Below are 246,085 nucleotides of genomic sequence, written 5' to 3' on the forward strand. Positions count from 1 at the left end.
CTTATTTCCAAATAAGGTCACAGTCTGAGGTACTAGGGGTTATGATGTTAACATATAAACTGGAGGGTTGGAGGGGAGAGGAGACACAATTCAATCCATAACATCCATTATGATATCATGAGGAGAAAGAAGAAAGTCTGATGATCTTGATAAGGAATGGGGAGTAGACTAGGCCTAGAAGCTTCCTGTGAAATTTGGTTTAACTAAAGCACTTCAGTGAGAGAATCCAGCTCCCTAGGCCATAGAAGGTAGAAGCTTCATCAGGAATAAGGAGGTGAATAACCAAGAAATGGGAAAGGCTGATGTCTATTTCTGAATATGATTGGCTTTTATATGGGTGGACCTGCTGTTATATATAATTTGCCTCTTATTTCTGATGCGGCTGTTTTATTATTTCTTTTTTCCACAATTGGCTAAATCACATTGTCCTCTCCCCCAAAAGAAGCAGTAGAATTCTATTTCTCACTGAGTGAAGAAAAAAAAAAAGACTCAAATGTTACTTAGTCCCTTCAACTACCTCCCGACTCCAGGGATAATAAGCAGTGTTCTTCAGCAAAGGAGCTGTCGCACCTACTAAATTCCTAGTCCTAGACCTGTATCAGAGTAGAAGCATCGATTTCACCTTACAATTGTCATCCTATTCTTCCCTAAAGCAATCATTAGACTTAACAATTACCTTCCTTGGATGGACATGTAATAGTTTGTTATCATCCTGGTCCCAGTACAGAATCTATATTAACAGTAATAACCTACCTAGAACATTAGATTCTTTGTCACATCCAACTCTTAACTTCTTCCCTGTGTATTAAAGGGGCTCCATTATCTCTAACCTATATTTGAAATTTCCTTTCATAAGAATTCTGGTATTCATCCAAATGGTTCAACACTATATGCCTTTATAAGTGTGGTAGATTAATAGTACATATGGGCAAACAAAAAAATGCAAATAGTAATGGCAATAGTTTAAGATCATAGTTAAGTTAGTACTTTGAGATTAAATAAGTGAATTTTCAGGGAAGTAGTGAAGATGATTACCTGTGACTACTGATAAGGAATAAACTGAGTAAAAAAAGTAGCTGCACTTAATAGTAAGAGCTGAGAATTCCTTTAAGCCACATTATTCAAATTCATTTTATTTATGTTATGCCTTTCACTCCCACTCTAGATATCTTTTTTCCCTTTTTCAAACTCACAAATTTTAATCTATGAATCAACCATCTACTCCCCTGAGAAAAATAAAGCTATCCAACATGTCTTCTCTTTTCCCATTCCTTTGACCCTGAAACAGAAGTGGCATAGTGTGGTGATCTGGCTAGCTGGGAGGACTAAGGTCCAAGTCTTGAAACTTCATTTGCTAACAAGCACATTGGTTTTAATTATATCATATTGTTTTGGATTGATAAACACAAAATATCCTAAAGGTCATTAATTCACATTTTAAGTAATATTAAGGCAAGTAAGTCCTCATTTTAAGATGATGATGATGATTGTGGTAAGTTCTGGAGGTATGTGAACAGGGCTAAAATGACTCTAATCCACCACTAACATTATCCTAATATTTCTGTAGTTTCCTCCTTTTTCATATTTATTTCTCTCTGCCAAAGAACTATGTCCTGTCTCTTTTTCAAAGTTGTGCTCTTAACATCCTAACCTATTTCTACCAACACTTTAACTCATGATTAACTCCTCTTTCATAGTTTAAATATATATACCTTTATATACATTCTACCACTTCCTCTGGGAAATCTACAAATAATAGTCCTTTTTTTGGGGATATAACCAACATATTAGTTTCAGGTGTACCTAATGACTTGGTATTAGAATAAATTGCCAAATTATCACCACAATAAATCTAGTTAATATTCATCACCATAGTTACAGGTTTTTTTTCTTGTGAGAACTTTTAAGACCTACTCTCTTAACAACTTTCAAATATACAAGACAGTATTATTAACTATAGCCACCAGGCTGTTTCTTACCTTTCTACGTTTCTATAAGGTCAAGGGCAGTTAGTGGAGTTGTCAGAGGAAGACTGAGAGACCAGGGTTCCATCTAATCTCCACCCATCACCACTATCCACAACGGAAGGGCTTTGACACATCTTGTATTTGAGATTTCTAGTACAATTTTTCTGGAGAGAAATGCTCATTGCCAGAAAGAGTATTTAAGAAATCCCTAGCTTACAAATATGCTTATATTTTCCATATACCATACATTCTTCCCTATTTAACAAGATTTCCCCCATTAAGAACCAACCTTTAGGGGCGCCTGGGTGGCGCAGTCGGTTAAGCGTCCGACTTCAGCCAGCTCACGATCTCACGGTCCGGGAGTTCGAGCCCCGCGTCAGGCTCTGGGCTGATGTCTCAGAGCCTGGAGCCTGTTTCCGATTCTGTGTCTCCCTCTCTCTCTGCCCCTCCCCCATTCATGCTCTGTCTCTCTCTGTCCCAAAAATAAATAAATGTTGAAAAAGAAAAAAAAAAAATAAAAAAAAAAGAACAAACCTTTAGCTTGCTTTCACCTCCAAATGATCTATAGCCATTATTGATCACTCCCTATTTATTACTCTTCTTACTACCTTTTATTTTTCTTCTCTCTTCATCCTTTGCCTTCCTCTTGTTTTCCCTCCTCCTCTTCCTTTCTTTTTTTTTTTTTAACATTTTTTTGTCTATTTCCTCCCACAAGAATATAAGTTCCATGAGTACAAGGATTTTGCTGTTTTTCTCACTACATATTACCTCATACCTAGAACAATAATTGGCAAAAAGTCAATACATACTTGCTGAAAATGACAAAATATTAGAAAAAAACAGAAAATGTAAATAAACAAAAACAAAATAAATTTGTTTTATAAGATCACAAATATTTTCACTATCCAAAGCTGATAGTTACTAACATTTTAGTGGGATCCCTTTCTTTGCAGATATATACCATATATTCTTCCAGAATCTCTACATCCTTTTGAGAAGACAGAAATATAAATTGTAATACAAAACGCTAAGTACTATGACTGAACCAAATGCTATGAAGCAGAAAAGGTAATTCGTTCTGCCTGGGAGTTAAGGAGCACAACAAAAGCTGAACTTAAAATATGAGTAGAACTTGCCAAATTTCCATGGGAAATTTTAAAGAAAACCCCAAACTCCTATTACCACACTATATAATTATTTTATTCTTATTACAATAGATAATATTAATTAGTTTATGGCCATTGATCCAAAACAGGGCACATCAAAGATTACTGTACCCTTTTCTCTTTTCCTGTGAGATGTTTGCATGTTTGCACTAGGAAGGAAGACTAGTACATTCAAATTTTCCTAAGTTTCCATATTCCAGGTTCTTGAGGGCTAATCTCCCTCTATTGATTAGTTAAGGCATTTTTTAAAAATTTTACTTTCTGGGGGTGCCTGGGTGGCTCAACCAGTTAAGTGTCTGACTGCGGCTCAGGTCATGATCTCACAGTTCATGAGTTCAAGCCCCGCATCGGGCTCTGTGCTGACAGCTTAGAGCCTGGAGCCTGCTTCAAATTCTGTGTCTCCCTTTCTCTCTGCTCCTCTCCCACTCATGCTTTGTCTCTCTCTCTCCTTCAAAAATAAATAAAAACATTAAAAAATAAATAAATAAAAATAAAAATTTTACTTTCTGGTAAGAATTATCCCTCCAGGAGGATGTAAATAATTCCATCAGCCGCCAAAACTTCTGCCTTTTTAGCCCCTAAAAATAGAAAAGTAGGATACTTCTCCAGTTCCTGGAATTGAGAATTTGTAATTCTCTGCTACACTATATACACTGTATCCCATAACCCAAACATAAGCAAAACCAGATCTAGACCTAGGATTGTTCAGTTTCTTCCCCTCAGGGGAAGACCAAGAACATAGGAGTAATAGCAAAGTAATGTTTGGGAAACTATTTAATGAGAAATAAATGAACATTACAACTTTTTGACCAATTTCTGATCTTGAAGACATGAAATTATCATGCTGTGGAAATGAATCAAGATGATGTAAGATCTGGACCACAGAGTAATGTCATCTCAAATTTTGAGTAGATTCAAAGACAAGTAATAATGTTGAGCAAGAAAGTCCAGGTAGAGCAAACGGATGGTCACTCAAGACATACCCTGGGTTTTGCACAAATAAAGATGGAAATAGGGATAATGGGCTTGCTTTAATACTGTGAAGACAGGCTGAAAATAATTTTACACGCAAATATATGTAAATTAATGATTTTGGGAAAAACTTCTAGCTGAACTTCTAGAGAATGTGTTGGCAGTCGATAAAATACATTGATTTTTGTTAATTAAGATGTATATATTATAATAAAAAATTATTATTGTGATTGAAGGGTCAAATTTCTTTGAAAAGGGCCAGATAGTAAATATTTAAGACTTTGAGAGCCATATGGTCTCTTTTGCAACTATTGAATTGGGCAGTTGTAAGATGAAAGCAGCCATAGACTACACAGAAATCTAATAAAACTTTATGGAATTTGAATTTTATATAATTTTACATGTCACAAAATATTTTTCCCCCAAACATTTAAAATGTTGGGGCACCTGGGTGGCTCAGTCGGTTGAGCGTCCAACTTCAGCTCAGGTCATGATCTCAGTCTGTGAGTTCAAGCCCCGCATCAGGCTCTGTGCTGACAGCTCAGAGCCTGGAGCCTGCTTCAGATTCTGTGTCTCCCTCTCTCTCTCTGTCCCTCCCCTGCTCATGCTCTGTCTCTCTGGGTCTCAAAAATAAGTTGAAAAAAAAAACATTTTAAAAATGTAAAAAATATTCTTGATGGAAAATTTGTCATTTGGCTGTTTGGGGAATCCTGATGTGGGTGACAAGAGGTAAGGCTACTTTGACAATATCCTTTCTGCTTTATTCTCAACTCCTTTCCTTTGGCCTTAAAAACTTTTTTTTCCTACCTATGGAACAAATATAAATGGAAAGCTTAGAAAATACAGGAAAATATAACTTATATGATACATCTGGCTGCTTAGCACTGTATGATTCAAAGGAGCTCTTTTGTAAAAACTAAGAGGGAAGGTTTTTTTTAAACTATAATAAAAGGTAAATCCTCAATCATGATGTCTTTTAGACAACTGTGACGTATCATCAGTTATCTCTTTAAAGGAATTCCGTCAATATATATTTTTTCAAATTCTGGTGATTGTTTAGATTTTATTCCCTGTCAGTATGTAGTCCTTACCACAATATCACTCAAACAGCAGACTACAAATGGGGTCAGATGAATATATTCTATTTTAGGGCAGCATGAAGAGGCAGAGATGTCCCAGTTTAGTCAATCCCATTTTGGGTTTTGCAGGTCACACACCAGCCCTTCAGTTCATGAAGTTTCTCTCTATTTCTGGAATAAAAGCATCCCTTGCCTTTACAGCACTTCAACCATGTCAACTCAGAGAGGAGAGAGCTGATGGGACTGAGTTCTCAGCTGGATGTTGTGAGCAGGATGGCAAGAAACTGACAAGCTTAAGGATTCAAATGAAATAGCCCAATTAAGTAAGGTACAGCTGAAATGTGAAGACCAGTACCACTAGCAATATAGATGCAAAAAAAAAAAAAAAAAGCATAACTGTGACCAATGTTACACAAGAAAGTGCATGGGGAAGGTATTTCAAATAAGGGGATTTCTAACTCTAATAGGAGGTTATAGACAACAGGATAGAGATGAGAGATAATAGAACCCTGCAATAGACATAATGCACTTCACTAATGAGATAGAGCACTGCAGTATTTAGGCCCACAGAACCTCTAAAGGGAAAAGGAGGGAAGGAACAGCTTCTTTTTAAGATTTTCTGATCATCTCAGAACAATATGATCATACTCTTTCAGTGTACTTCAACTACCCACAGTGTCTCTTTCTGTCTCTGTGTCTCTCCCTCTGTCTCTTCCTCTCTCTCCTTTTCAGAAGCAACTGTTTGTCCTTTTAAATTAGAAAAAGTGAGTGAACAAGCCCAACTTAATAATACAGAGACCAGAGTGTGATAAATGACCCACAGAAAAATCCAGAAAGGCAGCAGTATTGAGCAAAGCCAGGAGTACCTGAAATATATAAATGAGTAAGAAATCCTATAAATCTGAACTCACAAAACTATAGCCAAGGGCTGCATTCAGTGTGCAGATATTTTGTCTATGGCCTGCATTTTGTTGACTTACACAATATTTAAAATTTACTTAAGTTAGTTACCAATATTAACAAATGGAGATTTTTCATAAAAATACAATGTTCTGATTCACTTGGGGCTCTTCAGATCTAATCCTAGCTCTTCTAGCTGAATGATCTTAGGCAAGCTACCCTCTGTCTGAATACTCTTGTCTACAAAATGGAGGTGGAACCACAAATCACTTTACTGAGTTTTGATGAGTATTAAGTGATAATGCCCTGAAAGTACTTGGAACACACCTGGCACTGTGTAACTATATAATACCTATTAGATATTAGTAGTAATAGTACTTGCTACTGTATTTGACAAACTGACCCTTGAAACCTTGAGGCAGCATCAAAAAGAACACAAGAAAATGACTTAAAATTGGTCATCAAGGCATATTTTTGTGAAACATAAACAATTGAGTTATACAGACTTCTAACATGATTATTTAAGAGAGCACTGAATGTGCTCAATGACATGAAAAATCCACATCAAAGTATCTTCCAGTTACAAAATTCTATATAAATTGAAGTAATTGAACACAAGGCAGCAGAAATTTCCTCTTGTAAGTAATTTAAGATGCATACTTCAAAATATGGCTGTCTTATTTAGGTGAGGATTTTTTGTGTGGTTTGGTTTTGTTTTTGAGAAAGCAGTAGCAAAGGAGTGTCAGTGAGGGAGGGAGAAAGAGAATCTCAAGCAGGCTCCACACCCAGCACAAAGCCCAAGACAGGGCTCAATCTTGATCTCACCACCATGAGATCATGACCTCAGCTGAAATCAAGAGTCAGAGGCTTAACCGACTGAGCCACCCAGGTGCCCCATAAGTGAGTTCTTAAAGTAAATCATCTAAAGCAACATTACAGAGGCAAAAAGTCTTGTTCCCTCAAAACGAGTTTAGAAGGATAACTTCCAAACCTTACATAAAACTTCTAACAGACTTTTCAAAAATAAATTTCAAGGGGCGCCTGGGTGGCTCAGTCAGTTAAGTGTTCAAGCCCCGCATCGGGCTCTGTGCTCACAGCTCAGAGCCTGGAGTCTGCTTTGGATTCTGTGTCTCCCTCTCTCTCTGCCCCTCCACCACTCATGTTCTGTCTCTGTCTGTCTGTCTGTCTGTCTCGCACGTGCGCTCAAAAATAAACATTAAAAATTTTTTTAAATAAATTTCAAAACAATATGCCACCATAAATTAATATTCTTTTTAGTCATATTTTTATCTCAAATCTAAAGGGAAATAATATATATTTATATAGGCATTTATTTACATTTATGTACACATTTATATTTATATAGGCATTTAAATGTAAGAAAGTAAAATAGAAAAATGATATGTAAAAACCAAGTATAAGTAGGTTATGTACATATATTTTAACATCTAGGAGAACTTTTAGATTGTTGAATATTCATTATTCTAGATAACAGTTAAAGGATTAATAACCTTAATACAGTTGACTTCTGAAAATGCAAGGCTTAGGACACTGACCCTCCACACAGTCAAAAATCCACATATAACTTTTAACTCCCCCAAAATTTATCTACTAATAGCCTATTGTTGACTGAAAACCCTACTGGTAATATAGTTGTTTTAACACAAATTTTGTATGTTATCATGTGTATTATATAATGTATTTTTATAACAAACAAGTTACAGAAAAGAAAATGTTAAGAAAATTATAAGGAAGAGAAAATACATTTACAGTACTGTACTGTATTTATTGAAAGAAATCCATGTGTAGGTGGACCCATGCAGCTCCATCCAGTTGTTCAAGGGCCAACTGTATGTAATGAGCATTTATAAATCCATAACAAAAGTCAAACATCATAAAATAAATAATTTAAGTACATACTAATTTTCTAAAAAAAAATACAATAAGCAAAAATATTTTTGTCTCACTAGCAACTAAATAAATTATACCACTAATGAGATTATTCCACTGCAAATTAGGAGATTTTTGTGTTTTTTTTTAATTCAACAAGGGGTCTAGGAAAGGGACTGTCATCTATTATTCCCAATTTCTACAAATTATGGATGATACTATATGAATAGGTGTCAAAGGCCTTAAAAATTTGTCTATTCCTTGATCCAAAATTCTGCTTCTAGTAATTTGCCCAAAGAAAAGAAGTTATCAAGTGGGACAAAATGGAAATTTTATCTCATGGCCATATCTTGGACAGTATAACAGCAAGCAGCCTCATGTACACAGGACACTAAACTTATTCTCATGACAGATATAAGCAATAATGATTACCTTCCTCTGACTCCATTACTTTAACCTTCTGGTGGTATGCTTTCAAACCTTTTAAATTGGGTTGGATCACTATCACAGCTTGAACATATTATTCCTAACACTTCATTTTCTTGAGTTCATTCCTAAATAGCACACAGAACATCCAGAAAACAACAGATGTGACCTACTACCAAGCTCATGATTCAAAAGAAAAGTCAAAAGACAATAACAAAATCCAGAGGTCACAGAAAAAAAAATATTAACCACATAGCAACTTTAAATGTCTGCATCACACAAAAAATGAATAAACTACTGAAGAGACAAATGAAAGATCGGGAAAATATATTTGTCACATATATGTCTAAGACCAAATATTCTTAATATTCAGAAAGATCTTACAGATCCATATAAAAGATCAAATCTCCAATAAAAAATAGGCAAAAGACATTCACTGACTAGATACCACTCTCTAGATACTGATGTGTATCTCTATAAGATATACAATACAGTCAGAGTATGTCACTATCAAAAGCAAAACTGAAGAAAACACTGTTTGATACATGTAATTGATCAATTGGTAATTGATCATGTAATTGATGAATTGGTAGTTTCTCCAAGTTGTTTCAAAATATGGTCATTATACCTAGTCAATTCAAGGACATATCCTTACCACTATTCAATTAAAAATAAATATAAATTTTAAATCTTTTCTGAAGAAATCAACCTTAACCATAGGTAAGCAAATGCAAATTAAAATTGTGAGACACTGCTGTCCACACTAGCAAAGACCAAGCTTCATAGACTTTTGTGTTAACAATAGTGCATTGACACAGCACTGATGCTGTACAAATTAATACCTTATCTGGGGAGGTCAAGTCAAAAGATTTATTACTAGTTATTATGAACACATGCTTTTATTCAGCAATTCCACCTCTGGGAATTGATCAACAAATATATGTATACATGTACATGAAGATGCAATAATTCATTGCAACGTTATACTAGCAAAAGACTAGAAACAATATAAATATTCATTAGCACAGACTGTTTCAATAAATAATACATCTATACAACAGTAGATTATGAATTATTTAAAAAGAAAAGGTAAGTGTATGCTCATATAGAATGATCTCAATTGTCACCGTGACAGCAGGCGACATGATTAGAACCTGAGGTGATCAGAAGAAAAGCTGACCCTACTAAGGCAATGTGACTAGAAGCCGACCTGGCTAAGAAGACCACCTAACTCAAGGACTGCAGAACGCGGCATTAGAGCTAGAGGTCTAAGAACGAAAATAGTGCTCCGTGACTACAAATTCTCCTGATGAGGTAAGAGAAAAGTGAAACTATATTAGGATTCGCTGCCACCGAACTTTTGAGAGAATCATTATGGGTGACTCTCTATTTCTAGAACAGAAACAGTACATTCATATAGAAATCCTTAAATTATTAATTATTATCCAGCAATACTGCCCTTGATTTCCAGAGCAAGGAACCTTTGACCTGGACATTTGGGAATGAATAGGTAAAACACTAAAGGCACGCCATACAGAAGGCACCAATGTTCTGCCTGAGGTTATACTTACACAGTCTATTGTCCGTTAGGCCATTCCCCTTCCCCCACCCCCCAGCCCCCAATGCAGATGATGTTTATAAAGATATAGACCCAGCCAAAGTAATCAAAAAACTTTCCAAGGAACCTATGCCTCTTTATTGTCAGCCAGCCCCTTCGGCACCCCTACATCCAGAGAACAGACTGGCCCCTTTGTGACTGGGAAAAATCTAATATTTTAAAGGAACAAAAGATTCCCTCCAAAGACATCCTTACCCCATGCAACAACCTATTAAGAATGCCCTGCGGTGTTTACAGACACCTCAGGGAAAACTCACAATGCTTCTTGCCTTTGGAAAATTGGGAACATATATTGTATAATGGACTGGCTCTACCCAACATTTAGAAATGCAAGCCATATTATTAGCTATAGAAACCTTTTCCCAACCCTTAAACATGGCCTCCTAGATGCCAAGGAGCAAAGATCACCCACTTTAGAATTCCCCACCAGGTAAAAATTAACCATGGGGAACAAATGGTCTTAGGTGGTCCCAAACATAAGTTTGTTGGCTTAAAATAGACCCGTTTATCAAAGGTCAAATAAGCTCATGTTATGACTTAAAGTAATGGTTAACTTTGTCTCATAGTTTACATGAGTAATTGTTAAGATAGCTTTCAAAGGCTTTAGCAACCTAAAAAGCTTTGCTTGCATGATAAATTGAGATTGAATTCATCGGACATCTAGCCTTTTCTAAATGGGATGGGATGCTAATACATTGATTACTAAACAAGGCTTATCTGCTTTTGGCTTCTTATTGCAGAGAAACTAAGAATATTTGGGTCTGATGGTTTTTGTTTTTGTTTTTTTTTTTAACAAATTTCCCGTGATTTAAATTGTAAATGAAGTCTTTTTGACCAATTAGGCTTCTTTGGTATGTTATGTAACTCTGGAAGCACTGTCAAATATATAATAAGCCTTAGGTTACATCTGAGTAAATGCTTTAACTATTCTAGGGATTATATGCAAATCCTAGTTTTAATATTTTTTGGTATAAGGTCATCTATCACCTGAAATTCTGATTATTGGAGTGTTATATGCCACAGAAATAAGTGAATTTCCTTGTCAATTAGATCTTTTAATCATGAGTCATTTTGTGATAGTTTTGTGACTCTTCTTGGGCTGCTATGACTTCCAGTACACAGATGATTTTCTACTCATGGAGGCTCCGTTTCCCCTGAATTGTATTTCCCTTTTGTAACTCCCCTATACCTTCCCCATATACTGAGCACTGTTGACCCATAGGTAGGGACATCTTTATGCCCCTATTGAGCAGAAAGAAGTTCCAGAAGAGAAGATGCTCCATCCTCAACAACCTTAAAGATTTTAGGGGCCAAAATTGTTCAGGGGGAATGATATGGGAAATAAAGACAGAAGGAAATGGCAGATAAAATTAAATTTCCTTATAAACCACAAGGCCAAGCAATTGTAGAATGAGGACATAATACACTTAAAAATATGTTTTAAAAAGGGAGGGGGGATTACCCACGGTTGTGTACACTCTCAACTTCTCCTTGATTGTGCTATGATCACTTTTAAATTTTTAAATCTTGACCCTCAAGGACTAATAACAGCTGAGCTACATTCTTCTAAATGTAGAAGATTCAAACTTCTCACCTGGGATCGAGGATATGTTGTGTTCTTTCAGATTCCCGACCTCTGTGGATTCCCTCTTGGTTGGTGAATCTGTGTCATGGCATGGTGGAGACCCCCTGAAACTCTTCCAATCAACCAGGACTTCCAGAGAATGACTCTGAATGAGTGACCACCACTCCCATTTTTCAGGATGGTAGAAGCCTCTTCATTGACTCCTTATCCTGAAGCCACTCCACAAACAATCCCCCTCCAAACTACCTGACAGCAAAAGAAGAATCAGGAGCTCATCATGATGGTCCTCACATGTAAACTTTAAGAAGACGAAGAAAAACAAAACGGGGGAACTGTAGAGAAATAGGTTCTACTATCTAAATGGATTAGAAAAAAAGCTTAGGGTGGAAAGCTGCCACCACAGGGCAAAAACCCCCAAGGTTAGCTGGGAGATGTTGTAATGGGATCATGAGTAACTTGTTATATCACCTGCAGGAAATTACTTTCCATCTGGCACCAATGTACCTTGATCACAAACTCCACTTGCCCCCCAGACCCTTTGCTTCTTACACACCCATTGATTACTGTCTGATTGTTTTCTCCACATTCATGTTCACGTGTGTAAGATCTTGTTTTCTTCATGTTCACCACGTGGGTAATATCTTGTGAGCTCAATAAATACAGAGATGAAATGCCTGTTTTGGGGCTCTTGTCTCCTCCCAGATGTCACCCTCTTTCATATTCAATTCTGTGTTCACTCTTGCTGGACAAGACGGAACTCCAGACTCCTAGTCTGTGACACTCAATGATCTACTATTATTTTTTTTTAAAGAAGTACAGAAACATGTACACAGTTTGCTTCCATTTGTTGTGTAAAGCATATGTGCTTTGCTTTTATCTGCGTAAACTGTCTCTAGAAGGATTTATAAGAAACTTGTGCCTCTGACAGCAATAGCTAAGTTTTACAGATCACTTATAATGGTGCAGGCGTTGTTCTAAATGGTTTCCTTCTATTATTTGATCATCAAAACAATTCTATATGTTAGATAAAATTTTTATCCCCATTTTCAAGATGAGGAAACTGAGGTACAGAGAGGCTAAGTAATGTGCGTAAGGTCACATAGCTAACAGCTGCAAGCTGTGATTTGAACCCATATAGTCTGTCTCCAGCACAGGATTTTTAACTACTAAGTAATTTGCCCCTGGGGAAGAAAACATAGGGGTGAAGGTTAAGAGGAATGCTTTCTACTCTATTTATTGTCCATTGTTTTACCATGTGTATGTACTATTTTTCAAAACATAAAAATAAAAATTATTCAAAATATTACACAAATTCTAAAGCATATCTGAAAACAACTGCAAAATTTTAATAATGTGTAATGAAGGAGAGCTGGCCCCACCAGATGGTAATGCCTGCTATAAGCATAGAAAAAGTTAGACAGTGAAGAACTGACAGGAGAATTAACAGAAAGATCATTGTAACAGAGAATCATTATAACAGAGTCTAGACGTCAATCCTAAAAAAATTAGGATGTAATATTTTTAAAAACAGGAAAAAGTGGAAGGATTATTCAATTAATATCACTGGATAAATTGACTAATTATTTGGAGGAATGTTCATGTATGATGTCATCTGACATAATATACTAAATATATTACAAATGAATTGAAGAAATAAATGTAAAACTGAAGCATAAAAATCAAGAAATATATATATTTATACATATGTATATATACCTGCTCCCTGGATAAGGAAGGACTTTCTTAACATGATGTATAATGGAGGAAATAATCTGGAGAGGATAATGCAATTTTGTCAACACCAAATTCTAAAACTGAACATTTAAAATGTCATCAACAGAATACAAGTCTATGAATTAGGAATCATTGTTCACAACAAATAAAACAAATTATTAGCATTATATACAAAACACAGTTACAAGTCAATAAGTAAAACATGAAGACATTTGAACCAAAAAAATAAACCAGTAAAATAAATGAACTGACCACAGAAGAAAAATACAAATTATGCATAACTCATTTAATTCTATTGTTGTGTATATAATTATTTTCCCCATTTCATAGATAAAAAACTGACCCTCAGAGATTAAGTACTTGCCCAAAGTCACGCAGACAATAAATCTTGAGCTGAGATCTGAACTTATTTTGCTCCAAAGCCCATGCTTTTAATCCTGAGGCTACACTCTCTAGATACTGATGTGTGTGTATCTCTATATAGATATACAATACAGCAGTAAGAGTATGTCACTATCAAAAGCAAAACTGAAGAAGAAAACACTCTTTCATCCATGTAACTGATTAACTGGTAGTTTCTCTAAGTTGTTTCAAAATACAATCATTATATCTAGTCAACTCAAGGACATATTCTTACCACTTTTCCTAATGAAATAGTCCAGTGGTATCCATGTGAGAGTTCGTGTTTGGGGAGTACAAATGGAAAAACAAGTGTAGATGTCTCAATGGGAAAGGACTAACTGAGCTTCTGGTTGAATATTGCTCTGTCTATATAGAAGTTTTTCAGGAGGGCCAATAATTTGAGTACCAATAATTACCTTAAGAATTTTGAACCTGCAGAAGCATCACCAGACATGTATTATCACCAAAAAGAAACTGAAATTTTAATAATCTTTGCAATATCTAATTTGAATTGTTCACTTATTTGCATTATTTAAAATAATTTTATGGCTAGATAAAACCTGAGGGTGTTTCTGTATAAAAGTTAATATCTATATTCTGAGTTAAATCAGCTTTGTCAAATTTTGGCCCGAAGTGCTAGTATTGCTGAAGTCAACCAACTGCTAGATAAAAAAAGATAATGTCAGCTTTAGTAGCTGAGGTTATCATTGAAGCTTCTATAAACCCTTGCCAAATCCAAGATCTATTTAAGTTTAAGATATCTATGACTCAGCAAATGGCCTCTCTCATGTATTCTGCTTCATCTTTTTCAGAGTCACCAGTTTCCTTCAGCCTGGAATTCTCATCTGCTCTATGCCTCCTATTGCTTTCTTCTATAGCTTCACTCCATGGTGGTATATATTTATATATCTATATTCTCTCTCTCTCTCTCTCTCTCTCCCCCTCTCTCTAAATATATATATATGACTATAATGTCTGTCAAAATTGATAGGCAGTGTTGGGAGGGTTAATCATATTTACTCCAGAATCTATCATGATCACTATCTATTTGAAAGAGAGAGAGAGAGAGAGAGAGAGAGAGAGAGAGAGAGAGAGAGAAACCGTGAGGGGCTGAACTGTTTAACTCAATCCACTATAACTCAGGTACGTTTATTGGTCGATGAATGCATAAGTGGTAAGGATAGAGAAGAGGAGGGTAGTAAGTGCCAAATTTCATCTTCAACAGTAACTATTGCTGCCAACTGGCATGACTTCAAATATACCCTCACCCAACAGATGGCATGAAAGTTGTATCAGTGGAAAATATGACACCTTTTAAAATGCACACAATGAATTAGATGAACTTAGAAGTTTAAGCAGGTTTTATCTCACAATTATACCTCCAATAATAAAACTCTGCAGAACATAGAGCATTATTAAAGCGCCCACTTAGCTGGTATGTTTCAAGAGCTTTAGATCAAGTTGTTGAAATATGCTATGAATATGACAGTATATATTTTTGCAGATCAAACATACTAATATCATCGAAGCAATAACTTAAACAGAAAATGCAGAGCCATGTTGGATTTATTTTATCCTGGTTCTAGAAAAATTCAAAGAAAATGGAAAAATAAAAATTATGGAGAGCATAGACATTTTAATTCTTAAACCAATGCACTGATATGAATCCTATTAAAAGTTATCTAATTATATTATTTTGTCCTGGGTTCTCTAAATGATTATGGTCCAAGTGCTGTTCTTGTTGTTACAGGTTACATTGCCTTTTAAAAAATCAGTTTATTGTATCAGACCTCTTTATCCATTTCATAAATATAAAACACATTTTTTATTCATCATATGTTCATAGCAATGCCTTGATAAGAAGTGGACATTAGCAAGGGTTTAATCTTACCAAATGACATCCTGGGTGGCACGAAATGGTCAATTTCAGAAGTGCCAATGAGTTATGACAGCACTTGAGTCCTCGTCACTGGGGAATTTTTATTTGCGCACATTTGGTGTTATGTTTTAAATGCCTACCATTTGTAGAAACACTTACAAGTGGTCATACTCTATGCAAAATAATAACACAGATGTTGCTGTTCACTTACAATATGCCAAAACACACTTGGTCCAAGGAACAAGGGCCAAATTTCACCCTGGAAAGTCACAAGCTGCAAGGTCCCTAGTATTTCAGGATTCATCAAGGCTAATTACTTACCTCAATTCTGCATTCTACCAAATGGAAAGTTTTAGGGGTCTATAATTTTCATTATATTAAGGCTTGGATAAAAAGAGCAAAATGAGTTTAAAACCAAAAAGGCAGGATAAAAATCAGCATGTAAAAAGGTGTTTTTCATTTTAAATATACTGATTTTTTAAAATACAAAATTCAAAATGTCCTAAAGGTAATAGGAAAAAAAAACGCCCCTGTTCCCCTTTTGCTTTTGCCATTAGTTTCTTGTGGCTTTTCCACAGTTATTTCTATGCCTAAGAAAATGAATATGTAATTTTCTCTTTTTTTAACCTAATAGAGCTTACTATATGGATTTTTCTACGCTTTGCTTTTTTCACTAAACTTTTTTCACAAATTGTTTTGTGTCAGTACTTGAAGAAAATTTTCTTTTATCACTGCATAATAGTCAATTGTATAGACATCCAGTTAATTATTAAAATTCCCTGATGATGAATATTTAGATAGCTTACTATATTGTATCATTACAAAGAAAGTGATATATACAATACTTCTAGCTTAAGACTCTGCTTAGACCCCACTCCTTATAAGTGTTTAACATATGGATTGAAATATTAGCACATACTGTCATACTTGAAACCATTTCATCTGGTAGCTATATCCTTTATACCCTTTCAAACTTCAACTATCAAATATAACAGTAGTCTTCAATGAACATTAATTAAGAATGATGTGACATATTAAATGTTATTAAAATTTGAAATGGCAACACCAATAATCAGAACATTGTTTATTGGAGGATCTGTTTGACCCTAACTGGTGAAACTAACTTGGCTTTCTTTGTATTTCCTTGGGGGGAGGGGGCAGGTGGAGAGGAAAGGGAGTAAACTACATTGATTTTGAATTTGTAACACCAAGTTATGATTGACTTTCCCCCATTTCAGAACTCTCTAGCATCAATATTAGCTGGATTAAGATTTAACTCTTCTATCTGATTCTACAGAGACTTTTTGCAAGCTACTACGGTTCAACTTTGGTTCACTTAGGTGGTGAAATAATTCATAATATTGAGAGGTTATTAAACTATCTAAGGGACAAGACCTGGAAAACAGAAACTAGTGCAACTCCAAGAGGGTGAGAAAGCAAAAGAATATCAACAAAGGGGCGCCTGGCTCAGTTGGTTAAGTATCAGATACTCATGTCATGATCTCATGGATTGTGAGTTCGAGCCCTGGATCAGGTGAGCACAAGACCCACTTTGGGTGAGCTCGAGCCTCGCTTCCCTCTCTGCACCTTGCTCACTCACACTCCCTCTCTAATAAATTAAGTAAGTAAGTAATAAATTCTGGTTAAAAAAATCAGTGAAACACTGTTGCCACTGCTCCTGAAGACTCCCACACTCCCACAGCAACCACCAGTGAATCCTCATCATCCCTCAGCAGCATTTTCCAGTCTTTCTTATCTGAGTCCCACACTTAAGGTATATATTTGTATTTTATTCCAGTATACCCATACACATATAACTTTAGAGAGATCAATTTAGACAAGTGTTACTATTGATAAGTGAAGTGAACAAATTGTGGAGGAGGTGAAGAGTAAAGAAAATAGAAGACCATTCTGTGTTTGGAAGGGGACAGGGTAGAAAGAATGGTAAATGAAGCTTGCACACAATCCTTTACCAGCAGGATGAAACAAGCATGACCCTAATTTAATACTATACCAAAGATCAACCCACACACATTACCTCTTATTAGCACCAAAGCAGTACAAATCATGGCTTTTTTCTGACAGGAAGGAAGGAAGGAAGGAAGGAAGGAAGCAATGAACGAAGGAAGGAAGTGTGGGCAATGCTTTACATGCTATTTTTTCATAGAATCTAGCAGCTCAGATTCAATATATCTTCTCTGAAAAAACCTTCAGTTACTTCAGAGGTAATACTTGCCTTCCTTATGCCCTTTTCAGCTTCGCTTTACAAGCCTCTTTCCCCCACCATTGCTTAGGTTGGAGTCTGGTTGTCTGACATGAGCTGTCAACGTATGAAGAGTCATAAAATTAAAAAGAGTAATCTTGTAGGATCCAGATGCTTCCATACACATTGATCTGAATCCTAGACTAAATTCTTGTCATACTGCCTGCCATGACATAAATCTAAACTCAACATTGAAGTTATGTGTTGAGGCCCATGATGTACCCAACCTTGGGCTCAATTTGGTGATCTGTCTGTGGATAGATGACATTTTCCTCAGTCTCTCCTCTTAATCTCATCAAGTGGTAACTACCTCTTTTCTGGGAACATTCAGCTTTCCTGAAAGGTTTTAGCCTTGGCATTTATTCCACTACAGTTCTAAAGTTAGTAGAGAAATAGAAATATTTCATTTCCTTGATTATGCCTCTACTCTTTCAAATTACTCCCAGGAAATGTCATTGCCAGAAGAAATATCTTGGAGACTGTGACTGAATTAAAATTGTTCAGAAGAGTGGCCTGTCTTAATGAAATTATCCAGGACACCCACATTGGCTGGTGAGTCCTCTCAGCTAAAGGAAAGCATTTCCTCACTGGCTTTCCTGCTCAGAGGATAACGGAACCCTTCCTGGCTGTCTGGGTGCCCTCAATAGTCCAGGGGAGGCCAGCTGGAATATCTAAGCTAATTACCATGCTCTATATGGCAGGTGTTGCTCACTATGATTTCTTCAGCTTTTTAGCAAAGTCCCCATGTTCTACATCTAATTTTAGTCACATTTGTAATAATGGAATGAAAAATAAGTGACTTCTTGAACTTCTGTTACATGTCAGTCAGGGAGAACAAATATAGTTCACTCTGACAGTTACTAAGTTGGAGCTAAAGAATTTCTCAGCAGTTCAGGGGTGTGAATTTGCACATTCTTTAAGCTGGTTGTTTCCTGGGTGCTCTGCCTCTGCAGACAAAATGTGAAACACAGTTTGGAAGCATATTTGGCATTCATAGGTGACAATCAGATTCTTGTAAGCCTAATTATAGCATAAAGGATTATCAGCAAAAGGCTGGATTCCTAAATGTAATGGGTGTTGAGGCTGTGTCATCACCATGAAACTTCCCTCTCACTTTACCTCAGTCTCAACCCAATACACCTGGACCTCACGATGATGGCTGGAGGGACAGTATGTTACAAAACACAAAAATGATCAGACTTTGGGATCAAAGAGAAAACATGGTACATACAAAAAGTGTATGTTCCTGAAAAACCCAAAGTAAATAGATGCAAATTGCTTCTAAATGTTACCTCTGATTCTTCTTTAAATCCATAATAAAATATGAAACCTATTGTCTCTTGATTTAATCTTGTTTGCCTAACATTCTTTTATGTCTGTCATCACAGTCTGATTTCACTAAATATCTGTTCTTCTATTTTACTTTGCCAAATTATTTTGAATGAAATAATTTAATAGGCATTTAAAAAACTAATATCTCATAATAAATGTTTCCACTTCACGTCTGGGAATATCTATTTTATAAAGATGATTTCAAGTTATTTCTATTGCACTGGTTTAATGATCAATGTTCACGTGTGAGATATGATACTTGCATGGCCACAAAAATGTAGAGTCAACATTTGTCTCATGTAATCAAAATTCAGTTTAATTTTTATGTTGTCACCTCTATTTATCACTCTCTCTCTTTATGCCTAGTAAGTTAAATGCATGATTTTCTATGTTTAAAGACTTTGAGATGCAAAATAAGCTCCATCTAGTTTTTGTCCCCAAAACGCATTGGAACTAACCCTATTCTTTATACCTTTATTTATCTCAGTCCAAGACTTCTAGGTTACCTTTAATAACCTGTAATAATCCTACACATGTCTGTAGGCCCCCAATAATACCCAATCTCCTACCCCTCCAAGACCTTCTAAGCAATGGCACTTGGACCTCTGTAGCATGCAGCTTAGCGTCAGCAAAATACCTTTTATCCTCCAACTCATAACTGAGCATTTACTTCACTCTTTGCTGAAACTGAAATCTGGCTCCACCCTGAGAACTACACATGTAGTCTGCTTAAGTGGTGGATTTTTTTCACCAATGCTGCACATTCTTCATAATCTGGAAGGACAGTCAGTGTTCTCTTTGTTTTAGCTATTAGGGTATTGGGTATTAATGCTTTAACATATGAATTTGGAGAGGGATACAAGTCAGTTCATAACAGTGGTCAGATTTAACATCACCAGTAACGGAACCAATTGACAGCTTATGCTCTTTGATGTGTGCACTAGAAAGGCATAATAGCACTTATGTAGCATTTTTACCCAAAGTGCTAAGCAAATTAATCATGTAGAATCAATCAGATAAATGAAAATGAGGAAGATTCTAAAACAACTGGCTGGCACCACTCAAAAGTGTCCAGATCACAAAATACAAAGAAAGGCTGAAAATTCTTTTGAAATGAAGGGAACACTTCCATTTTAAAGGACACTAAACCAACATAACAACTAGTTGCAATGTAAGAATCTCAGTAGCTAAAGGGACATTGCTGGAACCATTAGCAAAGTTTAAACACAGACTGCCTTACATAATAGCATCATATTGGGATGCCTAGGTGGCTCAGTCAGTTAAGCATCCAACTCTTGATTTTTGGTTTGGGTCATGATCTCATGGTTCGTGAGTTTGAGCCCCAAATCAGGATCTGCACTTACACTGTGGGAACCCGCTTGGGATTCTCTCTCTCTCCCTCTCTCTCTGCCCCTCCCCCACTTGCTATCTCTCTCTCTCATTCTCTCTCTCTCTCTCTCTCTGTGTCTCTCTCTCAAAATAAATAAACTTTAAAAAAAAAATAACATCACACATGGGGTGCCTGGGTGGCTCAATTGGTTAAGCATCCGACTTTGGCTCAGGTCATGATCTCACAGCTTGTGAGTTTGAGTTCCACATCGGGCTCTGTGCTGACAGCTCAGAGCCTGAAGCCTGCTTCAGATTCTCTCTCTCTCTGTCTCTCTGCCCCTCCCCAGCTCGTGCTCTATCTCTCTCTCTCTCAAAAATAAATAAACATAAAAAAGTAACATCATACAATGCTGTGACAATGTCACATTTCTTGAATTTTATAATTATATCATGGTTATTTAAGACAATGCCCTGTATTTATAAACAGATGCTGAAGCTGTTGGGAATGAAGGATCATGACATCTGCAATTTACTGTCTAGTTATTCATCAAAGAATAATAATATACAGAAAGATAAGGCAAATCTGATAAAAATGTTAACAATTAATAAATCTAAGTGTACTGTTCTTGCAACTTTCCTGTCAATTGAAAGGAAAAGTTTTAAAAAAGAAGACACCCCAAAATATGGAAGTACATAATGCAGAGAGGTTCACTGCCTCACAAAATCTCATTAGAAGTGATTTTCAAACAGTAGAAATCCCTAGGACAGAGATCAGCAGAAGTAACAAGACTTGGGAAATAGAGAAGCAGATGGATGCCTAGTAATCGACTTAACAGATCCAAAAAACTGAATCTTGAGCCAGTGGTGGGTATAGCCAGCTAGTTTACACTACAGAATCCCCCAAAAGGCTCAGCCATTGGCAGTAGCAGCTACCTCTGAATATGAGACTGAACAAAAGTAGTGGCTGTGAGACTATTTAAGAAGAAAATCTGCAGTTCTCTTCCCCAATTATAGCCCCCTAACAGCTTCTCTCCCACCCAGCACAAGACTAAACTTTTTTCCCCTGGAGAGTATAAAGCAGAAGGTGTCTGAAATGGAAGATTCCAGGCGCTTTGAGAGCAGGAAGATATTACAAAAACAAGAAAGAGATTAAGAAAAAGTTTACATGCACACAAGTCCTTTCTTCTTCAAGCCGTGTACCCAGGACAGTTCATCACATTCTGGCTCAGCAAACTTTTTGAATTCACTCAAAACTTTAAAAAAAATTTGAAAGAAATCACTAACCAGAGAAAAACAATTTAAAATAATAACTGGCAACCCTAAAAGTTACTAGATCCACATAATTTATTAGTAAGTTTTGTTAAACTTTAAAGTGACTGTCATGCTACATAAACTGTTCTAGAATGTTTAAAAAAGGAAGAAAGGCCTTGAATAGAAATTTGTCCAAAGAAAATACGCAAATGGCCAAGAGGTAGGTAAAAAATGCTCAACTTTAACAAGCATCAGGGAAATGCAAATCAAAACCACAATATTACCTCACAGCTGTTAGGATGACTATTATTTTTAAAGATAACACATGTTTGGGAGAACGTGGAGGACCCTTATACACTGTTGGTAGGAAAGTAAACTGTTGGTGGGGAAAAAAAACAGTATGGCATTTCCTCAAAAGTTAAAAAAAAATAGAACTACCATATGATATGGCAATCCCTCTTCTGAGTATTTATCGAAAAGAATTGAAATCAGGATCTTGAATAGATATTTGTACCCTATGCTTATTTCAGCATTATACATAATGGCTAACATATGGATATAACCTAAATATCATGTCTATTGGCAAATGAATGGATGAAAAAGTGGGATATATATACACACAATGGAATATTATTTAACCTTAAAAGAGAAGGAAATCCTGCCATATGCTAAAAGATGGATGAAACTTGGCATTAATGCTAAATGAAATGATCCAATCACAGAGGGACAAATGCTACACAATTCCACTTATATGAGGTAACTAAAATAATCAAACTCATAGAAGCAGAGAGTCCAATGGCAGTTGCCAAGCACCGGAAGGAGGAAGAAATTGGGGTTGCTTTTCAACAAGTATAAAGTTTCAGTTATGCAAAATGAATATGTTCTAGAGATCCACTCTACAACATCATACCTATAGTTACTAACATTGTATTGTACACTAACTTAAAAGTTTGTTAAGAGGTAGGGGCACCTGGGTGGCTCAGTTGGTTGAGCGTCCGATTTCGGCTGAGGTCAGGTCTCAGTTCACGAGTTTGAGCCCAGCATCAGGCTCTGTGCTGACAGATAAAGGCCTGGAGCCTGCTTCAGATTCTGTGTCTCCCTCTCTCTCTGCCCCTGCCCCACTCGTGCTCTGTCTCTCTCTCTCAAGAATAAATAATAAACATTAAAAATTTTTTTTTAAGTTTGTTAAGAGGTTAGATCTAGTGTTAAATGCTCTTACTACCACAACCACAAAACTCATGAAGTCACCTGAATTTATTTTACCACACTGGTATAAACTAAATAACAACCCTTTAAAAAGGTAAAAATAAAGGGGTGCCTGGGTAGCTCAGCTGGTTGAGCGCCTGACTCTTGATTTCGGCTCAGGTCATGATCTCACAGTTTGTGGGATCGAGCCCCATGTCCAGTTCTCCACTGACAGTGCTGAGCCTCCTTGAGATTCTATCTCTCCCTCTCTCTCTGCCCCTCTCCCCCTCAAAATAAATACACTTAAAAAATAAAAGTAGGGAGCCTGGGTGGCGCAGTCGGTTAAGCGTCCGACTTCAGCCAGGTCGCGATCTCGCGGTCCGTGAGTTCGAGCCCCCCCCGTGGGGCTCTGGGCTGATGGCTCAGAGCCTGGAGCCTGTTTCCGATTCTGTGTCTCCCTCTCTCTGCCCCTCCCCCGTTCATGCTCTGTCTCTCTCTGTCCCAAAAATAAATAAACGTTGAAAAAAAATTTTTTTTTTTAAAATAAAAGTAAAACCATAGTCCATTATCACCATCAATATAGTTGTGAAAGTAAATAAGTTCTATTAAATAAAATATAGTGGGGCGCCTGGGTGGCGCAGTCGGTTAAGCGTCCGACTTCAGCCAGGTCACGATCTCGCGGTCTGGGAGTTCGAGCCCCGCGTCAGGCTCTGGGCTGATGGCTCGGAGCCTGGAGCCTGTTTCCGATTCTGTGTCTCCCTCTCTCTCTGCCCCTCTGCCATTCATGCTCTCTCTCTCTCTGTCCCAAAAATAAATAAACGTTGAAAAAAAATTTTTTTTAATAAATAAATAAATAAAATATAGCACAATATCAAAATGATACCCTATAGCAAGCAGGGCTTATATCACGAAAGCAAAGATGGTTTAAGAGTAGAGACTTAAAATAAACCCTGTTAACAGGTCAAAAAGAAAAGCTCAAACTAACAAATTGGGTTGACATGTCTAAAGTCATTTGTTAATCTTCAACAAATACTTATGATTTTCAAGCAACTGATTCCCCTAATAAAATAGTAACAGCAGAATACCTCCTTAACATGATAGAGAAAACATATTTTACCTCAGAAGCAATCCTCATATATAACTAAGAAACATATGCAGAATTACTTTAAAGTGAGGAACAATAACAGATAAGATATATAGAGCTACTGCTATTGCTTGACACTGTCTGGAACTTCTGACTGACTCAATAAAAAAAATAGGTCAGAAATTTAATAAATTGAAAGATTGTCCACTTAGAAAACCCAAGTGAATTAACTGAGGAATAAAATACATGAATGTGGGCTGTTAAAAAAAATAACAGTCTTTTTAAATGCCAAGAATATTCATTTAGAAAATATAATAGATGAAACTTTATTAGCACAAGAAAATTTGGTATATGTAGGAATAAATGAAAATATAGGATCTATATTGTATAAACAACTAAATATTTCTCAGAAATATAAAAAGAACCTGACTAAATGGAGAAACTTAATATGGTAAATATTACAATCTCTCCCAAATTAACGTGTTGTTCTCATGAATTTCAACTTAACCTCTGGTAATTAAAAAAAATAACAACTGAAAAAGTGATTCTAAAGTTCATTAAGCTAAAAGAATAAACTGAAGAGGAAAAAACTTATATGAAAGTAATGAGGACATTTTTTTCATCCATTAAAACTGAGTATAAATATACTAGATAACATGAGGACAGACAGAATGAGTGAACTATCGCAGAAGTCAGAAGCAGACAATAATGTAACTCAGAATTTAGCATAAGATAATGGTGGGATTGTGAATCAGTAACAAAAGAACATTGTCTCAAGAAGGGTGCTGGAACTATCAACAATAGCCAAAGTATGGAAAGAGCCCAAATGTCCATCAATGGATGAATGGATAAAGAAGATGGGGTATATATATATATATATATATATATATACACAATGGAGTATATATATATATATATATATACACACATATATACATACACAATGGAGTATTACTCAGCAATCAAAAAGAATGAAATCTTGCCATTTGCAACTACGTGGATGGAACTAAAGGGTATTATGCTAAACAAAATTAGTCAGAGAAAGACAAATATCATATGACTTCACTCATATGAGGACTTTAAGACACAGAACAGATGAACACAAGGGAAGGGAAGCAAAAATAATATAAAAACAGGAAGGGGGACAAAACATAAGAGACTCTTAAATATGGAGAACAAACAGAGGGTTACTGGAGGGATTGTGGGAGGGAGGATAGGCTAAATGGGTAAGAGGCATTAAGGAATCTACTCCTGAAATCATTGTTGCACTATATGCTAACTAAGTTGGATGTAGATTAAAAAAATAAAATATAATAATAATAATAATAAAGAAGGATGCTGGAATAATTGCCTGATATCTAGATATTTATTTTTTTTTAATTTTTTTTTTACGTTTATTTATTTTTGGGACAGAGAGAGACAGAGCATGAATGGGGGAGGGGCAGAGAGAGGGAGACACAGAATCGGAAACAGGCTCCAGGCTCTGAGCCATCAGCCCAGAGCCTGACGCGGGGCTCGAACTCACGGACCGCGAGATCGTGACCTGGCTGAAGTCGGACACTTAACCGACTGCGCCACCCAAGCGCCCCGATATCTAGATATTTAAAACTAGTTCCTCGCTTTACAGCCTCACTGAAAATATAGTCTAGGTAAGTTAAAGAATTAACAGTAATAAGTGAATAAAAATAAAGAAATAAACTTAAAAAAGAAGTAGATGGAAATAAGTATGGATATGCACAAAGCACAAAGGAAAACAGTTTCCTAGTAGAACTTCACTGAAGGAAGGAATGCTAAACGAAAAATTGGCATATTTCATTAAAAAATAATTAAAACCTTTTATATATCAAGACCCATTATAAATAACATAAAAGATACATGACCCAAAGGTAAATACATTTATCAAGAAATATAGAAATGTCATTAATCTATGGAGAACTCACAAAGCAAAATGGCACTTGAATAAATAAGGAGTAGCATGTTAGAAAAGAGAAAATACACACAAAAGAAGAAGGCAAATGTCAATAAACATAAGAAATTTTCTATTCTACATTGAAATACTAATTTAGTCTACCAAGTTTATGAATATCTGTATATATACACCCATCCACCTATTTATAGCCAAGAATGGCAGGAACGCAAGGAAACTTCTACTTTTATAGTCTACTGTTTAGAGTGGGGATTGTAAATCTTTTTTTGTAAAAGGCAGGATGGTAATTATTTCCAGCTTTGTGAGTCATAGGGTCTCTATCATAACTACTCAACTCTACTACTATAGCACAAATGCAACCATAGACAAATGCACATGGATGTGTTCCAATAAAACTTTATTTGAAAATACAGGAAATGGGCCTGATCCCTATTGAAAACCTTAAAAAATATGTGTATCATTTCGTCAAGCAATTTGATTCTAGAAATTTATTTTATACAAGCCATTGTGCTTATGAGTATTGATACTCATCATATAATTTATTTAATGTCTAACCATAAGGTTTTAAATAAACAAATTATGCTTTACAATGGATGACTATGTCATATCCCAAAATTATGTCCTAGAAAAATACTAATGATATCACAAAGTATCTACAACCAATTTTTTTAAAAGCTGGTTTCCATAGAGTATATACAATATAATTCTATGTCTTCATACACACATACATACACACACACACAGACACACACACACACACATTGTAGAGATTAAAGAACAGAATTGCAAATCACACTACCTGAATTAAAATGCAGTGCCACTCTGGAAAACAGTATGAAGATTCTTCAAAAAGTTAAAAATAGAATTGCTCTATGATCCAGCAATTACACTACTAAGTTTACCCAAAGAATACAAAAACGCTAATTCAAAGGGATACATGCACCCTGATGTGTATAGCACCATTATTTACAATAGCCAAATTATGGTAACAGCCCATGTCTGTCAGTTGATGAATGGATAAGGAAAATGGAATATTACTCAGCCACAACAAAGAATTAAATCTTGCCATTTGCCACAACATGGATGGAGCTAGAAAGTATTATGTTAAGTGAAGTCAGTCAGAGAAAGAAATACCATACGATCTCACTCATACATGAAATTCAAGAAACAAACCAAATGAGCAAAGGGGAAAGAAAAGACAGGCAAGCCAACATAGAGAACAAACTGATGGAGTAACAAATAAGGCGTAACATGTTAGTTAGGGGCAGGGGATGGGTTAAATAGGTGATGAAGATTAAAGAGGGCACTTGTGATGAGCACAAGGTGTTGTATGGAAGTGTTGAATCACTATATTGTACACCTGAAACTAATATTACACTGCATGTTAATTAACTGGAATTTAAATAAAAACTTTTTAAAAATTCAGGTAGCACAACCTCCTGCATGAATTTTATCAAATAATTTAACTTCTCTAAGCCTCAATTTCCTCATCCATGATATGGAAAGAGGAATTATACTTAATTCATGAGGTGTCATAAGAATTAGAGATAATACACTGAATACTTTGAATAACTCAAAAAATTTTATATATATCTGACTTTCATACAATGTGTGTATTATTTTGTAATTATATGAAAATGTTAGAATTTTTCATTTGAGAATTTCATAAGGCACTTTCAATATAGTAAAGTAATATTGTCTATTAAATAAATATCATTTTCAAGAATTCATTCAATTCTAAGGAGCATTGAGCAGGTCCAAAAAGCAAAATTTATATCTGATTTTAAAGAAGCAATTTCACAGACTACTGATACCCTTTTCCTTTAGAGGAAGAAATTTAGAGATGTTTTTATCTCAGGTGAGACAGATGTAGATCTTAGGCTAGTAGCATATTGTCTCATTTGTAACTAGCAGTCAGAGTAACCTGGCCTAAGGCAGGGACATGAAATGTTCACCCAGCTTCAAGAGCTTGTGCCCTGGCAAGAAACGCATCTGAAAGCAAATCCGTGTGACCCTTGCTTCTTCTTTGAATAAACCAGTATACAGAAGCAGTTTCTCTAGGATTCAAGTCCAGAAATGTTCTCCCTGCACGACAGACTCTTTGTTTGTCTCTGACTATACTTTTATTTAAAACCAAGCAATCTATCTCCTCTTTCTGGGATATCTGAGCAATTAATAAAATCCAAAGGAGTTACCTAAAGTTACAGTAAATAGTTCCCAAATCCCCTTCACTGGATAGCCTTTCTTATCTTCTCTTCCTTCTCTCTTGTTCTCTATCTATCTCTCATTTTTTTTAATTTTTTTTAACTCTGTGCTGTCAGTGCACAGCCTAATGTGGGACTTGATCTCATGAACTGTGAGATCATGACCTGACCCAAAATCAAGAGGCAGATGCTCAACTGACTGAGCCACCCAGGTATCCTTCAACTGTTCTTTAATCTTTGAAAGATTAAATGTTGATACTGATATGTTTCATTCAGACAGCAGAAGTCTTGCCATGGAAATCCATGTCTTCCTCCCTTTACTCCCTCTACTCCAGAACACTGGCTTTCTTTCAACTCTATAAACACTCCAAACTTCCTTTCAATCATTCCTTCCCATCATGGAATCCCAAAACCTGAATTTGCTGCAAAAACAGTGCATGCATGTGACATATTCTGCAGTCAACACATCTGCATGAAACTTTGATTTCTATATTAGTTTAAAAAGGAAGATAAGAGAATGTGGGGCCTGGGCTTAGCTGGGGTGGGTGGAGGGAAAACGGGCATGGTGTGGGGGCAGTCACAGCAATTGTTCCATGGTTCTACAGTCAGTAGCAATGACAGGTTTTTGACCCAGCAGTAGCAACAGCTTTCTCTCCAAGCCAGTTCTGTGGGATTGTTTTGGAGGTGTCTCTAGGAACCCCAGCTTCTAGTCTGTTTTTCCAGCTCTTCCTGTGATTCTTCTAGCCATCTAAGCCTTCCTACTTACAATAATTGGAGTGGATGCTTGATGGTCTTCAACAAAGATTCCTTCTAGGATTCACTTTACAAGGCTTTGTTGGCATTTCTTGAACACTATTCACCAGAGATTTGGAAAACATTGAGATGTTTTAAAAGACTATATCAAGTCATGCAGAAGGAATATGAATGGGCAGAAAAGGCCATTACAAAATTCTAGTGACCCATCGTATTATGATGTGTCAATGTACTTTTATCAACTGTAACAAATGTACAATTCTGGTAACAGATGTTGATAATGGGGGAAGCTATATATTTTGGGGAGTAGGGAACATGTAAGAGTCCTCTGTACTTTCAGTTTTGCTGTGAACCTAAAACTGCACTAAAAAGGTCTTTTAAAAAATTCCAGTGACATGCCATGATCCTGTCATTTTTCCAATATTGGTGCTCACTGCCAAATCAGAGTATATTGGACTCATTTCTAAAGATATAAACATGAATAAAAATGACCTCTGTAATTATAGGTCATAAACACAAAAAGACAATACAAAAATCTTAAGGATAATTATACATCACATGGATTATTCCATTTCGTGTTCAACTAACCTTATAAGGTGAATACTGTTACTTGCATGTTACAGATGAAGCTTACAGAGATTGAGGGACTTGCCGGCAATCACTGTGTTAACAAGTGGCCACAATGGTGTTTAAATACAAATTTGACCATCACCTAAGCTCCTAGACACTACACAGTAGCAAATCATGTAGAAGTTCACTTATTCAATAAATAGTTACTGACTCTGTCAGGCCTTATGCTAGGAATCTCAATAATAGTTTAACTCACAAAAAAATAGGAAGTCAGAGAAATAAAGGCATGACCAGTGACTAGAGGCAGAAGTGAGACCTTGATGTGAAGACAGGCACAAGTCAATGTTCCGTACATACACAAGGGATTAAATGGAGTCAAATATGCTCATCAAGTGACTCTAAGCTCCAAACATTCTCTTTGGAGTTGAGGAGAGATAAAAGATCCAATCCCGCCAGTGCCTGTATGTCAGTCACTAGTTGCAGCCTCAGTACCAAACCTCCAATGTATTTGTGTGAGGAAGGGAGAAAGCAATTTCTGAGCTAATCCCATGTGATAAATTTATAGTAGTGGAATGAATAAATTCTGATGCAGGGGGCATCAGAAAGGGGTAGTGAGAAGTCAGAAACATTTCAAAGAAAAAAATAACAGAGACTTAAAGAATGAGTAAGATTTTATGTGTTTTTTAAGATCAATCTGCCCTAGTTGTCCTACTTGAATTGCTCATAAAACACTGTATTTTAGGAGTTTCTTGAGGCTCTGAATCTATGGATACAATGTGAGGGTGAATATTGCTAGATAAATCTTTTTTAAAATTTTTTTAATGTTTATTTATTTTTGAGAGAGAGAAACAGAGTGTAAGCTGGGGAAGGGGCAGAGAGAGGGAGACACAGAATCCAGAGCAAGCTCCAGGCTCTGAGCTGTCAGCACAGAGCCTGACATGGGGCTCAAACTCCCGAGCTGTAAGATCATGACCTGAGAGAAGTCGGAAGCTTAACCAACTGAGCCACCTAGGTGCCCCACTAGATAAATCTTTGAAAACTGGAAATTGTCATGTATATCTTTCCCAGTTTGCTTTGGTCTTTACATAAAGTACTTGTTACATATGTCCTCCTTCTATGGAATTTCAAAGTATTTTTGTGTGTGTACATATATATATGTATAAGCATACACATGAGTATATATATACAAACATTTTAGTATACATATAAGCATGTGTATGCACTTACATACATATTTACATATTTACGTATATACACACACACACACATACATACATACAATTATCCCTACGTCTGCATTTTTGCAAAATGTCATATAGCATTGATAATACCATACTAGTATTAAATGTAGAAGCCCATAATAGTGAAATTGCCCTGCCTAAGTCGGCTTCCAGGCTTAGTCCCTTTGATGCAGGCATTGCCCTTGCTATTCCTATACTTTCTAGCTTCCATGCCCTGCTCACTTTCCTCTCTTTTCAACAAAATCTTGATAGAAAGTGATTCCAATAAGTTGGGACTTGGAAGGCACAGTAACAGATGAGTTTTCACACACACATACAGAAATAATCTTCAGATCTCCTTGGGAAAATCCATATTGGACATATTTTTCAAAGAACTTAAAGAACTTCCACAACTACTATTGCAACCTAGGGAAGAATATAGTGACAGCCCATCCACTCCAAGTTCATAGATGAAGAACCAGGCAGAGGAGAGTACCAACAATGGCTCAAAATCATGTACAATGTGAAGAAACTGAAAGTAGGACCCATGGTTCCCAAATTTGAGATATCCCCTTTTCTATCTGTTATCAAACAGTAACTCTTAGAGTTGCTAAATACATAGATAAGAAAATCATTCTGTTGCTAAATTCATGCTTTACTTGACAGTCAACTGTTAAAAATGCTTGACCTTTTTTTGATGTTGATACAAGAAGTTATTATAACTAGTAAAAGCTTAGCCCCAGCTACATTATTTGTTCTAAACTTTTATATTGATATAAAGGACCAGTGAGTTGGTTTTGTTAATATCAGAAAACCCATTGTCTTGCTTGCTCTTGAAAATATGGTAATTTTTTGGAAATATTTTTTGCAGCCTTATGTAATGTTTTTTTTATGACAAGCAATAAAATATTCCTTAGACATTTGGCCCATCTCACATTAATGAGTCATATGCTTATCCTATGTTCTGTCACTTGATGTTCTTCCATGTGAAGCTTCAGGTTATCTAATGAATATATGATTGCATAGACAGACTTGATCGGGAAAAGGTGCAAAGATGATATCAGAATATCAGGCTGCAGAAAACCTTGGTAGTGTCGGAAAAAGTTTGCCAAAAAGGTAAAATTGTAGCGAGGTTGACACAAGCATGTATGACAGGTGACCCTTGCCACTCTTAAGCTACAATGAGGGCTGATTTGGGAATGGTTCCCATATCTTCTAGTATATTAGTTTGCAAAACAAAACAAAATACCACATAATTAAACACCACAAACTGGGCAGCTTACACAACAGAAATTTATAGTCTCACGGTCCTAGAGGCTTGAAGTCTAAGATCAATGCATTGGCAGCACTGGTTCCTTCTAAGGGCAGTAAGGAAAGGACGTGTTCCAGGCCTCTCTTTTGTCAATGCTTGGCATTCCTTGGCTTCTGCTGCATCATTCTGAAATCTGCCTTCATTTCCACATGTATTTTTCCCATGTGTGTGTGTATCAGTCTCTAAATTTTCCCTTGTTATAAGGATACCAGTAACATTGGGCCAGGAGGTCCACTCCTACCCATTTTAATTAACTAGATTCACAATGACCCTATTTCAAATAAGGTCACATTCTGAGGTAATAGGGATTAGGGATTTAACATTAATTTTTGAGGAACGCATTTCAGCCTATAATAGCTAGGAATAGAACCCATGCTTCAAATAAAATGCCCAATAGACAGGACTTAGCTGCTGGCTGAGTTTTTTCCCAAACCTACAAAGGACGCAGGGACCTTTGATCTAGTGCCAGGGGATCAATTAGAGTCATACAAATAAAAAAAATGCTCTGAGGCCACAATAAATGTGTGCCCCTGGTCGTTTTAGGTAGATGAAGTAGCATGTAGACAGTTGGGCAGATAATATCACCACCATTGGAAGTATACAAACACATGACCTCTTAAACTGGTTCAGACGTCTTTTATTTATAAGACAGAGCAATGTTATTGTTACTTAGGAAGTAGTAAAATCTCTTGATAAGATGTGAAGAAACTATTTAGAATCCCCTAGAGCCATGTGCCCTTTGACAATTACGAATGGGGATTGTGTCACTGTCTCATCTTGGTGTCAGGAAAAGGGCCACGTGAATAGGGGCAAGCATGTGGTAAATAAAAATAACATAAATTCTCCTTTGAATTTCATAGGCTTTAAATGTACAAATATGTGTTTTCTGTTGCTGTATAACAACTTATCATATATTTAGCAGTTTAAAATAATACTCATTTATCATCTTAGAGGTCTGTAGGTCAAAAGCCCAACACAGTGTGGCTGGATTCTCTGCCCAGGATCTCGCCAGGCTAAAACCAAGGCATCAGTCAGGGTTGTAGTTTTCATCTGAGGCTCAGGGTTCTATTCCAAGCTCACTGGTTGTTGGCAGAATTCCTCACAGGCTTCCCACATGGCTTCCTCCATCTTGAGGCAGCAACAGTATATTGAGTCACCAATGCTTTGAATCCCTCTCTCTCTCTCTCTCTTTTTAATATTTTAAGAGAAAGTGAAAGCATGAGCAGGGGAGAGGGACAGAGGGGTGAAGAGAGGAAGAGAGGGAGAGAAAATTGGAAGCAGGCTCCACACTCAGGCTGATACAGGGCTCGATCCAAGGACCCTGGGATCATGACCTGACCCGAAATCAAGACTAGGTTGCTCAAATGACTGAGTCACCCAGATGCCTCTGGGAAGCTGTTATTCTTTCTCCACTCCCCAAAACATAGTCTTACTGTACAAAACAATATTCTTTGATGTTTTCTTAATAAGTACTGAGATCTCTATGGCATGTCTCTTAGCTAAAAACATTGAACACTTTGCTGGTATTATTACCACTTATAACTGTTATGTATGTTTCTACTGCTTAAAAATATTTAAGGGCACTTCTGAATCATAAGTTTACAATGTATCAGATTTTAAATGTGTATATAAAATCATCAATTGTATATAGGAGACCATGTGCATTGCAGGCAAATTACCGTTAATATTCTTAACTCAGAATTAAGCCAAAAATCACGATTTTCTTTGGCATGATTCTTTTTTTAAAACCACCTGAATTAGGTATGACTGACATTTAAAAAGCTGTACATTTGGGGCGCCTGGGTGGCGCAGTCGGTTAAGCGTCCGACTTCAGCCAGGTCACGATCTCACGGTCCGTGAGTTCGAGCCCCGCGTCGGGCTCTGGGCTGATGGCTCTGGGCTGATGGCTCAGAGCCTGGAGCCTGTTTCCGATTCTGCATCTCCCTCTCCCTCTGCCCCTCCCCCGTTCATGCTCTGTCTCTCTCTGTCCCAAAAATAAACAAAAACGTTGAAAAAAAATTAAAAAAATAAATAAAAAGCTGTACATTTAATGTATATAATTTGATGAGTTTGATTCATTTAAAATGTTTTGTGTACTTCCTGAATTTATAGTCCTGTGACTCTTAGAAAAAATGCATTTTTCACTTGTGTTTTCATGGCAGTTTCCAACATTGTTTTATTGTTATGAATTTTTGGATTATGAGATTTTTTCCCCCTCCAAAATGTACTGGAAAGAGTATTAGAGTTGGAAAGTTTGTAACCATCATGATATGGACATATTTGGGTGAGAATCCTCAATACATGTTAAAAACTAAAATAAATAAATAAAAGATTCTCTCTCCCTCCTCTCCCCCTTACCTACTTTCCTCCTCCCTGCTCCTGTAGTGCACTCACACTCTGCACTCTGTGTCTCTCTCAAAAAAAAAAAGTGAAGTAAGTCCCTTCACAGCAATACTAATACTAATACTAATAATACTAATACTAATACTAATACTAATACTAATACTAATACTAATACTAATACTACCTTCATTAGTGCTTGACCAGCTAGGGAATGGAAATGATGGGAACATGTTTGGAATTCTGTCTCCCACAACATCAAAAAGTCTCAAACCAAAGGCATTAATATGTAGTGAAGTGGTACTCAAATTTGTCTTAAGCAACTACGGAGAGGGGATGAAGCCTATTTGTCAAAAAATTTTTTAAAGGAATGAAACAACTGCTAAGAATCTTGAATTTTTTTTGCCTTAATTCTGGTTTTAAAAATAAAACCTTGAGTGTTGGACTGAAGGTTAGCCGAGAAGAGAGTCTAGGTATGGAAATTCTTCACACATAGTGATGATGTTGGAGTAGGTAATTCAATCTCTGAGCTCATTTCCCTCATCAGATAAAAAGTGAATAACATTAATACTTTATTAATATTATACTATATTATATAGTATAATATTATTACTGCTGTGAGAATCAAATTAAATAATTTCTAGAAAGTTTTTTTAAACTGTAAAGTCTAAAGTAAATGCGAATTAAGAATATCACAGAAAGTTTTTGCTTACTTCAGAAAGAACCAGAATTTCCAACCATTCCTTCCCTTAAATTAAATACTCATCCTAAAGAGTAAGTGAAATCTGACAACCAAGAAATCCAAACTTCAGTAGAAACTTGCCTAACATTCATGCTAGGCGATATTTTGGTGAATGCTTAAATGTGTGTGTGTGTGTGTGTGTGTGTGTGTGTGTTTTGAGAAGATACACCATGCTAAAATAGCACGATACTAATTCAGTGGACAACACTATAAGGTTAGGAAACATTCTGATGAAAGAAATTCAACATTAAGTCCTTAAAGAAAAATCTAAAAGTCTCTTCTAGAACCAAGCAACTAGAGGTAAAGCCCTAGCAAAGGAAAGAAGAAGAAAGCATTTTCAATATTCAAGAAAACCATTCAGTGTCACGTTGTGCCTAGAAAACCTGTACAGTCCTGTCTGAATGGTTTAGGTGAACTTCATTTGATAAGAAACAGATGTATAAGTCACCATACAAAAAAAAGTGTTCAGAAACTAGCTGCTACATTCCTACTACACCTCTGGTCACCTGTCTCATGGCACATTATCACTAACATTTATTTCTGCCCGAGATGATTGAATCCTAAGAATTTTTTTATTTATGCACTTAACCAGCTCTTATATAACGTATTATAGGCAAGACACTGTTCTAAATTTCTTATTAACTCATAATGATAACTCATCTTGATTACCACCCTATAAAGTTGAAACTATTGTTATTATACTCATAAAAAAGCCAAAATATAGTAATTTGTTCAAAATATTCTTATTCTTACAAAAAAAGGAGTATTTTTTCCCAAATGACTACCTCTCTTCTATCACTTCTACAATTTATAAGAAAAGATTTTAAATACAATTGCTGAAGACTTTACCCTAGTAAAAATGACAAAACATAGAGTAATCTCAGTAAAATTTTTGAAGTCAACAGGTTAGCCACATACAAAAGCATCATGATTAGAGATGACATTGAGATTTTCTAAACAGTGTCAGTTTTAATGAAGGAATGTTCCCTCCCCACACACAAAGGCACCAACTTGTCTTTTTTTGATTTATTATGTGTCTTGAGCAGTGTAGCACTTTTCTAGACCTTAAAGGTGCATCCGGTTCAAAAATGTTTTGATTTTATTCTTACTACTTTCTAATAAACTGATGAAAATCTGCCATTTCCTATTCAAAGCAGGAAAGATATGCTCTTGGTTAATTTCTTATCATCTTATTTTTCCAGCAAAATTTTCTAAAATTTCTCCCCATTTATTATGTTGTTTCCAGGTTTAATAATCAGAAAAAAATATTCCAAAGTCAGAGATTATTCTGCCTTACTCTCACCTTGGTAAGTACACAATTAACCCAACTGTGACACAGTCTGGAAAGAGTATGTCTTAGCTCAGACTGAATAACAAAATGTCATAAAATAGGTGGCATATCAACAACAAAAATATCTTTCTCACTGCTCTGGAGGCTGGAAATCTGAGATCATGGCAGTGCCAGCACAGTTTGCTTCTGGTGAGGACCCTCTTGCAGGTTGCAGACTGCTGACTTCTTGTATCCTCACATCACAGAGAGTAAAGCAGAAGATACAAACTGTCTCTCTAATGCTAATCCCATCCTAATGTAATCCCATTCATGAGGGCTCCATGTTTAAGACCTCATTGTTTTTATTTTTTTTTAATGTTTATTTATTTTTGAGACAGAGACAGAGCGTGAACGGGGGAGGGGCAGAGAGAGAGGGAGACACAGAATCGGAAGCAGGCTCCAGGCTCTGAGCCATCAGCCCAGAGCCCGACGCGGGGCTCGAACTCACGGACCGCGAGATCGTGACCTGAGCTGAAGTCAGACGCTTAACCGACTGAGCCACCCAGGCGCCCCAAGACCTCATTTAATACTAATCACCTCCCAAAGGCCCCACCTCCTAACACCATCACATTAGGGTTTGGTTTTCAACATATAAAATTTGAGGAAACACACATGTTCAGTGCATAACACTGAGTTTATTCTGAAAACTCATAGGTATAAGTAACAGAGAAAGCAGACAGCCCAGAGCAGGTTGGATACCTCTTACTTAAACAGAATGGTAGTTTTGAGAAGAGGCTTTGTAAATTTGAATTTCGTTTTGCAATTCTGTATTTCAAGTTCCAGATTTGTACCAGATGCTTGAAATTCACATTACATTGTCATCAACGTCAATCAGTAGGTAAAAGTTTATTGTAGGCAAGAGCGTAAGACGTTTGAGATCAAATCTCCTTCTTTGAGAAGTTAACCTACCTGGTACTAAACTAGATAAATTTTCTTTATGAGTTCAGGGAAAAGACCATTCACTGACAGCTAAGCTGTGAAAAAAACTATGAACATTTTATGAATTTGCCTCTCACACAATTTGAGATATGAGGTTTGTGTTTGAGGTTGTTCTTAATGACAATATTTGACAAGCAACTGCCATTATGGTCCTAAGACGATTGGCTTTAAGTTCTGCCACTTCAGGACCAGCCTCAGAACTGTGCATGACAAGGGCCCACATGAAGAGAGAGAATTCATTCATTGGTCCCATGCCAACCCACCTCCAAGGTTTCTGATAATGCATGCAGAGCATCTTATAAACATAAATCACCATCTGAGTATAAGGTTATAGACCTCTAGAAATAATATTGACAGCTAATGTTTATTTCATGCTTACTATGTTCCAGACATGCTAATAAGCATTTTACAACTATTATTTATTATCTTTGTTTTTTAAATGAGGAGATTGAACCCTGAGAAGTTCATCTGTTCAGGGTCACAATGCTAGTAAGTCAGCGATGGAAACCTGGCAGTCTAATTCAGGAGTCCATATTCTTAATAACACAATTGTGAATCAAAATTCTCTTATTTAGATAATGAGACACCTTCCTCTTAAAATGTACACCCAAACTTCCTGCATGCTATTTATAACAGTCCTTAAAAAACAACACATTCCTGAATATTTACATTTGTTATATATTACTGCTTAATGCATTATCTCAAATTTGTCAGCTTAAAGCAATAAGCACACATTACCACACAGTTTCTGGGGATCAGGAATTCAAGATGAGGGGTCTGGCTCATGGACTCTCATGTTGCTCTCCAACAGTCATCTGACCATTTGATAGAGGCCAAGGACCTGCTTTAAGATGCTTCACTCACATGACTGTGGGCCTCCATTTGTTGTCACACATACCTCTTCATAAAACTACTTGAGTGTTCTCATGATATGATAGCCGGCTTCACCCAGAACAAGTGATCCAAAAAAGGAGAGCAAGGCAGAAACCATGTGTGTTTTGTAACCTAGCCTTAGAGGTCACATAACATGCTTTTGCTGTAGCCAGTCATTACAAATAAGTCACTAAGTCCAACACAAACCCAAAGGGAAGAGAATTAGGTTCCACCCTTTGAAGGGAATGTCAAAGAATTTTGGACATATTTTAAGCCACCACTTACATCTATCTCACTGTAAATTAAATAACTCTGGCTCTTTGTCATCTTTTCTTCCTTCTATCTTGACTCCATTGTAATACGCCAAAAATACTGAGCTAACCACTCATCTGAACACTCCTTCAACCTGTCCCATTCATACCTACTGGGAGGGCTTCTATCAGAAGAAACACAAAAGCAGTCATGTACCTAAGCCCTTCCCTGCAACCATATGATACCCTGAATATCCTGTTTCTATCACATTTACAAAATTGACAAATTAGCAAAGTTTATTTCAAATTGTGATCATCTGCAATTTTTCCTGGGTCACAGAATCCTCCTTCTACCTGCCCTGGGCTGGGATTCCTGAACTCAGTTATCCTGGTAAATCACATATCCTCTAGTGCCATCTCCTCAGAACCTCACTTTCAGCTGACACTGAGTAGACTTATGCAATCTAAGCCTGAGTTTCTCAGCTTTGGCACTGTTGACATTTGGGGATAGATAATTCTTTGTTGTGAAAGCTATCTTGTGCATTATAGGATGTTTAGCAGCCTTCTTGGTCTCTATCTGTGAGATGCCAGTAGCACATCCCATTTGCAGAAAACAAAAATGTCTCCAGACATTGTCAAACACATGTTGTGGGCAGGGGGGTGGGGGTGGGGGTACAAAATTGCCCCTGATTGAGAGCCACTAATATAAGCTATTAGTGGCTGAGAAAAATATGTGATAATATAACCATCACATAAAACATATGCAGAGATGCCCCATGCTTCATCTATAGAAAATAATCCAAGATATTTGGAGTAAAATAAAGCAAGGATTTCAGTACAACACAATTATTTAAATTAGGTAGTGTCTCTCTAGTTGTCACTTGGCTTTCATTCTACCAGCTGATTTCTGGAAGAGAGAAGAAGCTCTATATAACAGGTATGACGTGTTATCTCAAAGTTACAAACACTAGAAGAATCTGGAACAAGATGGAGGGAAACAAAAATGAGAGGAAGTAGTATGAGAATAAGGGTGGTAGTAAAAATAAACTCATTATTTCCACGTTAAGATCATTTTAGGATATCTATTAGATGTTAGTCTTATTTTTTAAGTTAACCTTTACTGAGTGGCAACCACGAACAAGTCACTTCACTAAACATTTTGCTCAAAATATTAACTAATTTAATTTTTTAACAACTCTATGCAGTAGATAATATTATTTTCTTTTGACACATGAAAAAGCTGAGGCAGAGATATTATCTTGCTTAATAGCTAGTTTTAAAAATGCTTCCAAATCTTTCTCCCACTCCATGCTCCCTTAGGGTTCTGTTTTTGTTCTAACAGCACTTTTCACTTTTCTCTACAGTGAATCACACTAAGCACTGAAAACTTAGAAAAAAGAATTACTGAAATTCACAAGTACACCTAGCTCTTCATTATCTGGAGGGAAATAGTAAACCTAGAATTGGTAGGAAGAGAAAAGTAACCTGACTAGAGATGCCAGTGTTAGTGTGAATAGGAAAGTGGACTTGTCCTCAAGGAGGCTGGAGAGAAATAGGCTGAGCCAAAGCTGACAGGAGATCAAGACTGAAAGGTGATACAGGGGAAGGCAAAGTAAAAGAATGTATTTTTGCAAGGCAGAGGACAGATACACTTAAAACACAACTTAGATTTTAGTGGAAAATTGACACATGACCTTGAATTTATCCAAGGAAACTGATATCAGCATTAGAATGCAGCTTTAAAAATGTAATCCATTGGATGAGACCATGAATAATTGTTGAGTACCCACTTTGTGTGTCCAGTCATTCCCTGTGTATTACCTCCCTCACTTCCCCTTCTCAGAAACCATCAATAGCTTTCCACTGCCTTCTTTGGCTGGTGATAAAAATCGTCTATAATCTGACCCTATTCTACCTCCTCAGCCCATTTTCCCTGAAATGCCTTTCTTAACTCTAGTTTCTTCTACTTACACATCAGTTTCTTCTACTTAAAATGCCCTTTCCCCAGGGCTCAAATCAAATGTCTCCTCCTACATGACTCATCTTTTTTTTTAATTTTTTAACTGTTTTTATTTATTTTTGAGACAGAGCGGGGGAGGGGTAGAGAGAGAGGGAGACACAGAAGCAGGCTTCAGGCTCTGAGCTGTCAGCACAGAGACCAACACGGGGCTTGAACTCACGGACTGTGAGATCATGACCTGAGCCGAAGTTGGACAGTTAACCGACCAAGCCACCCAGGCACCCCAGTACATGACTCATATCTAATTAACTCCAGTTGGAAGTACCCCCTCACCTTGATATCTACAGCATCCCATCTCTACAACTTTGAGGAAAGTTTTGAATTTGCCCTGTATTATAATAAGCTATGTATCTGTCTATCCAGTCACCAAACAGATAACCTCTTTATTTACTTTTGAGAGAGAGAGAAGGGGGCAGAGAGGTAGGGAGAAAGCCAAGCAGGTTCCACATCATCAGCTCAGAGCCCCATGTGGGCTCAATCTCATAAACCATGAGATCGTGACCTGAGCCAATACCAAGAGTTGGATGCTTGAGCTGACTGAGCCACCCAGGTGTCCCTAAACAGAACCTCTTAAGGGGAAGGAACAAATGTGATTCCTTTTTGTCTACAAACTTTGAAAATTGTAGTGCTCAATAAATATTTGATGAGTTAAATTGAAATTTGAGTGTTTGACATCTTCATTTTTAAAGATTAAGTAAAACCTAAGCCAGCAGAAAATTTTCCACGTTCTGATATATGCTGCCAATGTCTTAATAACCTTGGAATTTGCAGAACATTTTTTTTCATTTCTGAAGTGCTTTATAAATAACCACTAGTTAACCTTCCAGTAGCCCTGGCATTGTTTTATCAAGTAATAGGGTGATGATGCCATACCCCTTAGGATAACACTAGGGAAACTTTCCATGAAGGGGTGAAGTTGGATGCTTTTCAGAGCACAGGGAAGCAAGAAACCAACAAATTCCAAATACAGTAGCTTGCCAATCACCACAGAGGGGCTAAGCAAAGATTTTCTTTCTGTTTCTTTTGTTTCTTTCTTACTGTAGATCACACTACAGTCCTACATCCAGGTGCTTATTTATATAAACTGTATAAAATAACCCAAGTTCTATCTAGTCTAAAAATCTATTTTTACATGAATTAAGTCCCAAATCCCAAAGAATAAATTATGTGTATGGTTGTGTTGGAGAGAGAGACAAACAGAGTAAATAACTTTGTTAAATTCATTCAAGGGTGTAATATCATAGACATAGCCAATTTGATTTTTTTATTAATGCTTATTTATTTATTTTGAGAGAGAGTGTGCATGCATGCCTGCAAGCAAGGGAGGGGCAGAGAGAGAGAGAGAGAGAGGGAGAATCCCAAGCAGGATTCACTCTGTCAGGTGCAGGGCCCAACTCTGGGCTTGATCTCACAAGCCATGAGAACATGACCTGAGCTGAAATCAAGAGTCAGATGCTTAACTGACTGAGCCACCCAGGCACCACAGATATAGCCAATTTGAAGCCAAACCATTATGTAAACATCTAGATAAAAATCAGACATTTAAAAAAAAGATTCTTCTTTTTAATACAAGGAGAAATTCTTGTTCTCTCTATAATAACCATTAATTCACAAAACAATTAGATTCCACATAATTTTTAAGAAGCACATCTACTAAGTAAACTAGAATACATGTGTACACAGATTTTCAGAGTTTGCCTACCTGAACAGAATCCTTCATATATTCACAGTGTGTTCCAGTATCTGTGTTTTGGCATCATCCACAGCTCCAGCTGAACTTTTTCCTAGGGAGCCTCCACTCCCATGCCTCTGGTCATGTGTTAATAAGAGTGGTCCTCTTTTGGCAGAAGGGTTTAAAGACTACCTGTTGCATGAAGCCTTCTCCAGTCTTCTCTCCATCAGAATTACTTGCTCACTCCCCTAGGGTATCATAAAATCATGTTTAATAGAATTTATTTTAATATATTAGCCAAACATTTGCTATATGTTAAGCACCATACTTCAATTAAACCTCTGCAATACTCTGCATTCTATTATAGTTGAATGTGTACAATAGTGTTTCTAAGAAATTGTAGGCATTTTCACCTGATAGAACTGATATTATCAACAACACATTGTTTGAGGAACTTCGTGTATACTAAAGCATTTATTATTTATATTGGATAATACTTGAATGCATTTCCAGTAGAAACAATGTTAAACCCAGTAGATATTCCCAGGTCAGGACATAAAGGTATATTAAGTTGGTCAAGGTGGGGGCAATCAAGCTTTACCTTCAAAATTTCTTGTGAGTGTCTAAAATTATTTTTAAAGAATGTCTGAATTTGGTGATAAATAGATCAGTCTTATAAGAAAATTATGCAAATAAGTTTGTATAGTGATATCTAAATCCATGCATAGCTTAAAAAATTAGAAGCAACTTAAGATTTCCAACAATAGAAAGTTATTTATTAAATGTAACAATAAATTATGTTTTGTTCATATACTAGAACACTCAAAAGCCATTAAAAATTGTAAAAATTAGCATATTGTGAAAAAATATCTATAACATATTATTAAGTGAAAAAATATGAGAGCTTTATAAATTTGTCTCTCACCCTAATATATCTGAGGTCATTTTATGACAATATTTTACAGGAAATCCTCACTATAATCTTAATTTGTTCTACATACTGAGATCTCAAGACCAACCTCAGGGTATATGTGTATGTGTGTGTGTGTGTGTGTGTGTGTGTGTGTGTGTATTTATTTGTGTGTGTGAAGAGCCCAGATGAAAATAGCTTTTTAATGCTTGATAGGAGAATTGATTCATTAAACCATTACAAACCAGGCTTAATATAAAAAGTGGTTTTTAAACTTAAATCAAGAAGTTAAATTGAGAAGGAAAAGGAGAAGAAAGAAAAGAAGGAAAAGAATGGGAAGAAGGGGAAGAGGAGGAAGAGAAGAAAGAGGAAGAAGGGGAAGAAGAAGGGGAAGAAGAAGAAGAAGAAGAAGAAGAAGAAGAAGAAGAAGAAGAAGAAAAAGGAAAGTAAAGAAAAAAAGAAAGAAGAAAGAAAAAAAGAAAGATCCAAGAAAGTAGAAGGGAGAACTTCAAAAAGAAGAAAGCAGAAATAAGTAAAAGATAAAACAAAAAACTGAGGACTTTTAAAAACCAAAAACTGATTTTTTGAAAAGCTAATCAAATCAATAAATCCCTGGCAAAAAGTGATCAAGACAAAAAAGAAAGAAGAAATAAATTGCCAATTTTAGGAATTAAAAGAAGGACTTCACTAGAGATATTGCAGATACTAAAAAGATAGATTAAATACACAGATTTCTTTAAGAATCCAATTAACCAAAACTGACACAATAGAAAAACATAAAACTTAAATGCATCTATTTCTATTTTTTTTAATTGTTTTTAACGTTTATTCATTTTTGAGACAGAGAGAGACAGAGCATGAATGGGGGAAGGACAGAGAGAGAGGGAGACACAGAATCTGAAACAGGCTCCAGGCTCTGAGCTGTCAGCACAGAGCGTGACGTGGGGCTCGAACTCATGGACCGCGAGATCATGACCTGAGCCAAAGTCGGACGCCCAACCGACTGAGCCACCCAGGCGCCCCCATCTATTTCTATTAAAGGACTGTATTCTATAATTTAAAACATTTCACAAAGAAAACTCCTGGACCAAATGACTTCATTAGTGAATTCCCTCAAATATATAAAGCTTATGCAAATTCTTCCAGGATTTTAAAAAGCAAATGCACTTCCTATGATGCCAGCATAACTTTGATATCAATACTTGGCAAAAATATTACAAGAAGAGAAAGTTCATTAAATTTTCTCTCACAACAGGAGTACCTGGGTGGCTCACTCAGTTAAGCATCTGACTTCAGCTCAGGTCATGATCTCACAGTCTGTGAGTTTGAGCTCTGTGCTGACTGTCAGAGCCTGGAGCCTGCTTCAGATTCTGTGTCTCTATCTGCCCCACCCTTGCTCACACTCTCTCTCTGTCTTTCTCTCTCTAAAAAATAAATAAACATTAAAAAATTTAAAAACATTTATCTCAAAACATAGATATGAAACACCTACAAAACACTGATAAATCAAATCTAATAATATATACAAATATCATGATCAAGTTGTATTTATTCTATGAATGTGAATTTTTTAAATATGTAAATTAACTAGTGTAATTAACCACATTAACAAAGTAAGGAGAAAAACATATGGATCATATTGACAGGAAAAAAATGATAGAAATTTATAACTCATTCTTCATATATATTTTATATATTTATATATAATTTTATTAAGTTAGGAATAAAAAGGAATTTCTTAGTATGATATGGTTAATTTTTTAATCTTAAAAAAGACTATCCAGTAAATGTCCTACTTAAAGTTAAAAGACTGTAAACTTTATCCTCTGATGTTGGGAATAAAATAAAGATGTCTACTACTATGACTTTATTCAACAATTTAATAGAAGTCCTTATCATTGCTCTAAGGCAAGAATAACAAAGAAAAGTTATAAAGACTAGAAAGGAAGAACTATAACTGTCATTAGTCACAGATGATATAATAGTAAACATAGAAAATTTTAAAAGATATATGATAAATGAGACTTAATAAGTTAAATGAATAAGATAAAAATTGTTATTCTATGCAATAGACAAAACACAATTAGAAAATGAACTTTCAAAAACTAATTTATAATTACTTCAAAAACATAAACTACCTAGGATTTAATTTGAGAGATACATAAAAGCATTAGAGGAAAAAACAACTAAAAACAAATTTTAAAAGAACAAAATAAATGGAGTGATATACCACTAAAGGACTGGAACATTCAATATTTTTTAAGACAGCAATTTTCTTCAAATTGCTCTATAGATTCAATGCAATCTCATTCAAATTTCAGCAGGAATTTTTGTGAAAAGTGACAACTGATTCTAAATTTTTATGGAAATTCAAAGTGGCAAAGATAAGAGAAAACAATCTTGAGGAAAAATAAAATTAAAGAACTTGTACTACTAAATATTTAGACATTACACTACCAAATATTAAGACATAAGGCTACATCAATTAAACAATGTGATTGATATAATGATAAATAAATAGACTGTTGGAACAAAATACAGAGTCCTGAAACAATGTAAAAAGTCATTAGCTAAAGTTCAGTGAAAATGAACTGCAATAGAGTAGGAAAAAGAAGACCATTATTTTCAATAAATGGTACTGAAACAATTGAAAATCCACATGGGAAAAATAAATAAATCCTAACTCCACCTCCACTGCACACAAATGGATCATAGATCATAGAAAGATAAAACAATAAAGCTGTTAGGTAAAAATATAGAAAAAGGCTTTACAACCTTGGAAGGCAAAGCCTGCTTAAGTAAGAAGAAAAATGCAATAACCAAAAAAGGTAAAAGACAGTAATTCAGATTTCATTAAAAAACACATCGATTCATCAAAAGACATTTTTTAAGAGTATTAAAAACCACGCCAAAGCTCCAACAAGTAAAGAACTTGGAAGTCATCATGTCCATCCTTAGACCAATAAACAAATGTGAACAAACTTGCTTAAACCCTTTGGAGAAATGGGATTGCAGGGCAAACTACCACTCCAAAATCTGGGGAAACAGGCACATGCAGAGTAATATAGCAATTGAGATGAGTTTACCTAGAGCAGACGTCACCAAGGTCACAAAATTGTAGGAGCACTTAAATGGTAATTTGGACAAACTGATGTAGAGTATGACAAAACAATCATTACATTAAAACCTGCCCAGCGGACCAACAGCGCTTTTGACAAACACAAGTCTCTCCACCTGCTTAGTTTATGGACTATAAAGTGCTTCATAGCTTGACTTCTACAGGAAACCAGATGTGATTTCAATCGTACTTCACTCTGTTCGCTAGTCCTTTTATTCAATTTTTTTCTTTTTCTTTTCTTTTCTTATTCTTGAATAAAGAGAAAAAAATCAACCTCTATTTTCCATTTTTATTAAAAATATTTTTCTTTAATTTTTTGTCTACTATATGTTTTACTTTATTGTAAATTTTTTAAATTCTATTTTACTTTCATCATTTAATTTTATTCTATTTTATTGTATTCTTTTTTCAAATTTGCAAACATTTTCCTTTTTTTCCTTTTTTGTTTTTTTCTTTTCTTTTTTCTTTTGTTTCTTTTCTTATCCTTCCCTTTTTTTCTCTAATCTGTCAAGCTTCTTTCAACAACCAGACCAAAACACACCTAATATGTAGCATCCTTTATTTGATTTCTTTGTGTTGTTTTTAATTTTTTATTTTTTTCACTTTATTAATTCATTTCTTCCTCCAAAATGACAAAATGAAGGAATTCACCCAAAAGGAAAGAACAGGAAGAAATGACAGCTAGGGACTTAATCAACACAGTTACAAGCAAGATGTCTGGACCAGAATTTAGATCACGGCAATAAGAATACTAGCTGGGGTTGATAAAAGCATAGAATCCCCTTCTGTGGAAATAAAAGAAAATCTAGTCAGGACGAAATTTAAAAAGTGCTATAACTAAGATACAATCTCAAATGGATTCCATGACTGCAAGGATGGATGAAGCAGAGCAGTGAATCAGCGATATAGATGACAAACTTATGGAGAGTAAGGAAGCGGGAAAAAAGAGGGAAACTAAGGCAAAAGAACACAATATAAGTATTAAAAATCTCAGTGACTCATTAAAAAGGAATAACACCGAATTATAGGGGTCCCAGAAGATGACAAAAGAGAAATAGGGATAGAAGGGTTATGTGAGCAAATCATAGCAGAAAATTTTCCTAACCTGGGGAAAGACACAGACATCAAAATCCAGGAAGCACAGAGGACTCCCATTAGATTCAACAAAACATGACCATCAACAAGGCATATCATAGCCAAATTCACAAAATACTCAGGCAAGGAAAGAATCATGAAAGTAGCAAGGGGGTAAAAAGTCTTTAACCTACAATGGAAGACAGATTATGTTTACAGCAGACCTATCAACAGAAACTTGGCAGCCAGGAAGGAGTGGCAGGATATATTCTATGTGTTGAATCAGAAAAATATGCAGCCAAGAATTCTTTATCAACAAGGTTTCATTAAAAATAGGAGAGAAAAATTTTCCCAGACAAACAAAAACTAAAGGAGTTTGTGACCACTAAACCAGCCCTGCAATAAATTTTAAAGGGGACTCTGAAGGGAGAAAAGACCAAAAAAAAAAAAAAAAGCAACAAAGACTAGAAAGGACAAGAGAACACCACTAGAAACTCCAACTCTGCAAGCAGCATAATGACAATAAATTCGTATCTTTCAGTACTCATTCTAAATGGCAAGGGACTCAATGCTCCAATCAAAAGACATAGAGTAACAGAATGGATAAGAAAACAAGATCCATCTATATGCTCTTTACAAGAGACCCATTTTAGACCCAAAGACACCTTCAGATTGATAGATGATTCTCCATCCCCTTACTATCATGCTAAAGGTCGCCAAAAGAAAGCTGGAGTAGCCATACTCATATGAGACAATCTAGACTTTAAAATAAGGACTGTAACAAGAGATGAAGAAGGGCATTATGCCATAACTAAGGGGTCTATCCACCAAGAAGATCTAACAATTGTAAACATTTATGCTTCAAAGGTGGAAGCACCCAAATATATAAATCAATTAATCACAAACATAAAGAAATTCATTGATAATAATACCATAATAGTAGGGGACTTCAACACCCCACTTACAACAATGGACAGATCATATAATCAGAAAATCAATGAGGAAACAATGGCTTTGTATGACACACTGGACTAGATGGACTTAACTGATATATTCAGAACATTTCATCCTAAAGCAGCAGAATACATATTCATCTCAACTGTACATGGAACATTCTGCAGAATAGATCACATACTGGGACAAAAATCAGCCCTCCACAAGTATAAAAAGATCGAGATCATACTGTGCATATTTTCAGACCACAACCCTATGAAACTCAAAATCAACCACAAGAAAAAATTTGTAAAGGCAGCAAATACTTGGAGACTAAAGAACATCCTACCAAAGAATGAATGAGCTAACCAAGAAGTTAAGGAGGAAATTAAAAAGTACATAGTGCCAATGAAAATGATAACACCACAGCCCAAAACCTCTGGGATGCAGCAAAGGCGGTCATAAGAGGGAAGTATACAGCAATCCAGGCCTTCCTAAAGAAGGAAGAAAGGCCTCAAAAACACAACCTGACCTTACTCCTTAAAGAACTGGAAAAAGAACAGCAAATAAAACCAAAAACTAGAGGAGAAAGATTAGAGCAGAAATCAATGCTGTCGAAACAAAAAATAAATAAATAAATAAAACAAAGCAAAACAAAAACAGTAGAACAGATCAATGAAACCAAGAGTTGGTTCTTTGAAAGAATTAAGAAAATTGATAAACTTCTAGCCAGTTTGACCAAAAAGAAAAAGGAAAGAACCCAAACAAATGAAACCAAGAATGAAAGAGGAGAGATCACAAACAACACTACAGAAATACAAACAATAATAAGAGAATATTATGAGCAATTATATGCCAATAAATGCGCAATCTGGAAAATTTTGACAAATTCCTAGAAACATAAACTACCAAAACTGAAACAAGAAAAAATAGAAAATTTGAACAGACCCATAACTAGTAAAGAAATAGAATTAGTAATCAAAAATCTCCCAAAAAACAGAAGTCTAGGGCCGATGGCCTTACAGGGGAATTCTACCAAACATTTAAAGAAGGGTTAACACCTATACTCTTGAAACTGTTCCAAAAAATAGAAATGGAAGGAAAACTTCCAAACTCATTCTATGAAGCCAGCACTACCTTGATTCCAAAACCAGACAAGGACCCCACTAAAAAGGAGAGCTACAGACCAATTTCCCTGATGAACATGGATGAAAAAATCCTCAACAAGATACTAGCCAATGACATCCAACAATATATTAAAAGAATTATTCACCATGACCAAGTGGGATTTATACATGGGATGCAGGGCTGGTTCAATAAGTGCAAAATAATCAATGTGATACATCATATCAATAAAAGAAAGGACGAGAACCACACAATCCCCTCAATAGATGCAAGAAAGCATTTAACAAAATACAGTATCCTTTCTTGATCAAAACCCTCAGGAATGGAGGAATAGAAGGATCATGCCTCAACATCATAAAAGCCATATATGAAAGACCCACTACTAACATCATCCTCAGTGGGAAAAAAACAGAGCATTCCCCGTAAGGTCAGGAACATGACAGGGATATCCACTCTTACCACTAATATTCAACATAATACTGGAAGTCCTAGCCTCGGCAATCAGACATCACAAAGGAATAAAAGGCACTTCAATCTGCAAAGATTAAGTCAAACTTGAACTCTTCACAGATGACATGATACTCTATATGGAAAACCCAAAAGATTCCACCAAAAAACTGCTAGAACTGATCCATGAATTCAGCAAAGTCATAGGATATAAAACCAATGCACAGAAATCAGTTGCATTCCTATACACCAATAATGAAGGAACAGAAAGAGAAATTAAGGATTTGAACCCATTTACAACAGCACCAAAACCCCAAAAGTACCTAGGAATAAATCTAACCAAAGAGGTGAAAAATCTGTACACTGAAAACCATACAAAGCCAATGAAAGAAATTGAAGAGGACACATGAAAAAAATGGAAAAATATTCCATGACCATGGATTGGAAGAACAAATATTGTTAAGACGTTGAGACCCAAAGCAATCTACATATTCAATGCAATCTCTATCAAAATAACACCAGCAATCTTCAGAGCTAAAATAAATAATCCTAAGATTTGTATGGAACCAGAAAAGACTCCAAAAAGCCAAAGCAATCCTGAAAAAGAAAACCAAAGCTGGAAGCATCACAATTCCAGACTTCAAGTTGTATTACAAAGCTGTATTCATCAAGGCAGTATGGTACTGGCACAGAAACAGACACTCAGATCAATGGAACAGAATAGAGGACCCAGAAATGGACCCACAGACTTTGGGCAACTAATCTTTAACAAAGCAGGAAATAATATCCATGGAATACAGGCAGTCTCTTCAGCAAATGGTGCTGGGAAAACTGGACAGTGACATGCAGAAAAATTAACCTGGACCACTTTCTTACACCATACACAAAAATAAACTCAAAATGGATGAAAGACCTACATGTAAGCCAGGAAGCCATCAAAATCCTAGAGTTGAAAGCAGGCAAAAATCTCTTTGACCTCAGCTGCAGCAATTTTTTACTCAACATGTCTCTGGAGGCAAGGGAAACAAAAGCAAAAATGAACTATTGGGACCTCATCAAAATAAAAATCTTCTGCAGTGCAAAGGAAACAATTGGCAAAACTAAAAGGCAACCTACAGAATGGGAGAAGATATTTACAAATGACATATCAGATAAAGGATTAGTATCCAAAATCTTTAAAAGACTGATCAAACTCAACACCTCCAAAAAACAAATAATCCAGTGACAAAATGGGCAAAAGACATGAGTAGACACTTCTCCAAAGACATCCAGATAACTAACAGACCCATGAAAAAATGCTCAACATCACTCATCATCAGGGAAATATAAATTAAAACCACAATGAGATACCACTTCATATCAGTCAGAATGGCTAGAATTAACAACTCAGGCAGGTCCAGAAAACGCCAAACCACGCCCCTTGTACTGGATAACTGCATATCCACTGGAGCAGCACAAACGCTGCAGATAGCTACTACCTACAAGCAATGCAGCATTGCCTGGATTAGCTCTAGGTCTATTCTGGATATATAGATATATTTTCCCTCCACCCATTTCTCCTCCTTATCTCTTCCCTCCTCTAGGCTGGTTACTCTGGTTATTGGTCGGTCTAAACAGGCATATTTAATCCATTGTCTTGATACATGTTCTACACCTCCTTCTTCACACTCCTTTCTCCCCCTGTGGAATAATCAAGCCATATAGTTTCTCTGTCTGGGTAACTTAATCTTTGTTTTGTTTTCCCCATCTCCTTCTTTATTTTCCTTTCTCTCTCTCTGGATTAAGCCTCTTAGTCTCTCTGCCTAATCAACATTTATCCATCCCCCTGCCCTCACTCCTGTCATTTCTCTCTTTGTATATGCTCTTCCATCAGCACTGCCTCTATCTTCTTCTTTACTTATAATCAGTGTTTTGGGGTTTTTTGTTTTTAGTCTTTAGGTTTTGTTTTTGTTTGTATTATTTACTTGTGTGTTTGCATGATTTTATCTCCTGTTTGTCTATCTGTTTTCCTTTACAAGGCTACTCCAAGGAACAAATCGAAGCACAACTGGTGCAGGGTACAAAATATTACTACAAGTAAGGTAATAAAATAACCAAAGTCACAACAACAGAGAGCAAGTAACAACCCCTGAAAAAACACCTCCTGAAAGGCCAGGCCCTGGACAGTGTATGACCCTCCTTTAATATAGCAGTGCTCACAGGTGCAGAGCACACAACAAGCTTTTAAAATGCATAAGGGTCAGAAAGCTAGCCAAAATGACAAAATTGAAGAATTCTCCTTAAAAAAAAACTCCAGGAAGTAGTGACAACTAAAGAATTGATCACAACTGATTTAAGCAATATAATGGAACAAGAATTTAGAATAATAGTCATAAAATTAATCACTGGGTTTGAAAAAAGCATAGAGGACAGCAGAGAATCTATTGCTACAGAGATCAAGGGACTAAAAAATAGTCATGAGGAAATAAAAATGCTACAAATGAGGTGCAAGATAAAATGTAGGCGGCCATAGCACAGATTGAAGACACAGAGGAGAGAATACATGAATTAGAAGATAAAATTATGGAAAAATAGGAAGCTGAGAAAAAGAGAGATAAAAATATCCAGGAGTAAGAGGGGAGAATTAGAGAACTAAGTGATGCAATCAAACGGAACAATATCTGTATCATAGGAATTCCAGAAAAAGAACAGAGAGAGAAAGGGGCTGAAGGGGTACTTGAACAAATCATAGCTGAGAACTTCCTTGATCTAGGGAAGGAAATAGGCATTTAAATACAAGAGGCATAGAGAACTCCCTTCAGATGTAATTTGAATCAATCTTCCACATGACATATCATAGTGAAACTGGCAAAATACAAGGATAAAGAGAAATTCTGAAAGTAGCTAGGGATAAATGGGCCCTAACATAAAACAGTAGACACATAATGGTAGTAGCAGACGTATCTACTGAAACTTGGCAGGCCAGAAAGGAGTGGCAGGAAATCTTCAATGTGATGAACAGAAAAAATATGCAGCCGAGAACCCTTTATTCAGCAAGTCTGTCATTCAGAATAGAAGGAGAGATAAAGGTTTTCCCAAACAATCAAAAACTGAAGGAATTCATCACCACTAAACAACCCCTACAAGAGATCCTCAGGGGGATTCTGTGAGTGAAATGTTGCAAGGACCACAAAGTACCAGAGACATCACTACAAGCATGAAACCTACAGACATCACAATGACTCTAAACCCGTATCTTTCTATAATAACACTGAATGTAAATGGACTAAATGCTTCAACCAAAAGACACAAGGTATCAGAATGGATTAAAAAACAAGACCCATCTATTGGCTGTCTAGAAGAGACTCATTTTAGGCCTGAGGACACCTTCAGATTGAAAGTGAGGGGAAGGAGAACTGTCTATCATCCTACTGGAAGTCAAAAGAAAGCTGGAGTAGCCATACTTATATCAAGACAAACTAGACTTTAAATTAAAGGCTGTAACAAGAGATGAAGAAGGGCATTATATCATAATTACAGGGTCTATCCATCAGGAAGAGCTAACAATTATAAATATCTATGTGCCAAATATGGGAGCCCCCAAATATATAAAACAATCACAAACATAATAAACCTTATTGATAATAATGTGGTAATTGCAGGGGACTTTAATACTCCACTTATAACAATAGATAGAAAATCTAGACAGGGAATAAATAAAGAAACAAGGGCCCTGAATGATATATTAAATCAGATGGATTTGACAGATATATTTAGAACTCTGCATCCCAAAGCAACAGCATATATATTTTCTTCTTGAGTGCACATGGAACATTCTCCAAGATAGATCACATACTGGGTCACAAAACAGCCCTTCATAAGTATAAAAGAATTGAGGTCATACCATGCACACTTTCAGACCACAATGCTATGAAACTTGAAATCAACCACAGAAAAAGTCTGGAAAACATCCAAAACCATGGAGGTTAAAGAACACCCTACTGAAGAGTGAATGGGTCAACCAGGCAAGTAGAGAAGAAATTTAAAAATAATGGAAACAAATGAAAATGAAAATTCAACAATCCAAATGCTTTCAGATGCAGTGAAGACAGTCCTGAGAGGAAAACACATTGCCATCAAAGCCTATCTCCAGAAACAAGAAAAATCCCAAATACAAAATCTAACAGCACACCTAACGGAAATAGAAGCAGAACAGCAAAGACACCACAAACCCAGCAGAAGAAGAGAAATAATAAAGATCAGAGCAGAAATAAACAATATAGAATCTAAGAAAACTGTAGAGCAGATCAATGAAACCAAGAGTTGGCTTTTTGAAAAAATAAACAAAATTGATAAACTTCTAGCCAGGCATCTCAAAAAGAAAAGGAAGATGACCCAAATAGATAAAACAAAAAATGAAAATGGAATTATTACAACCAATCCCTCAGAGATACAACCAATTACCAGGGAATACTATGAAAGATTATATGCCAACAAACTGGACAACCTGGAAGAAATGGGCAAATTCCTAAGCACCCACACACTTCCAAAACCCAAACAGGAAGAAATAGAAAATTTGAACAAACTTATAACCAGTGAAAAAATTGAATCAGTTATCAAAAATCTCCCAACAAAGAAGAGTCCAGGACCAGATGGCTTCCCAGGGGAATTCTACCAGACATTTAGCAGAGATAATACCTATCCTTCTCAAGCTGTTCCAAAAAGTAGAAAGGGAAGAAGAACTCTCAGACTCATTCTATGAAGCCAGCATTACTTTGATTCCTAAACCAGACAGAGACCCAGCAAAAAAAGAGAACCACAGGCCAGTATCCCTGATGAATATGGATGCAAAAATTCTCAACAAGATACTAGCAAATCGAACTCAACAGCATGTAAAAAGAATTACTCACCATGATCAAGTGGGATTCATTCCTGGGCTGCAGGGCTGGTTCAGTATTTGCAAATCAAGAAATGTGATACATCACATTAATAAAAGAAAAGATAAGAACCATATGATCCTGTCAATTGATGCAGAAAAGGCATTTGACAAAATTCAGCATCTTTCTTAATAAAAACCCTCGAGAAAGTTGGGACAGAAGGAACATACTTAAACATCATAAAAGCCATTTATGAAAAGCCCACAGCTAATATCATCCTCAATGGGGAAAAACTGAGGGCTTTCCCCCTGAGATCAGGAACACGACAGGGATGTCCACTCTCACAGCTGTTGTTTAACATAGTGTTGGAAGTGTTTGCATCAGCAATCAGACAACAAAAGGAAATCAAAGGCATCTAAAATGGCAATGATGAAGCCAAGCTTTCACTTTTTGCACAAGACATGATATTATACATGGAAAACCTGAAAGACTCCACCAAAAGTCTGGTAGTACTGATACATGAATTCAGCAAAGTCGCAGGATACAAACTTAGTGTACAGAATTCAGTTGCATTCTTATACACTAACAATGAAGCAACAGAAAGACAAATAAAAAAACTGATCCATTCTCAATTGCACCAAAAATCATAAAATACGCAGGAATAAACTGAACCAAAGATGTAAAAGATGTATGCTGAAAACTATAGAAAGCTTATGAAGGAAATTGAAGAAGATACAAAGAAATGTAAAAACATTCAATGCTCATGGATTGGAAGAATAAATATTGTTAAAATGTCAATACTACCGAAAGCTATCTACACATTCAATGCAATCCCAATCAAAATTGCACCAGCATTCTTCTCGAAACTAGAACAAGCAATCCTAAAATTCATATGGAACCACAAAAGGCCCTGAATAGCCAAAGTAATTTTGAAGAAGACCAAAGCAGGATGCATCACAATCCCAGGCTTTAGCCTCTACTACAAAGCTGCAATCATCAAAACAGCATGGTTTTGGCACAAAAACAGACACATAGACCAATGGAATAGAACAGAGACTCCAGAATTGGACCCACAAAAGTATGGCCAACTTTGACAAAGCAGGAAAGAATATCCAATGGAAAAAGACAGTCTGTTTAACAAATGGTGCTGGGAGAACTGGACAGCAACATGCAGAAGAATGAAACTAGGCCACTTTCTTACACCATTCACAAAAATAAACTCAAAATGGATAAAGGACCTGAATGTGAGACAGGAAACCATCAAAACCCTAGAGGAGAAAGCAGGAAAAGACCTCTCTGACCTCAGCCACAGCAATTTCTTACGTGACACATCTCCAAAGGTGAGGGAATTAAAAGCAAAAATGAACTATTGGGAACTCATGAAGATAAAAACTTCTGCACTGCAAAGGAAACAATCAACAAAACTAAAAGGCAACCGACAGAATGGGAAAAGATATTTGCAAATGACATATCAGACAAAGGGCTAGTATCCAAAATCTATAAAGAACTCACCAAACTCCACACCCAAAAAACAAATAATCCAGTGAAGAAATGGGCAGAAGACATGCATAGACACTTCTCTAAAGAAGACCTCCAGATGGCCAACAGGCACATGAAAAGATGTTCAACGTCACTCCTCATCAGGGAAATACAAGTCAAAACCACACTGAGATATCACCTCATGACACCAGAGTGGCTAAAATGAACAAATCAGGGGACATTAGATGCTGGAGAGGATGTGGAGAAATGGGAACCCTCTTGCACTGTTGGTGGGAATGCAAACTGGTGCAGCTGCTCTGGACAACAGTGTGGATGTTCCTCAAAAAATTAAAAATAGATGTACCCTATGACCCAGCAATAGTACTGCTAGGAATTTACCCAAGGGATACAGGAGTACTGATGCATAGGGGCACTTGTACCCCAATGTTTATAGTAGCACTCTCAACAATAGCTAAATTATGGAAAGAGCTTAAATGCCCATCAACTGATGAATGGATAAAGAATTTGTGGTTTATATATACAATGGAATACTACTTGGCAATGAGAAAGAATGAAATATGTCCTGTTGTAGCAACGTGGATGGAACCGGGGAGTTATGCTAAGTGGAATAAGTCATACAGAAAAATACAGATACCATATGTTTTCACTCTTATGTGGATTCTGAGAAACTTAACAGAAGACCATGGGGGAGGGGAAGAGGGAAAAAAAGTTACAGAGAGGGAAGGAAGCAAACCATAAGAAACTCTTAAAAACTGAGAATAAACTGAGGGTTGATGGGGGGTGGAAGGGAGGGGAAAGTGGGTGATGGGCATTGAGGAGGGCACCTGTTGGGATGAGCACTGGGTGTTGTATGGAAACCAATTTGACAATAAATTTCATATTTAAAAAAAAGAAGGAACTACACGGAGATTTCATTTTTTACCATCAGTTTGTCAAAAATTCAAAAGTTTGACAAGGTACTCTGTTGGTGAGACTGTGAAGAAAGGGGCCCTCATCATTGTGTTTATGGGAATGCTACATGTCACAACCCCTACAGAAATTTGACACTGTTATGAGCTGAATTGTGTCCTCTCAAAATGTATATATTGAAGCCCTAACCCCTAGTACCTTAGAATGTGATTATATTTGAAGATAAAAGAGCTTTAAATGGGTGGTTAAGTTAAATGAGGCCATTAGGGTGGGGCCAGATCCAAAGTGGACACAAATATGCAGGTACACAAAGAAGATACCAGGTCTGGACACAGCTTGAAGGTGGCCATTTGCAAGCCAGGGGAAACGTCTCATGAGAAACAAACCTGTTGATACCTTGATGTTGGACTTCCGGCCTCCAGAACTGTGAGAAAGTAAATTTCTATTGTTCAAGCAACCCAATCTGTGGTATATTTTAAGCCCCGGCAAACTAATACACTATTAAAATTGTAAGTGTGTTCTAAAAGTCTTGGAGCAGCTTTAAGCTTTATTAACTTCAGAACTATAAATGCTGTAGGCTTACATAAAATAATTTGATCATATGGTATTTTTATCTTTAAATTTTTTTAATGTTTATTTTGTGTGTGAGAGAGAGAGAGAGAGAAAGAGAGAGAGAGTGAACAAGCAGGGAAGGGGCAGAAAGAGGGAGACACAGAATCCAAAACAGGCTCCAGGCTCTGAGCTGTCAGCACAGAGCCCGATGCAGGGCTCAAACACACGAACCATGAGATCATGACCTGAGCCGAAGTCGGACACTTAACCGACTGAGCCACCCAGGCGCCCCTATCTTTAAATTTTTGAGGAACATCCAAGCTATTTTCCAGGGGCTGCATCAGTTTACACTTACACCAATAGTGCACGAACATTCCTTTGACTCCACATCCTCTCCAACACTTTTTCTCGTCCTTTTGATTCTAGCCATTCTGACAGGTGTAAGGTGACATTGTGGTTTTGATTTGCATTTCCCTGATGATGAGTGATGATGAGCATCTTTTCATGTGTCTGTTGGCCATCTGTATGTCTTCTGTGGAAAAATGTGTATTCAGGTCTTCTGTCCATTTTTAATTGGGTTATTTTTGCATGTGTTCAGTTATATATGTTCTTTATATAGTTTGGATATTGATCCTTTATCAGATATATCATTTGTAAATACTTTATCCTACTCAGTAGTTCACCTTTACATTTCTTTTTCTAAAAAAGATTTTATTTTTGTGTTGTCCCAATAATTTATTTTCCTTTTGTTTCCCTTGTCTTAGGAGACATACTTAGAAAAAACTAAAAAATTTCCTTGCAAGGCTAAGGAAATTACTGCTTATGTTCTCTTCTAGAAGTTTTATGGTTTTAGGTCTCACATTCAGATCTTTAATAAATACATTTTGAGTTTATTTTTGTGTATGGTATAAGTGGTCTAGTTTCATTCTTAATTTAAAAATAGAATGATCCGATAATTTCACTACTGGGTATCTACCCAAAGAAAACAAAAACACTAATTCAAAAAGATATATGCACTCTTATGTTCATTGTAGCATTACTTACAATAGCCAAAATATGGAAGCTACCCAAGTGTCCATCAATAGATAAACGGCTAAAGAAGATGTGTATATACATATAATATATATATATATATTATGAGATCTGGTCATTTGTGACATGCATGGGCCTAGAGGGTATAAATCTAAGTGAAATCAGACAAAGACAAATACCATATGATTTCACTCATGTGAAATCTAAAACACAAAACAAATGCATAAACAAACAAAATGCAGCATCAGATCTATAAATACAGAAAACTGATGGTTGCCAAAGGGAAGGAGGATGGGGGTGGGGGGAAATGAGCACAATGGATGAAAGGAAGTTGAAGATACTGACTTCCAGTTATGGAGTTATAAGTCACAGGAATAAGTGGTACAGCATAAGAAATACAGTCAATGGTATTGTAATAGGGTTTTATGGTGATAGATAGTAACTACACTTGTGAGCATAGCATAACATATAAAGATGTTGAGTCACAACACTGTAGACCTGAAACTAATGTAACATTGTCTGTCAACTATACTCAAATTTTTAAGAAAGAATAAATAATTTGTTTATTTACATTTCTTGTGTACCTCTTTACTGTTCTGAATTTTAAATAGTAATTATTGTTTACTTTTTAGGCTCTCTGAAAAATCAAACACTAATTAAAAATTAAAATTAAGTGTGCCTGGGTGGCTCAGTTGGTTAAGTGTCCAACATAGGCTCAGGTCATGATCTCACAGTTTGTGGGTTTGAGCCCTGCATCAGGCTCTCTGCTGTCAGCACAGAGTGGCTTTAGATCTTCTGTTCCCCTCTTGCTGCACCTCCCCTGCTCCTGCTTGCTCTCTCTCAAAAACAAACATTAAAAAATTTTTTTAATTAAAATTAAAACTATTTTTCCAAACTCACAGAATATGTACCTAAAACTTAAACAATTGAATTGTCAAGTGATATGTTTTTATGTGTTTAATATCTATATTTCTGACATTGTTTGTACATGTCAGATCCAGCAATCCCACCTCCCTCTATTCTAAATTTAGACTGGCAAAATATGAAAAGGTAAATCCAAGGAGCTTTGTATTTCAGTACTATTTGTATGGAGGAAATAGGAGTAGAACCTGGACATTTAAAAATTTATCTTGTTGTGTATATTTTATTTGAAGCTATGTAAATATTTTATGTATTTAAAAGTTAATGGGGCACCTAGGTGGCTCAGTTGGTTAAGTGCCCGACTAAGACCCTGACTCTTGACTTCAGCTCGGGTCATGATCTTACAGTTGGTGAGATCCAGCTCCACGTCAGGCTCTGCACTAACAGCATGGAGACTGCTTGGGATTCTCTCTCTCTGCCCCTCCCGCCCCCCTCTCAAAATAAATACACTTGAAATAAAAAAATTAATATTAAACTTTAAAAGAGTAATCCCTAAAAATTGAAAGTAACATAAAAAATATACTGTGTATCCAGCTAATGTAGTAATCATACAAAGTGGTGCTAATCCCAATAACTTCAAAGCATAATAACATGACTGTATATCCTTGTATACCCTTGAGGAAAAAATGCAAACAAAAGTGTAAATGTTATAATAATCATATTAATAATTTTCAGTGGTAATACTGGTATTTTTATTCTGCATGTTATTTTCTTGTGTTGGATAAGGAAATGAAATGGATGATTATGTTGGTGTCAGCGAGAACTGGGATATGATGCATGAGATAAAGGAAATAATGTAACATCAACAAAGTTAAGTAAAAACCCTGCTGTTCTGAATTTTATTTAGAAATATCTAAATCGGGCTCCTGGGTGGCTCAGTCGGTTGAGCATCCGACTTCAGCTCAGGTCACGATCATGCGGTCCGTGAGTTCCAGCCCCGCGTCAGGCTCTGGGCTAATGGCTCAGAGCCTGGAGCCTGTTTCCGATTCTGTGTCTCCCTCTCTCTCTGCCCCTCCCCTGTTCATGCTCTGTCTCTCTCTGTCCCAAAAATAAATAAATATTAAAAAAGAAATTAAAAAAAAAGAAATATCTAAATCATTTTATTGTTAAATTTTACATGTCCACTGAAAACACCTGCTGAGATACAATAATCCATGGGTGTCTCACAGTTCTGCATATCTTGTGCAGAGGCTTTCACTTCCCTTTGTTCCCAGCTATTATCTTAAGTATGTTTGTATAGAAAGCAACCTTGGTAGACACAGTTTCTTCCTCCAGAGCAAAGGGCAGACACGCTTATTGCCTATTAGAAAATATTCAGGTTCTTTAAAATCAGTGTTCTCCTCCAGTAATACACCCACCTCATGTACAAGTATCATCTGGCCCTCCTTGTGGAAAATGGAGTTTGAGATACTGATGCAAAAATGCTTATACTTTGGCTATTTTCGCTGAGTTAAATAAAAAATATTTAAATCTTTGATCCAGGAGGGGCACCTGGGTGGCTCAGTTGGTTAGGCGACTGACTTCAGCTCAGGTCACGATCTCACAGTTAGTGAGTTTGAGACCCAAGTCAGGCTATGTGCTGACAGCTTAGAGCCTGGAGCCTACTTCAGATTCTGTGTCTCCCCTCTCTCTACCCCTCCCCTGCTCACACTCTGTCTCTCCATCTCTCAATAATAAATAAATGTTAAAAAAATTTTTTTTAATCTTTGATCCAGGAGTCTGTGGCCTTCTACCAATATTGATGAAATATGGAAGGGGGAATTTATTAGCTTACAAGAGGATAAAATCAAATTCTTCATAGTTCTTAAAAATTTCCTGAAGCAGGATCCTGTCTAGAATGAATAGAATAACTAACTCTATCACCCAGATTATTGTCTCTAAACACCTTTTCCCATTGAAAGAAACCAGGGCTCCTGGGAGAAATGATTTATTTCAGTTCTGGGACAAAAAATGTATTATAATAATTCTGGAACATCTTGGTATCCCAGAAAACAAAGAAAATGAAGCCACCATGATTAGAACCATGTCAAAAGGACTCAGGAATCAATATAAATAAGCTCCCACAATTTGAGCATCAGAAAGGATACTGACTGAAATATATTAAAACATGTAAAGCATGTTTAAGTCCATAACAATAATTTTTTTTAAATCTCATTGATCACCTTTGAAGTATTCTAAGAAACCAAAACATAATTTTGGAAACTGGTAGATAAAGTAAAATAATCCAGCATTTTTCTGCTTTCCCTACATGCACTATACTTGAGTGGAAGCAAACAGTTAATGAGGGGAAGTTTCTCTTTATGTAGCTAATCCAACTATTAAATGGATTTTCATGTCATCATTTTACAGTGATCATGACAAAACACATAAATAGTCAAATTTTATGTACCTCCTGATGGAAGTACCTAGCACCACCTATGAAGTAATTTTACCATAATAACTAAGCATAACTCTGATGAAGCCTCTAGCTCTAACTACCAATTTACAGGAAATAAGTGCAGAAGTACATGTAAATGATGATACAGGAACACAATTCACAAATTTTACAGGTCAAATATCCAAATTAATAGCAACAAAAAATCAACTTGGAAAAAAATAAGGATAAAACACCTACCGATGAAATGAGACTGTCTTGATGCCAATTCAAACAAACTGCAAAAACAAAATTAATGTTTACAAAATAATAGGGAAATAGTACCACTGGATATTTGATATTAAAGAATTATTATTTATTTGGGGGAAAGTATGAAGATAACAGAGTATCTATATTTTAAAAGGAAAGTAAGTCCTTGCCTTTCAAATATAATCTGAAATTATGTACAGGTGAAAGATGATATCTGGGGTTTATTTTAAAATAATCCCACAGGGAGAGATGAAATAGATCAAACATGGTGATGATGTGCTGTGAGTGCCTGAGAATTTATTATAATAACAAATTCTACTTTTGTGATTGTTTGGTATTTTTTATACTCGAGTTTTAAAAACAGAGTAAGCTTTTCATCATCACTATGATGAGGAAATAACCAACAGAAAAGAATTCCTAAGGGAAAATCCATGCTGAAGCATGGATTTCTCAATTGAGTGTTCAACTCTGCCATCTACCACAAACAAAACTTGCCCATCTTTAGGTGATGGTACACTGAAATGAATCAGTCTCTTTAAGAGCTTGCTTGCAGCATTTAAACTGCTTATGGGAAATATTGCTCTGGCATAATTCACTTTACAATTACCCAGGAGCATTTCATAGCCCAAACTAGTCTAAAGTCATTGGAATAAGTTACCCAAGGAATTAATTGCCATCCAATTTATTATGTCTTCATATCATCTAAGCTGCTGAAGAAACTGGTTACCTGGAAAATTATGTATTTTTGGAATGCTTGTCAAATTTAATTTAGGTTGAGTTGTAAAGCAGAATTAACAAGCATTTTCCTATTCCTTGTGCCTAAAGAGCCACAGGTGTGTTTTCTACAAGGACAGCTGATTGTAATAAGTTGGAGTAATCCTACTCTGTTGCTGTGCAGTCACGGCTACCAGAATTTAACATCTCAAAGGACATAACTGCAGAGATCTCCACTGAATTTAGAAGCTGTCAACAGCTAATTGCCTGGTAGCAGCCCTGGTTTTCTCATATCATGGCGATTGATTTGAGATCTGGACTGGTGCTTGATGTGTTACATCAAAGGTATATGCATTCTTAAAAGCAAGGCCTGTATTAATACAAAATCAAAGTCCCTTCCATTTGCTTTCTTTACCAATTTACAAGGAATAAGTTTGGCTGTCCTGACACTAAGACAGTGATCTCAGGAGGCTCAAAGGGTGCCTTTATGTTTTATTTCAAAATATAAACATTGATATTCAAATACCACCTTCTGATTTTCCATTAATTTGTCTCATTTAAGTTTCGCCCTCCCTATAGTTGCCAGACTTAACAAATAAAAATATAAGACACTAAGTTAAATTTGAACTTCAGATAAACAGTGAATTTTTAGTATAACTATGTCCCATGAATATTTAATATTTAAGGATGTTTCATGCAATATTTGGAACACACTTATACTAAAAAAGAATTTCTTGTTCATCTGATATTCAAGTTTTTGTGGGTGTTTTGTATTTTACCTGGCAATCCTACACCTCCCCATCATCAGCATTAGAGATAAAGCTTCTGAAATTTACAAAGGAGATGAGCCTTTTTACATCTATTCTGGCTGAATGGATAACTGCATAGTCTGGTGTGATGTCTTAAGGGGACCATTGTTCAGAGACAGCCAGCTACATACATCCTTTCAAACTCAATCTCAGGAACAAATTCTCACCTGAGAAACAAAATCATTAGAGTAGTTTAGTTAGTTTTACAGATAGATTCACTTGGAAAGAGAGTTAAAATTCCATTCACTGTTGACTAACTTGGCATCCTATGCAAAGTATGTTCTGACTTCTCTGTAACTTGGGGGCAACCACCATCTTGCTGAAGAAATCAATTCTTTACTAAAGAATTGCTTCTCAAACTTTAAGAGTATGCAAACCACTTGGGGATCTTGTTAAAACCCTGATTCTTATTCAATAGGAATGAATTCTACATTTCTTTTTTTTTAATTAAAAAAAAGTTTTTTAATGTTTATATATTTTTGAGAGAGACAGAGACAGAATGCAAGTGGGTTGGGGCAGAGAGAGAGGGAGGCACAGAACCCGAAGCAGGCTCCAGGCTCCAAACTGTCAGCACAGAGCCTGACATGGGGCTTGAACTCACGAGCTGTGAGATCATGACCTGAGCCAAAGTCGGGTGCTCAACCAATTGAGCCACCCAGGCACCCCTGAATTCTGTATTTCTAACAAGATTCCAATGCTGTGGATCCACATACTACAATTTGCAAAGCAAGGGACTAGAGTAAAGAAGTCTACATAAGAGCTACTGTGGAAAGTTTTTTTTTTTTACCAAGAGAAGCTGCTAAATGTCAAGGACTCAAGTCTCAAGAAGGCCTTGAGAATCAAGGTAAGTGAATTATGCTTAAACCTGGGATTATAGCCAAAATTTGATTAAATAATTATTGATAATGTACTGAAGCCATCTCTAACTGTATATAACCCTTACCTGAGATAAGTAATAGAAATTAGTAATTGAAACCTGAACCAGAGAACCAATATTTATGAAAAATATTTTGAAAGATAAGCAGTCCATAAATATCTAGATCAGGAGTTCTTACCTTAAGATGCATGGAATTTAACTGATCCAGAAATATATTTGGGAGGAGCTCAGGAACCTCCTGACATTTAATACAAAATTGGGTGTCAATGCTGCAGGGTTAATATTTAAAATATTTAATCACCAGTATAGCTCAGGCATCATCAATAGGAATGTATGCTTGACCAGTCCAAACAGCTGCCAGCCAGTATACAATCATCCCAAGTGAATAACAACTCTGTTTATATATTTTTCTATAAACAGTTCTATAACTTTCATCGGGCTTTCAAAGTAGTTAGTGATCCAGAAAAGATCCTAAACCATAGCTGTCAGTGGATTGTATCAGATGACAGAAATCAATACATATCAGCTAACTGGATATATTAAGTGACTGATGAATGTTAACGTGTGGTTATTAGTATAATTCCTAAAATTTGCTTTCACAGAGTTAGATTTTAGAGTTGAATTATCAGCTTTTACTGAGAATTGACATACAAGTTTCATGAAGTCAGTTACTGAATTTTCCTAAAACCTATATCTACTACACCTCATTGTCTGGCTTACATGAAACTGTTGTAAATCAATTCACTCAAAGTCAATTCAGAGAATGTCTAATTTGCAAGTTTACTGTTTTTAAAACTGTTTAGTTTCCATTGATCAGTATTTATTTTGTTTTTATAACATCATTATGAAGAATATTCATCCTAACTCCCATTGTTGTAGAAGGTTTGAGGGCCAGAGGAATGACCCTCAAGTTCAAGGTACTTATCCAGAGCATGCCTCAAATGAATGTGTATCACTGGTCTTTCACTCAGTTTTTCTTACTCCCATATTTTCTGTCCCTTATCCTCACGATTCAGCTCTGAGTCTTGTTAGATCTGTACCAGGGCTTCAGCGGGTTCCAGACCCAGACTGCTCCTTCTTCTTTTGTTAAATTTTTATTCAAATTCCAGTTAGTTAACATACAGTGTAATATTAGATTCAGGTGTACAATTTAGGGATTCAACACTTCTATACAACACCTGGTACATATCACAAATGCACTCCTTAACATACATCTGATCATGTTTAAAAAAACTTCATGTAGATTGGACTTCTACTTCTGGGAAGATGGAGTAAAAAACTTTTCCCTATTGCCCTTCTAAGTACAACTAAAGCCCCTGTATGCTATATAAAAAACAAACATAAGAAGATTGAAAGGTGAAGAGAAGAAGGGAGACTGGGTAGGAAATTTGACTTGAGAAATAACACACTGGTAAGTTCCCTGTTATTTTCTTTTACCAAATACATCCCAGATTAGGAGAAGCCAGTAACACAGCAATGCCAACAGGAAACAAAAACAAAAACAACCCTCCAACAAAAGTAAAAACTTTTACTACTATCCAGCAGAAATGAGGTGCCCCTTTCCCTCCCTCCTGGAGTATTGTCAGAGGAGGCCTAGGGGAGAGTCAGGACTTTCAACGTTGTCCGAAATAACACAACCATCTTAAACATGGTGTCACTGGGAAACATGTAGAAAGCTTAAACTCTTACCCTTGACCAACTGTAATGAGGTATCAACAGAGGTTGAGTAGGATACCTGGACTTGTAATTCCATTTGGTGACCACCTCCTGCCCCACTTCCCCTAGTTTCAGAGAAAGTCAGCTAAAATAAAATTGATTTATAACTTAATATGAAAATGTCCAGGCTTCAATTTCAAACAAAACAAAACAAAACTCAAAACCAGGAAGACCTCAAACTGAATGAAAAAAGATAATAGATGCCAATACCAAGATGACAGAGATGATAGAATAATCTGATAAAAGTTTTAAACAGCTAAGATAAAAATGCCTGAGCAAGCAATTACAAACACACTCGAAAAAAAAAAAAAAAGAAAAAAGAAAAGATCTTAACAAAGAAATAGAAGACATACAGAAAATCCAAATGGAAAATTTCAAACTGAAAAATACAATAACTAAAATTGAAAGTTCAGAGCTTAAACTCAACAACAGAAAGGAAGAGATAATAGGAAGAATCAGTGAATTGGAAGATAGAGTAATAGAAATTACACAATCTAAACAACAGAGAGAAGACAAACTGGGAAAAAAAGAAAAAAGATTCTCAGGGACCTGTGGGACTATAATGAAAGATCTAAATTCTTGGAATCCTGGAAAGAGTAGGGGAACAAAGTGGGGCTGAAACATACACAAAGAAACAATGACTGAAAACCTTTTAAAGTTGGCAAAAGACATAAACCTACAGATTCAAGAAGCTGATCAAATCGTGAATAGGATAAATCCAAAGTAAACTACACCAAGACACATCAAAATTAAACTTCTGAACCTAAAGACAAAGAAAAAAAAATCTTGAAAGCAGAAAAGCAATACCTTATGCATTAGGAGAAAAATTCAAATTAATGGCAGATTTCTCATTAGAAACCATGAAGACCAGCAAGCCACAATATATTTCAAGTACTGAAAAAAAGAAATTCCAACTCAGAATTCTGTACCAGTGAAAATGTTAGCCAGTTAAAAATTGACTCATAAGTTCTTCCCTGGCCTAAAAAAACTTACTAATGATAGAGGAATATATCTCTATTAACACAGTTCCCAGCACATAACAGGGCATATCTATAAATCTGATGCTGAATTAGCATTCTTAGGTCATTATTACTTTTTATCATTTTATCTTTAAAATGATTCCACTAAGCTAGGTACCTTCATTAATATATTGGCAACATATATATACTTTGCTAGAGATAGAGTAACATTGTATAGATTAAAATCTTGTAGAGATACATGGTTGTGGTTTGTTACAAAGGAGAAATATTTGGAAAGCACTGCTGCTAATAATTAAACAGAATGCCTGACCCTCTTAGCAAAGAATACAATCAAGTTTCTGTTAGTATAACAGGTTTAGGCCTTTGATTCTGTAACACTTTAATGACCAGAAGTTGGAACCAAAATATCAGCATGAGCTATGAAATTAAAATGATCAAAAGACAGAGATGGCAATTATACAGCTTAAATGTTGTCCAGATTTTATTCAACCTTTAAGAAGTGCTCTAGCTGCAGAAATATGACAACTCCAACCTGTAGACCTATACTTTTGGGATATAGTCAGGGTTTCCCTTGTGCAAAATTAAATGGGCGACATTAAACTGACTAGCTGTTTACCCAACCCATTTTTCTTCCTAGGTACTTTAGCTAGACTACATTTTCCAGACTCCCTTGCCTTCAGGCACACCACCGCATGACTGAGTTCTAGCCAATGTAATGTGAAATGAAGAGATGTCTGGCACTTCTAGACCTGGACCATTTCACACTTGGTCCTCTCTCTAGGTTCTTGTCCCTCCTCTGGCTTGATGTAGAGTAGCTTAGAAGCCACACATTAAAGATGGTAAGAACAAAAAATAGAAGGAATCTGGATTCCTGAAGCATAGTTTGGAAAAATAGCTGCTTGCCAATCAGAAACACTTGTTTGGGCTTCCTGTGAGCAAGAAATAAATTTCTTTTAGATTAAACAACTGAAATGTGTAGGTTTATCTGTTATAGCTGCTATTACTATGCTAACTAATGCAGTGGATTTTATCTTCCACACCTGTCTCCTGAAATCCCATTCCCCATCCATTTACCACTTTTTTCATGATCTCCCTCTACAATTCTCTCCTTCATCCTTTTAGTCCCACATTTCACCACACAGTCTCCAGCTCCTAGGCCTAGAACAAGCTTGAGGACAATGCCCATTCAGTCCCTGCATAGAGCTCTCCTTTCCAACATTGCACATGAGGCACCATTAGAAGAGGATTGAGTCCTTGCTGAAGGAAAATTTAAACCTCGCCTGAGCTCCTGGGAACAGAAAGTAGAGCAGAAATGGGAAGGGTGGTGACCCAGGCTCCCATATGCTCACTGAGGGCTGGAGGCCAATCTGCAAACATTTGAGGCTGCAGGATAAATACTGTAGGGAGAGGTTTGCCAAATCATCCATGCAAGGAAAAACCTAACGCCTGTAGCTCAGGTCAGGTCTGCTTCTTAAGACAAGGTTTTGTTCTTATCTGTGCCCAGGGCTTATGACTGCTACAATTTCCTTGTCCTTTTCTTTCTAGGAAACACCCTGCCCACCTCTTGTTTGAGAACCTATGAAAAGAAAAACATAAAACCAACAAACAAATAAACAACACACCCTTCTCCTACTGGGTAGGAGACTGGGTAACCCAGTCAACCTTTAAATTAAAAAGCCACAAGTTTCCAATAGTCTGCCTCTGACTATTCTGCATGCAGCCTGACTCCCTGCTGATAAGGAGTGATTCAGAAACTCTATCTTAAGAAAGAGGGGTCTGGAACAAAAAGAAGCAGGGGATACAGAGAAAGCACAGTGAACCATGAAAAGCAGTTAGGATGGAAAAAAAAGAAGAAAGACGTAGACTTACTTATGTCACTTGTGGAGACACAAGAACAAGAAACCAGCTTTGACTGTTTTTAGTTATTTGTCTATAGATCGCAAGTATCAGGCTGAATGCAGTTTTTCAGTAACAGTTTTGAGGGAAAATGTGATATTTTTATGAAGAGTAGCTGATACATAGTAGGTGCTCAATAAATTACAAATGAGGGAATATCAAAAAGGAACCAGGGCAATTTTTAATAAACAAAAAATGAAAGATGGCTACTGCTTATATGACTTCAAGACTTTCTTTAAATTCTTGAAAGAGTGATGCCAATAATATCTTTTTTATATAAAGAAATCTCATTAGGCCATGTTCAATATGGGCAAATTTATTTTAATACCAGTTAGTTCATAAATCAGAGATTGGACTGGCATAGAAGGTGATTCAAAATTCATAATTAAAGCAGATCTGGCCAGTTATCATGTAGACTGAATAATCTTCCTTTCCTCGTGTAGCTAAAATAAAATCCTTTTGGCCTATTTCTCTAATTTTTCTTTGGTGCTTTGATTGGAACCTCTTAGTATTTCTTCTGCTCTTCTGCCTTGCTACAGTTTCTTACCTGGCCTCAACCCTTGGAATATAAACCAATCTCAATCTGAAATAATAAAGAAGGAATACAACTTTGCTCAGTCAAGGGGTAGAGGAGACTTACACTTAAAGAAATAGCACAATATTCCAGTACATGTTCAATATCATAGTACCAGAATTAGTACTGCAGACCAATGGCACATCTAGGCAAAACCAAAGCAGATGGCTGTTGCCTTATGCACCCATCAGAAAGGAGCACTGAAATGTGAATATTGAACTGTGAACCACCCTGATACTAGTGCTACATTAATGATAACTGAATAGCTGTGTGACCCTGGGCGAGTTAGCTCTCTGCACCTCAATTCCTCATTTATAAAATGAGGAGTTTCGCTAGACTTAAAGTGACCCCAGTGAAGAGTGCTGATTCAACCCAATTTGGACTTTCAGAATCTTTTTCTAAAACAGAAATACTGCTTCAAGCACGGATATAGGAAGCATTTTATTTGCTCTCTCAAGACACCCACAGCCAGATTTGTAGCCTCCACGGTGTAAGGAGTCACGAAAGAGAGATTTGTGAAAAATCATATAATGGTGGAGGCAAAACATATGCACTTTCTCTGCATTGTGACTGCCTAAACTTACAGCATTGGAAAAGTCATGTTAAATTTTTTTATGTTAACATAATGTTAATATGTAACATATGCTAAGTCATATAGCCTTTTAGCTTACTTTCTCCTTTGAAGGTCCATTTTTCCTTCCTCCCTTACATAAATAATTGTGTGACAAGACTCTCTATTAGATACTGTGGAGGAGACCGAAGATGATTTAGACAAAGGTTCACCTTTAAGATGTTTGTAGTTGAGATTTGTACAGAGGTGTATGTATATACATACATATTATCCATTTATATATATAAAAATATTTTTATTTACCTAGTATTTTGTATATGTGTGTATGTATACGTATGTAGGTATAGATATATATGTCTAATTGCTAAGTAAAGATAAAGTGCTTGTGGCAGAAGTAGTCTTTATAGCTGGGTAAGTGAGGGGGAAAGAGAAGAGAATTTGAGCATTTTTTTATGCAAGAAATGGCATTTAGTGGTATATTGAGGGCTGAATTCAATCTGAGGAGACATGGAGAAATAGTATTTATGATGAAGTAATGGGAACTTATATTGACTTTAAAAAGGTTTTATTTTGTAAACATCTCTGCAGATGTTTTTTAAATGGGGTAATAAAGTCAGGGCTATGTTTTCAGACCTTCATCTGGCAGCACTATAAGGGGTAAGAATAGGAAGAGATTGGAGACAAAGAAAGCAGGTAGGAAGTTATTTCCAGGTGAGGAATCAAAAGGATCTTAACTTAGCCTGATGGCTGTGGTAATGAAAATGGGTCAGCAGATATGAGAACAGACTGTATACTATTTAACAACCAATTAATTCCTTGAGGTAAAATGAATAAAAAGTGGGGGAGGGGAGAAAAACAATACTGTTTGAGCCTCCAGTGTACAATAGGATAATGGAATCCCCATTGGCCCGAAGGAAGATGGTTATGTCTAAAGGGAACATGACAAGGTCAGGTTGAGGGAAAGTACTTGAGGTACATACACGATGGAAAGCATAGATGCTCAGAGGTAGGGAGACCTGAACACTTCCAGTCCCTTCTCTCCATCCTCTAGTATATTACAAAACAGGAAATTACCAAAATAGAGTATATATTTAAAAAATTTTATATGACCAATTAATGCCTTTAATAAACACACAAAATCACAATGACTGTGTGACCTTGGAGATAATATCACAAAGTCTAAATTTGCAGTAGAAAAGGAAACCCTTGGGGCGCCTGGGTGGCTCGGTCGGTTGAGCGTCCGACTTCGGCTCAGGTCACGATCTCACGGTCCGTGAGTTCGAGCCCCGCGTCGGGCTCTGTGCTGACAGCTCAGAGCCTGGAGCCTGTTTCGGATTCTGTGTCTCCCTCTCTCTCTGCCCCTCCCCTGTTCATGCTCTGTCTCTCTCTGTCTCAAAAATAAATAAACGTTAAAAAAAAAAAATTTAAAAAAAAAAAAAAAGAAAAGGAAACCCTTGGTCCATTCTAGAAGAGGCCAAGAATGAACGCCAGTGCATGATAGATATATATGGTGGCTATGAGAAGCAAGGAGGAATGTTGTCTGATGACTTGGCAAAGCAGTATTAATACATTTAAGTGGTTATGTTTAAGTATTTTAAATAATTGGGAATTGACCTAAGAGAGAAAGCTGACATTATTGTCAAATTTTTTATTACTTGTTTTTTAATGAATTTGTTTTTATTTTATTTGTGAAATTACTTTTTAAATATAATACATATTTATAATGTTGTGTATAAAACACCATCCCTTGAGAAGAAGTATCTTCTAAAGATGTTTCCACAAAATGATAATCCCAGATGCATAATGAAAAATAAGGAAAGCTATTGTTAACTGCAGTCAGGACATATTGAAAATCATATATCACTCTACTTAAAGTTGGCAGTGTATGTTGGAATACAAGGTGTCCTGAAAACCCACCATTTATCAAACTCACACTGTGTGAGGACCATGCTAAGCTCCTTAAATTATCTTACCTGACCCATAGAACAATCCAGTGCCACAGGTGACATAATTATCTCCATTTTACAGATCAGGAAATTGAGGCTTAAAGAGGTCAAGCAAATTGCCCAGGTTATTACACAGATGTGAAATCATGTTTTTTCTCTGAACACCAATTAGCTTGAGAAAGGAACTTTGAATAATTTTGTCCAGGGTGAACTGGTTTTCTACTCCCAAAGCCACTCACTCCTAGCTCTCCATACTGACTCCCCACTCTAAATAGGAAACAATGCTAATTTTTTGTGGGGCCTGAGTGGGGAGAGAGTTGGGGGATGGGGGGACCCATGGGGGATATGCATTGAGAAGGCATTGAGGCAATAATACAGGAAGGCACTAACTACCAACTCAAATCTTAAATTCCTAAATCTTCAAAAGTCACACATGAATTTCTTCTTCTCAAGTAAGACATTCTAGGTTTAACCTATTTCTGACTATTTTATGAAGGCTCACCACTTTGGATGCACCCAGTTTTGCAATTAAAATAAGTTACATTAAATGGGCCCACTCTTACATTTTTCTAGCCAACTGCACACATAAAAAGAATTGTCCCTGCTAGAAAAACCAGACCCTATGTTTAAAGAGGAAAGTTAATGAAGTCTCTCTTTATAGGCAAAGTATAGGAAGTCCAAGCAAGACTACCCAAATCCAAACTTTAATTTGCATCTGAGTAATTAGAAAACAATAAAATGTGTCCTAAGTAACCAGTCCAAAGCCCAGCTGAAGCTATCAGCTAGCAAATAATTCTAATTATTCTGGAGGAAAGGGTGGATGTGTATATATGTGCTAATAACACAAAAGGAAACAAACCTCTGATCAAAAAAGGAAATTTTAACTCAGAAAAGCATATAATATCCTTATGATGAAAAGAGATACAAGGAAAATGTAGTTTTCTCAAAATTGTTGTCACTATTAGCTGCTTGCCAAACTGGGCAAACCCTGGGAACAGAGAAAACAATATGATATTCAGCTTTTAATCTCTATCCCCTCTTTTGTTCAGAATATATCAAAATAATACTTTGTTTTACATTATAGAAGAGTAGCTTTAAGAAGAGTATTAAAACTAGGATGTCAAACAGCTCATTAAATGGTGGAACTTTTAGTTTCAGATAACACAATAACTTTTAAAATTGGAACCTGATATTTTTATTAAGAAACTGTGGTCTTATATTTTAAATCCAAAGGAATAAATGTGTCCTTTACAATAAAAATAAATTTTATATTTTTCTAAAGTATTTTTTGTACTATAATTATATAGAACTAAATGTACTTACTGTTTGCATAATTGTGAATTTTATAAAGAAAATTGAGGCAAATTGTAGGCTGACATTTTAAAATATATAGTACATACAAATTGCAAGTAGAGTAACATGTACTTTTGTATTTATTGAGCGATGGTCTTTTGTATTTGGGGCAGGAAATGTATTTGTATGCCGTTAAAAAATACTATGCACATTGTCAGTTTTGAAGATGTAATAAATTCTGAGCACATTTATGCCAAAGTTTCACTTTTTATTTCATATTTTTGGTTTCCTAAAGATTCCCAATCTACCCACTTTATATTGTTTAACACCTTGGCTAGATGAACATTTGATCCTATTTTTTAGAATTCAAGAGGTTTTAAATATTGACAATTAATTCCATTTGTAGATCATTAATTATCTTGGTTCCTCTATTCATTCTCTGACTTGATTAATATTTTTCCCCCACCTTACCTCCCACTCTTACCTCATGTGACCCCATGTCTTGATGAGCACACAAAATTCTTACCCTCTGTGGTCATTATCCTCATTGACCATTTTAACTATCATTACCAGTTTATGCAGGGTGGTTTCTTGTGTTTATCCAGTGAAAGTATGGTACTCTTAGTCCCTGAAGAACTTCCTAAAAACTCTAAATTAGAAAAAAAAAATGAAGTTTAAGATATTAGAGTTCAGACGACTGATCTTGTAAGTGAATTCAAAAAAAGCCCTATAAATATTTATAATAACTAAAAAGGCAAAACAAGGCCCTTTACACAAATTGGCAATTTATACAATTGTTATCCAACTTACCATCTATTTTTGGATCTTCATCTTCTATTCTTTCAATGAGATGTTAAGAAAAAAAATATCTTCAGCTAACTGCTGCAGAGTAAACTTATACACACACACACACATTTCAGATCTGTTGGTTCTTTTAAAAATTGATAAGTAAAGGGGCTTTTATTTTCTAATTTAAAAAACTAGATAAAATCCGGGTATATGTGCATCATTGATCTGTGGATTAACATTCCACAATGTCTCCTAGACCACTAGAAAGTTAGTGGATATACTTCATCAGTGGGTATTGCAAATGCCTCAGTAGAGGAGGCGAAGAAAAGGGCTTTCATCTCCCTATGGGGCATATGAAAAAATGCTCCAAATAATCTTAGACTGCCCTGCTCCTTCCAGCCTTTGATGGAAAAAGACACCATGGACATGAGTTTCCAGGGAGTATTACTTAAGTTAGATGACATCATTATCATCATCATTGGGACTTTGGAAGAGGCTGAAAATCCTCTCTTCACAGCACTGGACGTCCTTGGATTTGTCCTGTGACAAATGTCCGTTCTGCTAAGCCTCAAGCAAAATCTGCAAGGCATTAGAATGTTGCCACAAGAAATGAGGTTCAACCCTGAAGAGATGGAGCCCAATCCATTAATTACGGGTAATTAAAGGTGGTCCTGGGTCCAGAGTTTCACAGGAGGGCATTAATGAGAAAGAGGAAACGTCAAACCAGGACTCTAAAATCAAAGATTCATACAGGCACCCGTGTGGCTCAGTCGGTTAAGCGTCTCACTTCAGCTTAGGTCACATTCTCACAGTTTGTGGGTTCGAGCCCCGCGTCGGGCTCTGTGCTGACATCTCAGACCCTAACACCTGCTTGGATTCTCTGTCTCCCTCTTTCTCTGTCCCTCCCCCATTCACACTTTGTCTCTCTCTCAAAAATAAAAAAAAATAAAAAAAGACTCAAGGGAACCTGGGTGGTTCAGTCAGTTAAGCGTCCAGCTTCAGCTCAGGTCGTGTTCTCTCTCCCAAGACGGTGAATTCAAGCCCAACATCAGGCTCTGTGCTAACAGCTCAGGGCCTGGAGCCTGCTTCAAATTCTGTGTCTCGCCCTTTCTCTGCTCCTCCCCCACTCATGCTCTGTCTCTCTCTGTCTCTTAAAAATAAATTAAAAGTTTTTTAAAAAATTAAAAAAGAAAAAGATTCAAGATATGTTTAGTTTAAGTTCCTGTAACTGTAGCCATTGACCAGCCAAATATTTCCTATAATTTTATGCTAGTTCTGAGAGCTTAGAAACTATACTGAATCAAGACATCAAAGTCAAGAGGAAGCCTATAATAAGAACTACTACTCATTAAATTCCAGGCATTCTTCTAAGCATTTTATATATATTAACGTATTTAAATTATTTGATCTTCACAACAAATCTCTCTGATCCCATTTTACCTGTAAGATATTTGTAAGGAAACCTGCATTCAACTCCAGTTGCCTGGCTCCACTGCCTGAGTTTTAATCAGTATACTTTGCTTCTCTAGCTTCTGCCAGGACAAAACTAATGTATATTTTTATATTTTAATATATACATATATATATATATATATATATATATATATATATATATATATATATTTGAGAGGCCAAAGGCCAAATACGCTGTCAGCTCATCAGAGTTCCTGGCTTTCACAGATAACTGGAGTAAGGTAAGGAGTGCTGTGCTACATCTTGCGTTAGCTCCTCCAGATCCACTTCACCTTGCTTAATGCCTCTACAGGCTCCTCTGCTATCCTGCTTCAAGCCAGATTCAGCAATGAGAGCCATGAGCAGGGGATCCATGGGGCAGGAGGAGAAGGGTAAGGTATTCTCCCCACGCCCTTCCTCTCTTCCAGGTTGCTGTAGATTGGCTGCTTCTCTCTATGGGAGACCCACGTGCTGTCAGGTTCCAATGACTACTTTCTTTTGTGCCTTGTTCCTTCACATATAGGGGTGGTAAGGCCTTGTGCCATTATCAATATCCAAGGCACTTCACATCCTTTGTTTCTTCTCTTATGTGCTGCCCCCACTTTTGTGAAGATTCCCTTTATTAAGCCATCTGCATCAGGTTCCCATAGAAACCTGGACAGATACAGGTGCCTTTCAGTGGGCACGTTGCCAGCTGCCTATTACCCTTTGTGCTTATCATTTATACAGCAGCAGCACAGAGGTGTGGCACTAAAGATTTAAACCTGTGTTCACCAAACTTGACTGTGTCTCCAGGTTCAGTGTCCTTTGGGTTTCCCAAGAGATAGGGCTTTGCTCTGTAAAAAGTGTTACAGAAAAGTTAAAACTGTTCCCATTTTGTTCACTTACTCACATATTCATTCAAAAATATTTACTGAGCACTTACTATGTGTTAGGCACTGTGCCATAGGCCAGAGAGTCATAAACAGCATAGATGAGGGTCCAGCTTCATGAGGTCCATAATTTAGTAGGCACAGGCAAAAAGTAATTAAGTAAACCTACTGCTTTTGATAACTCCTCTAAAGAAAATAAATCAATATATTGGCATAGAAAGCAACTGCTGGGTGAGGGAATGCTGCTTTCAGTAGGGTGGTCAGGGAAGGCCTCTTTGAATCTGACATGATGAGAAAGACATAGTTATGTGAAGAACTGGAGACAGAACATCCCAAGCAAAGGGGATAGCTGGTACGAAGACCATAATGGAATGAAATTTTTAAGGAAAGAAAAGAAGGCATATATGGTCCTAGTACGGTAAGGAATGAAATGAGAAAGGTAGAAAGAAGCAAAATTATCTAGGACTTTCTAATTCTATAATAACTCTTAAGTCTTTGGCTGTAAGGAAAATGGCAGGTTCCCTGCCATTAATTTTAGACAGGAAATGTGTGGAGGAAATCCTCTGGAAATAAGCCAGATAAAGGGGAGTGATCCAACATAAATCCTGAGGACCCCAGGTAGACAGAATAAATGCTTTTTTCCAAGGTGGTGAAGATCTTGCTTCTAGCTTTTCATAGACCAAGACCGAAGATGGGAACTCAAGAGAAATAAGAACAATGGTTTTCCCCCAAAGTCCTGAAAGACATGGTCCTAAGAAACAGAGAAAAAACCTGTAAGTTATACGTTTTTTGTCTCTCTCTTCTTTCATTTTGGATTGGATCTAAGATAGGTGGAAATTCAAATTCAGGATAAGAACCAGAACAAGGGAAGATTTCAGGCTAAAACTCTTGGATAAAGGAATAAGGATGTTACTGAAATTGAAAATGGTTGGCCACATCCTAATGATCTCAGAAACTAGAAAAGGAAATTTAAAAGCAAAAGCAAAGGTGGTCAAAGACTGAAAGAGCCTGTGGATATTCTGCTCTCTGCAGTGATTTTTATTCATTTACTGACATGATTACTAGGAGAGATGACTAGTCCCAGTGGTCAAATGTATGGTACCTCAGAGTAATGGGCAAATAGTGAATGACTGGGGTAATTTTTCAGATACTTGGGATATTTTAAAAGCTGTTTCTCGAGGCACCTGGGTGGCTCAGCTGGTTAAGCATCCGATTCTTGGTTTTGGCTCAGGTCACGATCTTGCAGTTTCATGGGTTCCAGCCCTACGTCAGGCTCTGGGCTGACACTGGAATCTGTTTGGGATTCATTCTCTCTCTCTCTCTCTCTCTCTCTCTCTCTCTCTCTCTCTCTCTCTCCTCTCTCTCCTCTCTTTCTGCCCCTCCACTACTCATGCTGTCTCTGTCTCTCTCAAAATAAATAATAAAATAAACTTAAAAAAAAGTTAAAAGTTGTTTCTCAAGAGTCCTTTCAAAACCACATAGAAATGTAGCTTTGCTGTCTCCATGATAACATCCTACCAGTGCTGCTAAATCTGAAGTCAGTTCTAGGACCTTCAGTTTGCTTCATCTTGGCAAGACTATGTTAGGAACATTTTTTTCCCCTCTGCCATTTGCTTTGCTTCCATTTTCTACTCACAAGTTTTCGTTTGTCTTTTTCAGTTTATCTCCAAAATGTGATGAACAATAGTCAATACTGTTAAACATAGGGCATAATTTAGTGAAACTGCACATACTGAAATTTTGTATAGTCAAACTCATTGCTGTGTATAAGGTGTTTTTTGGCTCCTTATAAATTATAAAGTCAAACTTCCTGTAACAGTTCTTCCTCATTAATTCCATGTATAGGAATTCCTCAATTTTGTATAGTCTTCCAAAAAAATTTTTTTTGTATAGTATTCCCATCACATCAAAGCTGCTCTCATCAGTATACTTAAATACCAGAAGTTTCTTAATAAGTTTTTGATACTTGGTATCTTTGATATTGTGTACATCAATCTCTATAGGATCTATTTGCTTTGGCTAATATAATGATTCACAAAGCAAACTCACCCAAGATTGAGATAGGAGCAGCATTACATAAACATTGTTATTAATGAACATGTTATCAATCACTTTGTTACCATTCTGAGATTTGTCATCCTTTATTTCTCAGCTCTTCTTTTGCTACTTTTCCTTTACTTCTCACCACATCTTTTAATAGATCTACTTAAGATTCCTGTCATGCTTTCCCAACTAGTTGACATTTCTGGGTGATCTGTTCATGTATTTAACAGGTAATTCAGCAGGTACTGAGCTTGGTAGGCCCAGTAAGCCTGTATTTCACTATAATGACTCTGGAAGGAAGGACAGAGAAATCTAAATACCAGAATTGGATCTTGGTTAAAAATTTATTTAAATGAATTACTGGAAAAGTGTCTGTTCATGTCTTCTGCCCATTTCTTCACTGGATTATTTGTGTTTTGGGTGTTGCATTTGGTAAGTTCTTTATAGATTTTGGATATGTAGGCAATGAATCATGGGAATCTCCTCCTGAAACCAAAAGTACACTGTGTACGCTGTAGGTTAGCTAACTTGACAATAAATTATATTTAAAAAAATGAATTACTAGAATGTTGTTTGGAGGTATAGACATAATTAGAAATGGCTTTATAACTTTTGGATTACTTTGTTGAAAATTTATGCACCCCTAAGATTTAATCCCTCTATTCATCTAATGTTTGAAGTAAACCTAGAAAATTATAAATGGGACAAAGATACCGCTTTTTACTATTCTGAACTATTTTTAGTGAGAATAATTTGACAAAAGAAGTAAGGTGGAGCCAAAGCCAGCTTATAAACCAACCATGTTTGGGAATGAGAGACAAATATTTTCCTCTCCTTATATATTTAGTTAAATTGAATTTCTATGTGTAGATTTTATTTCCATAGCAACAACTATCTGTATAATGGAATACCAAGCTATCAATTTCATTTCATATAAGTCACTGGACAGGAACATACAACCCTGATTAATTTTGTTTCTTTTTTGCTCCAAGCCAAACAGTTCAAAACAAAGTAGTTCAAATGAACAAATAGAATATTCCTCAGTATTACCAGACAAGCAGGCAATGTAATAAAATAAACCCGTACCAATTTTGAAGAGATGTCAGGTAGGTGGATATTTTGCAGGTACTGATCAGTTTTTTATTGAGAACATCTACTGAGAATAATCTATTTTCCAAAATAAGTTAATCTCTGTTATTTGAAGGGGAATTTTGGAATGTAGAATTAAAATAATAATGATAGTAAAAAACTGGTTAAAATCTTAAGATGCTAATTGTGATGTAGGAGAGTGGCCCTACCTTATTGGAAATGAGCAATTTCAGGGCTATTCAGCAAAAAGAATATTGTTTCTTTAAGCGGCAATCATCCTTTACAAAAATGTTGAAATATTTAGGTTAAGTTTGTGGATTTCTCAAAGGTAAATAAGCAGGCAAAAAGCAAAAATGATAGGTGCATCTCCATGTATGTATAGACACACATACATATGTGTATGTATACACACACACACATATATAGCACACTGTGCAATAATTCACACAAAGATCATTTTCATCAGAAACACAAATTTCCACAGGTTAAATTCAAGATAGTGTGAGTATACAGAAAAAAATAATCTATATCACTAAAAAACTTCTGTAACACTAAAGTAGAGCAAAACTGTGGGAGCTTAGAGATAAACATTACCCCAAAATATATTTGCTGAAAGAAGATTTTAGAAAGGGATAAAATCTATTCTCAAAGAGATACAAAGGGACAGGACATCTATTAAACAAGAACACTCCAGGATAAAGTAAAAAACAAAATGAAATCCGCACTAGCCCAAATAAAATCACTGTTGGAAGCAGCCAAAAGCTGGTTATTATGGGAAGCTGTTGTATGACAGAACAGAGAGAGTATGAAAGTTGGAATCTCAAGATCTGGAATGAAAACTGGTTTGGCTATTTATTCACCATGTGATCATAAGAAAAATAACTCAATATTTCTGAGTATAAGTTTCTCCATATGTAAAACAAGCCATATGTTCAAGGCTAGTCAGAAACATCCCACTGTACAATCCCAAGGAATATAAAGTAAATGGTGCCCTGCAGTTGTATAACACAGTATGTTAAAGTTCTCCAGTGAGAAATAATATTAACATTGCATCTATTCCTAGTATACAGTAGGCATTTCAAACATGTGAATTTTACCTGACACCATAGAAAAGCAGGCCTCATGACTAAATGTTGAATCGATAAGATAGAAGATGAAAGTGACAACCATACCCTGGTCACTGAAGAAATAACTATAAATAATATAAATTGGCAGAAACATGACACTTAGGGAGAATAAAGCAAGGAATCTGACCTACAAATGAAAGCATTTTCCAAAGAACTCAGGATAAACGAGTGTTGGCATCACTAATAAAATATGTAACTTAAGAAAAATTTCCATACATAAGTAAAATTAAAACTTAGAAGTAGGCATCACCATGTTTCGGATTTTAAAAAATAATTGGCTGCTGGGGCGCCTGGGTGACTCAGTCGGTTAAGCATCAAACTCTTGATTTTGGCCCAGGTCATGATGTCACAGTTCATGAGTTCAAGCCCCATACCACTCTCTGTGCTCACAGCACAGAGCCTGCTTTGGATCCTCTGTCTCCCTCTCTCTGGCCCTCCCACACTCGCACATGCTGTCTCTCTCTAAATAAATATTTATAATGATAATAATAATAATAATAATAATAATTGGCTACAAGTAAAAATAATTTTCAAACATACAATTTGAAAAGAGTATTGTATTAAAGGGATAGAAAAAATAAACATTCAGAGAGATATTTTACTCTTCTGGGTCAGTCAAGGCCAGAATGAAGGAGTTATATCTGAAGAAATCTCATAAATAGTCCAAAGAATGAATCAAGTTATTGCTTGTATGGAAAGTCACCAATAAGGCATTCCCAGGTATGCAGTGCATCTGAAAATGTATTAACCTTTTTAAAGAAGCTGGATGAAGACATTCTCCGGAATATTGGAGATGAGGACAAATTTTTGAATGGATATGGTATCATTAAAAAAATAATTAACACTTGATATACATTGAATTTAACAAAAAAATGAGACACATGAAAAATAATTATTCAAAAGTATAAAGAAAAAAATCCACAAGTGTGGAATTCAAAGATGGTAATAACCTGAATGTAGCATTCTTCTTTTCCAGCACCAATTTCAATCATCCTGTGCCATTTGAGTCAAATGGCTGCTAGTGACAACAGGCAACCAAATGAAGTGAATCTTTAGGTCCCGTGGGCTGCCTAGGTGAAAGAAATGGTGTGAGGCTAACTTCTGGGGCAGGGTTAGAACCCAGAGACCAGTGCCAGACCAGACAACAGAAACAAATGGAAAGATATCCCATGCTAATGGATTGGGAGAACTAATATTTTTTAAATGTCTATACTACCCAAAGCAATCCACAGGTTTAGTGCAATTCTTATCAAAGTACCAACAGCATTTTTCACACACCTAGAAAAAAAATGTAAAATTTGTATGGAATCACAGAAGACCCTGAATAGGCAAAGCTAACTTGAAAAAGAATAAAAAAACCTCAAGGTATCACAATCCTAGATTTCAAGATACATTACAAAGCTGTAGTAATCAAAACAGTATGGTACTGATACAAAAGTAGACACATGGAGCAAGGCAACAGCATACAGAGCTCAGAAAGAAACCCACACTTTTATTGTCAATTAATTTATGACAAAGGAGATATAATATACAATGGGAAAAAGACAGTCTCTTCAACAAATGATGCTGGGAAAACTGGACAGCTACATACAAAAGAGTGAAATTGGAACACTTTCTTACACCATACATAAACATAAACTCAAAATGGGTTAAAGAGCTAAATGTGAGACCAGAAATCATGAAATTCCTAAAATAAATCATAGGCAGTAATGTCTTTGACACAGCCATAGAAACACATGTCTAGAGATGTCTCCTTTCCCAAGGGAAACAAAAGCAAAATTAAACTATTGGGACTACACCAAAATAAGAAATTTTTTTCATGGCAAGGGAAACCATAAACAAAACAAAAGACAACCTACTGAATGGCAGAAGATATTTTTATAAATGATGTGGGGTTGCCTGGGTGGCTCAGTTGTTTGGGCATCTGACTCTTGATTTTGGCTCAGGTCATGATCTCATGGTTCATGGGTTCGAGCCCTGTGTCGTCCTCCACACTGACAACGCAGAGCCTGCTTGAGATTCTCTTCCTCCCTCTCTCTCAGCACCTCTCCCACTCTCTCTCTCTCTCTCAAAATAAATAAATAAACCTAAAAAAATCATCTTTACAAATGATGTATCTGGTAATGGGTTAATATCCAAAATACATAAGAACTTAACACAACTCAACACCAAAAAATCCCCACAAATAATTAAATCAAAAAATGGGCAGAAGACATGAGCAGACATTTTTTTAAAGAAGATATACAGATGGCCAACAAACACATGAAAAGATACTCAACATCATTCATCATCAGGGAATGCAAATCAAAACCACAATGAGACATCACCTCACACCTGTCAGAATGGCTAAAACCAAAAAGACAAGAAATAATAAGCATTGACAAAGATGTGGATTAAAAAGAATCTATGTGCACTGTTGCTGGGAAAGAAAGCAGTAGAATAAATCTAGACTCTGAGAATCCACATCTTTCCTGTCACCAGTGTTGCTTATAAAATCCAATGATAAACAGACTTTTTTTCTCCAAATAAACTATAGAGAATAATAGGGAGAAAGTACTGCAATACAAGAATCCTATACCCACCCAAAAGTATTGTCTAAAAGATATTTATATACATGTAAGAATGTAGACAGCATATCACAGACCCCAATTGAGAACAGTACTCTAGAAAAGACTTTATACTCAAACTAAAAAAAAAAAAAAAAAAAAAAAAAAGCAAAACAGAGACCTCAGGATGGATGTCCATGAAGAAGAAAGAAATAATGGAGAACGTGGATAAGTCTGAATTGATTTACCTCTTAGACTCTCTGAAACATTTTATTTAAATATATATCATTCTATTATGTTATATATTTTATATGTGACATTAAATCATATAATATTATTATTGTTAATGTTATTTAAACATAAAACAATCACCCTGAAACAATGTAGTTTTTGTAAATAAAATTCAATGAAAATTCTAAGCATGATCTACAACTAAAATATATAATTAATGTAGCAAAACCTAAGAATGAATATAGTGGAAAGGATATAAGGTAAGCAAAATTTTCCCAAATGTTTCATGTAGTTGGAAGTGACATTGACAGAGAAGAAAGGAGGAATCTCATTTAATAAATGTTGGGAGCAGGGAAAAGTAGAATAACTCAGTAGGAAAACAGAACATCTTAATAGACAAAATAATTGGCAACATGTTTTAAATAATAGCAGAGAAATAGATGACAGATTGTAAGTGCCAGGAAAAGCAACGTGATGATTCATGAAATGGAAAGTGTGGTTGAGCTTCCAAATTAAAAAAGGGAAAAAATAAAAAGAAGTGAACAGCAAATTGATCCAAACTACAAAAATAAAAGAGAAAAAGCAATGTAAAGAAAATCATCAAACAAAACAAAATAACACAAATCATCAAAAAAAATGTATCAATCCTTAGAGAAAAAGGGAATAGAATAAACTCTGCCTATAAAAGCAAAGAGATTATTAGATTCATTTAAAAACAAACCTAGGAAAAGTATTGTTTATAAAAATACAATAAAAAATGTAAAATGTGTATTACAAATAAAAGATATAAGTAAGGAGATTCAATTCATATGGAACAAAAATAAAGACATCATAATATTAATTTCAGACTAGGTACAACTAAAGTTGAAACAACCAAGTAGAGTTAAAGAACAGTCTATAAAAGTAAAAAGGCATAATTCATAAAGATGATACAGTAGTCACAAACATACACATGCAGTATATATATTAAAAATCCAAAGGCAATAAAGTCCTTGCATCATCAGAGCCCTGTATTTCTTTCCACCCTCATCTGAGGACAGTTTTCCTCCTTTTCACTGTTCATTTAGTTATTAGAACACACCTTCTCTTAGTTATTAGAATATATCAAGATATATATTAGAATATATCCACCTCAAACCTTTTCATTTGCTGTACCTTCTGTCTGGAATGTGCTTGCTATTAAGGGAAGGTTAAATGTTGTATTCCAAGTCATGTCTGCTTCTAACCAAGTTGTAATAACAAGAACCAGATTTACCTTCCAACTAAGACAAATGAAAAAGAAAACAGACAAAATATTAACAACAGTTTTTAAGATATTGGATATTAGGCAATAAGGGCAGTGATCACTAAGAGCCAGGAAACAAATGAGTATAGCTCTAGAATTGACTCATCCCACTGCCTTGAGAATGTTCAGTAGTGGAACAAAATTTTTTAAATGAAATTAAAACTCATCTGGAGTGCCTGGGTGGCTCAGTGGGTTGAGTATCTAACTTGATATTGGCTCGAGTTGTAATCTTGCAGTCATGGGATTGAGCCCTGTGTAAGACTCATACTGAGTGTGGAGCCTGCTTGGAATTCTCTCTCTCCCTCTCTCTCTCTGCCCCTCCGCTGCTCATGTGCATGCTCTCTCTCTCTCTCTCTCTCTCTCTCTCTCTCTCTCTCTCTCTCTCTCTCTTTCAAAATAAACATTAAAGAAAAGAAATTAAAACTCAGCATATTGGTTAAACATCAGATTATGTTTGCGTTAAGGTAAATAATGAATCTGAAGAAATTATTCAGAATTAAGCCCAGAGTAACAAAGAGATTAAAAATATGAACAAAAGGATTTAAAATCACAGAGAAGAGTCTAAAATACATTTTACTGGAATTCTAAAAAGAGTAAACAAAAAGATAAAACCTGAGAATCTCTCAGAATTTTTTTTTTACAATTCTAATCCTCATTTGGAATAAATCCAATGAATTCCAAGGGAGACTGCTGTACTCCATCCTCTGACTGATTCCTCAAGCGATCTTCACCACCACATCTAATCTAACAGAAATCCTGTTGGTCCTATCTTCAAAATGTTTCCAGAATCGGAACATATCTTATTGCCATCACTACTGCAACTTCAGTCTTAAGTCAGTCATCTCTCACCTGAGCTACTGTAATCAATTTCTATAGTTCTGTCTGTTTCTACCCTTGCTTCCTAAAACCTATTTAGCAGCTGCTTAGTGACCCTTTTAAAACAGGTCACTTTTTGTCACTTTGCTTCAAATGTTGAATAAATATCTAATTCCTACAGTGACCCTACATGATGTGCCCTCTGTACTTCTCTAAACCAGTCTCCTGTTGCTCTATCTCATTCTTGCTCCATTCCAGCCACACTGACCTCACTGTCATTATTCCAACACAATATTTTGGCTTATGTCTATTTGCTTCTTCTGCCTAGAATGCTTTCCCCCTACACGTCCATTTAGCCAATGTTCTTATTCATGTCTTCCTTCATTAACTATCACCTTCTTTAGGAAGCATACTCTAACTACCTTGTTTTCTGCTGCAGTTTGATCCATCCTCCCAGAAATCCTGATCACCTTTGCTATGATCTACCTTTCCTCCATTATACATATCTAACACACTGCTCATGATGTTTATTTTTTATTTTATGTCTCTTCCTTCTGCCACAAAATATAATCTTCTATGAAGGTTTTTGTCTTCATTCCTCCCCGATTTATCCCAAATTCCTAAAAATGTGCCCAACATGGTGTAGATATTCAACATATTTGTTAAACAAATGAAATCCACAACAAGACTCATCATGATTAAACTACCAAAGACATTTTAGGCAGCTAGAGAGAAAGGGCATCAATGAACTGCTGAGTTCTCAGCAACAAACAACAGAACCCCAAAGGCAGTGGAGTAAGTTTTAACTTTTAGATATTTAGGCACAGTGAAACTACTTTCCAGGAACAAGAGTAAAAGAAAAGCATAAAATGAGTTTTCACCTAAAGACATTCACTAAAAGAAAATCTAAAAATAAAAGTCAAGGTAAAGAAAACAACTCCACAAGTAAGATCTGGGAAGCAAGAAAAAACAGTGAAGAAAATGGTAAACATATGGATAATTTAAATACATACTAATGTAAAACAGTAGTAAGTGACAATAAAAAAGTAAAACAATAAAAAAAAATCCAATTTGTAGAATTTTTTGAAAAAGAAACAGATTGCATGGTAACATTTGAACACAAGCTGCAAAAGAGTGGAATGGCTAGCAATGAAACGTTCTAAACGATTTGATCCTCATGACAGAGGTTGACAAACTACAGTCCTTGTACTGAACCTTGTTTGCTTCCTATTTTCTTTTATTCTGAGACAATAGAAATTTATTCTATCAAGTTTGGGAGGCTATAAATTCCAAATGGTGGAGATAGCAGGGCCCTGATCCCTCTGAAGTTTCTAGAGGAGAATTCTTCCTTGCCTCTTCTTAGATCCTAGTGGTTACCAGCAATTCTTGGTGTTCCTTGATGGCAGCTGAATCACCCGAACCTCTGCCTCTGCCTTCCCATGGCTATCTCCTCTGCATGTCTGTTTGTATCTCTTCACCGCCTTCTCATAGGAATGCCAGTCATTAGATTTATGGTCCATCCCAATCCAGTATGGCTTCTCCTTAGCTTGATTATTTCTGTAAAGACTATTTCCTAGTAAAGTCACATTCACAGATACTGGAAGTTAGAACTTCCACATATATTTTTGTGGGGCACGGTTCAACTCACAATAGTCTATGTCTTGATATTCTATCTTCTGGGTCCTTGGCATTGGAGGAGGCTCCATCCTCTAGGTGCTTGGTGGCAGTACAACATCCATTTTTATAAATAAAGTTTCACAGGACACTACTACATCTATTTATTTATTTAATGTCTATGGCTGCTTTCATACTGCAAAGAGAGAACTGTAGTTGCAAAATGACTCTATGACCTGAAAAGCCCAAAATATTTACTATCTGGCTCTTTATAGAAAAAGTTTACCAATCTCTGGTTTAAGGGGACCATAAAGATATTGACTATATTTATACTTTAAATTCCTGGAGTATGAACTGAAATAATAGGAAAAGAGATTATTCCCAATGCAATAGAGGCTGACAAATTCAAAGGAAGAAAAGAAAGGAGAGAAGGAAAGGAGAAAATAAAGTAAATAAATAACAAAGATAAACCAGAAGATTATCAATCAAAAGAAAGTTTATAAATACAAATTAATATCAATGAAATAAATTTTAAAACAAAAGAACATTGTTTTAACAAATTTAACTTATGCTATTTTCATAAATATTAAACTTTATATACTATAAGTCCATCCACTAAAGAGATTCTAGAAAACATATTCTGGAATTAATAAAAATTTAATGAAAAAAGCTGGATACTATATTAATATTTCAAAAATCAATAACTTCCTAAAATTTCCAGCCCTAAGCACCTAGAAGTGGAAGCAGAAAATTTAAATATCAGATCAAAATATAAAGCTACTATAATAATGCATTATGGAATGAACAGTTGTATCTTAAAAGTTGATCAGCTTCCAGGAATATATTTTAGTATTTATGATAATTAACATGATAATTTTATAACTCAATGAAAGATGAATTAGTTAATAAATGGCTACTCTTCCAACTGAGTATTCATTTGGAAAAAATTAAAATGTGATCTTTCTCCTATATAGTAATCTGAGACTAAATTTCAGATATGTTAAATATTTCAGTGCATATAAAATTAAATCTTATAAGAAAATCTAAGATCTCCACAAACTAATGTTTAAGGGATATATTAAAAAATCAATGCCTACAAGCTTTTACAAACTCTGTGTTAGGATCCAGTAAGGAAAGAAACAAATGCATTGATTATTTAAGCGAAAGGAATTTAATATTCCAAATTGGGTGCACAGGTGTTGTGAGGGCTCAGTGAGCAAGAAGACATTGAAGTAACCCAGGGACAGCAATTGCAGGAAATATGTGCATGTGTGTGCACTCACTCACTCACTCTAGGGCTGGGAGAACAGAGGAAAGAGATTGGGCTTATCAAAACCCAGGGGCCCAGGGGTCCTATAAGCCTGGCCTCAGACTCTGCCTCAGACCCAACAAGAAGTAGACTGCAAGGAGAAAAGTGGTTTGCAGAGTTCCAGCTCCAACATTTGGAAGGACTTTGGACTTTGGAGTTAAAAAAAAAGTGTTTAATAACTTGTACAGATAACTTCAAGTGCTCTGTATGGCAAAAGAGATCATAAACATAGTCGATAGACAAACAACAGATTTGGAATAAGGACAAAATCATCATATACTTGGCAATCTATCCAATTACACACACACACACACACACACACACACACACACACACTCACACACACACCAGAAAAAATGGGTTTTCACAGGGGTATATTTATTGTTACATTATTTGTAGTGGCAGAGAGAAAAAGAGAGAAAACAAAATTACTTTAATCAATATGAGAATGATTGAATAAATATGTTTACACATCATGGAATATCATGCAGTGTTTCAGCATTAAATTGGTTCAGGTTGCAATAATAGTGAAGTAACAAGTATGAGAGTAGTCAAGGGCTGTGGAGGGTCTGAGATTTTACTCTACTTTCAAGCTAACAAGTTAGCTAAAGCATAGATGCTAGCACAAGAAACAAGATTCCTCGGTTAAAATCAAAGGACTTTATTTCTCATGGCACAACAGAGCACCTATTTCTATTTTCTAAGTGTGTTTTCTATTCAAACATCCTTGTAAAGATTGTCTGGGACAAAAGCTGCCACACAATGTATAGGAACATCATGGAGAACTGCCTCTAACGCCCTCCTGCATACAATAATTATAAATATCCAGGGCGCCTGGGTGGTTCAGTTGGTTAAGCATCCAACTTTGGCTCAGGTCATGATCTCATGGTCCATGAGATGGAGCCCTGTGTCGGGCTCTGTGGATCCTGCTTCAGATTCTGCATCTCCCTCTCTCTCTGCCCCTCCACCACCCATGCTCAGTCTCTCTCTCTCTCAAAAATAAATAAAAACATTTAAAAAATTAAAATAAAATAAAAAATTCTGAACAAAATGTAAATATTTTTTAAAAACTATCTACAAGGAATGGACAGTGACCAAGAACAGGCAAAAATTGGAAGGAATTTATGCCTTGAAAGAATGGAAATGCATGGTTGACACCTACTTTTAGGTAGCTTTTTCCTGAGGGCCTACTTTAGCCCATAAGGAACAGAGCCATTAGAACTTAAGCAGAAAACATTTTATTTGCCTGAGATGTCAAGGATAGAATTTGGGGCTGCCAGATAGAATGTGGGTCTGAAAACTGAGGAAAAAAAATCCTCAAAAGGAGGGAGCCATTCATTGGAAGAAGCCCCAAAATCTGTGGAAAAGAAAAAAAAACTCCTTTCAAATCATTGGCTGATATGTAGCAATTTCTTACTTGACACATCCCCAAAGGCAAGGGAATTAAAAGCAAAAATGAACTATTGGGACCTTATGAAGATAAAAAGCTTCTGCACAGCAAAGGAAACAACCAACAAAACTAAAAGGCAACCAACGGAATGGGAAAAGATATTTGCAAATGACATATCGGACAAATGCTTGTATCCAAAATCTACAAAGAGCTCACCAAACTCCACACCCGAAAAACAAATAACCCAGTGAAGAAATGGGCAGAAAACATGAATAGGCACTTCTCTAAAGGAGACACCCAGATGGCCAACAGGCACATGAAAAGATGCTCAAAGTCGCTCCTCATCTGGAAAATACAAATCAAAACCACACTCAGATACCACCTCATGCCAGTCAGAGTGGCTAAAATGAACAAATCAGGAGACTACAGATGCTGGCGAGGATGTGGAGAAACAGGAACCCTCTTGCACTGTTGGTGGGAATGCAAACTGGTGCAGCCACTCTGGAAAACAGTGTGGAGGTTCCTCAAAAAGTTAAAAATAGACGTACCCTATGACCCAGCAATAGCACTGCTGGGAATTTACTCAAGGGATACAGGAGTACTGATGCATAGGGGCATTTGTATCCCAATGTTTATAGCAGCACTCTCAACAATAGCCAAATTATGGAAAGAGCCTAAATGTCCATCAACTGATGACTGGATAAAGAAATTGTGGTTTATATACACAATGGAGTACTACGTGGCAATGAGAAAGAATGAAATATGCCCTTTGTAGCAATGTGGATGGAACTGGAGAGTGTTATGATAAGTGAAATAAGCCATACAGAGAAAGACAGATACCATATGTTCTCACTCTTATGTGGATCCTGAGAGACTTAACAGAAATCCATGGGGGAGGGGAAGGAAAAAAAAAAAAGGAGGTTAGAGTGGGAGAGAGCCAAAGCATAAGAGACTTAAAAACTGAGAACTGAGGGTTGATGGGGGGTGGGAGGAAGGGGAGAGTGGCTGATGGGTATTGAGGAGGGCACCTTTTGGGATGAGCACTGGGTGTTGTATGGAAACCAATTTGACAATAAACTTCATATATTGAAAAAAAAAATCATTGGTTGACATCTAAATTGCACTTGTATAGGGGAGACTCCAAAGGCAGTAACAAGACATTGTCTATTGAAAATTTTAACTACTTATTATACATATGTATTATACAATAATCATATAATTTTAATTAAATTTTAATTAAATGGTTATATATTATTAAAGTTTAAATGATCACATGCTAAATATGTTGAACTGATTTAAATTATGTATTTTTCTCAGAAAGTCTATTTTTGTGCTCTAAAGTCATCTCTTTAAGATTTATTTTTAATTCTTGTCTTCACTTCCTCAAAGGATTCTGTATGATCAGTTTGGCTTTCCTTTCTGGGGTTACAAAGTCCCCTGAAGTGTATTCTGATTTTGCTTTGCTTGCTCATGTTGTTTCTTCAACATGCAAGTTGTCCATCACTGTCCCCAGTGAGTGTCTGTTCTGGTGGATCAATGGTGAATAGGCTGACCAATCATTGCCAGTTCTGGGAGGGAGGGATTCTGAGTCAACAGGGGCAGAAAAGAGAACAATTAAACCCAACAGGTGGTTTCTGCCCTCAGCTTCCTCTCCACGAAGATGGTTAATATGTGACAAGCCCTCATAAGACCAAAGATAGCAAGCAAGCAAATTCATTGCCAGACTGTATCCTGTGCCCCCTCAGGGACCCACAGAAACACCAACATGTTTGAGTCCTGGAGTAAAGACAGGGTCTCTGAGCCATCTTTGGTATATCAGCTCTCCTAGGCATCAAGGATAATAATTTCTATCCTGAGGTTCATGACACCTCAATGTATCTGCTACCCTCTACCAGTTTGACTGCCCTGCTTGTTTGAGTCCACCAGAGAAGCAATGGAAGTAAGATATAGTCAAGCTACTAGAAGAACCATATATATTAATGATTTTACTAATTCTAATAGTCTCTTTAGCAGATAGTTTTATATTTCCTATGTATACAAAAGTATAAAATGCATGTGATAGCATTTTTGTTCCTTTTTATGAACAAGGGCTGAATCATTCATTTTGTTACTTTCCAAAACAACAACAACAACAACAACAACAACAACAACAAAAACAAAACACCAACCCTGTGACTACTAGTTCTATATAATTTGGCTTGAACCCAAGCTTTAGTGCAGCTTAACCACATCATTGCATTATGAAGAAAATGGAGACATTGCATTGTGTTTCCATGTAGGGATCAGATTTAGGCCTCAGTGTAAGAAAAGTTTAAGATATGTTTTAGGAGAGGGGTGCCTGGGTGGCTCAGTTGGTTAAGTATCTCAGGTCATGATCTCATGGTTAGTGGGTTTGAGCCCCGCATCGGGCTATGTGCTGACAGCTCAGAGCCTGGAGCCTGCTTTGCATTCTGTGTCTCCCTCTCTCTCTCTTTTCCTCCCCTGCTCATGCTCTGTCTTTCACTCAAAAAATAAACAAACATTAAAAAAAAATTTAAAGATATATTTTAGGAGATTTAGATCCAGTTCAGAAGCCATATATAAAATCTTAAATACCACACCGTTAGTTAAGAAATAAATACTTGCCACTGGGAGTCTTTCCCTACTAAGAATTGATTGGATTGGTTTATTATGGAAGTAATAGCCTTTTATTTTATTTCATATTTTATTGGTCTGTAAAAAATTCTTTTTACATATTTACAACATTATGAAGTACTACTGCTTTACATAACCACTCATGTGAAATGTTTCTCCTGGGGTTGTGCATTGTAGCAGCCCTGTCCATATATAACATTATGTAAATGTGTACATATGATCATGCATATATACTGATCACAATTTAGTGAAGTCTCTCTGAGCACCCCTATTGTTCAGGTGAACGCTATCTCCCCTTCTTTTTTTTTTTTATACCTTTCCCTACCTCTGCCAACTGTAAACCATATAATGACCCACTACGTTAGAAACCTCTTGTATTATTCCACATTTAAATAATCATGTTTAAATAATCATGTTTATACAAGATTTAAGTAGTTGTGTGTAATCTACAGAATTTTTGTAACGTTTGTTTTATAGGAGATATTATACATTTATTTATTTCCTTATTGGTTGTACATATCTCAATGAATCATTTGGCATAGTTCTAATTTATTTCCTTTTAAAAAAAAACTTTTTTATTATTCTAAATTTTATTATTAATTATTTATTTATATTTTTATTTATTTGGGGGAGAGCGCAAGCAGGGGAAGGGCAGAGGGACGAGGACAGAAGATCCAAAGCAGGCTCTGTGCTGACAGGCTGACAGCAGCAAGACAGATGTGGGGCTCTAACAAACCATGAGATCATGACCTGACCTGAGTTGAAGTCCAACACTCAACCAATTAAGCCACCCAGGTGCCCCTAAATTTTATAAATATTTTTAAAATGAAACTTTCACCTGCGAGATACACAGATCTTCAATGTCTAATTAAATGACTTTGATGCATATACACACCCTTGTACCTAACACCTCAATCAAGATATGAAATGCTTCCATCATCTTGGAAAGTTCCTGAGTGGCACCTTGAAGTCTGGTTTTGGCTATCACTGATAAGGCTGCTAAAAACATTTGCACACAAGTTTTTGTGTGGGTAAATCAATTCATTTTTCTGCCCAAGACAAATGAATCAACTTACCACAGAAGTATTAAAAATAGCCAAAACTGGGGCGCCTGGGTAGCTCAGTCAGTTAAGTGTCCAACTTCGGCTGAGGTCATGATCTTGCGTGAGTTCGAGCCCCTCATTGGGCTCTCTGCTGCCAGCATGAGTCTGCTTTGTCACTTCCGTCCCCCTCTTTCTTTGCCCCTTCCTCACTGGTTCTATATCTCTCACAAAATAAATAAACTTAAAAAAAATAGCTAAAACTAAAATGATGGACCATATGAAGCGTTGGTAAGAATGGAGAAGACACTGAACTGTCATGTGCTATTGGTGGGAATGAAAATGGTGCAGTCACTTTGGAAAATGGATTGATTGCTTCTTAAACAGCTGAACAGACATTACTATAGACCCTGCCATTCTACTACTGGGGGGCATTGAAGGAAATGGATGCATTTGTCTATTGTCTAGGACTTAAGCATGTTGGTGTTTCTGTGGTTACCCGAGGGGGCACAAGATGCAGCGTGGCAATAAATTTGCTTGCTTGCTATCTTTGGTCTTATGAGGGCTTGCCACATCTTAACAGTCTTGGTTGAGGGGAAGCTGAGGAACCACCTGATGGGCTTATTTGCCCCCTTTTCTGCCCCTGTTGACAGAGAATTCCTCCCTCCTAGAACTGGTAATGATTGGTCAGTTTATTCAGCGGTGGGGACAGTGATGGAAGGTACAAAGCAATCTGAATAGTGAAGAAACATAACATGAGCAAGCAAAGCAAAATCAGAATACACTTCAGGGGACTGTGTAACCCCAGAAAAGGAAGGCTGAACTGATCATAGAGAATAAAGCATATTTTAAGTCCAGAGAACAAACTGTTGATTGCCAGAGGGGAGGTGGGTGGGGGAATGGGTGAAATAGAAAAAGGAGATTAAGAGGTACAAACTTCAATTTATAAAATAAACAAGTCACACAGATGAAAAGTACAGTATTGGGAATATAGCCAATGATATATTAATAATGTTGTATGGTGACCATATTTATCATTATGATAAGCACTGAGCAATGTATAGAATTGTCAAATCAGTATGTTGTACACCTGAAAGTAATATGATTCGTATGTTAATTACCCATTAATAAAAAAAATAGAACAAAGCATTCTTTTTGAGGAAGAAGTGAAGAAACAAGAGAATTAAAAATAAATCTTAAAGAGATGACATTAGAGCACAAAAATAGATTTTCTAGGAAATATATGTATATATTATTTAATTAAATTATTTTATGTTGCATATGATTTAAACATACTATAAATTTTAATATAAATTTATACTATATGTTATGTAAGTTATACATATAATACATAAAGTAAATATATGAAATACATTATATAAATATAAACTAACTAAAATTTAATTAAAATTATGTAATATTATATAGTACATATGTATAATTAGTAGTTCAAAATTTCAATAGACAAACTAAAAATTAAGATGGTCACACCTGAGAACAGGTTTACCAGCCTGAAAAATAAAAACAGTCTAAAATACTGAGCAAAAACACTGTGCTGGAGAGAACAGAAGAGACAAGGGAAAGACTTCTCTGGAAACCTGGGAACTGTGGAGGTCTTTTCAGGGTACCATCTGGACAAATCATGTCCATTAGAGTCTCCCTTTCTCATCACTTTCTTATGATGTTGATGCTTCTGGTATGGGAGCCAAACTTTGAGAAATACGAAGCCAGAACACCAAATAAGCTATCACAAAGGCAGCCTCTTTTGCCTTGTAAATGTAAGTTAGTTTTTAATATTAGAAACTTCATAAAAACCCATGTATAAAAAGTAAAAATTTAAAGACATTTAAAGCAAGAAAAATCATAGCAATAACGAGTTTCACCATACCAATGAATCCTGATATTTTTTCCAAAAGTACGGACACAGTACAAGAAATTTAGCATGAAAGACTATTATCCAAGTTGGTAAGATTGTATTACTTTTTAAGTCAAAAGTATAAAACTGATGCTAATGTGTACACCAGATTCATCCTCATGTACAGCTTAAAATAAACTCCCATAAAGTTGTGTCCATAGTGAATTTCTGAAACTAAGCTATATTTTCCACACTGATACTTATCGCTGTTAAACAGGATGTTTTCCTTTCAAAAATGAAGGAATATTCTGAATCTAAAAGAATGGAAATATAAGATGGAACACTTAGGTGAAAAGTGTGTTTTTAAAAAGTGGATTTGATTAACACTTTTTGCATTGTTTACAATAAAGTACAAACTACACTGAACCCAAATCACAAAGCCTTAGGGTTTGAGGAACATCAGAGAGAGAGGAATACAGAGGGTCATAGCACTGTTTCTAATTTCTACAGGTACATGGATGGAGTGGCCTGCTTCTCTCTGGTATGAAAGAATCTATTTATATGTCTGTTAATATTTATTTTTAAAATCTCAACATTATAAATCAAAGCCCAGCATTAATATTTCCTAAACCTTTACTTTTGGCAGGGTGTTTACCTTAAGCTTTTGTATGTAAAAGATCCTCACCTTTAATTTACCTGTAAAAATCCTGATGTCTTTCATGCTTGATTACCAGTGAGGTAGTATCACTGGTATACTGAATACCAACAGCCACAGTTGGTATTCTGGCCAGAAGACAAACAAACAAAAAAAATGATGAGAAGTGATGAGGGAGCATAAAGCAAGCTGAGGGCAAAGTACAGGCTAACAGCACCCCATCATGTGGGATATATGTGACATTCCTCAGACACTCCTGGCTGCCCAAGAACAGGGGAAAGAAAAGAAAGCAAATGGTTGACTGATAGAGATTACAGTCATGCAGGACTGGAGTCTCCTTCAGTTTACTGCAAGAAAAAGGCAATCTTATCCATAGCATAATCTCCAGACACCTGTAGACTCTGTTTCTTGGAGTCCAAATATCATCCTCACCAAAATGTAAAGGGGTTTAAGTAATTGCCATGGTGGTCTGGGAAACAAAGGCAAATGTAAAATTAAATTCCCTTACTGCCTACAGCCCACTGACAAGTCCTTGAAACAGGCAGAGCGGCCTCCCTCCAGGAGCTCAGCTGTCTCAATGATAACACTTTGCTAGGTGCAAACATTACCCTGACACCCCCAGGATCCTGTAAGTCTACTTTAACATATAAAAATTCTTTTGGAAACTTTCTTTATCTCAACTCCCCCAAGATATATGCTGGCAATCATACTGCAAGCTTATGGCCCCCCGATACACATCTGAAAGTTCTCATGACTAAGGTTTTACTAAATGGTAATAAATGGCATTTTCCTAACCACAGCTAGCCCCTCAAGGTCCTGAAAACCTTGCTTCCAAAACTCCTTAGAGACTTACGTGTCCCTAACCCCCTCCCAACCTGAGGGTATACAATCAATTCACTGTCACAATCCCAGTGCAGCTTTTTCTGCCCACACGTTCTGTCCCTGTGCTTTAATAAAATCACCTGTTTTGCACCAAAGATGTCTTCAAGAATTCTTTCTTGGCCATCAGCTCCAAACCCCACCATCACCCAAAACCCCATCAAGGAGTATATCAATTACTAGTTTGTTGGGTACAGTTAAGAGTTTAAACAGAGGTACACACATTTGCTATACAAGATGGATACTAGAATGCATGTTGATTGCTGGAACACCCCATTATAGATCAAGTGGCTTACAATCAGATAAAGAACTTCTTTGTAGCAAAGGTCACAAATTATCTGTGGAGAAGATGCTGAAGGATTTTGGAAACAATGTCTGTACCAGCCAAAGGTAGACAGGAGTCTTGCTGATGAGGGCTGGTGATATTATTGGCCTCACACACTGTCATTCAGTCATACAATTTGCTTTTGTGAGAGCTCATGAGTAAGCCCATTTATGAAATGTGACTTCCTCAAAGGTGTGGAAGGATTTTGTCTTGCAGGTTGTATTTGTCTTTGTAATCTCAGCATCGCCTGGAGTCTGGCATACAGTAAAAGTTCACAACATGTTTCTGCTTGAAAGAGCTTTGCATTTGGTAAGTCATCATGACTCCTTATAATAATTACTGCTCTCAGGCAAATAATGTCATAGGAATGCTGCTGTAAATGTAAAGAAAGATTTATCTTGAAATGTTAACATAGTCACAGCCACACCTCCTCAGTATCTATTAACTGAAGGTTGAACAAAACAGTAAGGTCCCAAAACTTTTAAAAATCATAGAATGTTTGAAATAATCACACAATTCTTTTTCACAGAAAACATCTGCTACATGCCTATGTGCCTAAACATTCCCAACAGTGACGATTTTTATACAGGGAGGGTGGGGGAACATAAATGGATGGAATCAATTTAGCAAGCCACCATTCCAGCTATTAAGACAGAGAGACGGGTAGTAGCTTCTGTTTGCAGGAACACCAGTGTGTAAAATAACAGCAACTATCTTTTATTGAATGCCTACTAAAAGTCACGCATCACACTAGGCACTTTACATATGGTATTACTAATTCTCACAGCAAGCTGCCCCAGATCACAGTTAATGAGCGACTGAGCCAAATACAAGCCCAGGATCTGCCAGATTCCTAAGTCCTGTACTTTCAGGTTGGTGGGCTTCTCTGGGGGCTGGGGCTGTTCCAGCAAAACAAGAGATCAAGAAAAATTGCTGAGCAGCATCAAACAAAAGGTGTGGGTGATATGCTGAGACTGGATGGAAATCAGAAAGACGGAGACTGAGACAGAGGGCTACACAAAAACCGTGTCTGAGGAGAACAACCAAGCACGGTTACTCGTTCTCCTCATGAAATATTACTCAAGCTTTTGGGAGAGTTATGTAAATGGCTATGCAGAACTGGAAAGCCCTCTGGGGGGGTTCCTGAGGCTACACCCAAGGCATTCCCCTTGGCCCTACTCTCTCTTTTGTGGGGTCATCTAGAAATCTATAGATTCCAATTATTTCACTTTCCTTTAATGATTCTAAAAATGCTTAGTCTTACAAATATGATATTTATATCTCTATTTCAAAAGGACAGTCAGAACAGAAAGCATAACTTTGATGTTGCTGTGATTTTTATGTTGTGAGAGCAAACCCCGTTTTTTGTTTGGTTTTTGATGACTTCATTTAAAAATTTATAGTAAAGGAACAAATTCATATCTAGCTTTGAAATATGTTGAGTTGTTTAGATGCATTTTTCAAAGTTGTTTTAATATATACTGAAGGAAATGATGACCCTTTTACATATAAACAACTTGGATCAAGGCAAAAATTTGCAAAAGCTATAAAGAAATTCAGGAGAAAGAGTTGACTGTGACAGAAAAGGTGAGAAATCACTTTTCCTGAGTAGAAAAATAGAGTCATGCTGGGAAATGTGGAGCCTCTGCAATTGAAATTTCTTCTTTTTCTGTCAAACTAAAGAGAAGAGAAAGATAGTTTTGAAAGGGAGAAACACAAAATCCTCTGAGGAGATTACTTCAACAGCTAAATAGAAGAGGTTGAGATAAAAGACAGTTACCACGTTGAGAAATACTCCTGGGGGTCATTCATCTTTGATGGTGTGAAATTGTATTTTTATACCAAAAATTGACACCTGAAGTAACATGGATGAAAAATTAGAGGTTCAGTTTTTAAAGCTTTAGGAAAAGATTAAGACTAAGAAGACATAAAGGTAAGACAGAAAAATAATTCACTATATTTACATGTCTTTAAATATCACCACACTCATTTACCCTGGTCATGCATGATATACTACCTAATTTTAATTCCAAATTTCAGAAAGAAAAAAAAAACTATTTCTGAATGGAAAAGCTCCTTGGACCGGGACTATGCTTTATATATCTTTGTAGCTCTCCACTTCTGTTCACTGGCAGCCCACAGGAAATGTTAGTAAATGAATGGGGAAAGAAATCTGTGTTTTTCATTCAACTGCTCCTTTGGAAAGCCTATCCATTTGAACTCTAGGCAAAGAAGCCAGGGTCCAGGGCCAAACTCAAAAGACTTCTTGGAGCATGTATTTGCATATGTGATGTTATTGGGTTGGAAGTGTGGCCAATTGGAGATTATATGCATCACCCAAAAGTATTTTTTATGTTTATTTATTTTTGAGAGAGACACAGAGTGTGAGTGGGGGAGAGGCAGAGAGAAAGGGAGACACAGAATCTGAAGCAGGCTCCAGGCTCTGAGCTGTCAGCACAGAGCCCTACGTTGGGCTGAACTCATGAACAGTGAAATCATGACCTGATCAGAAGTCAGATGCTTAACCAGTTGACTGAGCCACCCACGCGCCCCACACCCAGAAGTATTCAAATTAATTTTTGGTTTAAAACCCTGTGCCTTCCTAAGGCTGTAGGTATGTATATCAGTCCTTGGTGACATTGAGTGCCTACTATATTCTGGGTGATGTGAATCCTTTTGATAACTCAGCAGGTTAGGTATGTGAGCCCATTTTACAGATGAAGAAATAGGCTTATAGAAGCAAAATAATTTGCCCAAGTTCACCAAGCTACTGAATAATTCAGGTTGGATCTTGACTCAGGTCTGTCTTTTCTACTTTAACCATTGTTGACAGAAGCAAGCTTGTTGGAGGTGTATGAGGAAACAGAAACTTATGTAATAAATTACAAAGTCCAGCCTCTAAAGTGACAGCAAATGTTTCATTTAATTTTACTTTGGTTTTGTACCTCACAATGATGATATGCATACAATATTTTATTCACTTTAAAAGAAAAAAAGCTTTACAAGTGTTATTTTTGAATTCACAATGTTCCCATGAAGAACTGAAGAGAAAAATTTTCACTTTTTACATTTAAGTAAACAGAAAAACAAAAACCTAGAAGACAAAGGCTGTAATGCAGTCTTTTCAAACCAACCCAGCAAGGGAGCAATGTGAAGAAGGTGGAACACAATGGCTTGTGCTTCATAATTAGTGCTCTAACCACAATGCGCTGCCACTATGCTTGAAATAACTGGGATGTTGTACTCTTGCATTTCATTATTGGGAGTTTTGAAATAAAATTTGAAGACAATAAGATCTCTAAAAAATAGAGTCATTCATAGTGATGATTTACATTACAAAAGTTTTTTTAAGTCTCAAAAATATTTACTCCCTAGGGTTTCTTACACTTTAAGCTTTCATAATACAATTCAACACTTGTTTTTGACTCTATTAGGTACTGGAACCTACAGGTTGAGATACAGGATTATTTCTTAAACATAAAGTGTGTGGATACTTGATAATTGAAGAGTATTATGAAATAAAGGAAAGCTATCTTAGAAATAAAATAGTTGGGGAACCTGGGTGGTTCTGTCGGTGAAGTCTCCAACTTCTGCTCACGTCATGATCTCACGGTTCGTGAGTTCAAGCCCTGCATCGGGTCTGTGCTGACAGCTCAGACCGTGGAGCCTGCTTCAGATTCTGTGTCTACCTCTCTCTCTACCCCTCCCCCACTCGCACTCTTTTAAAAATAAACATTAAAAATTTTTTAAAAAAGAAATAATAGCTAATAAATATTGAGAATTTACCACCTAAAAAGCACTATACTAAGCATTTCATACTAACTTATTGCCTCCAATAATCTTATAGAGGGAATAGTATTACCATCCCAATTTTATAAATGAGGAACGTGTGTCACAGAGAAAAATTACTAGCACTCACAATTTTCAACCCTGGAGTCACACTTATAATTCTCTATGACCAAGACAGAAATAGTACACAAATATTAGAAGCATAAGGTACCTTACAGATCATTTTGTCCATCATTTCTCCTACCGGGCTCCATATAAGAAGATATGGGTCAAACAGGTCCCTGGACAAATAGTTTTGGAGATATTTTTCTCTCTCTCGGTCAATCACAACCTCAGATCGTTTGAATTCTTTTACAACTTTTATCACCTCAGAATAAAAGTTTATTCATTAAAAAACAAAGCTATGAAACAACATGCTAAAGGAATTTGAAAAAGTTCTTTTCATATATGTTAACAATCCCCCTTCTGTAATTTTATATTTTGATATCATTAGCCAACTTTTCTTTGTTTAGCAAAACTACCTTAAGCAAAATGATTGAATAATTAAAGATTGGCAAACTATGGGGCGCCTGGGTGTCTCAGTCGGTTGAGCGTCCGACTTTGGCTCAGGTCATGATCTCGCGGTTTGTGAGTTCAAGCCCCACGTCAGGCTCTGTGCTGTCAGCTCGGAGACTGAAGCCTGCTTCGGATTCTGTCTCCTTCTCTCTCTGCCCCTCCCCCACTTGTGCTCTGTCTCTCTGTCTCTCAAAAATAAATAAATGTAAAAAAACATTTTTTTTAAAGATTGGCAAACTACAACTACCAATCCATTCCAAGAGAAAAAAATTTTTTTACATTTAAGTTATAAAAAGAAAGGAGACTATATGATAGAGTCCTTATGTAGCTCTGCAAAGCTTAAAATATGTACTATCTGGTCCTTTGTAGAAAAAGCTTGCCAATCCCTGGAGTAATCAAACACTGAAGGGGCAGATACAATCTAAAGAGGTTTTTCTTACCCAGTGTAAATATGAGATCGTTTTCTCTAGTCCACTACTGAAGTAACTAATTTACAGAATTAAGTAGCAGTTACATCAAAATGTTTACTACTAAGTGTATTTAGCTTTGGCAGGCAAAAACATCATTCTACAAACTCAGAAGTACAAGAAATAGAATTTATTTCTGTAACAACTTACTATTTCTCATTCTACCTAGGGAGTCGAAAGTTAATGTCAATCTGGGATTCCCTTCTTTTTCCCAGGACTGAGATTAATTTTGAGAGGACATTTGGTTACAGAGTACCACATGCTGGTACTGGTGAGACAGGCCCTACCCTTTCTGCTCCTGGGTTACTGGCCCATCTCAACTCTTAAGCAGCCTTGCTTCCCACCCACGCGGCTCATTCAGGACTTTCCTCTAGGTTACTTCTTTGCCACTAAGGCCAGGATGGGCTCACTAAATAGAAGCTAGTTTCTTTCTGCTTGGATTATTCATTGCCTGTAATTGTTAATATTTGCTTGCCTCATGTCTTAGGCTTTCCCTAAGCTTTAAAAGTTATCCCTCTTAGCTTCACTATATTCTGCAATACATCTTTTATAGCATTTGTTAATTTTCTATTTTTGAATTTATTTGCTCCATGGTTTCTAAACACCTTTTGAGAATAGGTACCATTTTGTTTCTTCATTTATGCATCTCCTGTTTATAGCAGCTGCTGATACATATCAGGCCAAAAATATTGGTTAGTGTTAATGACTCACTAAGTATGTCCATTACAGAACACTTTTCAGACTTGATTATAGTTTTGTCAGCACTTGAGTTCTTGTATACATCAAAAATAAACATTACATTTCCCTTATTCTTTTACTTCCCTTACATCTAATGAGATTTTGTTCATGTTCGTATAAATATTTACACACACACACACATACCCCTGAGGTCTTTAAAATTTCAATGAGTATAGTAGAAAGAGGAACTAGAACTGGTGAGGACATTAGATATTACCAAATACGATGGGGCTTTTCATTAAATATTAACATAAGGTCCACAATAGCTTCTGGCATATGGTAACCACTAGTTGGGTAGACATTGAATGAACTTTGTACAAACATGACAATCATTTATTTTAGATACACATTTTATCTTGGCCTACAAATACCCTAGCTCTTGATGTGGAAATGAAACAGCTCTAAGTTCTCCCTAATTTCTCCAAGTATTAACTTTGTTGCCTGCTCATCTGCTATCAAAAATGTACAGAAGACATCGCTTTATATACCTGTCAAGGAGCTCAACACTGATTTGAGTACCATCCAGCAGCTTCAATGTAGAGCTGAACCAAATAAAAGCCAATGAGGCAAACATACAGAAAGCTATATCCCTGTCTATACCAGCTTACCTCTCCACAGAATTATCCTTAAATTATGACTTAATATTTTCTTATTGGCTTTGTTCTGAGAAGAAAGTTTGGACATGCCCTGTAAAATCACAATTGAAGATTATGGGTGGTTCTAGGATAATGTGTCAACTGAAATTCAGTTAAACACAGACGTATGTGTCCAGGCCTGTGTCCTAGGCAGCACAACAATCCGACAAACTGAGCAACCTGGTCACTTTGGAAGTGGTCTCTGCTGAAAAAAAGGGTACTTAAGCAACACCAAATACCTGAAATGCTCCTTAAAAGTACTTACCTCACACCACTTCAGTTCCATGCACAAGTAGCCTTCTGATGATTACATGAAGAGAGGATACGTTGTGATTTGGAGATGTGACCATTAGAGTTACTGGAGTGTTTTCCATTGTAATTCTAACCTGACAAAAGTGATTTTTAAAAATGTATTCATGGTATCAGATACATACAACTTTAGTAAATATTGATAAGGTCCAGTTACTGCCAAGAACCACTCAGCTAGCTACAAATTCCCAGACCAAGTTCTGAAAGGATAGGGACTCTCTTCTTTAATCCTAGAAAATCAGCAGCTGTCATCCAACACCTGGTATATGTAGGAGCTTGGATAGTTGCTGAGTGGAATGAATAAATGATGTGCACGTATAGCTAACTCATTGTGAGGCTGACTGATAACCCACTATATTTCCTTCGGTTGATCCCAAATTCTGTCTCCTTGAATAGGCCTTCCTATTTAAATTTTAGCAAAGACATTTGTTCATTGTTAACATTCTTTACATAAGAATTCACAATGTAACTTCCTTCTAAATTCTGGTGCCAGAAAAAATTAACTCCAGGAAAAATTAAGTGCTTCCTTTTATCCGGTGTAAAAACTTCATCATCCATCATAGTCTTTTTGTCTTTGCTGCCAGGAAATTCAAAGATATATTTACGTATAATTGCAATGATTATTTTATCTTCTGATAAGATTTCTTTTAAATAATACCTCATTGTTTTAATCTTTTATATGTTACATTTTAACATATTGCTATTTCTAAGTTTATCCATCTTAAACATCTACTGAGTTTCCATGGCAAAAAAGAACTTTGCCTGCTTGAGACCATTTCTCCTTGCATTCTTTTCTTCCCTCAACCCCCAAGTTATTAGTTTTTATGATGCTTTGTTGGTTACCTTTATAACTTTTTTTTTTTCTTTCTTCTCTGCCTCCTCTATCAGAGACAGTCTCTCTCCTTTCTTCATGTCCTCCACCCCTCACCAATCTCCTGTGAAGTAAGGATATAAATGCCCTCTCCCCTTAGGTCTTCTTCCACCTCCTTTCAATCTTCCAATTTTTAACAGCTGCCTTTTTACAGTGTCAAGGTTGATATTTACATTCAGCACCATAATCAATGTCTACTGTGCTCTATGGATTAATTCTAAAAGTGTATTACTGTAACTATGTATATTCACTGAAAAGTTCAGCAGTATACTTTAAGCATTCTTGTATTCCATGTTGTTTTCCTGGAGCTCCTACTTTTCTTTCCCTTTTACTTAAAAAAAAAAAAAAAAAGAGTATGCATTTTTATTGCCTTTGGCATAGTGGCACTTTGACAGAAGTCAGTTCCAGGGTCCTCATTTTGCCGGTTCCGGCTGCATGTCTGAACAAGTTAATTACTTGCTTGAAGTTTGCATGGAATAAGAGGGCCTTGACTTTTCAGAAAGCCATCACTAGGGATGATCTCTAAGTTAGGCATTTTCAGAGGACTTCAGAGAAAGTATGCCCTTCATTAGTGAAGTCACAAAACTCCAATCAGCGTCATAAAATATAAAGTTAAAGCCATTCCATGACTGAGGGGTCGGGGGAAACTTTGTTAAAGTAAACTTCTAAATAGGCAAGAAGCAAATGTATAGAATCTAAGAAGAAAAAAAAAACATTTAAAAAATAGAACTAGCCAAATGAAAAGCTAAGAGTTGCTCTGACACAAATAATAACAGAAACTAATCCTAGCGGTAACAAAATGTATATTTAGTATTCAAGACAAATAGGGCAATATTTTCATAATAAAGCAAAATAAATCTTAAAAGTAGGCCAAACATACATTCCCCTTAACCTAATGGTTTATATAGGCTTAAATCATGTATTCAGACTTAAAGATTCTAACTAGCAAATTTGCCTGTCAACTGAGTGCCTTCCAAGTGCAAGGAACTATTCTAGGCACCAGGGACGAACTTGAAAACCCAGACAGGTGTTCAAGGACTTACCTTCCAGAGGCAGCACACATGAAAGCAATAAATGACATCACACTCTACAGGGTGCCATGTGAGTAAAGACCACCTAACTGCCTGAAAGACTTAGGGAAAGAGTACCGGAGGAGATTTCAAGAATAAGGATTTTCTGAGGAGACAAAAGGAAGGGAAGGGTATCATAGGAAGAAGGAACAGTTCAACAGACAAGAGATCTGAGAAATCAGCCACTTGGATAATGGTGAGATACCTGGCTCATGTGATCAGTGTGAGGATAGCAGAGAAAGCAGGACAGTCAGGTAAGAAACATACCAGAAAGGCTTTACGTGTCACATGACAAAAAGGGATTTCATTCCAAAGTAAATGAAAACTTTTCACAGCAAAGTAATGGAATAATCTGATTTGTATTATCAAGGTAAGACTGAAAGGAGTCAGGGCTTGGCACAAAATCCAGTGAGAAAGTTCAAGTACTTTGTGTTACTCTGCTAGGGCTGTCATAACAAAAACCCCCAGACTGTGTGGCTTAAACATTAGAAATTTATTTTTCACAGTTCTGGAAGCTAGAAATCCAAGATCAGGGTGCAGCAGGGTTGGATTCTCCAGAGTCTTCTTTTTGGTTTGCAGATGGCCTCACATGGTCTTTTCTCTCTGTGTGTATATCCCTGATGTCTCTTCCTCTTCTCATAAAGGCACCAGCTTACTGAATTGGGGCTCCACATACTGGCCTCTTTTCACCTTACTTACCTCTTTAAAGGGCCCCATCTCCAAATACACTCATATTCTTAGGTACTGGAAGTTAGGACTTCAACCCAAGAATTTTTCAGGAACACAACTCAGTCCATAACAAAGTGACTGGCAGTAAGAATGGAGAAGAGAGGACAAATGGAAGGATAGTTAAGAAGTAGAAATCAAATACTCGACTGATGAGTCAGGTATACACAGGAGATAAGGAGTTCTGCTTGATCCCTGCTTTAGGCAATCAGGTATATGCTGGTGCCATTTGTCAAAACAAACAAAAACAATAGAGAAGGAGGCTTGGTGTGCTCAGAAAAGTGAGAAGTTCAAGTTGCAATTGAAGTACTCATTTCTAGTTAACAGGTAAGTAAAATTTGAAGCTTAGGAAAAAATAATAAATATATTAATGATATGATATAATCCAACAATATAGATGGAAGCCCAGGGTACAGGAGATTATCTAGAAAGAAAATATAAAATAAAAACAGAAGGGAATGGAATTTGGTAAATAACTTTAAGGGTGCATGAAGAAGCCAAACATGAAGGCTGTGAAGGTATATCTGGACAAAGAATGAGAACAAAAGAGAGTGGCACAAAAATTAAGGGCAAGAAGAATTTAGTGGGAGATGGCTGTTAATTCCTAAGACTTTTTCAGAAAGTTAATGGTATTTTACTTCAAAGATGGGCTTTTAAAGAGTTCTAATTTGTGCTTTTTATGAGTTCTGATTTACAATGTTTTTTGTGATGATTTCTCACTATCCAAAATGTGTTCAAAATACCAGTATTGTGTAACATTCCCTATACCTTTTGAAAATTATAAATTTTTGGAATGAAAAAAAAACCTTTAAAGCCAGAAATGTCAAATGTATTAAACTAATCAGTAAAATGATTTTTTTCAAGGTTAATTATTCTTGACAATGCTAACATTTATGCTGGAAGGCAAATGTTGAGGTGGGCTACCTACAACAATGTATAGGCCTTAATTCCTGTAGAGGTGGTAAGATATCTCATGGATTAATATCTGAACAATAGAACACATCTTGGAATGCCATGGTCTCATAGCACTAGGTAGCCTGAAATCTGTTCATGAAATATATTTGAATGGCACTACTGATTTAATGTACAAAACAGAAAACAAGTTGCAGAGGGGAGTAACATTTATTTGTCAGCTATTTTGTGAGTATTATTTTTAGACAATCACTTATAGACACTTCAGAATTCCACATTACTCTAGAGACCCAAAGGCACAGATACAATTGATTTATTATGTTTTTTAAAAAGTGACAAAAGGGAATATTGGTTCTGGAAGATTTTTAATCAATTCAACACTATTATACACTAGAGAAAAAAAAATTTCCACAAACATTCCTTCACAAAATCCATAGTTTTATATTTACATAGAATTATTATAGCAATTTTAAATGTTAATCTATGATACAATATTACTTCAGATAACATAAAAAATATAGTTTTTTTTAATAGCCATGCTCCCATTTTTGATGAAAGCTAGTCAGTTCATCCTAATATTAGTTTAACACTTTAAAAATGCATAACAGACATTCAGTCAGCCTTATAAAACCCCTACGACAGAGGCTGTCAAACGGAATAGACAGAGGGCTCATCATCACTTATGTCTGAATCATCTTCATCTACTCCTTCAATGACTGATTTCTTCCCTTTACAACAGGATACAATTAATCCAATCAAGAATACCTATAAATTTAAATAAGTTACATGTTAGTTCTTAAATCTAAAATCATTCAGAAAGTAATGAATTTAAAATCCAATGTCATTACTGTGACACAAATGGGAAATTAAGGATCAAATCATCCCTAGGTATGATAACAGTACTTACCCCAAGAAAGGCCCAGTTACCAAAATAGTACGCTGCACTAAAGAACCAGAATTTGTGAAGGAACAGGTACGTTCGTGTAACAGTACACTGATCTATAAAAGCAAATAAAGGACTATGGTGAGATACTTTCTTTCTTGAAATGGACTATCAATACTTTATCTAAAAGACTGTTAACCAAATAATGGCCACGGTCAGTAAGTGTTAGAGATAGGACTGAAATCTAGGTCCTTCTCCAAAGTCCACTCTTTCAGTACCCTTTCTTTTAAATTACCAAATAATTGGAGATTTAAAAAAACGAATGTCTCCAATGTAATCCTGGCTTTATATAAATATATATATATATATAAAGCCAGGATTACATTGGATTATGTGTGTGTGTGTGTGTGTGTGTGTGTGTATACATATATATATGTATACACACACACACACACTTAAAAGCCAGGATTATATATACACATTATATATATATATATATATATATATATATATAGAGAGAGAGAGAGAGAGAGAGAGAGAGAGAGAGAGAGAGAGAGAGAGAGGCTAGTTTAATTTGAAATAGAAAAAGCATTTAAACCTGGAGTGTCAGATATGTGCTAAAAAACAAAACAGATAAAAAGTTCCCCTGATGAAGACAAAAGAACAAACAAAACAAAACAAACAAAAAAAACAAAGTAATCAGAATTGATTATAATTAAGTTATACTTTTCTAAGAATCCAATTTTCAGGACAGCTCAAATTTGAGAGTTTTTTGAGATTTTTTTTTTCTTTTTAAGAATGCTATTGAAAAGGCTGCTACTTTTTAAATACAAAATTGTTATTTACTAATATGCTATTGCTTGAATTTTAGATTAGTATTTAAATTTTGAATTAAAAATAAATCACACACCGAAATGAATCAATCATAAAGAAAAACGTAACTCTTTTTTTTTTTTTAATTTTTTTTTCAACGTTTTTATTTATTTTTTTGGGACAGAGAGAGACAGAGCATGAACGGGGGAGGGGCAGAGAGAGAGGGAGACAGAGAATCGGAAACAGGCTCCAGGCTCTGAGCCATCAGCCCAGAGCCCGACGCGGGGCTCGAACTCCCGGACCGCGAGATCGTGACCTGGCTGAAGTCGGACGCTCAACCGACTGCGCCACCCAGGCGCCCCAAAAAACGTAACTCTTAAAGAGACTGATTGTTTAACATTTTTGTCAGACTCCATACTAGTTTTATCCAAATAGAGTATTTTCATTAGCTTACAGAGTCCTCTATCCATATACACATATATCTGATAAATAATATCTAAGGAAATATTCGTTTATTAAAACCATTCAGAAAAGGCTGGGGCAACAGATATAATGTATCTGATTGAAAAATTATATATGCTGCAGCTAATAAAGGATTCTAACCTTCTCAACTTCAGAGGGCCCTTCATTCATTACAGAAGAAAATCCTTATCTTACAAGGCAACTTCTTTTCAGTCTATTAATTACAAAAAAGACTATGATTTCTGCATATTTTAACCAAAATTGACAATGACGAGAAATTTCACATGCAGTTAGGAGACTAATATCATAATCCTATAGCTGATTAAGAAAATAAATACACTGTTGATTTCTAATTTTACCAACTCTCTTATCATCTTCAATAAATGCTATTTTCTCTTAAAACATAAAATTAAGCTGAATCTGTAGCTCAATTTATTACACAAGGGTTCTAATACACTTTATTTTGGGACTATCACATGGTTTTCTGAGAATAGCCTTTAGGTTATAGTTTATACAAATACAAGACTTGTTACATAAAGTTTTAGATATGTTACATACATATAAGATAATCTAAATCTTATCTACTCTAATCCCTTCCACTGTACTTCAAACATTTATTTCTGAATTGCTCAATACCAAACTGGACAAAGCAATCTTTTTTTTTTTTTTTTTTTTTTTTCTGGCAGAGAAACATGCAGTTTAATAAAGAAGCAATCTCTTCCTTTCATAAACAAGAACCACCAATCTAATGATGATCTACTGTCCCCCATCAAGGGCCTCCTTCATATTTTTTTCTCTCTTTCTCAACAGAAAAGTCTAGAAGGAAAAGTCAAAGCTCTCTAACAAAAACCAAAATGGCTTCAAGCAGTGGCGTCTGAACAAATGTTTATCTCCTGTCCTATGGTTACTAGCACTCAAGATTATAGCTGGGTGCTGTGCTGAGATGAGAGTTCAGTCTAACAGAGGAGAATCCCAGAGAGGAAAGTCATTAGTCATTTACTCTGCTCCACAATATTTTATTCTCACCTCCACTACAGATCTTGCTTCAAAGTAACAGAATTACAGGCATACCTTGGAGATATTGCAGGTTAGGTTCCAGACCACCTCAATAAAGCCAATATTGCAATGAAGCAAATAAAATGAATTGTTTTTGTTTTCCCAGCGCATATAAAAGTTATGCTTACACTAAGCTGTAGTCTAAGTGTGCAACAGCATTATGTCTAAATAAACAATATACATACCTCAGTTAAAAAATACTTTATTGCTAAAATCTAACCATCACCTGAGCTTTCAGCAACTCATAATCACTGATCACAGATCACCATAACAAATATGATAATAATAATAATAAAGTTGGGATTTTGTGAGAATCCTAAAATGTGACACAGACATGAATTGAAGAAATGCTGTTGTAAAAATGGCACCAGCAGACTTGCTCAGGCAGAGCTGCTGCAAAGCTTCAATCTGTAAACAATGCAGTATCTGCAAAGTGCATTACTAAAGCAAAGCACAATAAAACAAGGTATGCCTATATTCAATTTGTCACTTTTCCCATTAGATAAGTCTGAGTACTCTAAAGTATCCATCAGTGAACCTGGCATTCATATTTAAAATAGCTGCCAAAGTAAGCTAAAATTTTTTAAAAGGGGTATTTTATTTAAAAATTGTATTGCTAAATAGTACCTTTTCTAACGTAACTAAAATCTGACAAGATTCCAAGGATGTCAAAACGAGAGACTTGCATAGATCATGAATATGAAGTATAACTACAATGTCCAGTATGGTGAAGGAAGAACCCAGACACAAAGAGTGTCAAATATCATTTGGCCACTTCCTTGCCAAGTGAATGGGCAAATGTGAACTGTTGAGACTATGCTTGTAAAATGGAGAGATTGCCTCTGTACAGGGTCATTCTAAAGACCAAATGAGGTATACCAAAATCTCCGTGCAAAGTGGCAGTTAATATTAATTTTTTCTTTTTTTTTCCCCCTTCTTCAAGGTATAACTGAACCCATGATAAAGAACATACTTAAGAGCGGCTCAAGTGGTCTCAAGAAAACTAATATTAAGATTTTTAAAGTATATGTCCAATAGTAGTAAAGAAAATAATGGCTTAGACATCGGTATCATGACTATTGTGTCTATATTCATTATTTTTATGTCTCTATAGTCAAAGTGTCACCACCTAGACCCCAAGACCTGACCTTTACTGCCCACTAGCTTATATTCACTAATCTCTGTCTTATGTTTTTCCTTAAGCACTTCTTTCTTGCTTACCTCTCAATTCAGGCAAATGAAACTGGAAACCACCCCCAGGTGATGGTGACTGCCCTGACAAGACCTCCCACTGGACTAGATCACCCAGACCATCTGAGCTAAACCCCTGACTTGTGCCTGCACAGATGCACCAAGAAGTGATCCCTGGAATGACCAGCAATTACCTTTACTTCATTATAATACTGAACGTCTGCCCAAGGAGGAGCCTTAGCCTCATTTACATCACATATAACATATGTATAGACATGTCTTCTTAAGGTTCATGCGTGACCTTATGCTTCCTCTACATATGACTACAAGGCTTCCATATCTAAATATTCACCCCAACCTTAAACAAAGGGTACTCATTCACCCTCTCTTGGGGAGTCACAGATTTGGAAGCCATTCCACATGATCTCCTTATCTGCTGCAAATAAAAGTTTTCTTTGTGTGACAACTCAACCTGGTGCACTTTCTAACTCACCAAGAAGAGAATTCATGTTGGTTCAGTTACAAATTCAGACACAAATGGATTTAGCGAAATTCAAATGTGTATAATTCAGTAATATGATATGTGCTAAACAGTAATATACCTTTAAATAAAAATAATCCATTTGAATGTTTCAGAAATGAAGAGAGGGACAGGCTGGGACTTGTGCAAAAAACGCCTGTTAACAATTATTTTAAAAACAAGAACAGTATCTTCTATGGCTTAAGTATTTTAGGAGCTTAACCCTACAAGTATAAACATGTTTGAGAAAAGTTCTTTAACCTTCTCCACGTTGTTACAATGTTCTAAACTTTAAAAATAAAAGTTCCATTACTCCTTTCCATACTGAAAGATATTTCGGGATTCAAAACACCACTGAGTTAGAAATCTCAGGGCCAGAACGGGGATTTTAAAACAGAGGCTGTGGGGCGCCTGGGTGGCGCAGTCGGTTAAGCGTCCGACTTCAGCCAGGTCACGATTTCGCGGTCCGTGCCCCGCGTCAGGCTCTGGGCTGATGGCCCAGAGCCTGGAGCCTGTTTCCGATTCTGTGTCTCCCTCTCTCTCTGCCCCTCCCCGTTCATGCTGTCTCTCTCTGTCCCAAAAATAAATAAACGTTGAAAAAAAAAAATTTTAAAACAGAGGCTGAAATGGCAGAAGTCAGTCAAATCAACTTATTTTTCCATAGAGGTCTAATAAACCATTCAGTGACATTTTAACTTGTCTTATCACCACTGATTGTTTGGCCCACCACAAAAAAATATATCTCATTTTTCCTATCATATTATTTTACATGTTTACCATTTTTAAAGGTTGTAGATTTGACACAAGCCTTCTAAAATAACATTAAAAGCTGGTCATTGTTAGTTTTCTGCTATGTTGTTGAAAAATGACACTAGATCACAAATCCATACACACGGTATGTAACAACTCTTTATAGCTATTTTTATATGTAATGTATATATCATTATGTTTATATTGATATAAAGTGGTATATGTCCACAGAAGAGTTTTGGTTAATAAGTGGATGCAAATATTTTATATCCAAGTGATGATTCTACACTCAATCAACAGAGGGGGCTTTTCTCCTCACCATCTGCCATCTTCCAGCTGTTTACCTGAATCATGGATATCTAGAAGATCTATGGATGTCTTTATACAGTTATCTAAAAAATTATAATTAAATATTTTGTTGATTTTTTTTTTTAAATTTTAGAAAGAAAGAGTGAAAGTGGGGTAGACGGGCAGAAGAAGAGAGAGAGAGAATCCCAAGAAGGCTCTACCCTCAGCACAGAGCCCAATGTAGGGCTTGATCCCATGAACTGTGAGATCATGACCTAAGCCGAAATCAAGAGTCAGATGCTTAACAGACTGAGCCACCCTGGTGCCCCTATAATTAAGTATTTTGAACTTGGTTTGACCTTCAAAATAAATTTAAATCATTGGATGTTTCATTTAAGGATTGTGTTCTAAAATTAACTGCTCAGGAAATTTCTGTTGTTCCTCAAAAGGACATATAAAAGTTCTAATTAAACTAAAGAGTACTGTTAACAATGAAAAATTAAAATAAGCGTTCAGATAAAAACTTTTTTTTTTCTGATGATAAGGTGGCCACACAAAAAGGATCAAAATTAAGAGCCAGGAAAGGATATCTGGAGCACATGAATAAAACAAGATACTTTTGACTACTGACATGATGGGTCTACCCTTCCTCCATCTCTTCTCACTTATCATCAAATAGATGAATAACAGTAAGTGCAATTAAATCTCTATTTTTCATGTAACAGCAACCATTATAAATATACCTGATAAATTTTATATTATGTATTTCCTGTTTCCTTTTAAATTGTTATGTCATTTTTAAAAATGTTTATTTATTTTTGAGAGAGAGAGAGAGTGAGCAGGGGAGGGGCAGAGAGAGAGAGAGATACAGAATCCAAAGCATCCGGCAGCACAGAGCCCAACTCGGGGCTCAAACTCACGAGCCATGAGATTGTGACCTGAGCCGAAGTCAGATGCTCAACCAACTGAGGCACGTAGGCGCCCCCGTATGTCACTGTTAATGTGTGCTGACACTAAAATAACTTTGGTTATTAACTATGATAAACCACAACTTCTACTTCAAATATATTTTTAAAACATGTAGTGTTGGGGCGCCTGGGTGGCGCAGTCGGTTAAGCGTCCGACTTCAGTCAGGTCACGATCTCGCGGTCCGTGAGTTCGAGCCCCGCGTCAGGCTCTGGGCTGATGGCTCAGAGCCTGGAGCCTGTTTCCGATTCTGTGTCTCCCTCTCTCTCTGTCCCTCCCCCGTTCATGCTCTGTCTCTCTCTGTCCCAAAAATAAATAAACATTGAAAAAAAAAAAACAAAAAAAAAAACATGTAGTGTTGATTTAAGCCACAATTAAGTCATCATGTTATACCTTCACCTGAAATCAACTCAGAATTAATTACACTCTATATCTGTACTTAACTTATATAATGAATTCTTTTTTTTTTTTTTTTAACGTTTATTTATTTTTGGGACAGAGAGAGACAGAGCATGAACAGGGGAGGGGCAGAGACAGAGGGAGACACAGAATCGGAAGCAGGCTCCAGGCTCTGAGCCATCAGCCCAGAGCCTGACGCGGGGCTCAAACTCAGGGACCGCAAGATCGTGACCTGAGCTGAAGTTAGACGCTTAACCGACTGAGCCACCCAGGTGCCCCTATAATGAATTCTTATATTACATATGCATATATAGAGAAGGCCTTTGAGAAAATTCATGTGCCATGGAGAATGAACTTTAAACTTTAAGGCAAATATTTTGTCTGACAAAAACAGACATCTGGACTATTCAGAATGCCACTTTATGTCTCGTGGTTGCCCCTGATTATGCTAACTCTGATTTCTGCTTAGGGTCTTGATACTACTGAATATTTAGAATAGACATGTAAATCTTAACTGTACATAGGCTAAGGAGCTTGACTTTATTGTGATATGATTAGGAATTATTTATCAAATGATTTTAAGAAAGGGAATAACATGAGTGGAATGTAGACTGGCAGAGGGGATTGAGAGTAGACAGAAGTTCACTAAGTCAGGAGACAATCTGAGTGAAAACGTGAGCTGTCAGGATAGAAAAACAGGTTGGACTGAAAGGTTTTGGAAGTAAAATCCCAGTTAATCACTGTTTTACTATCAAACGGACTTACAGCATGTGAAATATATACACATAAAAACCTTTGAGATACTAACAAATTACATCCCAATAAAAAAAGAGATACTGGCAATATACTTCCAAAAAAAAAAAAAAAAAAAAGAGCAGAAAAAAAATTTAAATATGTAATAAAAACCAAAGTTGTATATTTATCTTAAAATTTAATAAATGGGGTTACCTGGGTGGCTCAGTTGGTTGAGGGTCTGATTTTGGCTCAGGACAAGATCCCAGGGTCATAGGATGGAGCCCTGTGGAGCCTGCTTAAGATATTCTCTCTCTCTTGCCCTCGGCCCTTCCCCCACTCACTTGCTGTCTTTAAATAAAATGAATCAAAAAAAATTAACAAATAGCATATAGTGAAATCAATATTTTGTTAAATTTCACTGGGGGAGCCAAGTAAAAGGGAAAGAAAGAATTGGTGAACATTAAAAATCAAAATCCTAAAGGAAATAGTTTTATTGTGTTTTATGAATCCACAAACTATATCTGGTTAATAAAGATAACACTTGTCAGATGTTTTACACTAAACAATGAGTTTTATAGTGATTAATTTTAAGAGCCAGTATAACTGGTGTTGAGTTCTGATTACATTTAAGTAAGTTTAAGATATTTCAAAGGTGCTAAATTATGTAGTGCTCCAAGAAAGAATGTTTCTAATTTCATTTGTGTTATTCACCGGCCATATAAAATTTATAAAAAGGAGTTGCAAAGGTAAGCATTAGCATATAACTTGTAGAAATAATCGCAAACTTATTAGTAAACTCTAAATTAACAAGATTTACTATCTACTAGTCTTTTTCTAATTTTTTTTAACATTTATTTTTGAGAGACAGAGCAAGACAGAGCACAAGTGGGGAAGGGGCCAGGAGGTGGGGGGGGGGGGGACACAGAATCTGAAGCAGGTTCCAGGCTCTGAGCTGTCAGCACAGAGCCCGACACGGGGCTTGAACTAACAGACCGTGAGATCATGACCTGAGCTGAAGTTGGCTGCCCAACCAACTGAGCCACCCAAGTTCCCCATATTATTTATTAGTCTTAATTGACCAAGGATAGTCAAATAAAAAAAGGGAATAGAAAACAATTGTTTTCCACTACTTAATTTTTTCATGTAAAAAAAATAGTTTAGTGGGTATAGTAAAAAATACTAAAGTTGGAGACAGAAAACGGAGGTATCAGTTTCTTTGTAAGTGACAATAAGATGATATCTGCCCGAGGTATACAATGACAGGATAGACTGACCTTCTGAGAATTAAAAATAGAGAGAAATCTACATGTGATTGCTGATGTTTTAGGAGTTAGCAACCTTAAGCAAGAATCTGCATATTCGTGGCTGAGAAGTTTCACAAATTACCTAGACCAGCTTTGGCATAGACGCCAGAGAACTTAGAAAGCTTATACCTAATTAACTTCACTATTCTTAGTTGAACTTTTATCATCACCTAGAAAAAGAACTTTGATATCAAGAAACTCTCAGGATCTCAAGCAAAATCCAAGAAAAATGATGCTCTGGTCAATACCTAATTTTCTGGTGCATGGCAACCTCACTTGACAAGAGACACAAGACATTAGGCTATCTCAGCTGGATTTTACCAGCCAGTAAGATCAATGAGGCCCTCTTTCTGACTCCACGCCTACCTAGAAACTATGTGACTATAAATCTGATTTTCCATACAGATTCTTTCTCTCTTGTGAGAGTTCACTAACCCAGGCCTCTAGTTTCTTTGATAGTTGTGCTTCCTGTGGTAAATTAATGAACTCACAGCTGGCTAATACATTAGTCTCTCTTCTGCCCAGGTATCTGAAGCCAAATATAGTCGGTGACCACCAAGGTATGGTAGTATTTGATGGGTAGATTTAAATCAAATAAGGCTATCAATTCACAAACTTATTATTTGTCAAGTAAAATATTATAAATTTACAGTACTTAACCATGAAGGACTATTTCAATCTGTTGAGAACAAAAGTTTTTTGGTTCAAGATGACAGACTGGGCACAGTCATTTGTTCCTTGTCCTTCCCAGAACCTCATTAAAGCTAGAGTAGAGGAATAAAGCCAGGAGCAATCTTTTAACAGCAAATAGAATGGGAAGAAGGCCATCAGGTGATTAGAGACTTCAACAAAAATCTGGAAGATGAAAAGCCACATTTAAAAGCTTTCCAGTAAAACTGGTTTCCCTCCTATTTATTATAAAATATAAATTTAAGGATCACTAGAAACCTCAGTCACAGAATTCTCATGATGAGGCCTCCTAGTTTCTGACACTTAAATATAAATTAACATAAATATGAATACACTATCAGATATATATAGAAAATATCAGCATGAAGGAGAAAGAATAAGATAAACAGAACTGTTCCTAGACAAACAGAATTGTGATTTTATTTAAAGGAAACCATTACGAAAAATGTATAAAACCTTCAGATATTGGAGAAGATATTACACATCCATAAAACAAAGATGTTTGAAAAAGACCAGAATACTAAAGTACTTGAGGAAAGTAAGACTTTGTTATATGAAATAAAAAATTCAGGATATAGTCTGAAGATAAAGCTGAACACATACTTAAGAATCCAGAGTAAAAATGGTAGGCATAAAATATGAAATATAGATAAGACAAATGATCAACTGAAGATATCCAGCAACTAATGAACATAAGCTCCCAAAAGGAAAGTGGAGAAAAGAGAGCTTACCAAGTTAGCTTCAAAAGAAGAAATACATTGGAATTAGATATCTCACCAGTTAAAAATGAAAGACAGAAGATGATGTAATGCCTTTAAAGTTCTAAAAGAAATAACTTTTTATACAGAATTCTAAGCATAACCAAACAATCCATCAATTATATCAACTGAGAACAAAATAGTTTTCAGACATATAGGTGTTTTCTGATATGTATTTCATAGAAAGCATGTCATTTTTTTTTTTTTTTTTTTTAAGCTCAAGTAAAGCCAGAGGCTTGGGGGAAGAAATCAAGAAAAAAGATATGGTTTATAATGCATCAAAAGTCCAGTGAAGAGAAATTATAACATTATAGATGAGAAGCAGAATCAGAAAGCAATTGAACCAAATAAGAAAAGGAAGTCAGTAGGGACTTAGAAGGTACAATGGATTTCATTCAACAGATAAGTAAGCAAGAAGTTACAAGATGCTAGGTATATTAATATTTTATGATACTTTAATAACATTTTTTAAAAAGAGAAAAAAATAACAAATAAAAAAAGTAGTTTAATTCTACAAATTGTTGTTTTGAGGGAGACAGAAAAATATACTTATGTAACATTTTCTTAGCCTGAAGAAGCTATAAAAGGGTGTCTGGCTGGCTTAGTCGGTAGAGCATGTGACTCTTGATCTAGAGGTCATGAATTCGAGACCCATATTGGGCACAGAGATTATTTAAGAAAGAGTAGAACAGAGATAAGATATATAAATGACTATAAGTTAAGACAGAGTAAGGTAATGTGATAACAAGTAAATGTTATGGGAATTCAAAGGAAAAAAAGAGACCGCACATGTTTGAAGGTTCAAATCAGAAGGTCAGGTTTGAAGTAAACATCAGATAGTCAGGATTCTGGGTGATGAACATGGGCAGGGTGACACAGAAACTAGTTGTGACATTTCAAGGACAAATAGTTAAAAAGTAAAGGTGGAAAAGATGGTCATGTTCAGAAAATGTATGGAAAAATCCTACATATTTGAAGGATGGATTAAATAGTGGTAGTCCATCAACCCTAGTCTGAATCTGTCAGACGATAAAGGGAGAGGAACTTAAGGTTTCTACTGAAGGAATGGCATTATCAGAGTAATTTAGAATAGCGGTTTCTTTTTTTTTTTTAATTTTTTTTTTCAACGTTTATTTATTTTTGGGACAGAGAGAGACAGAGCATGAACGGGGGAGGGGCAGAGAGAGAGGGAGACACAGAATCGGAAACAGGCTCCAGGCTCTGAGCCATCAGCCCAGAGCCCGACGCGGGGCTCGAACTCCCGGACCGCGAGATCGTGACCTGGCTGAAGTCGGACGCTTAACCGACTGCGCCACCCAGGCGCCCCTAGAATAGCGGTTTCCACACTGTGGCTCCCAGATCAGAATGCTCAGAAAATTCTGGAGTCTTACCTCAGATTCACTGAATCAAAAATTTTGTAATCTATGTTTAACAAGCCTTCAGGAGATTCAGATGCATGCATAAACTTGATAATCACTGCTTCAGGACAATTAAGCTAATAGCACTGGGTAGTGTGGATTAGAGTGGAGTACTAGTTAAAAGGTACAGCAATTCATGTGAGATGTCATTCAGGTGAGATCTGAGGGTCAATCTGGCTACAGTCCCTTAGCAGCTGACTAGGTGTGCAGAAAGAGTGGATTGAAGGTAACTGTGCTTTGAAGAATGGTGGTAGTGTGAGACACAATGAAGTCAGTAAGTATAGTCCAAAGTCCTTATGTAATAGTTTGTATTCCCTTTATCGAGAACTATTCATTTTATTTTTTTCATGTGTATTTATTTATTTTGAGAGAGAGGGAGAGAGAGACACAGAAAGAGAGAAAGAGAGAGAGAATCCCAAGCAGGCTCAGTGCTGTCAGCCCAGAGCCCAACATGGGGCTCAATCCCACAAACCATGAGATCACGACCTGAGCCGAAATCAAAAGTTGGACACTTAACCCAATGAGCCACCCAGGCACTCTAAAAACTACTCATTTTAAACATTTAACAGAATAAGGTAGGCTCTATATATTATTTTCATCGGATTGATAAATCTTATTTAGAGCTATGCACAGATAGCTAACAGGCTCACATCTTTATTTTGCTTGCTTTCTTGACCATGAGGTAATGCCCTAACCTCACATACCACATACCACACTTGCTCTCAGCCGTAAGGGAAATCTAATGAGAAAATGTGCAATGACTAACCATAGACTAAGAAGTTAGTAAGTTATCTTGTTAGTTTCTAACTTATGAAGTAATACCATAAACTAAGCAAAGTCAAACAGGCTCAAGGAAAAAATGTATAACCTTAATAGCTACAAATATTGGTTTTAAAGATAATTATTCTAGATGTTATCTACTAAGCAAATATATAATATTAAGTATCATTTTCTAATTAAAATGCTAAAAAACATAGACATCAGCAGGGGGTACTGACTGTGGAGCCTGCTTGGGATTCTCTCTCTCCCTCTCTGCCTCTCCCCTACTCACATGTGTGCTTTCTCTCACAATAAATAAACATTAAAAAACAAAAACAAAAACAAAAACAAAAACATAGAAATAACCCCTGACTCCTTTTTCTCTCTTATACTAGATTCCTCAGCAAATCCTACTGGTTCTACCTTCAAAATACATCAGCATCTGACCACTTCCTGACACCTGCACCACCCCAAGCTCTCCCTTGGATTACTGCAAAAGCTTTCTGGCAACCTGTTTTTATCCTTGGGTTTATAATGGCCTATCTCAAGGTTTGGCAAATTATAATCCAAGAGTTACATTTAGCCTGTCACCTGTTTTCATAAGTTTTACTGGAACACAGCCACAGCCATCCATAATGTATTATCTATGGCAGCGGTCATGTTGCAATCGGCAGAGTTGAACAGTGCATAAAATATTTACTATCTTATCCTTTACAGAAAACGTGTGCCAAGCCCTGGACTATATGCAACACAGCGATCAAAGTGATCCCTTGAGAACATCATGTCATTGTTCTGCTCATAATCTTGCATCTGAAAGTAAAAGCTAAAGTCCTTAAACTTGACTGCTTCCTGTTCCTCTACCTCCTCCAGCACACTCCCACTCTGCACATTTCTTAGGTCTGGAATGCTCTTCCCCAGATAGCTGCCATTGCTCCTCACTTGTTTAAGGTTGTTTTGCTCAAATGACAGCTTCTCAGTAGTAATTTCCTTTCTACTCAAAATTTCCAATCATCCCTCCTTCTGGGCACCACTCACTCTCCTTTAGCCCTTTATTATTCTCTATAATACTTAACACTTGACATACTTATTTGTCTCCTTCTACTAAGTAAACCTCATGGGGACAGGAATTTTGACTATTTTGTTCACTGTTATATCACTAATACCTAGAAAAATGTCTGACACATGGTAGATATCAGTAAACATTTGTTAAGTGAAAAAAACACAGGAATAATAGGTAAGTAAAATTAAATGATCATATGGAATCCTGGAAATTAGCACATCTATAAATTTACCTCAGAACTTCAAGACATATAGGACTATAATCCTTAGTATTACTAAAAAAGATGTCAATATCTTCTAAAGGTGTGCAAATTATAATAGTCAGTACTTAATGTTGGATTTCTCAAACTGGATAAGTTTCTGAATAAAGCTATTAAGATCATCACAATGTTAAGAGTTGACTTATCCTTAACTTCCCACCCCCAAATTTTCATAAAACAAAAAGACCATATAGTTTTTCTTTTTAAGGCCAATGCCCTAATGTGCTTGAGTCTGAGGGTAAGGATGACACATATTCTCCAGAAATGGATCTCCTTATTAGTTACAAAATTCCAGAAAGCTAAAATTAATTAGCTTCACCCAATATGGGGTAGGAGGTGTTAAATTGATAGTCCATATTTAAATCTGCCTTTTAAATCTCCATAGTAAGAGTCTGCTATCATTTTCATTTCAGATTATATTTAAGGACCACTGACATGGACACAGCACCACAGGAGACATTAACAAATACTGTCATCACAAAATAGCAATGTCCTTTTTTTGACCTCAACCCTTAAGGCTTAGTTTCTAATGAAATCTCTTGAGCAGCTTCATTTTCAGCCTATTAAAACTGGCTTTCCTTAAAATGTACATTTTATTTATAATTATATAAACCAAACATGAAATGTCAACTAGTGTAGTAACTCCTTTAGTAATACGGATGTTTCTTTTTTTTTTTTTTTAAATATTTATTTTTGAGAGAGAGTGCGAGTGGGGGAGGGGCAGAGAGTGAGGGAGACACAGAATCTGAAGCAGGCTCCAGGCTGTGAGCTGTCAGCACAGAGCCTTATTATGCTGATGCTGGGCTTGAACTCATGAGCCATGAGATCATGTATGACCACAGCCAAAGTTAGATGCTTAGCCAACTGAGCCAGCCAGGTGCCCCTAATAATACTGGTCAGCATCTCCCACAAAATGCATTTTTTAATTTTTTTAAATTTTTTTAAAATTTTTTATTGGCCAAAGTAAGGGTAGGTGGGTAAAAAAAAAAAAAAAAAAAAAAAAAAAAAAAATCACCTGAATCCATTGTTAGTGTGGTGATCATGTAAAATGCTTTGAGTACTGCTTAGTTACCTAAGACTTCAAAATTAAAATTTCCTGGAACCTCAGAAGCTTAAGTAGAAAAAAAAGTTCCATATTCTGGCAAAAAGGATGGTACTAAGAATTTAAGAAATTTTTCAAAGTTTCAGTAAATGCCCAACCCACTCACACATTTCAACAAACTGGGAGGAAAAAGTCTTCTGTAAAATCAGTATCTACTTGGTAGACGCATTTTTATTTCATCTGTCATTATTTCCACCCCTAAAAAAGCTTACAGTGCTTTCTAATTACAGAATAAAATCCATTCTTTAAAAAAAGAGTAAATATTTACTTCTTGTCTTTACTCCAAATTTCATTTTCCTGGGGTACAGACAGATTTCTAGATGTGTTTGCCAGCAACAGAATAAAAAATGAGTATCATTTTCTTTTTTTTTTTTTTTTTAATTTTTTTTTCAACGTTTATTTATTTTTGGGACAGAGAGAGACAGAGCATGAACGGGGAGGGGCAGAGAGAGGGAGACACAGAATCGGAAACAGGCTCCAGACTCTGAGCCATCAGCCCAGAGCCTGACGCGGGGCTCGAACTCCCGAACCGCGAGATCGTGACCTGGCTGAAGTCGGTCGCTTAACCGACTGCGCCACCCAGGCGCCCCGTCATTTTCTAATTACTACTATCATACAGTATTTTTCCACCTACTATCATACAGTATTTTTTTTTCTATGTTGAAACATAAAGCTATATCATTACATTGTCTATGATGTTATTTCAAGAATTCTCACTGGTGGATAAACATTAAGTTGTTTCTTTTTCTTTGCTATTTCTATCTAAATGCAGTGGGACTTGGCAACTGGCTAGCTGTTGGAAGAGCAAAAAAATGTAAATACGATTTCAAGATTTCCATCTGAGTAAATAGCTGTGGGCACAGAAAAGGAACAGGATAACTCCCCCTGCTCCGCGCAATAACATGAAGGTGACAGGCAGGAAAAGTGGAAGAGTCTTAGACTTGAGGTTTGAGGGGTTGGCTGGGCATGCATTTCCATATAGATACTAGCAGCCAGCAAATAAAAACAGAGGTGTAAGATTCTGAATCTCTTGATTAAATTATTATTCCTTCTTAAATTACTCAGCATGAGTAGGCTTATTTATTGTCAACTAGCGAAGCTAAATTTATTAGACTAACTATAGTGAGGGAAAACAAGGGAAAAGACAGGATATTTATAAGGTTTAAGGGATTGGAATGTGCTGGACCACTTTAATCAAGGTCTTGAAAGGTACGGAACTGGGTACAATTGGGCTAGGTTTTGGACAGAAGTTTTGGATTGGTGGATACAATGAAATGAGAAATCTTAAAGTAAGTTTTATTGAGCAAGTAGTTTCACAGTCAGGAGTACTTCCTGAAGCAAGTAGATAAAACTATTTTTGTTCTCAGTATTATTTAACATAGGGATAGGAGATAGGTCTGTGCCCAAAACTGCTGAACATTAGCAACATTGTGTTGGTGTCAGTTCCCAATATTTTATGGGATTCAAAAGGTTTTAACATTTATTGACAAGCAGTTGAGAATGGTTTAGACTTTAGACGGTATATCATGAATTGTTAAAATATGATACTCTGGAAAGGACAATACGCTAGAGTTAACAGAGTAAATCTGAAAAGTATTCAGAAAGAAGAAGGCTAGGTTGCGGACACTATCATAAGAAACAAGTTAGAAAACTCACATGTTTTAGCTCATAGCTTTCAAACAAAAGCTTCACATAAAAAAATGTAAAAACTGCTCTATCATTAAAAACAGGTAATAAATTTTGAGAAAAATCTTAAATTGTTTAAAGAAACTGGATTATATTGCCAAATATAGAACACCATCTTTGCACTTATAAATTGGTGGATTACTAAAAATATGAAAAAAATTCTTCAGTAAGTTTTAAAGTACTATGTGCCTTTAGAGAAGAGGTTTAATTCTAAAGAGTTTTTAATATGTTCTTTCTGGATTTAAACTGTCCTTCTGCATAGGGCCTCAATAGGAATACATTCTGTAAACCTAGTCAAAGAAGACTCATTTTACATGACTGAATATGTATGTCTATAACTGAATCAAGGTTTATTTGATGCTAGAAAGTTATACCAGAAGTGACAGGAAAATGTGATACATGAATTATTTTGTAGAAGATTCAAAATTAAAAATAAACAAGGAAGATTAACTCACTTTCATAAAAATTTATACCTTTTATTCGAAATTGCTTAGGGAATTCACTAACTTTTATGTTCAAAATGTGTTCTATCATTTTGTAGGGCAAATGTAACATTGAACCACTGGGGATATAAACTTAAATTTATGGAATTTAAGAAAAATATCATATACATGTATAAATTTTTTAACAGTAATAAATAATACATAATTATATAAATAATATAATGTATAACATCTGCCAAATGGTAGTTAGAAATGGCCATCTTTAGTAGTTTCATATCTTGTCCTATCCTTGGGACTGCGAGCGTTTAAAATAGTTGTCATTTGCTGGTGTACAGCTGTTCCCATGTGGCAGTCTACTCCGTTTATCATTCTCTCAACATACACACACTTATATTTTCTGAACTGTATATTGTGACTTAACATCTTCACATGTCTGTATTTTTTAGCAGAAGGATATTTGCTTTCATAACCAGAGTATAGCTATTTAAGAATTTTAACATTGATACTATATTTTTAGAAATTTACTCTAAAATTCATATTCCCACCTTGTCATTTATCCCACTTTATTCCTTCTAGTATTTTTATCCTCTACTACAGGATCCAATCCAAAATCATATATTACTTTTGGTTAACATGTGTCTCTAATATCCTTAATCTGTAACAGTTCCAAACCTCCTGTCTTTTACGACACTGACATTTTTAAATCATACAGGCTAGTTACCTTATACCACGTTCGTCAATTATCAATTTGGTTTTGTCTGATATTTCTTCATGATTTGATTCATGCTCTCCATTCCTCTCAGGATGTCATATCTGAAGTCACGTGATGCACTGCCACTTGATGACAGTAATTTTGTTCACCTGGTACAGATATGGCCCAGTTTCTCTGATGTACAGCTATCACAGCTACTACATTTCCTCTTACAACTAATAAACAATGTGTGCAGAACTCACTGTGGTTTTAAGCTGTAGTCCCTCAAGTGAGTTTAATCCCCATTACTGTGTGTTTATTTCTAAATATTGTATTTGGGTCAATTACGAATCTGTTACTTTTTCATTCACTCATTCTGTTGTCCCCTGCCAATATTTTGACCTGTTCTTACTCCTTTTATCATAGCTAGCTGCTCTATAATCTGTGTTGATAATTCCAATATTTGGTCTTTGCAAGTCCCTTTTTGCTGCCTGCTATTTTTTCTAGCTTTCTTTCATGGTGCTTTGTTTCATCGTGTGCTTAAATATGTGGCTCCAATGTCTTTATTTGTGCTCCTCTGCAGGAATTTTTTGAGGCCTCAATTAAGGTATGTTCCTCTAGTGAGCATTTACTTGTGCCATGTGCCTGGTCTGCCCGTCTGAGATGACAATGAAACAGATTCACTCTAGTGATGTGTATCTGGACTGCAAATCTGCAAAGGGTTAGTACTTTTGTGGTTACAATTTCTCAGGGATGTGATTCTTCCCTTTCAGTCTTAACACTAAGGCCAAATGTTCATTCAGCTTTCTGGAAGTAATATAGCTTTATTTCTGTTCACCCTCATGTTGGTGATGTAATTCTTAGGGGAGGGAGGGGCTCAGCTTTACAAGAGGGTATCTGCATCACCTTTGAGATGCTACCACTCATGTGGGCTCTAGACCTGCATGTCCAATATAACAGCTACTAGGAACATGTGTCTGTTAAATACTTCACATGTGACCACTGAGACTAAGGAACTGAATTTCTAATTTTATTTAATTTTAATTAATTCAAATTAAAAACTGAAGCAGTGTATAATATTTTTTTCATTAAACACAACCTTCCTGCTTTGGTAGAACCATATTTCACCTTAATAAATGGTTTCACTTAGAGTTGTTCAGTTGGTTAAGTGTCCGACTTCAGCTCAGGTAATGACCTCACAGTTCATGGGTTTGAGCCCCACATCAGGCTCTATGCTGAGAGCTCAGAGCCTGGAGCCTGCTTCAGATTCTGTGTCTCCCTCCCTCTCTGCCCCCCGCCGCCCACTTTCTCTCTCTCTCTCTCTCAAAAATAAACATTAAAGGGGCGCCTGGGTGGCGCAGTCGGTTAAGCGTCCGACTTCAGCCAGGTCACGATCTCGCGGTCCGTGAGTTCGAGCCCCGCGTCGGGCTCTGGGCTGATGGCTCGGAGCCTGGAGCCTGTTTCCGATTCTGTGTCTCCCTCTCTCTCTGTCCCTCCCCCATTCATGCTCTGTCTCTCCCTGTCCCAAAAATAAATAAAAACGTTAATAAAAATTTATAAAAAAAAAAAAAAAAATAAATAAACATTAAAATTTTTTTAAAAAAATAAATGGTTTTATTTAGATGATGAAAACTTAGGGTTTGAATTACGGTGTTATTTACGTGTCAAATATACCCCAGGTTTTGAAGACTTAGTAGGAAAAAGGCTATAAGGTATCTCAGTAAAACATTATGTTAGTTACTACATGTTGAAACATTATTTTGGATATACTGCTTTAAATACAATGCCATTTAGTAAAATTAAAGTCCTCTGTTTCTCTTTTCACGTGACTGCTAAAAATGTTTAAATCACTTATGCGATTCACGTTATATTTTCATTTTACAGTACTGCTCTAGACTTTATTTTCTGTTCCTTTTCCCTCACAAGGCTGTGAAAATTGGAGCTTAAATCACTGAATTTGGTAAGTGACCTCAGAACAAAGCAGCTTAGCACTCTACTTACTTCTTTGTTCTGGGGTTCTTTCCTTCACTCAGACCAATGCAGCACCAGAATCACCTGGAGGGACTATTAAAACAGACTGCTGGGTTCCATCCCTTGAGTTTCTGATTTAGGTGGGGCCTAATAATTTAAATGTATTCTAACAAGTTCTCAAGTTCCCTGATATTGCTGGTCTAATGATGTTGACTGAGAACTGAGATTTTTTGTTTGTTGGTTTTGCTTATTTATTTATTTTTTGAGAGAGAGCAAGCCAGGGAGGCCAGGAAGGGCGGGGGGTGGGGGGGTGTCAGGAGGGGGTGTGGAGGATCCCAAGCAGGTTCCACGCTTTCAGCGCAGAGCCCAATGTGGAGCTCAAACTCACAAGCTATGAAATCATGACCTGAGCTGAAATCAAGAATTGGACTGAGCCATCCAGGTGCCCCTGAGGCTTTTGTCTTAAGATCTTATCAGCACGTTGATACTTCTAAGAAATTCGGTATTTTACTCAGCAGTTGTTGTTTTTCCTTGGTGTTTCTGCCATGACAATCATTTCACACTGTTGGCCACTCAAGTCCCTACTCCCTCTTTAATCTGCTCCAATCAGGTTTCTTCCTGCACCATCTTGCCATAACTGTTCTTGTCGGTCACCCAATTAAATGACCCATGAAAATGACCAAAAGTCATTTTTTAGTCCTTGTTTTACCTGACTTATCCTGACAATGCTGAACTTGACCAGAGCCCTGTCATCTTGGAAACCATGCTGGTTCTTTCTAGCCTTGTTTACTCCTCCCCACCTAGGGAAAAATCCTCTTTTCTGCCTGATCTCTGAAACAATTGCAGCTTCATGGTCAGAAAGTTTTCCTTATTGCAACAGTTCCCCTTTTCCTACTGTTATCATCTGTTCAAATACAGTTTCTCTCTCTTTTTTTTTTTTTTTTTAATTTGGCAAATGCCAGCATCTGAAATGGTTCATCACTCTTCCTTTGGCTACAGGAAACTATATTTGCCTAATTTTCCACCTAACTCACTGGTTGTCCCTTCTTAGTTCTTTGCTGGTTGCTCTTCTTCTTTCTAACCTCTAACCACCAGACAGTCACAGAGCCTCTTGTACGTCCTCTCCACTATACTCAGTGATCTCTTACCCAGTCTTACAGCTTTACTTCCCATTGAACCCTGACTAATCCAGCATAAATTTCTCTACAACTTCAGATCCAACTCTGCCAACTCAAGATCTCCACTTGGATATTTAAGGAACACTCAAACAAAAATGTTCAAAACTGAACTCTATGTTCTTACTCAATGCATGAATTAAGGAAACAGAAATGTGGAATTAAGAATACATTGACTTTGGGGCGCCTGGGTGGCTTGGTCGGTTAAGCGTCCGACTTCGGCTCAGGTCATGATCTCACGGTTTGTGAGTTCAAGCCCCGTGTCGGGCTCTGTGCTGACAGCTCGGAGCCTGGAGCCTGCCTCTGATTCTGTGTCTCCCTCTCTCTCTGCCCCTCCCCCACTTGTGCTCTGTCTCTCTGTGTCTCAGAAATAAACATAAAAAAAATTAAAAAAAAAAAAAGAATACATTGACTTTGTGAAAAGACTTGAGGACTTAGCCACAGAGCAAACTCCTGAATGCATTTTAGTATAATCTCATATTAAAAATTGGATTGAAGGGTGCTTGGGTGGCCCAGTCAGTTAAGCGTCCAACTTCAGCTCAGATTATGATCTCACAGTTTGTGGATTTGAGCCCTCCATCAGGCTCTGTGCTGATGATGGCTCAGAGCCTGGAGCCTGCTTCAGATTCTGTCTTCCTCTCTCTCTATCTGCCCCTCCCCTGCTCATGTTCTGTCTCTCAAAAATAAATAAAACGTTAAAAAAATTTTTTTTAAATTAGACTGATATACAACTTTAGTAATAACTCCATGATTTTAGTTCATATGCCATGTAATATATGGGGTTTTTTAAGGCTATGTAAAAAGCATGACAAAATCCCAAACCAAAACCACATCAAGGTAAGGAATTTTCTTCATTGTTAAATCTTTTCACTTAATTCTCTACTACTTTAGCCCCAAACTACCCTACTAAAACTGCATTGTCAAAGGTTTAAGATTTGCTTGCTAAATCTCTCTCTGAAGCATCAACACTATTGACCTCTGGACACAACACTCTCTTGGTTACTATAATGCTATAGCAGTCTGGTTTTCATCTCTCGTTTTCCAGACTCTTACTTTCCTTCTCCAGTAGCCTCGGTTTAACTCTTGAACCTCTGGTTTTCCTTTCTATTGTCTGTGACTTTCATTCCCTCAAGTCTTCAAATAACTATCTCCCTTAGAATTTTACTTTTTAAATTTAAAGGACAGATGATGCAAACAAAACACAAGACACAACAATGTTAAAAGATACTAGGAATCCAGACACTTGCATTGAAGTCCAAAGTCTCATACTATATGTATAACTTTTTTTTTTTTAATTTTTTTTTTCAACGTTTATTTATTTTTGGGACAGAGAGAGACAGAGCATGAACAGGGGAGGGGCAGAGAGAGAGGGAGACACAGAAACGGAAGCAGGCTCCAGGCTCTGAGCCGTCAGCCCAGAGCCTGATGTGGGGCTCGAACTCACGGACCGCGAGATTGTGACCCGGCTGAAGTCGGACGCTTAACCGACTGCGCCACCCAGGCGCCCCTATCTGTATAACTTTTTAATTCTCATTTCTTAGGGCCTTAGTTTCTGTATCTGTAATAAAGGGAATTAAATAGTTAGATGTCCTCTCTAAAGTAACTTTTGTTTTTTGTTTGTTTTTCACTTTAACATTCTAATTTATATCTTAAAACTGTTTACAACTTACATGTCTCTTTGTGGCCTTTTTTCATTTCTAGAATTCTCACAAAGAAAATGCAAAGAAAAAAAAAGATTCTCTATGCCTAACTAACACAGTATCTTAGATAAATGTTTTTAGAAGGATAGCTACTTGAGGTTCTGAGAAAACAGGTCAACTTGTTTATTTGCTGGCATAACAGCCAGGTAAACAAGTTTCATTTACAGAGAATGTATTTTGAGTCATTTCTTGATGATGGGCTTGTTTACTCCAGAATTTAGTGTTTAACTACTTTCTAAAGCAAGCTATCAATACACAGTTTACTTTATTAACATTATTAAATTTTTCTTTAGTTATTCAAAATAATTCCCACTTTTCCCTTTGTATTTAGGCTCTATAATTATAATCCTACTTTAGCTTTTTAAGTCTTCTCAGTTTTTTTAATGTTTATTTTTATTTAAATATTTATTTTTTATGTTTATTTTAAATTGAGAGACACAGGGAAAGCGAGCATGAATGGGGGAGGAGCAGAGAGAGAGAGAGGGAGAGAGAGAACTCCAAGCAGGTGCTGCAGTGGAAGCACACAGCCATACCCAAGGGGGCTCTGTCTCAGGAACCATGAGATCATGACCAGAGCTGATATCAAGAGTCTGAAGCTTAACTGACTGAGCCACCTAGGCGTCCCTCTGCTCAGTTTTCTGTAATTCATGTAGTTTAGTTTAACACATCAAATTCTATTTTAGCATCATCATTTAACTTGAGTCATCTTAACCATTTGTCCTGGTAAAATTATAGCCTAACATGAAAATCTAATGCTATATAGATCATCTGATTATTTTTTTAAGATTGGCTATATATATTAACAAATACACTTAACTAGAATAACACACAAAAATCAAGTTTGACTTATATGATCATTTCCAGTTCCAAGACAACAAACACAAGTTAACTTCAAGAAAAGATAAAAGAATTAAATAGGACAGCATAAATAAGACTTGGGGGTTCATGGGTTTTTAAAAATAGTCATTTGGAAACATATTATCTTGCTTCATCCCTCACTGAATTCCCCAAATATTCAATGTTCCTGCCACAATTTATGGTTACTATAACATGCCAAATATATTTATGTCTTTATGCCTTATTAATGCAGGTGCCTTCTCTGCTTGGAATATCCTTTAGTATTTTTTTGTTGCTGTTGTTCATTTAGATTTATTTATCTTATGCTTTTGGGCCCAGCTGAAATGTTATACTGCCTCTTGGGTAGAATAAATCATTATCACCTTTTGCCTTCCCATAGCATTTTGCCTATAATTTCTTTATAGTTTGCCACTTACTTTTCCTTCTATTACAATTATTTATTTTCATATCTAACTGCACTAGTCTGTGTGCTACTCGATGGCAGAGATACATATACTAGGTAGGTGTTTCCTCTGACACTTTCCCAAAATCTACCCCAGTATTCACAATATCTACTGTGTTTGTTTATTAAGAGACAATGATCTTTTATCTTCCTATTTTGACTCAAATATTTATATATGTTTATGTTACTTTTAATAATTCTGTGCTTTTCTTAAATATTTTATTCATATAAACACCCAAATTGTATATTAATGCTTATTAGATTAAGTAGCAATTAAAGAATATATAAAACTAGGAATGTAAAGATCCTTTTGCCATAATGGCATATAAAAGTTAAAGCTTGATTTCTAATGTGCTGAGTTGACTCACTTTAAACATATAAACTATGCACTACCTGTCAAGATAAATCACATAATATTGTCATTTTAGGAAAACTTTATAAACATAGTATGATAGGTATTATTCATAAATCTGCTAAATCATTCCCTTAAGAGATTATTTTAAACACAAAAAACCTAAACTATTTTTAGATCAATGACTCTTTTGAATCTTAGACACTATAACCACTTAAAAGTAGGGTGTCAGTATGTTTCTTATATGTTTAATAAATGCAAGACTACCCCATATATGAACACAATATTACTTAAGAAAAAAGTCTCTAAAATGTACTGATTGATAAAAGATCCATATATGTATTCTTAGAAATTGATGCTTTAATATCTTTCCAAGGAGATTATTTTTCTCAGAAACAATTTTAAGTATAACATTATAAATTATAATTTTTGCTTTTAAATCTAACACTCTCCAAAATTCTGTTACTTGCAAAAGACACATAACAAAGGTGCCATCAAGTGCCTTATGGCATATTTATATTGTAGCATCATCTACGCTAGCCAAATGTGCCCACCAAAATGTCACAAGTATTAGTGCTGATTTTTTTCTCTGCATGCTGAGATTTCCGAATTCATGTTTGAATGGATACAGCCATACTAGCCTGTCACCATACATTCCACACCATTCCTATCCCTATGTGTCAAATCTCATGTTCTAATCTGTTCTTCATCTCTCTCCATCATTATTTGTATTTAAAAAATCTACCCTGCTACCCTAAAACTATGGCCATATTTCTACCATCCTCTTCTAAGTATGCACAGGCAAACTGAACATTTAAAGATGAACTAGAAAACAAAGAAAAAAGGTGGAGAAAAATTAATCATATCCATAAATCTAAAGGTGTGCTTTTGTACTGCAAAGTAACATTTCAAAGGCTAAGTCAACTGAAAAGTTTAAGAAAAATCTTCAACAGTTCAAATGGAGTCATTTTAACTAAATTAGATGAAAAAGAAAAATACTAAATGTGATTCATAAAAGGTTATGGTCAAGTTGTACCATCTGACTAAAGCTTGTTGATCTATAATACACAAATTCACTCAGTTCAGCAATACAGGGGCATTTTAAATTCCCTTTACCAGTGCAACATAATTTGAAATCCTAATTTTTTTTAATTTATTTTTCTGCTAGATTTCAATACTGCCATAAGATTTTTAAAAGCAGAACCTATTTTAGATCTTCAGGGTCAATGCCCTCTTAGTTCAAAAAAAAAGAAATTACAAGTCAACTCAGCAGTAATTTTTCATTCTATTTTCACTTAGCTAAAAATGACAACCCAAAGCGTTTCAACTATCAAACCTATTTGTGATGTGATGTATGTGTACATTTCAAAGTAAAAAATCTGGGACTAAAGTCATTACATAAGTATAATTGGAAAGTCAAGTCATATTTTTTATACTAGAAACGTTTTACTATTTTTCTTCAGGCAACAAAAGGTATCCCACTGGATTTGTTTTCCCATCTCCTCTCTAGTTTGTTCTTTTCTCCCAGTTTTAGAGTCTTCCCTATCTCGTACGCATCCCAGACTCTGTGGTTGGTCACTTAATTCTCTCACTCTCAGCCTGTCCTTTGCCTTGCATCCTACTTCAACTCTTCAACCTACATTCCCCAGACAACCTAAGCACTGATGGATAATAATCATATCAGTTGTAAAGATCTATTCAACAAAAACACAAATTGACAATTTCATCTTTGTCCTTTGACGTATTTATCTATCACCAACTTATTTTCAGTCATATCCCTATTTATTCACCTTCATGGCCTATCAGAAACGTTTGCCACTTTTGTCAATTTCATGCCCCCATGGCCTACTCAATTCTCAGCAGATGACCAGAACTTACACTTCAGAGCAAACTGAGACAGTCATATACAAATGACAACTTCCTGCCCATACTCATCACTAAGAAATTACTATCTGAGTCCATATCCTTGCTTCTTCCCTCACAGTCGTTCTACCTAAAGCATCCTGTCTTGGATGTTCATAATACCATCTCCTCTGGAGCTGGACATTGTCTCCTCATTCATCCTTTCTGATATTTTTCAACTTCTCCTCCTCTATTCCATCCCATCATCCCTGAAGTCTCTCTTAATCTATTAAAACAAACAAACAAACAAACAAACAGCAAAACAAAAATCTTTGTTTCTTTGACCCTGCATGTCTTTAGTTTCTGCCTAGTCTCTCTCAGTCCCTAATACAAATTTCCATGGAGACTAATAAGTCACTAGATATATATTCCTTTTTACCCATGCGATTAGATTTCTCTTCATCAACATTTTTTTTTCAGTCCTCTTCTCTGTACTTTCTTTACCTTCTTTCAGATAACTTTCCTGAGATCCAGTCTCTGTGCTCCTCTCACTCTCTATCGTCTCGCTTCCTTACATATATATTCATCTGTCTTGGAAACCTCCACCTGAATTTCCCAGAGATATCTCAGGTCAACTCATCATTTCTTACAATTCTCTCTAATTTTCATATGTATTTTTATCTCAGTTTGGTGATACCAAAATTCACCAAATGACTCAGTAACTAGAGGGCCATTCTAGAATCTTCTGTCTTCTTCAAAAACACTTTAGATCCAATCAGAAATCTCATTTCATCCGAATTTCTTTCTTTATTTCATACACTCATGACCACTGTTTAGTTCAGGCTTTTACCATCACTCCTGGATTACTATAATAGCTCCTTCTGGATACCCCCTCATCTGATTTCTATGCCCTGGTTTCAAATCCAGGCTCTATATAAGACACAACTGTTACAATTTAAGTTACAGACAGTAAATCAGATCATAACTTCTACTTCCTCATTCAAAAATTTTCATTGGTGCTCTTACTTTCCAGAACATTTTGTGATCTGACTCCTAACTCTACAATCTCGTTTCCTCCATCTCTCCAACCTCTTACCCCTATAATTTAAAATACAAAACAATAACAATATTTTAAATTCTTTTAAACACATACCCATATAGTTTAAGATAATCTACTTTGTGCATTTTGTTCCTCTGCCTAGAACAACTTCCTTGATGCACACACACCAGATAAATTCTTCTTTAACTTTGAAATGCAGCTCTGATATTGCTTTTCCAAAGCCCATCTTTTGACTACCACTGCACATTGATCTCCTCCAGGTAGAGGTAATTACTTCTTCCTCTGGGCTATTCCAGTATTCTATGCCTATTCTTCCTATTACTCCATCATATTCTTTAGTTGACCCTGCTAAACTCAGAAAAATTTATCTTTTTATTATGGTACCCATGGGTGATTTATGAAGAGATATACTATATTGGACATATTATTTTACCATGACATAAAAGCATTTTGAAGACAGGAGTAAAAAAAAAAACCTGCAAATTCTGACAGAATGTATCTGGAATCCTTAGTAAGGACAGAATACTGTAATATTCAAAAGAAAAAAAATCACCTAATGCACAGGAAGAAGAAAAAAGTAATTTTCTAAAATTATACAGAGGAAAAGCATAAGATCACAGTTTTTCTTAGAATACACATAAAATACTTAGCATAGTGCCTGGAATGCAATTATATGTTCTTAAAAGTGAACTGCTATTGTCATTAACATTACTATACTATTATTAAATAACTAGACACGTATGAATTAAAAGTTCTAAGTCATAGGTACTTACGGTCTTGGTCCTAAGAATTACACATTCTACCAAAACTATCTTGAGTTTTATAAGGAAAAAAAAAAGGTATTTAAGAGTGATTTATTATATTAGTAAATGTAATAAATAATAACTACCTTTTGCTATTTCATAAGTAACTAATTTATAATGGTCCTTTCCCTAATGGAAATCAATATATCACCAAGAAATTCTATTGAAAAGACTTAACGATTTCTTCTTGCTAAAAGTTCCTTTGTCGCCACATATTAAAACAGATGTATCAAATGATTAACAGAGCAAAATGCAAGCCAACTCTTTTCTCATAGAGTTATGAACTTTAAGATAGTTGATAAGCGCTGCCTCACTTACCTTCAGGGGCATCTGCATCACATCTCTTTGGCACAGGGAGGGCTGAGTTGTTTTTATGGTCATCATAAGTTATATTGCTCTGAAAGATGAAAATACAATTAAAATATAAATATTACATTAATACATATATTTGGACTAAAAAGTAATCACATTATGATTTTTAACTCTGTTTTCTATTAAACTACATTTGGCTAATATTCTAAAAGGTAATTTTTATACAAAATTACAATTAGAAGAAAAAGATTTATGGTAAATGTAACAGTAGGGCTTTTTTTTTTAATTAATTTTTTTATTTTGAGACAGAAGGGCAGAGAGAGAAGGAGAGAGAGAAAACCACGGAGTCTGACATGGGGCTCAGTCCCACGACCTGTGAGATCATGACCTAGGCCCAAATCATGAGTCAGACACTTAACTGAGTGAGCCACCCAGGTGCCTCTAACATTTGGACCTTTTTGCAACAATCTTTAGGTCTTGGTTGAACAACAGAGCGTTTCCCAGAGAAACAGCCTACTTATTGTTCCACTGTAAAACAAGAATTATCTTTTGTCCATGCAAATGCATAACCTCACTTCATTTATTCATACAAGAAACTTTAACAGGCATGACCTAGTGAACTAGGTGGAGGGGATAAGGCAAGAAGAGAATAAAAAGATACAAGAAGTAGAAAATATGATTCAAGTGATCTTCCAGTACTATGTTTCCCAAACTCAGGTTATTCATGTACCTCTATTACAGTTTGTGCTTATATTTGTTCCACCTACATTATTACTTACTATTTGTCAGTGAACTAATTTTTCAACCATCAGTAATATTATGTATGGTACTGATGGAAGGCTGGATGTACTTGTTAAATTTTTGTTCCTAATTACATGTTAAATAAAGTAAAGAAAGAAGGAACTACATGATAAAAAAAAGGAGTGATCTGGGTAGATTAGTAACCAAAGACTCCATTAAGAGCAAGGCTTGAAATAGAACCTGAAACACAGATTTGATTTGCATTATTAAGTAGAGCAAAGTATTTTAGGAAAAAGAAACAAACCACACAAAGGTTAAATTAGATATGGTCAAAATATTTTAATACGTCAAAAAATCCAAACTAGCTGTCCAGTTATAACTAGGAACTACAGCTGGCTTTTTGAAAGATCAATATCAAGAAAGAGTGTAACAGGTAAGAGGATACCCATTATGTTAAAAGGAAGCTCAGACACCCACAAATAAAATATTTTTAAAGACTCTTCTGTGGGATTCACAGGACTGATGACAAACTTTGCTCATCAAAATTTTGGAGGAAGTCATATTAATAAAATTACTTGAAATATTTATTTTAGAGAAAATATTATGAGTTTCAATAGAGTGCTGAGATAAAGCTCAGCACCTTGGTACCAGGGGATCCATTAAGGAACTATTATAATAGAATTCAGAGTGTTACTAAAAAACTTGTAATAAACAAATATAAATAAGTTCAAAAATAGAATGAAAATCCTATTTTAGCAATATTAAACTTAATCTGATGAGCTATTACCTTACTGGAGTCTTCACAAATTAAAAACTGTTTTTAAATATCACTATCTTTAAAATGTCACAATAATGGGGACACCTGGCTGGCTCAGTCCGTTAAGTGTCTGGCTTCTGCTCAGGTCATGATCTTGTGGTTCATGGGTTTGAGCCCCATGCCAGGCTTTGTGCTGACAGCTCACAGCCTAAAGCCTGGAGTCTGCTTTGGATTCTGTGTCTCCCTCTCTCTCTGCCCCTCCCCAGCTCACTCTCTCTCTCCCTCTCAAAAATAAATACTAAAAAAAAATTTTAAATAAAAAAAAAAATGTCAAGATAATGAAGTTTAAAATTTTACACTTACCTCTATTAAGTAATTTTGGCTTCCATACATAACATATTGGGGAGCAAGACTATAAATCATGTAACTAGTGTGAAGGACAATAAGCAGAAGTATCATGCAGAGAAATAAGAGTGCCTGGGGCCTCGTTCTACCTCTTCTAATTTTATATAGCTGCAAAGAAAAAAGACAGTAACAATATTTCAGCAATATGTTTTATTTGTATGGCACTAAGTCCTGCTCATATGTTAAAGGTAATGACACAGTTCAGTCAACCATTTCTTTCTTCCAAAATAAATATTAAGAATTCTTAATCATTTTGGGGCACCTGGGTGGTTCAGTTGGTTGGGCATCCGACTTTGGCTCAGGTCATGATCTATCTCACAGTTTATGGGTTCGAGCCCCATGTTGGGCTCTGTGCTGACAGCTTGGAGCCTGGAGCCTGCTTTGGATTCTGTCTCCCTCTCTCTCTGCCCCTCCCCAACTTGCGCACGTGCGTGTGTGCTCTCTCTCAAAACTAAATAAATGTTAAAAAAAATTTTTTTTAAAGAATTCTTAATCATTTCAAAGGATTATGAGAATGACAAAGACAATTCTTTCCCTGCAAATCTTTTAGGTGTAGATTTGTTTCCTTTAGTCATAGCAAACCATCTATATTCAAAGGATCCTATAAATGATCCATGAAAAACTCAAGACCTAGAGAATATATTAGTATTCAGCTGGTTTGTTTCCAGACAAATCTTCTAAACTTATTATGTAATAGCATCTGCTAGAAGCTTATAGAGCTAAGAAGAATTATGAACTATCACTAATTCTATCCAAAGATTAAAGGAATGAGTTTAAACTGTAGGTATTAGTAATATATTTGTGGTTTTATATTTTACTGTACAAGAACAGACATGTCACATGTTTATAAATACTCATTTCTATGAAATACTCATGACATCCTCCTACCATACTGTTATAAATTCTAGTTTAAAATAATTTATAATAATCTGATTGTAAATATTTTCATATATACCTATAATAGAGAGAAACTAAAACATGTGGTATCAAATACAATGAGCCACAGGACTTTCTTCATTTCAGTGTCAGAGAACATTTTTATTTTAGCAACTAAGATATCACTTCCCTGTTTTATTAATAGATTTTAGGACAACATAGAGTAAATTAACTCCAATTCTGGATGAGATGAAAACATGAACACCTAAAAATTGACATTTCCCAGTTTCCCTTACATCTCATCATAGCTAGCAGTGATAAAATATTAAACATCAAAAGGAAAGAAGTGTGCTGGGGATTTGTGGGAGTGCTGCTTTATTGATAGAAATGTTTTTCTAATGGAACTTGAACAGGATAAACGGAGCTGCAGCAGCCATATTATGATCATACGGGAGAAGCCAAGAGAATTACAGAGATGTCGGACTTGACACTTTTGAGCTACAAAGCAATGCTAGATTTTTGAAATTTTCCAGAGCAAGAAATCTTTTATTAGTTCAAACCACTATTTAACTGGGTTTTCTTTTACTCACAGCAGGAAGTAGTTTCTATCTGAATCACCTTCATCTTAAAATTCTTAATTTACCTCAAAATGAGTGTAAGAAGAAAATAACTTTTTTCCAATCATATAGTAATCTTTAACTTCTAGTAGGAAGAGCTGTCTTTTGAGCTATAGTGTATCCGTCTGTACTTCAATACTTCCATGCAGCCAAACGCTATGGAAACAATACAAGGATCTCTGTGCTTTGGCATTGTTGACATTTTGGGCTGGATAAGTCTTTGTTGTGTGAGGCTACCCCGTGCAACACAGAGTGTTTAGCAGACTCCCCAAGCCTCTACCCACACTACACATCAGTAGCACCCACTAGTTTTACCAACTGAAAATATCTCCAGACAGCCAAATGTACCCAGGGGACAAACCTGCCCATTTACAAACCACTGCTCTAGACAAAAAGCATTTTTATGTTACCATGAAGTGAGAAAGCAAATATTTCCATCACTTTTAATATCAAAATATTTACTTTTATATTATAAATCTAGGTTAATTTGTAGTAATGGAAATTACATACAAAATGAAAAAAATCAAAATAATATTGTTATACTTACTCTAACCCAAAAGAACCATATGCCAATGTTTCGAATTCCTGCCATTGAAGTAAAAATAAAGTACATAATAATAATTGTTATAAGAATATAATCAAGAGGAAACACCTGAAAAAAAGATAAAATTAAATTTAATACACAAACAATAGGAGTTCTGGAAGTCATATAAAGTTAACTGAAACTTCATTCATATTCGACAAATGTTTAAAATATCAACTCTGATTTAGATCAGGCTACTATGATAATACAAAAAAAATAATAATAATCCTCCAAAAAAGAATTACTAGATTGTTACTAAATTGTTTAGTGCCACTATCCTAAGAAAAATCCTGTAAAAAATTAAACAAAAATTACATTTATGTATGGAGTAAAAGACTTCATTAGTTCAAAAATAGGAATTCATTGGAAAAGTTCATCTTAGGTATTATAATGTATCCCAAATCAAATTACGTATAAGAGTTCAGTAATATGTCACTATAATTATCTTGAAAGTACTATTATTGATGTAGAAGTCATATGTAAATGAGCCAAATCAGCAGAAGCCCAAGCATATATTGCCAAGTATCGATAGTCTGTTAACATACTAGTTTGACAGAGTGTGAGAATGTTTGCTAGAGAAGAAAATGACTGATTTTTTTTCCCTTTTACTCACTGTTTGTAGAACAGGCAAAAGCATATTCAGTGGATTACTCAGGTTTGCTCCAAAAATTATAAAACCAGAATCTATTCCAGCTGAATGAAGAGCTTTATCCAAACTAAAACAACAAAAAATTATAAAGAGTGAATTTATACATTATACTAGCACATTTTTAATTAACTTCACAGGATGTGTGCTGTACAGAATATGTGTACTATACTCACTTTGATAGGAAGAGAGAAATTACAAACAGCAATGCAACTAAGATGAAAAATATTCCCCAAATGATCTAAAAGCACAAAAAAATATCATTAAAATATGATTTTAAAAGGTGATATTAAAAGCACAAAACCGTTATGCTCAATATGAGTTGCAAGCATACGACAATGATCCAAATAAAATGATCCAAGATATATTTTAATTCAGTATATAATCCGAGGCATTCATCATCTAAATTTTCATTATGAGGCTATTTGACTCAAAACACATAGACAAAAGAGACAAAGTATTTAAAAGTCTTTATTAGTAAGTAAACAAAGGAGACTCTGCTAATCACATAAAAGGTTTATATTCAGTTAGACTGAAATATAAACTTCAAAGATAAATGAAAAATACATTAAGACTTACTACATACACAGACAAACCAAAACCATGAAACTCATCAGGTTATATAAACCTTTTGTCAAAAAGGGAACTTGGAACATTTTCCCCACAGATTTTTTATTCAGACATACACACACACACACGCACACACACACACACACACACACACACACACACACACACACACAAATTCACAGTTTTTGCTTACATGTTGTGTGGTAACTAACTAACTATGGCCCAGAACAGCACTGAAGACATTGTCATGTTAATATTTCTGGTGAAGAAATGTATTAAGCATTGTAATTAGTAGAATACGTTTCCTTGCTGTATGAACCTTAAATTAGAGATGGTAGAAAACAAGCAAAAAATTTTTGGAACTGGGTCTCTTAAGAATAAAAACGCCTGAGGGGCGCCTGGGTGGCTCGGGCGGTTAAGCGTCTGACTTTGGCTCAGGTCATGATGTCACGGTCTGTGAGTTCGAGCCCCGCGTCAGGCTCTGTGCTGACAGCTCAGAGCCTGGAGCCTGCTTCAGATTCTGTGTCTCCCTCTCTCTCTGCCCCTCCCCTGTTCACGCTCTGTCTCTCTCTGTCTCAAAAATAAATAAACGTTAAAAAAAATTTTTTTATTAAAACAAAAAAAGAATAAAAACGCCTGAAATCTATGTCAGTAATAATGTAGGTTCTTTTTTTCCCTGACATCTTCCCTAAGTTCCAGCAACAAGTAGGCTGAAGAGTCCACAAAGTCAGAACAAAAAAAGATTCCAATTAAGCAGAGTTCGGTGTTTTTACCTTCTCTTTTGACTGGAATTGATAGGAATAGATGGATAATATAATGAATGTGATGGTGTTTTCCACCTTACTTCACATGACTGAAGTACATTTTAGAATTCTGACAGGAGAAATGAAGTAAAACAGCATCCTACCCCACATATAAAGATGAGTTTTGGAATAAATTTTAAGCTGTGTTCCTGGGAATTCTTCAGTTCTGAGAGAGTGCCTTTGGAATTCATTGGGAAAGAAAGTTGGCAAGAGAAGACCAAAAAGGCTATAGTCATTACTTGAAATAGAAAATAATGCATGTACCTGGAATTTCACATAAGAATTCATTTATTTAAAAAAGGTCTCACTGCTAAAGAGGTTCGAAGTGACTTCTTTATAGTAACAAAAGTTCATTAGTAGAAGCTATAAAGGAGCTTACAGTCTTTTTCTACTAGATTTGAACACCTTTATTTGATACCTAGGTGAGGACAATGTGATTACACTGAGGATCAAAAAGTGAAATCTATTACTTCCTAATAGACTGTTAATAAGAAATAGCTTGTAGAATGAGGGAGTATAACTACCAGATACCAAGTAGTAGTAAAAGAACATGACACAGAAATAGCAAAAGTTAAAAATTCCCTTTCCTTGATGTCGATTTTGGGGAAGAAAAAAAAAAGGAAAAAAATCCTTGACTATTTTCCCACTCTGTTAGGATATATGACCCAGAGTTCAACTGTTTAATCATAGCTGCTTAATAGAATAAATTATAAATGTAAAAAGATAAATTTTATAAAAACCTAGAAAACAACATACATTTAAATGAGAACTTAAGGGGCGCCTGGGTGGCGCAGTCGGTTAAGTGTCCGACTTCAGCCAGGTCACGATCTCGTGGTCCGTGAGTTCGAGCCCCGCGTCAGGCTCTGGGCTGATGGCTCAGAGCCTGGAGCCTGTTTCCGATTCTGTGTCTCCCTCTCTCTCTGCCCCTCCCCCATTCATGCTCTGTCTCTCTCTGTCCCAAAAATAAATAAACGTTAAAAAAAAAAAAAATTTTAAATGAGAACTTAAATTAGTACTTGAACTAAGTGGAAACCATGACTTAAGAACTAAAACTAATAATGAAAACAATGTCTCACTAAAGACTATCAAGGAAGAGAAATTATAAAAAAGAAGTGAATTGAAATTCTGGAGTTGACACTGATAAGAAAATTTCATTACAAGGGTTAAACAGCAGATTTGGGCAGGAAAGAAGAAAATATCATCAAATTAAAAGCAACTGAGATGACCAAGTCTGAGGAACAGAATGAAAAAATAATGAAATAAAGTGAACAGAGACTCAGACACATGTGACACCTTGAAACATAGCAATATAAGCTTAATAGGATTCCCACAAAAAGAGGAGGGAAAGGGGCAGAAAGAAAACTTCAAGAAATAATAGGCAAAAACAATCTAAATTTGATGAAAAATAGCCTATGCATCCAAGAAACTCAACAAAGTCTAAGAGGAATAAATTCAAAGACATCCACACCTAGACATGCATAAATGGAGGGGAGGGCAAATCAAAGAGATCTTGAAAGTAACAAGAAGGAAGAGACTCATGTAAAGCAGATTCTCAGCAAGATTAACAACTCATTTCCTATCAGAAACCATGAAGGCTAGAAGACAGTAGGAAAACAATTTCGATAAACCTAGTAGTTTCTTATAGTTGAGTTTTAAGAGTATTTTATATATTTTGGATTGAAGCCGATTTTTAAAGTTTTTTTTTTTTTTAAGTTTATTTATGTTGAGAGAGAGAGAGAGAGAGAGAGAGACAGAGAGACAGAGAGACAGAGAGACAGAGCACGCAAACAGGGTAGGGGCAGAGAGAGAGGGACAGGGAGAATCCCAAGCAGGCTCGTTGTGGGCAGTGCAGAGCCTGATGGGGGACTTGAATTCATGGAACCCTGAGATCATGTGACTTTTTTTTTTTTTTTTTTAGTAGGCTTCACATGCAGCGCAGAGCCCAACACAGGACTTGAACTCACAACCCTGAGATCAAGACCTGAGCTGAGTCAGATGCTTAACTGACTGAGCCACCCAAGCACCACTGTGACCTGTCCTTTTACTTCCTTAACAGTGTCCTTCACAGAGCAGTATTTTTTAATTTTAATAAAGTACAAGTTATCCATTTATTTCTTTCATGGATCACGCTTTGGTGATGTATTTAAAAACTTACTACCATACCTCAGGTCACCTAGATTTTCTCTGTTACTTTCTAGAAGGTTTATAGTTTTTTTTGTTTTGTTTTGTTTTGTTTTGTTTTTTAATACAATGGGTCTATAATTCACTTTAAGTTTTGTGAAAGGTCTAAAGTCTATGTCTATATTCACTTTTTTTGTGTAGATGTCAAATTCTTTCAGCACTATTTGTTGATAAGAGTATCCTTTCTCCAATGAGTTGTCTTTTCTCCTTTGTCAAAGATCAGTTAACCTCATTATGGGTCTATTTCAGGGCTCTCTATTCTGTCGCACTGGTCTATGTGTCTCCTCTTCCACCAATATCATGCTGTCTTGATTACTGTAGCATTAGAGTAAGTCTTGAGGTTGGGTGGTGTCAGTCCTCTGACTTTGTTCTTAGGTATTGTTGTGGCTATTCTGGGTCTTTTTTCCCCCTCCCACATATGTTTTATAATCAATTTGTGAATATCCACAAAATAACTTGGGATTTTTATTGTAATTGCATTAAATTTATAGGTCAAGTTGGGAAAAATTGACCTCTTAAAATAATGTTGTTTTAGAGACATAAATATATAGAACAGAAACCAAGTTTTTCCTGTGTATTAATCAGATATGAATCATGTAATGTTCATTAAACCACATTAAAGAGATGAAACGTTATAATCTACAAAGAATACAAAGTAAGACATTACTTTTTTCAGAGTAAAAATACTATCAATGTTACTAACTTGCCGTGTGACGTTATCTAAAGCAATGATGGATCAACTGTCCAGAAAATTTTCCATTACCTACAAAGAAAATTTATGTTCCTCTATCTCATTAATAGCATACCATTCCCCCAAATCTCTTCCCTTTCCCTTTTACTAACTTTAAAACCCTGTGTTCTTTTCTTTCATTTAAATCAGTGGTTCTAAATTGGATATATTCTACCCCCCTTCAAAAGGACATTTGATAATGTTTACAGAAAGTCTGTCATGATTTGAATTGGGCAGGGGTGTTACAGCAAGCAGGTAAGAATGCTGCTAAATACCCTAAAATGCACAGGACAGTAGTCACCCTCCCCAACAAAGAATTATTGGGCCCCAAATGTCAACTGTGCTGAGACTGATAAAGTCTGATTTAAATTGAACCCCGAATGGTCTTAGAAAGCAGCATGAATAAGCTATCACTTTAGCAAAAATAAACTTTCAATCACTCTCTTAAAATCATTTGTGTTTTGAGATGCTAATTAGCCTACCATAAATCTCTTATCCTAGAATTTAATACTGTCTGACAATGTGAAACAAAACCTCCAAACAGTATAGAAAGAAATAATTTAGGATCAGTTTTTTTTTTTTTTAGGACACACCTCTTATCAAATTTCATAGGTGAATTTCCTATATCCATAAAATAGCTTTTGTGTATACAGAAATATAACCCCAAAAAGTAGAAAGTTACCACACCTAGAGACTCAAATAATAGTTACAAATGTAAGATAAAAATAATTTCTATTGTATCTTATTATTTTTGTTACCTTAAATAAAATACCATGTACTGCTTCCTTTTTTGCCTTTTTCTAGTTTTCTTACTCTTTAATAACAATGAGGATAGGAAACAGAAGCATGTTGTCCCTTTATAACTACTTAGAATCTTGTTAACCAAAGAGTGGTCATGGACCATCAGTGTCAACTGGGAGCTTGCTGGAGCTTACACACCCTTGGGACTTACCAAAGGTGGACTGGATCTGAATTGTATTTTAACAAGAGTCCCAAGTAATTCTTATGTTACAATTGAGAAACTGTGCCTTAGAAAAGTCATTTAGAATATCAGATAACTACAATAAAAAGATACCACTTCAACCCAGGTTAACAAGCGTTTGAAAAGATAATTCTCGAATGGAGAACTGGATTTTAATTTAACCCAAACTGAACATTCCTCTCTCTAGAAGCCCATCTGACATTATGTGTCCAGTATTACATAGCTAATGGCCATGGGTCCCAGGTCCCCTAACTCTAAGTAGCAAATCAATTAGTCTTCAAGACTTTTCTCAGAGGTAGAAGGTTAATACATAATTTTCATTATCAAATCTTGATAGGACATTGTAAGTTATAGTTCTAGGAAAAGAATTAAGTTTCTTTACATGTTGCAAGTGTTGTACATAAAGTTTTTTAAAAAGTTAGAAGATCAATAATATTCAGCCCTGGCTACAAATTATTGTATTTTAAATTACAAAGAATCTCATAGTGATTTGTTAGGGTAGTACTAGCTAATGGTATTTGGTCATTGTTCTATACTATTCTTATAGAAGAGACTTTCATAAAGATTGACATTAAAAATGAGAGTGGTAAGGATAATGCCAAAATCAGGGTGGGGGGGAGGGGGAAGTAGGGGAGGTCTAGTAGAAGTTAAGATTTTAAAGCCTTATTTTGCCATAATTTCAGATATATGAGAAAATTGCAAAAACTGCACAAAGAATTTTGGTATACCTTCCAACTAAATTGTCCAATAATTAACATTTACCTTGCTTTATCATTCTCTAGGTGGCTGGGCTGTTTTTGAGAATAAGCTGCAGAAAAATACTTTAATACCTATCCTCTAAAAGCAAATTCTTTCACATAATCACACTTCAATTATCAAAATCAAGAAATTAATATTGATATAACACTATTATATAATCTATAGACTTAATTCAAATCTTAATTGTTCCACTTAAGTCCTTTAGAGAACAAAGTTGTGTTGTTTTTTTTCTGGTCCAAAATGCAATTCAGCATTATACTTTGCTTTTATCTGTTTAGTACCCTTTAATCTGGAACAGTTCCTAAATCGCTTTTACCTTCATGACCTTTATATTTTGAAGAGTCCAGGACAGTTATTTGCGTTGTCCTTCAATGTGGGTTACCTATTTCTTTACAATTATTTATATTCAGTTCATGTATTTTTGGCAGAAATGACAGAGGCACAATCGTATCTATTACCCCATTACTGATGAGCTTAACTTGGATCACATGGTTAAGGTGGTTTAAGTCATGTCTCTTCACTGTACAATTACCACTGTCCTCTTTATAATTAGTAAGTCGTGTAGAAATAGTGAGATTACGCAAATATCCTGTTATCCCCAAATTTTCACCTTCTAATTTTAGTATTCATTTATTTCTCTTGCAAGAAACAGTACTGTATGTGATGTTTGCCAAATACTGATTTTCTAATTCTGACATTTATTCTACATTTATTAGAATGCCACTGTAGGGTAGAGCTTTCCTTTCTCCATTTACTTATTTCCATCATTATACTCATATATTTTGATACTTAAATGGTCCCAGGTTTAGGAAGCAAGAGCCCCTTCAAGCACATTCCCTTATCATACTCTAGCTATACTTCTGCACTTCTTCTCTGTCTGACATAAGCAGGTGTGGGCTTATATACTTTCCTAGCACCAGCCTCAGCATCAACCATTTCTCCAATCAGCCCGGTTTCCTTTCAATGAAGTTAGTGTTTTACCTATTAGTTGAAACATACACATAGAAATTATTGATCTAGTTTTCCTCTCTCATTGTTTTCTGATTTTATGTTTACTTTTTTCCTTGTGCTTTCTGTTGGTTGACTTTGCTCCTTTGCTAGCCTTGCATGCTTGGAATTTAGGGTATATTTTTATCCTTTCTTTTTTATTGATAAATGTGTTTAAGGCTTTGAATTTCCTGATCTTTATTTCATGATCACCGTTTTACATGTATCTCATAGGTTCTAATATGATATTTCCATCATTAATTTTAAGAATTTTGAAGTTTGTTTTTATTTCTCCTTTCCTTTCACCCAAGAGTTGCTGAATACAAGGTTAATTTCCAAGTGAAAAGTGTCCTACTTTATTGATTTTATTATAATTTCTAGTTTTAATGCTGCATTGCAATCAGGGAAGAGGTGTTTGTAATACATCTACTCTGTAGAATTTATTGAAGTTTCTTCATGACATAATATATGATCAATTTTAGTGAGTGTTCCATGTGCACTTGGAAAGTATAGACTCTATATTGGGATTTAAAGTCCCAAAGTTATGATATACCTTATTGACTTAGGTCTTCTATATTCTTACTCAATTTTGTGCATCTGAAATGTCTTACCCTGAGTATGGTGCTATGTTATTCTCCTACTATTAACATATTTCAATCTACGTCTCCTTGAATATCTCATACTTCTTGCTTCATAAAGGTGGTTGCTGTGTTCTTTGGTACGTAACTATTTCATCTTGATCATAACTTACAAATTTTCCTAATAAGTATATTAGTTTTCTATTGCTACAGTGACAAACTACTACAAATGTAGTGGCCTAAAACAACATCTACTTCTTATTCTGTGGGTCAGAAGTCTGGGCACAGCACAGCTCAGATGCTTCTTTGCTTAAGGTGGCACAAAGCCAAAAGACCAAGTTGTCAGCAGGGCTGTATTCCCTCCGGGAGGCTCTGGGGAAGAATCCCTTCATGCTCTTTCAGAGTGTTGATATTCAGATCCTTGAGGTTGTAGGGCTCAATACAGGGTTGTAGTCTTTGATGGCTATCAGCCTCTCAGTTCCTTAAGCTGCTTGCATTCCTTTCCATACTGCCCTCTCCATCTTCAAATTAGTAATGGCAAGCCAAACCTTTATCACATTTTCACTATCCCTGACTTACCCTTTATACCACATACATCTCTCTGACTCGGGCCAAAAAAGTTCTCTGCTTTTAAGGGCTCATGTTATTAGACTGGGCCCACACAGATAATCCAGGATAACCTCCTAAAAGTCTGTAACCATAATTGCATTTGCAAAGTCCCTTCTGCCACTTCATGTGGCTACTATAAAGGGTTCCACAGATTAGGGCATGGAAATCACTGAGGGAGGAGAAAAGGATTCTATCACAAAAAGTACCCTTCTCTGTTGGACTTAATGTTTTTCAGCTTGAAATTCTACTTTGTCCAGTATCAAGATCGCTATACGTTTTCTTATCATTTCCATTTGCCTAGTATATCTTTTAATATACATTTTTAGCCTTTGTCAATCTGTTTTAGGTTATACCTCACTTTGTGAGGAAAATTAAAATTTTTCTTTTAATAGTGAGTTAGGTCCACTCATTTTTATTGATATGCCTGGAACATTAATCTCAACATATATTATTATCTGAGACTTGCATGTATTTTATATTTCTCGTGTTTCTTTGTTAATATGTTCTTCACTCTTCCATTTTTAAGTCCTTTTTGTCAAGTAGCTTTATACTTTTGTTTCAGTGCATTTTAATTTTTCAAATGCTCTTAGCCCGTTTTCATACTTAGCCCTTTAATATAAAGTTGATTAGTTTTTATGTATCCAACTCCCACCTACTACCCATACAGTAATCTATAAGAAATTCTACTTCTCTCTCTTAATTGCATGATTTGTCTCATCAGAACCTATGTTTACACATATTCTCACCCTTGCCCACATCTTTTCTTCATAGATCTGCAATATTAAATATTAACCATTACTTCTTTTGCTGATGTTTTCCACCTTATCTCTTGGTTGGTTAGAGCTTGGCAATTAGTGGATTTCTCAAGAGCCCGTGGGTACAGAGTTCCCTAAGTCCTTAAATGTTTAAAAATCGCTTTTCTAAAAGATAGTTTGGCCAAATATAAACTTCTGATTTGGACTGTTCATTTAGGCCTTTTTTAATGTCTCCCCGCCCCATTCTTGCTTGCTTTATGTTTTTTTTTTTTTTAAATCTGATAATAAGTCTAACTATGTTGACCTTGTAAATCAGTGTATTTTTTTTTTTTTACTTGGAAATCTTAAGGACTCTTCTTTAATTCTGAAGTCAGTGTTACTAGGAAAATGCACATAAATTTTCCCAGGTACAAAGTGGCTATTTCAATGTGTAGATTTCATGTCTATTTTTAGGTCATTTTTTGGAATTACAACTTTAAATATTAGTTCCACTAATTTCTTTTGTTTTGCTTCTGCATGGACCATTAAGCTTCTCCTTCTCCAATTAAACACATGTAGTTTTTCCTTCTCTTCCATTTCAACACTTTTTGATTCTTTTTACTTCTTGTTTCTTTCTCTTGGTTGTTTCTCCTACCTTTCTTCAATGCTGCTTACCAAATTTTGAGTCTATTTTCCTTTGGACACCCTGTAATTTTGTTTTCATCTCTGTTTTCCTCTCATTTTTCCCACAGTCCAACTCTTCATGTCTCTCTGGTTCTTGGCCATTTCTGGTTTTTTGTTTTTGTTTTTTAAATAATGGTAAAAGATACATAACATAAAATGTATCATCATAACCTTTTAAGTGCACAATTTAGTAGCATTAAATACATTCACAATGTACAACCAATCTCCAAGAATTGTTTGTATCTGGCAAAACTGAAACTCTGTACCCATTAAACAACAACTCCCCATATCTCTTTCTTTCCAATGGAGGCCACCATTCTACTTTCTGTTTTCATGAATGTGACTACTCTGGATATCTCATATAAGTGGAATTACACAGTATTTATCTTTTTGTGACCAGCTTATTTCATTTAACTTTAAGGGGCTTTCAGATCAATCTTAGGCCCACCTCCAAATTTCCCCTTTTCTCCCATGCAATTTTCCCCAGACTGACTATCTTTGTTTAAACACAAAGTTTTGCAAGAAGCGCTGGAGGGAAGACTTGCTAGATTGGGAGATTTCTTTTTGTTTTTACTTAGAGGTACAGTTGATTCTCATTTGCAGATTCTGTATTTGCAAATGCATCTACCCACTAAAATTTATTTATAACCTTAAAATCAATACTTCGGGCACTTACGTGGTCTTCTGGGATATGTGCAGGGTAATGAAAAATCTAAGTCACCTGATGTGCAAATTCCCAGCTAAGGTTGAACAAGGGTACACCCTTTCTTGTTTCAGCTCTCATACTGTAAACAAGTATCCAGTAAGTGGTCTAGTTAGCATTACATTGTTTGTTTTGTGCTTTTGTGTTGGTAATTTTGCTCTTTCAAAGAGCCCCCAGCATAGTGCTGAAGTGCTCTCTAGTGTTCCTAAGACTTAAGAAGGCTATGATTACTGAGGATATACTTGTGTTAGGTAAGCTTTGTTCAGACAGAAGTAATACTGATGTTGATCTTACATCTACAGTTCAATGTTAATGAATCAACCATATATGTTAAGCAGGTCTTCTTAAACACAAACACAAAAAAAAGATCAGTCATTGATTTTTTAAGACCCACTCCAAGCTTTTCTATGCACTGGAGTTTCATTATTATACCAATGTAAAGATGGATTAGGTCACTTACAAGTGGGTTTATTCTTTATATGAACTACAATATCCAAACCATAAAGTTACTGGGAATCTACAAAAGATACTGTAGGTTCCAGAAACTCGAATATACAATTACTATTACTCTAAGAAGCATCTACATTAAAACCCCCCCAAAAAATCTCTCTCAAATAGTGATCAAGTAAAATTTGAAATGCACATTTATACATCCAGTAAAAGCCTCCTTTAAAGTTAAAAAGTGCCAGTCTTTTTCTTTAGACATACCTAAATAGTATGACCTAAAACAAACAATAAAAACATACATGCTTTAAATATTATTCTTAGAAAGGAAATCTGCTACATCTTTAAACATAGTTGTAGTAAATTCTAGAGGCTCCTGGGATGACAAAAATATTAGTTAAAAAAATTAAAATATTCCCACACACCTTCAAAACAACTAAGCACTGTCTATGTATGATAAAACTATTTTTCATTGTTTGTTTACCTTATGAATTTTAGTTGTGTTTGTGTATGTGTTGGGGGGTTAGGAGATTAGTGGGACAAGTAGAAATATAAATTTTAATAGTTCTTTATTATGTGTCTGATTCAAATAAACAGAATAAAACAAAAATAATAAAATGCTTAGGAATAAACTTAAACAATGAGACAAAAGACTTATCCACTGAAAACTACAAAACACTGCTCAAAGAAATTCAAGTAGACATAAATAAATGTAAAGACATGCCATGTTCATGGACTTCACGACTTAGTATTATTAAAATAACAATACTACTAAAAGTGATCTACAAAATCAATGCAATCTCTATCAAAATTACAATTTTTTTTTTGTTTATTTTCTGGGTTTTTTTTTTTTGCAGAAACAGAAAAACCCATTCTAAAACTCCTATGAAATTTCAAAAAACCCCAAATAGCCAAAACAATCTTACAAAAGAAAAAGTTACAAGACTCGCATTTCCTGATTTCAAAACTTACTACAAAGCTACAATAATCAAAATAGCTTTGTACTGTCATAAAGACAGATATATAACCAATGTAATAGACCCCAGAAATGAACTCTCCCATATATGATCCATCGATTTTTGACGATGGTGTCAAGACCAAAAGGTCAGTCTTTTCAATAAATAGTGCTGGGTCAAGGGCATCCAAATGCAAAAGAATGAAATTGGACCCTTAACCTTAATCATATAAAAAAGTTAACTCAATATAATTAAAAAGACTTAAACCTAAGAGCTGAAACTATTAAACTTCTAGGGATAAAAAGGGGGAAACATCTTCATGGCACTGGACTTGGCAATTATTTTTTGGATATGACACAGAAGCACAGGCCACAACAGCAACAAATATTAAAAAAATTGGACTTCATCAAAATTAAAAACTTTAGTGTATCAAGGACACTATCAACATAGTGAAAAGACAAACCAAGGTTGGGAGATAGTATTTCCAAATCCTATATCTGATAAGGGATTAATATTCAGACTACTAAAAAAAAAAAATCCCTTACAAGTTGACAACAATAAAACATAAACAATTTAAAAACAGACAAAAGACTTGAGTGAACACTTGAGTGAACACTTCTCCAAAGAAAATAATATACAAATAGCCATAATGAAATCAAAAGATGCTCAAGATCACTAATTATTAGGGAAATGCAAATCAAAGCCACCACAAGGTATCACTCCAAAACCATTAGGTTGGTTATTATCAAAACAACAGAAAATAAGTGTTTGCAAAGATGGAAAGAAATTAGAACCCTTGTGCATTTCTGGTGGAAATATAAAATGGTACAGTCGCTGTGAAAAAAAAGTTTGTAGGTTCCTCAAAAAACTAAACACAAAACAGAAATGTCATCCAGTAATTCCATTTCTAAGTATATACTCAAAATAACCGAAAGCAGAGACTCAAACAGGTACTTGAACACCAATTACCGCAGTAGTGTTATTCACAATAGTCAAAAGTTGGAAACAACCCAAATGTGCACCAACAGATAGATAAGCAAAATGTAGAATACATACACAACGGAATGTTATTCAGTCTTAAAAAGAAATGACGTTTTGATACATCTACAACATGGATAAATCTTGAAGATATTATGTAATTTGAAATAAGCCATACACAAACAAACACAGTAATAATTCCACTTATATGATGTACCTAGAACAGGCAGAGACAGCAGGACAGAGGTCCTCAGGGGATATGGGCTGGGGGTGGGTGTGGAATGGGGAGTTATTCTTGTTTAATGGGTATGGTGTTTCTGAGATGAAAAAAAGTTCTGGAAATGAATAATGGTGATTGTTACATAATGTGGCGAATGTTCCATGCTTAGTATCACGGAATGCACACTTACAAATGGTTAAAATGGTAAATTTTATATACATTTTACCACAATTTTTAAAAAGTCTTAAAAAATCTGTGATATAATTATGAACATGTATTTATAACTTTCTATGTAAATACAAGAGGTATGTATATAAGGTATATATATATAGTAAAACCAAAAGTTGGATTTAAAACCTAATGAATCCATAGGTTACCCAGGCCAATTAGCTATACAAGCTCGAAGCATGCTGTCAGGTAGTTAACGAACATCAGACTGGATTCTTAGAAATGTGTTCAGTATTATTTCTGAAAGTTGTTTTAAGAAGCCATTAATTTATTCTAATTAGATGCTTAGTTTTATAAATGTCTACAACATAAAACGGGTATTTTCCCTTGAGTTCTATGGCAGCATTTAAGAAGTTGAAAAATTTTAAATATAAACCTATAACAATAGCAGCTGCAATCTCCTGAGCTATTTACATCAAAAGGCATTAACACTACATACATTATTTTTTTTAATTCTCACAACAAAAATAAGGTAAGTATATAACTCCATTAGTGAGTTAAGTTAAGGTGAGAAAAGTTAAGGTTTAGAAAGGTGAAGGAACAGAGTTTGGACAGCTGGTTAGGATCAGAGCAAGGACTCAAAACCAAGTGTATGCAACAGCAAAGTCCATGCCTCTGAAATGAGGTATGCATACCCTAAGAATGCAGAGCAATGTGAAACCACAAGATCATTAGGTTTCTCATGAGGATTTACTCTTATGAAAAAAAAATTATAATATTTTGTCATAAAAAAAACCTATAGAATCGTAGAACTGAATTTTTCCATTTGCGAAAATTTAAATCCAATACATTTTCTTTTTTTTAATTTTTTTTTTTAACGTTTATTTATTTTTGAGACAGAGAGAGACAGAGCATGAACGGGGGAGGGTCAGAGAGAGAGAGGGAGACACAGAATCTGAAACAGGCTCCAGGCTCTGCACTGTCAGCACAGAGCCCGATGCGGGGCTTGAACTCACGGACGTGAGATCATGACCTGGGCCAAAGTCGGACGCTTAACCAACTGAGCCACCCAGGCGCCCCTCCAATACATTTTCTAATAAAAGAAACATGGATCAGAATACAGATTAAAAGGCAATATTAGCACAAAAGTTTGAGATAGAACATAACTTCAAAGGAATTTTCTATCAGGAGAGTCTCATGGATTGTAAGTCACCTCCGGCAGGTAGGGAGCAGTGCAGAGGGATGAGTGGACCTGTCTCTACCTTCTTCCACTAGGACTACTTAGATGCTAATATTTAAGAAGCACTAAGAGCATGTATCTTCCACTTTATGAACTATATCAACTATGCACAAACACAGAAGTGATAATAATTTTTATATTTCATTTGAGTAAAAAAAAGCAGTATTTATCCCGTCACAATCATGTTAAACCCTCAATTATATAACAATTTAAGTTTGTATCCCCAGAGTTTTCCTTCAGGCATGCCTATTTTCATTCCTCACTGTTCCTAATTATTCCTCTTATTCTTAACGTAGGCCCAGAAAATGAAAGAAAGGTAAGAATTTAGATCCATATTCAAGAATAATACAGTCATATAACAAAAAGAATAAGTGGTAAACCGATTGTACAGGAGGTTTGGGCCAGTGCAATAATGGGAAGAAAAAAAAAAGCAATTGGGACTCTTACACTGGAAAGGAAGAAATAAAACTGTCTTTAAGCATCTAACATGTTCATGTACATAAAAATTCCTTAGGAAACTATAATAAAGCTACTAGAAGTAAAAATTTAGCCAGGTTGCATGATATAAGGTCAATGCACAAAAACAAATTTCTACATACTAAGAGAAGCCAATAATTCAGGATTGAAGGTAAACAAAATCATAAAATCTTCTGTCTTCTCACATGGAGAAGGGGGTGAGAGAGCCCTCTGGGGTCTCTTTTATTAGGGCATTAATCCCATTCATAAGCTCTCAACCCTCATGACTTAATCAGCTCCCAAAGCCCCCACCTCCAAATACCATCACATTGGAGATGAGGATTTCAACATACAAATTTTGGGGGAACAGAAATATAAAGATATAGGTAAATTTATCAAAATATTTTCAAGACCTCTACATTGACCACTACAAAATGTTGCAAAGAGAAATTGAAGATATCATAAATAAATGGAAAGCTCTCACGTCCATGAATTGGCAGGTTCAGTATTAAAATATAAGCCGGCATCCATCTTGTCAGCTCAGATGAAAGAATGAGCACTAAAGGTTGTATCATCCCCAGGCAAGGCTGGACTGGCCAGGGAACCTGCAGAAATGCAACTCCACTAGCTTATAAACAAAGATATAATCACCAAATGTATCTAATGAAATCTCTAACATAAAGAGTAAAAGCATTTTTCAGATTCCAAGTCTCTTGAAATGGAAAAGACTTCCAGGAGACCAGAAAAAGCAACACCAGAGCACCTGCTAACATGACCTTCCGGGCCTCCAATCAGTGGGGTTCACCTTCTCAGGAGGGCTTTTGCCCCAAAAGTTGCCTTTAAAAACCCTCGTTTGTCAGGGCGCCTGGGTGGCTCAGTCAGCTGACCACTGAATCTTGATTTCAGCTCAGGTTACGATCTCGGGGTCATGGGATCAAGCACCAAGTTGGACTCCATGCTGAGTGGAGCCTACTTAAAATTCTCTCTGTGTCTCACTCTCTTTCCTTCTCTCTCTCTCTCTCTCTCTCTCTCTCTCTCTCTCTCACCTTCTGCCCCTCCCCTGCTCACACTTGCACTCTCGTGCTCTAAAGTTAAAAAACAAAACAAAAAAAAACACCCTCACTTGTAAGCCACTGGGAGAGTTCAGGACTGTGAAGCATTAGCTCCCTGTTATCCTGGGTGGTGCCACACCAATAAACAGCCTTTCTTGCAATAGGCTGGTATCAAGTTTTTATTTGCTTGCTGTGCATCAGATGGATGAACTCTCATCTGGTTCAGTTTACAATATCAAGTGTCCCCAAATTTGCCTACAGATTCAAAGTAATCCCACTAGAAATCCCAGTGGGTGTTTTGTAATATTCTAAGTTAATTCTAAAATTTATATTGAAATGTGAAGGATCTAGCATAGCTAAAACAATATTGAAAAGAAAAACAAAACTGAAGAATTTAGACTACTTGATTTTACGACTGATTATATAACACACCAATAATCAAGTTTTAGCATAAGGACATATAAATCAATGGAGCAAAAGAAAAAGTCCAGAAATAGACCCACATATGCACATGATCAATTGATTTGGCAAAAGGTACCAAGGAAAGTCAACGAGCAAAGAACAGTCTTGACAAGAAAATGTTGCTGAAACAACTGCATCTCCACATGGAGAAGAAGCCCTTAAGTTATACCATCCCATAAAATTAACTTAAAAATGACGACAAACCTAAAATGTGAGTTGAACTGTAAAATTTCCAAAAGAAAACATATGAGAAAATGATTGCTATAAAAACTTAAGGAACATCTCTTTGAATGACAGTGCTAAGAAAACATAAAGGCAAGCCATAAAAAGAGACAACATTCACAATACATATATTTGACAAAGTATTTAATCCAGGACACATAAAGAATTCGTAGCTCACTCATCAAACAAAAACTTAAATTTAAAAATGGGCAAAAGATTTAAACAGGCATTTTAGAGCAAATATACAGGGGTGCCTGGGTGGCTCAGTCGGCTACGCAGCTGACTCTCAGTTTTGGCTCAGGTCATGATCTCCCGGTTCATGAGTTCAAGCCCCTTGTTGGGCTCCAGGCTGTCAGCACAGAGTCTGCTTGCGGATCTCTCTCTCCCTCTCCCCCACACGCACACTGTCTCTCTCTCTCTCAAAATAAACAAATACACTTAAAAAACTCTTAGAGAAAATACACAAATGGCCAATAAGAATACAAAAAGTGCTCAATATCATTAGTCACCAAGGAAATGCAAATCAAAACCACAATAAAATATTACTATACAGCCATCAGAATAACTATTACAAACAGTTACAATATAAGAGCTGACAAGGATATGAAGCAATCTGAAATCTCACATTGCTGTGGGAATAAAAAATGGTACAACCACTTTGGAAAATACTTTGGTACTTTCTTAGAAAGTTAAACATACATTAAACATTAGACCCAGAAATTCTACTCTTATTTACCCAAGAAAAATGAATGAAATGAAAACACATCTACAACAGATGTTTACATGAGCATTATTCATAATAATCTCCAACTGGGAATAACTCAAATCTCCACTAAAAGGTGAGTGGATAAACCAACTGTAACATAGACACCAATCAGGATACTACCCAGCAATAAAACAGAATGAACTACTGAAAAAAAAAAAAAATGCAACATAGACAAATCTCGAAAACATTTTGTTGCACCAAAGAAGCCAGAAAAAGGATTATACTACACTCTATTCCGTTTATATGAAATAATACAACACATAAAACTAAACCATAATGACAGAAGGACATCAACGGTCATCTGGGGTCTGAGTTCAGTGGGAGACGGGAAGACATGGGGTAGTTTTTGAAGTGATGTGGGTCTTCTATATCTACATAGTTGGCAAAATCAATCTGTGCACTTAATAAAGTTGATTTAAAAATCCCTCTAAACTAGGTTCAGTGAAATAGGACAGAGCATGTTTAAATCAAGGCAGCTAATGTTAGAGACCAGGTTATAAATATTTATAAAGAAGCCATATAAAAAATTTAGAATTAAGATAAGGTTGAGGAGAAAAAAAAAAAAAGAAGAAGATAAGGTTGAGGAGGGTTTTAGCATACCTTTGGTATTACTAAGACAATCACCTTGCAAAAAAAGAGTGGTGAGTCTTTAACAAAATTGATTCTAACAGAAGGTTTAAAAATACACAATAGGGGTGCCTGGGTGGCTCAGTCTGTTAAGTGTCCAACTCCAGCTCAGGTCATGATCTTATGGTTTGCGAGTTTGAGTCCTGCATCAGGCTCTGTGCAACAGCTCAGAGCCTGGAACCTGCTTCAGGTTCTGTGTCTCCCCTTCTCTGCCCCTCCCCTGCTCACGCTCTGTCTCTCAAAAATAAATAAACATTAAAAAAAAAAAAGTAATACACAATAGATCTGATTATGATATAATTTTGAAAAACTCTTCCAAAAAGGAGATTTTTAGGATGAGCAGTCAGTGCATTTCCGTATTTCCTTTCTAATTATAAGAGAAAGATAAAGCAGAACTCAACCTAACTAATCCTTTCATGGGGCTCTCTAAAACATTTTTTTTAAACTTAGGTAAAACCCACTTTATAGCCTCATCTTGCCTAACATTCTTTATACCAGTCTATTCGCTGCACTTTGTAAATTACAACCTGCATACTGTTCTATACAAAGTTCAGGTGTTTGAAATGCCAGATACAGAATGGACAATAAAGAAGTCTGTTGCCAGCAGTTCTAGACACTTTTTAGACTCAGAGTTGTATTATTATGACCTTAGTTCAATCTAGGTCCTTAAGTGTAGGTACCACTATCCAATCTGAAGAAATCAAGGCTAGCAAATGATCGTTTCAAAAAAGAAAAGAAAGAAAGAAAGAAATTAATGGTTTTCTGCCCTGAATAATACCTTTTTATATACTTTCAGAAACATACCACCTAACAAGGAAGCAAATTCTATTAATTTCAGTTAGGGTACCTGAGTTCTAAAGTGGGTCCCAGTTTTCCTATTTATAGAAAAGTACAAACTTGTGCAGCATGTGGATGGCTCAGTTAGTTGAGGGTCTGATTCTTTATTTTGGCTCAGATCATGATTTCACAGTTTATGAGATCAAGCCCAGCGTCAAGACTCTGGGCTGACAGCGCAGAGTCTGCTTGAGATTCTCTTTCTCTCCCTCACTCTCTGCCCCTCCCCCACTCATGCTGTCTCTCAAAAATAAGCAAGCATTAAAAAAAAGTACAAATTTTCAAAAATGTGCTGGCAACACACATTACTTACCTATATTTTAATTTAAATTTCCCAACACCTCTGTTACAATACTTGTTTTACACATGAGTAAATGAAGTTCAGAGAGGTGTGTAACTTGCCCAAACTACCAAATGACAGAGCTATGATTCAAAACCAGTTTAACTTCAAAATTCATCCTCATAAGTATCATGCTATAATGCCTTACAAAGAGAAGTCATTCTGAGAGGTCTACATAAACTGAAGAGTGACAACATAATTTCTGAAAACTCCATTTACCTTCAGGGGACGCAGAGCACCACAAAATTTTGTCCACCAGCTGTTTTCAATGAATTCTAAGTGCCTCTCTCTTTTCCTAAGTGTTCGTAACCTTTCTTCAAATTGTTTTAAGGCGCGTTTATCCCTTGATGGCAAAGGTCGACCATCCTTGCTCTACAAATAACAGACCAAAATAAAACAGTTTTTTACCATTAAGGTCTTAGTAAAGTATCCATCAAATTTAGAAAATCATGCAACAAAAGCTTTTTTTAGGTTGGATATTCCTCAGGCAAATTTACAAACTGAAAAATACAGCAACTAGGTGACAACACGCATCTCTGAACCAAGGTCAATATCAAAATGCAGATGTATATACATTTAATACTGAACTTCTTGATCCCTATTTTCCACATACATAGTCAAGTAACGTGGAGAGACATAAATATCTTTAAAAATACCTTTTTATATGGTACTTTATTCAATTTGCTCAATTATTCTCCCTAACCTCCAAGCTCCTCCTTCTATTCCTTAATATGTTTGGTCCTACCCCTTCTCTCCCTTTGGTCAGCGCAGGTTTCAAATATCAGCAGAGAGATGCAATACTAGTATGTGCTATGCAGAGGTTTTTAGAACTGCTGAGAACTTGCACTTTCTTATTCTCCAAGTACTTTTGCAAAATGAATCATGTTTTCTTTAGCCAACCTACTGAAGGAAAACTCCCATCGATCTATGTTTATGTGATGCTTACTGTAACCATGAGCAGTACCTTTTCCATGGTCTCGAAGATAACACTTTCCCACTTGAATTCTCCTGGCCCTAAGTGTCTTCAATTAGGTACAATAATAAACTACAGTAATATGACAACTGCTGAATATACAAAAAGGTGAAATGTAAACTTGTTTTTATTGGAAGCAACAAGAAACATATTTACATGGAACTACATTTTTAAAGTATAAAGACATCAGATATTAAAATATTAATATCCCTACTTAGGTTTAAGTAGGTTCTTAAGACACAACAAAATTGCTCTCTAGCGTATCCCAGTGCAGGCTCATCTGAAATCATCAAAATAATGAAGACAACACTCAAATATCCTTTAATAAAGAAATTTACACAGTTATAAAGATCTCTTTACATAATGGCACTGCCATGCTCTTCTAGACCGAGCCATCCTCTTCCATACCTTACCATATTGCTTCTCAAACTTTATCATGCATAATTACCTGAAAAGTTTGTTAAGCACAACAGATTTCTAGACCCTATGAATAAAATTTAGTTGGTCTTGGGTGGGGCCTAAAATTTGCATTTCTACCAAAGTCCCAGGAGATGCTGGTGCTACCCAAACAGGGACCATAGTTGACATACCTGAAGCTATATTTAATTATCTTCACTCCTTTAAGTCAAATACCATATGTACTATCAAATTGTATCCTCAATAAAAGGAACCTGGGAGAAAGGTATTTTCAGAAGGACAAAGGAGTAAAACAAACACTCCCTTCTAGAAGACAGATCCAGGCAATAATACTTCAAGTGTATGGTATGAGAAAGGTTTGGTACTTTGTACTTTAAATATTCAGTTTTTCTCAAAACTGCCATTCTATTATCCAAAGGACACCAGCAATAAAGTAGTTTTATTTAACAGCTGGCTTTCACTATTTCAGAAAAAAAAAATAAAATTAGTAAACTGATTTAAGGGTCCACTGAAAATAAATCCAAGTTATCTGCCTATTTGGTGAATATTTCAGTGGAGTAAAAGAAGTCCATTCTGCTTTGCCTATTGACCAAACCAATATAAGAAGAATATTGGTTAAAGAAACAAACACCAGGATAGAAACTCAGCGGGATGCGTGGGTGGCTCAGGTCATGATCTCCTGGTTTGTGAGTTTGAGCCCCACGTCGGGTTCTGTACTGAGAGCTCAGGGCCTGGAGCCTGCTTCGGATTCTGTGTCTCCCTTTCTCTCTGCCCCTGCTCTGCTCGCACTCTGTCTCTGTCTCTCAAAAAGTGAATAAACGTTAAAAAGTATATATTTAAAGAAACTCGGCAACTAATTATCTCATCTGGAAAAAATATACATAAAAAGTATATGAACACATAGCCTTTGTTCAAAAAAAAGTAAAATGTGAAAGAAAGCTTCCCTTCACACTGTCATCAAGTACTACTGCCCTTTCCTAGTTATCACCATTAAGTAAATCAGTATCCTTACACACATTTTCTATGGATTTATATGCATTCATATATGTTAATATACATATGGTTTTTGTTATATGTAATAGCTAACATTTCTTGAGCACATTTCTTGTGCCTAAAACTTATCTGTTCCCTTACGTTTATTCTCCTTAAATCTTCAGAACAAAATTTTGAAGTTGGTAGTACTAGTATACCCATTTACTAGACGAGGAAAATAAGGCTCACAGATATTATAATATGCATGATAAGGAGAGCTAGAATTTGAACTGAGAGACTGATTTGATAATCTACCTCATTCTTTTTCATCACTCCACACCACATTATACCATGGTACCTTAATAAATACTTTATTTTTGAACACTTAAGACTGTTTTCTTTTGGAAGGGGAGGGTGTGCATTAACAGTGTGCATGAACATCCTTATATAATGAAGTAGGATACTTTCCTAGACATCAGCTGCTGGATTAAACTTTACTAACAGGTGTGTTTGTTTGTATAGGTACATATCATATCACATAATTTTCTTTAAAAGCTGTAGACTTTACATTCCCACAAACAGTGTATCTATGCCCCAAATCTCATTAATACCTGACAGAGGTGAAAATGTTAAAGATTTCTAAAAGATAAAAAAATAAATATATATAAGGAGTACTTCTAATTAGCACATCTCTGATTATGAAGGTGACCAACCATCCTGGTCTCTGTACTGCAAGTTCCATGTTCTGGAAAATCTCTCAGGTCCTAGGTGAACTAGGATACTTGGTCAACCTACTTACTACTAAAGAGCTGAAGCATCATTTTATAACTTTCACTGGATAGTTTTTCCTTCAGTAAATGCTATTTGGGTCTTTTGTTCAATATTTCTATGTAACGCTTGTCCTTTTTTCTTACTGACTGGAAGATGTTCTTTATACATAACCTATACTGCAGATTATTTCCTCACACTTTTTTTGCTGGTTCCTTAACTTCCTTTTTGGTGGTACTTTTTGGGTACATAAATTTTAGAACATAAAAATGTAAAACTCACCAATGTCTCAATCAGCATTTGGGATTTTTGTGTGCCTCGTTTAGAAAGGTTTTCTATACACGAAGAAAAAACTTTACTTTCACTTTCTCCTAATGTTTTTTAAGTTTTGTATTTGATTTGAATTCAGGATTGTTTTACTCTATGGTAGGAGGGTCTATGAAAATTTCATTTTTTGTCTTCTATGATTGCACTGAATTTCTACCTAAAGTTATGAACAACTGTCACCTCTACAATAATGAATCTTTCCAATCAGGAACTGAGGAAGTTCTCCATTTATTTCAGTCTTCTATTATGTATTTCAATAAATTTTATAATTTCTACCAGGAAAATTCTGACGTTTCTTATTATTTTATGGTTTACAGCTATTGTGAATGAGATCATTTCCTATTACATCCTCCAAGTGGTTCATGATTTCTGCATGTTTGTATCCAGGCACTTTGATGAACTCTTATTAGTTCTATTAATTTGATTAATAATTAATTGAGCTTAATTTTTTTAAATTTTTTGTAATGTTTATTTTTGAGAGAAATAGAGACAAAACATGAGTGGGTGAGGGGCAGAGATGAGTGGGTGAGGGGCATGAGTGGGTGAGGGGCAGAGATAGGGAGACACAGAATCCAAAACAGGCTGCAAGCTGTCAGCACAGAGCCTGACACAGGGCTTGAACCCACAAACTGTGAAATCATGACCTGAGTGAAGTTGGGCGCTTAACCGACTGAGCCAACCAGGTGCCCTAATTAAGGTTAATTAATAAACAATCAGGGTTAATTAACCCTAACCCTGACTCTTTGATTCTGTCAGATTTTCTTGGTAGATGATATCTGCAAATAATAAAGGATATTTCCCTTGTTTTCATTCTCTTATTCCAATGTTTATACCTGCAATCTTTCTTACCTGACTAGCACCTCCACAAAAATGCTAACGAGCAACAGTGATACTGACTGCACTGTCCTGAATGGGAATGTTTCATTTATCATTAAGTATGAGGCTTGTTACAGGCTTCCTTTCCTAAGTACTTTCTTTTTTTCTAATTTGGTAAGGCTTCTTTTTTGTTTATAAATATAATTTATTATCAAATTGGCTTCCATCCAACACCCAGTACTCATCCCAACAAGTGGGTAAGGCTTCTTTTTAAATCGTAACTACAGGGGCGCCAGGGTGGCGCAGTCGGTTAAGCGTCCGACTTCAGCCAGGTCACGATCTCGCGGTCCGGGAGTTCGAGCCCCGCATTGGGCTCTGGGCTGATGATGGCTCAGAGCCTGGAGCCTGTTTCCGATTCTGTGTCTCCCTCTCTCTCTGCCCCTCCCCCGTTCATGCTCTGTCTCTCTCTGTCCCAAAAATAAATAAACGTTTGAAAAAAAATAATAATAAAAAAAATTAAAAAAAATAAAAAATAAATCGTAACCACAAATTGACTTTTACTAAATATTCTTTAGCATCTATTAAGATGCTAATATTTCTCATTCTTTATCAACATATTAAACTATTCTAATAGATTTTCCTAATGTGTCAGACTTTGCATTTCTATGATAAACCTAATCTGATAATTACAACATATTCTATTATAGCATAGGTTTGAATTGCTAATATTTTCTTTATAACATTTGCTTCTATGTTCACAAGAGAGATCAGTACATATATATATCCCTTTTTGTGTGCAATTAGTATCTGGTTTCTATATCAGGATTATGCTAGTTTAGTAGAATAATTCAGAAAACTTTCCATTTTTTACTATGCTCTATAGATAATATTTATCTGCTCCTTGAAGGTGATAGAGAAAGAAAAACTTCATTGTGTTTTTAGAAGTACATTTAATTGGCAAGTGGTTACATGTAACTTTTAGCTTATTCCACTAGTACGTACAACTTGAACATAAATGATACAGTAAAATCTGATGTTACACATGTAATCAGTATATGTGGGATAAGCAAGGTCCTGTTCATACTGGAGAAGAATTTTTGTTTTTTAGTTGTTTGAACACTGATAGAAATTCTCAAATTGTCAATGTTTTGCATTTCACAGAAGACAAATTTTAAAACTAAGGACATAGTTTCTTAAGGATATGTTGCAAAAAAAATTCAAACAATGTCAAAAATATGGAATTGCCAATGTCTAAGTCATATCAGAAAATAGCACAAAGACAATGTACTTTTATGCTTCCCAATTACAATAAAATACCAACTTACTTTTGATTTAATCGTTTGAATGTGTTGCTCCACTTCTTCAATGTCTTCAGTGTTTTCTAAACGTTCATAAGCAGCACTTCTAGTGCCTTTTATCAGATTTAAAGGTAATGCAGACATGCCATAGGCCTAAAAGAAACAAAATTAAAATGTGTTTTTAGTACCACTATTTTACACACAATTATACACAATTTTGAGGGGGAAAGATCCTTTAAAGCAACTGCCAGGGCACCTGAGTGGCTCAATCAGTTGAGCGTCTGACTTTGATGTCAGTTCAGGTCATGACCAAGTTCATGGTTGTGGGATCAAGCCCCATGCTGGGCTCTATGCTGAGCGTGGAGGCTGCTTAAGATTCTCCCTCTCTCTTTCTCTGTCCTTCTCCCCACTCGCATGTGCTCTCTCTTTATAAAATTAAAAAAAAAAAAAAAAAAAAAAAAGAGCAACTGCAGAGTAAGCAGTTGTAAAGGATTATAGTCACGGAAGAACATGGTACATAGGAGTGAATCATGATTATACTGTCCCATAATTCTTATTTCACATTAACAGTTATATAAATTTACATCTGTATAATACTATTCACAGAATAGATAACATGTATGGTTCAAAGGTAAAGTTGCAAAAATAATGTAAATATAGTACAACAAGCTCACTGATTTCATGCTTCTGTTTATCCCTTCTGCTATTGAACCCCTCTAGTGTATTTTTCATTTCAGTTATAACTTCTATTTGATACCTTCTTATATTTTCTGTAGTTCTGTTAAAGTTCTTGCTGTGTTCATCCATTCTTCTCCCCAAATCAGTAAGCATCTTTTGGACCATTACTGAATTCTTTATCAGGTAAATTGCTTATCTCCATTTCATTAAAGTTTTTGTTTTGTTTTAAGTAGATGTGCCTTATTCTTTGGGACATACTCTTCTATCTCATTTTGCTTCTATGTCTATATGTATTATGTGAAATAGCTACCTCCCTCAGTCTTGAAAGAGTGGTCTTGTGTAACAGCTGGTTCATGTGGGCCATGAGACCAATCTCCCTTGGCCATCAGAGCCAGGCACTTCATATGAATGTCCACTCTATTTGCTGCATATGCCCACCAGATGTGGCAGAGCCAGCACTGCTGTGTGGAAACATCACTCATCCCACCCAGTTGTGGCTCAAGCACTGTGCAGGAAGAGTGGGGTTCCAGCTGCTTGCCCATCATGGTTATGACCCAGTCTCTATGCAGGTTAGATGGGGCTTAAGGTCCCTCTGGAAGCTAATTACATCCTGGCTGCTGCTAGGGGACAACAGGGCTCAGGTGCTCATCAGCCCAGTTGTAGCCTATCAGGTGCACAGGAAGGTAGGACTCAAGTTGCTGGACCAACTGGGTTGTGGCTTGGCTGCTGCACAGTGAGGGCAGGGCTCAGCGCACCCTACCAGCCCAGCTGCAGCTTGGTTCTCTGCACAGGTTGGGCAGGACTTACAGCACCCACTTGGACCACCTGCAGCTTGGCTGCTACATGGGGAAAGTGGAGATCATGGTGCTCATCTGGCCCATGTGCAGTCTAATCACTGAGTACAGTGGGGACACTAGCCTGGCCCTTTTGCAGCTGGGGGGCTATGTGGTGCGGGGTGCTTGCCAGCCAGGGTAAGGGGTAAGTGGACAGAGTATGCACTCTAGTGCTAGCATGCTACAGGAAGGATAACAAAAATGGCACACATCTGCTCTGTCATCAGCAAGTTAGAATGAGATTCCAAAAATGGACTCCACCAATGCTTCCATCACCAGATAAAGTCCCTATAGGTCCCTGCCTTTGTCATAGCCACCTTAAAATTAGTTAAGTGGTTCTCTCTCACAGTATAAATACTCTTCAATCTGTTGCTTTTGTGCTGGATCTTGGGGAGAGCAGGTGTACGCACACACCACTTATGAGCAGAAATCTCTGTTCCCTATAGTTCTATGATTCTCCCTCTCTTAACCTACCCATTGATTTTCAAAACCAGATAGGATTTTTTTGGCAGGGGGGTGGGGGGGGGTAGCATATCTCTCCAGTGCCAGCCCCTAGGGTCAGTATGCCTGATAGGGGACACAATCTCTTTACTCAAGGGAGAGTTCCTTATTTGGGGGATCCCTCCTGATTGTGGCATCACCTGGGATGGGGTCCCCTGGGTGAGGCCATATCTTTGATTCTCCTACACTGCTGAATGTGTCTTTTTTGTCTTTTGTTGTGGAGGTGCTGTTCATCTAGTTCCAAATATAGCTGTAAGTTTATCGTGTCCATGGGAGAAGGTGAGTTCAGGGTCTTCTTATGCCACCATCTTTAAACTCCCTCCATGGTTTGGTTTTGTTTTATTTTATTTATTTATTTTTAATTAAGGGAGAATACAAAGAACATACTAAAATCCCAGAAATCAACTAGTTCTATCAGGTAATACCAACTACCTATAACACATTGTATCTAGATAATTATATAAAATTATTACCCAATATTCAAATCCTTGTATTTTCTAAGGGAGAAATACCTTAAAATATAGTATTTTAAAGTTAATGTTCTCATGATTTCCCTATCATCTCCCCTTCTTCCTAAAGTGGTAGTAGGAAGTAGGTTCCGATAGTAGGAAGAAGGTTCTGTTTCATATTAGAAGAACACATAATTTAGAGTAATTTTTTTGCAATTAATAAATTCTTATCAAATTTATACTTGTAATGACCTTGATAAAATAGAAAAAGTAAAGAATATAAAATATTATATATATACTTAAAACACTGAAAATGTAAATTAAGAAGCCTACAGGAGCCAAAGTATACCACAGCTCTTTAACCTTTCCTTACAGGACTTTCCTATGCCTTTTACCATCTGACCCATTTGTTTCTTCTAGTAGTTCCACAAATTTTCAAAACATTATTGGGAAGAAAGTAACATAATACTTTCAGTCTCTGATGAATAAGCAGTATTACCATGATTATTTACCAATCATCTGCATTCACATATTGTTTTAACACCAAGTCTATGTTGCTTTTTACAACCAAATTCCAAGGCAAAAATATTTTGCTAAACAGTTTATGCCCAAATAAATTCCCTGTCCTCCCAACCACCTCCAAACAAGCTTATTTTACCCCAATGCTTGTTACTCTCTGTTGAATGGATTTTATCCCTAAATACAGAACCTCAGTATTCAATATTATTTTCGAAAGAATCTGTAGTCTACTAGTCTCACTTCTATAAACCTAACTTCTACACTGCTTGCAAAGTAATCTCTAGCACCCACATCAGATTATGTCACTCCTCTAATTAACTTCCATTAAGATATCTAGGATGAATTAAAATAGTTTTCAAAGGGCTCTAGGAGGAGACCCTAGGATTCTGGGTAGATGCCTTTAGGGCCACTACAGGAGACAAGAAGGCAGGTAGCCAGGCCTGCTGCTACTTCAACCAGAGCAACTCTATGTTGTACAACTTTTTTCTATATCATGTAAGATTGTTTTGTTTCATTTTGCTTTGTTTTGTTTTTTTCAATGATAGGTAGAATGACTGGTCTTGTGAATTACTGGTCTTGTAATTATCTAATCCTGGCATACAAACCTCTTCATGACCCCTACCAGCGTGTCTCATGCCTCATACCTCTGAATTGTTCACTATTCTTAAAACACTCCAGTTTTACAAAGGCTTTTCCAGCTTCCACACTTTGGCACATGCAGTGCCTTTATCTAGAATGCCCAACTTATCATCTCTACTTCTCTAGCAAATTTCAATGCCCTTCAGGCCTCAGCTTAATTACACCATGTCTGAGAAATATGCCTTGACTTGAAATGTGCCTTGCTTATAACTCTATTATAGTACAAAACACTGTAGTTAACATGATTGGTCTGTACATTTGTTTCATCACTAAACACATTGCACATTGGCCAAACTTGGCTAATCAGAATCACTCAGAAAATTTTTATAAACACAGATTTATCAGCCAGACTACTAACAAGTACAGGAGACTATCTGATCTATAAAAACTAGGTCTCAATTCTTTTTCCTACCTTTATTCTAAGAATAAAGATTTATCAAATTACTAAAATAATTTTTTCTATTAATATTTAACCAAAAATTGTTTGAAAAATAAATCTTAGTTCACACAAACCTAATTCCTTACATGGAATTTACATATTTATTAGACTAGCTGAACTAAATTCCTAAATAGCTTAACACAAAAATCTAAGAAAATAAAGATATGTCCTTGGTAACAGGGGACCAGAATACATCTTTTCATGAATTTTTAATTGTCTGAAAAAAACAATTAGAGAAAGTTGTCATTGTTTGGGGTTACCTACCTTTTAGAGTTTTTGCGGGGGGAGGAAGATTGCATGTTTAAGTTTCAACAATTATCAGGAAATGTAACCATAATATTTAGATTCTAATAAAATTGACATGAAACATTTAGTCAATACAACCTTAGGTTCTCAAATAGTCTTTTTGAACTTAACCTCAGACTTCTTTGGAAAAAATGTATTTAAAAAGCTATCCGTTTCAGAAACAAACTTTTATTGCTTACTACTGCCCTCTAGTGAATTACCAGAAAATCAACAAGGCTAAAGAGATTGTATCATTTAATATGCTTCCAGGTTGGTCATAATTGCCTCCAATTTTATTTGTTTCAAGTTCCAAAAATAAAGCACCATCCATATTAAAACCCAAAATTTTCAAAAGAATATATACAAATTAAAAACATTTCTAATACCTTCTTACACCGCCCAGTTTAGAACAGCAACTTTTCCCTATATATATATCTCTAATATCCGGAATGATAGTTTCCAATCTGTGATCCATGGAATACTATAAAGGTACTGCCTGTAGACTGCATAAATGTCTTACATGTACTTGTAACACCTATTACTCAAGAACACGTGTGCTGTTATGACTAATGAAACAAATCATTAAACATATACTCAGTTAAGATTTCCCCTTTAAATACTCATTGATTCTAAGATACATATATATTTTCTCACATTTAACATTAGTGAAATTCAGATGCCTCTTATAATCACTGGCTACACAGAAGTCATGACATAGCTGTCATTACCAGCCCAGGCACAAATTTGGTCTCAGGTGGTTGCTTTATAGTTACTTCTTCATCAGAGTTACATGCCTTCTTGCTATCACTACTGAGTTTAATTGCCACTTAAAATATCTTTAAGATAGGGCTGTGATTTGACATTGAAACAAAAAGTTAACGTGTAGAAAGAGAGCAAAGGAGCCAACAGTGAAGCAAATATTTATTGAAACAAGGAGCATAATTCTGTATTTTCTTGCAAAGCAACAGTCAAGTGCTTTATGAGCTTAAAGCAACATACCCAAGGTAAAAGCCATTTTCCATTTGCCCTTCATATGGCAAGACAAGAAACAACAAAATCAGTTTATACACACATTGGGTATGTTAGCACCTTCAAAGAAAATTTCAGGGATAAGAGTGGAGGCTTCAAGAAAAGCTACATTACTAATTCTCTTGATAAGACAAAAGAAACATTTTTTTTTTTTTTTAATTTGAGAGAGAGCACACATGTGTGAGCTGGGGTGAGGGGCAGAAGGAGAGAGAGAGAGAGAGAGGGAGAGAGAGAGAGAGAGAGGGAGAAAGAGAGAGAGAGGGAGAGAGATAGAGAGAGAGAGAGAGAGAGAGAGAGAGAGAGAGAGAGAGAGAGAGAGAATCTAAGCAAGCCCCATGCTCAGTGCAGAGCCCAATATGGGGCTTGATCCCATGACCCTGGGATCATGACCTGAACCTAAACCAAGAGTCAGACTCTCAACCAACTGAGCTACCCAGGTGCCCCAAGAAACAATCTTGTATAGTAAAACATGGACATGAATAACCAATTCAAAAAAGTGATTCAGAAGACTCAGATTCCAAATGTGAAGTTTTAGAAACACCTTTTCAATTTATTTCATGTATATATATTTTTATTATATATGAAGAATATGATTTTTTAAATGTATTTATATAAGTGAAAAAAAAGTACTTACATATGTAAAAAACTCCTCATGAAATATAAAACAAAAATTATAAATAATAAAAAGCATAGGCAGAGATCATCATAGTGGTACGTAAAGTAAAAGTACATTTTACAATCAGTGGCACAGACTTAATGAAACAGTATCACATGGAAAGCTGAGAAATTTGACTTTTAAAGAGCCTTTCTCTCCTCAAAGATTACTGAGAACCAATGCTCTATTTCTATTTCTGAATCCTTAGTTTATCATTTTTACTTTCTTTAATCCAGTATTTTATATTTTATATTTTATATTAAATATATATGTATTAGCATAATGTTATATGTGTGTGTGTATGTGCATGTGTATACATATATACACATGTGACATGGTCAGATTTTCACTGCAATGTGTATATAATAGAAAGTTCAGTAGTTACCACCTCTATAGGCACTTTCAGTGGTCCACAGGATACATTTTGTATGAAAAGTATATTCAACATTTCCCCACTTGGTGGCACCAAAAAAATTAAAATATCCACATAAATATTTGTCTTTAAAGGTTTCCTTTTTTTATTTGAAAAGTAGCAGATTCTTTTCAATTTAAGCTGAAAACAATAGTCAAGCTATATGTTGTCTGATATTCTTCTAAAATTGAGTGCCCAATTATTGGGTTATTCCTTAAAGACACAGAATAGATATAATCTTGGTAAAATTTAAATAATCAACTAGTTTCTAAACTAAACAATAACGTATAGGTAAGAAAAATCACACTCTATTGACACATTACAAAAACTTCTCTGGTCTCAATACTAACAGTTACATAGTCTGTAACAGACATGACTTTATTAATTCTTCGCACTCAGGGTCAAAATAGTCTAAATATTAACTTCCCACTTTGGGTATTTTAATTAAAATTAAATCTCCTCTATTTCCCATGGATATGTACTGTACCCTCTTTCCATGCTCCACCAATGTGAAAAGCTCAATTCTCAAGCTTTTCCATAACAAGTTGGAAGAAAGCTTTATATCTGTAAGCAAATATGATAATTAATACTATTAACCACCTCTGTATAATAAAACCATCTATCTATAAACAGGTTAATTTTCAACTCTCAAGTTTTAAATAAAGATGGAGTATTAATGGCCTATTTTTACAGACAGAGAAGCTATGGTTCAGATAACAGATTTTACATAAAGACTTTCACTCGGGACTAGCGCTCAGCTACAACCACCATGCTACCCCCTTAAACAGGGTCTCTTCAATACAGACTAGATAGTAAAACTGGCCAGACTGGTATGGTAGCAAAACATTCTTCCACTGAGCTCTGAGCACATTTTGTGCCATTTATTTATTTATTTATTTATTTATTTATTTATTTATTTATTTTCAACGTTTATTTATTTTGGGGACAAAGAGAGACAGAGCATGAACGGGGGAGGGGCAGAGAGAGAGGGAGACACAGAATCGGAAACAGGCTCCAGGCTCTGAGCCGTCAGCCCAGAGCCTGACGCGGGGCTCGAACTCACGGACCGCGAGATCGTGACCTGGCTGAAGTCGGACGCTTAACCGACTGCGCCACCCAGGCGCCCCCATTTTGTGCTATTTAAATGATGTTTGTCTCTCCATCCCCCCCCCCCCCCCAAGCAACGACCACAGAACTTTGAATACCTCTTTGACTTACTCATCTTTACATAAACCACATTCTCACTGATCATGACCCAACTGCTATTAGCATCTGGTTGACTTTCACTGCAAGATGTGGAAAAGAGGAGTACACTACAGTTTAAATCACACTAAAGTGTGAACATTCAACAGTGTGAGCTACTAGTGACCACTGAGGGGCCAACAAATTCCAAGACTCTGTAAACTGCTTAAATTCTCAAAATCTTATTAAACATTATTCCCACTTTAGGAATCAATAAATTTAGATAGTAGAGTAGTTCAAGGGACCCACAGACAGTATCCACATTTACGACTCTTCACCAAGGATCGTATTTTATTGCTTATTCTACTTAAAGAAAAAATGTAAGTCCTAGGTAGTTTAATCTTACTATGCTGTTACATTGGACCCTCTCCCTTGGGCTTAGGACTTAAGGGATCCCTCTCTACCAATTCAGCATACCGTCTATGTCTTTTAGGTTCCCAGCATGGGCCATGTTATATCAATGTCCTCAGCCCAGCCTTCTGCACTCTAGAAAAGTAAAGTTCTTCTAAGGATATCGTAACTTAGTATGATTATTTTATTTGGTTTAGTTGATTGCTTAAATGATAATTTTTGCAGCTTCAGCTAGACTAATATAAAATATTACTTCAAAATATTTACTTTACAATAATATTGTTCCTAGAGGGAAGCTCTCTTTTAAAGAATTTTAGTAACTTCACACATTTTTTCCACTCACACACTCACCATTGCCACAGCTTATGAAATTCAGATCCACCAGAGCAATGGTGTTAAAATGTTAGATCCTATTACTTCTCCATTTATAACTTTTCAATGGCTTCTAATCTCAAAACAAAATTCAAAATCCTAACCATGGTCTAAAAGGCTCTACATAACATGGTCTCTGGCCATTTCTCATCTAAACTTCAGTCATCCTTCCCCTTGTTAACTGAGTTACAGCCACACTGGCTTTGCCTCACTGCTATTATCTGAACACAGCATACACTTATCTGCCTCAGGATTTTTGCACTTAACTCCTCCTCATGGCTGGTTACTCAGGTCTCTGTTTAAATATTAGAGAAGGCACTCCTGACTTTTACAGCAGAACCAGCCTCCAGTATAGTCTATCCCATTATACTGCCTTATTTTTTCTTCATAGCATCTACCATTTGACTATTGGAAGACAATCCTCCCTGGGTCTCATTTCTGCACACCTTGCAACTAAAGCTCATTTTTTTTCTATACTATCTTTTCAATGATGTTTACATAGAAAAACAGCCTTCGGAAAACAAAGATAGCATCTTTCTCTACAGCAAAGGGCAGAAAGGCTTACTGTCCATTATAAAGATTCGGGTTCCCTAAGCTCAAAGTTCCTCTTCTACATGAAAGTACTATCTGGTGTACTTAACGTTGTCCCATGGGAAGTGAACTCAGGAAACCAGCACAAGAAACTGCTAATCCTAAGGCTACTGCTATTACTGTAAGTAAAAGTCTTTGTCTTTGACCCAGAAATCTTGCATCTTCAGTCAACAACCAAAGAGCTGTAGCAGGCTGCAAATAGGATAAAATTTTAGACCCTTCACAGTTCTTTAAAAAAAATTTTTTTTCAACGTTTATTTATTTTTGGGACAGAGAGAGACAGAGCATGAACGGGGGAGGGGCAGAGAGAAAGGGAGACACAGAATCGGAAACAGGCTCCAGGCTCTGAGCCATCAGCCCAGAGCCTGACGCGGGGCTCAAACTCCCGGACTGCGAGATCGTGACCTGGCTAAAGTCGGACGCTTAACCGACGGCACCACCCAGGAGCCCCCCTTCACAGTTCTTGATATTGATCTTATGTATTGGTTTCCTCTTTTTCCATTTGTTTCTCCTGACTAATCTTTTATCCACTGTTATATACTCATTTTCCTACAGTTTTCAAAGTCATTTGACCTTCAAAAATATGTAAGAGGCATTTTTCTATTCCCGTTTACTGGGAAAGGCACTGACCCAGGAAGGTTAAAAAGCAAATGCAAAATGACCTTAATGAGTCAGGCACAGAATGGCAATTTGAGTCCAGGTCTAACTCTTAATTTGTTGTTAATCTGTGACTGCTTCTGAAAAGAGAATAACATACTACCCCTATATTCTGTGAGATGGAAGAATAACTACCCACTAATATTATGACAAATTCCTTATGTAGTGATACATGAAAAAAAAACAAAAATGGCAATGAATAAAACAGAGTACCCAAATAAGCACCTAACAGATATTAAAATGCATGCATTTTAGACTTCTTTTATTCTAAATCATGACACCTGAATGATTATCTAACAAAACTAGATTCTGCTATCACACTAAGAGCCCATTTCTTTCATGCCTAAGAAAGACATATTGGAACAATATCCAAAAATGTTTTCTTCATAACCAGTATTTCCCATTTCTGCAAGAATTAAGAATGCTATAAACATAAATTCCATTAATCTGAAAAGGTTCTAGATAATTTAAAGTTTCTTATACCATTCTCTTTCAGGAGGTAGATAAGAAGCATTTATTACTGGTTTTTCCTCTATAATTGGAGCAAAACCCTCAAAGAGTAGTCTGTACACAAGACCGGCAAGCTATTAACTCAGACCTTACCATCTCCAAGAAAAATAAAAAATACTCTCTCTGAGTATAAGATTAGATTCTATACACTAGAGAAATATTAAGTTATAAATATCTAATTTTAAAATCCCTATATGCCCAAGTAGGATGAATCTATTGCATCCATAATAGATACTGATCTACAGTTAAGAGTTCTAATATGCTTATAAATCACTAAATCTATTACTGGATAGTATATAACTAACTTCAAGGTTTACAAGTTATAAGATTTGTTTCTAAATATTAAATTTCAGAAACACAGATAAAATGATTGTGACTAAGTAGTTAAAAGTTTGCCTTCCTCTATGTAAAGAAAACTTAAGAAAATGAAGAAGAATGCACTAAAATGTTAAAGAGGAATATATAATTGAATACATGACTAAGGTATTACTTTATGAAGTAATTTTTTTAATTTTAACTCAATTATCAACATTACACTTACTGTGTAAGTTATAGCTGCCAACATTCCAATCAAGGTCAGAGAACTGATAGAAAATGACAATGCAGCTAAACCATCTGCAAAGGAATAAGAACTCTGTTAAAAGTGTACATATATACTATTCAAACATTCATATTCAAAAAATCAATATAAAAATATAAAAACTGGGTTTCTTAATACATTCTGAAGGAATAAATTCAATGTGTATTACCTCATCTTTGAAGTGTCAACTCCAAGTGGAGACAAGAGTTTTTAAAAAGCTATTCACAAACTGATTTGCAGAAGATCTTTCGGACTAAGATTTTCTTTCTTTCACTTCTTAAAATTAAACAGAAAAACTACTGTCTAATTGAGCTTAAAAAGAAAGCAGCAAAATATTACATGCTCAAAAGGTGGCAAAAAAAAAATCCTAGACTTTCTCAATGGCAGACCTTGAAAAAAATAACATTACCCAGGAAAGCCAGTGACCTTGACTTTTTCTTCCTCTCCCTTCCATCTTGATACTCTTGGTTTCTTTGTTCTTAATTTTCAATTAAGTTTTCAACATAGAGTCTAAAACTAAAATCTTAGAGAGTTTATTTCACCCTTTAATTTGAAAGGAGCTGGCCTGCCCATGTGGCAGGGGGGAAAAAAGCAAACACAAAAAAATAAATTCAAACAAAGCACCAATATAGAATTCTATGTTAACAAGTTAGACTTAGGAAATTATTTAAGGGAAGGCCAATAAGTCAGAGGCAGGAGTAACACTTTTAAATTATTATACCAGATTATACAATAAAATACAATGCAAATTTGAATATTCTTAAATGTTAGTTAGTAATACTAATTTTTCCAGTTATAATGCAGGTCCTATCGCAACTGTTTCATTTTTTCTTTTTTCTTCATTTTTTTAAATGTTTATTTTTGAGAAAGAGAGAGAGAGAGAGAGAGAGAGAGCAGGGGAGGGACAGAGAGAGAGGGAGATACAAAATCCAAAGCAGGATCAGGCTCTGAGCTGTCAGCTCAGAGCCCGACCCAGGGCTCAAACTCACAAGCTGTGAGATCATGACCTGAGCTAAAGTCGGATGCTAAACCGACTGAGCCACCTAGGCACCCCAAAACTGTTTTGAACTAGTTAAAATGCAAGTCCTGTGGAACCAAATATAATTTTAATTTAATGTATATTAATCTTTTCATGAATAACAATAAAATTAGAATCATCTATCTTCTTAAAACTCATGTCTTGCTTTTATATAACACATGAACAAAGCATATTATTAACTAATTCACAAACCATGCAAGGCTAAATTTTAAGCCTTAATCTCATAAAGCTAAAACATCATATTTTATGGACTCAAAAACATTTGATGCTATTACTTTCTTGATCTTACTAGAATTATCAACGTAAAGTGTTCATAAAACAAGGAGAGATCTGGTATTTTGCTGATAGCAATTTTAAAGTACTATCACTTATAAAACACACCTGGGTGGCTCAGTCAGTTAAGCATCTGACTTCAGCTCAGGTTACAATCACATGATTCCTGAGTTTGAGCCCCGCATTGGGCTCTGTGCCTACATCTCAAAGCTTGGAGCCTGTTTCAGATCCTGTGTCTCCCTCTCTCTCTGCCTGTCCCTGGCTTGTTCTCTCTCTCTTTCTCTCTCTCTCTCAAAATTAAATTATAAACATTAAAAAAATTAAAGAAAAAATAAAATGCATCCTAATATTAGAAATATAAAAATGTGGGAAACTATGCTATCTTACAATTGATAAAATGTTTACATTTACAATTGATAAAATGTTTACATTATGTTAACATGGTTGACCAGTCAAAAAAATTAATATTACTAATTTTGGTAAGTAAAATGTACTCTAGGATATGGTGTTTAAGATTTGAGATAAAAGAAATAATGTTAAGACTAAAGAGCATGAGTTTACAGAAATTAGAATAATGCTACCTATATAATTACTGATTCAAGTTATACTAATACTCAAAGACTAGCATAACTTATGAAATGATGTTTAAGGCAGAGGAGTAATTACTCAAGAGACCTGAAGGAGTTAACTATAAGAAAAGAAGCAATTTATTCCTCAGTAATAGGATCAGGTGCATAAATCCTGACAATTTAGTATTAGTAGATGCCAGGATTGCTATCCTAGTTCTTGCTAGTATCAGCAAGATATTAATGGAACACAATTTATAAGATGAAATCTTAAGTGGAAAGCAAGAAAATTAAGAAGTTGTATAGCAAGGACTCTAAGATGTAATTTAATCATCATTTAATATTGTATCTGGGTAAGGAAAAAGAAATGTTGATCAAGAATGTACAGTACCTATTAAAAATAAATAGAAAAGCAATTAAGAATTTTTCAGGTTTGTAAAATAGATATTCTAGGTTTCTTCGAAAATAAAGTTATTACTATGTTCAAATGCACATGAAATTGAGTAATAAGTACACATTTATATCAGTTTCTAATACCCACTGTATCTTTTCAATGAGTGAGCATCTTTCTTAACCTAACCTGAACCTATTTTTTTCCTTCTAAAACCCTAAATCACATAAGGAAAACTTCTGAAAAAGCAATTCTGAATGTTTTGGTAAGGTACATTTATAATAAAATGTTATTTCATTCATATAAAACCTCTGTAATTTATATTCTATATAAAAAAATTACTGGGGCACCTGGGTGGCTCAGTCAATTAAGCATCCTACTCTTGATACTGGCTCAGGTCATGATCTCATGGTTCGTAAGATCAAATCCTGTGTCTAGGGGGTGGGCAGCATGGAGCCTACTTGGGATTCTCTCTCTCCCTCTTTCTCTGCCCCTCCCACACTCGCACTCACATGCGCACACTATGTCACTCTGATAAATAAACATTTAAAAAATTAATCATGATCAAACAGCAATATAGAGTTCTCTCACTGGCTAAAAGTTAGAAATAAAAAACAATATATCAAGCACATTTCTTTAACATTGTCTATATAATCTCAGGTGAATTAATGAATACATAGAAATTATAAGACCTTCACTGCTGAAATTCTTTGAAGATCATATTTTTGTTTCAACTTGGTAACTGTATGAAGAGACTAACTACATAATAGCTAGAAGTAAGTCTTAACATCACACAGTTCCCAATTTTTCTAGCACACTTTTAACCACAAGTCAAAAGAGCTGTAAGGTTAAATTCTTAACACTATAAAAACAGACTACTCAGAAAAGTCCCAAGAGGTACAAAATATGTATTATTATGAGTGTGTTTTTAAAAAGAATACTTACGACTACTTCCAAGTTCTTCAAACAAGAATTTCACTTTTTCCCACTCTGTAGAATTTTTGTTATTTGGAACATTCAGAGGAACAAAAGCACTACAAAAAAGAAAATAATTCTGCTTAATGGTTTTAAAGATAAAAATTTGAATAAAAGGAAATGGTCTAAAATTCAATTTCTAGTAATTAAAAAAAATTTTTTCAATGTTTATTTATTTTTGAGAGACAGAGACAGAGTGTGAGCAGGGGAGGGGCAGAGAGAGAGAGAGACACAGAATCCGAAGCAGACCCCAGGCCCTGAGCTGTCAGCACAGAGCCCGACACAGGGCTTGAACTCACAAGCTGTGAGATCATGACCTGAGCCAAAGTTGGCTGCCCAACCAACTGAGCCACCCAGGTGCCCGTCTAGTGATTTTTTTATACAAAGCTTAACCTCCCCCACCACCACACACACATTAACAAACCAGATCTGCACCATGTACAGAGGGGTGTGGTAAGTTTCTTACATACGTGTTTACTACATTATAAATTTCTTTTAGTTTTATTACTGTATTCAGTATAATTAGTTTTCTTTGTAGTCCTATGTATTTTATTTTTTGCATTTAAAATATTTTGAGAAGAGGGCACCTAGGTGGCTCAAGTTGGTTAAGCATCTGACTCCTGATTTCGCCTCGGGTCATGATCTCAAGGTCATAAGATCATGCCCCTCTCTCCATTGGGGCTCCATGCTGGGCATGGGGCCTGCTTGAGTTTCTCTCTCTCCCTCTCCTTCTGTCTCTCCCTGGCTTGAAGGCGCTCTCTCCTGCTCTCTCAAAGTAAAGATAAGATAATTTTGAAAAGGAGACATGGGCTAAAAACCAAAAGGCCATAATACAAAAAAGGTCAAGAATTTGTCTTAAATCAGAAGAACACAATACATATAATGATTTCAACATATTTATATAAATAGAACAGAAATATATCAAAATAAATGGTAAATATCATGTTGTGAAGCGAGGGCAATTTCTACTCTCTTCTTAGCATTTTTTTTATGTCATTCAAGATTCTAACCAATACATATAATTAAAGTAGTTTCTATTTATTTTTCAATCCACAGTTGAAGGGGCATCATGGAAGTAACAGTGAGCTAGCTTCCTAGGACTTACTCTAGATGCTTAAACTGGGAGAAAATGGAAGACAGAGATGAAATAGAAAAGAGAAGGGAAGAGAAGGAAGAAGGTTGACAGTCACTTTAGTGCCTAACTCAGAAACAAGATTAAGGTAAAGGGCTGGGTATCCCTTAAATTGTACATGTAGAGAATCAAACAGGAATGTAAGAAATGACTCTAACACTACATCCTTTCTAACCTAATTTAATTGTAAGCAAAGCACAAAGATCTATCCTCTTCTGTAAAGACGAAATAATAAATGAGTTCAACAATATATACAGTAAGGTATTCACTCTGATAATGTGTGCAAGTAAAACAAAGCAATCATTCTACTTTTCTGTTTTAAACCTTTACCCCTTGGTACTACTGATACTTTTTATTCTTATAAAAAGGTGAATGATCAGAGCATGTCAGGAGGTTATTTAAATATGTAACTATTTGCATTGATGTCCATTTACTACACTCAATCTTGGAGACTTATTTCACACCACTTTCAGAAAGAAAAATGACAAAATTAGAGCAATAAATGTAAAAAGTTCATTATTTGTTGCCCTGGCCATAAAATCAAAAAACAAATAAAAGTAGTCAAGTAGAATCAAAACATAAAAAAATAAACCTCTTGCAAATTATACTTCTATGATGATATTAACTTATTTATTTGCATTTCAATAAAAGTATAAAGCAAGGAAGAAAAAACTATCTATATAGTATCTATTTTATTTGGACAGAGTTTTTTCCAGATATATATATTTATTATATTTTGAAAAGTTTATTTTGAATTTGTAAGTTGGCAGTGACCAATTCTGTGAGTAGGAGGAAAAACTTCTGTGTTGCACAAAATATCACCTATAGTACTTAAACAGAAATATGTATTACAAATATCTAAAACTAGTATTCATACTTAGAATATTTTTTATCTATGTCAGTTTTAGGTAAAGAAAGGTTCTACCCAAAAGTAGAAGAAAATTAACTCTTAGTTGTTGATGACACTTACATATTCAAACTCCTGAGCTGGGTTCTTTAGCAGTTCAAATATTTAACAAAGAAACTTTCTAAAGTTTCTTTAGAAAACCAAAAAAAAAAAAAAAAATTTAAAGTTCAAATGGCCCAAACTACTGTCAGGATGACTTCAGGAAAAATACTGATTGTGAAGAGATCCAGTAGAGTTAACATTTTAGCACTGATTTTTAGGTAGGAACTATAGGGAGTAACGAAAGCACAAACCCCAAACAGGTTCTCCTCAGTTAGGGGAATCTTGCCATCAGGACTGTATAATCTAAGAAACATTTGCAAAATACTTTCACATAAACTAAGATAAACATCTATAAGCAGAATTCAAGAGTTACAACTAAATTCATCTATATATCCTGGACAATAATATCCAAAACATTTAACAACCAATATGGCAAAGACACGAACCGGTCAACAGAGACACTGGCCTTAATTCTGGAAGACACTGCTGAACCAGGCTTTACCCTTTAAATGGGCCTAGGGTGGGGTAAGAAGACTCAAGAAGGCAGAGCAGCAGCTGACTCATATGGAAGCGTTTCAACCTCTTAACCACCAGAAGGGGCAAACTAGTGTTCACCAGCCAAATGTCAGCCTATAGACAAAGATCTATGAAGAGAAAGGAGTTTCTCCTAACAGATGCAATGGCAACTAAAACTAAAGTCAGATGTGTCTGGAATATAAATACATCAATTTTGATGAGGAGGCAGCATTTAATAAGGTTATCAGCCATTTACTAAATGATGATGACACTAAAATAACCAACGAGTATAATGAGATTTGTGTGGTAGAAAGTACAGATATTTTCTTAATCTCAGTCTCTCCCAAAAAAAAAAAAAAAAAAAAAAAAAATGCATACAGAGAATTTCAGCTTCCAAAGACACACCATACTAGATCAAGATGAGAACTGCGGCCTCATAAGGTTATAAATTTCTCTTACACTCTTAAAATAGTAAAACTGAAAAACTGCTTAGTAAAAATATTTTATACCCAATTTGACTCACTGTATTAGTTTAATACAGATTATCACTTAAAGGAAGAGACAATGGAAAGGCTAATGAATTTCAGTAGATATGAAACTGAAATGATAAACTCAGTAGAACAGAAAGTAAGATTTTTCACATCTTACACTCAATCACCAAGTCATATTTATCTTCCAAATATTTTATCAGTTTCTTCCAGTCTGTTCTCTTTGTAACTACTCTAGTTTAGACCCTCATCTGTCAGCTGAACTATTACAATAATTACCTAACTGGTCTTCCTATCATTTATATTTCAATTCTCCAACCCAATTCCCAAATGCCCCTTTCAAATGCATCCTTCATGGTGTTGCAACTCTTAAAATAAATTCATATATAATTACTTTCATGCATTCACAAACATAAATGTATATACATCTTCACTGTCTTTCAACTGATCAGCAGAATAAAACTGGAAATTTCTTAAACATTGTATATAAAACCCAGAGTTCACCTTCCTGGCTAATGCCATAGCCTGTCACCCACACAAATACCTGAAACGTCACAACATACTTTTTTTCTGTACTGTGAGAGTTTAAATTCACATTGTATGTTTTAGGTCATTCTTCAAATACTCCATGCTAACTACAGCCTCTCAGTTACCACAATGTTATGAACTCAACTGGTCCCCTAAAATTCATATGTTAAAGCCCTAATCACCAATTTAATGGCATTTGGATATTGAACCTTTAGGGAGGCAATTAAGGTTAAATGAGGTCCTACAGGTAAGGCTGTAATCCAACAGGATTGGTGTCCTTGTAAGAAGACGAAGAGACACTAGAGAGCTCTCTCTCCCCCTGCTAGCACAGAGTAAAGACCATGTGAGGACACAGTGAAAGGGTAGCTATCTACAAGTCAGGTATCCTCACCAAAAACCAAATGTGCTGACACCTTGATCATGGACTTTTAGCCTTCACAACTCCAGAACTGTGAGAAAATAAATGTTCACTGGGTAAGCTACCCAGTCTGTGCTATTTTGTTACCACCGCCCAAGTAAACAGTTATAGATTTTGATACCATAAAGTGGATTCCTACTGTAACAAATACCTAAAAATGTGGCTGTCTCTTTGAAATTCAGTAATGGGCAAAAGCTGGAAGAGTTTTAAGGTGCATGCCAGAAAAAGCCTAGGCTGCCCTGAAGGTGTGAAAAAAGAATAAAAGAAAAAAAAAAAAAAAAAGTCCCAAATGGAGTCACTTGTGCTGAATCCTACCAATATTTAATACCTAACCTAATTGCAGTTGCAGCCTCTCCCAGGAGTGGAATTAAAAAAAAATTTTTTTTTAATTTTCTTACTTTATTTTTGAGAGAGAGAGAGAGAGAGGGGGCTTGAGCAGAAGAGGGACAGAGAGACGGAGACACAGAAGCAGGCCCCAGGCTCCAAGCTGTCAGCAAAGGGCCCAACACGGGACTCAAACCCAGAAACCCAGATATCATGACCCCAGCCGAAGTCAGACCCCCAACTGACTGAGCCACCCAGGGGCCCCTAGAAGTGGAATTTTAAACTAATCAATCTGAAATTTCCTAGTCAGTACTAGTCAGGTAATCTGCCTGATAAAATCCCCTGCCTTCCCCTCAGGGAAGGTGACCTTCCCTGAAACAATTCACTCTTTGAATTTCCTTATCTCACCAACTTCTCCCTCTAGAAGCCTTCCATGTTGCATTAACTCCTTAGAGCTCCTTTCTATTTGCTAGATGGATGCTGTCCAATTCATGAATTGCTGAATAAAGCCAACTAGATCTTCAAATTTACCCAGTGGAATTTTGTATTTTAACAAAGAGACTATTGATAAAAAATATGGATGCTAAACACAATTCTAGGAACAACTGAAAAAAGAGCAACCATTGTTGTCTTAGAAAAGACATAGATCATCTCATGAATACAATGTTGGTAGAAATATGGCTGCTAAAGGTCATCCAGGTAAAATCTTAGCTAGAAATGAAGAGCATATTATTGGAAACTAAAAGAAAGAAGATAACATGTTCTACAGTGACAAGGACTTTTGGGCTGAATTGTTTTGTGGTTCTATGAAAAGCAGAACTTTTAAGAGATGAAATTGGGTACTTAGCTGAGGAGGATTCTAAGCAAAGTGTTGAAGGAGTAGGCTGGTTTCTCCTTATGGTTTACAGAAAACTGAGAGAGGAGACAGGTAAGGTAAAGGAACTGTTAAGCAAAAAGGAACTGGCCCAAAAGTATTGTAAAAAATAATGAAGCCTGTTCTAAGATGGTGGCTGAACAGGCTGATAAGGAGATTAATAAGGGTGGAAACCACGGATTTAATCAGCCATCTCACCAGAAGCCAGGAACAATGGTGGGATGATACTAGCAGAAACACTGCCAATTTGACATAAAGGGAACACAGATGGGGCAAAATAAGGAAGGTTATGAGATTTGGGGGATTCACAGGACAGGATAACAGAATTATTTAGCTGAGAACGTGCTTTATCCTTCAAGAAAAAGTATCCAAAACAATTCAGTTGTAATGAGGGCTGCCACTCCCACTATAGGCCCAGGGAAAAGGCTGCTTCCTCTTCTATTTCCTCAATTGTGGCCACAGGGCAACTGCTGCAAGGAGTCAAGGGAGCAGGACCTATGCCCAGAACTAAGAGGATAGGCCCAATACCTAGGGCGATAGTAGTGATTCTACTACCTACCCCTCAATGGGCCTGGACAGTGGAGCATTCAACCAAGGATGATTATTCTTGAGCCTTAAGATCGAATAATTTGCCTTGTTAGGTTTTGGATTTGCATGGGATGCATAACCCTTTCATTCCTTCCAATTTATCCCTTTTAGAATAGAAACGTCCATCCTATGCCTGTCCTACCATTCTACCTTTGAGGCACAAAATTTGTCTGTTTTCACAAGTTCACTGCTAATGAAGAATTTTGACTCCTTTGACTCAGACGGATAAATCATACTTCGGGTCTCACCTATACTGGATTTAGAGGATATTTAGATGAGACTTTAGACCTACAATTGATGCTAAGTTAACACTTTGGGGGCTGCTGGGATGGGATGAATGTTATTTCACATGTATGAAGGACATGAATTTTGGGGGGCCAGAGAACAGAATGTTATGGTCTGAATTTGTCCTCACAAAATCCCTATGTTGGAGCTCTAACCCCAAATGTGAAGGGTTTTGGATACAGGGCCTTCAGGAAGGTAATTACTTAAATGAGGTCATAACGGTGGGATCCTAGCCCCATGGAATTGAGTCCTTTAGGAAGAGGAAGAAACACCAGAGAGCACTCTCTCCCCGAGTGACAGCACAGAGGAAAGATCCTGTAGGACATGATCTGCAAACATCCTGATCACGGATTTCTAGTCTCTAGAACTATGAGAAAATAAATGTCTATTATTTACAGCACTCTGAAAAGACTAATACACTATACATGCTATTCAACTTTTTTATTTAGTCAGCTGATCAATTTCCACTCCTCAAACTTCAATTCAAATATTATTCCTTGTTGGTCTTTCCTGATTCTTCAATGCAGAATTCCTATTATATGAATAGGAACTTGCTGGGGCACCTGGGTGGCTCAGCTGGTTAAGCGTCTGACTTCAGCTCAGGTCATGATCTCACAGGTGGTGAGTTAAAGCCCCACATCTGGCTCTGTGCTGACAGCTCAGAGCCTGGAGCCTGCTTTGGATTCTGTGTCTCCCCCTCTCTCTGCCTCTTCCCTGCTCATACTCTGTCTCTCTCTCTCTCTCTGTGTCTCTCTCTCAAAAATAAATAAAATGTTAGAAAAAAAAAAAAAAAAGGATAGGAACTTGCTACTCCATCATCAAAACCTGGTACCTATCTCTTATTACACACTTAAATGTTATAACTCAAGTTATATATTTATGTCTCTCTCCCCACTGTGAACCTTGAGGAAATAAATAATGACCCTCCATCTTTATCCCCAAGACTTTGCACACTACCCAACAAAGTGCTCCAAAAATGTTAGTTGCATGAATTAAACCTCAGCAATGTTTTTGCCATAAAATTATCTACTGTTTTAAAAGAAAAAAAAAATCACTTAACAAAAATGAGGAGTAGGTCACCATCAAGAAAATTTCAGGAAATTTAATCAATCACTTAACCTAAATGTATATACCTCATTCAAATGTGGTAATGAGAAGAACACTACCTTGGGTAACCAAAACAATTACTAGTCTTTTATTCACAAATTTCAGGCTTGTGAAATACAGGAGTCCACATATGTCCTTTTCTATCAGTGCTCTCAGCTAAAGATCTCAAATATCAATGAGAAAATAGAGGCCAAAGAGGAATACTTTTATTTGCACACAAAACCTAAGAACCTACCTGTACCTCTTTTCATTTTTATCGTTCTTGTAACAATGGAGGAAATATCCTTCCACCTTAATCAAAGCCTTCCACCTGTATGGGTGCTTTTCTATGCCATTCTTTCTCACCTGTTATCCACCATGAGAGCCAACATTATCAATTCAATTACAAAAGGACCATAGTATTGAGAAAGGCAGGAGGTAGCACAGGGAGTAACACTTAGCAATTCTTCAGCTTATCTTTCATATTTTACAAAGGAAAAAAAAAAAACCTCATTTTCTCATTGGAGCTAGATACTGCTATTGGAAGAGCAGAGACTAAACTCTGACTTTTCTAATGCTTAATCTAGTGGCTTACTCATCATCTCTTCCTGAATGCCTATAAAATGTACCATGAACTAAACTGAGCTTCTGATACTCTCCCATCAAACCTGCTCCTCCTTCAGAAGTGCCTATCTCAGTTGATGACAACTTCACCTTTCTGTGTAGCAAAGAATTTGGCCTTGCCCAAAAAGAGGTGTGAATTTTGCCCATGGCTCCACCAGGTACCCAATTATCATGCCTCATAGGAGTATGTTTATTTAGGGCAGGAGCTGGCAACACCCAATCTTAAGTCGTGGGTCAGAAAGACCAACCATATGATTTACGGTGGTGGACTCTAGGTCATATGGCATCCATTGACCTAGAGGCTGAGATAACTTTGTGGGCAATCAATCAATCAGACTTGTCTACATAATAGAGTCTCAATAAAAACTCTGAATGTTAAGGCTCATGTGAGTTTCTCTGGTTGGCAATACTCCACGTATACAGTCATACATCAATGCCAGAAGAGTTACATATCTTGAGGACAATGGAAGCTTCATATAATGGAATCCTTCCAGACTCTATCTTATGCATCTCTTCTTTTGGTTGATTTTAACCTGTATTCACTTCTTATAATAAATGGTAACAATAAACATAACAGCTATCAGTGATTTATTTAAATCTTTCTAGAGAATTATGAAACCTAAGAATGGTTTTAGGAATTTCCCAAAGTTGCAGTTGGTGTTAAAAGTGAGAGAAATGTTCCTAAGACTTTGCAGTTTGGCTAAAAGTAGGTGCACCCTCAATCTCTCTTTCTCTCACACCCTACCTATCTATCCTATCAGAATATCCTGCTGGCTCTTTCTCCAATGGCTACCATCATGCCTTGCCATCATGCTTCCTCACAGATCTCTTATTTCTACCCTTAGCCCCGTAATGTCAAATCTCAAAACATCATCCAGGGATCCTTTTAAAATGTCAGATTATGTTCCTCAATAACAAAACCTCTCTAATAGCTTCTCATCTCTCCCACAAGAAATGTCAAAGTCCTAACAAAAGCCTATGATATCTTACTAAATTTGGCAGATCTAGTTACCTCTGACCCTATCTTCAGCTACTGCAGCCTTCATTCACTCCACTCCAGCCACACTAGTTTCCTCACTTTGTCTCAAACATGCCAGGGCTCAGGGCTTTTCATCTGCTGGAATGCTCTTCCCCCCACAAATATTCATGGCTCTCTCACTTGCTTCAAATGTCTTCTCAAATATTAACTTCTCATCAGTGCCTTCCCTAACATTTCACAACCTCAACACAACCTATTTTTGTATATTTTCTTTCTCTGCCCCTCTAAGCCTCTCTTGAATGTATGCCATGAAGAAAAGGAGTTGTCTTTTCTGTTAAGTGCTGTTTCACCAGCACCTTGCACGGTATCTGCAACATAACTAGTACACAATAATATGTGGGAAAAAAGTGAATGTTACAGTCTTCAAAATAGCTGGTCAAACTGTCGCTTCTTGTTATTGGTATATTTGCAAGAAACATTTGCTTAACTTTTAGTATACTGCTTCTAAATAAATAAATGTTGGGGTGCCTGGGTGGCTCAGTTGGTTAAGCATCCAACTTCAGCTTAGGTCATGATCTCACAGTTCCTGAGTTCGAGCCCTGTGTTGGGCTCTGTGCTCACAGCTCAGAGCCTAGAGACTGCTTCAAATTCTGTGTCTTCATCTCTCTCTGTCCCATCCCCATTCATGCTCTGTCTCTGTCTTAAAAGTAAATAAAACAGTAAAAAAAAAAAAAAAAATTATAAATAAATAAATAAATAAATAAATAAATAAATAAATATCATCTAGAGATCTGTTAAAAATATCAGAATCATGCAAAATGTTACTCTAAATGAGGATTGAAGGTAATCTGCCATGAAAACAATGAGTAAATTTAAAAATATACTTCCGGGGGAGCCTGGATGGCTCAGTCAGTTCAGTGTCCGACTCTTGATTTCAGCTCAGGTCATGATCCCAGGGTCATGGGATTGAGCCCTGTGTTGGGACTCCTCGCTGAGCGTGGAGCCTGCTTAAGATTCTCTCTCTCTCTCTCTCTCTCTCTCTCTCTCTCTCTCTCTCTCTCTTTCTCTCTCTCTCTCTCCCTACACTTATCCCCCATTCAAGGTCTCTCTCTCTCTTAAACACACACACACACACTTCGGATACCTTTTATCTGGGACAGATACTCTGGCTGTTATAAAGATTTGTGGTTTTACTGATGGTTCTCAGTTATGCTCTAAATCAGGAGCTGGCATAGGGCGCCTGGGTGGCGCAGTCGGTTAAGCGTCCGACTTCAGCCAGGTCACGATCTCGCGGTCCGGGAGTTCGAGCCCCGCGTCAGGCTCTGGGCTGATGGCTCAGAGCCTGGAGCCTGTTTCCAATTCTGTGTCTCCCTCTCTCTCTGCCCCTCCCCCATTCACGCTCTGTCTCTCTCTGTCCCAAAAATAAATAAAAACGTTGAAAAAAAATTAAAAAAAAAAATAATAAAAAAAAAATAAATCAGGAGCTGGCAAACTTCTGACTGCCGGTGTTTGTCAATAAAGTGTTATTAGAACTGAGCCACGTCCTTCTGTTTGCATATTGTCTACAACTACTATAGAGCTACAGTAAAGTTGAGTAGTTGCCACAAAAACCGTATCGACCTCTAACTTAAAAAACTACGCTTTAAGAAAGTGTGCTGGGGCACTAGGGTGGCTCAGTTGGTTAAGCGTCCAACTTTGGTTCAGGTTATGATCTCATGGTTCACGAGTTCGAGCCCCACGTCAGGCTCTGTGCTGACAGCTCAAAGCCTGGAGACTTCTTCAGATTCTGTGTTTCCCTCTTTCGCTGCACGTCTCCAGCTTGCGCTGTCTCTTTCTCTCTCTCAAAAATAAATAAACATTAAAAAAACAAAAGTTTGGGGCATCTGGGTGGCTCAGTCTGTTAAGCATCCGATGTCAGCCCATCATGAACTCATGGTTCATGGGTCTGAGCCCTGCATCAGGCTCTGTGCTGACAGCTCAGAGCCTGGAGCCTGCTCTGCATTTTGTGTCTTCCTCTCTCTCTCTGCCCTTCTCCCGCTCATGCTCTGTCTCTCAAAAATAAATAAACATTTAAAAAAAAATTTTTTTCAAGTTTGCTGATCTCTGTTCTGGATAATTTATGTTTCTAGAGAAGAGATTTTCACATTAACTTTCACATTAACATAACTGGCTTTTTTAAAAGGCCAAAAGACACTTAAAAAATATATTCAATACCTAAAATAAATAGAAACACTGCTAAAAAAATGTTCTTTCAATAAGTACTCTTTTTTCATGACACATCAAGGCAGACAAAGAGTACGGGAAATATGCCTTGATTATAAAGCATTTGTGTTCTAAGAACTCAGAACAACAAAGGATTACTGACCAATTTTATTCCCACTACAAATTGCATTTGATAAATGCTACTTTTTATTTATTGAAGTTTCTGAGATCAAATTACAAAAGGGAACTTTTAAAAGCTTATTAGCACCTCACACATTTCCTAACATTAAAAAAAAAAAAAGAATCAAAACCTATTTTAATAAGGAGAAATGTCTTCCATTAACAAGGATAAATGTTTTCCAAAGAGAAAATTTTAAATGTATAAAAAAAATTGTAAAACTTTATTGATATTAAAACGTTAAGGAAGAAGATTTAAGAAAGGAACTCACTGACAAACATTAATTCAAAGATTTAGACTGATGCATTGGATTTGAAAAGATACACAGATGGGTTTTCATCAAAGAACTGTTTATAAAAATGGAAAAACTGCAAACATCATAAATGTCCAAGTAGTCGTCACTAGAAGATTAAATAAATTGTATCCTTTAACTTTCATGTTTTTTTTTTAATGTTCATTTATTTATTTATTTTGAGAGACAGAGGGAGAGTGTGAGCAGGGAAGAGGCAGAGAGAGAGAGAGAGAGAGAGAGAGAGAAAGAGAGAGAGAGAGAGAATCCCAAGCAGGCTCTGTACTGTCAGCACAGAGCCCAACACGAGGCTGAAGCTCACAAACCATGAGATCATGACCCAAGCCAAAATCAAGATTGGATGCTTAACCAAATGAGCCACCCAGGGGCCCCTAAATAAACTGTATCCTAAAAAGAGAATGCAATACTGTCAAAAATAATGAATCCACACTACTATCCTAAAGACATACCTAAAATATGTCAGCAAGTAGGTTATCAAGAATTACATAAAATGAAATCACATTTCTGTAAAACTATAACATGGAGGGCATATGTATGGGGGGAAGGGCACTCTGCATGTATCTGAGCACATAAAAAAATGTCTAGGCAGAACAACAGACAAAAATGGATAATTGTGGTTACTGCCTGGTGATGATATAAAAGGTGGTTTATTCTTTTTCTTATATTTTCTTTCTACATTTTTCTGAATGAGTCTTTATTATTTCCATATACTATTTCCATTTTCAGGGGGGAAAAAATCAAGACTTACCCAACTAAAAGAAGAAGTGCACAAATTACAGCAAATCCCAAAGTATACTTGAATGCTGTTTTAATTTGCTAGATGCCAAGGAGAAAAAGTATACCATTTAGTAAGACCTTTAAAATATAAAATATTCTTGCTACAGTGTAACAGTACTTTCATATCAAATGTACATTTATATTCAACTGCATAAAATTTCCTTGTTGAAAAAAAGAATCTTAAAATTTAATAAAAAACAATATATATGCCACATTATAAGTATCTCTGCAAACCATACTAGATTTTAAAATCTTTTCAATGATTAGACCTTATGAAAATCAGTACTCAAAAACATAATCAATTCTTCAGTGAGCATCATTAGTAAAATTATCAGAATATTTAATAAAATATTCCCCCAAACAGGAAGCAATCAGAATTTATAATACCTCTCCCCCAATTCATTGAAATGGGTTATAATAATTGCAATAAATATTTAATATGCATATATGTGTATATACTTTATATATAAAATATGTATTTATATAAACCAAAAATATATAAAACATATATGTAAGTTTATAAGACATCTATCATTATCTTTGTTCAAAGACAAAGAAAAATACAAAGCTGGATATTCTAAATATGAAAAGACAAGTTAACCTCAAAGAAAAGGTTAAATTGGTAAAAAAAAAAAAAAAAAAAAAAAAAAAAATTTGTCTCTCAGCCTAATGAAGTCTCTAAAAATCACTTTTTATAATTTAAATTCATGCTTCATATAAACGAATTCTTCACAAAGGACTTAAGACAGTCTTTAGGAAAAAAACTAAAGGTTAAGGAGGATCTTAAGATCAACCAAAGAGTTGGGGAAGATGAACTTTAGAACAAGTGAAAAGAGAAAGCATGTATCTCATTTAGTTTTTAACATTAATGTCCTAACCAGCACTGTACCTTACATATGTTGAGTTTTCAAATAGAGTTACACAGGTATCTGCAAATAATTAATTTTGACTTTCTTTATAAATATTTAAACATCTTATTTTTTCTCTAACAAATTGTACTTTTTACCACTCAGGTAATCAGTTAAAATATTGTTATGTACTTGCTCCTGATCTTAATGCAAATACTTTAAGGTTTTAATAAACCTGATTAAGCATAATTCTGGCTTTTGAGTGAAAACTGCATATTTTTTTTGTGCTTAAATAAAAATATAACCAAGGTATAAAACAAATTCCTGTAACTCAATAAAAAGACAAAAGACATGCCTTTTATGCTGCTTTTTTCCCTTAAATCAGAAAAAAACTATTCAATTTTAGCAAATACCTTTCAACATACAATTTCTTTGACCTATTAAATTACTATATATTAATAGGTGTGCTGATTCCAAATTACCCATGTAATCTAGAGATGGGCCCAACTCAGTTATACTATATTAATGTATTTTTAAGATACCTCTGAATTAAATTTGGTAGTATTTCAGTTAAGATTTTTATACCAATATTAAGTGACAATGGTCTGAAATTTGGAACATGCATGTATGTTATATTCATCAGGTTTTTATATGAGTGTTATCCTGGATTAGTAAAAATTGTCTGCAAGTGTTCTTTACGTTCTAGAACAAGGGTCAGCAGACTGTCCTGTGGGCCCCATGTAGCCTGCTTCCTATTTTACTGGATCACATTATGCTCATTAAGTATTGTCTCTGGCTACTTCTACAGTACAAGAGCAAAACTGAGTAGTTGAGACAGGGACTATATGGCCCACAAAGCCTAAAATGTTTACTCCGTGGCCTTTTAGGGAAAAAGTCTGCCAATCCCTGTTCTAGAACTGCTCTAAACAAGTCACATGTGGCTATTGAGCACTCGATATATGGCTAGTTCAAACTGAGATGTGCTGTAATGTAAAATACATTTTAAATTTCAAAGACTTAGTGTGAAAAAAGAAACTTAATATCTCATTAATAATGTGTTTTGCCTCTATTTGAAATTATAATACTACTTGGAACCTATTACATCAAATACAATGTATCATTAAAAATAATTTCAACTGCTCCTTTTGACTTATTTTAATGACACTATTAGAAAATTTGAAATTTCACACCTGGCTCACATTGTATTTCTATTAGACAACACAACTCTATAATAAATTCAAACAGTCATGTCATCCTTTGAGGAAATAATCTTTCCTCGTCCCCCTAAATTGGGACCTCTAAAATAAACATACTTACAGTGCATTTACTGGTATCATCATCATCCTTTTCTTCATAGTAGAAGTAGACAAAAGGGATCCAGAAGAACACACAGAATAATATAACAGAATATAAGGCTGTGGAAAGAAATAATAGACTGAGTTCTACAGAATACATATGAACTTAATAATTGTTATACATATATTCTTATGTGTGTGTATATTAACATACAAATTAACTTAACAAAATTCACATTTACATACCAAATTTGCTCCCCCATCTGATCTTTATACCTGTAACTCTATGTTTATTTGTAATATCCAAATCAGCCTTTTCTGATCCCTGTCCCAAGAAATCAATAACACCATCATAATTCAAATTAACTAGGGGTCAATTTTCAGCAATAATAATGATAACAACTGTGCCTATAACAAGTGTGACGGCTAACATTTGAGCTCTTACTATGTACTCACCACAGTGCTAAGAACTTCCTATGAACCACCTCATTTAAGGGAATGTTAACTTTTATATTCCTTCCAACTTAAAATCAAGTAAAGTTGACAAAACATTTGCCAGTCACTCAAGTTAAAGAAACAGCTATAACTGATACTGTTCTTTTGGTACAAATAATTTCCTCAACCTAAGTTTAAAATATGTAGTGTTATAAAACTGATCTTATACAAATCAAAACTGAGAAAAGTTAAGAATGGTAAAACAGTAAAATCAGATTCAAAGTTAACAGATACAAATTACTATTTATCTGCTTTAAAATAATACTAAAGATACTCTGACCCAGTAGCCAAAGTATTTTTTAATTCAGTCTAAAACTTAAAATTTGAACAGCCAAAGTATATTTAACAACAAAAACAACATAAACAACTTTTAGAGGCTTCATAAACCTAAGAAACGTGTTTTTAAAATTTTCTGTGAATTTACACTTATTTGCATGTACGTAAGTTCATGGAAAGAGGGACAATATAATTATATAAGACAATCACAGGATAATAATCATTATACTCCTTTGTAAAAAAAAAAGGATTTGTTAGTAATGTATAATATAACCTCAATTACTTTACTGTTGAAAAGAATTATTATATAAGTTAAAGAATTTTTAAACATGATCTTAATACTTGCTAGCACTATCTCATTTATCTGGAGGCCACTTATGAAACAGCCCCCATGAAATGCAGCATAGCTATAAAACTCAGCAAACAGCCCTAAATAATCAATAGAAAAGTAAAAGGTAATTTTTATTGAGCAATCATAAAATAACTGTCAGCAAACTAAATTTGGGCACTACAGATGTTTAGTGAAATATATGCAGTCTTGCGGCTCTGGAAAACAGTGTGGATGTTCCTCAAAAAATTAAAAATAGATCTACCCTATGACCCAGCAATAGCACTGCTAGGAATTTACCCAAGGGATATAGGAGTGCTGATGCACAGGGGCACGTGTACCCCAATGTTTATAGCAGCACTTCCAACAATAGCCAAACTATGAATTCAGCCTAAATGTCCATCAACTGATGAATGGATAAAGAAATTGTGGTTTATATACACAATGGAATACTACTTGGCAATGAGAAAGAATGAAATATGGCCTTTTGCAGCAACATGGATGGAACTGGAGAGTGTGATGCTAAGTGAAATAAGTCACACAGAGAAAGACAGATACCATATGTTTTCACTCCTATGTGGATCCTGAGAAACTTAACAGAAGACTATGGGGGAAGGAGAGAGAAAAAAAAAGTTAGAGAGGGAGGCAGTCAAACCATAGGAGGCTCTTGAAAACTGAGAACAATCTGAGGGTTGATGGGGGGTGGGTGATGGGTATTGAGGAGAGTACCTGTTGGGATGAGCACTGGGTATTATATGGAAATCAATTTGACAATAAATTTCATATTAAAAAAAAGAAATACATGCAGTCTTTTAATATTATGAGAAACTATTAATGGCAGTAACTCTTTAAGGGTAATGAACACTGGTGTTTCTATCACAAGATTGAGAATACAGTTAACCCCTGAATAATGTGGGTATTGAGGCACACTCCCTGTAGAGATGAAAATCTGCATATAACTTTTGGCTCCCCTAAATCTTAACTAATAGCCTAATCTTGACTGGAAGCCTTACTGGTAACATAAACAGTCAATTAACACACAGTTTATATGTTACGTGTATTATACAACACATTCTTACAATAACATCAGCTAGAGAAAAGAAAATGCTATTAAGAAAATCATAAGGAAGAGAAAATACATTTATAGTACTGTACGGATTTATCAGAAAATATCCACATTAAGCGTAACTAACAGTTCAAACCTGTGTTGTTCAAGAATCAGCTATAGTTATTATTAATATTTCTATTATAAATCTAACAGCCAATGGAAATAACACATAATCCAAATGTAACCAAAATAAGTATTCTAAAAACTTTAAAATAAAGTAAAAATAAAAGGGACACAACTACAAATCACTCTAAATACTATTCTAATAATTATGATTAAAATAATCGAATAGGGACACCTGGGTGGATCAGTCGGTTAAGTGTTTGGACTCTTGATTTCGGCTCAGGTCATGATATCATGGTTATTGAGATTGAGCCCCTTTTTGAGCTCTGCCCTAATAGCTCAAAGAATCTGCTTGGGATTCTCTCTCTCCCTCTCTCTGCCCCTGCCCCACTCAAATGCTCAGGTGCATACACTATCTCAAAATATAAATAAATAAATAAATAAATAATCAATTAATCAAATAACATATAGAATAGGAGGAACCCTAAATTAGCATAACAGTTTAGTGGGCTGATAGCCACATCCCCCAAATTTTCATAAATTAACAGGTGCAATAAGGCTTGGCTTCACCCTCAGCATGTTGCTTATGTCTACTACTTGGTGGCTTATGCCTTTAGGTACCCAAATAGCCTATGGCTATTTCATAAACATTACTTGTATTCCTGAACTCCTGTGATCAATGATCTTGTAGCTACATAAGTTAACATCGTATTCAATTAGCATAACAAACTATAAAATTAATTCCTATAACTGATTAAAATACAAATAACCCATTTTTTAAAGTGGACAAAAGACAGACACTTCACCATGGAAGATATACAAAATGGCCAACAAGCATACTTTAAAAGGTCCTCATCGTTAGTCATCAAGAAGATGTCAATTAAACCGACAATGAGATACACATACCCAAAAGAACAGCTAAAATTAAACTGACAATACCAAGTGCTGCCAAGAATGTAGAGCAACTGACATTCTCATACTTTGCTAGAGGCAGGGTACAGTGGCCCAACACTACAGAAAACCGTTCAGTAGTTTCTTACCAGGTTAAACTTACAACTACCACATGATCCAACAATTCTATTCCTCTCTCAATGAAGAGCAGCAAAATATGCAAAGTGTTTCTGCCCAGAGAAGCCTGCTGAGGTTACAGAGTCCAGGGCTTTTACTGGGGCCTTGTAAAACAGGCACAATACAAAGTACATCCAAGCATTGGGTTCACAGGAGTTAGTCCAGGGTCAGCCACACAAGCAGGCCTTCCTGAAGGTAGGCGATAAGTGAACAGACTCAGGTGAACAACAAAAGTGTTCTCAGCAACATTATTCACAGTGGCCAAAAACTGGAAACGACCCAAGTGTCCATCAACAGGTAAACAGATAAACAAACTAAGTGGTATTACATTTAAACAAATGACTAGTATATAGTAACAAAAAAGAACAAACTACGGATACACACAAGGAATAAAACAAGCCCAGACACAAGAGTACATTTTTTGTGACTGAACTTAAGGAAGTTCTAAAACTGGAAAACTAATTTATTGCAACACAAGTCAAAAAAGTGGTTGTGGTAGCTACTGACTGTAAAGAGACATGAAGATGTACAGCAACTAAAATTTGCATATGTTGCTGACAGGAACATCCCAAAAGAGACAGTTTCTAGGAATCAACACCTGAAGGAAGGAAGTGGGGAACAGACACAATTCCGAGAAGATTCTATAATATCCCTTCAGCAGTCTGTGATTCAAAATACATGTAGAACAACTGCTCTAAATCTTTGCTTTGCTAACACCACACTCTAAATCAACTATCTTCTGACTATTCTTTTTCAGTGTCCTTCATAAAGATCCCTTCCTTTAGCCCATAAATGTTAATCTGTAAAGAAAAAAAAAACTAACATTTTTATGTGTTTCAGATTAGTTCCCTAATGTCCAGGTTGAGTTTATATACCCGTAAATTAAAAAAAAAAAAAAAAAAAGTTGCTGCTACCACTATCATGAAACAGAGAAATTGCTTCTTTTAAAGTTCTACTTCAAATTGATAATTATGTACAAAGGAAAATTATTCTTAACAGTGATGACACTCTGATATCCTTACATCTTTATAAAGTGTGCTTTAATTTGTAAATGTTTTTGTTAAAAGATTGCTACTAGCAAGTAAAAGATAGACTGTTTGGTTTAATAGTCCCACTAACATCAAAGAAAACATATTAACAAATTTTAGAACCTCATGTCCACAAAAATTGGCAAGAATTAAACTCATGAAACAAATTCTTTTTTAAAAAACTTAGCAAGAAAGCAGCAAAAACAAATGAACAGAGAGCAATCATGTCATGTCCATCTTAAAAGGATATGGACAAAAACTGGGTCAAAGAATATATGATAATTGTTACGATCTTTTCATATACACAAAGCAGACAATCTACCTTTTAAAAAAAATGTCTATCATTAAATTGCAACTCACAGGAAAATGAATTTGGATAAATTAGGCTTTTTTTTTTTTAGTTCATTTATTTTGAAAAAGAGAGAGGGAGAGTACACAAGCAGGGAAGGAGCAGAGACAGAGTGGGAGAGAAAGAATCCCAAGCAGGCCCCATGCTATCAGTCCAAAGCCAACATGGGGCTCAAGCCCATGAACCATGAGATCATGACCTGAAGTGAAATCAAGAGTCAGACGCTTTAACTAACTGAGTCACCCAAGTGCCCCAACTGGGATAAATCAGGCTTTTGAATTTTTAGACATTCTTTGTTCCTCCTAACTACCGATGAAAACACTAAAACAAAGGATAATTTAGTCAATATTGAGAGATATAATTAATCATTACTACAAAGCATTTTGTTTTAGAGGGTCAAAGTATAAAGATATTCTGGGAATTCTAAAAGCCTTCTAAAATTATCCCATTTACCCAGCTGAAAGAATCCGGGGTCAGGACTGCTAGCTACATATCCAAATACTCATTTTCATTTCAGCTGCTATGCCCCTTTTTGTCCTTCCCCTTTTCTCCAGCTTCCTGCCTGAAATGGATACATGACAACTTAAACTCCAGCCATCATTTTGGACTTTGGTAACTATATAAGATGGAAATCATGTACTAAGGATGGAGAGCAGAGGAAAAAAAAAAAAAAAAAACACAAGTTTACGACCCTCATGATGCCTTAGTACTGCCATACGATCCCTGAATAGCCCATTTCCAGACTTATTTTAAATGAGACTAAAAAAAAATAAAATAAAATAAGGACAACACTATACTATACATGCCATGTATTTCCAATCTGTTAACCAGCAGACAGGTGTAAGCCCTAAAACAGAATATGACACAAGAAATAGGAGAACCCAAACATTCACTCCTGAACTATCCAGAGCTGTTGGTAGCCTGTGAGCCATGAGTGTAACAGATCTCAATTAACTTTTACCACTGAACATGCTAGCATCATGAGATGCCCCAGAATCCCCTGGGTTTTAGGTATACCTCTTGCCTTCACTGTGTAGCAGCAACTCTATGTCCCCTAATAACCAGCATCAATCATTCCAGCCAACATGGTAACTATTATTGCCTGTTCATTTCAATAGAATAAGAAAAACAAATGGCTAGGTGGAAGTAATACCTCTAATTCAATGAAACTATTGTTTCATCCTTACTAGAAGTGCTTCCATCTGGCTATTAAGAATTCTAACCAGCAGAACTCAGTTATTAGAAACAAGTTTTGTGACTAGTTCATTAGAAATAATTGTACAAACTACCATACTCACTTCTATCCCTTAGTTATTAAACATGGGTACAGATTATGGGACAGAGTCCCATGTAATGCTCACTAGTCCATAGCATTCTCTAAAATAATAATAATAGTAATAATACAAATACTTCTCAGTTCATTTTATGAAGCTAGCAGGGTTTTCATATGCAAACCTGACAAAAATAATAAGATACAGAAATTTATAAACCAGTCTCACCTCTCAGTCAATTTTTAAGAGAATCCCAAATAAGGTAACAGCAAAACAAGTCCAACAAGAGATTTAAAAACCAAAAAAGCCACCATCATGACCAATCAAGGTTTATCCTAGGAGTGCAAAGTTGGTTGAAGAATAATTTACCTATGTAATACGTTACTTAAAAGATTAAAAAAAAAAAAAAAAAACACCTCACATGATTATCTCCTCTGATAAAATGTATTCAACTCAAATATCTAATGAGTATGTTCCAGTCATCGTTATAGGGTTCATGAATATGGCTAAATCAAAGCTCAGAAGTCCCTACTTTCATAAGAAAGATGGGGGGAGTGGAACTCGGTGGGAGAAAAAATAAAATATTTGGAATCACTGTGTGAACAGCTCAGAGCACACTAAAAAAATGTCTTAAAACGGTTAGAAAAACACAAACAACCTAACTTTTAAAAAGGTAACTCAAATAGAAAATTGAAAAAGCCAATAAATTTTTTAAAAACATGCAATTTCTTTTTCAAAATAAGAGAAATGAAGATTAAGGACCTATCATTTCACACTTGCCACACTGGCAAAAACTAAAAATACATAGCAGTATCAAAGTTTGGCATAGAGAACACCTGAAACTAATGTAACATTGTGTGTCAACTATACTCCAAAAAAAGTACACTATGGATTCTGAAACTACAGCCACAGTCTTGCCATTCCATATTATCCAAACAATATTAGCCTTGTCAGTAGTATTTAAAAAAATTTTTTTAACGTTTATTCATTTTTCGAGAGACAGAGAGAGACAGAGCATGAGAGGGAAAGGGGCAGAGAGAGGGAGACACAGCATCCAAAGCAGGCTCCAGGCTCTGAGCTGTCAGCACACAGCCCGACGTGGGCCTCAAACTCATTAACTAGGAGATCATGACCTAAGCCAAAGTCAGATGCTCAAGTGACTGAGCCACCCAGGCACCCCTTGTCAGTAGTATTTTATAGCAATATTTTAATCTCAGGTTACAGTTTCCTTGCTATTCCAAGAACTCAGATAATGCATGAACACTTTTTTTTTAAATGTTTATTTATTTTTGAAAGACAGAAAGAGAGAAAGGGTAAGGGAGAGGGAGAGAGGGAGAGAGGGAGAGGGAGGGAAAGGGAGAGAGGGGGAGAGGGGGAGAGAGAGAGAGAGAGAGAGAGAGAGAGCGAGAGAGAGAGAGAAAGAAAGTGAACGAATGGGGGAGGGGTAGACAGAGAGGGAGACAGAATCCAAAGAAAGTTCCAGGCTCTGAGCAGTCAGCACAGAGCCCAACACGGGGCTCCAACTCATGAGCCATGAGATCAAGACCTGAGCTGAAGTCAGACACTTAACCAACTGAGCCACCCAGGTGCCCCAATACATGAACACTTTTAAATGTTCTTTTTCTCCCCTTCATTTTGAAGGTAGTATATACTCATTTGGGTAATTTTGCAAAATAAAAATATACACACAAAATAAAACAGTTACACATAATTCAACTACCTAAATGCCACCTAATTTAACCTTTGGGATGTTTTCTTTTAGTTGTTGATTGCACACACAGCTTTTATTTTTATTTTCTATATAACTGTAATAGATTGGGCCAGGGGCCAGGAAACTACAGCCTATAGGCCAAATCTGGCCCACCACCTGCTTTTGTAAATAATGTTCTATTGGAATATAACAGCAAAAACAAAAACACCAAGTTTAGGATACAGAGCAATTGGAAGGATCACACCCTTTTCGTGGGAATTAAAGTGGTATAAATACTGAGGAAAACAATTTGTCATTATTTAGAATGTTCAAGATGCACATAACTTATGGTCCATCAATTTTATGTATGTATTTTGCACATACGCAACAGGAAATGTGTACAAACATGTTCCTCACACAGTTTTTAGTAGCAAAAAATCCAAATGTCCAGACTGATTACCATGTGTTACATTCATACACAATAAACTACACCTTATGCAAGAACACGTAAGAATCTCAGAAACATAAGGCTGAATGAAAACAAGTAATTTCGTATAAAGTTCAAAATGTAAAACCAAAGATACAGCATAGCAGATACAGCAAGGCAAAGCAAGGGATTAACAGACTAAAAAAGTCAGAATAGTGATTACTTCTAAGGGGGTTGGAGGAGAGATAGCACCAGGGAAAGGCACACAAGGGACTTCAAACTTTATATGTTACATGCTTAATAAATATTTTGCAAGTATAAAAGTATTATATGTTGACTAAACATCAAATCTGTCAATATTTGCAACACTGCTATGTCAGCTACATCTGGATTCTTGACCCAGAGAAACTGTGAGATAATGTTTGTTTTAAACTGCTAAATTTGGGTGTGATTTGGTACACACAACAGGTAACTACTACTGCTGTTAATAGTACCTCACTGATTCAAACAGCAAGGAGCATGATCTGACAGTATACAACTCAGAGAACAAAACTGTTTATAGGCTTTAACTTAGAATATGTAGTCTGAAGAATAGTCATTTTCCTTAAGGGTGTTTTTGTTTTTTTTTTTTTTTTTTTTTTGGTTGTTTGTTTCCTCTACTATTTCCACTTGGAAACAAATCCTTAGGACACTAAGTCTCACGGAGTCATTATCCAGAGAATGTCTTGAGCAAATGTAATCCAAAGCCATTTAGAAAACTCCCCCAATGATTAAGAATACAGTCTTTTAAGAAGGGGGAAGGAAAGCACAACTATCTCATCAAGAACTTCACAAAACTGAATCAAAAAAAAAAAAGTCCTCCAATTTAGTCTCAGTCCATCTTACCTAGAAAAGCAATTTAGAGATGTTTTCACAACAATAAAGAATCAAAAAAATGTGGGGCGCCTGGGTGGCTCAGTCAGTTAAGCGTCTGACTTCAGCTCAGGTCACGATCTCATGATTCGTGAGTTCGAGCCCCACGTCGGACTCTCTGCTGACAGCGCGGAGCCTGGAGCCTGCTTCAGATTCAGTCTCCCTCTCTCTCTGCCCCTCCCCCGCTCTGTTTCTGTTTCTGTCTCTGTTTCTGTTTCAAAAATAAATAACCCTTAAAAAAATATTTTAAAACAAAGAATCAAAAAGATGTAAATCTGATGAGATGTTAGGTCAATTCTAATTTTCCCGTATCATTGCACAGGGGTTTACTCTCTTTGCTCTCTTAGCTGATGTGAATTAAAACAACAGATACCAGATACCACATGTCTCACACTCCTCATACCATGAAGTAGATATTACTTTATCACCACTTCACAAGTGGAGTAGTCATAAAGAAGTTAAATGACTTCAAGGTCCCACAGTACTCATCTCAAACTAGACACTAGGAGGTTGTAAACCCTACGTTCAAAATGCATAGTAAAGACTCCAGGTACAACTTTTCAGGATTTAACCAACAGGGAGTAACGAAAAACTTCATAAAAGCCCTCTTAAGTGCTCTTAAGGCATGGCATAGAAAAGGCATGGCATAGAAATAGGAGTTTGAAAGTTTCTCGGTTCATCTTATTCTTCCTTAGTTCCGTAACTTACCTCATCCAAATATGCATACATCTATTTTCACTAGAGAAACACTGAAGAGCAAAAAGAACTTATTATAACACCTAATAATCTAGGATTCTTTGAATAAGAGCATTCGTATGGTGGACAACAATGCAGTAAATGCTTTTTAAAAAAATACAGATACACTAGATCCTCAAACCAGTAGTATTTGAAACAGCCCAAAACTATGGCCAACAGGCACATGAAAAGATGCTCAACGTCACTCCTCATCAGGGAAATACAAATCAAAACCACACTCAGATATCACCTCACGCCAGTCAGAGTGGCCAAAATGAACAAATCAGGAGACTATAGATGCTGGCGAGGATGTGGAGAAACGGGAACCCTCTTGCACTGTTGGTGGGAATGCAAACGGGTGCAGCCACTCTGGAAAACAGTGTGGAGGTTCCTCAAAAAATTAAAAATAGATCTACCCTATGACCCAGCAATAGCACTGCTAGGAATTTACCCAAGGGTTACAGAAGTGCTGATGCATAGGGGCACTTGTACCCCAAAGTTTATAGCAGCACTTTCAACAATAGCCAAATTATGGAAAGAGCCTAAATGTCCATCAACTGATGAATGGATAAAGAAATTGTGGTTTATATACACAATGGAGTACTATGTGGCAATGAGAAAGAATGAAATATGGCCCTTTGTAGCAATGTGGATGGAACTGGAGAGTGTTATGCTAAGTGAAATAAGCCATACAGAGAAAGACAGATACCATATGTTCTCACTCTTAGGTGGATCCTGAGAGACTTAACAGAAACCCGTGGGGGAGGGGAAGAAAAAAAAAAAAAAGAGGTTAGAGTGGGAGAGAGCCAAAGCATAGGAGACTGTTAAAAACCGAGAACAAACTGAGGGTTGATGGGGGGGGGTGGGAGGGAGGGGAGGGTGGGTGATGGGTATTGAGGAGGGCACCTTTTGGGATGAGCACGGGGTGTTGTATGGAAACCAATCTGACAATAAATTTCATATATTGAAAAAAAAAAAACTGGGAACTAACTGAGGGTTGATGGGGGGGTGGGAGGGAGAGGAGGGTGGGTGATGGGTATTGAAGAGGGCACCTTTTGGGATGAGCACTGGGTGTTGTATGGAAACCAATTTGACAATAAACTTCATATATTGAAAAAAAAAAAAAAGAAACAGCCCAAATCTGAACTCAACTGATCATGAATTTCAGAATAAACAAGCTATGATATGTTAATACAATGGAATATTTATAGCAATGACAATCAACAAAGTACTGTTACCTGCAATAATACAGATGAATCTCAAATATAATGCTAAACACTAAAGAAACCAAACAGAAAACAATATATACTATATAATTCAATTTACATCTACACAAAAAATGACAGCCCAAGAATCAGTGTCAGAAGAAGGAAGGGTCTCTAGGATAAAGTGATAGGACAATTACAGAAGGGTTGAACACACCAGTCTTGAATAATTCCCGCTTTTGGTTTGGGCTCTATTGCTACAACCCCTGAATGCATACAAAATCAAAACAAAAAGTTAGAGAAACTATTAAGTAAAATGAAAATTCGCTTAAAAGAAATTAAAGGAAACAATCACAAAACCAAAAGGCAACCAACAGAATGGGAAAAGATATGTGCAAATAACATATCAGATAAAGGATTAGTATCTAAAATCTATAAAGAACTTACCAAACTCAACATCCAAAAAACAAATAATCCAGTGAAGAAATGGGCAGAAGACATGAATAGATGCTTTTCCAAAGAAGACATCCAGATGGTCAACAGACACATGAAAAAATGCTCAATGTCACTCCTCATCAGGGAAATACAAATCAAAACCACACTGAGATACTACCTCACACCGGTCAGAGTGGTTAAAATTAACCACCCAGGAAATAACAGATGCTGGTGAGGATGTGGAGAAACGGGAACCCTCTTGCACTGTGAGTGGGAATGCAAACTGGTGCAGCCACTCTGGAAAACAGTGTGGAGGTTCCTCAAAAAATTAAAAATAGAATTACCCTATGACCCAGCACTAGCACTACTAGGAATTTATCCAAGGGATACAGGAGTGCTGATGCATAGGGGCACGTGTACCCCAATGCTTATAGCAGCACTTTCAACAATAGCCAAATTAAGGAATGAGCCTAAATGCCCATTAACTGATGAATGCATAAAGAAGATGCGGTTTATATATACAATGGAATACTACTTGGCAATGAGAAAGAATGAAATCATGCCATTTGCAACAATGTGGATGGAACTGGAAGGTATTATGCTGAGTGAAATAAGTCAGTCAGAGAAGGACAGATATCATATGTTTTCACTCATATGTGGATCTTGAGAAACTTAACAGAAGACCATGGGGAAGGGAATGGGAAAAAAATAGTTAGAAACAGAGAGGGAGGGAGGCAAACCATAAGAGATTCTTCAATACAGAGAACAAACTGAAGGTGGAAGCAGGCGGTGGAGGAGAGGGGAAAATGGGTGATGGGCATTGAGGAGGGCACTTGTTGGGATGAGCACTGTTGCATGTAAGTGATGAAGCATGGGAATCTACCCCAAAAACCAAGAGCACACTTTACATACTGTATGTTAGCCAATTTGACAATAAATTGTATTTTAAAAAACTAAAAAATTTTTTAAAAATTTAAAATTTAAAAAAAGAAATTAAAAGAAAGTAGTGAAAGTGTTAAAACTAAAAATTTCAAGAATGGTTAGAGAAAACATTATAGTAAGCTTTACAATAAATTACAATTAATACAATGTAAAAATTTAAAGATTAAAATAAATTTGAAATGTAAAAATAGAACTCAGATAAAAAGCCTAAACACATACGTGACATAAAAACTTGAACAGGTTCAAACATGAGATTAAAACAGAAGTGAAACAAAAATGTCAGACAAGAGCAGTTTTTTAAAAGAAAATATCAAAGAAGTTTAAAGATATAAATCAAGAAATAAAAACATTCAAAAAGGAAAAAAGGACTGAATCCTGAATGTTTCTAGGATAAACAATAGCCTCATATGAGGGGGTCTCTTCTGAGTACAGAATCCCTATGAGTATAGGGCAAAAGGGCAGAAATAAACAACTTTACTCTCTCATCCTTCAACAAGCTCCAGGAGACTCCTTTGCAGGCAGCTTCAGGTACCTGAGGACTGTTAATAACCAATCAATAGCTAGGGGAGAACAAGCAGGTAGAAGCAGCAGCTAGCTGGCCTGAGTTTCCAGGAAAAAATACCCAAAGTTCCATTAATATAACAGAAGTATCTCAAAAATACGGTTTCCAGACCCTAGGATTAGCACGGATCACTTCAGGGTATGCAAATATGAAAATTATTTTCATAATAATATCAAAATGTCATTTGATAGGAGCTATCCACTAACAGCTACTATTTTTTTAAGTTTATTTATTTTGAGAGAGAGAGGAGAGATAGAGAGCAGGGGAGGGGTGAGAGAGAGAGGGAGAGAGAGAATCCCAAGGGGGCTCCATACTGTCAGCACAAAACCCCACATGGGGCTTGAACTCACGAACTGTGAGACCATGACCTGAGCCGAAATCAAGAGTCACTTAGTCAACTGAGCCACCAGGCAACCCATAGTTATTATATTTTTCACCACCAAGCAATCACCAGTGGGGAAAACTTTTATTTAGGGAAGTCCCTTTTGATGTGGAAATAATTCCATTAGATGTCTACCTTTGAGTACCCACCTTTTAAATATCCTGTGAGAAGAGAGGTGCACATAAATTGCCCTTGTGAGAAGCACTCTGGTATTTCACTTGTGAGCTACACTAGGCACTTTTTTTCAAAGAACACCATTTTCCTTGAAAGAACTGACAGACAAGCAGTAGTTATCCAGGCTTGAGTATTAGATGGACTTTCTCAAAAATGAATAAAGTGGCCTTGTCACTTCAAAGAAAATAAGTAACAGTATTGCTGCCCAATAAAACCTAAGTTTTCAAAAGAAAATTAAGATTTTTGGAAAACTTGATTCCACCACCTTGAGTTTTACAACTTTCCAATACATAAACACGTCTCTGATAAGAGCATTGGTGACATTAATGGAACACCAAAGTAAACCAGACTCATTCTGGGTGTAATCTAGCATTCCGTATTACTTAAAAGATCCCAGATGATTTTTGGAACTGCCCTGGGGGTTCAGTGCTATGAAGAATTCCCACAGGTAACATCCCCAGAACCATTTATTAAAAGGCAGCTCATTTAATGCCACAAAGCTCCAGCTTTAGGCTATGCCACTCACTAACAAGGTGATCTTTAATATCGCTAAATATCAATTTCTCCATCTGTAAAAGATAGAAAATACTTCCCAAAAAATGACATTCATGAAAATTAAGTAAAACGTTGAATATGAAAGTCTCATACAGTTCTTGGCAAGGTTAGACAATGAAAACATGTTGATATGTTAGAAGTAATTAGATAAACTATGGAATCTCACAGAATGGATACATAAAAATAGTTCTTTGGATAATATCTAGCATTTCTGGAGAAACAGGTGGGCTTGGGAATAGTAACTATTTCAGAAGCTATACAATCCTTTAGGCTCCCGGGGGGTAGGTCACCATCTAAGTAAAAGCCAAGAGCCTATTAGCCATAGCTAAGGTGGATATGACTAACTTTATGCCAAAAACCATTAATATTAGTCTTGCCTTGAATCCACAGTCATCAAGAAATCTTCTATCATTATTTGGCTTCTCATGCAAATTTCTTCCCTAGGTCAGTATCTCAACTATACTATCCCAAGGTAGTTATGTTTCCAACTATAACTCAAGTTCTGCCAAAAATCAAACCCTTTATCCTTAAGTCCTCTACTGTTTGTAATGATTAACTTAATCTCCCATGCTATGCATTTAAAATAGTAGGGACATACTTTCCTTAGGAGAATTGAGAAAAATACACACTAAAATCATTTTAGGTAGATTAATTCTCTCCATAAAACAACTGGAAGGGCTTCATTAACATGTTCATTCAATTAACATTCCTGTATAAAAGTCTTTGTAACCTTGGTTACAATGGATTAATCTGGTAGCCTCTAGGTTCAATGATAAAATATGGCTCTTCAACCTGGACTGCAGCAAGATAAAAGTTGCCTTATCTTGTCATGTGCTCTATTGCACAAATACACTTTAGTGTCACATAGAAGAGAGGCTCCCTTCCCCCAAAACTTTTTTTGAAGTGATTTATATACATCCTACCAAAATCTGTACTGAAAAGATAACATTCTGTTTAATACAGCACCATTTCGAAGGTTCTAACAGGTCAAATTTATATTTTATAATTTCCATTTAATGTATTCATCAGAAATAATGAATTCTACATTAAAATACCACAAAATATTTCTAAAATACCTACCAGAGGGATAGAATTTCACGGGTTCTGAAGATTTTAGATCAGGAGAAAAGGCAAAGGCAGAGCCAAAGCAACTAAGTTAAAATTCAATGAAACCCTTGAAAAAATTATCCCACCAAAAGAAACTGCTATGTTTTTTCAGTTTCCAATTTAGTGTCCTGCTGAATTCTTATTCAACATATTGATTCATTGCTGAAAAAAAATGACATCCCTTCCTTAAATCAGCATTAATATTTTTGTAAAAACACAAGTCTTATGTATATCCAGAGAGAACATCTGGGAAACATTTAGGTGCTTATAATAAGCTTTTATAATTGAACATTCGGGAAGGAAGAGAGAGGAAAGACCCAATCAACCAGAATCCCTTGGATTAAACTGGATCAGTATAGCACAATAAAGTTGATGCTACAAACTCTCCAGTGTACCCTCTACTAGTGTCAATACTTAGAAAAAAATGTCTAGAAAACAGAGATTTTTTTAACTCAAGAGCGCAACTGGGAAACTGGTAATGTTAACAAAGGACAAGACTTGAGATTTAAAGTAACTTGACTGAAACTCTAAAGAGACATATAAATAAACCCAAATGAAGCAGAGTAGGTTAAAAGTTTCCAGATTATGGGAATGAATGCTGTATTGCTGTATTACTTACTCCTAGTGTTGAAACAATAATCACAAAAGTGATAGCAAAATGTTTACACATAGCTTAATTCTACATTTTGGTTAGCAGCCCAAATAGGAAATGAAACTGAGATACTTACTATAGTAACCATATAATACAGTGTCCTCAATCTGTCTGCTGACATTAGCATTAGCCCAGTCCTGGGATAAAAAGGAAATAGAAATATTAACGAAACATCCATTTGTGTAACAATTACAATGAGGTTTTAATATAACTGAATGTCACTTATAAATACATCATCAACTAAACAAGTATGGCCTGTGCCTTCAATAATTAATTAAGAGACAGATAAGTCAACAAACTTCAACAGGCAAATGCTCAGATGACAACATAGTTCTAGGGAAACACATAAACAGGAGCCACCAAACTCAGCCTAAAGATCAGGGATGGCTTCCCAAAATGATTCTAACCCGAAAAATGAAGAAAGAAAGGTCGTTCTCAGAAAATAGGAGGAAAAAAAAAAAAAAAAAACAGCAGGAAGTACAGAAGATAGGAGGAACATACCTGAAAGTTTGAAAAAACTGCAAGAAGCTAAATATATAGTTTCATTAGAGCCTTTGGAAAGCTAAGAAAAAGCAGGTGGAGCAAGGGAGGGAAAGAGCCAGGTTTAAGGGACTATGAGTCATGCTAAGTATTTTGGACTTTGTCCTAAGGAAAACAGAAAATAGTGACGAATTATTATACAGAGAGTGAAATACGATTGAATTTTAGAAAAAAGATATTTGAGTACAATATACATTTTTTAAAAATACCTAAAAAAAAGTCAATCTAAACTTCTTTGCCTTCATCCCACACAAGTGTTCTTTAAATTAGTAATTTAAATGTAGTAATTTAACTTAGAAAATATAATTCAAATTAATCTTTTCAAATAAAAAAATCTGTATACTAATGAATCAGAACTAAATGCAAATCTTTTTATTAAATGTCCTAAACTTTATGCATATGAAAAATTAAATGTGGAGAGTCTAAGTGACTACTGCTATTAAGCAGTAAGGCTCAAATTGGTATCAAAGGTCATTTCTTTTCTATAAACACTTTAAGAGCTCAGGTGGTATCAACATCCCACTATACTGGCTCTTAAGGAAGGGTATCAGCATTTAAAGTTCCTTCTAAAATAATTTAGGTTTTTCTTTTTTTTTTCTTTTTCACCTACAAACACTTTGAACAATGAACATCTATGAATTTCTTGCTGACAAATTGGTAAAAGAACAAAAATGTGGAAAAGCCAAATTTAGCACAAAAGCAAAACCTTGACACACAAAGTAGAATAAAAATAGTATTTTTCCAATAGCAATAAAGACTATAAAAAATTTAATAGGTTAAATAAAAATGCTATATTATACAAAGAAAATTAAATTGATTATAGAACTTTTTAAAGATCTAAATAAATGAAAGTCACATGTTCCCACGTGAAAAGATTGTAAACACCAAATCCCTCCAAATTAATCTATAAAAACTATATATACTGCCAATCCAAATCCCAATATACTAGGAGGTGGAGTATTTTGCCATGCTGATTAAAAAAATCATCTGAAAAACATACAGGCAAGAGCTAGGAAATTTTTCGAAAAAGATCAACAATGAGGAATTTACCCAATTATGAGATTTTATTAATAAAACATAAAAATCTATTATTATAGTAACTTTTCATTTACCTAGGTGGCAAAATTTAAAACACATTATTAGTGGCAAATGTGGAGACAAAGCCATCTCCTACATGGTAAGTAAAATAGTCTATGATCTAAACATTGTTTGTTGGAATATATCCTAAAAAGATTCACACAAATCAGGACAGGTATCAGTACACAGATATGTTTTAAAGACAAATAGTACTGTCTAATGAATGACCTCAAGAGCTCTTACTGGATTATATGGCAACAAGCTACCAAAATGAAGCCTCCATTTCCCATACAGTAGGAGGAGCTGAACCCCATATTCACAGGACTAAAGGAGCCCAAAGTCTCTAGATGTTCAGCAACTGGAATGTCCAAGCACCTCATGAACAGCTTGTATCAAGTGCACACTACCCGGCACCCAAGTCCATACTGTTTATCTACCTGCAAGGCCATTCTCCTTCTTGCCATGTAAGACGAGCGAACAAAAGGAGGAAGAGGTACCTCTGCTAAAGCACCTGCACTTTGGGAAAGGTCATCGTTTTGCAGAATGTCAAGTAGATAAGAACCTGCGTACTTGCTGACCGTTCTCTCCGTAATTCCAGCCTGCACCAAATGTTTATTGATTCTTCACTCAAGAGCTCTTTATCCAACAATATTCAGTGTAGTGTTGTTCAAAAATTTAAAAAACAGTAACAACAACTGGAAATAATCTAAATGCCTGAGGAGAAACTGTATAGACATTAAAAACAATGGAATCTATATAAACTAGCATATATAGATATCCATGAGGGGATAGCACAAAACACATTGCAGCTAATAGTTTTAACACATGCAATCTTTGTCTAAAAAATGAAACACCCACACATATACAAAAAAAAAAAAAAAAAATTTGCAACAGTGTTTACCACATGGCCATGGCAAAGCACTGGGGAGAATTCTGTTCCATGACTGGAAATTTTTTCAATGATTCAGGTATCCAAATTAATATGTACATAATCAAAACTTCAGCTCCTAACAGTTTCTTTAGCTGTTGTGTATGCACAAAACAGAATTTTAAAAAGATTTCTGAATCCTGAAGATTTTTTGAAATAGAGGATAATTCATCTATCCCTAATACAAACTCCCTTCCAATTTCCAAAATAATCCCACAAGAATTAATGTGGCCATTGAGAATTACTTAAAAGTTAAACTTTAAAATTAAACAAGACCCCAACCTCAGAAAAAGGTTAAAAGTAGAAAGTATGTTAAGGTCATCTAAAGCCAAAGATTCACTGACATTTAGTACTTTTCATCCTGCAAGGTTCTTTTGTTTAACCAAATCTTATGGAAATAAGAAAATATTTCTGTTACTATTTTAAAGCTAAAAATATGTGTAAAATATACATCATTCAAGTACTATTAGTGCATTTGGCTTTTATACAGTTTTGCCTCCAAGGTATATACTGTCAAAAGAGCTTAGTTTATGAAACCTTCCTTCTTTTACCTTTTGAGAACTGCTATGCCCTTGATACATTTTGTAGACCACTGCCTCCCAAGGTAGAGACCAAAAGAAACTACAGAGTCATTGAAGACCCAAGAACTAATACTAGAGAATATTTAAGACCACTTGAGATGAAAGGAAAATAGAAATTCCATAGAACAAAGATATAGTGGATCATGTATGTAAAATTTCCTTTCTATTCTTCAAGATGACACTTTGAAATGATCAGCCCAACCCCAAACTACACAACCCACCTCGATTTTACCTGGTATTCTTACCTTAGGCCAGTAGTTTTTATTCAGGGGTGACTCTGGCTCCCATGGGCATTTGGCAATGGAGACCCAGGGGGTAGGGGGGAGTGTCAGTGTGCTACTGGCATTTGTGTGTAGAAGCAAAGATGTGTTAACTGTCTATGATGCACAGGATAACCCCCAAAACAAAGATAAGCCAGCACAAAATGTCAATGCCTAAAAAACGCTGACTTGGAGTTCCCAAAAATAATTTGGAGCCGTAAGACAGGAGCTTACTCAACTTACTACCAAATCTAACACCTACCTCCATCTGTATTCAAATGTTAGTCCTTCCTCCAGCCAAGTACCTATAGTCCTATTTATGGCCAATCCTTTCACATTTAGATCTCCAACTCCTCTGCTTTCTCAAGAACACTGTCCCTGCAATGATATCCTATCTTCCCTCTCAAAAATTTCTCCCACTGTACTGAATCCTAAAGTATACCAACTCTAGTAACTTCCATCAAGCACAGAGATAATACGCATAACCACCACAAATAACAACACCTCTCTTGATCCCATCTCCTAATCCTTTAGAGAACAAAAGTTCTCAAAAAGTTTTCAGCATTCCCTATCACCACTTCCTCACCTCCCATCCAGAGTTAACCCACTCCAACCTGACCACCCATGTGCTCCACTGAAACTATCTTGTTCCTTGCTTACCACTGACCAAAGCCAGCAGTCACTTCTCTACCCCTCTCCCTACACCTCTCAGCAACACTTCCAACTCCTACTTGATACCTCCACTTTTATATATACAATAGGCATTTTGAAGGTAATCTGTCCAAAATACAGTTCTATTAACATGACTTAAGGTCATAAACAATCCACCAGGCCTCGTCTTAATCTCAGCTAGTACCGAAGTGCAACACCACAATACCACAAATAGGCCAAACTCATCTCGAGCTTCTGTATTTGCTGTTTCCTCTCCCCACAGGCTTTTCCCTCTGGTTCTTCACCTGACTGGCTTCTCCTTATCCAGGTCTCATCTCAAGTAATCTGTTCCAGCAATCTGGCCTTCCTGTGCCCCTATCTGAATTACCCACAACTTAAACTTTCACATCAATCTACTATATTTCCTCACAGAATGTATCAACATGAAATTCACTTGTTTTGACTGTTTACTGTTGGCCTGATCTTACAGAACGTAAGCTCCATGAAAAGAGCAGCTTCATGTGTTTTATTAATCTCTGTGCTGACAGCTTGGAGCCTGGAACCTGCTTCAGATTCTGTGTCTCCCTCTCCCTGCCCCTCTCCTGCTCGTTCTCTCTCTCTCTCTCTCTCTCTCTCTCTCAATCTCAAAGAATAAACAAACATTAAAAAAAAAGTTTTAAATAATAATTTGCATAATTGGAAAGGAAATCAGAAATCTTCCAGTCCAACATCCTTCATTTTAAAAATGAAGAACTTGAAGTCTAGAAAACTTAACTAATTTGACCAAAATATAGCCTAGATAGTAGAGTCAAGTCTAGAACTCAGGTCTTGTAACTCCCAGCTAGCTTAGTGGTCTTTTCCATATACCATACAGACTCAAAGCACTCAATGTGAAACAGACTACAATTGTGATCCACCACTAAAAAAAGCCCTTGTAAATTATTTACTTCATTAATGTAAATCAACTCAAACTTCAAGGGAGCTAGGAGAGATACAAAATAAAACCTACTGCATTACTTAATATATTTTCGGATTAACAAAAGGTATTCTTCACACTTGGAAAGTTGCTGAATCAGTACCAGTTCACTTCTAGTCTTCCACGTTGGCTGTCCCATTCTTAGCCTCTGTGCTGCATGTGCACCCTCACTGATTCCCAGACACAACAACAGAAGCGTAATATATACTGGACTACTAAACTTAAACACTTACTTGCCAAGAATTTGAAAGGGGAAAAAAAATCACAAGTATGATAGTAATTACCTTAAAGTACGATAGTAATTACCTTAAATGTACCATTTTGATTCTTCATGTAAGAAACGAGAAATATATCCACTGGTAGAAGTGCTGAAGTGATAAGTGCAATTGCCAGAGAAAAAATTGCCGTTATGGTGGAGACAACTTCACTTTCCCGCTGACTTTGGTATTTACGAACATATATCCAGCAGAATGCCAAAATAGCCTGAAAGACAACAAAAAGAAATGTTTTGCTACTGCACTATGTATTCTCTAACTCTGATTTTAGCATGTGTTTGAAAGTTTCCAATGGGAAACTATGTCAAATGAAGGTCCTTTTACATGTGTAATGAAGGTCCATTACCTCTTATAACCTTATTCTAGATTTATAATTTTCAAAGCCTATTTCATGAATGCTGTACAACCTCACTTAGATGCAAAGACACACCAAAAAACAAGTTATTGATAACAGTGCTCAGTTACATATATCCTCATTGAATACACTGCAATCATTAATGGTCTCATATGTCATAGTTGTAATTAGCTTTGCATACTTTTTACCTATAGATTTCTCCAGACTAATACAATATAACTTGAATTGAAATTAACTTCTGTCCCTTTATGACAGTTCAAGGGTACCATTCAGCTAAAAGACTAACTGCCAATAATCACGATGCAATCGACAAATTATAATGTAATTCAAATTTTAAAGGACATTAAAGAAAAGTGAACATTAAAAATGAGTACATGTGCACTGCAAGGAACTTTCCAGTGATAAAAGTACACTCAGAGGTACTGAGGATGACATCTCTAATCCACCAGGTACTCTTAATAGCTGTCAATGCCTTTCTAATGACTAACACAGAGCATAGGACTTTGCTCACGATTCTCTAATTTTAGGGAATATCAGAATCATCTGGAGGGCTTGCTATAGTAAAAAATGCTAAGCACCACCCCCAGAGTTTCAGATTCAGGGGTCTGGAGTGGGCCCAGAAAATGTGCCTTTGTAACAAGTTCCAATTGAGGCTGCTATTGGTCCAAGAACTACATTTTGAGAAACTCTCCTCTACTCAAATGTAGGGAATTACAGATAGGTACTAAACCAGTGATTCTCAGCCTAGGCTGGGTTAGAATCACCTGGGCAGTTTTTAAATACCTTTATGCTGTCCCCACAAATCAGAGTGAGGTTCCTGCAGGCCACAGCATTTTTAAAAAGCCTGAGGATTCCAATCTGAGCCAAATTTGAGAACCACTGTTATTTTGTTTTTTATTTTATTAAAGTAGTGTTGACATGCAATGTTACATTAGTTTCCAGTGTACAACATAGTGATTCTACAATTCTACTCCCTATGCAATGCTCACAAGTGTAGCTGCCATCTATAACCACACAACTCTATTACAATATCGCAGACCTTCCATCCTCATGACTTACTCATTCCATAACTAGAAGCCTGTACCTCCCGCTCCCCTTCACCCATTTTGCTCACCCTCTCCCTTCTGGCAGCCACCAGTTTGTTCTCTGTATTTATGGGTCTGTTTCTGGTTTTTTGTTTTGTTTTTTATATGCCACGTATAAGTGAAATCATATGGTATTTGCCTTTATGCCTCTGGCCTATTTCACCCTCTAGGTCCATCCATGTTGTGGCAAATGGCAATGGAATATGACTTAACCATAAGAGAGAACCATTGTTTTAAATAAACTCTATTAAGAGCTCTGGGACAAAAGCGTCGTTTTGTCCTTTCACTCTCTTCAACAGATTCCACTGTTACTTCCTTTCCGGGTATCCTAGTTCAGGAGCCTGAACTGAACTAACACCACCACTCAACTTGTTTCACAGCTTCCAAATTCCCCTACCACAACCAAGATGTAAGAACAGTTCCACCACCACAGAAAAATCCCCTTTGCCCCTGTGTAGTTAACCCCTCTGTCTACTCTCCACCGCTGTTATCTGTCCCGATAGCTTCTGCCTTTCTAGAATGTCATAATGTACTATATTATATAGCATGTCATCTACTGAGTCTGGCTTCTTTCACTTAGCATAATGCATTTGAAATCCATCCAAGTTGTTGCATGTAATTCCTTCATATTACTAATATTTCAGCTGGTGTCAGAACAGCAGAAAAAATAACGTAAGAAGGGAATGCAGACTTTGGAAACTGGATGTTGGAGGAAAAATAAGACCTAGTGTCAAATTCTGGCTATTTATGAATTTATTTTTGTGTTAGGAAAACATTTTTCATTAATTTATATTAATATTTTACCATTTTTGTTTTTAAATGAATTCACAAATATTTAAAACATTCCTCAAATTATTTTGAAGCCACTGCAAGTTGAGCTTTACCATTCTATCCTTAGCAGGACCTAACACAGAAAGTATTCAGTAATTTTTTTGATGGATTTCAAAAAGGTCTGCACTTTACAAAGTTCAAAGTGATAGGTATTACTGCAAAGGAAGATGTTTGCCAAAACCAGACAGACAAGTAGGGAAAGGGCAACTCAAGCAAAATAATTAAGACAGAGAATACTGAATTTTTTGGTCTCAGGAGATATTATAGTTTTAAAACTGAGAACCCCAAAGAGCTTTTTGTTTATGTGGGTAAAATCTATCAGTAGTGACTACATTATAAAATAAATCAAATGTCATCATCTACAAAATAGTAATAAGAATATTTCATAGCAGGTTATAAAACTTAAATAAGATGTAAAGAGTTTAGCACAGTGCCTGGCCACAATAACTGCTTCACAAATAGCAACTGTCATATGAATTGTCATAGGTCACTACATCATATGAAACCAAATGTCATGTGAAATAACATCTTAAGAACATTTCATAAAAGAAATACACAATTTTGTTAATAATTATAAAGAAAAGTTTAGAGCAGTCTCCAACCCCTCCCAACAGATTCTAATTTAACTGGTCTGGGTAGTAGGCTTTTTTAAAACTCCTTAGTGGACTTTGATGAGAAGTTAAGGTTGACAATGACTGGGGGAGAGGCAGGAATGAGAACGGATGAATGTTTCTTAAACTAATGAGCATAGATCCTTTCTGTGTCAGTAAGGCTGGGGTCTTGTATTTAGTATATCTAACAAGTTCCCTTGTTAGTATATCTAACAAGGTGATGGTCACTTTGAGTAACAAGAATAAACTTGCTTTACAGAAATGAAGTCTCTGTCTTATATAGCAAAGGGAAATGCAATTGAGGATCTTGGGGGACTTATATAGAAAGGTTTAGATTTCATATAGTAAACATAGGTAGTTAGATTATAGGCTTGGAGGACTAAATCTAACCATTCCTCATGTGGCAGAAGAAACTGAAGTCCATTCTGTTTGCCCAGGATCACACAATTAAGTCAATCTTACTGTTCGATTCCTCAGTAGATTACTGGCAGCAGCTGTCAAAGTGTGAAGTCCTCCAACCACTGGCAGTCCCAGAACCCTAAGGATTTGCAAATTGAAAACTATTCTCATAATACTAAAAAGTCATTTGTCTTTTTCACTATGTTGCTATCTGCACTCATGTTGCATAAGTCATGGGTAAACACTGCTGGCAAATTAAGCATGAATCAAGACAACAGCACCAAATTGTGCCAGTAGTTACTGTATTCTTCACCTCCAGATACACACCCACAGAGGACAATTTAAGACTGTGCTTAATGAAACAGTAAAAATTAACTTTACTGAACTTCAACCCTTGAATCTTTTTTAATACTCCATGGGGGAAACTGCGAAGATTAGGCTGGAGTTTCTGCTGCTGCACGTTAAGGTGTGCTGGCTATCTCTTAGGAGTAATGTAGGAGCTGAAAACCAAGTCAGGCACTGGTTTCAAAGGAATATCGCTTTGACTTGACAGTACGTGTGATTATGGTTATTCAGACTTGGACATTTGGCATATTTTGTTGAAATGAACAAACAGAACCTATCACCTTAAGAGGAAAAAAAAAAAAAAAAAAAAAAAACCTGACAGTATTTGTTCCCAAAGATAAAATTCGAGAGTTTAAATGAAACTCAGAATTTTGGAAAACTTGTATCCACAACTGTGGGCTTGACAGTTTCTCAGTACTTATTTCTGGAACATTTCTTCTGACAAGATCAGTGGTAATAATAATGAATGTGATATGTTAACATTATATATTGAAATATATCCATATTTGGAATATCTGCATCACTCAGTGAACCAGTATTTTCCAAATAATCAATGCATTATATAAAACCATGCATGGGGCAGAAAGATCCATTCAAGTTCAATAGGGATCAACAAATTTTAATGTAACAGAATGAAGTTTATTCACAGGGTTTCAGATTCCATTATTTCAACTAACCTTTAGAAAGCTTCTATTTATTGAGTTTTGGTGTCATATTTAAGAATATCCACAATTACCTAAACAATACTCCTCTGCGAGGTACCACTAAAACGGGATTTTCTTCATACACTTCAACCAAAATAACATTTCAAAAGACTGAATGCAAAAGCAGACATAAGAATCTAGATCTTTTCTCCCAAAGCATAAGAGACTTAAAAACTGAGAACAAACTGAGGGTTGATGGGGGTGGGAAGGAGGGGAGGGTAGGTGATGGGTATGGAAGAGGGCATCTTTTGGGATGGGCACTGGGTGTTGTATGGAAACCAATTTGACAATAAATTTCATATATTAAAAAAAAATTTTGTAAATAAAAATAATAAAAAAAAAGAATCTAGCTTTCTTCTAATAAGCCAGGAATTATAGGAATTTGCAGAAAATTAAACGATAGCCCTTATTACTAATTTTTTCCTGTTCCAACATCTAGTTTCAAACCCCTCAATTCCCTTCTCATTTTATTTTTTTTCCTGGTGTATCATCACCAATTTCAATGACTTCCTTTATTCATCCATCCAATGTCTACCTCAATTCCACTGTCTTTTGATATTACTCTCTGTTCTCTGAAGTCCTGTATCATTTATAAAATCATACTTTGGTTTTCAGTACTTACAATACCTATTTTAAGAATTTTTGTTTTCCCACCTATCTTCAGGCCCACTTAAAAGCTACTTTGTTTTGTTTACATCCTCCCACAATTTATAGCACAACTCATATACATTAAATGTTTATTAATTGATAACTGCCAAGATATTCCTGCCAGACTTTGATACTGGTTCCATGCTCATTTGTTTTCTTCTAAACCAACTGAATATGAGTCTGTTCAGGAACTCCTGAACGCGAGAACTCCGTAAGTACAAGACTGGATGGCTTTGGAGACATGGCCACCCTCTATAGTTTCCATTTTCTCCACCAAGAAGAGTAAATAAAGTATGTTCCAGTGTAAAGACAGTATTATTTTCTGGGAGAGTGAAGGTAGCAAGAGATAATTTTCCATAAGTTTTCACATTTTTTTCTTTGTAGCATTTTTTCTGAAACATTTACCAGCAAAACATACTACCCGGCTTGCAGACATTGTAGTGGAATCTAACAAGTCTTGATTTCCAGAACTGAAGTTAGCAGTTTTAGGGGCTGATTTTTGTTTTCTGTTTTAGTAATTGCAAAGCAGCAAAATACTTTGGGACACAAAGTACCCAACAGGATAAGGAGAGTAAGAATGGGGAGGGTTATGGAGAGAAACAAATTGGACCCCCAAATAAAATAAGCCCAAGGGTTTTAATATGAGGCAGTAAAGTAAAAACTAGGCCATTTGGGCTATTTAGGCCCACGTTTTGATCACTAAACAGGAGTAAGACGACTAGGAAAGGTGGTACCTGAGGTCAGATACATTTTAGTATATACACACCCTGATACTGGCAGTAAAGAGGGCTACAGCTCTTCCCTACATAGGTTTCTACATCTATCACAAAAGACTGAAAAGGAATGTGAAACCGGGAAGTCAGAAGGAACACCTCACGTCATCAAAGCATCGCACAATCGGTACAGAAGGTTGCAGACTTAATAATCGCAAGGGTAGGGAACACGGACAAACAATTTTGGGAAGCAGAGGCCTCCTGCGAGATCAAGGCCAGCGCCTACTGAACTTGCAAAGATCAGACGCTGCTGCCCCACACCTTGTGCTCCCGTCTCACGTGGGGACCAGGGGCCACTTCTCCCTTCTGAACCCGGAGGGTCTCCTCCGTTCCCAAACTCCACCCGCCCCAGTGCTCTAGTGAGGGATGAGGGCAAGAGTTTCGATAATGGAAACCTACAATACTAGACGTCATCAGGGAAAACACATCAAAAGCAGCCGGAAATCAGTGCCTCCGTACCTACTCCGAGCGCAGGCCCCGCCCCGGAGCAGAGGAGCCCCCAACAGTCCAAACTAAAAGGGGGGCGGGGCGGGACGAGGAGGGTCTCCCAGGCCCTAACAGACCAGCTGCTGGGCCGACCGGCCCCTCCCTCTCTCCCACCAGTCCAAACACTGGGAAAACTATGAGCACCTCCCCTACCAGTAATAAGAGGCCGAATATGCACCAGCCGATCACCAGCTCCGCTGAAGCCGCGCCAGAAGGCGCTGCCGCCGCCATCTTCACTTCCGGCCCGGAGACTAGGGCACAGGGGGTGGGGAAAGGGGAGGGGGAAAGGGGAAAGAGTGTGAAGGACTCTGCGCCCGTGCACCCTAAAGGTTAAAGGGGCGGAGGAGGCGGAGGGGGCGGGAGGGGCGGAGCAAATGGTTGCCAAGGAGCCCCAGCCCTCTAGCGTCCCCTGGCGCTGAGCCGGGCGGGGGCGGGGCGCGCCCGGGACGCCGTGACGTCACCGCGCTGCTCACTCCCGGGGTGAGGTGAAGGCTTTAAGTCAGGGTGGTGTTTTACTGCATCGCAACCTTATTAGAAAAATTGGTTCAGCCCAAGCTGATAGACGGGAAAGCGAGGGAACTCCACAAGGCCTGGATTGGGTTTTTCTGGAAATTCAAGCCAACATTAGGAGTTTCAACTTTCTCCTAGAAAGGAAGTTTGTCCCTAGTGTCCAAGACAGAATGGGCCATGCAGTTAGCAGAGCTCACCAGGTTGCGGGAATGGCAGTCTGAAAAAAAAAAAAAAAAAAAAAAGTTTGCCCAATGCCTAAATGACTCTAATTTGCTGACATTGGGGCCCCCAGCCTGAGTAACTGTTTCACTGGACATGGGCTTATCACATGATGCTGTGGCTTTTCGATTTACCTCTATACAGGACTGTGAATTTCCATAATGACTTTGTGAACATTTTCATAGGGAAATTGCAGGCTCTCCTAATATTCATAAATGAACGAAACAGTATGGTAGGCCCTATTGAGACAAGGAGATAGTTCCTGGGATAGCTTGCCTGGGTCCCCTGCAGTCGGAGTACATATTAAACCACTAAATTGAAGGAGCATTACTTGTAATCAAGACACAATTTATGAATTAAGCCTACCATATCTTTACAATGCATTATGTGGTGGTAAATTATTCCCTACCCCCCTACCTAAGACCTACTTCTAGCTGAATCCAGAAGTAGGGAAGGAGTGGGGACAAAGGGAAGAGAAAAGAAGAATATAGAGGAGAGAACGGTTTTAACATAAGTTGATACTGTCATAAATTGGCTTTGTGTTTTCTGTACCTGTGAATGTTTGATCATGTCTTTCTTCTGTGCAACATTCACTTTTCTGGAGACATCTTTCCTATATAGTTTCCTTAAAGTGAATAGTGACATCTCTATTCCAAGTGGTCATTTGAATTCCTTCACCAGTTTCCAGACATACTGTGGTATATTTTTGTTTTTATTTTTGTTTTAAGATTTTATTTTTATATAGTCTCTACAACCAACTGGGTCTCAAACTCACAACCCCAAGATCAAGAGTTGCACCCTCTACAGACTGAGCCAGCCAGGCACCCCTGTGGTACTCTTCTGCTTTTTCCTGCTAGTCTCCTAATCCTCTCCCAGGTGCTCACTTGGCTTGGAGGAAAGGTCTCAAGACAACCCCAGGCCAGTTTTCCCCCTTTCCCTCATGGCTCAAATCCCCTGTATAGGAAATGATCATAAGTACCTTACATAACAACCTTTGGAAGCACAGGCCAATCTCAGTGTAACTATTCTGCTACTTCTACCATCAAAGCTATCAGCCCTTCTTGGATATCCCAGAGGGAGTCAGCCTACACTCCACAGTCTGCTGTAGTTCTCCCATGGCTGAGTCAGGCACCAGCCCTCTGTATCTCTCAATTGCAGGGACCATATTTCAAATTCTCCAAGTAGCTCCCTTGAGGCCTCACTAGTCTAAGGTTAAATGGGAATATCCTAACCCAATGTTCCCTCACCCCCAAACTCACACTCTTTTGGAGTTAAAGGTGGGGATCCACAAACCAACAACAATTCTCATGAAAGAAATCTCTGCAACTTTTCTTCTCCCAACTCTAATCCATTTACTAGTATTTTATCTGGCTGAGGGGTTCAAGAGTTGTAGAAAAAATTCCTTTCACATCCCTTTTTTTTTAATGTTTATTATTTTGAGGGAGAAGGAGAGAGAGCACGAACACAGGGGCACAAGTGGGGAAGAGGCAGAGAGAGGGAAAGATAGAATCCCAAGCAGGCTCTGTCAATGCTGTCAGCGCAGAGCCGCACTCAGGGCTCAATCTCACAAATCATGAGATGACATGAGCTGAAATCAAGAGCCCCATGCTTAACCAATGAGCCACCTGGGTGCCATTTCACATCCCTTTTTAATTCTGCATATAAAGGAGAATTTACATAAGGCTAGGAGGGAAACAAAGAGTTAAAGACCATAATCTTCCCTACCACTTTACATTTTATGTGAAATTGGAGCTTTTAGCAAGATCAAACAGCCTATTTCTGTACTGATATGCTGTCCATTGAATTAAGTCCATTTAATAAACTGTTGTCTCTGAATGCCTAAGTACTGGGATCCTGTTGGGCAGTTGCATGATTTTCAAGTTGGAAAACCTTATAACCTGTGTTGCTGACAAGTGTGACTAGGTAGAAGAATAGTAATAGTTTGATTCAGGAAAATTGGGAAAGAAAAGAAAGAGAATGTGAGGCATCTGGACAGGTAGAGATGTGCATATTAACCTGTCTCTCCATTCTTCAGCCTAGTCAGGATGGACTATTCATTTAGCATACAGACTAGGCCAGCAAGAATGAAATAACAGATACTATCTGTTGATACAGGTAATCCTGTCCTGCTCTCCAGGTGCTATAGATTGAATATTTGTCACACACACACACACACACACACACACACACACACACACACAAATTCATGTTAAGTCATAAAGCCCAAGGTAATGGTATTTATTGCTAGGGCCTTTAGGAGGTACTTAGGTCATGAAGGTGGAACCTTCATGAATAGTTACTGCCTTTATAGAGAAGACCCCAGATAGCTCCCTTGCCCCTTCTACCATATGAAATTATAAGAAGCCAGCCACCTATGAACCAGGAGGCAAGCTCTAGCCAGATACTGAATTTGTTGGCACCTTGATCTTGGACTTCCCAGTCTCCAGAACTATACAAAATAAATTTATGTTGTTTATAAATCACCCAGTTTATGGTATTTTTGTTACAGCAGGCTAAAGAGACTAAGATGCATGGAGTTACTAAATACCCTTGCCCTACTCCCCACCAGGAAGTTACCAGAATTTCTGTGGAGTCTGCTCCATTTTAAGTTCAAAGTAATGGCCATGTAGAGCCCATCACTCCCAAGGGATTTAATAAGAGGATACCTTGCAGAAAACCTATCAAAACCTAGCCCCCATTACTGTTAAGAGGGCTAGAGACCTCTTGGGGCACCTAGGTGGCTCAGTTGGTTAAGTGTCTGACTTCGGCCTAGGTCATGATCTTACCGGTCCTGAGTTCAAGCCCTGCATTGGGCTCTGTGCTGACAGCTCAGAGTCTGGAGCCTGTTTAAGACTCTGTGTCTCCCTCTCTCTCTCTCTGTTCTCCTCCCCCACTCACACTCTGTCTCTCTCTCAAAAATAAATAAATGTTAAAAAAAAAAAAAGAGAGAGAGAGAGAGAGAGCTAGAGACCTCTGAGGGGGAAAGCAACATTTGCAAGATAGCAATTATCCTTCTCCCATTCCTCTCTCCTTCAGCTTTTGAGTAGTCCTTCTTCCCTAAAGCCAGTGAGAAGAGGACACACAGGGAATCACCATATGGTTAGAGGGTGTGACCTGAATTTTGGGAGAGCCCAGCATTTTGCTCCAAGTGCTGAGAGGGAGTGACTCACAGTGGTGCCTAGTGCTGAGCTAGCATAGAAACCTGTGCTGGGAGTATCTCTGTGCAGAAAGGGTGTGGATTAGCTCTTCCCCACCCTTCCTCCCAGCCCCGCCCTTCCTCCCAGCCCTGCCCCACAATAGCCCATTAAGTTCACACTGAAGGCTTTGGTAGATGGCCTCTGAGAACCACCCTATCTATGTGCTTATTCCTATGGATGGATTCAGCAACCTGTACTGGAGGAGGCCTTTCTAAGAATTCTGAGAACCAGGAACATGTGGACAGCAGAAAGTTGAAGGAACAGCCCCAAGTGGGTCAAGCAGTAATGACCTACAAAGGTCATTTTGGTACCAAAACAAGACAAAGATGGAATAAAGAAAACTACAATGATCACAGATGCCAAAACTCCCAGCAAAAGAGTTCATAAAGAAAGGATAATCATTCCTCTCATCTCTGGCCCCTATGGAACTCAAGTGGTTCCCCTCCCTAAGCTGGAGAATTGGGGATGGATTTGGGAAACAAGAGGCAGGAGAATGGTTTCTCATTCCCTTTACGAAGTGCTTTTGGAAAACCAAAGGTTGGATTATGATCATGGTAGGAAGTAAAATTTATAAAAACAATCTTACATAGGAATTGGTAGAAACAGCAAAAAGAAAACTGAAAGTTTCAATTAATTAAGAAGTAACAGGCTGGAGGAAAAATTGATGTCAAGGGGACACCAAGGGAGTAGAGAATGAAGAAATTAAGTAGGATTTAAAGGCCTAACAAAGGCCTGGATCTAGAGGGTAGAAGAGAGGATGAGTCAGGACACATAAGGATCAGGACCCAGCAGAGGGATCAGCAATCCAAAAAAGTTCCATAGTCAAACTAATCACACAATGGGAACTATATGAGTTGATATGGCTTGTACTATGAAATTACATTTAGACCATAACAAAGTCTAGTTATGGATCCAAATTAACTATGTATTATACAATCAGATCAGATATTAACATGCTGTTGTTTTCTTTTTAAAACAGCTGATTTTTATACATCGTTTTTTTATTTTGTTACTTTGTTGAAAATGTAAAACATTGGACTTTCTGTGCAAATAAGATACTTGCTTGAAAAGCCTCAAAATTTCTCTTTCTGTCATGTTGTCTGTGCTTCTGTTGCTAACCAATAATCCTTCTGATTGACAAATTCTTTCTTTAGCTTGTTTAATACCTTCAGTCAGGTTACAGTTAAGCCTTGCTGGCCTCAGATCCTAGTGATTTTGCACATGTCTATCCTGATCCATTATTTGTTGATTTAGAATTTAGCTCTCTTTTGTGCTCCAAATACTGCCTACACTTAATCTTCTGTCAAAAAGATTTAACAGTGATCCTGAGTGAACATTACTGTGGGCCTGAGAAGGTTGGAGTAAACCTTTTTCTCCCATCACTACATTATCTCCTTTCCCATGTAATCCTTCCACTGTCATCCAACTGAATTTGTCATCACAACCCTAAGAAGTTTCTTCTTTTCTTTGTAAAGGGCTGAAAGTGTGTTTATGAGGGAATTGGCACATATGGTGGAGAGGCCAATTTGGTTCTGCTAGAACATTTGCTCATTTGTGTATAATTCTGTGGGGAGCCAGAGGTTTTTGCACAAGAGCCAACCCATGAAAAATTAAATGTTTATGGTCTACATTTTTTCATTTAGAATCAAAATAGCTTTATTGAGCCCCAAAGTATAAGGTATTTCAAAAGTATAGTTCATCTGTTTCATTGTATAGAAAATGGCACTGAAATGTTAATATCTGAGTGTTTCTGATTTGTGGACACAGAGGCAAATTTCCAATTTGTCATCCTAAAATTAGATTGCACATAGTATCATAATGTGAATTGTAAAATCCACATTTCCATATTTCTGCAATTATAAACTCTTAATGGATACCATTTATATACTTCTAGTGGGAGACAAACATTCCCACGTGAACTTGTGGTACATGTTCATTTTCTTCTTAAGATTTTTCTTCTGGCTATGAAAGAAATTATTTAAACATAGTCTAGACATGCTAAAATAGCACTTAATACATCCAAATGTTTTTCATGGTGTTAATTCCTAAACCTGGTATTTATGTACTTTAAGGTATAAACTAAGTTTGCATATACAACTCAAACATAAGGAAATGTCAAAATCATTTCTGATTAGAAATTACAATAAAAACTGATTCTAAATTTATATATAAAATGATCCATAGCATTCTCAATAATTTTAATAAATGATGCATTTTTTATTTGTAACTTGTGTTGTGCTTTTTTCTAACAATAGGATTCCTCTCCTGACTCCAACATCTATTCTTGTTCATTGTGTAGTTGTGCTTCCTTCATTTTCTGGACACAGCTCTCAGCTTATATTTGAAATCAAAATGTAACTTTTGGTGTTAAATTCCCACATGTTAATAATTTATAAATCATAAAATTTTGTAAAAACCAATTGTTCTCATTAGAACATATGGAGCTAAAGTAGCTCAGTTCTAGATATTGTAGCACAATATGAAAGAATTTTAAGTCGATCTTTAAGTTTTTAAATGATTAAAGACATTTTTCCTTATGTTTTTATTTGTTGCCAATAGATACTGTAAATTCTTCTATTGTTTTTTAATGATATAAAGTAGGGAATTTCAACCACTATGTCCAAATCCTTTTTTAAAAAATGCTTTAATTAAAAATATGAAATATAGTCATTGAGGTTTAGAAATGCTTCCAGGAGGAGGCAACATTGGGCTAGGTTTTAAAGGATGAAAATGAGTTTATCAACACAGACACACAGGGAGAACACCATATGAAGACAAAGACCGAGATTGAATTAATGTGTCTATAAGCCAAGGAACACCAAGGATTGCTAGCAACCACCATTCGCTGGGAGAGAGGCAAGGGTCAGAACCTTCCCCCATGCCCCTAACCCCAGCCTTGGAGGGAGCATGACCCTGCTGCGACCTTGATTTTGGAATTCTAGATTCCAGAATCATAAGAGACTAATTTTTGTAAGAGTTTATCAAATAGGCTAGGAAAAGAATGTGAATGCTGAGTTGGAGCTGGAGAATACTTGCAGCAGAGTTTATTTCAGTTAAGATGCTGTCACTACAGTCAAGGCAAGAGATGATGAAAGCTAAGCAAGCTGTCAACATGAAAGAAGAAGACAAATTTATGAGATCGTAATAAAGATTCATTTTCAAGACATGGTGTCTAAGTGTGAAAGGTGAAGAGAGAGAGAAATTTATAGCAAGGAATTGGTTTATGCAATTATGGGGGCTGGCTAGGCAAGTCTGCATTCCATAGAGCAGGCCATGAGAAAATGCAGGCTGAAAACTCTAAGGTAGGAGCTGACAATGGCAGAAATTCCACAGGCAGAATTTCTGCTTTCTCTGGGAAACCTCAATTATGCCCTTAAGGCCTTTTAACTGATTGGATCAAACCAATCCAGATTATAGAAAATAATCTCATTTACTTAACCATAGTTGTTACATAGCAACACTGTTGCCAGTTCTCAATCTACAGCTGTGGAGAATGACAGTGACACTAAATTGAGATAGGGAACACATTAGGAAAAACAGATTAGGAAGGAGGAATGACAAAAATCTACTGTATTTCGTAGATTCTGGGTTTTTTTAATTTTTATTTAAATTTCAATTGGTTAACATACAATGCAATGTTGGTTAAGTAGTAGAATTCGGTGATTCATCACTTAATATACAACACCTAGTGCTCATCACAAGTGGTCTCCTTAATGCTATCACCTATTTAGCTCACCCCCTTCCCACCTTCCTCCTTCAACCTTTTTTGTTGATTTTTAGTTTGTTCTCTATTATTAAAAGTCTCTTGTGGTTTGTTTCCTTCTATTCTCCCCACACCCCCACCATATGTTCATCTATTTGGTTTCTTAAATTCCACATATGAGTGAAATCATTTGGTATTTGTCTTTCTGTGATCGACTTATTTCACTTATTATAATACATTCTAGCTCCATCCACATGGAACCTATAAATGGCAGGATTTCATTATTTTTGATGGCTGAGTAATATTGCATTTATATATATATATATAAATATATATATATGACATATTTTTTTAAATTTTAACATTTATTCATTTTTTGAGAGACCGAGAGAGAGCACAAGCAGGGGAGGGGCAGAGAGAGAGGGAGACACAGAATCAGAAGCAGGCTCCAGGCTCTGAGCTGTCAGCACCAAGCCCGACGCCGGGCTCGAACATGCGAGATCATGACCTGAGCTGAAGTCAGACGCTTAGCCGACTGAGCCACCCAGGCACCCCTATACTACATCGTTTTTATCCATTCATCAGTTGATGGACATTTGGGCTCTCTCCATACTTTGGCTATTGTTGATAATGCTGCTATAAACATTGGGGTGCATAAACCCCTTGGAATCTGTATTTTTTACCCTTTGGATAAGTACCTAACTGCAATTGCTGGATTGTTGAAGTAGTTCTATTTTTAGTTTTTTAGGAACCTCCATAGTATTCTCCAGAGTGGCTGCACCAGTTTGCATTCCCACCAGCAATGCAAGAGGGATCCCGTTTCTCCACATCTTCTCCAGCATCTATAGTCTCCTGATTCATTCATTTTAGCCATTCTGACTGGGAATGAGATAGTCAGGTGAGAGGAAGGAGATGAGTTAATCAGCCAGGATTCTGGTAAGAAGAAAAAAAAAAACAGAGAGTAGAGCCAAAAGGGGTTAATCAAGAGAGTTTAATGACTGGACTATTTACAAAAGTGTGAGCAGGGAAAAGCAAAACTAATCCTAAGATTGTAACAACAGGAAGCCAGTACCACTACTAAAAGGACAAAACAAGAAGTTACTGAAATCTGGCAAGACCTATAAACTTAGGTAAGAGCCACCTAGTAGGCATTGTCAACCCAACATCTCTTAGAGCGAGCCAAGGGGATAAGTGCCCTGAATTCTCTCTTCTCCTATCCTCTTAACTCCTGCTGGTGCCTCCTTTGGATAAATTCACAAAGCCAAAGGGTAAGGGAATCCATTTGATGCACAGCATAATAGTTAGCCTCCCTGGGTACACAGCAGGGTAGAGAAGGGTGGAGAACGAATTTGGAGGAGTAAATGGAAGACAATTAACAGAAAAGGAAGGGTTTGTCCAAAAGGAAATTAAGACCCAAGACAATGGAACTCCTGGTGAAGACAAAGAGGGCATTTTCTACAGATTCTGTGATATACTCTAGGAGTAGTGACAACAAAGACTATTCTAATTTTTGCCTAGTTAATGAGAAACTGATATTTCTAAATGAGAAAAGGCCCAACATCCTTGTCTTAATTAATATTCATTGTGCATTTCATATTGTACATAATCAAAACAACCAATGATATGTATGGTTTAAAAAAGATTCTAATTCTATGCAGAATAACAAAGCTATTGACATGTTTTGTCTTTTTACATAAAAACAGCTTTATAATTAAGAGGACTCTCCTTTTTTCAAAAATTTGAATAAATTGATGTTTAAAAAAATAACTGCTACTGATAACTTTAGCCCTGAAAAAAATGAACAGTGTTAAAACTTTCTTTAGGTCTTTGTGTACATTTTTGTGCCAGTACCATACTGTTTTGATTACTACAGCTTTGAATAGCTTGAAATCTGGGATTGTGATACCTCCAGTTTTGTTTTTCTTTTTTAAGATTGCTTTGGCTATTCAGGGTCTTTGGTGGTTCCATACAAATTTTAGGATTGTTTGTTCTAGTTCTGTGAAAAATGCTGGTGGTATTTTGATAGAGATTGCATTAAATAGATTTTGCATTAAACAGAATTGAGAGCCCAGAAATAAACCCATGGTTGTATGGTCAATTAATCTTTGAGAAAGAAGGCAAGAATATGCAACAGGAAAAGGGAAGTCTTCAATAAATGTGGTTGGGAAAACTGGACAGCTACATGAAGAAGAATGAAACAGTACCACTTTCTTAAACCATATGCAAAAATAAACTCAAAATGGATTAAGGACCAAATGTGAGATCTGAAACCATAAAAATCCTAGAAGAGTGTTGTAGGATTTTTTACCACAATACCTGGGATTGGTTGTCTCACCACTTCAAAGAATGAGAAGGTGAACACAAAATGAGCAGCAGGCAAAAGTTGGTTAGAATATAAGATTACAAAAAAAGAATAGCAGGAAAGCTCTCTTTACATAGAAGGGACATTCAAAAATGAATACTGAGGATTCTAGGTGAGAGTCCTTGCTTTTTGTTTTATTTATTTATTTATTTATTGAAATTTATTGTCAAATTGGTTTCCATACAACACCCAGTGCTCATCCCAACAGGTGCCCTCCTCAATGCCCATCACCCATTTCCCCCTCTCCCCTACCCCCATCAACCCTCAGTTTATTTTCAACATTTAAGAGTCTCAAGAGTCTCTTATGGTTTGCCTCCTTCCCTCTCTGTAACTTTTTCTTTTTTTTATCCCTCTTTCTCTCCCCCTGGTCTTCTGTTGAGTTTCTCAGGATCCACATATGAGTGAAAACATATGGTATCTGTCTTTCTCTGCCTGACTTATTTCACTTAGCATAACACTCTCCAGTTCCATCCACATTGGTATAAATGACCAGATTTCATTCTTTCTCATTGCCAAGCAGTATTCCATTGTACATATAAACCACATCTTCTTTATCCATTCGTCAGTTGATGGACATTTAGGCTCTTTCTGTAATTTGTCTATTGTTGAAAGTGCTGCTATAAACATTGGGAGACACGTGCCCCTATGCATCAGTACTCCTGTATCCCTTGGGTAAATTCCTAACAGTGCTATTGCTGGGTCATAGGTAGATGTATTTTTAATTTTTTGAGGAACCTCCACACCGTTTTCCAGAGCGGCTGCACCAGTTTACATTTCCACCAACAGTGCAAGAGGAGGGTCCTTGTTTTATAAGGTTCTAGACAACCCTCTCCTTGTTCCTTCTCAGATTCTACCCCTTTTGGCTTGATAATTCTAGGTGCTGGGTTGTCCATATCTGATTGGCTTGTTTCCATTGTATGAGGGATGGTCTATGGCCATACCAGTTCCCTGTGGGTATTAGGTCTTATGGTCTATTTATTTTTAGTCAGGTCTTTTGTCAAATTCCTGAAGGAAACCTGAGGGGGAGTCACCTGAAGGGGTTTTCTATGGTCAGACACTCCCAGCATTGTTCTAAAGTATGTCTTTCCCTGCCCAGGGACCTCAGGTCCTAATCCTTTCCCTCTCTGCCCATTTTATCCTATTTTTTTCTTATCATAAGAGCACAGGCAGTAATTTCTCTGACATAGCAACATTTTTCTAGACATGTTTCCTGAGACAAGGGAAACAAAAGCAAAAATAAACTATTGGGACTATGTCAAAATAAAAATGCTTCTGCACAGCAAGAGAAACAATCAACAAAACTAAAAGATGACCTACTGACCAGAAGAAGATTTGCAAATGACATATCTGATAAAGGGTTAGTTTTCAAAATACATAAAGAATTTATACAACAACTGGTGGGAATGCAAACTGGTGCCGCCACTCTGGATAACAGTATGGAGGTTTTTCAAAAAATGAAAAATAGAACCACCATATGCTCCAGTAATTCCACTACTGGGTATTTACCCCCAAAATGCAAAAACACTAATTTGAAAGGTTATACGCACCCCTATGTTTATGAGGCATTATTTCCAATAGTCAAAATATGGAAGCAGCCCTAGTGTGCATCTATAGATGAAGGGATAAAGAAGATGTAGTGTATATATATGTGTGTGTGTGTATATATGTGTGTATATACATATTGAAATATCATTTGGCCATAAAAAAAAGAATGAAATCTTGCTATTTGCTACAACATAGGTAGATTTAGAGAGTATAATTCTCAGCAAAATAAGCCAATCAGAGAAAGACAAATACCATATGATTTCACTTATATGTGGCATTTAAGAAATAAAACAAATGAAGAAAGGCAAAAAAAAAAAAAAAAAAAAAAAAAAAAGACAAACCAAAATACAGACTAAACTATAGAGAACAAATTGATGGTTACCAGAGAGGAGGTGGTTGGGAGTATGGGTGAAATAGGTAAAGAGGATTAAGAGTGCACTTATCTTTTTAATTTTTTTATGTTTTATTTATTTTTGAGGAATAGACAGAGTATGAGTGGGGGAGGGGCAGAGATAGAGGGAGAAACAGAATCTGAAACAGGCTCCAGGCTCTGAGCTGTTGGCACAGAGCCCTAAGAGGGGCTGGAACTTGTGAACCACAGGATCATGCCCTGAGCTGAAGCTGGATACTTAATCAACTGAGCCACCCAGGTGCCCCAAGAGGACACTTATCTTATCTTGATGAATACTTAGTAATATATAAAAATTTTAAATCATTATATTGTACACCTGAAACTAATATAACACTGTGTTAACTATCCTGGATTAAAAAAAAAAAAACTTTCTGTAGGTCTTATAGATCAAGTGACCCTGGTAATATTGATTCCATATCTATTTCCTTTCTAGAATCAATTATAGATAATCTTTAACTAGCAGACAGTTTAAGAATTGTGTAAAATAAAAAGCCAGGGCTATTTCTACATATATAAGACCTTAGAGAAAAAGAACCTAGAAACAGTAGGTATCAAATTTTTTAATTATTCTCATCAATACATAAATGTGCCCACATGCACACTTTCTGGATTGATACCTCATTGTCATTCAGAGAAGCCTTTTCTCATGTTGAAATGGAAGAGGGGTGCCTGGGTGGCTCAGTCAGTTCAGTGTCCTGCTTTGGCTGAGTTGGAACCCGCATCAGGCTACCTGCTGTTAGCACAGAGCCTGCTTTGGATCCTCTGTCCCCTCTCTCTGCTCCTCCCCTGCTCTCTCTCTCTCTCTCTCTCTCTCTCTCTCTCTTTCTCATAAATAAATAAATACGTACATACATACATACATAAATAAAAGACAGCTTTGGTAGTAAATTTGATAGAAGCCTTTAAGAAATTTCCTTTTCATAACTTTTAAACAAACAAAAAACAAAAACACTAAGCCATTACAGCAATTAACATCTGACCAATTCTAGAATATGCCTAATTTTGAAGGGCAAATGGAGCTCTATAGAAATTTTCCCATGTCAGATGTTCACAACTCATTTTTTCCTTAGGCCGGATTTGTTTTCTGATAAATACATGCAAATTCAAGTTTTCACAACTGTTTTTAAAAACCATTTGGTCTTGGGGCGCCTGGGTGGCTCAGTCGGTTAAGCATCCGACTTCGGCTCAGGTCATGATCTTGCGGTTTGTGAGTTCAAGCCCCGCATCGGGCTCTGTGCTGACAGCTCAGAGCCTGGAGACTGTTTCAGATTCTGTGTCTCCCTCTCTCTTTCTGACCCTCCCCCGTTCATGCTCTGTCTCTCTCTGTCTCAAAAATAAATAAACGTTAAAAAAAAAAAAAAGAAAAGAAAACCATTTGGTCTTTACCTTTACCATCTACCAAAGTCAACTATCTGTTTACTATTATCTAATAGTATTAGATATTAGTACTATTATCTAATTATCTCATAACCTGTATGATTCTGGGGCTACTTATAATACAGTCTGGAGTCACATTCAAGGAATTGTTCCATTGGGGCATAAAAATATAATTAGAAGCAAGTGAAATCTTTACTCTGTCTCTTTAGAAAACACCAAAGGATAATTAGGGTAATTAAACTTCTTTAAAATCCTCTTTAGACCTCACTCTCATTTCCTCTCACATGTCTGCAGGGTCAGATTTACAGTGACACTAATGAAACTTAAACTTTAATGATTCACTTGCATAGGCATTTTCCATGGTCTCTGAAAGAGGGCCTAGAAATGTGTTCACATGCTTTTGTGTTTTTTTGTAAAATATTTTTAGAGTAGCGGTGCTTGGCTCGCTCAGTTGGTAAGGCATGCAACTTTAGATGTTGGGGTTGTAAGTTCAAGCCCCAAACTGGGTGTAGGGATTACTTAAAAATTAAAAAAAAAAAAAAATCTAAAGGAAGAAAGAAAGAAAGAAAGAAAGAAAGAAAGAAAGAAAGAAAGAAAGAAAGAAAGCCTTTAAAAAAATTTAAGGGTGCCTGGGTGGCTTAGTCAGTTGAACATCCAACTCTTGATTTCAGCTCAGGTCATGATCTTGAGGTCTGTGAGATTGAGCCCTGCACCAGGCTCTGAACATACCATGGAGTCTGCTTGGGATTCTCTCTCTCCCTCTCTGTCTGCCCTTCCTCCACTCATTCTGTCTGTCTGTCTCTCTCTCTCTCTCTCTCAAAATAAATACACAAATATAAAAAAAATTAGAGTAATGTATTTTCTCTTTAATCTTTTGATATCACTGTCTCTTTCCGTTTAGATTATCTATCACAATTCCCCTCCTATGTATGAGTGTCTTTTGAGTGACCAGAGGCATTCTGAGGATCCACCTCTTAGCAAATAGGGTTAAGTTTCCATTTAGTGTGGGTTTAATGGAATGTATTTGTGTGGCTCATAGTTATAACCCTATATAGTTAAGTTATTGCTAGGTGTCCAGTTACAGGAATGGCTTCTAGGAATGCTTTTATGGCTTACTATTCCACTTGTGATATAAGAAATGTATTTGTTTTTTGTTCCTGATTTCTGACATAGACCTTCTAAAACCCTTGGAATTTCCTGAGTAATAAGAGTGTCTTTTTTTTTTTTTAAGTTTGTTTATTTGTTTATTTTGAGAGAGAGAGTGTGTGTGAGTGGGGGGAGAAAGAGAGAGAGAAAGAGAGAGAGAGAGAAACAGGGAGAGAGGGAAAATCCCAAGCAGGCTCCACGCTTTCATCACAAAGCCCAACATGGGGCTCAATCCCATGAACTGCAAGATCATGACCTGAGTCAAAACCAAGAGTGGAATGCTTAACCCACTGAGCCACCCAGACACTCCAGTAGTGTCTTCTGTTATTACAATGAGTCCCTTTTGATCACACTGAAACTGATGCTAATGAGGTAACTTAGGGTGGGGTCCCTAGACAATCTCAGGGTGGGACTAGTCACAATAAAGACTCAGCGATTAGAGGTTTAGAATTTTCGGCCTCACTCACCAACCTCTGAGAAGGGAAGGATTGGGGGTTGGAGATTAAGCACTATGAAAACTCTTGAATGACTGGATGAGCTTCCAGAGTGTAAGCCTATTGAGGTGCTGGGTGGGTGGTATGCTGGACAGCACAAAAGTTCTAAGGACTCCCATTCCTCGTATTTTGTTCTGTGCATCTCCTCTATTTGGCTGTTCCTGAGCTGTGTCCTTTTGAATAAACTGGTAAATATAACTAAAGTGCTTTTCTAAGTTTTGTGTGACATTCTAGCTAATTGTGGAACCTAGCAAATCACAGAGGGAATTGTGGGAAACCCAGATTTATTGCCAATCAGAAGTATGGATGACCTAGTACCTTAGTCTTGTGGTACTGAACCCTTTAACTTGTGGGATCTGATACCAGCTCCAGGTAGATTATTTTAGATTTGAATTGAATTGTTGGACACCCAGCTTGTGTCAGGAGAATTGAAAATTGTTTGTTGGTGTTGGTAAATATCCCACAACTTAATAAATGCTATGACACAAAGGCCAAGACAGAGTCCTGTATTGTGATAGGAAGACAAATCTCATAGTGCCCAACAGCAGAAGTTTGTGGGTGATGGAGACAAAACTTTTGAAAAGTATAGAGCCAGAGGACTTTTTTGTTGTTGTTGTATTTTTATGTCTGTGATATTTGTCAGCTATTAAAATTTTCTAATTTGTTTTTTTCTTGTTCTAAATGAAAATACACTTTGAGTTTGACTTTGTATTCACAATTTTGTATTCTTTCATGTGAAAGGGACCCCCTTCCCAAAGTTTCTGCCTTACAGTTGAGAAAAAAATTCTCCTCTCTCTCTCCCTCTGGCTTCTCTGTAGAAAACTTTGCTAAAGGCCAGACAGGCTAACATTTTTGTGCTAAGCACCACTCCTTCCTCAGCAGTATCCCTCCCTCTCCCGTCCCCCTATTGAATTTTTTTTGTACACTGTTCCCACCTCATAAAACTGCTAAGTATCTGGGTTCTATTACTCTGACCCCCCCCTTCTGGCTACTCATTTCTAAGAAGTAGGTCTCTGCTTTGGAATTAAAAGTGAATAAAATTCTCCATATTTTATATGATTAGCCAGTATTTCTCAAACTTGAATGATATATGGGTGGATCTTCTCAAAGAGAGAAACATTTTGGGGAATCCCCAATGTCAATTTAAATTATTTTTTGTGATACTATTTAAATATGTAAAAATATAAAACTATAAATAACTTGAACTTATAGACCTTTTATAACTTTAAAACAAATTAAAAAATAAAATCTAAGCAAAAATTTAAAAGAAGATAAACTTCATGTTGATAACATTATTTTAATATGATGCATGATGGTGTTTTGCTGAAACAAAATCACCCAGTGGTGAGTTTAATAGTAGAAAGATGTAGGCTTATGTCTGCTATATAATTAATCTGTTTTGGAATTCTGATTTCAATAACACAAATGTAGAAAATGTCTGTGCCCAGAGTACTTAATAACTTCAAATCTTTGTTTGCTAACTAAGTTTATTCAGACTTTATGTTTAACTGAGTCTGCGCTAGTGAGTTATCCTTGAGTGTCAGTTTAAAGTGGAGCCACTTGATAATTGTATGAATTTTTTTCTTCCCTTGAAAATAATGTATTGGCACTATTGGCACATACTGAAGTATGCATTAAATGGTTTTTGTAATTCAATTATTATTGGAATTGGGGATAGAACAATTTATTATTATGCATTTTCTGCTAATGAAGTATTACGAAGTGGGACATACACAGATAGAATTTCTTCAAATCACTTGTTATGTGAATATAACATCAACTAACCGAAGAGGTTATTTTAAATTTGGTAAGCCTGCATTATCTTGTGCCATGGGATCATTCAATTCTACCATCACATTTTTCTATTTCAACCAATGAACTACTTTCATACATTCAATTTGATATGTTTGTCATCTGATTTTCACTTGTTGCCAACTGGACAGGAAATACCAACTGCAAGATAGTATTCAGTTATCAGGTGTTTCAAATGATTTGTATATGCTCAAATTCATATATGATTGCAAGATTTTTGTGAAAAAAAAAAACAAAAAATGAAAAATAAATTGACCTAAAAAACTCTCAATGTTATTTTGCTTTACTAATAAGATAATCATAAAAATATTTCTTAGCAATTTACTACTAAAATTATGACTGTCAGTTTAGTCTTTTGTTATAGTTATGTTTGAATATCTTATAGGTTTCCCAATTATTTATATATTTATCAATGTGTGGTATGCATATAAAATCAGGCAGTTGAAGAAAGTTTCTGATTAATCAAAAACTGTAACACTAAAATTCACATAAGAAACTGTGACTTTGGGGTACCTCGCTGGCTCAGTTGGAAGAGCATGCAATTCTGGAACTCAGGGTCATGAGTTTGAACCTCATGTGGGGTGTAGAGATTACTTAAATAAAAAACTTCAAAAAAAAAATCTGTGGCGTCAAGTAGAGAGCTTGGAACCTATAAGATAAAAGCCTCAAAGCTTTTAGGCATCACCTTTTAAGGGTATCATGACACCTCTTGTACAATTATATATCCAATAGAGTTTTGTTATTGGTAACTTGAATATTGTATACGTAGTTCATAAATTATTAGAAATATTGAAATTGATCTTTGTCTTAGGCAAACCTCACCTTGAAATGCCTCTTATGCCCATTGGCCCTTTGAAGGTGAACCTGCCCGTAACCCTTTGTTGCAAAAAAGTATTAGGACACTTTAGTGCCCATGTTATGCCCTGATTCTGATTTCATGCCAGATGACAATACTGGAGATGAAGAGAGGACCTGGTCTATGAACTGGACAGGAGAAAATAAGAGGAGGATGCTGGCTAATTATGCCTAACAGTGACAATGAGGATAAACTGACTACAAACACAGGAAGTTTTGAAATCAAGAAAAGAGAAAGGGAGAGTGTTGACCAGATAACAGAGCAAAAGGAAAAAGGTAGAGAGAGAAAGCAGAAGCCGTCACCTGGCAATAAAAGTTACAGGCCAGAAGCAGCGAGTTGCCAAATACCAGGAGAAGGTAGAAAGAAACATAAGCTATAACTCAGAAAGGAGATAAATGAAAATTGAATGAGCAGTGGCATGTAAGGTAAAGAATTTTAAAATTTACATCATGGAGGAATTGATGATGGCATAGATTGAATCCTGAATGACTGTCCACATTCCTGCAGTTCAGGAAACCCAGCTTTACCAAAAAGATTTCAATTCTTCCCATGGGGACTGGATTGGGGGCATTTCCTGGATTCCCAGGAGGCCAGGACACATGAGTGAGATTTCTCTTTTTCTTATTTCCACATGAAGCCTTCTAATAAACACCATATGACTAAAGTCCTTCTGAGGGAATTTCTGCCGTTGCAACAACAAAGAAGCCCTAATTAATACAACCTTTTTATAATTGCAGAACACGGTATTCATTAGCTAGCATATGCACTTACTATGTTGTATTAAAATGGTCTGTCTACTTATCGATTTTTTCTCCACTTGAGTCTCTAGCCCTGGGGCTATTTTTGTTATCTACGTCTTCAGTTTTGGCACATAGGAAGTGATCCATAAATTTTTATCAAATGAATAAATAAAACAGCCATTCTAAAAAGGTACAAACACATAAACTAGTCCTTAATCATCTCTATGTATTACACATTTCATTTGTGCAAAATATAGTGTCTGATATGGCGGATACATTAGACATACACACATAAACACACACATTTTAATAAGAGAAGTTACTTCTGTTTCTTTCTTACAGAAAGGCAAAATGTAAAGTCACAATAAGCAGCTATTTTTTCTATGAAGAATCACTGAGAATCTCCTTCTCTTACACAATAGCAGGGACATAAGACTTACTAGTGATGGGCATGGGAAAAGTGCAATAGAACCTTTTGTCATTTGATTAATAATGTCCCTCACTAAAGGTCCTGTACGCAAAAGCCGATTACCCTGGAGGAGAATCCAAGGTTTTCTGGAAGGAAAGAAAATCAACCCCCAAATCCTGTTCTCTGAGACATGATGTTGAGAATCTGAGCTGTGTAAACTGCCATACCAGTTTCCACTAAGTCTTAGACTTCAAGAAAGAGCAAGAAACTTTTGAGGTAAAATTATCATGGGAAAATTTTGTCCCTGAAATCACATTGCTCACGTTGGTCCCCAACATCATGTGAGGATTTATGCTGACAAGGTCTAAAGGTGCCTCCTGACTCTGCCACAGTTGTTAGGCTTTGGAGAATAAGAGCTGATCAAGGGAATGTGAATGAAAAAGAGAAGCCACATTGGCTCCCAATGAAGGGCACCACTGTGACCTTGTACACAGCTCTGAACCAACAAGAGCATCCCTGAGATGATGGATAAGACTTTGGAGCTACCCCAAACCAGTCTTCAACCTCACGCTGCATAGCAGGAATAAACAATGGAGTTGTGTACTGCATCACTCTGTGGGCCCGGCTCTCCTTGGTTAAAAAGAGTACTGAATCCCTCAGAATGAGCATGCCCCGGGCTTATTGATGATGAGTGTGTGGGGTAAAGGGAAATGCCTCAAGAAGGTAAGACTCAACTTCTCCTAACAGATATATTGTAGGTCAAATGATTCATTTGAGCAATAAAATGCGTCTGTATTCTACTCCAATTTTGTGGAGCATTTTAGATACATTTCTTTGTACATGTTTTGCCTCTTTATGAATATATTTGGTCTTTTCTTTTCCCCGCAGTCTCTTTTGCTCTTGTTCTCTTCTTCCTGAACCTATTTGTAAAAGGGAATACTATCTCTCCTCTTTGGGATATGCTTTCCAGCTTGTTACTCCCACACGTGCTGGGTCTGGGCCAGCCAGCAGCCTCACCGCCCATTTCCCACTGCACCCTCCTACTTCTCTCCATGCCCATCTGCTCCATTTTGCCTTTCCTGAGGGTACCCCAGCTGCTCCTTTTTTTAATTCTCTGAGCCGTATGCCATCTTCCAGGCATACTTACCTGACCTCCCTGCTTTACCTAGTGGCTGTAAGGACAGGCTGGGAGTCTCCAAATTCCAAACTCCAGAACATTTTGATCATTGCCTTTGTTTGGAGTTATGTTCATCTATCCCATATTCCACCTCTGAGTATGGCACAAGTGCTGTTTGCCTCCAAACAGGTCCAAATGTTAGTGTTCCACATCAAATATCCAGGTTTTCCTTGGTGAAACATCGTAGATATATTAATATTCTGTAGTTCAATCTTGTGAATAAGCTTAGTTTTGTTAAATGAAAAATATTTACTACTTCATGACGGCATCGAATTTTTACTATTGACTCCCTACTGTTGGACTGTGGGTATTAGTTTTAACACATAATTCAAATATCTATTTCATTGATTTTAGAGTGTGCTAGTTTCATATCACCACTGTTCTTAGGACTGGCTGCATAATTTTCAGGGAAAAATGAAAATGAGGGACTCCTTATTATAAAAGCAGAAAAAAAGTGCTATTAAAGGTAGTAAAATATATAGCTTTTTTTTTTAATATACAGCTTTTTAAATTTCTTCTATTTCCTCCATTTCCCCACTGGACTTCACTTACAAAATTTGAAAATACAATTTTTTTTTTTTTTGAGAGAGAGAGAGAGTGCATGTACACATGCAAGTGTTCAGAGAGAGGGGCAGAGAGAGGAGAGAATCTCAAGCAGGCTCCACACCCAGCACGGAGCCTCATTTGAGGCTCTATCCCATGATCCTGGGATCATGCCCTGAGCCAAAATCAAGAGTTGGATGCTTAACTAACTGAGCTACCCAGGCATCCGAAAAATGCAAAATTTTCAAGTTTATTTATTTAGTTTTGAGAGAGGCAGAGACAGTGTGAGTGGCAGAGGGGCAGAGAAAGAAGGAGAGAGCAAATCCCAAGCAGGCTCTGTGTTGTCAGCATGAAGCCTAATGCAGAGCTCGAACTCACGAAACCATTAGATCATGACCTGAGCTGAAACTAAGGGTTGGATGCTTAAGTGACTGTGCTACCCAGGTGCCCCAATACAATTTTTGATTTCAAATTCACATAAGTAAAGCAAATGTAATTATTATGAATTTCAAGGCAGTGATAGTGGTAGTACATTAAACCAAGCATGGGGTCTATCTGAATGTGATTGAATTCCCATGAAGCTGATCCTGACTATAACCTTTAATTGCATTTTGTCTATCTGTTCATCTTCCTTACAGAAGTATTCATTTCCAAAAAGTTACCAGTCTCTCTAATCAAAACAGATTAACAGACAAAATTTGTTGTCATCTAGGAATTCTATCCATCCAACACCAAAGGTCAAGTAGATAGTTCCACGAATGGCTTCCCTGTGCCAACGATATTTGGGAATCATTCCACTATATGCCTGTCATGACCTGGAAGGTTTGTATCCTCTCAAAATGAACATTTTGGAATCCTAATGCCTAATGTAATGGAATTAGAAAATGCAGCCTTTGGGAGAAGATTAGGTCATGATAGTGGACCTCTCAAAAGTGGGATCATGATCGTGCTCTTATAAAGGAGTTCCCACAGAGCCCCTGCCCCTTCCACTGTGTGGGAGAACAATAAAAAGTCTTTGACCTAGAAGGGGGCCCTCACCAACCATACAGAATCTTGAATATCCAGCCTCCAGAACTTTGAAAAATAAATGTTTATTGTTTATAAACTACTAAGTCTGTGGTATTCTGTTATAGCTGCCCAAGCAGACTAAGAAAATGCCACACCCTCATATCTCAATGATGGTTCCAGGTACAAAGATCAAAGATGGCACCAGTTTTCTCTCCTGTCAGAGTAGCAACCTGCTCTCCAGCAACCTATAGACAGTATTCCCAGCCACATATCTCCTCTATTTTGCTAAACATCTATTTACATAAGTAAGTGGCATAGAACCACAAGCAATAAAGACATTCTATTATGTGTATGCATGATTATATAAAAAGAAAGTTCTTCCATCTACAGGTCTTTTTTCCCCACCCATGTGTAGCCAGTCCAGGTAAAAATTTCAGGGCAATGTACCAGAAAGAACACCAGCTTTAGAATCAAATAGCATACAGCCCTCTCGCAGCAGGCTTGTGCACAAATAACTAAAACCTTCAGAGGCTCAGTTCACCATTTGTGGTCTTGTACTGTGTTGACTTTATTAGACTAGAATTATAGCTCCTAGAATCCCCTAACCTTTATAGTTCTAGATTAGTGTTGGCCACAAAAGACGTTTTGCAAGAAGGCAGAAGTGAAAGAGCAGCCATATGTTTTACGCATTGAAGTACACTGCAGGGCACCAAGTACTGTGGAACATAGTGCCAATCTCTTCAAGAGTTTCCATGGCCTTCTACACATATATTGTGGGATATTCTATTTGGAACATCTCAAGACATAGATGAATCTGAACTCATCTTCTCTCAGAAATCTGTTCCTTATTCTCAATAACTTGATGGCATTACTATTCACTCATTCACAAATAATGCTATGATGAATAACCTCATATATGTGTAAGTATATATAGGATCAAATTAATCTTCACAGTAAATTCCAAAAGTGGGAATTTGGGGTCAAAAAATAAATTCATAAATATTCTCCCTTAAATAATAACAATTTCCCCTTCAGAGGGAATGTACCATTTTGCTCTCCTATTAGCAATGAATGAGTGCTTCATAAACACAATTATCAAGCTTTTTAATGTTTGCAAACCTGATATGTGAGAAATGTATCAAGTAGTTTTCATTAACATTTCTCTTAGTATGACAGAGGTTGAGTCTTCTTTTCATATGTTAGAGACACTGTAATTCTTTCCTGAGATTTGTTTTTGTTTTTGTTTTCTTGGCACCCATTTTCTATTGGTTTTGGCCTTTTTTCCCCATTGACTTTTTTTTCATTGAGATGTACTAGAACATATAACATTGTATTAGTTCTACGAGTATAACATAATGATTTGATATAGGTATATAATGCAAAATGGTTACCACAATAAGTTTAGTTAACACCCATTGATTTTTAAAAGCTCTTTGTATATTTAGAAAATTAGCAAAACCGCAATATATGTGCAATAGTTTTCTCCTAGGCTGTTATTTGTCTTTGGTCTCAATTATTGGGCCTTTTGTCAAGTAAATTTTATAAAATGTTATGTAGTTAAATTAATCAGGTCCTTTGTTTGTTTCTTTCTTTCTTTCTTTTAGAAAGTTCAAAATCCCGCCCCACAGCCTGTTTATAAAAGAAGTCACCCATGTTTTACTCTAGCATTTGTATGGCTTTAGTTTTTACATTTAGATCCCAGAATCTTTTGTAGTTTATTCTTGCATGTGGTGTGAGCTATAAGTTCAATTTTGCCTTTTTCCAAATGGTTATCAGTTGTTACAGTATCATTTATTAACAAGGCCATTGTTTCCTTTGTGACTTGAAATCCCATCTTTTATCACACATTACATTTTCTTATGTACTTTGGTTTGTTTCTATACTTACTATTCTTCTATTTATGTCTCTCTACTTATATCAATATCACACTGACTATATTTTTAATAATATACAATGATAGCAGCCATGGTAGTTTCCATTTGCAATGGGTTGAATTGTGTCTCTTCAAAATTTATATGTTGAAGTCCTAATCCCCAGGACCTCAGAATGTTACCTTATTTGGAGATAGGGTCTTCAGAGAGGTATCAAGTTAAAATGATGTCAGTAGTGTGGAGATCAATCCAATATGACTGGTATCTATCCTTATAGAAATGGGAAATTTGGCCACAAAGATGTGCATAGAGGACAAGCGATGTGAAGAGACACAGGAAGACAATAGCCAATTACAAGGCAATAAGAGAGACCTAAACAGATTGTTCTCTCACAACCTTCAGAAAGAATTAACCCTACTGACATCTGGATTTTGGACTTCTAGACTCCAAAACTGTGAAATGAGGAATTTCTATTGCTTAAACCACCCAGTTTGTGGTACTTTTGGTTATGGCAGTTTCAAGAAACTACCATAAGACTGGAATCTTAATGATCTCCTTTTGCAGGATTATTCTAAAAATTCTTGCATGTTGTTTTATATATAAATTTTAAAATTGATGCCTTAAATTTGACTTCAGAAAATAAAACTGGTACGTAAGTATATAGACGTGATATTTCTATAGGTTCAAGCTTCAAGTTTACTTTTATATATTTTAGTAATGTTTTCAGTTTTACTCATATGGTGTTTTGCATTTTTCTTATTGAGTTTACTTCTAAATATTTTTATCTTCCTTTGTTTTGATTTTATATAGGGTTTTCTCTTACATTATACGTTCTAACTGGTTATTGTGTATACATTTTAAGACTATTAATTAATTTTATGCTTCATGAAAATAATTTGGAAGTTGTCCCTATTTTTTAATTTATGAAATAATAGAAGTATCACTCAGTTATTGATTTCAAAGATTCATAGAATTCCCTGTAACATTTTGCATAGGTAATTATTTTGTAAGAATTTAGTCTTAAGGTACATGCATGTGTAGCTTTAGTGAAGATTGCTAAAAGAACTTTTCTGTCATGGAGACTAGTGTGTAAAAGCTTTCTATATCAATTCTGGCAATTCTGGTTAATTGCATTTTCCTAGAAAATTACCCATTTAAACTGTACTTTAAAATTTATTACAAAGATTTGTTATTCATGTAAAGTGGTCTCATTTTCTAAATTTCTCTCTTTCAGTGGTTATTTTCCTCTAGTTATTTTTATTCTGTGTTCTCAGTATTTGTCTATTTTGCTGACTTTTAAAAAAACAGTATTTTGATTTATTAGTTTTATTGTCTTTCCATTTCATTAATTTCTGAGTCTATCTTTATTATTTATTTCTATAAGA

At 36.2% G+C, this 246,085-nt stretch overlaps 1 protein-coding gene across 2 annotated transcripts; it reads right to left on the reverse strand.

The window, feature by feature from the left end:
- Positions 1 to 107,805: 107,805 nt before the first annotated feature.
- On the reverse strand, positions 107,806 to 221,733 carry LMBRD1 (LMBR1 domain containing 1). 2 transcript variants are annotated; one of them, XM_023254088.2, is made up of 16 exons: positions 221,473 to 221,733; positions 215,114 to 215,290; positions 209,871 to 209,931; positions 194,053 to 194,150; positions 191,859 to 191,926; positions 179,600 to 179,688; positions 176,347 to 176,420; positions 165,671 to 165,796; positions 160,292 to 160,444; positions 141,164 to 141,228; positions 140,955 to 141,057; positions 140,306 to 140,410; positions 138,224 to 138,373; positions 136,369 to 136,447; positions 108,522 to 108,613; positions 107,806 to 108,379 (listed from the first exon to the last, which is right to left on the reverse strand). In XM_023254088.2, exons 1-16 carry the CDS (start codon positions 221,548 to 221,550, stop codon positions 108,263 to 108,265), a joined length of 1,635 nt encoding a protein of 544 aa, XP_023109856.1. In that variant the 5' UTR covers positions 221,551 to 221,733; the 3' UTR covers positions 107,806 to 108,262. The 2 variants fall into 2 exon arrangements, with proteins under 2 accessions (XP_023109856.1, XP_044913651.1); XM_045057716.1 differs by lacking the exon at positions 221,473 to 221,733 and adding an exon at positions 218,427 to 218,516.
- Positions 221,734 to 246,085: the final 24,352 nt, after the last annotated feature.

The sequence above is a fragment of the Felis catus genome, chromosome B2, assembly GCF_018350175.1.
Source record: "Felis catus isolate Fca126 chromosome B2, F.catus_Fca126_mat1.0, whole genome shotgun sequence".
Taxonomy (NCBI): domain Eukaryota; kingdom Metazoa; phylum Chordata; class Mammalia; order Carnivora; family Felidae; genus Felis; species Felis catus.

Coding starts and splice junctions, on each gene's coding strand:
- LMBRD1 (XM_023254088.2), bottom strand. CDS start 221,550: ATGGCGGCGGCAGCGCCTTCTGGCGCGGCTTCAGCGGAGCTGGTGATC. Junction 179,689..191,858: donor GCACTTCTTCTTTTAGTTGG/GTAAGTCTTGAT, acceptor TCTTTTTTGTAG/TGCTTTTGTTCCTCTGAATG. Junction 136,448..138,223: donor GCCAAAATTACTTAATAGAG/GTAAGTGTAAAA, acceptor TTCATCTTTCAG/AGCAATATAACTTATGATGA.